The sequence below is a fragment of the Triturus cristatus genome, chromosome 1_2 (genome assembly GCF_964204655.1).
Source record: "Triturus cristatus chromosome 1_2, aTriCri1.1, whole genome shotgun sequence".
Classification (NCBI taxonomy): domain Eukaryota; kingdom Metazoa; phylum Chordata; class Amphibia; order Caudata; family Salamandridae; genus Triturus; species Triturus cristatus.
This window is the reverse complement of record NC_140580.1, coordinates 922,142,567-922,430,924: the sequence shown is the minus strand read 5'-3', so window position 1 is coordinate 922,430,924 and position 288,358 is coordinate 922,142,567. Positions and strand designations below refer to the sequence as shown.

The following is a 288,358-nucleotide window of genomic DNA, read 5'->3' as shown; positions in this document are numbered from 1 at the left end:
GTGTGAATTTGCTGGCTTTTGAATAAGAGGGGAAGGCCATTAAAGTGAATGGAAATAAAACCTTTTCGGGGGAGGCCGATGGATGCCTGTTTGCAACGAGGACAGACGATCTTATAGAAATCGATAGAAGAAGGCTGCTTTTTTGGAGGAGAATGAATATGACTGAAGAGGGTGAAATCTAGGTTGACCAAATGGCATGGGTGCAAATTCAGGACAGTGAGTGTAAAAATTCAGGACAAAGGGTCAAAACTCTGCACAAACATTCAGGACAGAAGGTCAAAATTGAGGACAAAAATTCAGGACAAAAGGTACAATTTACAGACACATCAAAGGAAGTCGTGTAACAGTATATAAGTAAGTAAATAGACAACCAACATAAGTAAAAGTCAAAATAAGTTTATATTAGGTTGAGACCATCATACACTGCACTGTTTTTCGGTATGCGCGCAGCTGTGAGAAACTGCAGGTCTTTTTGTGGTATTTCATATGATCATAATCTATTTATATGGTTGCTGCACTGGTTGTCTAGTCTGATATTTTGTTTATAGTTCATGGTCCGAAGCAGGCATGTTTGGTAAGAGAAGTGGTCGGGAAGATCTGCTTGGATGGACTTAGTTGCTAGCATCTCATATCGGAATGTCATTGTGAGATGTAAAGCAGAACGCATAGAATGTAGCTAATTGGGGTCTGCAGTGCTGGACTAGAGTGCAGTCCTCTGAGTAGCCAGCTTTATGTGTCAGATTGCTTCACTTATCCCATGTCTGTTCTGCTGATGAGGGCTGGTTTAGGGGCTGGTACAGTACTGAGTGACGGTTATAACGCAAAGCAGACAGGTCTTCTGTGAGGGTAGGAGCATTAAGCAGGAAACAGGAGTTATAAACAAGCATTTAAAATGCAATAGGCCTCGCCATTTATTAAGTTAAAGCCATTTGCTTGGCTATATAATACCATTAGCAAAGCAAATGGCTTTAACTTAATAAAAGGCGAGGCCTATTGCATTTTCAATGCTTGTTTTTTCCTTTAATGCCTTTTATATATTTGTGAGTTTCAGACATGGGAGCCATTCCATGATCCTTCTCGCTTTTGACAACTTCAGACCGCTTTAAGCAGATTGTAGACCTCGCACCAGTTTATGGAGGGCAGTTATTTATTTTTATTACTTTTGTTTAATTTGTGTTTTGCCCAGCCTTTGGCTCACATTTCCTACCCCCTTCATAATTAAGATTGATGCATATATATGTATTTTAATTTGTTGGTTTACGTTCGCTGACTTGGTGTTATTGTCATTTGTTCTTAAAAACATTTTTTTCTTTGTGGAAAAATATTAAGAAAACGGATTATTGCACCATGTGTTCAGCGCTGGCAGCATCATATTGCTTCTGTTTCTCCTAACGTTCAGCCATGCTGTACAAAATGGCTGAAACACACCAACATAGCCAATAGCTCTCACATAGGCAAGACCTATTGGCTTTACCAATGCTTGTTTTCCTTTTCTCAGCTCCCCACTGTCAGAGCAGGCTCGTTTGCCAGCAACAGGTCACACCCTCTGCCCAGAACAGACCTGTTAGTCACTGTCAAAGCAAACCCATTTCCCAGTGTCGCAGCACGCACTACGTCGACGTTGGCCCCGTGCCCGGCAATGAGCAGGCCTGACGCATGGTCGAAGGGGGCCGAGGCCCAATCAGAGCAGGTCAGCTGCCCAGTGTTCTAGCAGGCCATGCAGGCAGCATGAATGCCACTGTTGTACAAGACCCCTGCGCCTGGGCACAATAGACAGCCTGTCGTGAAGCCTGTGCTCTGAAAATAAGTGGAGCAGGAGGCGGCCGTTGTCTGGATGTCTCTCAGCTGTAATCACACGCACCAGCTTATGTGGGGCGCCGGGCCCGAGCGCCAGTTATATTTTAGCTGATCACTTCTGAAAGCGCGCCAACGCCAGGAAAAGAAGCATCAGCACTGAGGCCTAATTTTCATCTTCTCATTTCAGACGGGTTTAGTAGCTGCTGCTACGCAGCGTAGCCGCATACGAGGTGGGCTCCTTGTAACTGGTGCTCCGGATAGGAGTAGGGCCGAAAATAGGCCCAGGTACCAAAATAGAGGCGGTCACCCATCAGTGAATTAAAAAACTGGCGTAAAGGCACGTTGTTTAAGTGTTTTTAAAGGCATAGAAGACTACGTGGATTTGAGATTGCTCCAATGTTATGTTTTAATATCGGGGAAATTGACAGTAAAAACCGGCCCAGCAGAACATAAAACAGGAACACAATCGACCATAAAACCGGGCCATCGGACGCTGCCTGATTGCTCTATAGGCCAGTCTATCCACGGTGGTGCTATGAAATACGTCTCACCCCCCCATTGTGGTAGGCAGCAAAGTTTTAGCAAGGTCTATTGTTTTAAAGGTGCTAGAGGAGGGCGAGCCAGCAAACGAACAGAGAGAGCCGAGCCATAGACGAGTCGAGGGGTTGGCCTAACTCCAAGAGCCAGTGGCGTAACAAACGTTTACGGGGCCTCCCTACAATGTACACGGAGGGGGCCCCACTCCGGATTTGATCCGGAGCGCTCAGGCCTGAGTACTGTTCTGAGAGGGCCGGGCCCCGTGCAGCTCAGGCCCCCCCCCCACAGAGGGGGTGCGGGGCCTGTGTTACGCCCCTGCCAAGAGCCCATGCACAAGCTTAGCCATGAACACGTTTGGCACTTATATTGTGCGACATACATCATGTACAAAGATGATAGAGGCTCTTCAAAATTAAACAAGCATTGGCATAGCCAATAGGTCTCACCTTTTGGACCTTATATGTGTTTAGCCAGAGCAATTGGCTTTGTCAATGTCTTTAAGCTATGTTGTAGAGCATTGTGGCTTCTGTGCATTGTGTTGAAAAGTTATAATTAAAAAAGTGTTATAAGTATTTTTGTTACCTTATATATAACTAAGAAGACAACAAGAGAGTGAAGGTTGGGGAAAGTACCTGAATTGCAACATGAGCAGCGGACGGACACTAGGTGGTAGTGTGCTGGTGCGGAGGTGATGCTGAGGTAGTGGTGCTGCACTGATGCTCAGGTGGTGTTGAGTGATCCCGAGTTGGTGCAGTGCTGAGGTGATGCTGCACTGATGCCGAAGGGGGCTGCGCTGCTGCCGAGTTGGGGCTGTGCTGTTGCCGAGGTGGTCCACTAATGAGGAGGTGGTGCTGTGCTGATGCTGAGGCACAAGAAAGGAGAGTGAGAAGAGTAGCAGGAGGTAGAAGGATGGAGAGTGAGGAGGAAGGAAGGAGAGTAAGAAGAGCAGCGTGAGGCACAAGGAAGGAAAGTGAGAAGAGCAGCGGGAGGCACAAGGACAGAGTGAGGAGGAAAAGAGCAGCGTGAGGCAGAAGGACAGAGAGTGAGGAGAAAAGCAGCATGAGGCACAAGGACAAAGCGTGAGGAGAAGAGCAGTGTGAGGCACAAGGAAGGAGAGTGAGAAGAGCAGCGTGAGGCACAAGGACAAAGAGTGAGGAGGAAAAGAGCAGCGTGAGGCACAAGGAAGGAGAGTGAGAAGAGCAGCGTGAGGCAGAAGGATGGAGAGTGAGGAGGAAAAGAGAAGTGTAGGAGAGTAGGATCTGCGTCTTATGGTTATCCCCACTTTTTGCTGCTGTAACACTGTTTTTCGACTTTAGTCTGGCTGGGGCCCTGCTATTCAGGACCCCAGCCTATCTGCTTCCTCTCTAAATCGATTCCTAGTACCTTAGGTACACCACAGATTGGAGTCTGAGGTGCCCTTATAAGTCCCTAGTATATGGTATTCTATGTACCCAGGGCGTAGGTACCCCAGAGGCCTACCAGGGGCTGAAGCATGCATTTATGCCACCCCTGGGAAGCCCTCCAAAATGACACCACAGGTCTGCTACTGCAGCCTGGGTAAGGTGGTGTATACACCCCTTACAGCGAAATAGCTTCATTATATCTCACCTATCACTGTACATAGAAACCTATCAGTCACCCCTATGACAGGCCTTATCAATCCTGAAGGCAGGGTGCTTGGTTTTGTGTGAGAGGGCGCCCATGCATGAGCAGAGCCCCTCTGCAGCCTTAGGAAGCTCTTCTCCGGGGTTGTCTGTGATGCAGCCTGACCATATACTCTTAAGAGTATTATAACCACACGGTAAATGCTAACTTTGGACTGGCTGCACGGAAACATGTCGTGTTTGGTGTCATACACCTTGGAATCATACCTCCACACCAGTTACTGGTGTGGGAGTATGATCCCACCCTTCTAGAGGGAGAGACATGACAGCACCGGTATACCCGGTACCAACGTAAAAGAGGCCTGGCATCACAAAATGGATGCTGCAGCCACAGACACGAGTCTGACCTCCTGCTGCTGACCGAAACTCCGGCAGGGGAGGCCTGGACAATAGGTTTGCTGTCACAGGGAGGTGTCACCACCTCCCAGACAGGCTTTAGTGTATTGGTGCTGGGTGCACTCAGAGTGCTTTGAAGTCATGCACTGGGGGCACATTTGGTGTCCCTGTGCATAGTCTAGCTCAAACCGGAGCAGGGGCAGCGCGTAACTGGACAAAGGAAATGGGTGTAGCCACCCCTCTTTCCAAACCCTCCCATAGGTGGGTCCCCTGAGTTAGTCCAACCCCTTCCTTGGGTATAAAGAAGGAACCTCTGTAACAGGAACTTTAGATATTACTGGACGAAACTCTGCAACTGAATCCTGAACCTTCAACGATCTATTCAACGCCAGATGACTGAAGAATCTCCCTTGAAGTTAAGGAGTTACTCCCCTGCTTGGCAGGCACCAAAGACGCATCTGTCCGGTCTGCATCTCCGAAGCTCCCGCTGAACGCCGAAGACTTTGCAACACCAGAGGTGGATTTCCAGACTTCCCAGAGGCCGACCAGAGTCCCCAGCAAAGCTGAAACCCATAGCCCTCGTGGTTACCGTGGAACCGGAACCCCTGGATGCAAGTGCATCAGCTTCTCGACGTCTCCTGAGGCTGTGCATTGGGTTACTTATAGTACAAAAGGGGGTGGTGATGGACGGAGCATCAGAACCAATCAAACACTCACACCCAGTCAACAGATCTGGGTTTGATCCATCACCGTTCTTTAGCCCACTCTGCCACCCCAGTTCAGACATGGCCATATGCAAATCAGTCTGACCCTGTGCCTCATGGGAACAGTCCAGCCCGAACTGCCAAGCCATGCCTTCCCTGGACCGGAAACAAGCTTCCTAGGACCGGTTTCTGGCATTTCAGCCGTCTTCAGCCAGGCTTGCTTGAATCCAGTGGCAAAGTGAGCAAGGGACTCACGTCTGAGCATACCCTGTCAACTTATGGCGAACAAAGCGGTACAAAAAAAAGGGGGTGGTGATGGACGGAGCATCAGAACCAATCAAACACTCACACCCAGTCAACAGATCTGGGTTTGATCCATCACCGTTCTTTAGCCCACTCTGCCACCCCAGTTCAGACATGGCCATATGCAAATCAGTCTGACCCTGTGCCTCATGGAAACAGTCCAGCCCGAACTGCCAAGCCATGCCTTCCCTGGACCGGAAACAAGCTTCCTAGGACCTGTTTCTGGCATTTCAGCCGTCTTCAGCCAGGCTTGCTTGAATCCAGTGGCAAAGTGAGCAAGGGACTCACGTCTGAGCATACCCTGCCAACTTATGGCGAACAAAGCGGTACAAAAGGGGGTGGTGATGGACGGAGCATCAGAACCAATCAAACACTCACACCCAGTCAACAGATCTGGGTTTGATCCATCACCGTTCTTTAGCCCACTCTGCCACCCCATTTCAGACATGGCCATATGCAAATCAGTCTGACCCTGTGCCTCATGGGAACACTCCAGCCCGAACTGCCAAGCCATGCCTTCCCTGGACTGGAAACAAGCTTCCTAGGACCGGGTTCTGGCATTTCAGCCGTCTTCAGCCAGGCTTACTTGAATCCAGTGGCAAAGTGAGCAAGGGACTCACGTCTGAGCATACCCTGCCAACTTATGGCGAACAGAGCGGTACAAAAGGGGGTGGTGATGGACGGAGCATCAGAACCAATCAAACACTCACACCCAGTCAACAGATCTGGGTTTGATCCATCACCGTTGTTTAGCCCACTCTGCCACCCCAGTTCAGACATGGCCATATGCAAATCAGTCTGACCCTGTGCCTCATGGGAACAGTCCAGCCCGAACTGCCAAGCCATGCCTTCCCTGGACCGGAAACAAGCTTCCTAGGACCGGTTTCTGGCATTTCAGCCGTCTTCAGCCAGGCTTCATTGAATCCAGTGGCAAAGTGAGCATTCTCACTTCATGGGACAGCTCTAATCCAGCTCCTGGTCATCCTCGACGCCTCCTGGTCCTCGTGGCTGAAGAGTCAAGCTTCACCTTCTTCACCTGAAACACCCGACATTGGTGGGCATTCGTCTATCGTGCCCCTGGTCACTGGCAAGTGACCCAGACTCTGTCCCCTCTGCTTTCAGGTTCTTCACATCTTCGATCCAGGCTTGGATCTCTTCCGACACCTCGCATCTTCCTGGCAGCAGCACTTCTTCGCCAGCTTCCATTGAAAACGACGACGCGACCCAACACCATTTGACCTATGCCTCCCGGCTTCCCTGGGTGAGGTAACTCGAGTACTTCGGTACTCCCGTGGGTGTTGACCCTAGAACTGTCTAAGTCCAAGAGGGTTTGGTCCTAGTCCATCTCTAAATGTCCTTTATCTTTAAAAATCTAACCACGACTTTCCCCATAGAAGCTAACGGGAGCTCGTGGCTGTGTTCTCACACTGCACCCGTGGGTCCCCTGTGTCACTACCTTGGGTGGTTCCTTGGGGTCCCAGCGATTCTACAGGCTCTAGGCCTTGTGTCTAGTTAAGTCGTGATTCTTATACCACTATTTTAGTATATGGTTTGGCTCACCCCTAGGGCCTAACCTGTATTTGTTCTACTTTACTGTCATATTTGAAGTGTAACTTATGTGCTTTTGCCTCTAGCCTCATAAAGTGACTAGAGGGGTGTGTTTAGTAATAAATACATATATTGTATATATATATGTACCTGGTGTGGTTTCCTTTCATTTAGCTACTCAAGAGATTATACACTGGTAAAACAAGCTGCTTTACATTCCTTCAAGACTTAGCCTGAAGGCTGCTCTCCATAACTACCACTAGGACAGCTTTCAATAAAGGTGGTCTTTAACCTATCATCAATAAGGGGCTGTTTGGACTGGTGCAAGGTGCCCACTATAACTAGTGGACAGCATATACCAGGCCAACTTCTCACATTGGTGTGCAGCGTGTGGGATTCCAGCTTGCTATTGTTTTACCAGATAATATCAATTGAGTGACTAACTGAAAACCACTAAAGGTACCTAAGGTACATAAGCTTTAGAATACAGTAAGTTCTACTGAACTTAGAGTTGTGTGTCAAGGGCCTAGCACACCCTTTCTACAACTCAAGATAGTTTAGTAGGCCACACTAGAGTAGGTAGTGCATACACCATACCTCACTAGTAATGTTTTCAAGGCCAGGAACCAGTGCGTCCCTGCCAGAAGCCAGTGGGCTTCTTGCCTCCAAGTATGATAACCTCCCAGTCTCGGAATTGAGAGCATTATGCAGTACTAGGAGACTGAAGACAGGCAAAAGTGCAAGCACCCAACGCCTCATAGAGGTACTACTCCTAGATGATCTCAGAAAGACCTCAGGGTCTAATGGGGTAGGTAGAGTGGGCGGGGCAGCTGATGAGGAAGGGCCTAGAGGTTCAGACACCCCTGACCTGACCTCTGGAGCTGGCCAGGAGGATGACAATGATCCTGACCTGGACAATGCAACTCCTCCTGAAGATGAGGGAGATGGCCATGATGGCCCTCTCTTTACTCCACCAGGTAGAGTTGGGAGTGTGCCTAGAAGGTCCAGATCTCCTTCTTAGGAGTCTAACCATTCTGACACCTCCATATGGACCTCTGTCTCCTCTCATAGGTGGGAAACCTCTCAGGAGAGGAAAGACAGACAGCTCAAGTATGAGGAAGCTCAGCTTAGAATCAGAAGAGCACAGATAGCCCTAGAAAGGGAGTCCCTAGAGCTCCAAAGAGCTAGAACAAAGATGGGACTAGAGTCCCATGGTGGCAGCAACTTCCCTATTGTTTAAGGAGAGGTCTCATGACCATAGAAACCTAAACAAGATTGTCCCTCCCTACCAGAGTGGGGATGACATCCACAAATGAATTACTGGGCTGGAAAGGGCCTGTAAAGTTCAGGGGGGCCCCCAGGAGCAGTGGGCAGCAATCTTGTGGCTCTCCTTTGCAGACAAAGGCAGAGATAAGCTCCTCACTGTTAGAGAGGAGGATGCTGATGATTACTTCAGTCTAAAAAGTGCATTGATTGAAGGGTTTGACCTAACCACTGAACAATATAGGTTAAAGTTCAGGGATACCCAAAAGGCACAAAATCAAGACTGGATGGACTTTGTAGATTGGGCTACTAAGGCTCTGGAGGGCTGGTTACTTGGCAGCAAGGTGCATGACTTTCAAGGATTGTACAACTTAATTATGAGAGAGCAGATCCTTAATAATTGTCAAAATAAGCTGTTGCATCAGTACCTGGTGGACTCTGATCTGATCTCTCCCCAATAATTGGGAAAGAAGGCAGACAAATGGGTCAGAACCAGGGTGAGGCAGAAGGTTCAGAACCAAGGTGGTGACCCAAAGAAGCAAGATTCTAAGAACTCTGACAAGGGTGGGGAGAAGGGTAAAGACCAGAAGTCTTCACAAGGTCCCCAAAAATCTTCTTCAGGGGGGGAATCCCAATCTAACAAGGGAAAAGGCCAAAAGAAACCACGGTGCAAGATCTGTAAGCAGAAGACTCACTGGACTAGGGATTGCACCAAGTTAAAAGACTCCACTCCAGCCACCATTGCCCCTAAGGCAACTGTTCCCCCAGTGCAGCTATAATTGGTGGTGGTAATACTCAGAATAAGGGTGTAGTAGGGTTAACCCTGGGTTCTGAGATGGACTCTAGCTTAGTCAGAGTTCCAACTCAGGCTGTCCTGATCTGTGATGGAGGCATGGACATGTCCTCCTTTGTGAGTCCCAGTAACTTGGGCAAATACAGACAGCTGCCTTTGATTAATGGAAACGAGGCTTTTGGCATTCAGGGACACAGGAGCAAGTGTCAAAATGGTGACAAAAGATCTTGTGGGTCCTGGGCAGATTATACTTGGTGAAATGTACCAAGTGACCAATGCTAGCAATGTCAGGACAGACCATTCCTTGGCAGTTGTTAATTTCCCCTGGGGAGGGGTAACTGGCCTCAAAAAGGTTGTGGTAAGTGCAAACCTCCCTGTTGAATGCTTGCTTGGCAATAATCTGGAAACTTCAGCTTGGGCTGAAGTGGAGTTCAGGACACATGCAAAAATGTTAGGGATCCCTGCAAATGTATTTGCTGTGACTAGATCACAGGCCAAAATGTCTAAAATTGAACAGGCCCTGGATTGTGGAAGAATGGACCAGGTGCCTCCCAAGAGGAGGAGCAGTAGGGTTAAGGCAGTGCCTTCCCCCCCTGACTCAGAATACAGATCAGTCTCCTGAGGGAGATGATCTTGGACCTGAAGAAGGAACAGTCCCAGAGAAGCTTGAACCTGACCAGGTTGAGTTCTTGGGGACAAGGGGCCCTTCCAGGGCAGATCTGAGCCAGGAGCAGAAAACCTGCCCCTCTCTTTAACCCCTCAGAAAGCAAGCTGCTGATGAGGCTGCTGGGAATACTAGTGGCACCCTTAAAATTTATTGGGATGATGAACTCCTTTATTCAGAGTGTAGAGACCCCAAGCCTGGTGCTTCCAAGAGGTTGGTAATACCTTTGAAGTTTAGGGGCTTCCTGTTGACACTAGCCCGTGATATTCCCCTAGCAGGACACTTGGGCCAAAACAAGACTTGGGACAGAATTGTTCCTCACTTTTATTGGCCCCATATGTCTGAAGACACTAAGGGGTTTTGTCACTCCTGTGTGACATGTCAGGACAGTGGGAAGGCAGGTGGAACCACAAAGGCCCCCCCTGCTACCACTACCTGTGGTGGGGGTTCCCTTTGAGAGGGTGGGCATTGACATTGTTGGTCCCATGGATCCTCAAACAGCATCTGGGCACAGATTTATCCTGGTGGTGGTGGACCATGCCACTAAGTACCCAGAAGCCATTCCACTTAGGACCATTACAGCACCTGTGGTGGCAAGGACCCTCTTGGGTGTATTCTCAACAGTGGGTTTTCCTAAGGAGGTAGTATCTGACAAGGGTGCAAACTTCATGTCCAGTTACTTGACTGCAACGTGGAAGGAGTGTGGAGTGAATTACAAATTCACCACACCCTATCACCCACAATGCAATGGTTTAGTTGAAAGATTCAACAAAACCTTAAAGGGCATGATCAAAGGTCTCCTAGAAAAGCTTAGGCGCAGATGGGACATCCTTTTGCCCTGCCTTTTATTTGCCTACAGGGAGGTGCCTCAAAAGGTTGTTGGTTACTGCCCTTTTGAACTTTTGTTTGGCCATCCTGTCAGGGGTATTTTGTGTCTGGTGAAGGAGGGATGGGAGTTACCTCTCAAACCCCCTAAACAGGAAATAGTGGACTATGTACTTGGTCTCCGCTCCAGGATGGCTGAGTATATGAAAAAGGCAACTAAAAACCTTGAGGCTAGCCAGGAATTACAAAAGGTCTGGCATGACCAAAAGGCTGTGCTGACTGTTTACCAGCCAGGGCAGAAAGTGTGTGTGTTGGAGCCTGTGGCCCCAGCATCCCTCCAAGATAAATGGAGTGGCCCCCATACCATTGTTAAACAGAATGGAGAGGTCACCTACTTGGTAGACCTTGGAACCCCATAGGGTACTTCATGTCAACAGACTAAAACCATATGTTGACAGGGCAGACATGGGCTTGCTCATGTCTACTGATGAGGGGCAGGAGGAAGAGAGTGACCCACTCCCTGACCTGCTCTCTCAGAACCCTGATGATGGATCAGTTGATGTAGCCTTGGCAGGCAGCCTCACTGTCCAGCAGCAAACTGACTGCAGGAAACTTCTCAGCCAGTTCAGACATATGTTTTCTCTGATTCCAAGTCAGACTACCTGGTGCACTCATGAACTGGACACTGGGGACAGTCTGCCTGTGAAGAATAAGATCTACAGGCAACCTGATCATGTCAGGGACTGTATAAGGACAGAAGTCCAAAAGATGTTGGATTTGAGAGTCATTGAACCCTCAGATAGCCCTTGGGCTAGTCCAGTAGTCTTTGTGCCTAAACCTCACACCAAAGATGGAAAGAGAGAGATGAAGTTGTGTGGACTACAGGGGTCTCAATGCAGTCACTAGGACTGATGCCCATCCCATCCCAAGGGCAAATGAGCTAATAGATACTTTGGCCTCAGCCAAGTTTCTAAGCACATTTGAATTGACAGCTGGCTACTGGCAGATCAGACTAGCTGATGATGCAAAGCCAAAGACAGCATTTTCTACCTCTAGTGGGCATTACCAATTTGTGGTGATGCTATTTGGTTTGAAGAATGCCCCTGCCACTTTTCAAAGGTTGGTGGTTACAGGCCTGGAAGACTATAGTGCAGCATATGTAGATGATATTGCTGTCTTTAGCTCCACCTGGGAGGATCACCTGGTCCACCTGAGGAATGTCTTGGAGGCCCTGCAAAAAGCAGGCCTAACTATCAAGGCTACTAAGTGCCAGATAGGGCAGAGTCAGGTTGTGTACCTGGGCCACCTTGTAGGCGGAGGCCAGGTTCAACCATTGCAGAGCAAAATCCAAACCTTAATGGACTGGGTTGCTCCCACTAGCCAGACTCAGGTGAGAGCCTTCTTAGGCCTGACTGGGTATTACAGAAGATTTGTAAAAGGTTATGGATCCATTGTGACCCCATTGAATGACCTTACTTCCAAGAAAATGCCCAAAAGGGTTCAGTGGACAGTTAGCTGTCAAAAGGCATTTGATGACCAGAAGCAGGCCATGTGCACTGCTCCCATTCTGCAAAGCCCTGATTACTCCAAGAAGTTCATTGTGCAAACAGATGCATCCTAGTTGGGGGTAGGGGCTGTACTGTCACAGTTGAACGATGAAGGTCAGGATCAGCCAGTAGCTTTCATAAGCAGAAGGCTGACCCCCAGAGAGAAACGTTGGTCAGCCATTGAGAGGGAGGCCTTTGCTGTGGTTTGGGCTCTGAAGAAGTTGAGGCCATACTTGTTTGGTACTCACTTCATTGTTCAGACAGACCATAAGCCCCTCTTATGGCTAAAACAGATGAAGGACGGAAACCCCAAACTTTTAAGGTGGTCCCTTTCCCTACAGGGTTTGGACTATACAGTGGAACATAGACCTGGGAGTAACCATGCCAATGCAGATGGACTCTCCAGATATTTCCACTTAGAACATGAAGACTCAACTGGTCAAGGTTAGTTTAATGTCCCAGCGTTTGGGGGGGGGGGGGGAGGGGTTGTGTAGGAAAGTAGGATCTGCTTCTTATGGTTACCCCCACTTTTTGCTGATGTAACACTGTTTTTCGACTTTAGTCTGGCTGGGGCCCTGCTATTCAGGACCCCAGCCTAGCTGCTTCCTCTCTAAATTGATTCCTAGTACCTTAGGTACACCACATATTGGAGTCTGAGGTGCCCTTATAAGTCCCTAGTATGTGGTATACTATGTACCCAGGGCTTGGGTACCCCAGAGGCCTACCAGGGGCTGAAGCATGTATTTATGCCACCCCTGGGAAGCCCTCCAAAATGACACCACAGGTCTGCTACTGCAGCCTGTGTAAGGTGGTGCATACACCTCTTACAGTGATATAGGTTCACTATATCTCACCTATCACTGCACATATAAACCTATCAGTCCCCCCATGGCAGGCCTTATCAATCCTGAAGGCAGGGTGCTTGGTTTTGTGTGAGAGGGTGCCCATGCATGAGCAGAGCCCCTCTGCAGCCTTCGTAATCTCTTCTCCGGGGTGGTCTGTGATGCAGCCTGACCATATACTCATAAGTGCATTATAACCAAACGGTAAATGCTAACTTTGGACTGGCTGCACGGAAACATGTCGTGTTTGGTGTCAAACATTTTGGAATCATACCCCCACACCAGTAACTGGTGTGGGAGTATGATCCGACCCTTCTAGAGGGAGAGACATGACAGCACCGGTATACCCGGTACCAACTTAAAAGATTCTGGCATCACAAAATGGGATGCTGCAGACACGAGTCTGACCTCCTGCTGCTGACTGAAACTCCGGCAGGGGAGGCCTGGACAATAGGTTTCCTCTCACAGGGAGGTGTCACCACCTCCCAGACAGGCTTTAGAGTATTGGGGCTAGGTGGGTGCACCCTGAGAGTGCTTTGAAGTCCTGCACTGGGGGCACATTTGGTGTCCCTGTGCATAGTCCAGCTCAAACCGGTTCAGGGGCTACCAGTCCCTGCTCTGGCACAAAACTGGACAAAGGAAATGGGTGTAGCCACCACTCTTTCCAAACCCTCCCATAGGTGGGTCCCCTGAGTTAGTTCAACCCCTACTTTGGGTATAAAGAAGGAACCTCTGTAACCAGAACTTTAGATATTACTGGACGAAACTCTGCAACTGAATCCTGAACCTTCGACGATCTATTCAATGCCAGATGACTGAAGAATCTCCCTTGGTGTAAAGGAGTTACACCCCACCAAAGACGCATCTGTCCGGTCTACATCTCTGAAGCACCCGCTGGACGCCGAAGACTTTGCAACACCAGGGGTGGATTTCCAGACTTCCCAGAGGCCGACCCGAGTCCCCAGCAAAGCTGAGACCCATAGCCCTCGTGGGTACCGTGGAACCAGAACCCCTGGACACCTTGCACATTTGCAAGTGCATCAGCTTCTCGACGTCTCCTGAGGCTGTGCATTGGGTTACTTATAGCCCAGACCCCAATCAGGGAATCCACGGAAGATTGTCGGCCTAGTCACCCCGAGTGACCCGTGGGCAGCCATTTTGTGATTCCTCTCGAGGCCCCTTCGCGATCCCTGATCTGTCAACTGGTGGGTCCCTGTGAAGGTAACTCTGACTTTCTTTGGGCTTCCCTGGTTGCTCCAGATGTGCCCTCACTCCTACTTGCTGGGGGAGTCCCTCGGACCTTGCTGTTCTGCACCAAAGCATCTTTCTCCTTTCTGCGTGGGTTGCTGTTGCCAAGGATTGTTGTGTCCAATCCATGCACCAACACTGCAGCACTCGACATCCTTAATGGGATAGCTCAAACCAAGCTCCTGGTCATCCTCAACGCCTCCTGGTTCCCGTGGCTGAAGAGCCAAGCTTTACCTTCTTCACCTGAAACACCCGTCATCGGTGGGCATTCGTCTATCGTGCCCCTGGTCACTGGCAAGTGACCCAGACTCTGTCCCCTCTGCTTTCAGGTTCTTCACATCTTCGATCGAGGCTTGGATCTCTTCGGACACTTCACATCTTCCCGGCAGCAGCACTTCTTCACCAGCTTCCACTGAAAACGATGACGCGACCCGACACCATTTGACACCTATGCACCCGGCTTCCCTGGGTGAGGTAACTCAAGTACTCCAGTGCTCCCGTTGATGTTGACCGTAGAACTGTCCAAGTCCAAGAGGGTTTGGTCCTAGTCCATCTCTAAGTGTCCTTTATCTTTAAAAATCTAACCGGACTTTCCCCATAGAAGCTAACGGGAGCTCGCGGCTGTGTTCTCACACTGCACACGGCCCCGTGGGTTCCCTGTGTCACTACCTTGGGTGGTTCCTTGGGGTCCCAGCATTCTACAGGCTCTAGGCCTTGTGTCTAGTTAAGTCATGGTTCTTATACCACTATTTTAGTATATGGTTTGGCTCGCCCCTAGGGCCTAACGTGTATTTGTACTACTTTACTGTCATATTTGAAGTGTGATTTAGGCGCTTTTGCCTCTAGCCTCATAAAGAGACTAGAGGGGTATGTTTACTAATAAATACATCTATTTTATATATATACCTGGTGTGGTTTCCTTTCATTTAGCTACTCAAGAGATTATAGACTGGTAAAACAAGCTACTTTACATTCCTTCAAGACTTAGCCTGAAGGCTGCTCTCCATAGCTACCACCAGGATAGCTTTCAATAAAGGTTGTCTTTAACTTATCATCAATAAGGGGTTGTTTGGACTGGTGCAAGGTGCCCACTATAACTAGTGGACAGCATATACCAGGCCAACTTCTCACAAGAAGCGTGGAGTAAAAGGAAGGAGAATGAGGAAAAGAGCAGCGTGGGGTACAAGGAAGGAGAGTGAGGAGGAAAAGAGCAGCATGAGGCACAAGGAAGGAGAGTGAGGAGGAAAAGAGCAGTGTGAGGCACAAGGGAGGAGAGTGAGAAGAAGAGCAGCGTTAGGCCCAAGGATGGAGAGTGAGGAGAAGAGCAGCGTTAGGCCCAAGGATGGAGAGTGAGAAGAAGAGCAGCGTTAGGCCCAAGGATGGAGAGTGAGGAGAAGAGCAGCGTGAGGCCCAAGGACGGAGAGTGAGGAGAAGAGCAGTCGTGTGGCCCAAGGACGGAGAGTGAGGAGAAGGGCAGCCGTGAGGCCCAAGGACGGAGAGTGAGGAGAAGGGCAGCCATGAGGCCCAAGGACGGATGGTGAGGAGAAGGACAGAGTGAGGCAGAAGAAAGGAGAGTGAGAAGAGCAGCGTGAGGCAGAAGAAAGGAGAGTGAGGAGAAGACCAGCAAAGAAGAGGATTTTAGTTGTGATTATTTATAATCCGATCTTGCTTTTGTGCACTAGGCATCTATTCACCACTTAAAACAGGGGCACATATCTGAAAAATATACATATGATAGGAGGATGGGTGTGCATGCCTCGGAGGCACTGAGATCTTATGCTGCCAACAAATCCACAGATGCTGAAATGTTGAAAATGTATGGTGGAGAATGCTTCAATTTAAAAAAACGGCAAAGGAAATTTTCGCTTGCTTTTTTGGAATTCTTAGGAAACTTGATATATATGGTTGAAATAAATAAGCGCTGATTCTGTAAAGCTGTCCTGTATGGAAAAGGTAGGAGTCCGATGGGAACAAATGTACAGGCTGTGTCTGTGGGGGATGGGAGCAGGAGACAGCCAGGAATCCCAGGCACCGTTGTTCCCCCAAGCCAGCGTCTGAAGTGGGAGAGAGGACCCTGCGGCTAGAGAGCTGGTGTGGACATTCCTCAGGCTATGATCCTATAATCCGTTCAGGAGTCCAAGGGGGCGCTTCCTGAACTGTGAAGCCTTGCTTCAGGGAGCTAGGTTTGTGAGAAGGTCTCTGTTTCAGATTAACAATGCCTTTTCTTAGTGACAGGGTAGGTGTACCTTCCACAAACCGTTCCTGATCTATCCCAGCTCACTCCAGCAGCCTTGTGCGTACCGGTATGTTCCACTGTAAAGCAGGCAGGTCGGCCTTGCTGGCTGACAGAGGCAGAAAAGCCTCCTTACAAGGTTCGGGCCTGGTTTACTGTGAGGCTTCTCCAGGTGTCCACGAGCCTCCTCTTTCAGACTGAAGCCCCTGGTTAAAGGTAGCTGCCTCACTTCTCATACTGCGGCTCCAGTCACCTAGGGAAGGACTCGTTGCTCCTCTGTTGGGACGGTGTGAGAGGGGGAGAGGGTGCTGCATTTGTCTCCTGCCTTCCGTGACCGATGCCCACCCCCTCCCCTTATCCTTATCAGAGTAACCCAGTGCAACTCAAAGGCTGCAAAACACTGTTGTATCGATGAGCTGAGGTACAGTTCTCTGGAGTCATGGATGTGTCCCACCCCCTTGTCCCTTTACCCAGGTACCCCCCGAAACGTCCCGCTGTAGCCTTACCGTTAATGACGTTGCTGTTATTTGGAACTCCTCCTTTGCCCATATGTCGAAAGCAAATGCCCATGAATAGTGCTTGACGAAGGTGAATTTGCCACTCTCGCCCGCACCCAGCTGGAGGATCGTCAGAAGCCGCTTGATGCGAGTCTTCTCCACTTGAAGGTTTTTATCGATCTCCCTCGACTTAAGCTGCTTCACGGCCTCGCGGCTATTAATCACACAGTGTGGAAAGCAGACGTAGAGCACACAACAGGTGGGCAGGAAGTCTGCCATCTTTGCAGAGCTTCATGCGAGGGAGGCCAAGAAAGGAGCGCGCATGACCCGCCCTGAGAGGCCCGGCCCGCAAGCTCTGCTGTTCTCTCACCACCTCTGTTCCTAAATGCGGGAACTGCAAGACACCACTGGAGTAGGGTGACCAGATTCTCAAAAGAAGCGCGGCAAACATGAACGCGCTAATTAGAAACAGATGGCTGTTGGGGTGAAACGAAAGGAACAAGCGTGTCGAACGCGCTAATTAGAAACAGATGGTGCCCATGCTCGTAACCGCCGGATACATTTCCTGGGAAAGGTGGGACATGCACCCGCCTATGCCCAATTGCGTGCTGTCTTTTTTAGAAAAACGCATGCAAAGACCAATAGAAAAAAGACAAAAAAAACCACACGCACGAGCGTGTATAAAGTCCAGAGTGATTCCTTCCAAGAAGACGTTTTCCTAGATCAGTGCATGCGGTTACCCGCGCGGGCACCTAAAAAAGGGTATATCTTTAACATGCGGAAGCATTTCACATTAGTACATCAGATTATTTAATTGCATTTAGAAGCATTTACTAAAAGTGATAGTTTTTAAACATGAACTTATAAACATTCCTGTCCACCAGCCTGATGGCAATCCAATTAGTTAAATAAGAGGCATCAACTTTCATGTACACTGAAATTCTCATGCTACGACCCCAAGGCAGGTCCACCCTAACCTCAGGAATCAGCTGCTGTTGTTACGCACCCTGCTCCGCCAATACTACTCCACCCTGACCTTAGGCCTGCCTGACTACTGCCAAGCACTGAGACCTTCGCACATCCCTGCTAATACACCTCCGATTTGATTTCAACTTTTATTTTTTCTTTGTTAAATGTTTATTTGTATATATGTTCGAATAGCGTCACACCATTTTTGTATGTCACCAGCCACCACCTCATTCATAACAAGCACTGGCATAGCCAATAGGTCTCGCGTATAGGTCCTCATAAGTGTTTAGCCAGAGCTATTGGCTTTGGCAATGTTTTTAAGATTTGTTGTAGAGCAGTGTGGCTGCTGTGCAGCATGTTAAAAAGTTGCAATAAAAAAGTGTTCTAAGTATTTTTCTTACAGTAGATATAACACAGAAGACATTATGTACAACTAAATGACCCTATTAAAAAAAGAATGAACATTAAAAATGTCATTTTTTTCTTCTTTCCAATGCTGGCAACGTCTTCCTGCCTTTTCTAATGCTTGTTATAACTAATTGTTGTTATATGGGGGGGGCGGGGTAAATATAAACATTGGGAGGGTGGAGGTTGGGAAATAGTACCTAAATTACAACACGAGCAGCAGATGGACACTAGGGGAGAATCAACAGATGCCAGATTCCGAGGGCAGGCTGAGGTGGTGCGGAGTGATGCTGAAGTAGTGGTGTGCTGGTGCAGAGGTGATGCTGAATGATACTGAGGTAGTGCTGATTTGGTGATGCACTGATGAGGATGTGGTGCTGTGTTGATGTTGAGATGGTGTTGTGCTTATATTGGGAGGGACTGGACCAGCACAGACAATGTTGGTGGTAGGATAGCATCATAGGATGAATAAATTACTAACCTGTAGCCATGGGAAATCAGTTTTAGATTATGTGCGCCTTACATTAGAAATATATGAAATTCCACAATCTAAAATAAAAAAGATGACGAAATCCCACACTTTGATTTTCAATGCACTTTCAACCCAGCAATTCAGATGCTTGTTACTTTCGCTTGGTCCTAATTAGATGTCAATCAATCAATCACAGAATTTATAAAGCGCACCTCTCACCCGCGAGGGTCTCAAGGCGCTGAGGAGGTGGGGGTTGCCGCTACTGGTCGGACAGCCAGGTCTTGAGTCGCCTCCTGAAGGTCAGCAGGTCTTGGGTCTGTCGTAGTCGATGTGTGACCTCTTTTAAGATGCTTCACAGAAAGAATCCTTCCTCACCTCCCCTGGCCCCCAGTGCCTCTTCTTGTGTCTTAAAATTAGAGACTGAAAACAAATTTTACTCAGCCTTCGAAATTACTAAACAAAAACTCCAATGTATAGCATCCCGGGCTAAATTGGCTAGTACAAAGTTAGCACAGAGTATGTTATTACATCCGAAGGCATGTGTCGAACATTTTGATTCAGTCAAAAGGCAAACTATCATGGGGACATTCAGAGCCTATATAAACATCCCTGCTCTAAAACCACGGGAAGAACATGGCTAGCATTCTTTAAAAAAAAAAAAAACGAAGCAGTTTTTTGAGACAAAAACAAAAGAAAGGAAAGCACAAAATTGCTTTTCCTGTAACCGTCTTCAAGTAGCAGCGAAAACCAACGTAGAGGAGAAATAAGCAGCTAACCACACAGAGTAAAGCTGAGAGATGCACGGGATGCAGAGGCAGGTGTGACTCCGTGAAGAATCATTTTCACCTACACTAATATACATGTATGCAGTCGATGACACTGAGCGTTAGGACGCTGCCTGCTCACACCTTATGCAGTCTAGGGTGCCCCACCTCTTAGAGACCCATGATGGGGCTCTGTGCGAGTGGCAGGTTACCTGGAGACGCTGTTCTGTTCTACATTGGAAGTCACAGCCAAGAAGGTGTGTCATCACTGCGTGAACGCTCAACCCCTAAGCGCATGTTATCTAACGATAGAATGACGTCAGAGTGGAGCTGAGTAGTGAGAGCAATGGAAACAAGCGCTGTACAAGACTGCCCATCTCCTTCTGGAAAAGCAAACTCCAGGGACAATAGTTAACACACATGCTAACTGAGCTTTTGCGAGAACCCGTGCTCGTTTTTACAAATAATTAGAATTTGGCTACAATTTAATTATAATGATTCTCCGATTGGCTTGAAACTAAAAGTTTACATGGGACCGGGATTTCCTTTTGTTAATGAGTAAACAGTGGCGGCGAGAATGTAGTATTCGGTTCCAGAAATATCTGTATACCATTTAGGCGGAAATATTGTACACTATTTAAGCATAATGACACTAAAAAGTGGCCCACACCGCCCATTTACAGGGCCGTTTTTAAAAGGCAAATCCTATAACCTTTGTGTGCAACCGTCAGGGACAGCCCTTTTGGATGAATAGTGACATGTGTTAATGGACACCACAAGCAACAACCCTGAAAGGAACACACTATTTAAACATAAATATTTTAACACTATTGAAGCAACCCAATACTAAAACTTAGACCACACCGCCCATTCGTAAAGCCGTACTTAATTGATTGATCACATAACGTATATGAGCAATTGTTGGGAAAAGCTGTTTTGGAGAGAGGGCGGGGCAGCACAGTGACCTGTGCTATCGTATTCATTGTTATTGTGAGAAGTTGGCCTGATATATGATGTCACTAATTCTAGTGTACACCCTGTATCAGTCCAAACAACCCTTATGGTGATTGGTTGTAAAGTCAACCTTATCGACCAGCTATCCTAGTGGTAGCATGGACAAGAGCAGTCTTAGGCTAAACTCTGAATGGAATGTGAAGCCAGCTGTTATACCATATGTAATCCCTTGAATACCAAATGAAAGGACACCACAACAGATATATATAAAAATAGAATGTATTTATTCTAGGCAAACCCTCAGCACTCTTTATGAGATTCGAGGTAAGTACAACACAGTCTTATTTAAGCATACATTAAGTCACACAGGTAAGTAATACAGTTAGGCCCTAGGGGCCACGCAAACCATATACTAAGTAAGTGGTATAAGGACCACTGTCAAGAACACAGGATAGGCCTAGGGAATCGCTGGGGCTACACTACACTACCAACAGTTAGGAAGTGGGAGGCCCACAGGATTCAGGTGCAGAGTGGAAACACTCGCGCGTAATGCGTAAAAGTCGATAGAATTACTAGCAGTTAGAAATTAACAGTTTTAGGACACTTCTGGGATAGCTAGAAAGTCGAGACTCGGAAACTAGACCCTAGGATGGTCAATACCCTTGTGAGCACCGAAGTATCCAAGTTACCTAGCCCACGGGCTTCGGGTGCATAGGTGTGAACTTGCGTCGGGTTTCGTCGTTGACTTCTATGGATGCCTGAAGGAAAGTTGCTGACAGGCAGTCAGTGAAGAGTGTCCGGTGGATCCCAAGGGAAGGACCCTGCAAGCAGAAGGGACAGAGTCTAGGTCACCAGCCAGGAGCTGGGAAGGGACCAGGAAGGAACCAGGCGATGTCGTGAAGATGCAGGTGAAGAGGTGAAGCTTGTCGCAGCAGCCACGGGTACCAGGAGACGTCGAGGATGAGCAGGACCAGGAGGTGAGCTGTCCCACAAAGGCTCTTGCTGTCGGCGGCGTCGAAGTCGAGTCAGAACCCAACAAGCCTTGGCAAGCGGAACCCACGCAGGATGGAGGACTTGCTTCTGGTGCAGACCAGGAAGGTCTGGGGTGCTTCTCTTTCACAGAGGAGCGGGTGCCAGTCTGGAGGAGCCGGACCAGCAAGATGAAAGTAAAGGTTCGTCGTCGCAGAGGCTACTAGCCAACGGGCCAGCAACCGGACAACACGTCGAGCAACACAGGTGCAGAAGGGCCCCACCCAGAACACGTGAAGTGTGGGGAGCTGGTCTTTTTTGCAGATGGTGCTCGGGAGTGGGGCTTCTCAATTCCCCAAGCCCAGCCTCGAGGGAGCCTCGGAAGTCGCGCTAGTCAGTTACTAGCTACTTTTCCCAAGTCGCCGGTCCCTCGTCGCCTCCACGGATCTCATCTTCGCTGGAGATGTGGATCTGGTTCAGAGGTGTCTGGAAGTCTCGGCGCTGGTCAGTCTCTGCAGTCGTCCCTCGTAGGATTCAGTCGCAAAGCAAGCAGCGGTCGCTGGATTGTGCCTGGGTGCCCAGGGTGGTCACTCCTTGGCCACAAGGGAGATTTCTTCAGTCTTCTTCCTGAGGTCGAATGTCGAAGGTCCAGAGTTTCTGTTCAAGTTGCAGATTCAGGTTAATCTAATTTAGCAGGGCTCAGCTACCTACAGATATACTGGGCTAGTGGGCTGGGCTACCTGCAAGGTCCCTCCTAGGGGTGGGACCAGGAAGGGGAGTGGCTACACCCCCTTTCCTTTGTCCAGTTTCGCGCCAGAGCTGGGGCTGGAATGCCCCAGCACCGGTTTGAACTGGACTATGCATGGAGCACCTTGTGTGCCCCAGGCATGTCTCATTCCTTTCAGCCCTCCCTGCCCCAATACACTAAAGTCTGTCTGGGGAGGTGCTAGCACCTCCCCAAGCAGGAAACCTATTGTCCAGGCCTCCCTGGCTGGGAGGGCTCCCAGCAGCAGGAGGTCAGACTTGTGTCTGTGGCAGCAGCATCCATTTTGTGATGCTGAGGCTTTGGTCAGAGTTAAACAGCAAAGTAGGATTTTAACATGTCTCTCCCTCTAGAAGGGAGGAATAATATCCTCATCACCAGAAATGGTATGGGGGTATTATTCCAAAGTGTTAGACACCTTACACAACATGTTTTGATAAAGCCAAACCATAGTTACCATAACTGTTTAAGATTATAAGGTACTTTAAGAGTATATGGTAGGCTATATCATAGAACAGCTATAAGGACATGGTTCCGAAAGCGGCAGACAGGCTCAGCTCATGCTAGAGCACCATCTCACATGTTACCAAGCACTCTGCCTCCAGGATTGTTAAGGCCTGCCATAGGAGTGGCTGATAGGTACACATGTGTCTATATATAAGGTAGGTATAGGAATACTACACCTAAGCAAGGGGTGATTACACGACCTTGCCCCAGCTGAGTGATCAGCCAGTTGTGTCATAATGGAAGGCCAGGCCAGGGGTGGCATAATACATGCTGCAGCCCCTGGTAGGCCTAGGGTACACCTATGCCCTGGGTACCTTGGGTACTCTGTACAGGGTCCAATAAGGTGATCCTTACCAATTGGGTATGTACCTAGGGTACATGGAGTTCATTTTAAAGAGAGAGCAGACAACCTGAGACCCTGAATGGCAGGATCTCAGGCCAACTAAGTCGAAAAACCAGCTAGACACTAGGCAAAAAGTTGGGGGTAACCATAGTTAGATATCCACCTTCCTACAGTTATTGCTACTAATGTGCAAAGTTCATGGAAAAAAGTTTGAAATGCACGTCCCAAAGCTGTGAGAACGTGTAATAGATGAAGAAAAGAAAGTGTGGCAAGAACATCACATGCAGTTGTGTCAGAGTGTGCAACCCAAGTTTAGAACACCCAATTAAAGAAGATGTAAGGTTATAGAGGGAAAGAATCATATTATTTTTAGGCATACCAATGCAATTTGTCCATCACTTGTCAAAAAACAAATGAACAATATAAATCTTGATCCCAACATGCGCCAATAACCAGTCTGAATGCTAAGGCCACTGCCCTGTTGTAACCCTTAACTGTGGCAGGTTTTTACAACACGCTATGTCTGGGCTGTTGATTACTTCCCCTTAAAGTGACACACCATAAATGATTCAGTGTGCGCCGCACTTCAGCCCAGCGCTTTGTTAGTGAGAAACTCCGAGTGCGGCGAGAAACATCTGAGTTTCAGAAGTTACGCTGGATACAGTTGTTCCATTGAGTGTTTCCTCTCATATTTTGATTTTTGCGCCTGGCTTCATCTCAGCGCAGTTCACTTGATGAATGAGACTACACTCCGGATGGTTCTGACAAGCAAATGACGTGGAATGTGTCAAACAAAGGCACGGGAGATATAAGACAAGCGAGGGCACAGTGTGCCTTACTTACAGATAATAATAGAGGTCCGCCCCTTTTTTTTTTTTAACAGCGCCCAGGCGCCGAGGAAGTACGCGTCGAAACACTCAGTTATCATGTTGTTGCTCGCCCCTTACAAAATGTTACTGTATCCAGAACGGAAAGTGGTGTACGATGTTTCACTGCTCTCCGCGCGCACAACAAGTGGAGCTCTCAGTCAGAGGCATGCTGCCTGGGAGGCTCGGTGCAGGCCTGTGACACTCACAGCACCCCGAGACCGCGCTTTAGGAGCCGCCGCTTCAGACCAATGCTGTCTCGCACAGGTGTCGGCATGAGATGTGCTGACTGAGGTACTAGCACAAGCTGGAATTTAAAATGGAGGAGAGGTACTGAGAAATCACAATACAGCAAGCGGCCGCACGGCAGCGAAAGTAAAAGAAAACAAGCACGCCAGTGGTGCGTGCATGCGCGAGGACGTGGCAATGAAACAGAATTTGGAGTGACAATGGAATAGGCATTTCCTAACTATAACAAGTCAAGCCCGGCTTCGAAAGTGGTGCGCTAGCTCGTTTGCACATATGTTTCCAATGAACGCGAGACGCGGCGGAGGAGTGTTGAGAGAGCAAGCGAGAGGAAAGCCAGATGGCGCCTAATCAGGTGCTGAAAGCTGGTGGCTGCGCACGTGCCCACACGCGTAACCGCAAGCGCTAGGCCATCAAAAGCGTGTGGTAGCACTTTTAAAAGCCCACTTACTAAATGTCTCGCAGAGCAGCGCATGCGCTGACTCAGGCGAGACATAAAAACACAATGAGATTGAACATATGACTAGAGCTACCAGAAATGTTTCTGATGAAAATTGGACAACTGAACATTTTAAAGTTTATCATTCCCAACTATAACGAGTTGGAAGAGTCACAAATGTATTTGCATGAAGACTTTGAACTTAAGAGTGCAATTGCCTTATTACAAGTGTACATTTAGAAAATGTGATCTCAGGAAATGGATTTGCACACATAATATGGCATAAGTATGGTATAATACTACTTGTTAGCAAATATGATCCATGAGCCTGTGGTGGGCACTTGAGTGTTGTAATACTACCAAAGTGGATGAATACCCGCAAGCATTTAAATTTATGACTATTAATAAATAGGAAACGGGAAGAAAACACCCCAAAAAAATCGGATGGATTAGTGGTAAAAATGGTTTCTCCACACACAAAAAATGTGCTCCCAGCGGAGTAAAAATGTAAAATGGTGGCTTACTGCAGCTAGACATTGGCTATGCACATGTAAATTTACTCCAGCTGCCTTTACACTTGTGGAAAATACTTTCATATGAGAAAAACAACTCCATAACTACATCCGGTAAGCTGTGGCTGTCAGAGCTTCCGAGGATTACTCCTGGAAATCTGCCCATATTCAAAAAAAGACAGAAATGGACTCCAAACGTAGATATAAGCATATAGGGGTAGAAGTCTGACCTTGTTGAGAATCAGGCTCTAAAAGGTCATACGGCCAGAGACAGTTCAAAGGTGTGTTTCACTATACAATTTATTACTTAAACATCTAGAACAGGAGTCTCCAACCTTTCCTTTATTAAGTGCTACTTCTGTTCAATGAAAATCACCATGAGCTACTAATATTATTAGTGTTGCTAGACTGACCACATCAAACAAAAGATTACATTAGTAGACACCATTTGCAATATTACAAGCAGTTTTTCCCGTGGGACCCGTGCTCACTACGCCACTGGAGTCAAGCTATCCTGGCTGATGACGGCTGATAGCCAGAAACCGGTCCTAGGATGCTTGATTCCGGTCCAGGGAAGACATGGCTTGGCAGTTCGGGCTGGACTGTTCCCATGAGGCACAGGGTCAAGACTGATTTGCATATGGCCATGTCTGAACTGGGGTGGCGTAGTGGGCAAAAGAACGATGGATTTAACCCAGATCTCTTGACTGGAGGAGAATGTCTGCATTGTCAGCATTCCGTCCATCATTTGTTTGTTGTAACGCTTTTCGCCCTAAGTGGGATGGGTATTCCCAGACGTGGGACCCGTGCTCACTACGCCACTGGAGTCAAGCTATCCTGGCTGATGACGGCTGATAGCCAGAAACCGGTCCTAGGATGCCTGATTCCGGTCCAGGGAAGACATGGCTTGGCAGTTCGGGCTGGACTGTTCCCATGAGGCACAGGGTCAAGACTGATTTGCATATGGCCATATCCGAACTGGGGTGGCGTAGTGGGCAAAAGAACGATGGATTTAACCCAGATCTCTTGACTGGGGGAGAATGTCTGCATTGTCAGCATTCCGTCCATCATTTGTTTGTTGTAACGCTTTTTGCCCTAAGTGGGATGGGTATTCCCAGACGTGGGACCCGTGCTCACTACGCCACTGGAGTCAAGCTATCCTGGCTGATGACGGCTGATAGCCAGAAACCGGTCCTAGGATGCTTGATTCCGGTCCAGGGAAGACATGGCTTGGCAGTTCGGGCTGGACTGTTCCCATGAGGCACAGGGTCAAGACTGATTTGCATATGGCCATGTCCGAACTGGGGTGGCGTAGTGGGCAAAAGAACGATGGATTTAACCCAGATCTCTTGACTGGGGGAGAATGTCTGCATTGTCAGCATTCCGTCCATCATTTGTTTGTTGTAACGCTTTTCGCCCTAAGTGGGATGGGTATTCCCAGACGTGGGACCCGTGCTCACTACGCCACTGGAGTCAAGCTATCCTGGCTGATGACGGCTGATAGCCAGAAACCGGTCCTAGGATGCTTGATTCCGGTCCAGGGAAGACATGGCTTGGCAGTTCGGGCTGGACTGTTCCCATGAGGCACAGGGTCAAGACTGATTTGCATATGGCCATGTCCGAACTGGGGTGGCGTAGTGGGCAAAAGAACGATGGATTTAACCCAGATCTCTTGACTGGGGGAGAATGTCTGCACTGTCAGCATTCCGTCCATCATTTGTTTGTTGTAACAGAATGTTGTGGAGCCAGTTTTGTGTCACATGCTGCATTCCCTTCAGTTATTTTGCTGCCAAATTGCTCCCTGTGCAACAGAAGATTGTCCTTCAGTCTATGCATGACGCTTTCTCATTGCCCCATTTCTGTACATGGGACGAGCCCTAAAGTACGCCTCTGTTATCCCCAGAAGTGTAGAGCATATCTGAGAAGGAGGGGCTGAATACAAATACAGCTTGTCCTTAAACCTTACACCTGAGGCGGTAATGAGTATATCTCTGCAGCAGCACAGCTACTGGATTCCCAGTAAGGCCACTAGGTAAACATGCATTGGCAAAGCGTATAGGTCTCACCTATGCAAAAGCTATTGCCTTTGCCAATGTTCTTTAGCCATGTTGTACAGCAGTGTGGTTGTGCAGCATGGCTAAAAGTAAAGTTAGAAAAAATGTACCACGATGCGCCATTACTGGCTGTGTCCTAGCACTTTTTTTTAATCTTTTATGTGTGGGGACAGGGCAAAAGAAACAACGGGGTGGGACGGGGAATTTACAACACAGACAATGGGGAGGTCATGGGGGATGGAAGGGAGAATTTGCAACACAGGCAAGGGGGAGAGGGGTTGGGAGGTGTAAAAAGCAACACAGGCAATGATGGTGGGGTGGGGATTTTCAACATTGACAATGGGAGGGTGGAAGGGGAATTTGCAAGAATGACAATGGGGGTAGGAGGGGAATTTGCAACACTGACAATGGGAGGAGGGAGCGGGTAAAAGCAACACAGTCAGTGGGGATAAGAGGGGGTAAAAGCAACAAGGACAATGGGAGGTGGGAGGGATAAAAGCAACCTGGACAGCAGGGAGTTTTGGGGGGTAAAAGCAACACTGACAACAGGGATGGGAGAGAGGTAAAAGCAACACGGACAACAGGTTAATGGGAGGCAACATGGAAAACGGGGAGTGGGAAGAGGTTAAAGCACCACAGACAACAGGAGACTTGACCGGGTAAAAGCAACAAGGACAACGGGGTGGAAAGGGGTAAGGCAACATGGACAACAGGGTGGGGAGGGGGGGAAACAACATAGACAAAAAGGTCACTCAACAACAGGCAAGCAACAACAAGTGGACATGAACACAAAAGTAGTTCAATCCCAGCATGAGCAGCAGCGGAATAACACTAATCAAAGACAATCAAACAGTAATCAAAGACAATCAATCTGTACTTGGTCCATGCTCCCAAGGAAAGGAGAGGATTAGAAGCTGCCATGAGCTGCCCAATTAGGAGGCAGAAAATAAGAGTGACAATGAAGCCTACGAATGGTAAGCAGTGGATGGCCTCCAGGTCCCTTGATGTATATAATATCTACTGCAAGCCAGAGCAGATGCAGCACATGCGCTGTTGCATGCAAAATCTAAAACAAGCATTGGCATAGCCAATAGGTCTCGCTTTTGGGACCTTATAAGTATTTAGTTATGCAGCACAATATCCTTGGTGCTACAACATCAAATGTTGCATGGCTAAACACTTATAAGGTCCCAAAGGCAAGACCTATTGGCCATGCCAATGCTTGTTTTTATATCTCTGTGGGACAGGCTGCTGGCTGGTCCTTACTATGCTAGATTGCCGCCCAGTGTAGACGAGGGTCTGTGCCCTCCCTCCAGTAAGCGGTGGTGGCGGAGTGACACTCTGGGGGGTGGCAAGGAAAGGGGCTACAGGCCTCGGGTGGTGCCAGTCCGGGGCAGTGTTTGTTAGTGTACTGCCGTGCTGGACTGGTGGTAAGGAAATGGGTTTCAGGCCTGGTGGTGGTACGCGGTGTCCTATGCGGTGAAGTGTTTTAGTCTAGTGTCTGGGTTGCTGAGGCTTTGCCAAGTCGGGGAGCTGCAAACACGACCCCACTTGCCCTGTGTGGCGCTTATGATCTGTGTGTATTTAGCGGCTAGAGGCCGTACACTGTGTGCTGTATGCGGGCAGCAGCGGCGTATCTGCGCTGCATTATGTTTATTTGTCCTTTAATTAAGTCAAAAGCTTTCATTTCACAGCACACGGTCACTCAGACGGGCTTTTATCTGAGGTAATGAACAGGAATGCCTCAGTTAGGGGCCACGTGGTGCGGTGCGGTGCGTCACGCGTACATGAACTCTTTCCATACTGAACAAACGTGCGTGGAGGCTCACCGTATTACTTAGCACTATTTTCTGACAAATAACTTGAGTTGCTTTCAAATAATGGATATTTTTCCAAAACTTGAAGTTATTTACAAGTAATTACTACTCACTCACAGATTGTCTGGAATTGTTGTGGGGGGGCTGGAGTGGGCTGTCCAACTAACACAGCGATAACCCCTATTGTAACGACAACTCCATTGCTAAATGTAGGGCATCCATAAAAAACCATGCAAGGACTTTGAGAAATGGCAACATTCGAGCACGATAAAAAAAAAAAGTCCAATATATGAGAACAACAGGAATTTTAGAATCAATCATTTTTATTACGTGGCCGCAAGGTAGCAAATACACAGCTTAGCTGCCTACATCATAGTGCCGGCAGAGAGAAACTACTGAGAATGACACAGCGTTTAGGTCTACATCCCTGAGGACGACCTCGCGATGAGTTCAAGCCATAGCGAGTCATTAAGGCGCCTAGCGAAAGTACCACTTTTATAAGAAACACTAACACAAAGAAACAACCCACCTCCCCCCAACCCACCCTCCACACTCCCTCCGCATCAGTTCGAATCTGTCAAAGCCAGCTCACTCCTGTCTCTAATCAATGATCAGCCATCTAGTAATTCAATCTGTGGATGCACCAGGTGGTTCTAAAGGTATGAGTCGCAGAATTTGCAGAGGTTTTGGGCACGTGACTTCTCTCATATCTTTGGTAAGAATCTGCAAGAAAGGAGCCTACAGTTTCACAAAGTCCTTGCCGTTCCCATCTACACTCAGCGATAACCGCTCCATTGCTAAGAGTTGCCAAAGTTTCTGAATCCAATCTCAAGCGTCTGGAATCGTCAGTGACCCCCAATGTGCTAGGAGTACCTGCCGCGCCGCCAGTAATGCCAATGGCGATCTGCTTACCCTTCAGTGATTTCAGCGGGAAGAACTTAGGATGGGGAAGACCCAACAATGTATACTCGGGAGTACGTGGCAATGTAATCTGAAATGCTGTATCAATGTCATCAATGATAGCTGTCCAATAGCGCACCAGCTTGGGGCAGTGCCAAAGTAAATGCACCAGAGTGCCAGCAAGACCTCACCCCCGCCAGCAGAGATCTGACTTGGACCTGTCCCAACTCTTAATGCGCACTGGAGTATAATTCCAGTGAGTAACCACTTTTTATGCAGATTCCGCCCCCGCCGTATTGGAGGCAGTATGACGCGCTCTGTAAAAAATGTGTTCCCACTCTTTGTGCGACAAGGGCCTCCCTAGGTCAGTTCCCATCTGATTTGCGCTTTTGTGCGGTGTCTCTTTGATTGTGCAGTGATCATGGAATAAAGTTCAGAGATGAGTTTACGATTATCCTTTTTACACCCCAGCCATTTTTCGAAGGATGTCAGGGGGCAAAACATTAGAGCGAAGTTCTCTGGCCGCGTAACCCAGTGTACGACCTGCGAGCAGTGGAAGGCATCTGACTCAGGCAAATCATAATCCCTACGCAACTGATGAAAGGGGATCACGCCCTCAAGATCGAACAGGGCACCCACCCTTTTGCAACCCTCCTCCCTCCAGCGTTGGAAGATCTGGGATGCACATCCTGGCTGAAAGTCGGGATTGTCTACTTTGGGGACAGAGGGGGAAGGAAAAGTGGTCCACCCTTTCGGGCCTGCCAGTCGACCCCAAACTTTGAGAGTCGGCGAGGTAACCGGAGAGGAGTATAGCCCCCACGCTCTATGCCGGCACGGAAGCCACAGTTCCCGCCATATGTTCCGTCCGGCTACTGTTTGGTCCATAAAATTCCAGTGCTTGCTGGATAGGGGCCTGTTCCATTCCGTGATGTAACGGAGACATGTTGCCTGGTAATAGGCACTCACCATCGAGAAGCCGAGTCCTCCCTGCGCCTTCGAGGAGGTTACATGTGCAAATGTGAGACGCGGTTTCCTATTGTCCCATAAGAACTTATTAAGAAGTCCCTGTAGCTTCCGAAGCGCACCTGGCGGTGGGCTCAAAGAAAGGATTTGGAAGATGTATAGAATGTGTGATAACACCGTCATCTTCACTGCCGCTAACCTGCCGTACCACGCCAGTTTGAGACGCGACAAGGCAGCCAGTGCCTTGGTCGTCTGCTCCATCAACAGGGAGTAATTAAGAGCGGCCATCCTAGCAATGGACGAGTTCAGATGAATACCCAGGTATGTGATATCCGTGAACACCCACTGAAATTCAAAATCTTGTTGTAGATCCCGCACCTCAGTCTCCGGGATAGAGATATTGAGGATTTGCGAATTTGTAAAGTTGACCTTACACCCTGCTATGTTTCCAAAAGTAGTAAGCTCCTTAGTCAAGTACCGCAGAGTCGTTCGGGGTTGTGTGAGTGAGAGGATGACATCATCGGCATACATACTGATTTTATGTATATCAGCTCCAAATTTCAGGCCCACAATGTCAGGGTTTGAACGAATGCATTGGGCGAAAAGCTCCATGTAGAGCTCAAATAAGAGGGGGGACAACGGACAGCCTTGTCGCATGCCCCGGGCAGTAGAGAACAGGGTCGACTTGCAGCCATTGACCCGCACCGCTGCCGTGGGGGAGGCATATAGATAACTAACCCAACAGATAAAATTATCTCCGAACCCGAATGCGCGTAGCACAGCGAATAAGTACTCCCAATCAAAACGATCAAAAGCCTTCTCCGCGTCAATCGAGAGCAAAAGGCCTGGGTACGCAATCGGTGTATAAGGTCAATGAGGTGCAGTAGTCTCTTAGTATTATCCGCTCCTTGCCGCGTCGGGATAAAGCCAGACTGGTCTGGGTCTACAATGTTATCCGTGAGGCTAACACACCCGCAAACAACTTCACGTCAATATTAAGGAGCGAGATCGGTTTGTACGACCCACACTCCTTAGGTTCTTTCCCGGGCTTAAGAATTACAGAAATGGCCGCCTCAGACATGGAAGGCGTCACTTCCCCCGTGCCCAGTTAAAAAGCCTTGTTAAAAGGGGAGCCATCTCCGCACAAAATTGTTTGTAGAACAGAGCTGAGAAGCCATCCGGGCCCGGTGACTTAGCCACTTTGAGCCGCGCAATTGCCGATATTACCTCCTCGATGCGAATAGGGGACTCCAAATTGTCAGCTGATGGCTTGAGTAAGGGAGTGATATCGCAGGAGGCCAAATATGCCCCTGGATCATGCAAATGGGTATCTCCCTTGGAATAAAGGCGTTGGTAAAACTGACGAAAGGTATTGGCAATCAGGGCATCTGTGGTATGCTCTACTGCATTCTGGCCCCGTATGGAGGAGATTGCGGACACCTGCGCTTGCACCCATAGTCTATGTGCGAGCATCTTCCCACACTTATCCCCACTGAGGTAGAATGTATGCCGGAGCCGCAGGAGCGCATGCTCAGCCCTATCTAGATCCAGATGCATCTGCATGTGGCGCCGCGGTTCCAGCTCCCTCCAAACTCTCGGCGCCCCGGTGCGCTTGTGAACTGCCTCTAGTTCACCTACCTCCTTTTCCAGTTCCGCACGTTTCTCTTTGCGGAGTCGCGTGAAAGATACCGCAATAAATTACCCCATACTACTAGCTTCAAAGCCTCCCATACAGATGTGAGGGGTGTGTCTCCCTGATCGTTCTCAGAGATGTAATGTTTTATAATATACCGAATCCGTTGAGTGACTTCATTAGAGTGAAGGAGGGAATCCCGGAGTCGCCAGCCCGGAGGTGTAAACGTGCGCATCGCGCAGAAAGCTGGACTGAAATGAGGGCATGATCTGAGAGGGAGCGAGGAGTCATATCCGCAGCTCGCAAGTGAGGGAAAAGAGATGAGGAGGCTTAAAAGTGGTCAAGACGCGCATATGTTTTGTGTGCCGCTGAAAAGTATGTATAGTCGCGCTCATTAGGGTGTTGTACGCGCCACACATCACACAGTCCGCAGTCAGACAGCCATTGTTTCCCAGCTCGTGACAGCGCCCCTGCCTGATTAGACCTCTGCCCTGATCTATCCAACTCCGGATCCATCCCAACATTCAAGTCTCCCCCGATCAGAAGTGCTGGATCAGGAGAAACAAGAGCCTCGGACAGAGCTAAGCACAAAAAGGGTTCTTGTCGCTCATTCGGGGCATATAAGGACCCAACCGTAAAATGCATATCTGCCCATTGCACCCTGACAGCCAATAACCTTCCCTTCATTTCTGTCACCGTGGAAACTACTTTGCATTGTGAGCGTGCACTAAAGAGGATCACCACCCCATTTTGTTTGGACAGTCCCGAGGACCAAAACTGTTGTGGGAAGCGCCTATCCCTCATACGCTTGGTATCTTTAGCTAAAAGATGGGTTTCTTGTAGCAGACAAACATCCCCCCCAGCATTTTCTAAAAGGGAAAGTATTGCAGACCGCTTGACAGGATTATTCAGCCCCGTACATTTAAGCTAACAATTTTCAGGTCCCTACTCATCGTAACAGTGGAGGAGAGAAAATCTATGCACCGACCCCAGGCCACCGGGATCTAAGCCAGTGAGAGTCATCTCCCAAAACCGGGCTACCTGCTTATCTCGCCCCTGAACTGATGTGGAGCCCCAAAAGAACACCCAAAAATACCCCATGCCAAAAACATAAGAAATCCCTGAAGAAAACAAGACAGAGAGAAAACAAGAAAACATGACAAAAGTTTGTCGCAGTGGTCAGTGTCCAGGGGAACGTAGCACAGGCCCAGTCCGCACCAAGGTTGACGTGTCTATCACACCGTTGACAAGGGTGAAGCAACACTGCGCTTAGTCGAAGGGCCCCCTCCCTCCGACGCCGAATGAAGCGCTCAAGTGGTCGCCATGCCAAGCACTTCAAGGTGTCGCGGGGTAATCCGTAACTTGTGCATCTGATGAGGGCCGCCTCCCTCTCCAGCTTGCTAGCAGCTGTGTCAGGTGCGGGGCTCGGCATCGACCTCCCAACCCGTTGCCATTCAGAGGAGCGACGTGGTCTGCGAGGGAGCGGTTGAGCATCTTCTGCCCCAGTGGGGGCCTCTCCATACCCAACTTGTCATACGCTTCCTCCAACGATCGGATTTGAAGCAATTTGCCCTGATGTTTGAAGATGAGACGGAACGGATGACCCCAGGAGTAAGGAATCTTCTGTTCTTGGAGATGGTTGGTGATGGGCTTAAATTCTCTGCGTTTAAGCAGTGTGGAAGCTGCTAAGTCTTAGTAAAGCGTAGGTTGGTGGCCGCGGAACTGCACTGGGTTAAGATCTCTAGCCCTATGCAGGATGCGTTCCTTTAGTTGAAAATCATGCACGCAGAGGAGTATGTCGGGGGAGCCTTAGCACCATGCGGAAGGCCCACACGGTGGACACGGTCCATTTGTATCTCCTGTACCTCGTCATCCCCAAGGATCTGTAGGAACAAGGCGTTGACATAGGCACGGAGATCGCCTTCACCTTTCCACGGAACCGCCTGGATCCAGATATTGTTATGCCTGGAGCGGTTCTCCAAGTCCTCCGCGTGGGCTTGCAACTCGATGTTCTGTTCCCGAAGATGCAGCATCTCCTGCTGCAGCTGGTGGAAATCATCCTCCCTGCTCAGATTGTGTTCCTCCAATGTCGCCACTCTGTCCCCAATTCCATCAACATCACTCCGAACCTCACGCAGATCCGCAGAAAGCTGTGAAAGGAGGTCCTGAATGTCCTCCTTGATAGTGGAGAAGAGCTCGATCATGAAGGCCTTAGTCGCTGGCGCGTCCCCCCCGTCTACCAGCACCGTTCCAGCTGCAGGCTGTGGTGCGGAGTGCCCTGATGTTTTCTGCAGAAGGTCTTTCAGAGGTTTGTCTCTCTTTCCCCTGGTCAGTGACATATTGACCACAGGCGATCTCCACGGGACACTCCTCGTGCCCCTTTCCTTGAATGAGAGTAGCGGTCCACACGACCACCAGGCCTTCTCTGACAAGTCCGGTATACTGCCAGCGCGCAGGGGGATGCACACACTCAGCCTCGCATCGCCGACCTGCGCCACCTCCGTACTCTGTGCTCTCTGCCGGATCCGGGCCAGCCCTATCTCTCCCCGTATTATATTCTCCTGTCCGTTAGTTTGGGATTAGCGCGGGGAGTATTGTGATTCAGCGGGGCAGACGGGCCCAGAGGCCTGCAAAGTTAGACAGCATCCATGGAGAGCCAGTGCCACCAGGACGACCACCCCACCACTAGTGCATTCCAGGGGGTAACACCGGCAGGAGGATGGGGTGCCGCATCCATGCAGTCACTGACCCACAGCCTGCCACGTGATCACTCGCACAGGAAGGGAGTATTCGTTAAGGAACCACCGGGGCAAGGGCTACTCGCTGCTCAAAGCCCTGCTGACCAGTGGGGATCGCTGATGTGGCCTATATCACGCCAGGCACCACCAAGAGCACTATATGCCACACCACAGCGGGGAAGATATTGCATTGAAATCATTCAGGGGGACTTGCAGAAGTCTCAGTGCAGGCTGCCATACACAGTCTCTCCCCTTCTTGGGCTCAGGCCTCCTGGCTGCACCGCTCCCGCGAGGCCTCGCCGTCACCTTCACACCAGCGCCCTGAGCAGGGCAACGCTGCAGTGTCCCAATTTCCCAGCTCCCAGGCACTGGTGGCAGCCCCGGTCGGGGCACAGCTCCATTCGCCGATCATCGGACCGGGTCCCATCTCCGTAGGGTGCGCCCCACACTCCCGGCCCGCCACTCCTTTCCTGCGGGCCTCTCGGGGGATCGCTGCTACAGCAATGCTGTCTCTCCCAGCTGCACCACAAGCCCAGGACCCCGCACAGCTGTCGGGGGTCCAGGGCAGGAACTCTCCCAAAGCCCTCGCTTTCAGTCACTTTCGGCCGCCATCTTCTGGGGAACTCATGCAGGCCGTCACCGGGGTTCCCAAAATGGCGCTGCCTTCAGGTGGCGTCCCGTCGCGATCGCGCCAATTCCGCCCACAAGTCAAAAACGGTCCAGCGAGGGTGTCACCCGAGGAGGGGTGCTTGCGGCTGCCGTGAAGAGCTCATGGTGCGGATCGCACCACGGATCAAGGCTGTCTGCACGTCTACACGGCTGCTTGCACGGCCGCCCTTCTCCCTCCGGGCCGCAGTAATACCGGGGCCGGGAAGGCTACCAACGGCGGTAAAAGTCACCTGTGTCCCAGAACTGGGCTCGCCACCGAATCCAGGGCAGCGCCCCGATTCAGCACACCCGCCGGTAAGCACGGATGGGTGCCAGAATGGGCGATACTACAAAGCTAAGCAGCGGTTGCGCCGGAGGGATAGGGACCCGCGTCCTATCTCGCCACCATCTTAGCCACGCCCCCAGGAATTTTATTAGACAGGAATGCAGCTTCAGCGTTTAAAATTGCTCAATATAAAGCTGGTACATAATATTGACGTGTACAACTCTTCAGAATGTATTGTTCATGCTGTTATAAACGAACTTGTTATTGTGTTGTTATTGCACGCCAGTAAGTTGTAGCAGTGTGATCAATTTACATGTTATTCATCATCAGTTGATCTTTATTTCGACATTTTTTCAGTCATAAAAGATTACAGTTAAAATGGTTAAAAAATGTGTAAAACCACAAGAGATAAAATAAACATTTCATAAAATCAGATTAACAAGCAGGGTATGCAATCATGATATACAATCACCCCTGGATGCCGCTGTGATGAGAGAACATCTCTTGGACCACATAGCTAGCAGGAACTTTGAGAGTGCGAAATCTATGTGCGGTGAAGTGTCAGTTTTAAGAACTCTCATTGCAACAAAACATTTATCAAAGCCCATGTTCCTGCACAAGGGTACCAACCAGTACTTTCTGGCTTTTCTGTAGGCAGGGCAAAAAAAGAGCATGTGTAGTTCATCCTCCTTAATCGCACTACATCCAGGGCAAGAGTTGCTCGTTGGTGCAGACCACTTACTTGTGAATGCCCTTAGTGGTAGTGTTGCGAATCTCCATTGGATGTATAACTTCCTAGCTCCAACTGGGTAAATGAAATTCAAAAACTCCTCGAAAGCATATGAGTGTTTAAGTGTTAAAAAAGTTGTTGTCAGAGGGCCAGCTTTGGAGTCATGCAATCATATGTTTTGTTTGCAGTCCATGAAGGACTTCGCAAGCATTTTGCATGAAACCCCCCTGCATGCCTGTTCTGGCTCATACCAGAGGTCCGATAGTCCCATTTTCTCCAGTTCCTTTTTCACAAATGCAAGCCAGGGGATTTTCGCTGCACTACCATGGTTCAACACATCCTTTAATTCAAGCCTATAATTGGACAGTTCTGGAGTTATCCATAGCCTGCGCCAAAACCTAAGAGGTTTCAGAGCTAGCTCATCCTGGATAAAACTCAGTCCTAAATCCAATCTCAGCGGAAGGAGGGGTGTACTTTGGGGGAGTGCAAGTAGCTGCCTCATAAACTTGTTCACTACATTAAGAATTTCGGGCCTACAGGTGTACCCCCAGAGTTCCCCACCATAAAGAGCTGATGCCCTCGCCTTCACTTTGTAAATCTCCAGTGAGCCTGACTTGATTGTAGATGTATTAGACATTTTGAGGATACCGCCCACTAATTGGGAGAGTTTAAGTTGTGATTTCGCCTGTTGGGGGCCCCAGGAAAGATTTTCGTTGATCGTTACCCCTAGATATTGAAAAGTCTGTACCCTCTCCAGTCTAACCGAACCCAGAATCGGTGTTGGGCGGGTCGATGCCGGGGGGCTGAAAATAATAAATTTAGTCTTATCAGCCTTGATTTCCAGTCCGTGGCATCGGCAAAAGTCTGTAAAGCCGTCCAACACTCGTTGGATCCCCATAGGGGACTTGGAGAGCAGGAGGGTGTCGTCGGCAAATATTATCGCCGGCACCCTCCTGCCTGCCAATCTGGGTGCATCGTTATAGGGAACCGCGTCCAGATGCGATTTAACGCCATTCACATAGAGGCAGAACAGGGTTGGTGCCAAAACGCACCCCTGCCTGACCCCCCTGCAAACTGGAAACCGGGACGACAGCACCCCCTCCCTCCCACATCTGACCTGTGCATAGTTTTGTGCATGTAGCCTAATCAGCACAGTCAGTATTGCATTTGGAACTTCCATTTCCAAAAGCACCGCCCACAGTTTGGCCCTGGGTACTAAATCGAACGCGGACCGGAGGTCCACAAAGACCATGTAGAGGCTGCCACCCTCTAGAGTTACCGTCTTCCAGAATAACATCATAAGACGGAAAATCTGGTCCATGGTCGATGTGTTCCTCCTAAATCCGGCCTGATAAGGACTGAGGATATCATACTCCTCGATCCACTCCTGTAAGCGGTCCAGGATTAGACGGGAGAAGATTTTTTGGGGAACATCAATGAGGCTAATAGGCCTGTAGTTGGTTGGAAGCAGAGGAGAGCCCTTCTTGAAGATTGGGACAATCTCTGCTCCCAGCCAAGTACCAGGTACCTCATACCTCGCAGAATTGCGTTGAAAAGGGCACATAGGTAAGGGGCCCAGATCGCCGGTTGATCCCTAAATAAATCACCGGGGAGTCTATCTAAGCCAGGAGCCTTACCCATGGCCAACTTCCCTATGGCAGTGTAGACCTCCTCCACTGTACACTCATGGTCATCTTGTACCCCCAAGCTAGGTGTGTGTGCCAGTGGACTTTCTAGACCTGTGACTGCCGCATATAAGGTCTTGAAATGGAGCTCCCAGACCCCCGCCTCAATATTGGGTTCTATTGCAGATCTAGGCTCTCCTGACCCCGTGCTAACTATTGCCCAAAATCTGCGTGCATCTCTCATGTCCAATGAGGAGGAAAGGTTGGACCATTTCTCCATATCCCACTCCTCCCTAGCGAGGTTCATTGTTTCTTTGTATTGTGATCTTAGGGTGCGAATTTTTGGTTTGTCTCTCCCATCTTTAAGGGCCACAATAAGCTCTGATTTTGCCTTCCTGCATGAGGCATTAAACCATGTGGATACAGGCACCCTGCGCCTCCTGTTAAACCCAGGGGGGTTAAAAAATTCCGCTAAACAGGCTACTAAGTCCTGATGCACGCACTGCATGTTATCATTAAAGTCTAGTGCCAGAGGCTGGGAGATCAGAGAGCCCACCTTCATAAAATAGGGTAAAATTGCGCTATATAATTTAGGCAGTGCGTCTCGTAATACCACCAGTCTCTCCCACTTGACTCTGCGTCTATTATTCGTTATGGTCAGCCCTTCGACCACGTCCGGGCCAGATTCCTTTTCATTTGCTCTAGGCCGTGGGCACTCTATCCTCAGGCTTAGTGCGTTATGGTCGCTCTCCACCCTAGGCATTACCTCGAAGTCAACAACCTTCGACCATAAGCATGTCTCCACCATAATATAGTCTAGTCTTGATTCGTGACCCCTCTTATTGAAGGTACACCTTGACGGGGTATCAGATGGCGTCCGACCATTACAGGCCCTGATAGAGTTGTTCAAAGTTAGGGTCGTGATCTGGATGACCAGTGGGGACCAGGACTTCAGATATGGGGACTGGCATGGCGGGATTCCCCAGTGTTCGTCCTCGCCCGTCAGAACTCCCTCATTTAAGCCACGAAGTGGCTCATAGTGACAGTTTAGGTCCCCTGCGACCAAATAATGTATATCCCTGCTAAGGGAACCGAGGAAGGATGACAACTCTTCAATTGTTTTGGACTCATTTGACACACTTGTCGGCCGTGAATAAACATTCACGATGGCAAGTTTGTAGGGGGTTGGCCAGGACAAGAGAACGCACTGAATGTCATCGGAGTAAGTCGGGATGATCTCGCCCGAGCAGCCCAGATGTAGCCCAACCCAGATTGTAAGGCCCCCTGATGGGCGTCCCTTTCCTCCCCACCGTGCGGCGATATTAAATGCCGCAAAGCCCACTCTATGTTGGTCCTCCCTGGCCCAAGTTTCTTGGAATACACATATATCGCTATTGTCCACAAAAGTAGCCCACTCCGGACAAGCTAATTTATTTGGTAAGCCTGCCACATTCCAAGACAATATAGACATGCATTTTGTGTTCCCCAGACTAGGACAAGTACTGTTGGGCAAGATATCGTCTCTCCCTAGGGGATTATCATGACTGGTGGTAGCTAAGGATGATACTGGTAGGTGATCATCAACTACCCTGCCCAATGCAGACATAACACCACTCCTAATACTACCTATTAAGGGGTTCTGAACTCCTGTCGGCTCGCATACCTGGTCTCTCTCCACCACAACCGGGCCCTCCCCGGCAGCCTCATCATGAGTCAGAACCTCATCCTGCATATCCTGCCCAGCCAAAGTCAGTCAGTCGACCTGGTCCAGGACGCTGAACCTATTGTAACATGGGATCTGATTCTGGGCAGATGGGTGGTGGCCCTGCCTGTTCACCCCTCCCCTCCCCAGTCGACAGTGTGATGCGATCGACCAGGCTTCGTCTGGGTCACTCAGTTGATTACTAGGATAGAAATAGGAAAGAGGCCTAACTTCAATTTTTGTGCCTGTGCTAACTGAGCTCCATTTACATATGTGGTCTACGATATTTTGGTCCCTAAAATTGACCAGAACACAATCGCCAGTTAAAGTTTTGGGTGTGCGCCCTACCCATCCCACCCTTCGGACCATAGATATTTCAGTAGTCATGTGTGGGGGAAGGGGTCTATGTATGTTAAGCCAATGTATGGCTTTGTTTTTCAAAGAAATGTAAGATTCAACATTCGGCATACTAATTTCTGGGACCCCTGTTAAAACAATTAGATAGGGACTCACTTCTGGTGGCAGTTCCACTGTGAGCTCAATTAGAGGTCTCTTACGTATACCTGTATCTATACCTGTAACTACAGTGGCCCGCCCTTCGTGTGAGGTAGTACTGAACTGTGACCCTCCTACACTGCCGGACACTGTATGCTGGGCAGCCCTGGGTCCCACTCCCAGTTTATAATATGATGCGTTTGCTCCCCCCGTGGAAGCAATATGATTAGCAACAGCTTGTTGTGTCACAGAGGTGGGAGGATTGCCGTGCGTCACAGGCCCCCCAACTAGGATCGACAAATTCGATTTGCCCTGAGCCAATGCATTATTAGCCAGATTATTTAGGGTGCCCACTATTACTTGTTCAAAGTTAGATAGTTGGCTTTCAATGTTGGCAAGTCTCTCTTCTAGTGGACGTAGTGTGGCACTCAGGAGTGCAGTGATTTTCATGCATAAGGAGTCCTCCCATGTCGGTGGTTCTTCCCTGGATAGACCTGCACCTGACAGAGTATCACCTCCAGAGCTTCCCAAATGCAGGGTTAATTCCGATGCAACAACTGTCATTTGTGCCTCAGCATCCTTTGGGCTTAGGCTTGGGCTTGATGGAATTAGGTTTTTGCTGTGGCCTTTGGCTATTTTAGCTGCCCTATCTCCCGCCTTATTTGCAGTTGGCTGTCTCTTCTTAGGAATAGTACCCGTACGATTACCCTGATGCTTGCGGGTATTAGGTCTTTCTGGGGTTTTAATCGAGGTGGGGGCATCCAATTGCACTGAAAAGTCCTGCTGGATCGAGTGAGTAGGGGGGTAGTTTCGGCCGGTCCCTGAGTAGGTGTTTGAATTTGGACGGTCAATAGGGCGTTGTCAATATTCACATCCCTTGCAACCTCGGGTGTGCGAGCGTTCGCAAAATGCCCCAATGAGGATCTTTTGGCCATAGCAAGATCCTGTGACACCCTACGTTCCATTAGCACAATACCCTGGTCAATCACTGAATTGGCTCTCAAGATAAAATTGTCCAAAGTTCCTGTGAGTTTGTTGTTGTGGGCTTTGCTTCTAGACTCCCGTGCGGCCATATTACAAACGTACTTTAAAAAAAAATATATATATATATATATATATATATATACACACACTGTTTCCTCCACCAGAGGTACTTACTGGTAGCTTCAGCTGGTTCCAGGGATGGCGAAAGAAGGGTGGCCCAGTCCAGTCCGATCTCCACCGGGCCACAACTTTACCGCACGTCCGGGTGATGGGCGAGAAGAGGACACAATGTCGCCACGTGGGCTGCTGGTCCTCGCAGTCCCGCCGGTGTCTCAATACCAGTGCTTTGCTTTCCCCCAGAAAATCCTCCTGCCTCCTTAGCCCGCAAGTCTCCTCCTTGCCTTGCCTTGCCTCCGAGCGGAGCAGTAGTTCTGCACTTCGGGAATCACTCGCGGCCCCTGCCGCGTTCGAGGCTCACTCGCGGCCCCTGCCGCGTTCGAGGCTCACTCGCGGCCCCTGCCGCGTTCGGGAATCATGCTCACTCGCGGCCCCTGCTGAGAACCCACACCAGTAAATTATGTCCCATTCAACCTTCTATGACAACATCCGGAAGCACAACACCCCGTAAAAACTTCAAAGGAGGGACTCTTGTTTCGCCACTTGCCTGCTTTGTATTGGTGTTTCCGTGGTTAAAGTTTAATCCAAATCCTTGCGGGGCTCTTTGGTGAAACCTATGGTTTTCCCCCGACTTCTGTATTATTTTTATTTTCTTTTAAAAGTCCAGGTCCACCTGGATCACCCACTCCAGTAGATGAGCCTTTTTAGCGTCTTCTCCGTCCTCTCCGCTTCCCACCTTCCCGCCGCTTGCTCTGTAGATCTGTAGATCAGTAAATCAGTGCACCTGCACCAACCGCTCTAGCCTCTGCTCTCCACCCGCTCTCCCCCTGGATCCTGCTCCTCTGGATCGACACCACGCGCTATCTGCCGCCGCTGCAGGGGAGAAGCCAGCTGAGGCCAGCCACGGAAACCTCCTTCCTCCGCTATTACATAAGCATATATCTCATGAACAAAATTACATAATAAAAATAAAAGCAATATAAAGAGATCACTGTATAAAGTATAAAAAGCAAAAACAATTAGAAACCCCTTACCTCGCGATCGTTGTCGTCAGTACACAACTCCATCACCCTCCCTGGTGTCTTTAACTCATTGATCACATGACTAAACATTTAAGCACTGTACAAAAATTACGACTAATCTGAGCCTCCGTTTCCACCTCATTCACTTGTTACTGTCTCCACGTACATACTCTTACTCCCTCCATCTGTCTAGGATGGGATACCGCCAGTGCTTTAAATGGGCCGGTATTGTCCGGTACTAAGTACCCCCACTTTTTTAATTTTTAGAGGGAGAGTACCTGCACTTCTCAAGCGAGTAGTAATACTTTTTATTAGAGAGTACCGGCACTTCTCAGAAACAATGAGGTACTCTGATACAGAGTACCCCCACTTCTATTTTCCATTTAAGCACTAGATACCGCATACTTTCACCGCTACAAAATGATTAAAGCACGTCACCTGAGTTCACGTATCTGCATGTATAGCGCCGAAGAACATTCTTGAAGTGTTCGCAGAGAACATCGCTTCTTCGTTCAAGACCTCTTCAGTTCAAAGTTATTTATGTGGCAGCCGGGAACAGAGGGCCACCGTTCTACAAGCTCCCAACGAAAAGCGCGCACAAGACACAAACTACTTCAAGGTAACAAATACAATACATTGTGCGGGATTACCAAAGCTCATATGACCAGAGACTGCAACTCCTAAGCGCTGTACATAAAAGGCGTCACCTAGTACACCAACGTAATGGAGCTCAACTAACGGCTTCGGGAGAATGAAGAGCTGTGTCGGCCCTGCTGGGACTCGACCTTGTGACCTGTAGGTCACGCCCGAGGTCTCCTAACACGCCAACACCAATTAAACACGATGACGACATTTCAACTGTAACCAGACACACGTGAGGCGGTAACGTTGCAAAACATAACAGCAAAACACGAGCTTTAAAGTACCATGGAAGGTACTGCTCGTCACAAAATGCACATTTTCGCCAAAAACAATAAACCATATACAATGGAAACACTTACGGAATTAGGACACTGACCACAAAGGAACATACCACGGCCATTCCAGGCACATACATTAAACCATGGACACGTCAATACGTTCACAGCACTTCATCAGCAAACAGTTTATTGCAATGTGAGGAACGAGGCGCTTTTTTATTATTAATAAAGAATGTGTCTATGAAACCAAGCTAGTTTTGGGGAGGAACTAGAAGCGCGTGCAGCAGGTATGGTGACGTCAGAGGTTTCAGCTATAGGGCTTAGTGTAGGTGGGAAAGAGCAGGGGCACAGAGGGGGTGATGAAAACACTGGGCAAGAGAGGGATGACTAGGGCGGCAGATGAGCACACGGGACAGGAAGGGGTGATGAAAATACATGGTAAGGAGAGGAATGAGAACAGAGGGGTGCAGGGGGCAGCGAGGAGTGGTAGACGAGCACCCAGAGTGGAAAACGGGACAGGAAGGGGTGATGAAAACACTGGACAAGAAGAGGGATGACTAGAGCGGCAGATGAGCAAACGGGACAAGAAGGGGTTATGAAAATACAGGAAATGAAAGGGGTGAAAACAGAGGGGTGCAGGAGCAGCCAGGAGTGGCAGATGAGCGCACAGAGTGGAAAACGGGACAGGCAGGAGTGATGAAAACGCAGGACAAGGAGAAGGGTGATGAAAACACCGGCAATGAGAGGGATGAGACCAGAGGGGTACAGGGAGCAGCGGTTAGTGGCAGATGAGCACACAGTGGAAACAGGACAGTAAGGGGTGATGAAAACAGAACAAGGAGAGGGGTGATGAAAACACCAGGCAAGGACAGGGATGAGAACAGGGGTGGGGGGGGGGGGGGGAGTGCAGGAGCAGCGAGCAGTGGCAGAAGATCATAAAGAATAGAAAACATGGGACAGGAAGGGGTGATGAAAACCCCCGGAAAAGGAGAGGGCGAGAATACAGGGTGGCAGATGTGTGCCCAGAGAAGTGGAACACAGGGGGCAACAAAGGGCGATGAAAACACCAGGCAAGGAAAGGAGAACAGAGGGTCGCAGTGGAGTCGAGGAGTGGCAGATGGGCACACAGAGTGCAACACAGGGGGCAGGAAGGGGTGAAGAAAACACAGGGCAAAAAGAGGGATGACTACAGGGGGGCAGATAAGCACACAGAGTGGAACACAGGAAGTTGTGATTAAAATACAGGGCAAGGAGGGGATGAGAACAGAAGGATGCTGGGGTGGCAGATGTGTGCACATATGAGTGGGACATGGGGCCAGGAAGGGGTGATTAAAACAGGTTAAGGAGGAGGAGCCTAGCGCTTGACCAAGATGGCCGCGTGAGCTTTGAGCTCCCGAGACCCACGCGCCCTCCGTCGACTATCCTGTCTTCAATCTTGTTTTATATGCACGGCATCTTGCAGATGACTCGTTATGGAGGCGATTGATGCTGCCCGAGTTCGGATCGCCCACCGGGAACCGGAGTTGTGCACGGCGGAAGATTGAGGCCTATCTCCGAGGGATGCCAGGGGCTGGCGTTGGCAGGATGCCCGACCTCTAATTGAACAACAGCGGCCAGGCGAGGTGTGAACTGTCGGACGGAGAACCCCGTCCTTTCACTTTCACTTTCTCGCCCTTTGTTTGCCTTGGCCCGGGAGTGCCTTCGGCTGCTTTATTATCCTCTGGACGCCCTGCGCCCTACTCTGACTGGCTATTGCAGATCTGACTTCTCCTGTTCCCTCTGACTGAGAGAGTGCCGTCTTTTTGCACTGGACTGCTTGGTGCCAGACATGTCGGGTAAAGCAGAGGTGGATCGGCTGAAACCCAAGGCTACCAGGCGGGGTGCCTATACTCAATCCAATAATATGGACCGCTATGCCCAGCAGAAGGGGTCGCCTGGTGGATCGAGCCAGTCGCTGGATGTACAGAAGACTGCCTCACCCTCGGCCTCGGAGCTCTCGTTGCAGGATGTCATGGGCGCGCTCGAAGGGATGCAGGCTTCGATTGGGAGACAGTTCGATGCCCTGGCGCACAAAGTGGATACCATCTTGGTGGACGTTAACCTGATCCGCGCGGATTTGGGCAAAACTAATGAACGGGTTAAAACCCTTGATCTCAAGACCACGGGCCTCGTTGATGCTGTCTCGGAACTTCAGACCGAGGTTCGTAAGCTGCGGGCCGAGGGTGACCTCTCCGCCCGTAGGCTCGAGGACTTTGAGAGCCGGGCCAGGCGCAACAACGTGCGCATTATCGGGGTCCCGGAGTCCTCGGACGAGATTTCTGTAGACCTGCTCGTGGAGGATTTGGTGCTTAACCATCTGAAGCCTAAGGGCCTTGGGAAGTTTTTCGCAGTTGAGCGAGCTCACAGGGTGCCGGGTGGGAGGCCCAGGGTGGGAGCTCCACCGAGACCGATTGTCGCCCGGCTCTTTCACTTCCGAGATCGGGACGCTATCCTGCAAGCATCGCGGGTGACGGGCCCGGTCCCTTTTCAGAACGCGTCAGTGAGTTTCTATCCTGACTTCACCCAGATGGTGCAAAAGCAAAGGCAGAGCTTCCTGGGGGTGAAGAGATGGCTTCGGGAGAGGGACCTGAAGTATGCCATGCTTTTCCCTGCCAGATTACGTGTGGTGTACGAGGACCGAACTTTCTTCTTTGAGTCGCCTGCTATGGCCGGTGAATGGCTGGACGCTTTGCCCCGACGACGGACTGGCGAGGATGCTGCCGCAGACGGGGAATGTGGCCGGGACGGGCAGGGTTGATGCCTTTGGAGCCGGACTGACTTGATTTGGTTCCAGATAATGACTTGAGCTGATTGCAGTAAATACGGAGGGTTGCGGGAGGACGATGGGAGCTCTTTCCTCCCTCAGGGTACTTTTTGTAGATTTGGGTTCTGGTAGGGCGACAGGCACACTGCAAGTTGGGGGGGCTTTGTAAGCTGCAGCAGGGGTGCAGGGTGGGGGGGATAGTTGGGATTTTGGGATTGTTGTTGGGGGGTTTGTTTTTGCAAGGCGTAGTAATCATTGTCAGGATTGTTCCATGGTGGCTCTTCGGGTGTGGGGTGGGCCTCTTTGTGTGTGGGGATGGGGGGTAGGGGTTTAAATGTTCTTAGCTGGAATGTTAATGGTTTGGGGGATCGCATTAAGCGGGGGATAGTCTTGCAGTTCTTGAAACGGTCTCTGCCGGATGTCGCCCTACTGCAGGAGACACACCTTATAGGTAATACTTGCTATGCTCTTAATAGGAAAGGTTACAAATTCATAGCCCACTCGGGATTCTCCTCCGGCTCCAGGGGTGTGGGAATCCTAGTTAGAGCTTCACTACCGTTCGAGGTGAACTCCACCATTGTTGATGATAGGGGGAGGTTTGTGGCGGTGGCGGGGAGGTGGAAAGGAAGAACTTTGGTTTTGGTTTCGGTCTATGTCCCTCCTGCCCTGCAGGCCTCCACATTTACAGATCTGAGTAGGGCCTTGTTGGACCTCCCGGAGGGTATGCTAGTGGTGGGGGGTGATTTCAATGCGGTCGGCTCTGGGCTGCTGGATAGGTACCCGCCCAGGGACACCGGGGGGGCTCAGAAGTGGCTTCCAGACTTTATAGACACACTCGGCCTGGTAGACTGCTGGAGGCTCCGGCACCCCACACAGAGCCAATACACCTTCCACTCCGGGGCGCATGGTAGCCTCTCTCGGATTGATTACCTGCTCACTCTGGCTGCGCACGCCTCATTGGTATCTGAGGCCAGGCATATGGCGCGGGGCATATCGGATCATTCGCCAGTGTGGGTCCGGCTGGATGTCGGCCGCGAGGGAGGGGGCAGGGTTGCTCCTATTAACCCCTGGTACTTTCGTGACCCCAAGATGCGCAGTGCGCTGTTGAAGACAGTTGATCACTTTTTTAAGGACAACCAGGGGTCCGTTGACTCGGCCGTGTCGTTGTGGGAAGCATTTAAGACCGTGCTGAGAGGAGAGGCCCTCTCCTTGGTAGTGGCAGCCAAGCGGCGGAGAGATGGCGAGGTTATGCAGGTTGAGGAGGAGATCGCGGCTTTAGAGGTGGCCCTGGAGGGGGAGGTTACAGCGGCCTCACTGCATGAACTGAGCTTGAAGCAAGCCGAATATAAGGACCTGGTGACGAATGCCGCCAAGACCCTCAGTAGGGAACAGCAGGGTCGCTTGTATGATGTTGGTGATAAGGCCGGGAAACTCCTAGCTTGGCTGGACAAAAAAGAACGTGTTAATAGAGTGGTGCCGGAGCTGACGAGAGAGGGGGGAGAGGTGGTTGTTGATCCTGAGGGTATAGTACAGTGTTTTTCGGACTATTTCCGTATGGTTTATGCCTCAGTTTCGGATAGGCCGACCGAGGATTCGCTTGACCTCCTGCGTGACATCGCTCTGCCCTGCCTTTCTGATGTAGATAGAGATGACCTCGATGGAGACATAACGGTCGATGAGGTGGCGGGTGCCATCCGCGCGCTGAACTCGGGCAAGGCCTCAGGCCCTAATGGTTTGCCGATTGACTTGTATAAGCTGTTCCCGGATAGGGTTGCCCCTCACCTGCGCGCCATGTTTGTGGAGGCGCGGGGGGGTGGGTCCCTTCCGTTGGACCATAGACTGGCGACGATTGTTGTAATACACAAGGAGGGTAAACCCCGAGATAAGTGTGCCTCCTATCGGCCAATATCACTCCTTAATGCTGAGCCGAAAATCCTGGCTAAAATTCTGGCAGGCCGCTTGGTCAGGGTGCTTGGAGACTTGATCCATCCGGATCAATCCGGCTTTATCCCGCACCGTAACACTGCGTTAAATCTTCGGCGTCTCCATGGAGTGATTGCCAGGGCGGGCACGCTCCGAGAACCAGCTATTGTGGCATCTCTTGATGCCACGATGGCTTTTGATACGGTGGAATGGGCATATCTGTGGGCTGTGCTTGCCAAGTTCGGCTTTGGCCCTGGTTTTGTGAGCTGGGTGAGGTTGCTTTATGAGGGCCCCCTTGCGAGCGTTGTGGTAAACGGGCGGGCGTCGACTCCGTTCCAGCTTGGGAGGGGAACCCGGCAGGGTTGCCCCCTGTCGCCTTTGTTGTTCGCCCTTGCCCTCGAGCCGCTGGCGGCGTGGATACGCTGGCATCCGGATATACGTGGACTTAGATGGTCGCCCGAGCACGAGGACCGTATATCGCTCTATGCCGATGACATCCTGTTATATCTCGCCTCGCCCAAGAACTCGCTTATAGTGGTTTGTGACGTTCTGACGTCCTTTGGCAGGAACTCGGGTCTCGTCATCAATTGGAGTAAATCGTATTTGTATGTTCTGAGCGGCGATGTTCCGCCTGTCCCGCGAACTTGTTCGATCCGGATCGCCCAGCAGGGCTTCGTGTACCTGGGGATTTTTATCTCCACTGATTCCACTCTGCGGTATGAGAGAAACCTGCTCCCCCCACTGGCGCGTTTGCGGCGGGATGTTGCGGGCTGGCGGAAGCTGCCGCTCTCCCTCGTTGGGCGCGCACGCCTTATTTAAAATGATGTCTCTCCCCCGGTTCCTCTACGCCTTGCAGAATACCCTTGATTGGGTACCGGCCAGTTACTTTCGGGAGGTTGAAAGCCTCCAACGATCGTTGTTGTGGGATGGACGGCCGCGCATAGCGATTGCTAAGTTGACGCTTCCGTGGTACGACGGGGGTATTGCGCTTCCGGACATCCGACGCTATTATTGGGCCACCCAGTTGAGCGCGATTAATCATGGTTTCTATGGTCCGGCTCTAAGCCCCGGCTACGCCATGGACCGATGGTTGCTGCGCGGCGGTAATTATCATAGAGCGTTGTACTCGCGGGCGCTGGACTCGTCCCTCACGGGGCCCACTGGGGTGGCGGTGCGCGTGTGGAGGTTGGCGACTGACTCGCTGGGCTGGAAGGATAGGCTCACCCTAGCTACCCCGTTGTTTGAATCTGAAAAATTGGGGAGGCTCTGGCATACGAAAGGTTTTGATAAATGGGACTTGATTGGAATCTCCAGGGTTGGAGATTTGCTGATTAAGGGGAGGGTGAAGTCCTTTGAAGAGCTGCAGCAGGAGTATGAGTTGGGGAAATCCGAGTTCTTCCGCTATGTTCAAGTGCGTCATGCCCTGCGGTCAGTCCTCGTAGAAGGTGAGAAGGTGCCTGAGTCCTCTCCATTGGAGGATCGGATCCTCGACGGCCATATGCCAGAGAGTACGATTTCTCTCATATATAAGAAATTGATAAATGTTAGGGCGGACCTGCTATTGGGGCTGAGGGACCAGTGGACTAGGGACGGACTTGAACTGGATGACGAGGACTGGCAGTCTGCGGTCTCCTCTCCTAAGGAGGTCGCGATCCCATCACGTCTGAGGCTGGTGCAGCTCAAAATACTCCACAGAATCTATGTTACGGGGCCAAGGCTGGTTCATATGGGATTTTCTGAGGAGGGCTTATGTAGGAGGGGCTGTGGTATGGTGGGTACCTTTATGCATATCATTTGGGAATGTGGCGTCATCATGGAATTCTGGAGGAGAGTCCATACGGTGATGGGGGAGGTGACGGGCATTGTTGTGCAGCCGGAGGCGCGGTGCTGTCTCCTGAATGTTTGGGGGCCTACCGATCACGATGAGGCACAGACCCTGTGGGTGACTCTGGGTAATATGGTGGCTAAGCGAGACATCGCGCGCCTGTGGGGCTCTGCGGGACCCCCCACATTGACTGCGTGGAAAGAAAACATGGACTGGAGTATGCTTAGGGAAAAGACAGTATATTGTGCTAGAGGGCGCCCCCGGAAGTGGCATGCCATTTGGGGGCGGTGGAACCAGTATAGGGGGGGCATATGTCTGGCCCCTGATTTGGATCCCCCTGATGAACAGCTCTCTCCTTAACATTCTTTCCAGCTTTGGTATATGTATCTGATTGTTAGTTGACGTTTTGGGCCTCTGCTTTTCCCCCTTTTTCCTCTTATCACAGTATTGTGACTGTTAGACGAGGGGGGTCTGCTCTCCCCTGAGGGGCAATCACCAGTTGTATTCAGTGTCCTTCGCCTTGCTGGGGTTTTGTGTGAGTTTGTGTTTATTTAAAACAGAACCTTTTCTGCTTCTCCTTCTATGCACTGTGGACATTTCTTTGTTCTGCTCTCTCAAAGCTGCCGAACCTCCAGGATGTCGGCTGAACAGCTGTGTCCAAGTTTTTTGAAGAATAAAGGTTTTCAAAAAAAAAAAAAACAGGTTAAGGAGAGGGCTGAGAACTGAGGGATGCTCACCCTGTTGGTAACATATACTGAACTGCTTTGAGGTTTTTTGTGTGTCTTTTCCCTGCGTTGGCGAACTCTTCCCTGAATCCGATTAAAGAGTTCATGCGAGGAAAAATATATACTGAACTGCTTTGAGGTTTTGGTGGGTCTGTCCCTGCGTTGGCGAACTCTTCCCTGAATCCGATTACAGAGTTCATGCGAGGGAAATTACAACCAGACCCTTTACGAATGTAGGATCGCCCTCAAACCACAGCGATCTCATGTGACATTGCACTATGTATGAGTGACGTAACTCTACTGGTATTGTACCTGTTTCTACAGGATGACATTGGCAAACTATTACAGTTAAACATTGTGTGCATCGCTGTACTGCTTGCCTCATTTTGACTATCGCAGCCAAAAAACACGTTGTTTGTGATATCCTTTCATTTCCACAGGGGTGACTGACAGAGCCAAGGTGTTTCACTCACATTCTAAGCTTCACATCTGCATAGAGGATTCACGCTCAGCACCCCTGTTGGCTGGTCATCGTTATTTTCCTTTACAGGTTAGTGGAAGTATGGGTACTAGAGAACAATAGAGAGAGAGGGAGAAGAGGTGTAAGGTTCTTGTAGTAACCCTTGTTTATCTTTGTGTCTCATAACAGGTCTCCCTCCCTGCTGTCCCCATCCTTCCCTTCCCCCGCTTAACCACCCTTAAGTCTGCGTATTATTTGTATCCAGACTTGGGGCTGTTGAGAGGTGGACCACTAGAGCATCGATTCGATCCTGAGGATACGTTCAGGCCTGGGACAGAATAATCAGCCCACGAATAGATTTATCCTCCTGGTCGAGTTGATTCTACGATGGCCACGTTAGATGACATCATGGCGGCCCTTGTTTCAGTGCAGGTAGAACTCACGGCTTCACGGAATGAAATCGCGGCATTACAAGCAAGAGTAGACAGACTGCAGCGTAACCCGTTTGACTTTGGTAATCCTTCACAACCTGCAACCAGTTCTATGGTAGTGGAAATTCCAACCCCTATCCCTCTGCCGTCCCCTGAACGCTTCACAGGGGACATACATAAGGTACAAGTGTTTTAACTCAGATCCTATTACACTTTAACTGCAAGCCTAAGCTGTTTTCAACCAACCAGGCTCGCGTATCGTTTCTGATTTCGTACCTAGCTGGAGACGCAGCACAAGTGGATCCTCAACCTCAGTCATGTGCTGCTTTGATTGACTTAACCATGCGATTGGATCACAGACTGAGGGAACGCAGAGGAGAAGGCAAGAAGAAAGAAAGATATCCTGTTCGTTTTGAGAGAACAAAATTCCTAGACCCGGGTGCGTCTTCTCCGGAACCAATGGAAATCGGAACGGTGCGAGCCCCATTGACAGTGGAGGAAAGAGACCATAGTAGAAAAAATGGATTGTGCTTATACTGCGGGAAGAAAGGCCATTTTTTGAAGGAGTGTCCGATAAAACCCAAGTTCAGTCGCACACGTGCAGGGGCATCTATGTTGAATACTCCAAAGACATGGGCGGAAAACTGAAGAGCTCGAAGCCTATCGAAGGGGAGTCTTTGAGTGCACTGTGTATCCCTTCCCTCAAGAATGAGCCTGGTATTAAGAAAGAGCATTTCTTCAAAACTTTATGGCTGTATCTCAACAAAGAAACACGTACCACGTGAGCCATGGTTGATTATGGAGCCACAGGGTGTTTTATGGACAGTACCGAAGCACACAGATTAAGGGTCCAACTGGTGTACAAAGCAATACCGGAGGTGGTATTTGCAGTAGACGGCAAACCACTAGAGTCTGGTCCCATATGCCAAGTCACCGAAGCATGTATTGTTGAATGCCTACAAGGACACCAAGAACTCTTGTCTTTTAAGATAATTCAAGCTCCATTATACGGGGTGATATTGGGATTACCTTGGCTCTCCGTTCACAATCCTGGAATTGATTGGAGTCAGAGGCACATTGCTGGAAATCTCTCACTCCCATCAAAGAAACCCAGCTCCATATCGCCACCGCTGCAGAAAAGGAGACTGAACTGCCGAAATGCTACCAACAGTTCCAGGATGTCTTTGATGACCAGAAGGCGGAAGAGCTGCCCCCCCACAGGCCCTATGATTGTAGGATCGATTTGAAGCTGGGTTCCGTGGTACCCTGTGGCAGAGTGTACGCTTTAACAGAGCCAGAAAACAAACATCTGCGCCTGTACCTGGACAAGTATTTGGCTTTGGGATTTATCCGTCCATCCTGTTCTCCTGCAGCTTCCCCTCTATTTTTTATACCCAAAGCGAATGGGGAGTTGTGGTCCTGCATTGACTTTCGCGCCTTGAACTCCATCCCTATACGTAATCAGTATCCTCTCCCGCTGATTTCAGTGCTCTTGGAGCAGGTAAAGGGAGCTGTGATTCTCACCAAGTTGGATCTTCGTGGGGCATATCATCTGGTAAGGATGCGTCAAGGAATTGAATGGAAGACGGCATTCAAGACGCGGTATGGACTATACGAATACCTAGTAATGCCTTTCGGCCTATGTAATGCGCCTTCCAATTCTTCCTTAACGACGTATTAAGGTAATACCTTGACTGGATAGTCGTAGTATACATCGACGACATCTTGATTTACTCTACGCATGAAGAACATGTGAAGCATGTGAGTTTGATCCTACAGGCTTTGCGAGAAAACCATCTTATCTGCAAAATAAGCCAATGCGAGTTCCATGTCTCCACGGTCGAGTTTCTGGGTGTCATGCTCACTCCTTCAGGTCAGGAAATGGCAGAGCGCAAAGTGAAAGCAATCACCGAATGGCCTTGTCCAAAAAAAGTTAAAGATATCCAGTGCTTCATGGGATGTGCGAATTTCTATAGGCGTTTTATATTCCAATTCTCCAACAAAGCAGCGCCGCTTACTCGCCTAACGAAGAAAAATGTGAGGTTTCAATGGACACAGGAGACACAGAAAGCCTTTGATATCCTGAAGGAAGCATTCATAACTGCTCCCATTTTGGTGCATGCCAATCCCATCTTACCCTTTATTTTGGAAGCGGATGCCTCTGATGTGGCGATTGGAGCCGTGCTATCCCAGCGAGACACTACCACAGGCCAACTGCACCCAGTTGCCTTCATGTCCAAGAAGTTGAACGGAGCAGAACAAAATTACACCATCACAGAAAAAGAATTGCTTGCCCTCAAAGAAGCCTTTGGAGAGTGGAGGCACTGGCTGTTAGGAGCGCATCATACAGTCATGGTATACACTGATCACCGTAATCTCCAGTTTTTGAAAACTGCTCGTCAACTCACCCCTAGATTACTCAGATGGATGACGTTTTTCGAAGAATACGATTTCATTGTAACGTTCCGCCCGGGAAGCCAGAACAAAAAGGCAGATGCTTTATCCAGACAGGACTCCACAGCCGTACCCTGTACCCAGCCGGAACGATCTATCCTTGACCCGCAAAAAGTTATCGGGTTTGTGCAGATCGACCAGTTCCTACAAGAAGTCGGAAAAGGACTTCATACCCTGCAATGGAGAGATTTGCTGACAACCCAATCCCGAATGGAGAAAGAAACAAGGAGTGGTTATGAAAGGGACTCAGGTTCTCATATCCACTGTTAAATTAAGACAAAGGGTTTTCCAATGGTGCCCCACAGACCCTAGGGTGGGTCATCAAGGCAAGGAAAAAACTTGTGAAAAAATCCTGCGTCACTGCTGGTGGCCTTCTCTTAGAAAAGACATACCTGAATGGATAAAGGCTTGTGTGGTGTGCGCTCAAACCAAGACCCTACCAGGGAAACCACAAGGGATATTGCAACCCCTACCTGCTCCAGACGTTCCATGGGAAAGATTTTCATTGGATTTCATAGTGGGGCTTCCAGCTGACAAAGGACATACAGTGATTCTGGTCATCATTTACTATTTAACGAAAATGGAACATTTCGTGGCCTGCAAGGCTCTTCCCACAGCAGGACATCTAGCCAAACTGCTGATGGAGCATGTAGTGAGACTGCACGGCTTGCCCAGAGTGATTGTGTCGGACCGCCGGACTCAATTCACAGACAAATTCTGGAAGGTGTGGTGTTCCTCGTTACATATCTCGTCAGCCCTATCAACCAGCTTTCACCCGCAAACAGATGGGCAGACAGAAAGACTAAACCGTACCTTAAAGCAGTATTTAAGGAGTTATGTTGACTATAACACCGACACCTGGGTGGAGTGGCTATGGTTAGCAGAAATCGTATACAACAATGCCCTACACAGTTCCACTAAACATACTCCTTTCTACAACACATATGGCTTTCACCCTCGTTTTTTACCATTCAGCGCGCCTGGCAGGTGTGAGCGTATTCCAGAAGTGCAGGATAGGATAGGGTAAATACAGGGAATACTTCAGCACACGAGGAAACATTTGCTACAGGCTAAGGCGTTATATAAAAGACAGGCTGACAAACATCGAAGACCAGGGCTTGGTTACCAGAAGGGAGATTTAGTGTGGCTGTCGACACGAAATATCCGTTTCAAGAGATATAGTGTGTTCAATCCCAGGTACTTAGGCCCCTACAGAGTGGTGAGGCTTATCAACCCAGTGGCTGTAAAGATAGCGCTACCCTCTCACATGAGAATCCACCCTGTGTTCCATGTCTCTTTGTTGAAGCCTGCACACAGTCCGGCGCCTACTCGACCGGCGCCTGTTTGGGTGGATCAGGAGGAGGAATACAAGGTGGAAAGAATTTTCGATTCTAAGATCTGCCGTAACAAGCTTTGGTTCCTGATCGCCTGGAAAGGGTATGGCGCTGATGAAAACTCCTGGGCGCCCGAATCATCTGTGCATGCCCCTAGACTGGTTGCTGCATTTTTCAGAAGATACCCCAATAAGCCGGGCGCCTGCCTGTGCTCCCCGGGAGGGGGATGTACTGTCAGGGGTCACGGCAGCTCCGTTCGCGCTGGCAGGCGCTAAGGCAGGGAAGACTACGTTTCCCGGCAGCCAGGGAACGCGCTTGACGCCAGACGCCGCGCCGATCACCGCGACCCACGTGCTGCGCAAGCGGTGATATGGCGAGGCAGCAGGAAGAAACGCTGCCGATTATTCCGAAGGAGTTGTGGTCCTCGCTGGCTGTCTCCTGGTTCCTGAGGTCGGGTAAGGGTGTCATTGGCACCGCTCGTTCCATTAATAGTGTCCATAGCAGTCGGTGAGTTCCTTGGCAGCCTTTCTCTTATGCTGGGGATGTCCTGTACGAAGAGAAGTGCGCTGTGCTTCCCATATCGTTCTTCATGAGAGTTCTTAAACTAACTTGCCCAAAGCTCTTGTGGGGAATCGGGGATGCTCGTCCTGTTGGTAACATATACTGAACTGCTTTGAGGTTTTTGTTGTGTCTTTTCCCTGCGTTGGTGAACTCTTCCCTGAATCCGATTATAGAGTTCATGCGAGGGAAAATATTTACTTAACTGCTTTGAGGTTTTGGTGTCTCTTTCCCTGCGTTGGCCAACTCTTCCCTGAATCTGATTACAGAGTTTATGCAAGGGAAATTACAACCAGATCCTTTACGAATGTGGGGACTCCCTCAAACCGCAGCGATCTCATGTGACATTGCACTATGTATGAGTGACGTAACTCTACTGGTATTGTACCTGTTTCTACAGCATGACATTGGCAAACTATTACAGTTAAACATTGTGTGCATCGCTGTGCTGCTTGCCTCCTTTTGACTATTGCAGCCCAAAAACACGTTGTTTGTGATATCCTTTCATTTCCACAGGGGTGACTGACAGAGTCAAGGTGTTTCCCTCACATTCTAAGCTTCACACCTGCATAGAGGATTCACGCTCAGCACCCCTGTTGGCTGGTCATCGTTATTTTCCTTTACAGGTTAGTGGAAGTAAGGGTACTAGAGAACAATAGAGAGAGAGGGAGAAGAGGTGTAAGGTTCTTGTAGTAACCCTTGTTTATCTTTGTGTCTAATAACAGGTCTCCCTCCCTGCTGTCCCCATCCTTCCCTTCCCCCGCTTAACCACCCTTAAGTCTGCGTATTATTTGTATCCAGACTTGGGGCTGTTGAGAGGTGGACCACTAGAGCATCGATTCGATCCTGAGGATACGTTCAGGCCTGGGACAATAACACAGGCTAAAATGTTAATATTCATCTAATGCTTCTAGCTAGTTCTACCCCAGTGTACCTAACCTAAGTGTAGTACGAGGTAAGAAGTAGGTGCTGTTTGTCTATACTCTAGTTTATATCAATCAAAGGGAGGGAAATAGAAGAGGCTGTGGTCCATTCGGCTTCCAGCTAATATAGTAATAATCAAAGGGAATGGATCACTTATAGCTGGCACCAGGGTTCGGATCGTTGTTTCCGATATTCGGTAAAAAACCCTCATTCACGTAAGATAATTCGTGGGCGGTATATCTTGGTTCTCCGCCTTGATATTTAGATACGTGACAGCATCATCATAGGGTTTTTCCCATGCTTCCTCCAACCCGGAGGGAACCACTGGACGATCCAGTAGTGATCAGGGAAAAAAATACAAAAAAGGGGGTGAGAAGTGCTCAGGTGTTGTGATTAAAAAATTCCTCTAGCTACCTATATATAATTTTATTCCGTTAGGTGCAGGGAAGAGAAGGATAAAAATAGCTAGTTGCAGAAAGGACATATTATGAATCCGCTGCAGTTGTGGTCTGAGTGGTTGGTCGACATGTTTCAGCCCCTAATGTGCCCAGAGGGGTCGGGGGGCTTTCTTCAGGACCTCAGGTGAAAGTGAAGTGAAGATTGAATAGTATTCAATGACAGATGGAAGTTCTAGTCTTAATTTCAAGAACTTCTTGAAGGTTAATACCTAGGTTTGGGGGGGGAAGGGAGGTAGACAAACGTCCTTAGTTAATGCAGGGAGGACGAAGTTGTTGGTTAGTCTAGCTGCAAACACAATACATAAGCAAATATAAATGGCAAATCTTTTGATACATATTGGTACATATTGGTATACATCTTTTAGCAGCAAGTGGAGAAACGAACCGTCTTGAATTGTAGACAGTTGAATGGAAAATAAAATAATAAAGAGTGTGGTTAAAAAATAGTGTGGTTAAAAATAGCACAGAAAATATTGGGAACATAGGTGTTCATTCGGTCAGGTGTTACTATAGGTAAGTAGTAGTGTTGTTAGTTATAACATTAATTGTCCCTAGGTAGTAATAAAATAATGATATAAGCCCCAGGTCGTTGTTGAGCAAAACGGAACGAGCTACCTCTGTTACGGAGGGCTCTCGGCGAATGTTTTATGGTGCTCTAGGTTATGTTAATCACAGTCTTATTCAGGGCCTCGGTTAGTGCAAATAATCATAAACAAGGGAATATTCACAAAGAATAAAAGCCCCAGGTCGTTGATGAGCAATGGTGAATTCCAGGATGGCCGGGTAAAAGGAAAGGACTTCCTCTGTTACGGAGAGCTCTTTGTAAATATTTTACGATGCGGAGCAGAAGGAAATAAGTGCTCTCGGTTTGATTAGTCACAGTCTATTTAAAGCGTAGGTAGGTGCAAATACTAAGAATAGAGAGACAAACAAACAAATAGCGAGGCATAGAAAGAAGCGTGTCTCTGTTGCAGTTGATTGTTATGCGTGATCTGCGATATAACACAAAAATAAATAAATACCTTAGGGGGTTCCAACTTGGAACTCCGTGGGGCGGGGCAGGTTGCGTTATTATTGTTTAGGAGATAAATACAATACAATAAATGGGGAAAACGTCAAGAGTTTTAAATAACGTTATGTGTCTTCTGTTCCGTTTTCATACCGCGGTTTCGGTGCAATCACGACTTGTGCTGACACTGGTATCCTGTTTGCGTAGGAGGCGTGGGGGGCGGGTTTAAGTACTGAATTGGCGCCACGGAAGATAGACTGTTCGTGTTCTGATGTTATCAATAAACTTTATTGAACTAATGGACGCGAGTGTTAAAAAAGTTGTTTGAAGCGAGGGTCATAGCCATGATTTAGGTTGTCTGTTGGTAAGCAGGCGATGTAATTGTTGAGAGTAATATCTATTTAAAATAAGTCTATATTGAAGTGCGTGTAGTGGGGCTTCTTATCATGCTAAATGTAATAATGAATCATAGGCATTGTTATTATTAAATATGAGAAATAGAGTACTGATATATTTCATTCTCATGATGTATATAGCTCGTAAATGGCACATTCAGAAGAGGATGTGTATGTTAGTGTTCTCTCAATTCTGTAAGACATCTCGCTCGAATGGAAAGGAGTGTGTATTCACAGTTTGTATTTATACACTCAACCAAGGGATGTCGTCATTTAATCCTTGTGAATTAGTCTTCAGACGATGGACCCATCTTTGTTCCTTCTCAAAGAGTAGTTTTTCTGCATTGAATGTTTTGGAGGTAAGGGTTTCAAGTATTAACCATCTGAGATCGTTCACTGTATGTGGGTGGTCGATATAATGGCTGCTCATTTTTGTTGTTCCTCGTCTACATTTAACGTTGCTTCTATGCTCGCAGATTCTCTGTTTGACTTTGCGGCAAGTCATCCCGATGTATCTGAGATTGCACGGGCAAGTGATCATGTAGATTGCGTGGGTCGTGTTGCAGTTGGTGTGTTGCCTCATGGACCAAGTCATTTGTGGTGATAGTGCTATAGTTTTGACAGTTTCTGTGAGATGGCAAATGGAGCAATTACCACACGGGAAATGACCAGTTACTGGAGGTAGTGTCCACAGGGTGTTCTGGGTCAGACTCGGCCTGAGATCTGGTGGACGTGTGTGTACCAAGATGTCTTTGTAATTCCTTGTTCGTCTGTTAGCGAACATAGGTTTGGGCCAGTCCAGGGTGCCTGAAGTGAGAATGTGCCAATTTTTGTTTATAATCTTTTTTACTGAATTGGTGACTATGTTATATGTGGTGACACAAGTTAGTTTGTCAACTGTAGTATCTTTCGGTGTTGTTTCTAAGAGACTCTCCCTTGGCTGGTTTCTAGCTCTCTTCTGACATTTCTTGATTATTTTCTCGGGGTAGTCTCTTCTGTAAAGTTTGGAGCAAAGATCTTGTGCTCGCGTCTTGTACTCTCTGAGTTCACTACAGTTTCTTTTAAGCCGGAGGAACTGACTGTATGGTAAATTTTCTCGCAGGGGGCGCGGGTGGAAACTGTTGAATGACAGCAAGCTGTTTTTAGCCGTCGGTTTGAAATAAGTTTTTGTCTTGAGTACATTACTCTCTGCATAGATAGTGAGGTCTAGGAAGTCAAGCTGCTCCTTGTCAGCAGTGTAGGTAAAATTGAGACAGGGGTCTTGGGTATTTATCCAATCATGGAATTCTTGTAGGTTTTCTGCTGTGCCTTCCCAGAACATGATGACATCGTCTATATACCTTTTCCAAAAAAGGATTTTTGAGAGGAATAGGTTTGTGTCATTTTGTATGTAGGTACTCTCGAAATTGCTCACATATAGACCCGCCACACTGGGAGCGAAGGTACTCCCCATGGAAGTACCGTGGCATTGTTGGTAGAGGGTACCTTCATATTCAAAAAAGTTTTCAGTTAGAGCCATTCTGCAGCATTCAAGAACAAAGTGCCTAGGTGTGTGATATGGCCAATCATGTTCAAAGAGTAGATTTTCAAGGGTGTCCAGAGTGGCTTGTTGCGGTAGGCTCGTGTATAAACTCTCAATATCGAGTCCTACGAGGAGCATCGTCTCACTGGAAAAGCTTTGGTCTTTCAGGAGATTAAGGAGATCTCGAGTATCTTTGAGATACGTAGGTGTACGTTGTACCATAGGTCTTAGAAATTGATCAGCAAATTGAGATAGGGGTTCAAGAACTGAACCGATCCCAGACACTATGGGGCGTCCTGGTGGAGGTTGTCTTGCTTTATGTACTTTAGGAAGAGAGTAAAAGTACGGTGTTCGTGGGAGAGGGGTACGCAAGAAGGCAGCTTCATTCTTGGAAATCCAACTATTGGTCTTGGCTTCTTCAACCATAAGGTTGACAGTTCTTTGTAATCTCGGTGTAGGATCATTAGTTATTACTTTGTAGAACTTGTTGTCAGACAGTAATTCAAGACATTGTGCATTGTAGCTCTCCTTGTTTAGAATCACTATGCCTCCACCTTTATCAGCAGGTTTGATGATGATATCTGGATGTGACTTCAGTTCTTCCAGGGCTTTCTTTTCCAAAGTTGTAGTATTCATATATGGTTTTTTGACTGACTCTCCAAGCTCATTAATTTCCTTCATAACGGCCTGTTCGAAGGCTTGAATCTTTGCCGGAATTTGGTGATTTGCAGGACAGAACGTCGATTTTGGTCTCAAAGAGGTATCTCCTGTATTTAAGTTGTCTTCTTTATTTTGGAAGAAGGCCTTCAATTTTAGAGTTCTACAGAATTGAGCAACTTCACTTTGTAATTTGAAGATGTCTAGAGGTGGAGTGGGTACGAAGCCTAAGCCTTTGTTAAGCACTGTTTTTTGTTCTTCCGAGAGGGTAATGTCGGAGAGATTGAATATCAGTGAGTCGTGCTCATGCTTGGTTTTTCTTTGGTCATGTTGGACATGCTCCTGGTTAATATTTGCCTCTCTTGATCTGTCCAGGTGACGCCTCTCCTTCTTCCTCTCTGGTTGGTTCGGCTTCTCCCTAAAAAAGAAGGTTGCTGAGTGTAGGGTCCCATAAAGGGTCCTAATTGTGGTGGTACTGTTTGGTAGGGATTCATCCAGCCTTGATAGTTCTGAGCAAAAGGATGGAAGAGGGGGAGTTGGTGTTCACCAAAGGGGGGATTGCGCCAAATATTGGGTCTGCGTCTTTGTTGGCGTCTATTAGAGCCTCTTTGTTTGCGTTGTTGCATCGTATCTTCACCACTGTAGTCTGAGTTGTTGGAAGAATTGCCGCTAGATTCGTTGTCGGACTGATAGTTAGGTGCTTCGTAGTCATCTTTGCTGTATGGGTGCATTTTTTCCATGGAGGATCGTTTCAAGTCTTTGCTGAGTTTCTGAATCTTACTCTGTGTGAGGTATTCCTTGGTCTCATTCATCTCACGGTTGATCTCTTCTAATTTCTTTTTGTAGACCGTGATATGTACCATACTCTTCAGTTTAGCTTCACTCAGTTGGATCTTAATAGTTAGGGCTTCAGTGAGTCTGGTTGCGGTCTTAATTATAAGGACAAGGTAGTCCCTGGTACATTTCCAGGAAATGGCTGACCAGTCTTTCCTGAATGCTAGATCCTGTAGGAAGATTCTAGGAGCGTTATGTACCCAAAGGCCTCTGGGTGCAGCGTTGGCACGGAGGTACTCCGTCATGATGACGCCGTGGATAGCGGTTTTGACCTGTTCCTTCTTATCTTCAGATAATGAGTCCCAATCATTATTCTGTGCTAAAGTTTGTGAGAGATCTCCATCTTGCAAGAAAGATGAAGGTGCTGCGAGGATGGCATTGATCTCATCTATAGAGTAACTTAGGCCTAAGTTCTCCGCCATTTTCAGATCAAGGATGTTAATTACCAAGATCTAGTTATTTCTTGTAAAAAAGTTTGTTCAGGAAAATTCCCACAGCTGCACGCTGCTAAGTATTATATCAATCAAAGGGAGGGAAATAGAAGAGGCTGTGGTCCATTCGGCTTCCAGCTAATATAGTAATAATCAAAGGGAATGGATCACTTGTAGCTGGCACCAGGGTTCGGATCGTTGTTTCCGATATTCGGTAAAAAACCCTCATTCACGTAAGATAATTCGTGGGCGGTATATCTTGGTTCTCCGCCTTGATATTTAGATACGTGACAGCATCATCATAGGGTTTTTCCCATGCTTCCTCCAACCCGGAGGGAACCACTGGACGATCCAGTAGTGATCAGGGAAAAAAATACAAAAAAGGGGGTGAGAAGTGCTCAGGTGTTGTGATTAAAAAATTCCTCTAGCTACCTATATATAATTTTATTCCGTTAGGTGCAAGGAAGAGAAGGATAAAAATAGCTAGTTGCAGAAAGGACATATTATGAATCCGCTGCAGTTGTGGTCTGAGTGGTTGATCGACATGTTTCAGCCCCTAATGTGCCCAGAGGGGTCGGGGGGCTTTCTTCAGGACCTCAGGTGAAAGTGAAGTGAAGATTGAATAGTATTCAATGACAGATGGAAGTTCTAGTCTTAATTTCAAGAACTTCTTGAAGGTTAATACCTAGGTTTGGGGGGGAAGGGAGGTAGACAAACGTCCTTAGTTAATGCAGGGAGGACGAAGTTGTTGGTTAGTCTAGCTGCAAACACAATACATAAGCAAATATAAATGGCAAATCTTTTGATACATATTGGTACATATTGGTATACATCTTTTAGCAGCAAGTGGAGAAACGAACCGTCTTGAATTGTAGACAGTTGAATGGAAAATAAAATAATAAAGAGTGTGGTTAAAAAATAGTGTGGTTAAAAATAGCACAGAAAAAATTGGGAACATAGGTGTTCATTCGGTCAGGTGTTACTATAGGTAAGTAGTAGTGTTGTTAGTTATAACATTAATTGTCCCTAGGTAGTAATAAAATAATGATATAAGCCCCAGGTCGTTGTTGAGCAAAACGGAACGAGCTACCTCTGTTACGGAGGGCTCTCGGCGAATGTTTTATGGTGCTCTAGGTTATGTTAATCACAGTCTTATTCAGGGCCTCGGTTAGTGCAAATAATCATAAACAAGGGAATATTCACAAAGAATAAAAGCCCCAGGTCGTTGATGAGCAATGGTGAATTCCAGGATGGCGGGGTAAAAGGAAAGGACTTCCTCTGTTACGGAGAGCTCTTTGTAAATATTTTACGATGCGGAGCAGAAGGAAATAAGTGCTCTCGGTTTGATTAGTCACAGTCTATTTAAAGCGTAGGTAGGTGCAAATACTAAGAATAGAGAGACAAACAAACAAATAGCGAGGCATAGAAAGAAGCGTGTCTCTGTTGCGGTTGATTGTTATGCGTGATCTGCGATATAACACAAAAATAAAAAAATACCTTAGGGGGTTCCAACTTGGAACTCCATGGGGCGGGACAGGTTGCGTTATACTCTAGTTTAGCTATAGTTGCCAAGATTTGCCAAAAGTCCCTCTAGGTTCTAGACCGCTCCATACCTTTAGAATGAGTGAGGTTGGTATCTCTTTCTGAGTCTCGATCTCTAACACCCCGCAAGGGGAGTCAGAAACACTGGAGCTGGATTCTCTGCGAGGAGAATGACAGCGTCTGGTCAGTGAGTCAGGCGGGGGCTTGACTTCCTGCCGAACTTGCCGTGGCGAGCCGCGTCGTGCAAGTAGGCAGCCAAACCGTGGTTTGCCATGGTAAGTGAAGGTATATTTATACCTTGAAGGTGTTTAGGAATGCCAGTATTGACGTAAAAGTCGGGCAGAAGAACGTCATGAATGAACCCCTAAGGAATAGATGTTCATGCATAATAAATGAGTTCTTGGAGAAATCAATATCCAAGCAAGGGGAAGTCCTAAAGGCTTAAGAGTCTGGTTTTCCAAGAACTCGTTGTGACGTAGATGAACGGATGTAGGTGGCCATGCCTGTATTTGGTTAGCATGGATAATGCCTATATAAGGGTAGGATTTCTATGCCTAAATATGGGCAATGCGAATTGTGCCTAAATAAGGACATAAATTGGGAAACCTATATACGGTATCTTAATCGACACACAACCGTCCTGGGACTGCTTGTGCTCACTAGTAAAATTATAATCAGAACCCTAATATAACGAAGGCAACCTGTGCACCACTTCAACACAGTGACAGTGGTAACATGTTAAGATAAGAGTTCTTCGTGCTTGTATTTGAGTTTTTGGTAGGGAAATCTGCTTTGTGTTCCGTTTTTTTGGATTAGGGTTGTTACTGTACCTTAAAGGTTGAATAACTGCAGATTTGTAAAACCAGCTGAGTACTATTCAACACACGTGAGACCAGGAGGAAGTGAGTCGGACAGAGCTTCCCCTTGGATTGTGAGCACACTAGGAGAAAGGTAGCAAACTAATGACCGGGAAGGTTGTTATTCAAGCTCTTGATCCAGCCTGGAAGCAAGTCAGCCTGGTGCTGGTCCTATGCTCTGCCAGGCATGATCAGGGCACCTCCACATGTGGCTTGCAGTTTATTCTTCCAGTTTCCAGGCCACTATAGATGGTGTTGGTGGTGTCTGGCCACTGCAAAGGGGAAGGTGGGATAGGACAGAGGTGAAACGGTACAAGTGATGGCACACACAGTTGGACTGGGACAGAAAAAGGGGCTAGACACCAACATATAAGTTGCCCGATTAGCTAATGAAATAGCTAAGAAGCATTTGCAATACCAGTAGGTCTGGCTTTAAAAGAATGTTATGTGGTAATGAGAAGCATTACAAGTAAATAGCATGGGAATTAATATGTATTTGTGTAGTAGGAAGGAACTGTAAAATACCATTGGTGTAGGTTAAAAGGTCAAGTTGCACTGTCAAGCCAGACCTAAAAATCCACATAGGTTAATGACTGCCCTCCTCCCTTCTGTGCTGCTGCCAGAGAAAAACAACATAAATTATCTAGGTATCTAAGACACTTTAATAGTATTAGAATGTCATATGTGTGCCCGTGAAAGTCCAACTCAGGCAGCTAGATAAATAAACAAAACAAGCATTGACAATGCCAAAAGGTCTGGCTTTAAAGGTATGATGTATGGTAATGTAAAGCATTACAAATAAAGAGTATGGGAGTATATATGTGTTTGTGCAGAAGCAAATAACTGTAGAATGATATTAGTGTAGGTGAAAAGGTCAGGTGACAGTTGAACTGTCAAGACGGACCTAAAAATACATATAGGTTAATGAATGCCCCCAACCCATCTGTGCTGCTACTAGAGAAAATAAACATATCTAGTTATCTAAGACACTTTAATAGCCACCCATTGTCATTTGTGTGCCCCTTAAGGTTCGAGGTTAGGCAGATGGATAAAAACAAAATGATCACAGTTGCATGGAGGGCAAGCACTTTTTTTGGTGAACAATACAACTTCTGCTCAATCAAAACATACTCTTGGCTTCCAACATGTGGGCGGAGCCAAAGCCCCTCTCTAGTGAAAATTGACTGGCGACAGCTGTGCTGTCCAACCAGACCATAATTGGTAGAAGCACTCAATTTCTGCCCAACCAAAACATGTACTCCTGACTTCCCATATGTGGGCAAAGCCAAAGCCCCTCTCTAGTAATGTTCACATAATTGTTTGGCGACAGCTGCTCAGCCAAGCCCGACTATAACAAGTGGGCCACTTTTGCAAATCAAGGCATCTTTGAATGTGCATTGACACACTAAGGGGTCCATTAGGATGTAGGGTGGATCGCCACTGCCCGCATGGCGGTGGCGATCCGCCCTACATCCACCCCCACCCACCACCCATTTCGGGGGGACCCCGGCAGATGGAAAGACCGTCTGCCAGTTTTCCGCCAGTCACACAGGTGACTGGGCGGAAAAGGGGCCTGCTATGGTGGCGGTGTCACCGCCATCCATATTAGGAAGGCAGCGGGAAGCTGCCGCCACGAAATGGCATGCGGATGGTGACTTCGGGCAGTGGCGTAGCTAGAGCTTCTGGCGCCCGGGGCTATCCCCTAGATTGCCGCCCATGGCAGGTAGCAGGGGGGGTGCGGGGGAAAAAGGACAGCGAGCAGCGGGGTGGATTTGCAGTGTTTAAGTTATGACGCCACTCTCTACTCCACTGCAGGTGAAAGCAAAGGTCGGAGCGGAGGTGCAGCGTGCCCAACACTAACCTTGCATCCCAATGCAGGGTGTCAGAGAGATTTACATAACATACAGATTGACAATACATCACGCAAGTGTGTAAATCAGTGTACAAGATGTGTTGCATGAGTCAGTGAGGGTTAAAAGGTGTAGCAGTCACATATCCTACATAGCTCACTGTGCTATATTAAAAGGCTTAGAGGGTCATTAGGATGGCGGGTGGACTTTGTCCGCCCGCCATCCTGTTAGAGAATGGGACCGCCCGCTATTGGTGCGGGGGTCCCGTTTCAGACACTAGGATGCACCCGCCACACTGGTGGGCGCATCCTGCATTCCTGACATTGCAACAGGCTATGCTCTCTCTGCTACAGGCCCCCAAGGGCAAAAACCGCCTACCTTTCCATGGCGGCGTTGCCCCCACGGAAAGGCACATCCCCACATTCATGCTAATATGGATGGCGGTGTCTCCCTGACAGTGCCACCATGTTAGCTGCTTTTCCGCCCTGTCGACTTTGCGACCGGGCGGAAAACCGGCGGACGGACTTTCCATCTGCCGGGGTCCCCCCGCCATGGTAAGGTGGCGGGGGAATTTGGAAGTGGGCGGTGGTTTTTAGCGGGCGGATCGCCACTGCCATACGGGCGGTAGCGATCCGCCCGCTATCCAAATGAGCCCCTTAGTATTTAAGAACTGCAAGTAACAAGGGGATCTGTGTTCAAAGCAGTAACTCACTTACCTAGCTACATCAAAAAAAAAAAAAAAACAATTCTGCCATCTGCATATTACATGATGTGCTTTGCAGGCACATTAACCTTCTATACTACCTTGAGTCAGATCTGGGACTACACAAACAGAAATCTCTCCAAGAAATATGTTAACCTCCAGGGTTATCTGACCAATTATTATTCCCTGATATTTACTGGGCACCTCTGCAGCAGATGTCTTAACCCTATAAAACTATTAGAAAACGCAGACTTTGTAACCAATTAATCATAAAGGATCTACTAACATGCTTCTCCTTGCTGCCAATTTCTTTGTGGAGGGTTTTAAAAAATTAGTAAAATTAGTTGAGACGCAGATTTTGCATCGGGATTGCGCCACTTTTATTTTAGCACAACCTCAAAGCAAAATCTAATTTGTTAAATCTCATAATGTGCTTAAATGCACTCATGATATACCTAATAAAAACAAATGTGTGAGATCATAATATCTGATGTAACTTCTTGTGCTGTCAGTTACTGTGATGCCATGTGTGATGTCATGCATTGTGACATCACTGACTGTGATGGCACACACCATGATGTCACTTGCATACTGACTAACTAGGTTAGTCCCCACCCATGTGCTGGAGCTGCAAGAAAGTCCACAGCTTCAAGGCCTTCCATTTTAGGAAGGAATAATTTTACTCAAAAACAAAACCTGCTTTGCCAATTTTTCCCCAAAATTATACCCCATTACTTTCAAGAGTAACAAAAATACAATGTACCTATTTTTGCCCACAGCGCAGACAGTTTCATGCTCTCTCATCCACATGCCTTCCAAAGGCCTGCACTCCTGGTAAAAGAACTGTATAACTTCCAGTATTGCTGAAGTAACAGAGGTCAGTGACTAAACAGTCAAAACTGCGAGAACTACTCTCTTCTACCCTCGGAGGGGGGCTCGTTTGTTAAAGGTTGTTTGCCTAAAGGCTACCAAGATGAGTGTTGGGCGGAAGCATTAGGAGCTCTAGCAATAATTTAGACATTGGGTGGTGGCGGGCTTGAAGTTTCCACCGCGTGCTTTATGAATGACGCAGTGCGCAATAGGAAGGGGAAAAAGGATGTGTTTGGGTGCCACAAATGTCACAGGTCACCCATGCACAAGGGGGGGAAGAGCGTGAATGGCCCAGTGAAGGTAAGGGGGGTCATCGTGAGTGGGTGAGTGGAGGCAGGCAAAGGTGGCTGGTGATGGTTTGAGAGAAGAAGAAAAACATGTGAGAGATCAGGTCATCTGTAACAGAGGTCAGGAAACCTATTACTGAAGGAGAGTGGCGCGGCTCGAATTCAAGAACATAACAATTTAGAAATTAGTTAGGGGTGTGGGGGTGCCAGGGTGGGGGTGGTTGAGAATAGGAGACGCTATGATGGTGTTTACAGGTGACTGTTTAGGATGGCTGCAATGGAGCGTGGTCTAGGGTGGCTAGAAGAGATGAAATTGCGCTGGACTCGAGCGCACCCGTGGCCTGACTGCAGATGTTCGGACTCGCTAAGGCCTGGCTCCGTCCCGGCCCTGAGTCTCGGGATGTATCACTCTTTCTCACCCCGACCTCCCTGGGAGCCTCGCACATTGATCCCGTACCAGGGGCTTGCTATGGGTTGCTGCAAAACAGCCTCCAATAAACAGGTTGGTGGTGGTGCAGAGCTCAGGGTGTGTTTGTATACTACTTAAGGGTTCAAAAGTCAGCGATGCCCTGCTGCTGACCCAAAGTTAAACACGAGGTCGCGGGCAGGGCTTGGCTCAGGACTGCCGTCTGCCTGCAGGTCAGACAGCCCCGGCTGGTCTCTCACCGGACTGTTACAGGGAGCAGCAGTCGGCACTCCAGTCCCACCTCCAGCACGGACTTCATAGCTGCCAAGGTTTCAGATTCCTAATGTGTGACATTTTCCTATTTTCAATGTAATTATTTATGAGTGATATTCAACAGCTATGAGTGACACTTTCTCGCCAGCAAAAATCAAGCAATGAAGATGAGTGAAACATATATATCAGAAATTACAGCCATTTCAGCAATGAAAAACTCTACAAAGATCTTAAAACTATTGCAAAGCACCAGACATGGATGTGCACTTTCTGACATGAAACAGACTGCATAGCTGCCACGTTTTAAGAGTGCTCATGTGTGAAATTTTCAAGGTTTCAGGACACCTGTGAATGACATTCAACTACTAAATGTTTCGAGCAAAAACAACAAATTAAGTACATAAAACAGATAAACGTTAAGAAATTACACTAATGTGAGCAAAGGCAAGTTATGAAAAGAACTTGAAACTGCTGCAAAACACCTGATCCTACTGTAAAACGATTATATACCCACAAACTACTCACATCTTACATGAGTTTACACTTGTCATCATTACTGCTTCTTGCAAAGCCACAGATAAATTGCATTTGACAGTGTAAAATTGCCAGATCGTGTTTGGCTACGGAACACCTTATCGTACTTAGTTCAGCAACTCAACTCATCTTCTTATTGCAATCTGAACCTTATTGTGCTCTCTTCCTAAACACAAACATCACTGCACGGATTCTAGTGCTTGCTAGTGTAACAGGCCACTTACCAATGGAAAAATCCTGCCTGGAGCTGTAGTTTCTAAACTGCAGTGGCAAACTCGCGGCTGACAGTGCTGTGCTCAGCTGCTCACAGACAGTGCTGTGCTCGAGTCTGTGGGGCAGTCCATACACCACGGTGCTCTGACCGGGGCAGAAAGGGCAAATGCTCTCAGCAGCAGAACTGCAGTGTGCGCGGTGGGTGTCTTTTAAAAACAGCGCTCACCGTAACATAACAGGAAACAAGTGGAGTACTTTATTTTGCCAAGGCCCTACCAGGGTCGCAGCAATGTCTTTCTGGGGTCCCGGCAGGACTTGTAAAAAACATACCTGATCCTGTCTGGAGTTAGTCACCCGCCATCCACTGACGGAGAGCCAGGCTGTGGAGGCATGCATGAGTGCATTGAAAGGAGCCGGCCCTGACAATAAACAAGATTTATTTTTTTATATCCTAACAGTTACCGGCCGGCGGCTGCCTATTTAAATTATGACATAGAAAACAAAAGCAGAGAATTCCCTGCTCTACTTACTTTTTGCTGCAATTTAAAGCTTGCGAGCGCGGCAATTTGGTAAAGGCGCTTGTGGCCAATCAGAAGTACGACTCTCCCGAGGGCAGCAGAACGTCGGGCGGGAGGTTATTCAGGGCGGTTCACCTCTACACAGGCAGTTACAAAGTTAAGAGCAGAAATCAGGGTATCTCACAGGGATCTATTCGACTATCCCCACTTCTTTTTACCATCCAAAACGATTAAAGCTCTTTGGCATGAAATCTCAGGCCAGCCTGGAAACGTGCATGCTGCAGCTTTCACGCTTGCACGTCATACACGTGAGGCAGCGCAGCCGCCTCCAAAATAGTGCCGCCTGGGGCGGACCGCCCCCACCGCCCCCCCCTAGCTACGCCCCTGACTTCGGGGGCCCGTTGCGGGCCACCAGGGTATTCGGGGGGTGGGGGTGCACATGGGGGGTACCTATGGTACCCGCCTACATTGTCATGACCATGGTGGCAGGCACCTCGTGGTGCCTGTCACCTTGTGCATGACAATGCACACAGTGCATTCCCAGCATTGTGGCGGGCGGTGCTGTTTGAGCACCGCCCGCCAGAATGCTGGGAATGGAGGATGCCACGGTGGCAGTGGCATCCTAATTGTAGGTGTGGGACCGCCGCACCACTGGCGTCCGGCACCAGCACCGCTAGGGTGCCCGCCATCCTAATCAGCCCCTAAGTGTTTTGCAAAGTATGGGAGACTGCATGCATTTGTGATAAAAAACCCTTTTGTTTTAAACTTTGTTCCCTCTTTTTTGCGGCCCCTTCTTTTTCTTCCAATTTCAGTGTTAGTTGTGTTTTACCGGTCATGCGCCAGGACGCCCCTTAGCTGGGGCAGCTGTGTGCAATATAAAAGCTCCTAACATAACATAACATTGCAACAGGCTAGCTCCACAACACTATTACCTCTCAGATATATATATACACATATAGGTCTCAATCCTTCCAAATGAATCTTTAAACTCTCTGTAATATTAAACTGGTGCTCTCTGTCATGGCACACGGCACTCCTTTTCCATTAGAGTGAGATATGGAAGTCACTAGCCAGATTCAGCCAAGCACTCTTGAAGCATCAGACTCAAATATAAATGCAGATGTTTCCATACACTAATATCTACTTTACACGTGTGTTTCTTTTCCCTCTTTCACTTATTCTGGAAGTGTATACACAACTCAACAGTTCTGCATCTTGTGCTCATTAATTCAATGAGTAGTTATAGGCATTCCAGCTTCATGCCCTTAAGTACATCTCGTATGCTCGATGCGTTTCAGGCTAACAAGCACTTCATCAGGAGCCAGTGTACATCTGTTAAGCTATCTATGCAGCTGAAGTCCTGGTCTCCCTCTAGGCCCCCATCCTCCTCCTACCTTTCGCCAGCACGTCTCTTTCTTCTCCTTGCTTTCTAGGAGGTCGGTAGAGATCTCCCCTCGTTGCAGCTACTGCATTCCAATTCTCTAGAAAGACTGCCACAAACAAGCATATGGCGACTAATGCTTTTTTCAATTTTGCATCGCTCGAAGCACGATTCCATAGCATGGTGGTTCGATTGAGTAGGGCCCGTGTCAGTATACGATCTTCCTTATCGCGGGATGCCCCAAAGATGACCCAGGTGAGCACAAGAGTTTTAGACTATGGGGTCCCGTTGAAGCAGGGGTCCTACAAACTGTAACAAGAAGTAAAACTACGTTTGGAAATAAATGTAACGTTTATTTTAATATAAAACCTGCTTAGCGCTGGCGGGCAGGGTAATTTCTCAGAAGGTTAATCCCAAAGGAAAGATGGCAGTAAAGAGAGGGCATGTTTCCCAGAATCCTCTTCCAGCGGCGCTGCCACTCATGCTGTCGGCGGCAGGAGATTTTGCACATAAGAAAGTAACGGCGGCGCGCTCGTGTTATCATCAAACGCTCTTTGATGCCTTGAACCAGCCGAATCTCGCAGCAGAGGCGAGAAAAAAGGGAGGCGAGGCCCTTTCAACAGCGAGAGGTGGGCTGCGCCGCAGAGCGCAGGAACATATCTGCCCATTAGCGGCAATGGCGGCCTCCCTGCCCTGCCACCAATTAGTTGGATACGTTCTATTAATGGGACACCTGGAGTTCGGAAGGCCCTGGGGGCCGGGCCTGACATTTACCTCTTTTATGGTTTGTTTCTCTAATATCTACCCACTAGCGTAGCAAGGATGCTCTGGGCAAGGAAAATGGCCCCCTTGACTTATTTGGCGTGGTAAAATACAGCAAAGATCACGGTTGAGTGGGCCCGTGAGGGATCCGGTGCCACTGCACCAGCTGCACCAGCTGCACCCACGCCCCTGTATCTACCTCGCAGGTAGCGTGTTTTTAGAACCACACGCAAGGATAAGAAATGGGCTGATGTGTTTTGTGAGCTGTCACAACTCGCTCTTCAACACTTTCCACCCTGCAAATGATCAGACATTTGCTCCTTCAAAAATTTGGGGAAAAGCCCCTTCCTCAGAGTGCAAGAGAACGGAAGACCCCCAAACTTCTTGGGATTGTAGTGGAAGAGGGTTCTCCTTGGATAAAAATACTTTTTCTCACTGAGAAAAGAAACAAAACAAGCATTTGCAATTCAATAGGTCTCGCATTAATTACGTTTGAGCTATTGGCATTGCTAAATATTGCAACACCAATTGCAACAAAAGTCTATAAATTGTAGGCCAAAAAAATTTGTATTTTTTTTTGTAGCAGTGGTGGCATGCTGCGCTTTAGATGAATATGTTTAAAAGTAAAGTGCGCCATACTGCGATTGCTACAATAGTTAATTGTGGATGCGTTAACAATTGATGTGTGCACTGATGGCTGGTGGTGTGTGTGCCTGGTGGAAGTGTGCACTGCCGGCTGGTGGTGTGTGTGCCTGGTGGAAGCGTGCACTGACAGCTGGTGGTGTTTGTGCCTGGTGAAAGCATGCACTGATGGCTGGTGGTGTTTGTGCCCGGTAAAAGCGTGCACTGACGACTGCTGGTGTCTGTGTTTGGTGAAAGTGTGCACTGATGGTGTGGTTGTGTGTGTGTGTGGTTGTATGTGTGGTTGTGTGTGTGGTTGTATGTGTGGTTGTGTGTGTGGTTGTGTGTGGTTGTGTGTGGTTGTGTGTGTGGTTGGTTGTGGTTGTGTGTATGTGTGGTTGTGTGTGGTTGTGTGTGTGGTTGTGTGTGTGTATGGGTGTGTTTGTGTGTGCGGTTGTGGTTGTGTGTGGCTGTGGTTGTGTGTGTGGTTGTGGTTGTGTGTGTGGTTGTGTGTGTGGTTGTGTGTGTGTGTGTGGTTTGGTTGTGTGTGTGGCGTGGCACCGGTACAAACAAAGGGGTGGAATAATTGTGCGCAAAGAACTGTAAAACCTGAAGACAGTTCGTGTTTCTTCGAACACCATTACAAAAAAAACCCCACAAGCTTAAAGAACTGTAAAATCTTAAGACACTTCGGATGTATTGCAAGTATGTGTTAAGTACGTGGAATGCTCAGTAAGCAGGGCTGATTCATTTGCTATGTAACAGATGCATCTACATCCAGGATTTCATTTGTTTGCATCGAACACCGCAAGAATAAACTACATAAAAATGAGAACTTTTAATTACTGTAGTTTCTTGGTATTAAACCAGCAGTGACGACCTGATTGCCTTTGACCCACTGGAAGCACAATAACTGCTTGACGTTACCCTGGTATTTAAACGGCCCTTCTCGTAATTTGATCACATGAAGGGTTAAGGGTATACAAGACGAGAGAGGGGGGAGGAGTTGCAGCAACAACAGCCAATGTGGGCCAAGACAAGGGAGGAGGGAGGAAGCAGCGGGCGACGAACTGCTGAAATGATCTCTTGGAGAGTGACTGGCCAAAATTAAACAAAACAAGCAGAGACTTAAAACCAGTTTCAATTTTACAGTGAAATTATTATAAGTGGCCAAAACCCACAATGCGGTATTTGTTCCACGCAGACACTGCAACTTGGAGTGTGACGTAGTATTGGGGGATGGCAGTGTTTATGGTAGTTTTCTTGTGTCGTCCTGAGGCACACGCAGTACCAATAATTATGTTTAGTACTGTTTCAACCCGCCTCAACAAGTCTGACTGCTGCTGGGCATCTCTGCCAACAATATTATAATTTATATTATTTGTACGAAAGGCTGTGTGGCCGCGTGGCGGTAATGGGAAGTAGACTAAACCAAGCATGATCACGGCGCCCAAAGTAAATAAAATAACAAGGGGAAAGGACTGCAAAGGAGAACGCGTGCGGCTTTTAATATAGAAAGTATTTTAGATTTGGTGGATGGGAATAAGTGCCGTGCAGGAATGGGAGTTAGAAATGCTGCCATATAAAAGTAATGTGTGCATACTCCGGTGTGGGAGGTGGTGTTGGGGGAAGGCACGGGGAGATTAAGTGAATTGGAAGCAGCACCCTGGTGAGGAAAGAGTGCAAAGACAAACATGCTTGAGAGCAGTGCTTAGGTAATTTACTTAGCTGTAGCATGTAGGTAGGTGACGCCCTTTACACAATGAACTGGACACCCCTGCAGCTATTTCACGATGAGATGGCCACTCCGGGGCGGAAGGGGGTGTTAGGGGAAGGCAGAGAGAGATGAAATAAAGTGTAAGCAGCGTCAGGTGTTGCGGTGAGGAGAGGGCAGAAATAAAATCAAATATGCTGAAGAGCTGTGCCCTTATTTAATGAGTAAGTCACTTTCTTGTAGCATGTAGCTGCCATCCTTTACACAGACAACTAGACGTGCCTGCTGCCATCTCATGATTACATGCACACTCCGGGGCTGGAAGTGTTGTTAGGTGAATGCACAGGGAGATAATTGAAGTGAAAGCAACCCCCCTTAAAGGACCATGCTTTAAAATGAAGCGCAGTGTACCGCGCTGATCCTTTAGAAAACTAAAAAGAAAATGCAGAGTCCGAGATGACTATGAAGAAGGAGCACCTAGATACAATAAATAAAATTTAAAAAACGTTTTAATTGGGGAAATGTGGCTGGGGAAGCCTGTAGCTGTTCCCCAACACCAACTATCGGTAAATGCGGTCAGGGAAGTACGTAGCTGGTGTGCTTGCAACAACATCTACGAAAATGTAATTTACAAACAAGCCCAGCGGAGCGTGGCGCGCCCGCGCTTGGGGGCGGGGGAGCGCATTCCAGGCGGGGGAACGGACCCTTTGAAGTGCTCCCAAAAAGCAGAAAGTCAGTAGCTGGTGTGCTTGCAACAACATCTACGAAAATGTAATTTACAAACAAGCCCAGCGGAGCGTGGCGCGCCCGCGCTTGGGGGCGGGGGAGCGCATTCCAGGCGGGGGAGCGGACCCTTTGAAGTGCTCCCAAAGAGCAGATTGCATGGCGGCACGATGCGTGTGATTGTGCGCGTGCTAGCCATGCAATCTGCTTTTTGGGAGCACTTTTAAAACCCGCTTACAATAGTATCGCTTTGCGATAGCAAGGCGAGACCTAAAAATGTGCACTGGCGCACCAGGGCTGCCTTCCCCTGAGCCGCTTTCTAACTTGTGCAGAATTCTGCACTGGGGAAATAGCCACTCAACAAATATGTGGCAGGACATTACCGGCAGCAGTACACAGCGAGGGGAACAGCTCTCTAGGTGCACTAGTGCAGTGATTAATTTGTAAAATATGATGTGCAGGTGCTCAAATGTTTGTCGGAGGCCACACCTACTTTTCACAGGCTCCACCCACTTACTATATTAGCCCCACCCACATCTTCAACTGGCACTGCTAAAAGTCAGATGTAATATATACCTGATCCGAATTTCAGCAAGGGAGCCTTCCTCATAGTAAGGTTTTGATAGGAGGTTCTCCTGCCCTATGAACACTGTAAGGTGTAAGAGCACTTTGCATCATTCAAACATTGGTGCTAAGCACCGGCACAAATTAAGCACTGCACTAGTGGATATGTTTGTGAATAGGGAAAAACATTATAAATCTGCACCCTTGTGCTGAAACACTTTTACAGGAGCAGATTGACGATTCTGTTTGTGAATTGGCCGAATATTTTTTCAGCACCTACTGTCTTGTTTGGAGTCAAGCACATAAAGCGCGCGGTAGTACAGACCTGTAGGTTATCTGATGTCTGCTGCATTACGCAGGTACCTCATGTCATGCTTTAAGAATCTTTAATGCAGGAAACTGCAAATTGCCAGAAAATCGCATAATTCACAAAATTCTCACACACAGAAGGCATAATCTAGAGATTAGTACCAATAGCCGAATTCCAAGTGAACTTTAAGGGTAACATCAGCATTTGACCCCGTTTTTAGGTCTAGCCTGACCCAGCGCATGCGCTGGTCTGGCGAGACTTATTGAGAGGGCTCCAAAAAGTGCTACCAGGCCAGCCTAGAGCTACAGTGTATGTGCGCGGGCGCGCGCGCAACGCTTTGCCGCTTTGATGTTTGATCGCGATCACTTTCGCGGCCGCATGGCATAGCCAATAGGTCTCGCTTTTGGGACCTTATAAGTATTTAGTTATGCAACTGTTGCATGGCTAAACACTTATAAGGTCCCAAAGGCGAGACCTATTGGCTATGCCAATGCTTGTTACACTTGATGCATATTGCATGTTTTGCAGAACTTGCACATATGCCCAGTTTTTTAGGTCTCGCCTGAGTCAGCGTATGCGCTTCTCTGGCAAGACATTTAGTAGCTGCTTTAAAAGGGCTACCTTGCCGGCCACCAGCTTGCTATTACACGCACAAGTGCGCGCGACGTGCACAGCTGCCATCTGGCTTTCAGCGCGCGCGTGAATCCCCTCCCCTGCTCCCTCCCTTCTCCCACTTCCTCCTCGTCAGCTTTATTTTCCTTTCACTTTCGCGCGGCCGTGTCACTTTCACGGCCGCGCGGCTATCAGCTTAATTTTTTTTTTTTAATACTTTCAGCATGAGGTGCGCGCTGGTTCTTTTTTGCTCCCCCATGTTGCTCTCACATCCACCCCCTCACCCTTCCCTGTGTTGCTTCAGCACCCCCTGCCCCCCTTCCCCCCGCTGCTTCAATGTTACCCCGTGTGACTCACTTTCGCTTTCATGGCCGAGCGGCCAATGCTTGTTATTTCTGAAGTGTGTTTTCCCCATGCAACTGTGTTTCCAGTTAAAAGCATTTGTTGCTGTCAAACCTTCACCACCCTGGCGAGGTGAGCCTGTGGGGTTGGTTAGACATGCAGAGACAACTGTTTAGTGCTTTTGGCTCTAGACACCGTTGGTTATTCAGCAATGCGATACCCAAGTGTAGCTGAACCCCAATAGTTGTCAGTTAGAAACCGAAGGCCAATGGGATTCAGTGTCTCTTGTGCTCATCCGTGCTCGAAATATTTTAAACGCGTATGGTTGCGGAAAGACTAACGTCTGTATTTTAAGTGTTATTTCAGTGAACGGCAGATACATCCTCACAGTTTTAACCATTGCCTCTAATAGTATGAACATATTGGCTTCCCTTCAGTGTGGTAGCAGTGAGCAAATAATTACAAAAAGTACTCCAGTGATAATAGCCACCTGCAAACAATTTCGTTTTACTGTAAGTCTTTAGTAAAGATGAATGCTTCTTATACCTTTAAGCAGGAGTGTGGATCCCCCCGCCCCCCATTAGAAATATTTAGTATGTCATTCACCCGCCCGGTCCGTGCGGAATAAGCCCTTGCAGTGGTTTCTGCCTCACGTGGCCATAAAGATTGCCGAACCGTAAGTAATCCAGGGTTGTCGGAGATCTCTTGTTTAGAAGCCATTTTCGGAATAACTTCTGTGCCTGAAAGCCACAATGTACAGTAACTTATTGGATTGCCTCAGATTTAAATTCGAATAATGTTAGCATTATTTGTTGACAAAGTACTCCCAAGTGAAATCTTTACTCCTCTGTTGCAGCCTTGTTGCTTGTTGTTATTAGTTGTTAGAGGCGAGTGGTTCAAGAGGTAGCTAGCTACTCGTAAGGCCCCATCAGCTATGGATGTTAAAGCATCCGCCACTTCCAGCACTGGTTGTGTTTTTTTTTGTGTGTAAAGCCTGTCTAATTAGGATGAAGCAAAATAGTTTCGAGCGTGCTTTGCTTGTGTTTGCATTTGACACCTAGGACATGTTAAGGTAGTGTAAGCAAGGGACCCGTGGACACCCAATCAGAAAGGATGAGGATAGAATTAACCTAGTTACGTTCATCCTACATGGTGATTTCGTCCTTGTGAACTGCCGCCATCACAGTCTTTTGTCTCTTGTAAAAGAGAAGGTCGATGCGCTCACTTTCCTTTCACGCTGGACGACACAGATAATACATTTTAGGGTGCCACATATGGTTCATTGGGGGAAAAGGCAGCTCCAGCCTTTCCATGGTGTTTTTTACTTGATGGATTGTCTATCCCCTTATCCGCGAGTAGTCCAGATATGACACTGTATGAGGGTCGAATTAGTGGGTGGTAGTAGTAGTAGTAGTGGTGATAATGATGGCACCCAACTTCACCTTTGTGACATAGATGTTCAGCAGCAAGATATCTGAATATTCCACGTGTGTAATCTCTGGGTATTTTAATAAAGACACTCAATAAATACCTGAGGCATGCTATGATATTCTCTGGGGTGCTATGGAAGGGGAGCATATAGTTTGCTTAGTCAATTTATGTTCTGTTTTGCCAGCATTTTTAGCTTTCTTAGTAGTTTCGAAGAATATTGACACAAACAGTATGGAAAATAAAGTGCCTGTTGCTGGCTACTGATGGGTATTTGTTGTAGCTGTTGAGCGTCAATTCATCTTTAAGGTACTGAGGGTTTTATTCTGATACGTTCCTTTATCTCTCATATATACTGCCTGGCTTTCCATCTTTACCAAAGGCATTTACCCAGGTATGACATTGAAAACAAATGGTACTCAACTGCATGATGACAGTAGTCAGGTCGCACATAAAATTCCACACCCTTTCCCACTCTCTTCCTGTCGGGGCGAGCAAGCTCATACAGAGCCTCAAGGGCTAGAAAATTATTTAAAGAGATTAGAATTGCACGGGGTTTTGTAGTTTGATTAGAGCGGATAGAAAATGGAAATCAGTGCGCCCTTTGCACCTCCCTTTGCCAGTCCCAGTGTTTTAGTTCCGGGAAAGCCTCAGAAAACAGCTCAGAAACAAACTTGCGTGGATCTTGACCCTCCACCCCCTCGGGAATCTGCAAAATTCTAGGGTTACTGCGACGGGCGCGATTCTCTAAATCGACTAGTTTCCATTGCATGTCTTCTTTCGTGGAGCGCAAGGTCCCTTTTAGAGTCTTCTGCACAGCCAATTCATCTTCTAGAGTGGAAATCCTAGCCTCGGCTTCATTTAGCCTCGTTGTAAATTCCGCGCATGTCTTTGCTATCCGCCGTACTGTATTCTGTAATTTCAGGCAGGAGCTCTGTACCTTCTGGCTTTCCACCCTCGTTTCCTCCCGATGTGCCATCATAGTGTTGTAAATCAGGGTGAGCGAAATCTCTTCTGACGGATCTGTAGGTTTATTTTTACCCATTTCAGTAGTAGTGCAAGAGCCATTTTTATTCATGAAAGAATTATCCCAGTGAGAGGCATCATCATCATTAGTGCTATCCACTAAAACAGAGCCCTGTCTATTCTCATATTTTTTTCGCACTGTACCAGGACTATCATCCGACATGTCCCACTCGACATCATCAGGATGCGTACTACTGAGATCGCTCCCCCCCGCTCCTTGTGGCTCATCACAGATCTTATCAGTATCCTCACTAGAATTGGAGTGTTCTGAAAGTGAGAAAAAATTATCACCTGAATCAATTTCCTTCACAAGTGAGTCTGTAGCCTGAAAATCAATCTCTGGCTGAGTGTGTAGGGGTGTTGCAGCAATGGTACTAACTTTGAACTGTTCTGCCGCGCCATCATAGACACTTCCCCCGTCGTTCATGGTTGTTGATGACAGAGGATTTATGACCGGGGTGCCCGTATTTGGGAGAGTTAGAGGATCAATAGTTTTTTTCCTCCTTTCTTTGGCACCGGTAAACAGCTGGGGAATAGTACGTCTACCACTGGTGTTTTTATGTATATCAGCACCAATTTTTTCCTGAGTGCTATCCCCCTTACTGTTTTTAACCCCTTGACTTGCCTGCTTAGAAATCTTGGGGAGGGCACCTCCAGCCCCAGCTCCACTGCCATTAGACTCAGCCAGGGGGCGAGCTCTCCCTTTTGCAGCTTTCGGCCGCATCTCTGAGCCAACACACTGCACTCCCAGTCGGCCTCCGTAGTATGCTTCCACCACAAAGAACCCCGGGCGTGCACTCCAGCAGAGTTTCTGAAGTCTTCGCAGCCCCCTCTGAGCCCTAGTATCACGTTGGAAGAGTCACGACTCACCGGTCAGCCGGGTACAGCAGGAACGATGCGTTGCTAATAGACCCTCTCCCCATAGGGGTGACACCCTTGCGTGCTCAAGAAACACCACATGTATGTCACGCCTCTAGGGGGAAGGGAAAAAGGGGATAAAAGAACCAAAACGAAAATAATCTACTGCTGGCAGGCTCTGGCACGGGAGGTCCTTGCTAGATACACAATCTCTGGTAAGGTCCACCCCAAAGGCCCTGCAAGTGGGACAGAAGCACATAACACATCAGACGCGCGCTCTGCACCTACCTCCCCTTCTCTGAACTCCCCCCCCGCTTGTACACTTACACTGACCAGTCTTTGCTTTCCTCTTAGGTCGGCAGGTTGGTAAACACACTTAAGAATTCAGTACTGTTCTGTAGAAATGTTAATAGTACTTATCTGCGGGGGTTGCTGATGCCGTTAGAGAAGACGGAATCCTTCCTTGGTTACTCCACCATGAAGTCTAGATAGCGTATCTCTGCGAGCGCGACTACCGGCTTATCCCGGGTGTCCTTGGGGAGTCGGCACGGTAGGCAGGTTGCGCCCAAGAGAAAGGTCTGGGAGGAAGGGAACAGAGAGCAGAGCGCTCGCTGTCTGTTGGGGGCTTGCGGTCGTCACCGCGATGCAATGGGGGGTAGTCGTTTGTAGTCCGGGAAAGAAACGCGAGAAAACTCGCAATGCGCAGCGCACGTCTCCACCGGATAGGCGAGTGCGTACCACGCACTAGCCTCTAACACAGGGACGGGGGGCTGCGCTCGCAACGGAATGTCTCGGGGTTTATCCGCTCCGTGCGCATGGAGAGCGGCAGCTGCGAACACGGGCCTGACGCCCGCGGTGTCTCCTGGAAGTGGAGAGGTTCGTCTCGGTGCTGAACGTCCCGCTTCGGTAGGTGTAGGCAAGTCCAAGGGATCTCCGTCTGAGACCCGGAAGTACACAGAGTGACAAGCCCCGTGTTTCAGGTAGGCGGAGCTTATGTAGGCCACGCGCGGCTTGCACGAGGAGTCTGGGAAATGTAGTTCTTGCCTCCGTGACCTGGGAGGTGTAGTTCTCAGTCTTCTTGTCGGTTCTATGCCTACGCTGCGCCTCTACTAGCTCCTCCGTCCCCGAGCCCTGACAGTACCCCCTCCCCAGGTCCGGCGTCTCGACGGCCTGCCTGGCTTCAGCGGGTAACGGGAATGAAAATGCCGTAACAATAAGGGGCAGTGGAGATTGGTCTTGGGTTCCCAGGACCGCTCCTCTGGGCCGTACCCCTTCCATTCAACTAAGTAGTATACCCGTCCCCTGATGACCTTGGAATCTAGGATACACTGTACTTCGTACTCCTCTTCCCCTTCTACCTCTATGACTGAAGGGCGGACCGGAACCCGTGTGTCGGGGTGACAGGGTTTGAGTAAGGAGACGTGGAACACTGGGTGGATTCGCCACTGTGGTGGCAGTGTAAGTTTCATTGCGACAGGGTTAATGATTTTGGCAATCAGATATGGGCCTATGTATTTGGGTTGTAAGCGAGTGCTGCCCTTGAGTCTTAAATGTTTGGTACTAAGCCACACCCGGTCTCCTACTTGATAAGCTGGTTCAGGATTTCTCTTTTTATCTGCCTGTTTCTTGTCCCGCTCTTGAGCCTCTTTTAACTGTTCTTTGGCTGCGTCTAAGGTCTGTTTGAGGTGTGCATGATGTTCTTGTATAGAAGGGTGCGAGGAGGTTCCAGGACGTGCGAAAGGCAACATGTTGGGATGAAACCCTTGGAGACAGTAAAACGGGGAACACCCCAAGGAGGAATGGGACGTGTTATTGTATGCAAACTCGGCGGACCACAGTAAGCTGCTCCATTCCTCCTGATGTTGAAGGGTGAAGCACCGAAGGTATTGATCCAGAGTCTGGTTAAGCCTCTCCGTTTTCCCATCAGTCTGGGGATGATAGCTGGAAGAGAGGCGGGCATCGATCTTCATGCTGTCACACAGATGTCTCCAAAATTTTGACGTAAATTGGGTTCCCCTGTCGGTGATGAGGACTGATGGTACTCCGTGTAATTTAACAATGTTCTGCAGGAAGACCATGGCTGTGGTGCTGGAATTTGGTAATTTGGTAAGAGCCAAGAAGTGCCCCATCTTGGTTAAATGGTCGATCACCACTAGAATGGTGTCATACCCCTGACTGAGTGGCATCTCTACTATAAAATCCATTGATACGGTGTGCCACGGGGCTGGAGGAGCGGGTATAGGTCGCAGTAATCCACTGGGTCTTTGATGTTGTGCCTTAGCTTGTGAACAAATGGAGCATCGGGACACATATGTGGCTACATCCTTCTGTAGTGATGCCCACCAAAAATATCTGGATAGGGTCAGTCCCGTTTTCTGTGTTCCCGGATGTCCCCCCAAGGGGGAGTCGTGAATCCATTGTAACGCCTGTTGTTGGAGATTCTTGGTAGGCAACAGGATTTTGTTTTCATGGAACAGGTATCCCTCCTTCATATGTCGTTGTTGGGGGGCTTCTTGGATCCAGGTAATGGGATCGACTGAGGAGGAGTGTTCCTTTAGTTCAGTACAGAAGTCGTGAGACGAAAGTATTGCCACCGTCTCTGGTGGAAAGGACGCCCTTTGCATAATCACGGGAGGTTCTTCTTCTTCTTCTTCTTGGGGTGCCCGGGGTTCTGCCGCCGGGGGTCGCGACAAGGCATCTGCCTTTCCGTTCTGGGGGCCGGGCCGGTACTTAATAACGAAATCAAAGTCCGCAAAGAATAGCGACCATCGAAGTTGTCGTGGTGTCAGGGCTCGGGCACTTTTCAGAAAGAGCAGGTTTCGATGGTCCGTGTATATTTCCACGGTGTGTCTGGCTCCCAACAGATGATGACACCATTCTTCGCAGGCTCTTTTGATGGCCAACAGCTCTGTGACAGGGGGGCGCCGACCCGGGACACTTACGAGTGGTGGTCGCCTTCAAACCTTCTGTTTCCTTCCTGTCAGGACGATTGGCGTGAAGACCTGGATGACTGGGGACCGGGGACTCAGCCCGAGGAACAGCAAGGTCCCTTTAACTGGAATGCGGGTCTCTCGGAAAACCAACCCTCCCACGACGTCATGGCCCTTTCATTGGTCACTCACCCGGAACTTGGAGAGGAGGCGGGATATATGGACGGAACACGGAACTCAGGAGAGAGAGTGAAGGAGGAAGCGGTGATCGTTGGAGAGGAACCAGCGGAGGCGGCTGAGACGAGGAATACGGGAGCCGATTCGGAAGACGGAGCCACAGCAGGCGAGCCAGGAGGCCAACGTCCCGGCGAATCCCCGAGCCACGTACCAAGGGGTGCGTGGCTTTTCCAGGCACGGGAGCGGATGTCAAGGGTTTTGGGAAGGCGGGAGCGGGCACAGGTGTAGGGACGGAGTTTTTGCCTCGAGAACCGTCGTTCTGCACCACCTTGTTGTCCATCCCCACTCCCCCTCCCTATACTGTCACAGTCGGCCCTAAAGTGCACGTTTTAAAGCACCTAGTTGTTGTGTTTTTGGTGATCCATCCACTCCCGGTCCCTTGGGTAGCGTACTCGTTACATAAATAGTGAGAACTGACCCCTCACTATATTTCCTTTTTCTTTCATCTGACGAAACCCCGGAGAAGTACACCGGCCCTGACGATAGAAGGGAGCAGTTCCATCCCCAACCCGGGAAACAAAGATTCCTCACCGCAAAGAACAGAACTAAGACCCTCTGGGAAAAGCAGGAAGACGGATTCCCTTTTCCCTGAACTAGACCTTCAAAAAGCCTTGTATGAAAAAAACAAAATACAAAGGAATAAAACCGTATATCTGCAGACCTGGTTTCCGACTCCTCACTGCCCCATCCCGACAACTGGTGTCAGAAGTGGGATCCATTCCATCATCCATCAGTACGCCAATGATGGAGGCCGTCGTCCAACAACTGATAGTCGGACAGGAAAAGTTAGAGTGGGCCGTAAACCAACAGCTAACATTGGCTCAAGCAGATCGGGATGCGTTTAAAGAGACCGTCACTACACAGATAGCCGGTTTGCAAAGAGTTGTGCAGGCCGCCCCTGTTGTCGCATCACCTGAAGGGAGGTCTGCACATCCACATCACTCCGGGGTCTCCTTGCAAAAGTATATTCCGGGAGAGGACCCGGACGCATTTCTCTCTAACTTCGAAAGAGTGGCCAGGGCCTGTGGCTGGCCTGATGAAAAGTGGCCCTTCTTTCTGGCTCCACTCCTAAGCGGAGATGCGCAGGCCGCATATCAAGTGGCCAACAACGCCGGTAATACACCGTATGCCATTGTGAAGGAAGTCATCCTGGATCATCTAGGACTCGACCGTGAAGCATATCGAGTCCGCTTTCGAAAGGAGAAAGGGGCCCCCGGAGAAAACCCTAAAACTCTTTTTTTTAGGCTCAAGATGGCGGCGGACAAATGGCTTCGGCCTGCCTCCAGTACTAAAGAAGAGATAATGAATCAAATATATATGGAACAATTCATAGAGGCCCTCCCGTATGGTACACAGAGGTGGCTCAGGCAGCAACCCACTGTTTCCATGGAGCAAGCCGTGGAAGTGGCAGCAAATTTCTCTCGTGCTCAACCAAGACTTATATCAGGAAGGCCAGACAGAATCTTCACGGAGGCAGAATGAAGCTGAATTCCCAATGCCCACCTCCCGGAGCTAGCTGCGTTGACTCAACTGCTCCAGGCAGGGGGAAAGGGGAAGTGGACAGAAAAGAGACACTCGTGCAAAACTGGCTCCCTCTTCGTCTTTCAGTAATTGCCCAGGAAGACCTAATGCACAGAAGGGAACAAAATTCCATTCAACATTCTAACTGGTGTTATTTGACAATGTGCTTTCCCCTGGACCTTTACCCTACCAGTTCCTCTGCAGGAGCTATGCCTCTCTTTATTTTCCCAGTTCGATGATCACTGGTTTTGTTCTATAGGAAGACCTAATACACACATAAAAGAACTGGTTAGGTCTTATTCATTTCTTCAATTCTTATACTCTTCTTACCCTTGTGCCCTCTTACCAATTCTCCCAGCCTTCCTTGCCACTCTGGTTGACAAACTGACTGGAACAGAAGTTTTAGTCTAAGCTGCTTCCTAGGTGAAGAATGCAGTTCACTGTGTCCTTCTTGCGTTACTTGGATTACGCGCAAAAAGGGACAGGGTAGGGTAGACAGAGGAAGGTAAGAGTAGGTAAGTCGCAAGGAGGGTAGGGTAGAGGCAACAGATGAAGAACGTTTTTTCATCTACTGAAGTTCAGGTGTGCTCAAGTCTCTCTGCAATCTGCTTACTTGTGTGGTAGTTCTGGTGCTCTCAAATCTCTCCGGTAACGGCTTACTTGTGTGGAGTTATCTTCAAATACTGCAGCCGGTCTCCTTCACTCGACGGTAAGCCTACCGGAGTAAGGAGACCCTGGAATTACCTCAAATATCTTCGGAGACGGCGGAGTCAAGTTACTCTCCCACTCTGGGTTCTATCTCTACTTGACCAAGGATTATATTGGCTCAGACTAATTCAGAATTACTCTCTCACTAATGTCTCTAACTACACCTAGAGACCTGCTATGACCAAAATACATTAAATTACTGAGGGAAACTTCGAGTCGAGGAGCGAGAACTAAAGCTACCTCACTCGACTGTGACTAAATTGAAGTGCGCGGCAAAACGCGCTCCGTGAGCAAAAGAAGTCTCCTCTCTCGCGAGACTTCGTAACTTCATTAGTTAGTAAGGAAAATTGAGCGGCCATCTTAGAACGGAGTCCATAGCCTTTAGGCACTAGTCCAGTAATTGCAGAGGGAAGGTTTCACCAACACCCGATGCTGTCCCACTGTCTTAAGCCTTGTGATAATGACATTCAGATCCTTCCTGACAGTACCCCCTCTCAAAGACCGATCTCTCGGTCTTGGTTTCAAAGGATGCTGTGCATGAAATCGTTTTACCAGTCTAGGGGCATGTACGTCATCTGCTGGTTCCCATGATCTCTCCTCAGGTCCAAACCCCTTCCAGTCGACTAGATAGAATAAGTTTCCTTTTGTCTCCTTTGAATCTAAAACTCCTTTTACTTCGTACTCTAAATGTTTGTCTATCAACAAAGGAGGGGGTGGTTTCTCTAATCTAAGATTAGGAGCTGTCTTCTTTAGGAGTGACACGTGAAACACAGGATGGATGCCTAACTGGGTAGGTAATTTTAACTTAACAGTTACCGGACCCAGCACTTGCTCAATAATAAAGGGGCCTACGTAACGAGGCTGAAACTTCCTATTTCCCTTTAACCTAAGATGCCGTGAAGACAACCAAACCGACTCCCCCACCTGATACTGCTGGGCCTTCCTCCGGTGTTTGTCTGCCTGTTTCTTGTAACCTGCCTTAGCCTTGTGGAGATTGGACTCTGCAGATTTGCGGGCCTGATTTAAGTTAGTTAACAAATTGTTGACTGTTGGAACCCCAAAATCTCCCTGATTACTGAAAGGATTAGGGTGCTGTCCAAAATTTAAGAAGAATGGAGAATAGCCAGTAGAGACACTCTTGGCGTTATTATGTGCGAATTCAGCCATCCAAAGCAAATCTGACCAGTCACCCCCTTGATCTAAAAGAAACAGACGTAAATACTGTTCTAGCTCTTGATTTACCCTCTCTGTCTGACCATCTGTCTCTGGGTGATAACTGGTGGTGTCAGGATTGCCGAAGCGCCAATCCAAAGATGGCGCCTTGACAACACGCATGCGCGGAGAAGTCAGGCAGTAACAAAAGCCTGGCTTCCCCCGGAAGTAGCGCTTTGCGTTCGTTTGTTTCTCAAGCCCCAAGTTCCGAAGCCTTCCTGCATCCCGTTTGGAATCTCCGTGTTCTAAGTTCTTTCATCTCCCGTGACAGCCGTCCCGGTCGTCCAGTATCCTGAATATTCTGGAATGGTTAGTTCCGTGGCAATTCTCGTTCACGAGGTAAGGATTCCGTTGTAGTGTTCAGTACTGTGGGAGAGGGTCTTTATCTGCCGCCTGGATCTGCGTTCCCCTGGGTGTGAACTCAGCGTCCCGAGTGGTAGGTCAAGCTGGGGTTCTCCACGTAGTACGGCACGAATGGTTTCCTTGCCTCCCAAAGCCTCGTAGTCATCCGGTATTCTGCCTTGTAACTCCTCGCCACGACCCCACTGTATATACACCGGAATGAACTCATTCTTCTGATCTCCGGTAACAAGTTAAGGTCACTTTGCCTCGTTCCTTCTGCTGCATCTTGGATTCCCATCAGCCTCCAAATACAGCGTCTTCTCACAGCGATTCCCATCAGCCTCCAAATACAGCGTCTTCTCACAGCGACTCCCACCAGCCGCCAAATACAGCATCTTCTCACAGCGACTCAACTGTGATTACACCGGAATGAACTCACTCTCCTGATCTCCGGTAACAAGTTAAGGTCGCTTTTTTCTTTACTTACTTCCTGCACTGTATAACCCCACTCATCTGTCAGAAGGTTTTGTCTGTGACCCGACACATCCCTGAGTGAACAGTTCCACGCAATAGAGGAGGAAATCTAGGTGAGCTTACACTTACATTAAGTTAGTGGGTAGTAGATTGCTCTCTGCTGGGTTGATATATATATATGTCCTTAGGGCACTCTCCTTGCTTTTACAGCTCCTGGAACATCTCTGTCTCGTTTCACTGCAGTTCAAGACTAGAGGGAGGGAATATAAGGTATAGTACAGGTCTGGGAGAGGGGGATAGGAAGTCTCTTCCTTCTGTGTCAGCTAACCACTCCTTCTTTATTTTAGCCACTCCAACGTGCACAGATCGAAGATAGAGACTGCGTCTGGAGCTCGTCCCCTGTTTCTTCCCTTGTTTTGTTTCCCCTCTTTCCCCGGTCATCCCCGTAGTATAGAGTCTGATATGCTTGGGTGGTGATTGGGGGAAGTCGAGGAATTATCATCAGTTCCTGGGCGTCTCTGCAGAAACTCCCGGTAAGACTTTCCGAAGTCCTTGAACCCGGACAGGTGGAAAGCCTGACCTCCGCTCCCATTCCCTTCATGAATGACTTCCAAAAGTGTGACACAAATTGGGGGCCACGGTCTGAAATCACAATCTTGGGAACCCCATGAATCTTTACAATGTTCTCTCTGAATAGCCTGGCCAACTCTGGAGCTGAAGGGACCCCTTTGACAGGAATAAAATGGCTCATCTTGGTGAAGGTGTCTACAATTACCAATATTGTGTCATAACCCTTACTCAGTGGAAGATCTACAATCAAATCTAACGTGACTGTATGCCAAGGATGTGGTGGGGTGGGTAAGGGCCGTAACAATCCCTGTGGAGCTTGCCTACTAGCTTTTCCTCGGGCACAAACCTCACAAGTCTCCACAAATTTCTTAATCTGAGAAATCATATTGGGCCACCAAAAGTACCGTTGAACCAGATCTATAGTTTTCAAGGCACCCTTGTGGCCTGCTAACGGCTGATCATGACAGTCTTTCAGCACTTGTTCTTGCATTTCTTTGGTAGGTAAGTACAGAGCTCCATCTTGGTACGGCAAGGAATCCACTACCTCTCGACCTTCCTGTTGACTAGCCCACTCAGCCATTTCCGTCAAAGACATAATCTTCCTGATTCCTTCTTTGTAGTTGCTTCCAGACATTGCGCACACGATCTTTGATTCAGGAATAATTGGTTGCGGAGCCACAGAATGTTCAGTAACTTCAGTTTGGATCCGGGACAAGGCATCTGCCTTACCATTCTTAATTCCAGGGCGGTATGTAATCACAAAATCAAAATCAGCGAAATAAAGAGACCATCGTAATTGACGTGGAGTTAAGGTTCTTGCTGATTTAAGGAATTGAAGATTTTTATGATCGGTGAACACCGTAACTGTGTGCCGTGCCCCAAGCAAATGGTGTCTCCATTCCACAAAAGCGTCCTTAACCGCCAGCAGTTCCTTTTCGGCGATGGTGTAATTCAATTCCGCTGCATTCAACTTCCGCGAATGGTAAGCCACAGGATGCAACTGCCCGGTGGACTTGTGCCGCTGGGACAAGATTCCCCCAATCGCTTGATCCGAAGCATCTGCTTCTACAAAGAAAGGCTCTGCAGGGTCTGCATGAAGCAAGATGGGTGCCGAAGTGAAACTCTTCTTTAGAAACTCAAATGCTTGTTCTGCTTCTGCCGACCAATGAAACTTAACTCCCTTCTTGAGCAGTCTGGTAATTGGGATGATCTTCTGCGAGAATCCCTGGATGAATCGCCGATAAAAATTGGCGAATCCTAAGAATCTCTGAATCTCCTTAACATCCTTAGGTGATGGCCAATCTACCACTGCTTGTACCTTCTTGGCCTCCATTGTGATCCCTCCTGGAGATAACACAAATCCCAGAAACTCCACTGTATGCACACTGAAGGCACATTTCTCCAATTTTACGTAGAGTTGGTGTTTTCGTAATCTTTCCAAAACTAACTTGACATGATCAGGGTGATCTCTGGGATCGGTGGAATATATCAAGATGTCATCCAAATAAATCACGGCTATCCGATCCACCAAATCTCCCATGATGTCATTGATGAAGTGCTGGAAGGCTGCCGGAGCATTACACAGGCCAAAGGGCATGACCCGATATTCAAATAGCCCGTATTTAGTTCTAAAAGCAGTCTTCCACTCGTGGCCTTCCTTCATTCGAATGAGATGGTACGCCCCTCGGAGGTCCAGTTTAGTAAATACTTGGGCGTCCTTAATCTGATCTAGAAGGACCGAAATCAGAGGCAGGGGGTAGCGGTTCTTTACTGTCACCCGGTTGATGGCACGATAATCGATACAAGTCCTCAGTGATCCCTCCTTCTTAGGAATGAAAAAAAGCGGCGACGACACTGGGGACTGTGACGGCCGGATAAATCCGTTCGCCAAGTAACGATCTAGGTATTCCTTCAAATAACTGTTCTCCGCTTCTGTTAGAGCGTAGACCCTACTGCAAGGTAGCGCTGCCCCAGGTTCGAGATCGATGGTACAATCGTAAGAACGATGTGGAGGGAGTTTCTCAGCCTCTTGTTCACTGAAGACATCTTCAAATTCTTTATACTCTGTGGGAATTTCTAAGGTGTTTATGACCCCAATGGATTCTCCACTGAATGACAACAAGGTGGCCACGGATGGTTCATGGGTGTCACAAACCAAAGAGAAGCAGTGTTCCGCACAAAAGGAGGAGTCCATTTTGATGGTTCGATCCTCCCAATTGATGGTTGGATTATGCAGGGTTAGCCAGGGAAGTCCCAAAATTAACTGAAACTGAGGGGCGTCGATCAAGTTGAACTGAAGGACCTCATGATGACCATTAGACTGAATTAATTCCAAAATTTCAGTGTGATGGGTGATCGGACCCGAAGAGAGGTTGGTACCATCTACCGCCCGGACTGATTCCTTCTGCTCCTTGCGCACCGCCTGGATTCCCATCTTCTTGGCAAAATTTATGTCGCAAAAATTGCCAGTGGCACCTGAATCGATCATTATCGCCACTCCTTCAATCTCTTGGCTTCGAAATTTCACTTTCATCTGTAGGGTTACATGTGGTGTCCGAGTCTGAAGGGTATTCGATATTTGATGCACCTTTGGAGTCTGATCTTCCAACTTCGCCATCTGAGCGACTCCGCCTACAGATGGTTTTGAGAGTTTCCCGAACTCGAAAACTTCGGCCTCTTCGGACACTCTCTTACGAAGTGTCCCGATCCCCCACAGTACATACATAACTTCTTCAGCCTCCTTTGCTCCTTCTCCTCCTTGCTTAGTGGTCCCCGGACAGATCCAATCTGCATAGGTTCATTTTCGACAGTTCCACCTGAAGTCTTGCCTGCTTCTGTCTTTATCCGATCAAAGCGTGGAAAATTCCAGCGAAGATCCTTTGTCTTCTTTTCACCTCTTCTCTCGGAGCTTCGGAAATCGATTTCCAAAACCAAATCCACCAACTCAGAGAATTCCATAGGTCGTTTTGGAATCTGCGCCAGGGTATCTTTGATGTCATCACGTAATCCTCGATAAAATAAGGCAGATCTCTTCTCTTCCGGCCAATTTGTTTCTACCAACAGTTTATTGAACTGAGTAAGGTAAGAGATTAGATCCCGGTTACCTTGGCGCAATTCTAAGAGCTCATTGTCTGTAGCCTGAGAAACTCTGCGTCTGTCGAAAATCCTAAGGAATTCTGCCTTGAACTGTTCCAAATTATACAAAAAGGGATCATTACGGGTAACTAAAGGCATGGCCCAATTAGCAGCATCCCCACCCAAGTAAGACAAGATGAAGGCCACCCGTGATTGAGCATCTGGGAACAAATTTGCTCGACACATAAAATGCAAAGAACATTGGGTGAGAAAGAGCTGAGCTTTTTGTGGATCACCACAATATCTTTCGGGAGGGGCAAGTGGAATGATGGGGGAAACAGAGTGAACAACCTGAGCTACTGTGTGCGGGTCTTGCTTGGACTGGGTTTCCCTAGGAAAGGTTTGAGCGGGTGTAGCCCCCGAGGATATCTCACTAACCTTCTGAGCTAATAATATTGCCTCCTGTCTGGAGGCCATTACTTCTTGCCTTAAATTCTTATTTTCTTCACTTAAGGTCCCTATTTCTCTTTGAATACCCTCCAACATCTCTCCTAAAGCCTTTAAACTGAAACCCTCTGCCATTCTGCCCAGGTGAAGGAACTACGTGGGCACTTCAATCTATCAGGAAGGCCAGACAGAATCTTCACGGAGGCAGAATGAAGCTGAATTCCCAATGCCCACCTCCCGGAGCTAGCTGCGTTGACTCAACTGCTCCAGGCAGGGGGAAAGGGGAAGTGGACAGAAAAGAGACACTCGTGCAAAACTGGCTCCCTCTTCGTCTTTCAGTAATTGCCCAGGAAGACCTAATGCACAGAAGGGAACAAAATTCCATTCAACATTCTAACTGGTGTTATTTGACAATGTGCTTTCCCCTGGACCTTTACCCTACCAGTTCCTCTGCAGGAGCTATGCCTCTCTTTATTTTCCCAGTTCGATGATCACTGGTTTTGTTCTATAGGAAGACCTAATACACACATAAAAGAACTGGTTAGGTCTTATTCATTTCTTCAATTCTTATACTCTTCTTACCCTTGTGCCCTCTTACCAATTCTCCCAGCCTTCCTTGCCACTCTGGTTGACAAACTGACTGGAACAGAAGTTTTAGTCTAAGCTGCTTCCTAGGTGAAGAATGCAGTTCACTGTGTCCTTCTTGCGTTACTTGGATTACGCGCAAAAAGGGACAGGGTAGGGTAGACAGAGGAAGGTAAGAGTAGGTAAGTCGCAAGGAGGGTAGGGTAGAGGCAACAGATGAAGAACGTTTTTTCATCTACTGAAGTTCAGGTGTGCTCAAGTCTCTCTGCAATCTGCTTACTTGTGTGGTAGTTCTGGTGCTCTCAAATCTCTCCGGTAACGGCTTACTTGTGTGGAGTTATCTTCAAATACTGCAGCCGGTCTCCTTCACTCGACGGTAAGCCTACCGGAGTAAGGAGACCCTGGAATTACCTCAAATATCTTCGGAGACGGCGGAGTCAAGTTACTCTCCCACTCTGGGTTCTATCTCTACTTGACCAAGGATTATATTGGCTCAGACTAATTCAGAATTACTCTCTCACTAATGTCTCTAACTACACCTAGAGACCTGCTATGACCAAAATACATTAAATTACTGAGGGAAACTTCGAGTCGAGGAGCGAGAACTAAAGCTACCTCACTCGACTGTGACTAAATTGAAGTGCGCGGCAAAACGCGTTCCGTGAGCAAAAGAAGTCTCCTCTCTCGCGAGACTTCGTAACTTCATTAGTTAGTAAGGAAAATTGAGCGGCCATCTTAGAACGGAGTCCATAGCCTTTAGGCACTAGTCCAGTAATTGCAGAGGGAAGGTTTCACCAACACCCGATGCTGTCCCACTGTCTTAAGCCTTGTGATAATGACATTCAGATCCTTCCTGACAACTTATGCCATGGGACGTAGAGAAAAAGATGGGAAAAGGGGGTGTTCCCCACTACAGACCAGAAAAAAAAGGGATAAAACCCCTGCTGGAGGTCCCAAAAACCCGCTTTAGCAAAACTGAGCCTTTGCCGCTAAAAGGTCCCCAATGTTTCGAATGCGGGGAATGGGGCCATATTGCCAGGATGTGTCCTCACAGAAAACCAGCGGAGGAACCTATGGAGGTTGGGTACATCCCCCGAGCGGTGTTATATACCGCTGAAATGGGACCATCGTTCTATGTAAGTGTCTTGGTTAATGAAAAATTTATAAAGGCCCTATTAGATTCCGGGTGTAGGCAATCAGTGGTCCAGAAAACTCTGGTTAGACCCGAGCAAGTCCTACCAACCCAAATGGTCCACATAAAGTGTGTTCACGGGGACATTAAGACCTATCCCGTGGCACAGTTGACACTGAAAACACAAGAGCAGGCCCCGTGTGTAGTAAGGGTGGGGGTGGTAGACACACTTCCCGAGGATCTAATAATAGGTGTCGACAATCCTCATTTCCTTTCCTATTTTCGTTCAGAAGTTCTACCCCGAATGACAGAAAAAAAAACATCAGTGGCCTTTACCACAGCAGAACCCTGGGTTTTGGATAGTAGTTTCAAATTCGCACAGGCTAATGACTCCACCCTATTTAATGCCTGGGAAATGGCCCACCTGACCCAAGACTCTCCAACCCCTGTATATCCACGGTTTTTGATCAGTAATGACTTGTTGTATAGAGAATCAAAAAAAGGGGAACCCTTGCAGTTATTAGTGCCCAAAGTATTCAGGGACCAGATCTTGTTCTACTCACATGCCCACTTAGTCGCCGGACATACAGGAGCAGAGAAGACGACGAAACATCTTTTACGTTTCTTCTATTGGCCCGGTATATATAAAGAAACCCTACTGTATTGTCAAACCTGCGACGTCTGCCAGAGGGGTAACACCCAACGACCCCCCAGGGTTCCGCTCCAACCGTTACCTGTGGTCGGGACCCCCTTCGAACGAGTAGGCATGGACCTGATAGGACCACTCCCTAAAACAGCCCGAGGTCATACATATGCTTTAGTCGTGGTAGACTACGCCACCAGGTTTCCTGAAGCCTTCCCGTTGAAAGCTCCCACCACTAAAAACATTGGCGAAAAATTGATAGAACTTTTCTCCCGGGTGGGGTTCCCAAAAGCCATCCTAACTGACCAAGGCACTCCGTTCACCTCCAGACTCATGAAGGAGATATGTCAGACGTTACACTTGGATCATCTTAAAACGTCTGTATATCACCCACAGACGGATGGACTGGTTGAACGTTATAACAAAACAATCAAAGGAACTTTGAAGAAGATGCTGGAGGTGGAAAAAAAGGAATGGGACCAACTCTTGCCCTTGGCCCTCTATGTAATACGGGCCCAGGACCAAAGCAGCCTTGGCTGCTCCGCCTTTGAACTTTTATATGGAAGAACCCCTCGTTCGTTACTTGAGATCACACGGGACGCATGGGAAAACGAAACAGACACAGACAGAAGGACCCTTCTGGATTATACCTGTCGTCTCAAATCCAAGCTGGGGAAGCTACGGGACCTGGCCCACGGTAATCTCAGGAAAAGTCAAGAACGACAAAAGAAAGCATATGACAGGGGGACCACTTGGAGAAAACTGGAGATCGGTGACTGGGCCCTCGTCATGCTACCAACCACAGCGCAAAGATTCAAGAACAAGTGGTCGGGTCCTTATCCTGTCGTCAGCACCATAGGAAAAACCACATACCGGTTGCAAATGACGCCATCCCGGACACAATGTTTTCATATCAATTTACTAAAAAAATGGCTAGGATCCCCGCCGAAGGCTTCCCAGTTAATCTTCCCCACCTCCTCCGGGGACACGACGTTGTCTCAACTTCCTGTGAATGAAGAATTGACTGACACCATGAAGGAAGAACTACAACAACTCCTCCGAAAGTATAGCCTGATTTTCTCGGATGTTCCCGGCCGGACGACCCTTGCAGAACACCACATCGAGACTCAGCCGGGGAAGTATGTCAAACTGAAGCCCTACAGGATTCCCGAAGCTCGGAGAGCGGACGTAAAGAGGGAAGTGCAAGACATGCTTCGCCTGGATGTGATTAGACCATCACACAGTAACTGGTCATCACCCATTGTCATGGTACCGAAACCCGACGGGAGTACCCGTTTCTGTATGGATTTTCGTGCCCTGAACGCCATCTCGAACTGTGACGCCTACCCCATACCCAGAGTAGACGACCTCATCGAGAAACTGGGTGACGCCAAGTTCATTACGACCTTTGATCTCACCAAAGGATATTGGCAGGTGCCCCTACGAGAGGAAGATCGAAAAAAGACAGCCTTCGCGACAGAGGAGGGTCTCTTCGAGTTTAATGTCCTACCTTTTGGCCTACATGGTGCCCCTGCCACATTTCAGAGGCTTATGAACTCCATCCTGTCGCCCCATTCATCTTTTTGTTCAGCCTACCTGGATGATATCGTCATCTTCAGTCCAACATGGTCAAAACACCTCCAAGACCTGCAGGTCATCCTACAAACGCTCCACCGTGCCGGACTTCACATAAACTCGAAGAAGTCAAGAGCAGCCTTTCACAAGGTTAATTATCTGGGTTATGTTTTGGGCGAGGGGATGATCGCCCCTCAAGCGGAGAAAATAAGAGCCATCACCAACACTCCCTTTCCGACTTCCAAACGAGAGTTGAGATCCTTTCTCGGACTGATTGGGTATTATCGTCGGTTTATACCTGGGTTTTCAGACATTGCGTCCCCGCTGACGGATGTCCTGCGAAAAGAAGCACAGACCAAACTCCTGTTACACCCTTCCAGTGACATGCAAAACGCATTTCACTCCCTGAAGCACCTGATCACCTCCAGTCCTATACTCATTTCCCCTAATTTCCAAAAGCAATTCATCCTCACAACTGACGCTTCCAACATGGGGCTCGGGGCGGTATTATCACAGGAGGGGGAAGACGGGATGGAACACCCCATACTCTTTCTTAGTCGGAAGTTATTCCCCAGGGAGCGTAACTATTCCACAATTGAGAGGGAGTGCCTAGCGGTGAAATGGGCGATAGACAAATTGCGATTTTATTTGGAGGGCCGCCCTTTTCTCCTGTACACAGACCACGCTCCTCTGCAGTGGATGTATAGGAATAAGTCCCAGAACCCTAGGGTACTTCGCTGGTTTCTGTCCCTACAACCCTTTTCCTTTCATTTGCGACATAAAAAAGGGAAGGACAACGGGACGGCGGACTATCTCTCTCGGTCCCATACTCTCCCCGATCGGGAGAGTCCGAGGGGGGAGGTATGTGACAGGGGGGCGCCGACCCGGGACACTTACGAGTGGTGGTCGCCTTCAAACCTTCTGTTTCCTTCCTGTCAGGACGATTGGCGTGAAGACCTGGATGACTGGGGACCGGGGACTCAGCCCGAGGAACAGCAAGGTCCCTTTAACTGGAATGCGGGTCTCTCGGAAAACCAACCCTCCCACAACGTCATGGCCCTTTCATTGGTCACTCACCCGGAACTTGGAGAGGAGGCGGGATATATGGACGGAACACGGAACTCAGGAGAGAGAGTGAAGGAGGAAGCGGTGATCGTTGGAGAGGAACCAGCGGAGGCGGCTGAGACGAGGAATACGGGAGCCGATTCGGAAGACGGAGCCACAGCAGGCGAGCCAGGAGGCCAACGTCCCGGCGAATCCCCGAGCCACGTACCAAGGGGTGCGTGGCTTTTCCAGGTACGGGAGCGGATGTCAAGGGTTTTGGGAAGGCGGGAGCGGGCACAGGTGTAGGGACGGAGTTTTTGCCTCGAGAACCGTCGTTCTGCACCACCTTGTTGTCCATCCCCACTCCCCCTCCCTATACTGTCACAGTCGGCCCTAAAGTGCACGTTTTAAAGCACCTGGTTGTTGTGTTTTTGGTGATCCATCCACTCCCGGTCCCTTGGGTAGCGTACTCGTTACATAAATAGTGAGAACTGACCCCTCCCTATATTTCCTTTTTCTTTCATCTGACGAAACCCCGGAGAAGTACACCGGCCCTGACGATAGAAGGGAGCAGTTCCATCCCCAACCCGGGAAACAAAGATTCCTCACCGCAAAGAACAGAACTAAGACCCTCAGGGAAAAGCAGGAAGACGGATTCCCTTTTCCCTGAACTAGACCTTCAAAAAGCCTTGTATGAAAAAAACAAAATACAAAGGAATAAAACCGTATATCTGCAGACCTGGTTTCCGACTCCTCACTGCCCCATCCCGACAAGCTCCTTGTCCGAAATTGTATAGTTGATTTCGCACGGAGTTAGCTTCTTTGAATAGAATGCGACTGGATGGAGTTGTCCGGTTCTTGGGTGGCGTTGTGACAAAATACCTCCTACGGCGTAATACGAGGCATCCGTTTCGAGAATGAATGGTAGCGAGGCGTCCGGATGTCGTAAGACCGGGGCGCTGACAAAGCGCTGTTTGAGCTCTTGAAAGGCATCTTCTGCTAAAGGAGACCAGTGGAACGCCGCCCCTTTTTTCAAAAGAAGAGTCATGGGCTGAATGATTTTCGAGAAGTCCTGAATAAAGCGACGATAAAAGTTTGCAAACCCCAAGAAGCTTTGCAGGGCCTTTACACAAGACGGCGAAACCCATTCCCGAATGGCCAATGTCTTCTTAGTATCCATACAGAGTCCCTTAGGACCTATGACATACCCCAGAAACTCCACTTCTGGGGAATGAAACAGGCATTTTTCTAGTTTTGCATAGAGAGAATGTTGTTGGAGTCTTTCTAATACCGCAGAAACATGAGTAACGTGGTCCGTCAAGGAGGTGGAATACACTAAAATGTCGTCAATGTAGACGATACAAAAAACGTCCAATAAGCCTCTCAACACCTCATCCATGAAAAACTGGAAGGCGGCGGGGGTGTTACAGAGACCAAATGGCATCACCTGATATTCATAAAGGCCAAATTTGGTTCTGAAGGCCGTCTTCCATTCATCCCCCCGCCGCACTCGTACCAAATGATACGCTCCCCGGAGGTCCAATTTAGTGAACACCGTAGCCCCTTTTAATTGATCCAACAGGACCGGGATCAAAGGGAGAGGATATCTGTTCTTCTTTGTAATGCGGTTGAGGGCTCTATAATCGATACACGCCCTCAAACCTCCCTCACGCTTCGGTATAAAAAAAAGAGGGGATGACGCCGGGGATGTAGAATGTCTTATAAACCCACTGGCCATGAGGGTTTTCAGATATTGCTGCAGATATTCCGTTTCGGCTTCGGTGAGGGCGTATATGCGACTACAGGGAATGCTGGCTCCCGGTTCAAGGTCAATGACACAATCATATTCCCGATGAGGTGGGAGAGTGTTCGACTCCTGTTCACTGAACACATTCTGGTATTTGAGGTATACGTTGGGTAGAGTTGTCGTACAATTCACGCTGGCGGGTACCTCACTGTTGGCCAGGAACCCCGCGGGGTTGATTGTGTGTGGCGGTGTTTGTCCTGTTTCTAGGGTGCAATGCTCCTGACAATAGGGAGAGTTCAAAGTAACCGTCCTTGCTGTCCACTGCACTAAGGGGTCGTGGAGCGTGAGCCAAGGCATGCCTAATATTAGGGTAAACTGGGGTGCGTCAATAAAATCAAAGCGGATGGCCTCTTGGTGGTGTGCTCCGATTCTCATCTGAATTGCAGGAGTATGATATCGTATGGGTCCGGATGTTAGCTCAGACCCGTCCACCGCCTTGACCATCTCTGGTATTTTCTTCTTCACACCTTGTAGACCTATGGCTCTTGCATATGTTTGGTCGATAAAGTTGCCTGTTGCTCCAGAGTCCAGCAACGCATGCACCGATCTCAGGCCGATATCAGGAACTTCCAAGGTAACGTAGATGTTGATATGGGCAACCGCGTTCTGGACGGTGTTGATCGCCGCATGGCAGACCTCCTTCACTTGGGGCCTCAAACAAGGGGTCTGAATCGTGTTTGGGCACTCTAGTTTTCCGGTAAATCGGGGGAGTAGGCCATCGCAGGCACTTTCTGTTCTCCCTTGCTGTCTCGGTACGGAAGCCGTGCCTTTGCTTTACATTCCTTTATGAAATGGCCGGGCTTCCCACAATATAGACAGAGCCGTTGTTTCCTCCTCTTCTCTCTTTCATCTGGGGTAAGAGGTCCTCTGATCCCACCTATCTGCATGGGTTCGCTTCCGTCTGTGCCAGGGGTAGTGCTCTCGTTGGGAGTGCGGGAGCGGGGCGTTGGGAATCGAACCTCTGGGCGCTGTTTATCTCCCTTCCTCTCTAGGAGTCGATGATCGAGCTGTACGGTGAGATCGATTAGTTAATCACAGTCTGAGGGCAACTGTACCACCTGGGCCAAAACGTCCTTTAGCTCACTTCTCAATCCTTGGTAGTACAGTGAGGACCGTTTTTCCATAGGCCAATCTGTTTCGGACACAAGTCTGTTGAAAGTCGTTATATAGGTAAGCAAGTCTTGACTTCCTTGCTTTAAGGTGAGCAATTCTCTGTCCAAGGAAAGGAGATGCGCCTTCCTATCAAATAGTTTACGCATCTCGTCACAGAAGGTGTCGAAATCTCTCAAGATTGGGTCGTTTCTTTCAATGAGGGGAAAGGACCAACTAGCAGCATTCCCACCCAGATAGGACATGACGAATGCGGTCTTGGTTTGATCATTATGGAAGATCTCGGGCTTACATAGAATGTAATTTGCACTGCCCCAGGAAAATGCCAAATTTCTTTGGGTCGCCATAATATCTTTCGGGAGGTGCCAGAGGCAGGTGTGGGGGATGGAGGACCTGGACCGTCGAGGGACTAGCACCACCCCCTGTCGCTCATCCTCCCATCCCTTGTTGAGTGGGTGGTGGTAGCGTCCACGGTTTGATGTATTGGGACCCCCGCTTGTTGCTAACCCCCTGACGAGATATCCCTGCAACCTCTCTCCTCATTGTACTCATCTCATTACGGAGTTCTATGTTCTCTCCGCGAAAGGCGTCTACTTCCAGTCTTAAGGCTGTTAACGTTTCCAACACCGAACTAAGTACGGTGTTAGTATCCATCGTTCGGGCTGTACGTAAACGTGGGCTTGTCACTCTATCACGTTGGAAGAGTCACGACTCACCGGTCAGCCGGGTACAGCAGGAACGATGCGTTGCTAATAGACCCTCTCCCCATAGGGGTGACACCCTTGCGTGCTCAAGAAACACCACATGTATGTCACGCCTCTAGGGGGAAGGGAAAAAGGGGATAAAAGAACCAAAACGAAAATAATCTACTGCTGGCAGGCTCTGGCACGGGAGGTCCTTGCTAGATACACAATCTCTGGTAAGGTCCACCCCAAAGGCCCTGCAAGTGGGACAGAAGCACATAACACATCAGACGCGTGCTCTGCACCTACCTCCCCTTCTCTGAACTCCCCCCCCGCTTGTACACTTACACTGACCAGTCTTTGCTTTCCTCTTAGGTCGGCAGGTTGGTAAACACACTTAAGAATTCAGTACTGTTCTGTAGAAATGTTAATAGTACTTATCTGCGGGGGTTGCTGATGCCGTTAGAGAAGACGGAATCCTTCCTTGGTTACTCCACCATGAAGTCTAGATAGCGTATCTCTGCGAGCGCGACTACCGGCTTATCCCGGGTGTCCTTGGGGAGTCGGCACGGTAGGCAGGTTGCGCCCAAGAGAAAGGTCTGGGAGGAAGGGAACAGAGAGCAGAGCGCTCGCTGTCTGTTGGGGGCTTGCGGTCAGCACCGCGATGCAATGGGGGGTAGTCGTTTGTAGTCCGGGAAAGAAACGCGAGAAAACTCGCAATGCGCAGCGCACGTCTCCACCGGATAGGCGAGTGCGTACCACGCACTAGCCTCTAACACAGGGACGGGGGGCTGCGCTCGCAACGGAATGTCTCGGGGTTTATCCGCTCCGTGCCGCGCGCGTGGAGAGCGGCAGCTGCGAACACGGGCCTGACGCCCACGGTGTCTCCTGGAAGTGGAGAGGTTCGTCTCGGTGCTGAACGTCCCGCTTCGGTAGGTGTAGGCAAGTCCAAGGGATCTCCGTCTGAGACCCGGAAGTACACAGAGTGACAAGCCCCGTGTTTCAGGTAGGCGGAGCTTATGTAGGCCACGCGCGGCTTGCACGAGGAGTCTGGGAAATGTAGTTCTTGCCTCCGTGACGTGGGAGGTGTAGTTCTCAGTCTTCTTGTCGGTTCTATGCCTACGCTGCGCCTCTACTAGCTCCTCCGACCCCGAGCCCTGACACCTAGCCAGAGCAAAGCTCAACATTCCAGGGAGGTGATCCCCCGAACAACGCAGTTAGAATCCTGCGAATTCAACAGGTACGCTTTCTACCACGAGTGATTGGCTCTAAGCAAACACCTTCATTTAGTCCTGGATACACCGTGAAGCCTGTGTGCGTCCGTGCGACCGTGCAAAAACCGCATCCAGCACAGACCGCGTTCCGATGTATTTTCTATCCGAAATCCGAAAATGTCATGCCATGAAAAAGAAACCTCCCACCGCCATGCTGAGTGCCAAAGCAAGATTAGCTGTCAGGTACAGCACCCCATTCTGTGTAGAGACGGGTTAGCCCGGGAGCGGTCAGCTCACACGTCCGAACGCTCGGACGCCATCTTGCCTCCTTCGTTATTTCAGGCCAAGGGGGCACAAGCCTTCTTGCTTAATCCAGCGAAACTAAAGGGGCTGTTTAAGGGTCAGGTTAAGTTCTTTTTTTCGGAAGTTCAAGCTAAAGAATACCTTCATACTATTTAAAATAGAACAATTTTTGTATAATGATGTATGTATGATTAACTGCTTTTCGATATTGATGGATAGTTAGTATTAGGGTTATAATATACTTTGCTTATCAACAAAGCATGTGCTGATAAGGAATTTAGTTTTAGGTGTTCTTTTCCTAGACATGCCGTGTGGTTGATAAATGGTTGGATTTACTTACTCTTAGGGTGTTTTCTTGTAGAGTGTGGGACCGGGGGGCCTCGGGTAGGGGGTGCTTGTCATCACTGGGACTACGAGTCCCTTTGCCTTTTTGCTGGGACTGGGGGGGTGGGTGGCAACATGGGGGGGGGAGTGGGTGTAGGTGTAAGGGGGGGAAAGAAAATTAATCCACAGTATCGATGATTTGGTGATAATGATGATTATAAAAATCTTGACCACAGAATTATTTAAGGGATGGTATCCATATTATTTATATGGCTAAAGCAGGGTTAAGAATTTGTTAGCTAAATGTGTGTGGAGTTAACAATTTCAATAAACGGCAAAGAGTTGCTGCCAAACTTAGGGTGATACAACCAGATCTTATCGGTATCCAGGAGTCACATATACCGTGGGGGAATCGTAAAGTATTATTAGATTTGGGGTATTCACTCCTAGCCACATCACAACAGACAACTACGAATCGGGGGGTGGCTGTTCTGGCTAAAACCAGTATACAAGCCTCAGGCCGTGTAGTGGTAGACAGGTATGGAAGGTGGGCAATTGTCGAATGTGTAACGGGGGGGTCAAATTTACGGTTTGCACAATATATGGGTCTAATCTGGATGAATCCCTTGTTCTTGAGCACCTAAATGTTGAACTTGCATCTTGGCCCACTCCTCTTGTGCTATGTGGGGACTTCAATATTAATTTAGCGCCCGGTGAGTTACTAGCAGGTACTCAACAGTATAAAGGTCGGAAGCCTAAGGTGTTTAATGCTTTGCTTCACTTGATCTTGGATCATGGGTTAGGAGACGCATGGGGTGTACTTAACATACATGATCCTGGCTATACCTTTTACTCGTATCCACACGATAAATTAGTGCGGCTTGATTATTTTTTCATATCCTCGTTACTATTAACTAAAGCTCAAATTCAAGTTTTTCCCCGAATTACTTCAGATCGCTCTCCAGTTGTTTTGGATATTCCAGCTTTGGGGGGTAAGGGGACACCGATGATATTTACGTTTGACAGAGCTGTCCTCTTGGATAACGGTTTTATTGAATATATGAATATATGGATCAGAGACTTTTTTATGGTAAACCGCTGTTCCACAAACTGTGGGAATGTTTGGGATACTTTTAAAGCCTGTTTTAGAGGGGAGGTGTTGAGCTTTGGACTTAACAAACAGAAACAAGCTAAACGTAGAATTTTGGAATTATATGACAGATTGAAGCTGTCATTCCCCGCGGTTAAACCCCTACAGGCAGTGAGTATTTAAAGGGCGAAGGGCGTGTAAACGCCGCTTCGCGTTCTAGCATTGAGCCCCATTTCCGTCCCGAGTGTTCTTGCCTGACTTCCTTTTGTTGTAGTTCCGGTTTCCTGTTCCGAGTCGTGGACGATTCCCGGCTCCTGTGGTCGTTACGTTGTGGATCCTGGTGGAGTGTGGCGCTGGCGGTGTTCTTTCTCGCTCTCCAGGAGACATTGCGAGGGTTACACCTGCTCCCTCTGGTTGTGGTACCAGTCAAGTAAGGTCCGCTGGGGGCTTAGTTGTGCGGGAGTTCCCTGTCTCGCATCGCTCCTTTCAGGGGAGTTAGAAGGGGATAGTTGGAGCGTGAACTCCCTTGCCAGCGCTTCTTGTCTTGGTGTCTTCAGATCATTGCCTCATTTCTCAGAGAGAACAAACTGAAGCCTTATCAGGCGGGTGTGTAGTTGTGTTGTTGCCTGCTGTTAAGGTAACTCCAAGGTTGTGCATTATTGGAGTCTTTTCCTTTGTGTTTGTACCACGCCCCAGTATCATTTATTTCCCTTCAAGTTCCGTTGGCTTTATATCCATCCCCTACGTCCTCCTGAGCTTATATCAGGATTCCGGTGGTGATTACTGCGAGGACCATTGAGCAGGGGGTTAGGTTTCCCGTACTTTTCCACTAAAGCAAGGTACGTGCCCTTCTTAATCCTCTTCTATGTATCAATGGTATACTCTACCTCCTGAGTTTACGATCTATGTATACCTACGCTCCGCAGCTGCCCGCAAAGGAACTACTTACCTAGAATAACACCCGCAAGTTCTCGCAGACTAATACCTAAGCAGCTGACGAAACTCCTGGTAGGTGTTGGGGAGGTAAAGGGAAGAAAGAGCATAGGTGGCGGTACAGAGATATTTGTTTAACCATATTTGCATTACAGCTGGGAGGCCATCTTATTCTTCCTGCCAAGATCCATCCCGCTCCTGCTGTTCCTCCTGCCAGAATCACCCATCAAGACCTACCGGTTCCCCCCACCTATCCTTGTTTTGTTTCCCTGTTTTCCCCAGTGGGTTCTCCGCACTCTAGAGTTTGATAGAGTCGGAGGAACACGGGGGACGACTGTGGACTTTTCTTCACATCTCCAGACGGTCCTGCAGAACATCCGCGATCCTTACAGAACGCGAAGCCTTAAATAGAATATTCTGCCCGAGCGTCATGGAACTAGGTGTGGTTACGCTTGCGGATGTCGCCGGCATGCTCGGTAATTTGCAAGCGGAAACCCAGGCATTGTCTGCCAGAATAGATACCCTCCAGCATCGACAGGAGACGGGGGCTGCGGAAGGGAGAAGTAATCCAACCCGGTGATAGAGGTCACCACTCCTACGTCCATCCCGTTAGCTCCTCCAGAGAGGTTTTCAGGGGATGCTTCACGGTGCGCCGCCTTTCTGAGCCACTGCCAGCTGCATTTTTCTTGTAAAGCCACCTGCTTCCCCACAGATCAGGCCCGGGTTGCATTTATGGTTTCATACCTTAGCGGGGCGGCCGCAGACTGGGCCATACCTCTAGTAGACCGGGATGACCCTTTATTGTATAATTACATCGAGTTTAAGAGAGAGTTCCGCAAGCTTTTCGATAGGCACACATATACACACTCTGCAGACTCTGAGTTATTGGCCTTGAAACAAGGCAATGAAGACCTGGTTTCTTACATCACCACATTTCAGAGACTGGTAGTTGAATCTAACTGGCCCGAAGAAAAGCGTGGTACACTGTTTTACAGAGGGCTACGTGATGATTTAAAAGACGCCCTTTCACAGATAGTGGACCTTCCTGCAACCTGTTCTGAGTTGATAGATCTTGTGGTGAAGATTGAACACCGTATTCAGGAAAGGAAGCAGGAAAAAGGGAAGGGAGAGCCGCGATATGTTCCCACCAAGACAAAAGGAGTTGAGGTGGTTAAAGGTCCCGATGATAGTGAACCTATGCAAATAGGAATAGTAAGAGGGCCATTAACTCCTGAAGAACGACAAAGGAGACGAACCAACAGACTCTGCCTCTACTGCGGGAAGGCCGGTCACTTCCTGCGGTCATGCCCTGTTAAACCAGTACCTCCTAAGAGTTCGGGAAACTAGAAAGCCTGGGATGCGTGGAGACAGGACTCCTGGGCAATTCTGACCTTACAGTCTCCTCTTCTGACCCTGAATCCAGATCAGTCACTCATCTCTATGTGTCCGCTTACCTCTCAGTAGAACAGCTAGGTTTGCATGTGGCCATCATGATCGATTCTGGGGCCTCTGGTAATTTTATGGATGAGAAGTGGGCGAAAGACAATGTGATTCCCTGCATCAAAAAAGAGGTGCCCAATGCGGTCATTACGATTGATGGCCGTTCTCTCGTTTCAGGCCCAGTAACCCACAGGACATGCAGTCTCCACATGCATATAGCCCCGGACCATCACGAAACCATTGAATTTGACTTGATCTGCTCACCTCAGATACCGGTACTCTTAGGCATCCCTTGGTTGCAAACACACAACCCAATCATTGACTGGAAGGCAGCCACACTCCGGTTTCGTCATGTTGCTCCCCTTGACACTAGTGTACCAGTAGCCCTTGCAACCTCCATGGTAGACCGGACTGAACCCGTACCTGAGCTGCCCGATTGTTACGGTGATTTGAGCGCGGTATTCGATCCCAAGGAGGCGGACGTCCTCCCCCCGCATAGGGTATACGATTGCCGCATAGATTTGGAGGCGGGAGCTCGAATCCCGTGCAGTAGGGTGTACGCCCTAACCGAGAAGGAAAATACATACCTCCGAGAATACCTGGACACTATGTTGAAGAAAGGGTTTATCAGGCCTTCCAGATCTCCAGCCTCCTCATCGCTGTTTTTCATTCCTAAGCGTGAGGGGGGTCTTCGGTGTTGCATCGATTATCGGAGATTGAACGAGGTCACTATCAAAAACAGGTATCCCTTGCCTTTGATTTCCTCCCTCCTTGACAGAGTACGCAATGCCAACTATTTCACCAAATTGGACTTGCGGGGCGCCTACCATCTAGTGCGTGTCAAGGAGGGAGATGAATGGAAGACTGCTTTCTGTACGAAATACGGATTGTTTGAATATTTAGTAATGCCCTTCGGGCTTTGTAACGCCCCAGCTGCGTTCCAGTTCTTCATTAATGAAGTCCTCTGGGATATGCTGGACCTCCATGTCATCGCCTACATTGATGATTTGCTAATATTCTCTTCATCCATGGCCGAACATGTGGGCCACGTCCGACAAGTGTTGGAACGCTTACGTGCACATGATTTGTACTGCAAACTGGAAAAATGCACTTTCCATACACTGGAAGTGCCTTTCTTGGGCTTTATTGTTTCTCCACTCAGACTGCGTATGGATCCTGTTAAGGTCGAGGCAGTCCTCGCCTGGCCATCCCCGAATACCGTGAAGGACCTGCAGAAATTCTTGGGGTTCGCCAATTTTTATCGGCGTTTTATTCAAGGGTACTCGGAGTTGGCACATCCCCTCACAATCCTATTGCGAAAAGGGGTCCCGTATGCTTGGTCGGCTGCTGCTGACGTGTCTTTTCGGAGTTTGAAGGAGGCTTTCACGCGTGCTCCGGTCTTGCGACATCCCGATCCGGCCTTGCCCTATGTGGTCGAGGTGGACGCCTCTCAGGTGGCAGTGGGAGGGGTACTGAGTCAAGCCGATCCTGACACCGGGGTGTGCCATCCCATAGCTTACTATTCCCACAAATTCACTCCCGCGGAATACAACTATGCGGTGGGGGACAAGGAACTCCTAGCGATCAAGAAGGCCTTTGATGAGTGGCGGCAATACCTCTTAGGTGCGCGTTTTCCGGTGGTTGTATACACTGATCATCGCAATCTCCAGTACCTCAAGTCCACCAAAGCCCTGTCCATGAGACAACTCAGATGGACCCAGTTCTTCTGCGAATATGACTTCTCTATTAGGTTCCGCCCTGGGAGGAAAAATGGCAAGGCAGATGCCCTGTCCCGGTTGGGATTTCAGCTTCCCGATGTACCTGCCGTCGCGCCCCCTGTCATCCCTGTAGGGCGCATCATAGGGGGGGTGTTCGGGGACGAGGACTTCAGGGCTCGGATCCGGCAGAGTCAACTATCGATGGCCATGCCTGACTTTGTGGGGTCTGAGGAGTGGGTCAGTACAGATGGATTGGTATGTGTCCGAGGGGGGGTGGTGTTGCCCACTTCCGATTTACAAACACATGTCATGGATTGGTATCACTCGCACCCTTTGTCGGGTCATCCGGGTATTAAGAAAACTACCAAGGTTATAAAAGAGCGTTTCTGGTGGCCCACTATGTTGAGGGACATAGAACAGTATGTGAAGTCGTGTCATGTCTGTGCGCAAACCAAGAGTTCTCATCAGAACCCGGTGGGCCTACTGCTCCCACTGGCTTCACCTCCTGGTCCGTGGCACACAGTATCACTTGACTTCATAGTGGAACTACCAGTCACCAAACGATTAAATAACACCTTGCTTGTGGTGGTGGATCATTTTACGAAGACAGCCCATTTCGTTCCTTTAACGGGGTTACCCACAGCAGCAGCGTTAGCCTCTATCTTTCTGCAACAGGTAGTGCGACTCCATGGCCTTCCCTCGGTCTTGATTTCTGATAGGGGGGCCCAGTTTGTGTCTCGGTTTTGGAAATGCCTCTGTGCCATGCTACAGATTGACGTTAGACTCTCTTCCAGTCATCACCCACAGTCTGATGGCCAAACCGAGAGAGTTAATCAGTGCTTTGAACAATATGTAAGGAACCAAGCCCTACACTCAACAGCGGAGTGGGATGAGTGGGTGTGGGTGGCAGAGATATCTTATAACAACAGCCCACATTCTTCCACCCTCCATACTCCTTTCTTTTGTTCACAAGGTTTTCACCCCAAGCTGTTGCCTATAGGGATTCCTGTTAGTAGCCCAACTCCTGCCGCCAATGATCTAGTACAGAAAATACACGACATACACAAACAGACATTGGTACACCTTGATTTGGCCAAGGTGAGATACAAGGAGGGGGCAGATTTACACCGGAGGTTGGAACCCATATATGCTCCTGGGGATGAGGTGTGGCTTTCCACGAAACACATAAGACTCAGTGGTCCTCGCAAGTTCATTCCCAAGTACATCGGACCCTACAAGGTGGTGAGGCTGGTCAATCCGGTGGCGGTGAAGATCGAACTGCCTGCATCCCTTAGAATCCATCCTGTATTCCACATATCATTGCTCAAACCTGTTGAACCTGGTACACGACTCCCTAAGAGACCCGCGCCGGTTACCATACAAGATGCTGAAGAATATGAAGTGGAAACCATAATAGACTCCCGCTTCGCTGGTAACACACTTCAGTATCTACTACATTGGAAAGGCTATGGGGTTGAGGAACGTTCTTGGGTGTCTGCTTGTGACGTGCATGCTCCCCGGTTGGTGAGGGTGTTTCATCAGAGGTTCCCCCATAAACCTAAGCCTAGGGGAGGGCGTTGTGAGGGGAGAGTGCTGTCATGCCCCGCGGTTAAACCCCTACAGGCAGTGAGTATTTAAAGGGCGAAGGGCGTGTAAACGCCGCTTCGCGTTCTAGCATTGAGCCCCATTTCCGTCCCGAGTGTTCTTGCCTGACTTCCTGTTGTTGTAGTTCCGGTTTCCTGTTCCGAGTCGCGGACGATTCCCAGCTCCTGTGGTCGTTACGTTGTGAATCCTGGTGGAGTGTGGCGCTGGCGGTGTTCTTTCTCGCTCTCCAGGAGACATTGCGAGGGTTACACCTGCTCCCTCTGGTTGTGGTACCAGTCAAGTAAGGTCCGCTGGGGGCTTAGTTGTGCGGGAGTTCCCTGTCTCGCGTCGCTCCTTTCAGGGGAGTTAGAAGGGGATAGTTGGAGCGTGAACTCCCTTGCCAGCGCTTCCTGTCTTGGTGTCTTCAGATCATTGCCTCATTTCTCAGAGAGAACAAACTGAAGCCTTATCAGGCGGGTGTGTAGTTGTGTTGTTGCCTGCTGTTAAGGTAACTCCAAGGTTGTGCATTATTGGAGTCTTTTCCTTTGTGTTTGTACCACGCCCCCAGTATCATTTATTTCCCTTCAAGTTCCGTTGGCTTTATATCCATCCCCTACGTCCTCCTGAGCTTATATCAGGATTCCGGTGGTGATTACTGCGAGGACCATTGAGCAGGGGGTTAGGTTTCCCGTACTTTTCCACTAAAGCAAGGTACGTGCCCTTCTTAATCCTCTTCTATGAATCAATGGCATACTCTACCTCCTGAGTTTACGATCTATGTATACCTACTCTCCGCAGCTGCCCGCAAAGGAACTACTTACCTAGAATAACACCCGCAAGTTCTCGCAGACTAATACCTAAGCAGCTGACGAAACTCCTGGTAGGTGTTGGGGAGGTAAAGGGAAGAAAGAGCATAGGTGGCGGTACAGAGATATTTGTTTAACCATATTTGCATTACAGCTGGGAGGCCATCTTATTCTTCCTGCCAAGAACCATCCCGCTCCTGCTGTTCCTCCTGCCAGAATCACCCATCAAGACCTACCGGTTCCCCCCACCTATCCTTGTTTTGTTTCCCTGTTTTCCCCAGTGGGTTCTCCGCACTCTAGAGTTTGATAGAGTCGGAGGAACACGGGGGACGACTGTGGACTTTTCTTCACATCTCCAGACGCTCCTGCAGAACATCCGCGATCCTTACAGAAACTAGTAGAGGGAAAATTAGTACATGGGATCCAGTCTGGTATTAATCTTACTGAGGTGCAAATGGAAGTGGCCAGATGCAAGGCCAATATTAATTTGACATGGAGTAAGGAGATTGCTATAAAATATCAGCTCTTTAAGAAAGAGCGCTATGAATTTGGGGAGGCCACAGGGCATTGTTAAGCCCAAAGGCTACGCACCAAAGAAGCATCGCAGAGAGGAGAAGGTATGAAGGATTTGTCGGGTAGATTAACACACGACCCTCACGAAATTCTAGAGATATTTCATAATTTTTATCAAAAACTTCATACTGAACAGGATGGAGAAATTGACACGATGGGTTTCGGAACTTTAGATATTCAATATTATCATTTAGGGCAGGAGGAGGCTGGTGTGCTGGACAGTCCTATTACAATGGATGAATTAGAGCAAGCTATTAATTCTATGACTCGAGGGAAAGCAGCAGGGCCAGATAAGCTACCATCAGAATTATATCGGCCTTTTTTTCATAACCTTAAAATTTATTTTCTGGCATTATGCCAAGCCGCTCAAACTGGTATGGCACCTAAATCATGGAGCGAGGCTACCATTATTGTCTTTAAAAAGAAGGATAAACCCCCAGATATCCCTGGGTCGTACCGTCCAATCTCTTTGACAAACTGTGATGGGAAGATCTATGCGAAAATTTTAGCAATGAGGTTAGCCAAGGTTATCTCCCCCTTAGTTTCCCTTAGACAGCATGGTTTCATTCCCGGAAGAGGGACGGTGAATCATATATAAAGAGTTATTACTTTGTTGGATATTGCCCAAGTGGAAACCAGGGATGTTGGAATAGTGCTTCTCGACGACGAGAAGGCGTTCAACCGTGTATCTTGGAGCTTTTTGTGGCAAGTGCTATCAGCTATGGGCTTTCCTCAGGGCTATATCCAGGCACTACAGGTTTTATATTACTCCCCAGTTGCTCGGATCTGTTCTATGGGTTTAACATCTAGGACAGTTCAGATCTCGAGAGGTACACGCCAGGGTTGTCCGTGTTCTCCGCTCTTGTTTGCGCTGTATATCAATCCATTTTTAGACATGCTCGAGCAGAGTTCTAGGATTAGGCCCTTTATGGTGGAACAGGATCAATATCGCGTCTGTGCCTATGCAGATGACATCGCTATTATTACATCTGATCCAATGATGGCTCTTCCCGAAATTGAGCACCTTGCGCACAAGTTTGGACGTGTTGCAGGGTATAAGCTTAATTCATCAAAAACGCAGGTTCTCTGTACTAATCAGAATAGTAACAATGATCCAAGAATTCTTAAGGAGGTTACATATCTTGGTATTAAGTTACAGGTTTGTTTAAAAGATCAGTTGACACCAACTGGGGGACCTTAATGGCAAGCATTAAACAAGCTCCTGATAGATGGCAATGCCTCCATCTTTCGCTGGTTGGAAGGGCAAATGTGCTTAAAATGAATGTTTTGCCGAACGTGTTATACTTTTTTAGATCAGTTCCTCTGGAGATCTCTCATACACAACTATAACAAATTCAGTCTCTCTGTTCCAGATTTCTCTGGGCTCCAGGGAGACCACGCAGGGCTGCTCGATTTATGACTCTACCCCGTGATAGAGGTGGTTGGTCTGTGCCTGATTTTACTTTATACTATTATGCTTGTATTCTATCTAATATCCGAGTTATGCTAACAGGGGAGGCAGTGGCTAATCCCGCTGAAGCTCCATCAATTTATCAGATGGTTCTTGGATCACAGGTTTAAAACTGCCTTTTTCTCAGGGTAGATGGTAGTTATTACAAAAGAACTCACTTTAAGATCTTGGGGGCTTTATTCAAAGTTTGGAGGATAGTCTGTAAAAGTTTTCAGATTAACAGACTCTCATTTTATACACCTCTGTCAGCCGTAGGTATCCTTCCAGCAATCTTTCAAGATAGTGTGGCTGGGAAATTGAGACTCTTCGGAATCTTTCAACTAGGACATTTTATGGATGTAGAAGGACACCTTGCTTCCTTTTCTGATTTAGCATGCAAATACGCCCTTCCTAAATGCACTTTTTCAAATATCTTCAGATTTTTTAAATGAACAGGCTATCAGGCTAAAACCACTGAAGATAGTTGAAGTTATTAGGATTCAGGGACGTATTGGGGTTCTCTATAATATACCACAATCGGTAAAAACTGATGATCTTGAGAAACATAGTCGTAAGTGGGGGACTATTTTGGATTCACAAGATGTGATTTTAGAGGATTCGATTGATTCAGCAGTTAACTTATTTATGGCTGCGAATCTAAGAACACAGCACTACAAAACAATATTTAATCTTTATTTTACCCCCGCTAAGATGAAGAAATGGGGAAGCCAGTATGATGGGAAGTGTTTTCGGTGTGGTTGTGATGATGCGGGCACTTTGCACATTTTTTTTGCTTGTACTAAATTAGCTTTATATATATATCATATTGAGAGGTTTTTATCTCAAGTTACGGGTATAAATATTTCCGCTTCGACTATGTTATTAGGCACTGGGAAGGATTTGTCTCAAGGCACATCAATGTTTAAATATAGACAACTTATATTTGTTGCTATGGGGGTAGCAAGGCTATGTATAGCATCCACATGGCTCCAACCTGAGCCACCCTCTTTTGAAATGTGGCGGGCTAGGCTTTATAATACTCTTCATTTAGAATTTAGCTTGTATTCACTGAAAGGACCACGGAAGCGTGCGCAGGGAATGCAAATCTGGGGCCCTAGCCATGACCATTTGAATGCTTGATTATGATTTCCCTGATTGATATGTATGGTTCTGAATGAACTTATTTGTATGCAATTAACACTTGTTCTGTAACTATGAAAAAAAAAAAAAGAAAACAAATGGAACTTCAAAAACCCATCAGTTCAATACAGAATATTTATTAATCGCGCACCAGTTCTTAGGAAAGTAAAATTCAGAAGTTTTGGTGGGGGAAAATGAAAGAAGTTTGACAACAAACCTCTAAAGGTAAATGCTCACAAATGATTTAGCTTTACTGGTGAAAGATCTGTCATCTTTTTATTGTTTTGATATCCAGTCTGTGAGACAAAATAATCTGTGTACCACAGGGTCAGTGCCTTTCCACGTGGACGCATTCAGTGCCACCACTAAGTGAACTTCAGTAAGTGCAAAACGCCGTGATGTCTGAACAAAAACTTGTCAACACATTTGAGGAGTAATAAAGTAATTTTTACATTCTTACTGCTTCTGTCCTCCTATGTGTTTGTGTTTTTTTGTTGTTTTTTGGTTTGGCTGCTGATTGACCATAATCCATTAATATACACAATAATGATGAGCATTGTTTCATGCAAAAAATCCTGTGGTTGGGAGGCAGTCTAATTTGAGTCGTTTTCGGGTCGAGCCACGCCACTTTCTCGGACCAAGGCGTTATTTTGTGCTGATCCTCTGGCCTACATAGGATCTGCACAAAATACCCCCTCGATGCTGCCTAGTGTAACAGCCCAGCCTATACCATAGATGTCCTTATTTGTGGGAATGTATTAACATCTTCAAAACAAGCATTTGCATAGCCAATAGGTCTCGCCTTTGGGACCTTATGTGTTTAACCATGCAACAGTTAATGTTGTTGCACCAAGGATATTGTGCTGCATAACTAAATACTTATAAGGTCCCAAAAGCGAGACCTATTGGCTACGCCAATGCTTGTTTCACATGCAATCTCCTCCAGATAAGCTGGAGGAAACTCAAAACGCAGAACAGTTTATCAAGGTGAATACAGTGTGTCAAAACAGTCACAAGAACAGAGCAAACGTCGGGGGGAAATGCTATGGTCTGAATTTGAAGCGAGCTCTGGCTTGATAATCCTGGGTTTTAGTTACTTTCTGAAAAATGCCAAAGAGGATTGACACGGAGGGTACAGCAGAAGGCAGTACCAAAGCCTGGCATCGGCTACAGAAGGGCTCTGCCACATGATAGCAATTTACAGGAGAAAGGAATATGAAGAAGGGATTGATTTGCATAACATAGGGAGCAGGAGGGAATATACCAGTCAAATTTTAAGGCCCAAAACGAGAGAGTACACCGCTGTAGGAACAATTGCTATAAATATTAATTGTACCCACTCCTGCAAACGGCAGAGGACAGGAGTAACCTGCTCCGATTGTCATTATCCCGTAAGCAGTCTAGCGGCTGTATTTTGTTTTTTAGATGACTGATGGATGATACCAAGTGGGAAATATTACAGTAATCTAACCTAGACTGAAGGAAGGCAAGAATAATTTAGCAAGTTAGTGGTAGTGGCTTAGAACCTATCCTCTTTAATCAGATGGCATCATAGGCCATTGAAGTAATTGTGTGCGGGTTAAACGGCCAATTTAAAACATTCAGAAATATTTGGCAGCCTTTAATTGATCATCAGTGCCAAATAGACAACATGAGATCCGCCCATCTGAGAGCACTGGATCTACATTACTGACATGCCAGTGTCTGACCTTCCAGGAGGCTGCAGTGGCGGCTGCCATTAACAAAGGGTGGTGGGGTGTGTTGGGTTGCGTTGGGTTGCGCGGGAGGCGTCACCTGGGGGTTAGAAATACAATATTAAAAGAAGAGAAAAACGTACTTTTTGCCGCCGGCCGCCTCCAGCGTCGCATCTCATCGCGCCGCCTCTCCTCTTCCTGCCTGGTCCCAGCAGCCCCTGGGACAGACTACCTGTTCAATCCCCGCACTTGCAGAGCAGCGCAGGGATTGGTCTGAGCGGGCAGGAAAGACGCCCTGCTCAGACCATGGAGTTTGTGGGGTTTCTCCAGCTTGGCTGCTCAATGCAGCTAGACTGGAAAAAACCTAAGTGCGCATGTGTGTTTTGGTCGGGCTGAGACGGCTGACCAAACACACATGAACACCGCCTCCCATGCCTCGACCCCAACCCTCCCAACAGTGCTGGCTAAGGGCCAGCAAATGTAAAATAAAATGATGCAAGAACATCGTTTTATTTTACATTTGCTGGCTCTAAACCAGGCAGTGGGGCGACGCTCCTCCGCCATTGCAGAGGAGTCACCACTGAGCAGCAGCGAATTATGAGATGAGTTGGGACCGTTCTAGGCAGAATAAATATATATGTCTGAATGGTTTGTATACAAAGGTGTTGGGAGGTGGGGTAGTTCAGGTTTCTTCATTTTCTTTTGAAAAATTTTAACAGGTTGGGAGTCATTCAATCTGGGTACACGAGGTGAAAAAAGCATCACAGACACATGGTTTCTGTACTTATTTTGTATGTACATCTGCATGGTATTTTTCTTACTTTGGCACTCAAATGCTGTAAGAAAACAGGGCTCTTTGCAGATGCCCTCCACACTTTTTGTCCCCACTTGCAGGGCAGACTGGCCGTAGCGGGCACCGGGCGTTTCTCCGGTGGGCCGCTAGGGTGGGGGCAGTTTTGGGCCCCTGGGAGGCTGTTTTTGTTAGCGGGGGTCGGCAATATCGGCCCCCTTTAACAAAATTGGCCGAAACCAGCCCTCACAAGCTGCTCGGCTGCACCCCCCCTCACCCCAGGGGGTGCCAGCTGAGCAGTTTGCCAGGGCCTGTTTCGGTTCCCAGTCCGGCCCTGCCCACTTGGACTACTAGATGCTGGGTTTTGACTCTGACATTGTACTGGAATCTGCTAACCAGGTCCCAGTGCTAGTGCTCTTTCCCCAAAACTGATATGTGTGAACTGGTAACCCCAATTGACAAGAACTTTACTGCCTTATAGGTCCCTAGGATATGGTACCAGTGGTACCTAGGGCATGGGTGCTAAAGGGGTCCACAGGGTTTGCAGCACTCTTTTTGCCACCCTAAGTCACCCAAATAAACTAACAATAGCAGGCCTACCATTGCAGACTGCAGGAGCAGTGCAAACTGATTGAACTCAACTGCGCCCTCACCAGGTGCGGCACAGGCAATACACTAGTTTTAATATATGTCAGGCACTCCTAAGGAAAGCCTCCTTAGCCCAGGAGGCAGGGTACAGTATATTAACGATGAGGACATTGTGAGGAAGACCATGCCCCACTCCCCGAATACAATACAATCCATTACCCTTAAGGGACCCCAACCCAGCACCCATATCCACCCCTAACTTACCTCTTTCATCCCAGCACGACGAGCAGCTCCAACGGTTCATTCCCTGGAAAACAAAATAGGAAGGGGTTAATCCTACTGCTGTGAAACCGTTGACGGCAAAAGGAGGTGGGCATACAGGTACCAGGAATCAACCAGAGAGTCGGGCGAAAGTAAAGAGCGTGTAGCTGGATCGGAAGGAGGTAACGGGATGCAGAACCCGGAAAACACAGAGAACAGCGTGGCTTCAAGACGGCGTCAGCAGCAGGAGACACCTTCCCTTATAACTGACCCAGAGGACGACGAGAAGCCCAGTGCAACCGCCAGGAGGAGAGAACGAGAAAGGACATCCTCCGCTGCAACAGAATTGAGGAAAGCAGGGGAGGAGGACGAAACTCCAGAGGACTGGAGTGAAGAGTGGTGGTCACCCCGGGAGGTGTAAATACCCCGCCGCAACTCAGGAGAGTTGCGGCTCCTGTGGTACGTGTCTGGGAAGGGGGGGAGGTGGGGAGGAAGGTTCGGGTTAAAATAGAAGAGTCGGGTGGGACATAGAGGGAAGCCGGGGGCTGGGAACACAGTTAACGCCTGATAATCAGTATTCCGTGAAGGTCACAATTCCTATTCTTTCATTTATTTTTCGTTTTCTCTTCTCTTTCATTGCCCCTAGAGTTTTTGTTGCACCCCAATTTGTTTGATAAGTTTTGAGCCTGATGCTTGGCTTGAGGAAAAGGGCAGTTGAACTGTGTGAATGTTGCTCGCCTTCAAACAGCAACATGTTTACTCCATGTTATGCATGCTATCTGCATAGTAAAATTTCCAGTGATATTACCAGGAAAAGCAAAAGGGAAATAGCTAGCACAAGACAACCAGGATAAGAAAGAAAATTGGCTCGACATGATTGCAATTAACTTTATTGTGCACATACCCTTTCCTGGCCCGTGATTATCACAACGAGAGTCCAAAAACCCTTACAGAAAGAGAGTAAGAGGGAGCATATGACCACTGCCTTCATCAGAATAAGATCTCTGACTAGCAATCCTGGGTGTGGTGACGGTCCCTGTCCTGTACAGGAAAAACACAGGATCTTTACACTTACCTCTCTCTCCCTGTCTTCTTCCCTGAGATCCTGGGGCGTACCACCACGGAAGTTCTGATCTAGAAAACAGAAGAGGAGAAACGCTGTTAGAAGAGAAGAACTGAAAGCGTATTCCAACTGCCTCACACATCAATTGATTTTTTTATTTTTCTGTTGTTTGAACTTCTTCCATAATAAAACGCCAAAATTGAGAGACATATCAAGTCTCCTAGATTCATTTTTCTCCCATCCCTTTCACAGACATGTAAGTAGAAGCCTATATGTCCCTATAGTGATGTTCCCCACTGGAAACAACTATAAGTGTTAGCAGTCCATAGGATAATATGGGCTGCCAAACGGGCGTTCTTGAGTTTGGCAGCTCCATTATGGTACCACAGAAATATATCTGGGTGACGTGGCATGCACCCTAGTGGTAACTACAGCGGTTGCCCACATGCTTGTCCCAGCTTCTTTGTGCTCTGGCTGGCAAGCATGCACTTTCCCGGGCCTGCTGCTGCCAAGACAGGATTCAGACCTCCTGCTAGGCAGTGTGATCACTTCTAAGAGTCAGGAAGATAGGCTTGGATAGGAAGGAGGTCACATTTTCCTTCTCCCAAGCAGGCTAGTGAAGTGGCGCATCAAGACGGTGAGCTTCAAAGGCTGCACCAAATTCTGATATGCATCAGGGCTGACTCCCAGTAGAGGAGGCAGCCCTCCTCCTGTCCCAGGCACATTTGCACCCAGGAAGGCGGGAAATTAGCTATGCAAGGATGTGTACACTCCTAGAAGGCTAATCTAACAAATAATGCACCCTCTTGACCTATGTTACAATTTCCTATATATGATTCAAAAGTAGGTTTTATCTAAGCATAAAATTCTACTAAACATGAGCTAGCACACAAAAAACACCAAATTGTATTCTTTATATTTTTATTTATTGTATTTTTATATTTTCATTTTTTTCCTTATAAAAATATAATTGAATTTTTGACATGTAAATCAATTTTTCATAAATAACATCATCACTATACTTTACACATTATTCATGTCAGTTCATTGATACAAAGATATTATTCCAATTCATGACAAAAAAACTAAAACAAAACCCAGGGAAAAGAACACTGCACATACAAACTCTTCATTCATACAGACACATACCAGACACTCCTTGCACATATATCTCAGTAGTTTTCCCACTTAGCACATTATTAGTGATAAGGTAGTCCTAATGGCCCCCAAGAGGGAGCTGCTGCAAAAAGTTGTAGGATCTACAGGGAGATTTGGTCAACGCGTTTCGGTGGTAAAAGAAAACGTGAAAACCACCTTCTTCAGGACCAGCTACTTCTCTTAGCGCAAGTTCTCAAAACCTGGGATATCCTAAAAAAAAATTTTCAGACATATAAAAAATTAGTCACTAGCCTCTAAACATTATTATTAACAATACTGTGTGCTATAACAAAAGACACCGGTTGGGCCAATTTATACAACTGAGCATCCAAGTAAAAAAGAAAAAGAAGAAAAATTCTTGCAATTTAAAGTGTTATTTCTAATCAAAGCAAGTTACCTTTGGCTGAAATTGTTAGAACAAGATGTGAGTGGAAATAATCCCTATAGTACTCTACAAAGCCTGCTGTTTGTGCTGTAAAACGTAACCACAGTATATTTAATATACTGTGGTTACGTTTTACAGCACAAACAGCAGGCTTTGTAGTTCGATATTGTTCCCCTAAACAGTAAGTATCCTTCTTTACCTTATTGAGAGGACTACAACAAAAAACATTATTTCTTTGTTTGGATTTATACCCTTCTGGTTAGAGTAGAGTACTTGCGCTAAGAGAAGTAGCTGGTTTTGTTTTTTGTCATGAATTGGAATAATATCTTTGTATCAATGAACTGACATGAATAATGTGTAAAGTATAGTGATGATGTTATTTATGAAAAATTGATTTACATGTCAAAAATTCGATTATATTTTTATAAGGAAAAAATGAAAATATAAAAATACAATAAATAAAAATTTAAAGAATACAATTTGGTGTTTTTTGTGTGCTAGCTCATGTTTAGTAGAATGTTATGCTTAGATAAAACCTACTTTTGAATCATATATAGGAAATTGTAACATAGGTCAAGAGGGAGCATTATTTGTTAGATTGATCTCATTTTCCCCTTTTCTCCCTGACCTGTTGGAAAATTAATTTGTACAAAGGGGGTCCCAATATTTTCTGCATTGCACTCCTAGAAGGCTAGCCACACCTCCAGGGTGAGCAGCCTGGTCTGTACACCACAATTTGATTCCTGCCATCTTTAGGAATGGCATAATAGAGGGTTCTAAGTAGAAAAGGTGACCTACACTCCCGGAGGTGGTCACATCAGGAGCAGACTAGCTGCAGGGACTCGCTGCTCATTGGCTACTAGCTCCCACACTCCGATTTCCCTTAAATCTAAGATTAAAGGGACCCCCAACACTAGAACCTCAGTTCTGAGCAACTTGCATCAAGGAGGGACTAAGAAGATACCTGTGTCACCGACAACAAGACTTTGCACTCAGCACCAAAGTAAAAAAGAGATACTTTGTCCCTTTGCCAACAGACTTGGAACTGAGTGAAAGAGCCTCGTACTTGGCTAAAACTCAGCACTCCCGGAGAGAGAGAGACCACTGTGGAAGCCAGAAGCACACTCAGACACCCCTAGACTAGTGGGACTAGTCCCCTGCAAACTGCAGGTAAAAACACTCCCCAGAACTGAAGAATCATTGGCCATTGGACCCTCCGTGAGATCGACCAAATCCAGATGCTCCAATACATTCTGCGAGTTGTAGTCATGCCTGCCACAAAGTTTCAGACCTCTACCTCCCTCCCGGGACCCCGTGAAATGCCAGTACCTTTTCTCTGGGCTTACCGCTGCCAGCTAAACCCCACACTTGACACTGAATTTACAAGAAACACCGTGCAACCTTCACCCAACATCAGCAGCCGTGCATATGTTGTGCTTATGCATTCTGTTTTCTTCCTGCACAGTGTAAGAGGCGAGATAGGCAAGGTAATACTTTATTGTTCAGTTAATTAAACTTTACAATATCATAACAAAATCGCAAGTTAAAACATCATCCAATAGATATCATCATAAAAATACTGTCATCATTCATGTGTAATACCAGTTTTTTGAACTCACTTAAACACCCAACCCAAGTAAGAAAGGAAAGAAATTAACATAAGTCATGAATCACGTAATAAGATTTCAGATATTAACACCACCAACTATGAAATATAAGCATACTAGATTTACCCAATCGAGAGTATTAAATAGAAGTGCTTTGTGCATTCAAGATTTTTACAGGAAATTAACTATATAATTCATATATGATATAAACAAAGATACAGATTCACAATTAAACGACACAACAAAAAATGGTATTACCATAAGTATCTAATTAGTGCAAAATACTCAGAAATAAGTACTAAGTGCCAGTCCTAAAGTTTATACTTTGTAGTAAAACAATTTGTTTGACTACCAAACTACAGAATATAAAAACATTCTAGCTTAACATAAACAATCATACTTTCCTTTCTACGTTCAAATTTAAAAGAATGAACAATAAAATTCGTACTTAGTTTGGTCACCAATACAGATCCTTTCAAAAAAGAACAGTTTCAAAGGTCATTACACCCCTTTGCCATGAAAATAGGTGGTTAGTGCAAAATACGAAATATTTGTCCTAGGTTTCAGTTCTACTTATTAAAACCAGTACAATGTGAAAAGTAAAACTGCAGGAATAGTCATAACTACAATCCTAACATTAGATGTGGGAGAATAATGCTTTGTTGTTTAACTTTAGTTCTCTCATAATTTGACCCAAAGTAGATGACTGATCATGAAGCATCTCCAGCACAATGCACATGCCACAGGAAAGTTTCCATTATGACTCATACTTTGCTAGTTTTGACTCTGCGATACACTTAAACTTAAGGAATTTCCCACAGAACATTGCATCAACCCCATGGAGACAGGCTATAAATGCTAGCTGACACGTACGTATGGTGTTTACAATAATGAACTGTCTCAACAGCCCTTTCCATTCCGCCATTAGTGTTAGGCAAGTAAAGACAATATGACAAATGTCTTCCTTAGAATAGTTACACAGCAGACATGAAGTCTCTACAGTCAATCTCCTCCAAACAGGGGAATTAAAACATGTTTGCAAATCACCTAATCAAAGGTACAGCAGCTTGAGCTTTCGCTTTAAGCCATACAAACACCCTATGTATGTTTGAAATTTGATGTGCTGTATGAACCCATTACCATCCATGCATGAGATCTTTTAGACAGAACAGTTTTTGTCCAGTAGGTATGAGATATTTTTCCCAGATGAATTTCTGACTCTGTTGAATGCAGGTTGTGAGAGGGTTAAAACCCAGAGCACCTCAGCCTTGTAGGTGGTTAATGCCAGGTTTAAATAATCGTATGCTATGGTGTTTCTTGGATCACTTATGGCTTCCCACACACTAGAGCTTAAGGTAGGTCTTGGGTCATTTCTTAGCTTGTAGCAAAATTTCAAGGATCCAAACTGCTTATGCTGTGCCTCCTAAGGCTGAACTCTAAATGAATTTGGGCAGGAGAGGCCTGACGAGGAAGATTGAACAGGCGTCGATATGTCCCTGCAATTGCATTATCAATTGTTTTGTCCGCTCTTCTTCTCAAAGCCTCAACTCCATATGTAAGAGAGGGAGCATGTGTAGCAATCATTACTTGCAGGAGTGGCTGGAGGGACAGGCCTTTTTAAGGAATTCCGTAATGATTAAAAAGCAGCAGATAGTGTGTTATTTCTCCTTTCAGACAGTGTGTCATTTCTTCTCTGTATTGCACTGCACTGATTCGTAAATGCACCTCTGGAGTAAAAAATCACCACCACATATTCCATCAGGTTTCCAAGGTTGACCCATCTATGTATAATGTGGGTGGTAAGGATCTTCTCCTTGTCACTAACATTGTTTTTGTTTTATTAAGATTAACTCTTAACCCATGTTTCGTGGCATACTCAGTGTCAGAGGTAAAACCAGCATCCCCGCTGCTCCCGTTTAGCACCACGAACAGCCAGGACAACTCTGCACCTGGACTCCATGGGCTAGGTAAAATTGAGCTGACTGTTGTGGCCTGGTCCATGGGCCCGCAGGACCTTAACCCTGTAATAGTTTCATGTAAATTGACCTGCAAGTGACTGATTGTCACTAGTGGTTTTTCCTATTGACCGCAAAATTATATTTCCTATTTATTATTCTGCACTGATTTAATATTGCTTCCAAAATTCATAACTCCGGTTATATGTATGCTATCCCATTTGTTTTGGTGTCTAAATTAAGATACAAATACCCTTTATTTTTATAAATTAGTGTCGGATTTCTATAGAGTCGTGTTAATTACTTATCGTCCATGTTGGTACTCTGAAATGCTTAATACATGTTCCTCTAGTAAAGCTTGACTGCTATTTGCCACTCTACCAGGACTGAGCTAAGGATTTATTAGTGTAGATCCAAGGTCCATCTTTGGGATATTATGCTGGTATTACATGGTGAGGTCTAACCCCCACACCACATAATGCTCCACTTTCTTACAAATACATTCAAACATTTCAGTTGAAATAGAGAGTAGGTGCGAAGAGCTAGCCAGTTAGGTACCAGGAATCCAGTCGAACCTAGGGTTGCCCATCTGGATATAGCGGTTGTGACCAAATACAAAGGAGACCCAGCACAGAACCTTCATTGAAATTCTAAAACATAGGATAGGAATGAGGAAGATGGTAATAAGACGGGGGATTAGAAGCTGGGAGACATGCACATTATTCAAGAAACTTTCATTGTGATTGAGTAGCAACTTGATATGTCGTCCATATTAAGATTTCTTTTAAGGCCCAGCAATATGGGCCCATTGTTAAGGGCTAGAGAAGGGTTCACAAGCAGCACCCTTCCTAACTCCTCTCAAGACAACTCATAGTCATTACTAATTGTGGGTCTGTCATCGAGAAAGTTTTCAATGTGTAGCACTGTTATGTTATGTTAATATAATTTATAACGCGCGCAGCTAATCAAGAGTGTCCTGGTGCGGAAGCCAAATGATGAAGGAAAGGAGCTGGACAGAGCGACACAATAGGCAAACAGCCAAGTTTTTAGCAATTTCCTGAACAACCTTGGGTTAGTAGTGTTCCGTAGTGTGTAGGGCAGAGAATTCCAGGCTTGAGCCACCTTGAAAGAGAGAGAGCTGCCCCCCACTCTTTCCAGACTGAACCGAGGGATCACTGCCAGCCGCTGAGCCATTGACTGGTCCGACCACCAAGTCATTCTGTTCAAGATTGATGCGCTTGTCTTCCACCAACCTATTTGTGATGACAAACCTAAACACTGGACCAGAAATATCAAAGCAATCCCTTTATCCGAACTTGAATCCAGGATTCATGCCCATCTTCAACTCCAACCCTCATCATCGACGGCCGATGACCTCACTACACACTTTAACTCAAAAATGACAGAGGTTCTAGACCAAGTAGCTCCTCTCAAACTCAAACAATTGAGGCGAACCAAATCTAAACCCTGGTTTAACGTGGATCTGAATGAGGAAAGGCGTCAACTCAGACAAACGGAAAGGTCTTGGAGACTAAACCCCTCGACCTTACACCTAGCGCAACTTAGATCTGCTCAGCAAGCATACAAAAAACACATTTTCAGTGAACAGGTGTCTTTCTTCCGCAGCCAACTAGATCTGGCGAAAAACAGACCGAGAGAACTCTTCAACATTGTCAAAAGCCAAATTAACTGCACTTCCTCTCAAGAAATCAAAGCCACCAATGAACGTTTTGAAGAAATTGCCACCTTCTTCACTAATAAAGTCTCGAAAATTGATCAATCCTTCATCCAAGCCTCTAACTCTCCTTCCCTCTTAACCTGCCCCTCTCTAACCACCCCTGATCATTCAGAAAGAGTTCTTACCAAGGACAATCAGGTCTGCCTCCAGCTAAAAAACAATGCGCATTGGTCCGACTTTGAGCTAATGTCGGAAAATGAGGTTTTCAGTATAATTTCTAACCTAAAGCCTTACTCCCACACTATGGACCCCATCCCATCCACAATCATAAAAGAACTTAACCACACCATTTCCCCTTTCTGGACAAAAATCATCAACGCCTCTCTCACCTCAGGCTGTGTCCCAGACTCCCTTCAACTTGGACAAATCACACCCATTCTCAAAAAACCAGGGGCCGACCCTAATGATCTCAACAACCTCAGACCTATCTCCAACCTCCCATTCCTTTGAAAAACATTGGAGAAATGTGTTCTCCACCAACTCAACAAACACATTGATGAGTTCAACCTCCTCGACACCTTTCAATCAGGATTCAGGAAAGGCTGTAGCACGGGAACAGCTATGCTCAACGTCTCTGACGAAATTAACAAGGCTTTAGATGAAGGTGATGCCTGCCTACTCATCCTTATTGACCTATCTGCGGCATTCGTCACAGTAAATCATCCAGCGCTTCTGGAGACCTTGTCGAAGCGCTCCGGCATCAATGGCACAGTACTAAAATGGTTCACCGCTCACAACAAATTAAAATCAACTCCTGTCTCTCGAAGCCAACAAAAATCAAACTTGGGGCCCGCAAGGCTCGATCCTCTCCCCGGCCCTCTTCAATCTTTTCATGGAGCCCCTCACAATCATCTTGAAACAAGCTGGAGTGAATTACCACCTTTACACTGATGACACCCAAATCTATTTCAAAATCAAGTCTCCCAGCGACATCCAACACCTCAATGCCACTCTAACCGAGATCCAAACTTGGTTCAACGCTAACCGCTTAAAACTCAATCCAGATAAAACAGAACTAATCCTACTCTCTCCAAAAAGCAACCATCATCCAATCCAAGAGTGGCTCAAGAATCTGGTCGCCCTAAACTGCCCCATCGTCCAATCCGACTCAGTTAAGTCTCTAAGCATCACCCTTGACAAGAACTTATCTTTGGAGGCCCACATCAAAAACTCTGCAAAAAGTGCTCTTTTCTCTCTAAAACACCTCAAGAAATTGAAACCTTTTCTTCCCCATGATGACCTCAAGACAATAGTCCAATCCCCAGTTCTCTCTAAAATCGACTACAGGAACGCCATCCTAACAGGGACTCCAAAAGCTCACCTAGCCCCTCTAAGGACTGTGTTGAACATTGGCCGCTCGACTCGTATCTGGAGTAAAAAGAATTGATCTCAGGATTAACTACCCCCGCCACAGCAGCTAGCAGCCTGGCAGGACAGGGGTCCACCGGAGATCCCGATTTTAGCGAATTAAGAATGGTCAGTGAATCCTGGGGAGTAATCAAAGAAAATTCCACTAAGGAGGGAGATGAACTAGATAGAAATACACTGGGACCAGAGATAATTGTAGAGGGAAGTCCTGCCTGGCCTATACTTCCTTGTCCCAGGCTGGCCTGAATCATCTGGATTTTATCAATGAAAAACCTAGACAGTTTTTTGCACCATGTGTCAGATGTAGGTAGAGTAATATGCTCAGCACATGGGGAAACAAAACTCTGAACAATTGAAAACATTTCTTTGGTGTTATTTTTGGACTGAAAAATGCGGTCCGCATAATGGCGACTTTTGGTTAAACCGATGGCACTATAGTAAGCTTTCTGAGCCGTTCTAAGAGAAGTTTTAGCGAGGGGGCAATAAGCCACCCTCCATCTTCTTTCCAACTTATTACAATGCTGCTTTTTCTCTTTAAGCTCACTAGAGAACCAGGGTTTTGAGGGAGAAGTTCTGGCTCGCTTATGAGCGAGGGGAGGGGATAATGAAGCCACCGCCTGCAAGATCCAGTTCGAAAAACCTCCAGAGCTCCACTGAGATCTTTTGCGATAGGATGCCGCGCCTCGAGCAAGGCCAAACTCAAGGCAGAAGGGTCTATTCTATAAGACTGCCTGCTCTGAGAGAGGCTACTAGCTGATTTGGACATCAGAATGGTCCATGAAATTTGGATCAGGAAATGGTCCGACCAAGTTACCTACAGAGGTTCTTTAACACATAGCGGGAAGTTAGAACAGACCGGATCTAAGATGTGACCCCCTCGGTGCGACGATGAACTAATCCAATGGGAGAGCTGGGCTAGACTCAGTGAATCACAAAGCTCCCTGGTATCATTCGCCTCCACTCGATCCAAGTGGATATTAAAATCCGTAAGAAGTTAGAAAATCGAAGGGCCCTGGGAACAATCACCTCCTCTAAGGCTTTCAGGAATGGTCCGGCAGGGCCGGGGGGGGCCTATAGACCAAAATGCCTTCAAGCGTAAAGTGTGGCGAGATAATGATTGAAAAATCAAGAGCCTCTCCGTCCCCAATTCCCGAGACCTTGCCAAGGTGAAGAGTCCACTTGTTCCTAAAAACGACAGGAGTACCTCCACATCTGCCATCCTTGCGGTCTGCCCTGGAGATTGTAGACGCCTAACAACCCCCGGGGTCTTCCAAGGACAAATACAGCAAAAAAAGCTACTGGATTGAACCTTGCTTGCTTGTCTCTGGCCTTTTGCCTCCGTAAACTGGTTACATTTTGGGTTGCAGTGGCAACTAGATGGCGTAGTGTGTTGGAGGAATTTTATGACTGGTCTTAGGCATTGAAGTGATCCAAAGCACCTACTTCTATCGAGTCATATCCTCCTGAAAACCTGTTTTCTATCTGAAAACAGTCCTATCTTTGCCCTCATTACAATGCATTGTGTTGCATCACTGTAGAGTGATTTTGTAACCATTTTGGAACAGGATGCACTCTTTTGGTGCTGTCCATTTTGGACACTTGGGATGAGGCCCGTATTTTCTAACCCTCCTGAAGGACGAGGGAACTTTCTCAATTTGAAATTTACCTTCTGCTTCCAGATTATTCATGTTTAAACTCAGATTTCCTCTATACAGGCTCGAACACCACCCATCCAACCATATGCCCTACGGCGTACGCTGTGTAGCTTTCTATCTGTGTGGGCAAGTGCTTCAGCACCCAACACGATGGTAGTAAGTGGTATACAAATTGTACAATACAATACAATACAGTACAATGCATTGCTTTCAGTTTCAAACAGCTTGGATAAGTGAAGGTATGGAGAGCCAATTGGAAAGATCATTTGTACTGGCTGCAAGGCTAAGGAATAATACTGGGTGGGGCTCGGTGGCTCTATCTCAACCAGCTAACAAGCATTTACAATGCAACGGTCTCGGCATTGTTAAAGTTAGAGCTATTGGCATTGCTCATGACAATGCCGTTTCTTTAAATGTTTTACAAACAAAAACATAAACAAAAATAATGTCATGAGCAATGCCAATAGCTCTAACTGTACCAATGCCGAGACCATTGCATTGTAAATGCTTGTTTATCTGTGCTTTTATGGCCATACAGGCCGAAATAAAGATATTTTGATGATGATGAAATGCCTGCCCCCTCTACAGTTCATACAGAGCCCTGCAGGTGAAAGGAGACTTTCCTGAGGAGAATGAAAGGAGCCAACCGTGCTTTACTCCTTTGCTCGACGTGCCCTAAATTTCTTCTGCAGCTTCCCCAAGGAGTAATAGGGAATTGCTGTGAAGGACAACCAGAACAAACCCCCCCTTTTGTCCCAAATTGGTCGTCTAAAAAGCAGGTGAGCTCAGGTCACAGCGGCCATCTTGTGTCACGCGCGCTGCCGACTCCCCCACCGAGCTATCCTTCCTGGGATATAAAACTAGTGCCTACGTTTCCAAACAGCGCTATGAAAATTTGCCTCTGACCTGCACTGGATTTATCATCACCCTGGCAGCACCGCACTGGACTCAGGGCTCTGTCACACACTGCGTGGATGAATGGAAGAATGACACGGATATGCCAAGGGAGGGTCTGAGGAAAGCCGGGCGCTCTGGTGTTCCTGTGAGTCCGAATAGCGAGTCTTAGCACGAACACACCCCAACACCCGACTAAGCATCTTTAAAGGTGAAGGGTTAATTTGTGTCCCGACCCACTGCACAGCTGTAACATTCCCTGGTGGTAGGAGGACAAAATGACGCTAGCCAAGCGGGCACATGGGTGGCTGCTGCTAGACTCCTCTTAAGCCAAACAAGAATAGCCCTACTTCGAAGCGCTATATTATGTGACCATCAAGAGGGCATTTATGGTAATGAGATCTGGACATCTCTCTCCTTGGACTACATTCCAAGGTGTCAGAAGGAGGGTCATTCACAGGATACAAGTGTAGGAAGGTGGATATCTGACTATGGTTACCCCCAACTTTTTGCCTAGTGTCTAGCTGGTTTTTCGACTTAGTTGGCCTGAGATCCTGCCATTCAGGGTCTCAGGCTGTCTGCTCTCTCTTTAAAATGGACTCCATGTACCCTAGGTACATAACCAATTGGTAAGGATCACCTTATTGGACCCTGTACAGTGTACCCTAGGTACCCAGGGCATAGGTGTACCCTAGGCCTCCCAGGGGCTGCAGCATGTATTATGCCACCCCTGGCCTGGCCTTCCAATCAGACACAACTGGCTGATCACTCAGCTGGGGCAAGGTTGTGTAATCACCCCTTGCTTAGATATAGTATGCCTATATCTACCCTTATATATAGACACATGTGTACCTATCAGTCACTCCTATGGCAGGCCTTAACAATCCTGGAGGCAGAGTGCTTGGTAACATGTGAGATGGTGCTCTAGCATGAGCTGAGCCTGTCTGCAGCTTTCGGAACCATGTCCTTATAGCTGTTCTATGATATAGCCTACCATATACTCTTAAAGTGCCTTATAATCTTAAACGGTTATGGTAACTATGGTTTGGCTTTATCAAAACATGTCGTGTAAGGTGTCTAACACTTTGGAATAATACCCCCATACCATTTCTGGTGATGAGGATATTATTCCTCCCTTCTAGAGGGAGAGACATGTTAAAATCCTACTTTGCTGTTTATCTCTAACCAAAGCCTCAGCATCACAAAATGGATGCTGCTGCCACAGACACAAGTCTGACCTCCTGCTGCTGGGAGTGATCCCAGCCAGGGAGGCCTGGACAATAGGTTTCCTGCTTGGGGAGGTGCTAGCACCTCCCCAGACAGCCTTTAGTGTATTGGGGCAGGGTGGGCTGAAAGGAATGAGACATGCCTGGGGCACACAAGGTGTTCCTTGCATAGTCCAGTTCAAACCGGCGCTGGGGCACTCCAGCCCCAGCTCTGGCGCGAAACTGGACAAAGGGAAGTGGGTGTAACCACCCCCTCCCAGGTCCCACCCATAAGGCGTGACCTAGCAGGTATCCCAGCTCCCCAGATTAGTATAAGAGTGGGAGTTGGGCCTCAAGACTTTAGATTATCCTGAACCTGCAAAACTGAACAGAAACTCTGGACCTTCGACATTCGACGAAAGAAGAAGACTGAAGAATCTCCCTTGTAGCCAAGGAGTGGCTACCCTGTGCAAACAGGCACCATCAAGAGACTACCCTTTGCTTTGCGACCGTTCTACGAGGAACCGACTGCAGAGCCCGACCAGAGCCTTGACTTCCAGACTTCTCCGACCCTCATCCACATCTGCAGCAGAGCTGAGATCCGTGGAGGCGACGAGCGACGTGGGACCGGCTACCTGGGAAAAGTGGCTAGTAACTTACAGCGCAGCTTCTGAGGTACCCTCGAAGTTGTGCACCGGGGATTGAGAAGCCCCAACCCCAAGCACCATTTGCACCGAAGATCAGCCCCCCACACTCCACGAGTCCTGCGTGGGGCCCTTCAGCATTTTCCTGCTTGCCGCGTCTGTCCGGTTGCTTGCCCGCTGGCTAGTGGCCTCTGTGACGACGCACCCTGAAATCTTCTGCACTGGTTTGGCTCCTCCAGACTGGCTCCCGCTTCTCTGCAAAGAAGAAGCACCCCAGACCTTCCTGGTCTGCCCCAGAAGCAAGTCCTTCGTTCTTCGTGGGTTCCGCTTGCCAAGGCTTGGTGAGTCCTAGTCCAACTTCGACGCCGCCGACAGCAAGAGCCTTCGTGGGACAGCTCGACTCCTGGTCCTGGTTGTCCTCGACGCTTCCTGGTCCTCCTGGCTGCAGCGACAAGCTTCACCTTCACCTGCAACTCTTCACGACATCGCCTGGTTCCTTCCTGGTTCCACGTGGTCACTGGCTAGTGACCTTGACTCTGTCCCTTCTGCTTGCAGGTTTCTTCTCTTCTTGATCCCAGCCTTGGGATCCACCGGACACTCTTCACTGACTGCCTGTCAGCATCTTTCTTCAGGCATCCATAGGAGTCGACGACGAAAACGACGCATCTTCACCCCTATGCACCCGCAGCCTGTGGGCTAGGTAACTTGGGTACTCCGGTGCTCATCAGGATAGTGACTATCCTAGTGTCTAGTTTTCAAGTCTCAACTTCCTAGCTACTCCGGAAGTGTCCTAAATCTACCGTTTTCTAAACTGTACTATTGCTATTGACTTTTACGCATTACGCGTGAGTGTTTCCACTCTGCACACGAATCCTGTGGGCCTCCCACTTCCTAACTAACGCTAGTGTAGTGTAGCCCCAGCGATTCCCTAGGCCTAGGCCTATTCTATTTCCGTGACAGTGGTTCTTATACCACTTACTTAGTATATGGTTTGCGTGGCCCCTAGGGCCTAACTGTATTACTTACCTGTGTGACTTACTGTATGCATTAATAAGACTGTGTTGTACTTACCTCTAATCTCATAAAGAGTGCTGAGGGTTTGCTTAGAATAAATACACTTTATTTTATATATATATCTGTTGTGGTGTCCTTTCATTTGGTATTCAAGGGATTATATATGGTATCACAGCTGGCTTCACACGCCATTCAGAGTTTAGCCTAAGACTGCTCTTGTCCATGCTACCACTAGGATAGCTGGTCTATAAGGTTGACTTTACAACCAATCACCATAAGGGTATTTGGACTGATATAAGGTGTACACTATAACTAGTGACATCATACATCAGGCCAACTTCTCACATTGGTGAGCAGCGGTTGGGATCTGAGCTTGCTGTTGTAATACCATTGTAATCTTGAGATACTAAATTGAAAGATCACACAGATATTGTCTAGGTACATATAACATAGATTATTATACTTAAGTCCTACTGGACTTTGTAGTTGTAGGTTGAAGGGAATAACACACCCTGACTACAACTACTAGAGAGGTTATTAGATACAACTAGTGTAGGTAGGTGCACACACCACACCCTCACTAGATCATGTCTCTGAGAGTAGATCAAGTAGATGCTCTCTCAGGAGGATCAGGTCTGCAAAAGATCCCCTCTAGATATGATACCTTAACATTCCAGGAGATGAGACACTTGTGTACCTCCAGAGGAATAAAACAGGGTGCAAACCCTACCCTCCTGCAGTTAAGACAACTCCTAGAGGAGTATGATGCTCATAGGGCATCTCAGGCAGGTGCCCTAGGCACAGAGGAGGGTCTACCCACCACAGAGGAGTCAGATGGGGCTTCAGATGGAGAGGTAGACAGCCAGGGCCAAGTAGGAAGACTTAGCCAGGCTAACCTAAGTTTACATGGGAGTTTGCATGGGGTCCCCCCTTACAGACCCCCAAGTAGGCTTACACAGAGAAGCAGGAGGGACAGATCCCCTTCAAGGGAATCCATCCACTCCCATGTCTCTAGCATCTCTAATGCTTCCTCTCACAGGGGAATGACTTCACCTGAGAGAAAGGAGCATGAAGCCAGAATGAGGGAAGCTAATCTGAGGATTCAGAGGGAAGAACTTGCCCTTGCCAAAGAGAAGCTTGCTCTGGCTAGAGAACAAAAGTTAAGTGGGTTAGAACCCACTGGTGGCAGCAACATTCCTAGAGATAGGGATAGGTCTTATGACCATAGAAACCTAAGCAAGATAGTCCCCCCATATCAGAATGGGGATGACATCCACAAGTGGATGACTGCTTTGGAGAGGGCCTGCAAAGTACAGCAGGTACCCCAAAGTCAGTGGGCAGCTATCTTGTGGCTCTCCTTTTCTGACAAAGGCAGAGACAAGCTCCTCACAGTCAGTGATGAGGATGCAAACAATTACAAAGTCCTGAAGAGTGCTCTGATAGATGGGTTTGGCTTAACCACTGAGCAATATAGGTTGTTGTTCAGAGACACCCAGAAGACACAGACACAGGACTGGTCTGATTTTGTGGATTGTGCCACTAAGGCTTTGGAAGGTTGGTTAAATGGCAGCAAGGTGCAGGACTATACAGGATTGTACAACTTGATTATGAGGGAGCAGATCCTTAGTAATTGTCAGAACCAGCTTCTCCATCAACACCTGGTAGACTCAGATTTGACCTCTCCCCAAGAATTGGGAAAGAGGGCAGATAAATGGGTCAGGACCAGGATTAGGCCTAAAAATCAGGGTGGTGACCAAAAGAAAGATACCACCAAGCCTCAAGAGAAGGGTGGGGATAAAGCAAAAGAGAAATCTTCCTCAGGGCCCCAAAACTCCACACAGGGTGGTGGGTCCCAAGCTCCCTCCTCTACCACAGTTAAAAAGCCTTACTGCCATGTGTGTAAAACACCTGGGCATTGGAAAACTGACAGCAGTTGTCCACAGGCTAAAAACAAAACTGTTCCTCCAACTACTCCTGTCACACCACCTATTACTGTCAGCAGTAATCCCCCAGGTGGTGGGAGTGCCCCCAAAAATTTGGTTGGGTTTTCTTGGGGAACACAGGGGGACTCTGGCTTAGCCAATTCCCCTACAGCAGCTACTCTTGTCTGTGATGGTGGCATGGGGTTTGCCAACTTCACTGCCTGTCCCAACACTTTGGGTAGGTACAGACAGGAACCCTACATCAATGGTAGAAAAGCTGAGGCCTACAGAGACACTGGAGCTAGCATCACTATGGTGGCCCATAGGCTAGTTCCCTCTGAGCAGCTTTTGCCTGGTTTCTCATACCAGGTAACTAACATTGATGGCAACCAGAACAGTCATCCCATGGCAGAGGTATGTCTCAGCTGGGGAGGTGTCACTGGCCCTAAAAGGGTGGCAGTGTCTCCAACCTTGCCTGTGGACTGCTTACTGGGGAATGACTTAGAACTCTCAGCTTGGGCTGGAGTTGAACAAGACACCCATTCCAAAATGGTAGGCCTTTCCAAAAAGGGTAGTGGGGTTGTGCCAGTCACAACCCCTGTCCAAGTAGCTTTCCTCCCTGAAAAGGTTGGAAGGGCAGTGGTAGCCACATCCCAGGCAAAGACAGACTTCCCTGTAGAGATTGGCAGAGCTGTGACAGTCACAGCTCAAACACCAACTGAGTGCCTTCCTGAAAAGGTTGGCAAGGCTGTAATGGTCTCAGCCCATACTCAGACTGACTTAGGTGTAGTGAAGCCTGAAACTATGGATCACTCCACACAAACAGAGAGTAGTGGGGAGGAAGAAAAGTCTCCCTCTCCCCAGACATTAGGAAAAGGTCAGCCTCCTCAGGGATCTGACCTCACCCCTTGTGAAGGAACTGCCCCAGAGGTAGCCAGGCCTGGCCTGGCAGAGCCTCTGATGTCAGTGGCCCCTTCCAAGGTGGGACCCAGTCTGGTGCAGGTAGCCTGCCTCTCTCTACCCTGCCTCAGTCAGCCCAGGGCTGCAGAGGTCAGGGAGGCCAGTGGACCCCAAGAGGGCCCCTGTCCACAAGAACCCCCCAATCAAAAGAATGAGGATTGCCTGGCTAGTAGCCCTAGCCAGGTGATGGGTAAAAGCATTCCTGAGGGATCCCCTGTACAGGTAGTTAGGGACCTCCCCCAGAGGGATTCTCTTGGGCACAGGCAAACCTGGGACCTTAGGGCCCCAAACCTGACCTGTCCCTCCAGTAAGCCCACGAAAGGGACCCAGCCTCCAGCTTTAGGTAGCCAGAGGCTGACCCTGAGAGCACAGTGCAACTCAGTGAAAGAAAGAAAGGCATCCATGGTGGAGGATGATTGGAGGAAGCTGAGGCCTCACTTTGAGGACACTCACTTCAGTACTCCATCTCAACACCAGCCTTTTACTTTGCAAAGACACACCCAAGGTAGAGATTCCCTATGGTGGAGACCCTATGATACCTTTAGGATGAGGGATTGCTTAGTGGACCATGAGACAGGGGGTAACCATGCCAGTGCTGGTTCTTCCTTATATGGCCACTTAGGCAATAAAGGCTTACCTTGTCAAGGCCAGCCTTATCTCCTTTCGTTTGGGGGGGGTTGTGTAGGAAGGTGGATATCTGACTATGGTTACCCCCAACTTTTTGCCTAGTGTCTAGCTGGTTTTTCGACTTAGTTGGCCTGAGATCCTGCCATTCAGGGTCTCAGGCTGTCTGCTCTCTCTTTAAAATGGACTCCATGTACCCTAGGTACATAACCAATTGGTAAGGATCACCTTATTGGACCCTGTACAGTGTACCCTAGGTACCCAGGGCATAGGTGTACCCTAGGCCTCCCAGGGGCTGCAGCATGTATTATGCCACCCCTGGCCTGGCCTTCCAATCAGACACAACTGGCTGATCACTCAGCTGGGGCAAGGTTGTGTAATCACCCCTTGCTTAGATATAGTATGCCTATATCTACCCTTATATATAGACACATGTGTACCTATCAGTCACTCCTATGGCAGGCCTTAACAATCCTGGAGGCAGAGTGCTTGGTAACATGTGAGATGGTGCTCTAGCATGAGCTGAGCCTGTCTGCAGCTTTCGGAACCATGTCCTTATAGCTGTTCTATGATATAGCCTACCATATACTCTTAAAGTGCCTTATAATCTTAAACGGTTATGGTAACTATGGTTTGGCTTTATCAAAACATGTTGTGTAAGGTGTCTAACACTTTGGAATAATACCCCCATACCATTTCTGGTGATGAGGATATTATTCCTCCCTTCTAGAGGGAGAGACATGTTAAAATCCTACTTTGCTGTTTATCTCTAACCAAAGCCTCAGCATCACAAAATGGATGCTGCTGCCACAGACACAAGTCTGACCTCCTGCTGCTGGGAGTGATCCCAGCCAGGGAGGCCTGGACAATAGGTTTCCTGCTTGGGGAGGTGCTAGCACCTCCCCAGACAGCCTTTAGTGTATTGGGGCAGGGTGGGCTGAAAGGAAGGAGACATGCCTGGGGCACACAAGGTGTTCCTTGCATAGTCCAGTTCAAACCGGCGCTGGGGCACTCCAGCCCCAGCTCTGGCGCGAAACTGGACAAAGGGAAGTGGGTGTAACCACCCCCTCCCAGGTCCCACCCATAAGGCGTGACCTAGCAGGTATCCCAGCCCCCCAGATTAGTATAAGAGTGGGAGTTGGGCCTCAAGACTTTAGATTATCCTGAACCTGCAAAACTGAACAGAAACTCTGGACCTTCGACATTCGACGAAAGAAGAAGACTGAAGAATCTCCCTTGTAGCCAAGGAGTGGCTACCCTGTGCAAACAGGCACCATCAAGAGACTACCCTTTGCTTTGCGACCGTTCTACGAGGAACCGACTGCAGAGCCCGACCAGAGCCTTGACTTCCAGACTTCTCCGACCCTCATCCACATCTGCAGCAGAGCTGAGATCCGTGGAGGCGACGAGCGACGTGGGACCGGCTACCTGGGAAAAGTGGCTAGTAACTTACAGCGCAGCTTCTGAGGTACCCTCGAAGTTGTGCACCGGGGATTGAGAAGCCCCAACCCCAAGCACCATCTGCACCGAAGATCAGCCCCCCACACTCCACGAGTCCTGCGTGGGGCCCGTCAGCATTTTCCTGCTTGCCGCGTCTGTCCGGTTGCTTGCCCGCTGGCTAGTGGCCTCTGTGACGACGCACCCTGAAATCTTCTGCGCTGGTTTGGCTCCTCCAGACTGGCTCCCGCTTCTCTGCAAAGAAGAAGCACCCCAGACCTTCCTGGTCTGCACCAGAAGCAAGTCCTTCGTTCTTCGTGGGTTCCGCTTGCCAAGGCTTGGTGAGTCCTAGTCCAACTTCGACGCCGCCGACAGCAAGAGCCTTCGTGGGACAGCTCGCCTCCTGGTCCTGGTTGTCCTCGACGCTTCCTGGTCCTCCTGGCTGCAGCGACAAGCTTCACCTTCACCTGCAACTCTTCACGACATCGCCTGGTTCCTTCCTGGTTCCACGTGGTCACTGGCTAGTGACCTTGACTCTGTCCCTTCTGCTTGCAGGTTTCTTCTCTTCTTGATCCCAGCCTTGGGATCCACCGGACACTCTTCACTGACTGCCTGTCAGCATCTTTCTTCAGGCATCCATAGGAGTCGACGACGAAAACGACGCATCTTCACCCCTATGCACCCGCAGCCTGTGGGCTAGGTAACTTGGGTACTCCGGTGCTCATCAGGATAGTGACTATCCTAGTGTCTAGTTTTCAAGTCTCAACTTCCTAGCTACTCCGGAAGTGTCCTAAATCTACCGTTTTCTAAACTGTACTATTGCTATTGACTTTTACGCATTACGCGTGAGTGTTTCCACTCTGCACACGAATCCCGTGGGCCTCCCACTTCCTAACTAACGCTAGTGTAGTGTAGCCCCAGCGATTCCCTAGGCCTAGGCCTATTCTATTTCCGTGACAGTGGTTCTTATACCACTTACTTAGTATATGGTTTGCGTGGCCCCTAGGGCCTAACTGTATTACTTACCTGTGTGACTTACTGTATGCATTAATAAGACTGTGTTGTACTTACCTCTAATCTCATAAAGAGTGCTGAGGGTTTGCTTAGAATAAATACACTTTATTTTATATATATATCTGTTGTGGTGTCCTTTCATTTGGTATTCAAGGGATTATATATGGTATCACAGCTGGCTTCACACGCCATTCAGAGTTTAGCCTAAGACTGCTCTTGTCCATGCTACCACTAGGATAGCTGGTCTATAAGGTTGACTTTACAACCAATCACCATAAGGGTATTTGGACTGATATAAGGTGTACACTATAACTAGTGACATCATACATCAGGCCAACTTCTCACAACAAGGTGTCCTTTATGTCACCTCTCAGAGCACCCCTTCTTGCCTCTGCCCAAGCTCACCGGGGCATCTGAGGGCCCCTAGGAATAAGAACCTGCCAGTCAGCGGCCACCACTCGAACATGACTGTAGTGTCCTGCAAGACTGTGCTTTAATGATCGCTAGACTTGGTCGGACGCGCCGAGTCCTTTTACCATGTTTATGCCTTTGTAACTGCGTAATGTATCTAGATCGATACTGTTATGTGTCCCGGGACAGATATAATAGGATCAGGGCCAGGAAGAGAATTGGTCGCACCTTGCACTTTGCCATGCGCTATGCACTTTGTAGTGTGATGTATATGTGGCTATGTACCAGGTCTCAAAATCCGCTGCTATTCAAGGAGTGGGGGAATTTCTGTGAGTTCCGTCAAAACGTAAGTGCTGCGCCTATGCCACGATGCACTGCCCTGAACCTGGTGAGGCTAAAGCGCTGTGTTTCCAATTTGCTGCTGTGGTCACTCTGACTCTATATCTGTTTTAGGTCTGCGCTTGTACCATGTGTTTATACATTTAGCACTATGCACTTTATAGTATGATATCTATATGGCTGCGTTCCAGGTATAAATCTGCTGCTATTCCGACAGTGGTGCCATATTAAGGAAAATAGGGTACCCCTTTGAAAGGTCATGCTGCGTCCTACCCTGTGTCACAAATGGCAAGAAACAAGCACACCACCGCCTTTCTCCGAGGCGAAGCAGAAATGCCTCGGAGAAAGGCAGCGGCGTTTCCGGATTGGGGGGCGTGTTTTTCTGTTCTCTCCTCTTGCCATTGGCTGGAGGAGATAATTAGAAAAGTAACGAAAAAACACGCCCCCGAATCCGAAAAGGACGGGGCCTGTTCGGAGTGACAAAGCCTCTTCTCCAATGGCTGGCCAGCATTCAAGAGGCCAGCCAATGGAGAAGAGGGGAGAAGAGGGGCGGGTTCAAGCCCCTCTTCTCCAAAACATTAAATCTCTGACTTCCGGTTCTGCCTTCGGCAGACCGGACGGTCCTCGACCTAAAAATGATGATGATCATCATTAGTGCACGGGCCCAGGTTTCCTTAGGAGTCTTCCTCCAGCCTTCCCCGATACATAGGGTTGCCGAATAGCAAGATAGCCGCGTCTTTATTGCGTGTTATTCCTCTTTGTTCTACCACGCCATACACTTCCTGTCTCTTTATCTCTCTCTTACAAATTGTATTTCACTTCTGCTATCTCCCTTTGTTACTATTTCCTACCTTTTCTTCCACCTCCTTTCACCCTTTTCTGCTTTTCTCTCTCTACCTCTGGGTCAATGAGTGATTATGAAAAATAAGTCCTAGTCCCCTGAAATGAGTGCCAATTTCCACCACTGAAACCCGCTACAAAAATTAAATGCTGCGATTGTCCCATAAATCCCACACTGAACAGCACGGATACGACGGCCTAGCCGTCCTAAAGAAGCTTCCAATGCTCCCCAGTGCCATCTCAAAGATTTTCAGGGTCAAGGCAAATATATTTCAGGGCACCATGTTCTTATCCATTTTCAGCTTTTTCAAGCCCTCATACATCCCCTTTCACATGCCGCATTCTCGCTGCAGTACGAAAATCAAAGCACTTGTCTGTGGATTTCCACCATTCCATCAGGACAAATCTGATAATTTTCATCTTAATTCTCTTTCCCTGCCTTTTCCCTTCTCTCCTGTTTCTCTATGCGCGTTCTTCTGGATTGATAGTAGCATCTGACTCTGCAGAGGTGAATAAATGTCTGGGGTTTGGATACAGGCAAATAAATGGTGTGTAGAGCGCGAGATGCGGTAAAGGGTTAAAAAGGCCTATATGAAATGTAGACAGATAGGTGAAGCAGGGATAGGTAAGTAAAGGGCAAGAGTTGAGGTAGCAAGAAAGAAAATGTAGCGAGATATAAAGAGGAAGAGGTATGTAGAGGAAGAGAGGTAGAGCGATAGATGACGTTTTGCACATGGGCAGCGAGAGATAGGGAGAAGGAAATGTAGAGAGAGGAAGTGGGTTGTGGTACACCGATGAGTGAAATAAAGAGAGGTAAGGTAGGAATAGAGAAGAATTATACAGAGGCAGATGCGGAGAGATGCTAAGGTAGAGAGGTGAAGTAGTGCGGTAGTTAGAAGTACGGCGAGATGCAAGGCAGATAGAAAAGTGGTGGAGTAGAGAGAGTCAAAAGTATAGAAAGATAGGTCAGGTAAGGAGAATTGAGAAGCAGAGATAAAGTAAGTGAGAAGTGTGAATGGTGGAAAGAGAGAAGACACATAGCGAGAATGGAAGTGAAACAGAGAGACCCAGGTAAGATAAATAAAGAGAGGTGGGGTTATTACAAAGGTGAAGAGAAAGATAGCAAGTTAGAGAGATGTGAAATAAAAAGCGGCATAGCGATAGAGGTAGAGAGATATTAGAGAAGGGTGTAAAGAGAGATATTAGAGAGCCTATGGGTAATGATCAATAAAGAAAAAGTAGCAGAGAAAGAAGCAGCAAGTATGAAGTAAGATGGTGAGAGGGGTGAGGAATAGGGAACAAGGTGAAATGAGACAAAGAATACACGACCACCAGGAGGACTAAGATCAGGATGGTCAGGACCAGGTGGGCTAAGACCAGATGTACCAGCAGAAACAATAGGTGGATAGCCCGAAGTATGATCAGGAAGACCAGGAGGCAGAGAAGGTTCAGCACATTCAGGAGGACCAGGCCAGACCATTACGATGATAGGAGGACCAGGACTAGGACAATCGGCATTAGAAGGAAGATGACCAGGAAGAGAAGAAAGACCAAGAGGTGAACGTTTATCAGGAGGAGGACCAGGAGAAACAGAACAGGGAAGAAAAGGTGGAGGTGAAGCAATCTGATGGTCCAGGGAGAAGAGGTGGACCAGGAGGGCGGCCACCATGAGGACTGTGAAGACGAAGAGGAGGACCAGGACGATGAAGAAGAGGACCCGCAGCAGCAAGGAGTGGTGGACCAGAAACAAGAGGAGGAGGACCAGGAAGAAGTAGATTACCTGACAGAGGAGGATGAACAGGAATAGCATGAGAAAGAGGAGGAGCACCAGGACATCAGGGACGCCAGGACCCAGAGGACCAAAATCAGGACCAAGAGGACTAAAACCTGGATAACCTGGAGGATCAGGAGGACAAGCAGGAATGGGTGGAGGAGTAGGGGGAGATCCACGAAGACCAACAGGCTCCAGACTATGGAACCAGTCCCAGACCACTAGTAGGATCAGTGTAAAATAAAACTGAAACACTCGGAATAACCTTTAAAAACTAAAATGCATTTCAAAACAGTCAGCAAACAACCAAACATATTTTAAAGCAAATGCTCTTTCAATCGACCAGAACTTTACAAGTTTATATATTTCATCTCAATGCAAGTGAATGGGAGACCACATGATAAAGCAAAAACTCATAGATAATGACTAATGAGCAGGTGCCAGAATCTTCTTTTGGGAAGGAATGTTAGAGGCCCTTGACAACATGATAAAAGTAGTACTAGCAGGAGCTGACTCCACTTCTTTGTAAAATTCTCGCTTCATTGTACCAATCCAATAATGTGGCTATGCTTTGTTTTACTAACACAGTTCAGTAAATGTGCAATTGTACAACATGGCGTTAAATGGCAACAGTACATTAAACTCGTGTAAATGTGCAGGAATATATTAAGATGTTGGTGACCTTCAAGCTAAAATAAAAACAACATAAAAATGATTAATACAATACAAAAGCACACATTAAGGCACACATGCGTGTAAGCTTTGACATAGTAAACATGTATGTACAAATTATGTACAAATGCACATGTATGAATTGTCGATTATCACATGAAAAGAAGCCAATTTCACATGTAATGCAATGAGTTTCTGTTACAGAAATGTTAATAAAAAATATTTCAACATTTTTTTTTAAATGCACATGTATGAATGAATGGAATGGATGAATTAATAATTTTATTGCGAGATTACTTAAATTCATTACTGTAGAAAAAGTTCATACAATCAAATTAAAAATCTCGATGTGATCTTAATTTGCAGAGTACTTCATAAAATCTAGGCAACAAATTTAAAATATGTGACAGGTTGACTCTCGTCCCAGCAGCTTAATGTTGGGCAAGGTTTATTTTTGCCAAACTTAAAACAAGGCGAATATAGAGTGTTGCGAATGGTCGGTACAAGTCTGCTATAAAGTGCAAGTGCTATTGAAAATTCCCATATACCAAGTAAAAGGCAACTGTAGTCTGCTATTAAGCGTATCTGTACAGCCGTTCATAGACTAGGGAATCAAGCGCCCATGATAAGCCTTGGTTCTTGTTTTTTTACTCTACGACAGATCAAAATGAAAAGCTTGTCTGTTGATATGCAAGAAATAGTTGTGTCGATTAGATTTTTGTTTAGACTTGTCGACCTTATGTACAAGTTTGTGCCTTCTGATAAGGTCGTCCTTTAAAGTGCAGTCATCCTTTTGCTGTTTTTTTATTAGTGCAAATTATCAGGCATTAGGGCATCGTACAGATGTTGGACCCCTGTAAAGCATGTGACTCGTCAGACCGCTCCTTGCTTCTGCCATTTTTTCTTTTAGGAGGGAGCGGTTGTGCTGTACAAATTTCCCGAACTTAGCCATGTCTGCCACAGTGTCCAAGGTGTATGATAAGCAGACGACTTTGTTGGCTGGGCGGGTGCCCTTGTGGAGGAAAATGTACCTAAGGAGTGTTTGACGGGCCTGTCACAGTGCCAGGCAATAGGAGTACGTAGGCCAATGATTCCCTTTATTGCACAATCTACACTCTGTGATGGATCCAAGGGATTCAAGGATGGGTGCAGTTCTCTTATGAGGAGTGGGGCACACCTTGCTGATAAAATTAGATTTAGAGTCTATTTCCCAATAGCCTGGTTAAGATGAGACTTTGATGTTTGGACTGTTTGAGGCAATTTGGCTGTTTCATGCAAATTCTTTGCCTCGAGAGCGACCATGTCTAGTTCAGGAGACCGAAGGTGTAGTTGTTTTTTTTATTGTGGTTTTGATGCATGTATAATAGATTATGTTTAGGTACCAGTTCTCCATCATCAGTTGCAAAGATTCCTTAGCTGCCATGATGTTTATGGACCAGGGGTTATTAATGCTAGTGAAAATAATTTTTATGAGAGCCTTCATTGAGTTATTTGGGACAGCAGTTTCCAGAAAAAGTACTTTGCAAAAGCGGCCAGCCCTTCTAATTTTTGTTGCATGAGATCAAATTCTAGGCGAATCAGGGTGTTCCTTGTACAGGGAGAAAGGTGGAATAATTTCTTGTAAGCTGAACATTGTATTTTTTCCAAGTCAGCTGCTAGCTTACCGGGGAATGTCTGCCACGCGTAGTTGACCGAAGTGAGCAGTTTGACCCGTGTCACCCTTCGTATGGCCGATGTCGTTGGACTGTTGAGGGTGGTGTTTAGCTAACATAGGGCATATGTTACCATCTTCCATTTCAACCTAATGCACATGTATGTTTAAATTCACTTTCTCATCAGGAAGAGCACGCAGAGGTGAAAGACAGAGGAGGACTAGCAGATAAACCAGGACCATGAAGACCAGGCAAACCAGGAGGAATAGGACTGGTAAAACCTGTACTCTGAAGAGAAGGACTAGGAGGACCAGAAGTGGTTCTAGGCCACGTGAATTAGGATATGCACTTCTGAAGAAAGGCCATGCCCCTTAAACATTATTTAGATATTGTTCTTAGGCCGCGCCCCTTTGGAGATCACTCACTTCAGGGAGAATGTGCCAGGCTTAGGTCTGGAGACAACAGGGACACATCAGCAGAAAGTGAGTGGGCAGGCTGCTGCCTATGCTTTATTTGTTATGCATTTCAGGGATGCCTGTGCTGCTGCTGTCTATGTAGTCCATGTTCTGTACGGAGAACGGAGAACTGAGAACTGTTGCTGATCATGCTGCACCAGCTGTGTGTGAGGGGAGATGGTACTTCTGCTGCCAGCTGTGTTTGTCCTGAGTGCAAGGAATGTTGTTACTGCTGTTGCTGTACATGAAGTGCCAGTTCTTTGATCGTGAGGGCAGCTCCCATTCTTGCTTTCCAGGCTGTGCCTATTCTGGAAACTTGTACTGGTGCTGCACCTTTTAGTGTGCGAGGAATGCAAACATGGCTTCAGCTTACGTTGCAACCATTCACTGCAGGAACACCTGCTGCTGCTCATGCAGAACCTTCTGTGTGCGAGGGAACCTTACGTGCTGCTCTTGCTGCACCTGCTGTATGTGAGGGGCGCTTGCATTGCCGCTGATGCACATCCAGCACCACTTTTTTGTGTGTGAGGGACGCATGCACTAATTTCCAGGTTACATTTGTTTGCCCAGGCTACACCTGTTTAATGTGTGACGTAAGCTTATATGGCTTTGGCCAATTTCGTCCACTGTATGAAAGCTGCTGCAGTTGCTTTAATAATACTTATCCTTTTCGTTTTAATAATTACACATTTTATTGATAACTTGTATGTTTTATATAACGTAAGTTACTTTTTAAATTCAGTTTAACCATAAAGATCCAGTTATGGTGGTCAAAGTTTCTACGCCTCCTGGTCGGTTATGTTATATACAATTTGCTCTGTTGATGCCTTAAGTATCTGCTCTTACTTTGTAGCACAAACTCCACATTCAGTTCTGTCTGGCTTTTTCACAAACCTGTTATCAGCAACCTCGCTACTGAAATATTACCTGGTTCAACACCACTATTTGATAAACTGTTTAAAAGTGAACCTAGAGTACTAGAACACAACCGCACTGAGGATAACCACCTCAGGCTCTAACACGTTTAAAGAATTAAATCGAAGCTATCAAAAAAGCAAAGAGATTTCACTCCACGTGCTGCATCTATTCAAAATTATCAACAAATTACGTACTCCTAATTGCTCCTTCTCGTACATCGCCCATACACTTGCTGGTAAGGGAGAGATACTAAAAACCGATTAATTTCCTTCCAGCACCCTGAACCCATCCTCCCTCCTTAGCGGACAGCCGGACACCTAAAGCCAAGCGCCTAGAGGAGGCGATGTGGCAATCAATGTTTAGTATATGAAAACGTACTGTTAATTGTATTGTCTTTACAAACTGTTGCTTGACTTGTACCACCATTATAACGTAAAGCTATATCATGATTTTTTTTAAAGACAGTGTTTGTCAAAATGCTGCCCCTGGTGGGTGGCGCGGCTGGGGGTGGCTCTGTCGGGGGTGCCCGCCTTCTACTCCTCCTACGGCTCCTCCCAACTCCTTCCCCGCCCCCGGAGCCCGGACACAGACACACCGCGGCGGCCGCACTCTAACCGGACCCGGCTCCTGGCCCCCCTTACCCTATCGAAACGGCTCCAGCAGGTTTCCGGGGCCCGACCCCCCCGACCAGCAGGTAAGAACGGCACCCCGGGAAAGAAGGAGGGAAGCGGCAGAGTGGCCTACTCCAGGCCCCGGCTGCGGCCTGTTCCGGCCTTTGTGCCCCTCTCGCCGGGGCCTCAGTTGGGGACGGGGTGCAGCAGGCAGGAGGCTGAGGAGGGGCAGAGAGAGGGGAGGTTGAGGTGGAGGAAGGCCGCCGTTTTTTACAGACGTGAATGGAGGATGGGGGAAATCAAGCCGTGGGTACGATGAGGAGCTGTCAGGGAAAATCATAATGTTCCTGGTTCAGGCACCGGTACTTCTATACACAGCTTAGCATCCCCTAACACATCCCTTTCCTTCCTACTGATCCATGACTCGTATACAGCTTTGCTTTTCCTTTTCCCAAATGCATTTGCTTTTCACAGTCATATTATACATGCTTATTTATGCCAACGGCGCCCCTTTAGCCACTCCATGACTCCCCTTATCTATCCCTCCCCATTTGTCCCTTCGACAGCCCGATCCAACCCCCTCTCAACCCCGGTACACCTCACCCAACTCAATCACTACTATAGCCTCTGCTGTTTAAACATTTACAGGTTTGTGTCGGGTCAAGTCTGACTACCCTTACGATTTAAAAGCATTTATTTTCATTTCCTGTCTGCTCCGCACAGATTCTTAGTTTATGGTGCCAGCCTCCCTCTGCACTGTACAGGTTGTAACAGGCCATGAGCTATCTGTCCTGGCATCCGCTGCACAGGTTTAAGGAGGCCTCTGGTTTCAACCCGTCTCAGCTGAGTACAGGTTCTAGGATGCATCTAACTTCAGTCCCTGTGATCTCTTCCAGTTTGTGAGATTCCCCCCCCCCCCTATTCCACAATGTGCCAGCTGAGAGACTTCTGGTTTTATAAAGTGCCAGCTGGGGTTCTGAATGGCACAGAGGTGTCAGCCGCTACCATAGTTGTACGATATTTTAGGCTGCGATATTGGGTCATACTATTTAAGTCTCAAACTCGGTGCACTTAACATTGAGTCAGATTCATTGAGAACAATGAGACGTACAGCTTTATGTACCTTCAAGCCCACCCTAGCCAATAACATTACCTCTGTATGTGGTTCATGTAAAAAAAAAAACACACACTTTGCGGTTGTTTCTACCCCCTGTTGGTTATCACTACTCAGTACTTTTAAACTTTGTAATAATTATGCGCCTGGTGAGCATTGAAAACCTCTATTTTCTCTGTCTAATGTATATCTCCGTTTATGTTATGTGTATTTGTAAAAAGCACGATCACTCCTGAGGGTATCCTGGTGCTGTGACTCTCATATAACTGTATATTTACTAACTAGACGTAGAGAAACGTATGCAACTGTACTAAGTCCTGTCCAGGTTTTTGGGCTTGTCTGTTAAAGTTGAGTGGATGTTGTAGCGCGGGTATATCTGGCGAGTGGGTGTAGGATATTCTATTGTGTTTTAGTGGTGGTTCGGTGTCCAGGTAACAACTGCAGTGTAGTGTTTAGAACCTAGCTGTGGAATTATGGGTTGGTATATTTGAATCTGAGTAAATTTGTAACATATTGCATCTTATAGACTGTTTTGTCAAGTGGTATTTCAGTGCGATCAACAGCAGTCCGGTTTGTAGCATAGAGTCATGGCATGATGCAGAACTGGGTTTGTGATATGGGGTGTACAGAGTTAACCTGTGTGGATTCGTAGCTAATATTGCTAGTTGAAATAGTGTCTTGTCCTCATGTAATGAGCGGTAGAGAGGCCTGGCTGGGGGTGGCCGGTGAGAGGGGAGGTAGTGAAGAGAGAGGGAATGGAGTGTGGGGGATGAGATGAAAGCTGGTATCTTATGTTGAGGTGTGTAGCCATTCCTGCAACATCATACCAGTAATACCATTTCCTGGATATTAGCGGATTGAAGTGTGTAAAAGTGCAAAAAGTATTGGGGTGGTTGTTGTGAAGTGATATTCAGTATCATGAAAAGGATTCTAACCAAACACAAAGGCAACCCTACTCAATAAGAACCAGGTCATTTAAGCAATATCAGAACAACATCGGTTCTTATTAGAATTGTAAATGGAATGCAGCGGCGAGACTGGATCCCTGCAGCGCGCTTTGATTTATCTAGCCGGATTGTATTTCTGCAGCGCGACCCCTGGGCAGTACTTTGGTGCCAGATCATGAACACCTTTCATGGTGCACGGCTCCAACTATCTGAAATATCTCACTCAAGTCTCCTTCCCCTTTACTATACGCTTTGGTGGTGTGCACTCTGTGTTCTTTGTGTTTATTTTATGATTTGTTCAGTTCTCCCCAAAATCCTTTGGGCCTTATAAGACCCCATTTTACAAAGGGGGTTGAAACGTCATCGCCCTACTCAAACAAACCACTTATCCGACCCCTTTGATTGTCGACAGGGCTCTCTTGCAATTGATAATTTATTCATTTGATCGTTTGCTACAATTTTGTAACTTGTACTTTCTATTTTGTATTGTTTGTATAATTGTACTATCTTTTATGGTTTGTTTTTCGGTTCTGTTCCACATGGGACACTATGCACCACGTCACACGTTTGCATTTGTGAAATACAGTTTATTTTTTGACACAACCAATGTATGACTACTTTGTTTCGTTTTCCTATCTACATACTTGAACAGTCTTAATGTGTTATTGGGCTTCTCCTTCCATCAAATATCCACTTACAATTTTAATAAGAACTGCTGTTTTCTTATATTGTATTATTAAAAGGAGCAGTGCTAGGTGGGGCAAACTAGGCATAGTAGTTGTGGTGAACTGATTGTTTATCTGTTGTGCTGGTGCATTATTGTAGGCTGTGTGTGGTGCCATGGCGTTTTCTGTGTGCATTCCGTGTTTGTGTGAATAGAAAACTGGTATTGAGTCGAGCTCCGGAGGTCAGCCTTTTATTTCCCTATTGAAGCTTAGTTTCCTATTAAGGTGAGCATTATTGGATTTGAGAGTACAGGACTTGTAGATATGTGGGGAACCTGAGCTGTTGAATTTGGGCCATTCATCATTGAAAGCTTTATAATGAGACACACAGCTTCAAATGTGACTCTTTAAGTGACCAGAAAATGGACAGGGGTCAGAAAGAGAAGAGAGATGCTCTCCGGGGTATAAGTCTAGAAGGAAATTGGCAGTTGCATTTTGGATGTAGAGTCTTCCAGTGAGGTACCATGGGAGACCCACGATGACTATGTTTGTGTAAACTAGTGGAGAGGGGAATGGGAATTATGATCTGAAAGCTTTTCAGGCATATCACATAAGCCAATCAGAGGGTGTGTAGATATGATGTGTGGATTACTTTATTGGCATGGTACTCTAAGGAAAGTTCTGAATCCATTATCCCAAATTAATTTCAATGACTTAATAATGGGGGCCACTGTAGCCAATAGTTTGTGGCCACGGGATGCTGCATGGGGCATGACAGATTAGGAAGTATGTTTTGTCGGGTTTTATTTAGGGTGGTTCTTGAGTATTCAGCCATTGGTCTTGTATAAGTAACAGAGAAGGATGTTGAGGATGCCCTGGTAGGTTTTACACTTTACTGATGACACACGGATCATCTTCATAGTTGTAGCATGCCATACCACTCCAAATGACTGATTCGTGAGTTTATGACTGATTCATGAGTTTATCAGCAGCATGTATACATTGAATAATGGTGGCATGAGCGTTCAAGTACTCCTTTGTTTGGTTGAAGAGGTGGTGGGGTGAGGGGGTGGTTATATGGACCACTTGGGTTTTGTTTGTGAAGAATGAATACCAGGCCACCAGTCTTTTGAACAATATTTGATGATTCTCTGTGCTGAATCCTGCTGAGAGGTCCAGGAATAATAAATTGCACGTGTTATGTTGTCTTCCATGGCTTTTAGATCCTCCAAGATGGCGATTTGTGCAGAGTCTGTCCCCATTATTGGCTTAAATTCTGCTTGGGGATGAGCTGAGGAGGGAATCCACATTAAGGTGCACCAGTACGTTTGCTGGGCTTCTGTTTTTGAAAAATAATAGACACAAGGGCATAATGGAGATCCAGCAGGTCCATGGGATGGCATTAGTTTGTTTAGAGTGGAGAGCGTTATAGGGTGAGGGTGCTGCCAGCAATTGAAGTTTTGCCTTGTGGATGGATGCAGTGAGGGGTACATTCCTGCAGGGGTAGAGTATAATGGCAGAGTACAAAGATGTGTTTCCTGGATTTGTAGCATTGTGTTTGTAAAATGTTTGGCCAGTGTGTCATAGAGCTCTGAAATACGGCCAGCATTGTTAATCTGGGCCTTTGGATTGCAGAATTGATCCAATGCAGCTCTTTTGGGGTAGTACAGCAGAGGGTACTGTCTTCTGTTGTGTTTGTGTGTGTTATTTGTTATGTGAGTGGGTGCCCTGTATTCTGTCTGCATTGTCATTAGACTGCTGGCAGGTCTTGAGACTAGTATGTACAGCCCCACTTCTGCTCAATGGTCGGTTAGTTCTTTTAGGTTCTGTTGAGGGATGTTGAGAACTGGATTGAGAGGCTCACCTTATAGAAAATCTGAAATGTTTTGGGTGGTGTACTAAGTGTTGGTGGCGTCTGTTAACTAGTTATCGATACTGTTAACCAAAAAAGGCAAGGAGTAAGGCTTGAGGGATATCTGATAACGGTGATGGCGAGGCATAGATGTCTATTATTAGAGGTCGTTCACAGGGAAGAACTGTTAAGGTACTTAAAATACATCTTTACTCCAAGTAGTTTCTCGTAGTTGGTCAAGGTTAAGTGTCACTGAAAAGAAACGGCAGATTTGAAGGTGAGCACCTGCCCAAATGGCTCAGTAGGAATCCCCGTACTTAGATTATGGCTCCTACGGAACTAGTAGGGCGTATATACGAAGAGTAGTTGAACAATTCCACGCAAAAGGGAAGACAGTCCACCATTAAAGGTAGTCTAGGAGTGTAGGAAAAAGTTGGACAGATGAAAAGGTGTTAGGGTGATAGCAGGGAGTACAGACAAGTAATAGAAAGAAGCAGATTATGCCCAACTGGCATAAGGAACATGAAAAACAGATCGAGGTATGCTAGAATAGACGATGCACAGAAACAAGTGATGCCCAGTTGTTACAGAAGGAACGTGAAACAGGAGTAAACCCCTATACCCAGTTGAGACCGGGTGAATTATAGTATCAAAACAACAATGTCTCAACCAGTAATTATAGGGACAATTTTAAACAAAGATGCATAAGTCATAAAGGAGGGAAACCAAGAGACCAAAGTATGAAAACGTTTTTTAGTTATTATTATTATGCAAAAGAATTGTAACAGCACTATAATACAATTAAATCAAATTCTGGTAGCCAAACATACACCAGTTGTGTACTGACCGTGCTCGGTGTAAGTGATAAGTGCAGTGACACAAGTGATATATACAGTGTGGGCGGCGCAAAGTGAAAGGACAACATTAATCATGAACAAATTACAAAAACACAATAAATAATTTGCAATAAGGTATAAATCCTTAGGAGGCCGTGGGTTACACTGGGATGTCGACGGCGTTTCGACCTTATGCACTTAAGGTCATCATCAGGACAATGGCTACAATTTGAAGAGTGCTGAGTGCTGGTCTAATGAAAACGCACAAAGCGCTAATGCCCGGGCGATCGTCAGGAACTTCTACGTAAGATTTGAAGGTGAGCACCTGCCCAAATGGCTCAGTAGGAATCCCCGTACTTAGATTATGGCTCCTACGGAACTAGTAGGGCGTATATACGAAGAGTAGTTGAACAATGCAACGCAAAATGGGAAGACAGTCCACCATTAAAGGTAGTCTAGGAGTGTAGGAAAAAGTTGGACAGATGAAAAGGTGTTAGGGTGATAGCAGGGAGTACAGACAAGTAATAGAAAGAAGCAGATTATGCCCAACTGGCATAAGGAACATGAAAAACAGATCGAGGTATGCTAGAATAGACGATGCACAGAAACAAGTGATGCCCAGTTGTTACAGAAAGCAAACACAAGGAGACGATGGACGGAGCGCTGAAACTTTTCAAACACTCACCCCCCCAGTCACAGATCTGGGTTGAATCCATCATCGTTCTTTAGCTTACTTCGCCACCCCAGTTTAGACCTAGCCATATTCAAATCGGTCTTGACGCTGTTCCTCATGGGAACAGCCCAGCCCGAACTGCCAAGCCAGGTCTTCCCTGGACCAGAAACAAGCATCCAGTTGTTAAAGAAAGCACAGTCAGTACTTTCAAACCCGAACCAGCACTGCTAAAAGGGGAAACCCAGATATTTTCATGTTGACTCAGAGCCTGACCGCAAAAGCTAGATGTGAGGTTAGTTTTGGTGTATACCATAGGATTTGCTGCATAACCAAGCACAGCTAGGAATCAACATAGGAGCTGGCCTGTAGTTGACAAAAAATACTATTCAGTGCAAGCAAACCTCCTCTTAGAACTGTAGGAAGAATGTATATGTAAGATCTGGTCAGGTTACAGTATTGGTTATGAAGGTACATTCTGAATGTGTGGCGGCTAAGCATTTAGCACTTCTTGTGTCTAGTGTGCTGGTCCCATTACCTGATCAGGGCTGCAGCACAACTGGCAGGATAATTCTGGTACATTTTATCCTGTGATGAATGCTTGGAAATAATCTCATGTTGATGTACTTTTATCTTAAGAGGTCTCATTAATTCTGTGGGTCTACTGTGTCCTCGGACTCCTAACCTGAGGTGGTAAAACATTTATTGACACTCGCATACAGAATCCCTTTTGGCTCAACCACATAACAAATTGTTGCCAACCACTTCACAGATTCAAACATCTGTGATGCTTTGGTTTATGTTTAGGTTGCCTGGGTTTATTGTAACTCAAAATGGTCGATACAGAAAAGAAAGCTCCCTTATACAGTCAGATTCCATTTTTGTTTGGAATTTTTCACCCCCCGGTCCATATCCACAAATAAATCATCACTAGGTATGTAAAATTAATCATTCGAAAGATAAGCATCACTTTTTTGTAACATAAATATCTCAAACTTCTGAATGGATTTGAAACCAACCACAAAAATTGCCTATTTTGTGTCAGGTTATATAGTCATGTTGTTTAGTGTAATTCCATTCAGAAGTGGTTGCTGTACTGCAAGCAAGAATTCAATTTGGACTTAACATGGGAAACTGCTTTTAGTTTACCTCAAATAACGTTATGCCACCTTGTCATTCATGATAATATTGTTGACATCAACAGTGAAATCACAGACGCCATTCAAGGACCATGCATACCACAGTTGACTAGGCTCCGCCTTTAGAACTGAGCAGGCTCTGTAGAAAGACTGGCATTCAACAGGGTCCTGCGCGTGGGTTGACGTTTTTGAGTACAGCACCTGATGAAAGGCCAGGTCCACGCTCTAGCAGATGAAAAATGCTTGTCTGTACTCAATCGTCTCTTGATGGAGGGCCCTGCTCGATATTGGCCCTACACTTAATATCCTTAGCCTAAGAAGCCTTTGACCAGAGCATTTATCACTGCCCAGCTGGTTCAGTGTACTGGCCATTTGTTTAGTCCCTCTGTCAACCGCCCTACTGCCGTAGCACTTTCAGAGATGTCATCAATAATGTCTCTGGTAATGTCATTTGTGAGTTATTCGTGACCACTGATGGTGTTACTTGTGTTGTCATTTGTGACCCAATGTGTAATGTCATGCTTGAGCATTGCATTGAGTTAGTTGCACGTCACCATAACCGTCATTCTTTAAAAACCCCATAACATTTAAATTTTGAATCAGTAACAACATAAACATAAAGCTTACAAATACATTTTTACATCCATACCAGTGTCAGACAATAACAAGTTCTTTCGAATGCATATCGAACATTTCACTTTAATACTTAGTACAATCTCAAATCCTTCCACCCACCTGTCCTGTATAAGAATATCATCTTGTCTACAATATTCAGTAGAGCTATTTTCAGGGTATGGGTAATAGAATGGTGCACAACACCTGATAAGATTTCCCTTTACATTTTTTCAGCCCCGTGAGAGAATACGAGCCCTGCTGGCTCTTATGGGGTCCCGTGGCACATCAGGGGGAGTAGGGGGGTTGTTGTGCCCTGGGTCCTGTGGGAGTCAATCGGGACTGGTGGGCTGAAAATTTGTTTTTATTTTGCCCCATGCCCTGGTCACTACTACTTCATTTACATAAAAAAAAAAGTTCAAGAACATGATTACCGGGTCCCTGTAATAGCAACCATAACATTTTCCTTCATGTGACGGCCAGCCAATGGGATTGTTTGGTCCCACGGGACCGAACTAGCCGATGGGAGGGGAAAAAGGCCTTGTGGCTTTCCAAAACTCCAGTTTTTTAATTTACTCTACCGTGAGCCACCCATACTCTTCCTATGGAGAGTCTGACCCAACTATAACTACACAATAGTAACCGCCCCTATGTTATGTTCAGATAGATATTATATACACTGTCCGTATACAGTGAGACCATGCCCTCCATCCCAGTCGCCCACACAAAACCAGTCACACTGGGGTTTGACTTAAGAATTCACAATACCTTTTCTGACCCTGCTGTATTCCCTATTATTGCCCTCATGGTGATTTTCCCCAGCACAGCATTTATGGACCATTTCTGGTTTCTTTTTTCGTGAAAATGACTGCAACATTAATTTTCTGATTATAGTAGTCCACCAAGTCATAAGAGGCTTCAGACAAGTTAAGACGGTTGACTCTGAAACAGTTGAAATAAAGATTTGTTTCAATGGTAGATCGCCAACCAAGTATTCGTTCCTGATTCCGTGGCCTAATGCACCAGCTATGCTTGAAATTAACTCTTTAAAGCCCGCCAAATGCCTTTTTAAAGAAACTACTGGGCTGATATACACCAAACCAATACAAAGCACTATCGGGATTAAAGTTCAATCTTCAGATCAAGTTTTGAGTAATTCTTTTTTGCCACTTTGCTGTAGCATAGAGTTAAAAAACCTTTATAGGACTTGAAATCAGATGTTCATTTTAAACCCTTCACAAGTAATTTTCTTGTTCTCCTTTGACCACTTTGCACACCATTTCAAGTCAAGAAACTGAGCTGAATGGGCCAGGCATCTGCCAACTTAAATGCTGATTGGTCTCACAGTTCTGAGGTCATACATTATCCTTAGATTTCCATTTCCAAAGGACTAGCAGTGTCCTCTATAACCACAGAATTCCTGACTCCAACTCTGTAATGTAATTTTGTGTATTGTATATTTAATTATTTATTTTTAATATAGAGGCAGCAAGTTTACAGTAGTCATCACCATACACCGAGTACTCCCAAGCCGAATTACAGTTTGACAAAACCAAGCCTTGTTGCCAGTATGTCACTGCACACATAGTGACTTGAGGTAAACACACAAAACATCGGGAATATGGACCCTCCCCACTCAAGCAAGAGCATCACACCTTCAAAAAACCTGGAAGTCAACGGCCTAAACAGTGCACCATTGAGTCTCTAGAAAATCAACCCATTGCTTGAGGTCTATTGGTTTATGGCAGCATAGCCATGTATAAATAGCCCCCTCCAGTTTCCAAATGTATTTTAGCATTATCTCAGTTATTGTTATAAATAAACTGCTTCATGATCCAGATGTTCCAGAGACATTCCTGCCACTGGGACAAAGATGAGGTTCTACCAGTGACAATTTAGCTGCTGAGAGACAGTACCAGTAGTTTATTTATTGGATTTTGTCATCCATTCGCATCATTTCCCAGCAGTATCTTCTCTAAAGTTGCTGAAATTGAGTAACCCAGTATATCGTTGATGGCACTGAGAATCTCCTTCCATATTATGGACAGTTTATGTCTGTGTCACCAGATATGTGCTGCATCCCCAGCACTCCACAGCCTCTCCAACAGTTGGGATTCATTGATGGGTGCATGCGTTGCAATTTGAAAGGGGTATCATAACAATTGGAAAGTACCTTTGTAATGCACCTCTTTACTTTGACCGCTCCTTATTGTTCCATATAAGTCCTCCAATAATGACTCCCATTCCGGTTCGTAATTCACCCTACCTTTTTGCTCATCCAACTAGTTTTTATGAGACCACTGCAGTGTGGACATTGAAGAAACTAGCATTTCTTAAATGTTAGGAATGGCACCCTTAGTGTCTGAGTTCACAGCAATACATTTCTTATACCCCAATTCCTCCCTCAATGTAAGCAAGCTATCTCATTAGTGGATGTGTAGCATGATGCCTAATCTGAGCATAATGAAGTATCTCTTATTCTCCTGCTATCTCCGACCAATCCACCTCAAAGTCCTGTTTGCATTAGGCACATGATTTGTCACACCTAACCTCTCCTTTTCCATCAACCAAAGGGACCATATGCAGAAACTTGGGTATGTTTCCTCATTAGGTGGATGGGAGTGCAAGGCGACAAAAACAAAGTCAAACAATTTGTGGGCGCCTCCTTATTCCTTGATAACGGAGGTTTCCTTGTTGGGGTGGTAATAGGGAAATTCAGGGGCCTCTCTGTCGTCAAGAATCAGGCCACATCTCACAGCACCCTCCCTGTGATTGCTTGGTCTGTATGGATCCATAGTGTGCAAGAATTTTCTTTGCCTAGTTGGACAGTACTATGACATGATAATATAAATGAAAATTGGGTAAAGAGAGGCCTCCCTGCCCTTTAGACTTATGAAGTCGTTTTTTACCCGTTCCGTATAACTTTGGGAACCATGCTTTGCAGTGTATCAAAAAAGTCTTGTTGAACTCTGACATGTAGGTTCTAAAAGAAATGCGAGACCCAGGAGAGGATATTCATCTTGACTGCAGGGATCCTTTCCAACCAAGAAATTATGTCTGGTTCCATCCCTCCAAATAATTCTGCAGTTCTAGTAATAAGGAGAGTGTGGGATTGGGCTTGAAGACAAACAAGATGTAATCTGGATATGAAAATGTGGAATGTCTAGCTCACTGAATGGATGGATGTCCTGGCCTGAATGTCTGAGATCTCTTCCAGATCTCCCGATGTTGATTTTAAATCCTGTTGTCTGATCAAACATACTCCGTTGTTGAGTAAGGGAGTGACTGGAAGTTGTGGTTCTTTACTCGCAGCACAAAATGACATATAAAAAGTATAGAAGTTCCCATAAAAAAAATAAGTTGAAGGGAAAGTCTGGTTACAACCTAAAAATGTAGAAATTCATGGTTATGATAGGCTCTCTCATACACTGCTCATGACCTCAAACAGGATGCCACAAATTACCTCTATGATTACATCAATCAAGTCACTGTTGATTGTCACATCCGTTGATTTCCAGGGTTATCAGCCTTGTTTCTGTATCGATCCTTTACAAGAACACCAGATGTTGAAAGGCCTCAGTCAGTGGCCTACTTACAGTAAGGGGGCAGGTGCAGTGAGCACTGGACCCTGCCTTTTGACTGTCTTATTGCCTAGCCTTCACTTGGCATGCATGCAAGCTGTGGTAATCTGTGTTAAGCACAATACCTAGCATTCGATTATGTCTTTGATCTAGAGCCTGTTAGGGATAAACCAAAGGGTCTGGGAGAAGTGTTTTTGATCGAAAGGAGAATAGAATATAGCATTTTTGTTTTTGGAAATAACGTTTGATCCATTAGATGAAACTGAACCAATGTTGGCTCATCTACCTAATGCTGTTTGCCTCCACTTAGGTGAGCATGTTCAATTAGTTAAAAGGTTATTAAGGGCATTACATTTTTGGGTGGTTTATTTTTGCTTTCTGCTACGACAAGTAGTGTTGAACCGATTTAAATAGGTACAATTTAGTTTTGGAGAAAAATAGGGAAAAGGTGCTCTAGATAAGTTTGTTTTTCGCCTAAAAATTGCATCAACTAACGGTTTGCTGTACTAAAGTCACCATCTTCCCAGCTATCAGGAACATGCAGAGCTGAATCAAAAGACCTAATTTTGTACCACAGTTTTGGCAGAGGTTGCCGATTTTTCCTATTTTTTGTGCTCTCCATCTACTTCCAGTTTGTGGTAGAAACCAGTGTGAAACCCATGGGTGATCTAGGAAAACTATAGATTTCTGAAAAGTAAACAAAATTCTGAATTCAGCATGGGATCATATGTGTAGATCCCTCAAGGTTTTTCCAAAGAAAATAACTTGGAAAAAAAAATATTGAAAATAAGCAGGGAAAAAGAGCCATTTATGACAACATTTTGATATGTAACTTTTTGTCACAATGGGCGATTTCTAAAAGCAATATATCCGTGCGTCCACTACACCCTTCTTGCATAGATGCCAAGGTTTCAGATTGCTAAGTGTGACATTTTCATAATTTCAGTGTAATTATGAGTGACATTTCAACAACTGGGAGTGACACTTTCTCGCGTGCAAAATCAAGGAATGAAGACAAGGTAAATATATAAATATCACTAATTAGACCCATTTGAGCAACAAGAAACTCTAAGAAGCTCTATAAAGTGTAATAAAGCACCAAAAATGGACGGGTGCTAACCTATTTCAGCAGTTATCCTAAGCAGTACTTTACTTTTGTTCCCAATAGTCATCGTATTATGCGGTAAAAGATCTCAGCTGCTATAATATAAATCAGTTATCTTGACCCACTGTAGCTGACCTCGCTGCCCAGCCTTTAGAGTCACCATTTCAGGTAGCCTAGGACACGAGCAGTGAGCTACATGCTCATGCTGACACACGCTCAGCTTCAATTTAAATATATTGACAATGAGCACTAAGTAAATGTGTGCCACGGCCGCGAGTCTCCGGCAGCCGGTCCTACTGTAAGAGGACTGACTGTACAAAAGTGAATAATCATGATGCTAGTTTGAGTTGCTGCAGCTTGATTTTTATTACGTGCTTGTCCTTTCAGTGCACCTAAACTCAAGCGCAACTCAGAGCGCAGTCAGAGGAGCTTCTTTCAGGATAGAACATGTAGCAGCAACTGACTACAGTCCCTTGTCTCGCACTCCTTGAGAAATCCCCTCAGCCCCGTGCCCCTCCCACCACTGATATCCGAAGCCTGCACTGCCACAGAGCCTTCGCGGCCTAGGCCCTCGATGAGATAAACAATCTTAGAGGAAGGCTATATTCTCAGCCTGTTTCTTTGGTCGACACTCACCACCAGCCAGCGGTAAGTGGTTACCATTGCATCGTGATGCGTCAGCTGAGCGGAGCGCTGCTGAGTGACGCTCTAAAATTAAATATTTTTCAAGTCCGATATTACTGACCTGAGTGTCAGTGACGGAGATCCAAGCAACGACGAGTCTGCAGCAGCCGTCCGGTCGCAGGGACGTATTTGCATGATGAAAGCCACAGGCAACAGCAGTGCGAGGAACGGTGGGCTGCCTGTGCCAAGCGAAATTTAAGCATAACTGCCGCCTGCTAATCGTGCCATGGCAATTCAGGGACACAATGTTGCAGTCACGTGACGCCATGTCACGTCACGTGACTACCGATGCGGAGCAGTGCACTTCTGAGTAGACTGTCTCACATACACTGAGCTGCCAGATGAGTGCTAATAGCAGCGCTCCTATCTCCTGCGTAAGCTGGTGTCTGCAACGTCACGAGGCTCTAGGAATGCGTGACTTTGCATTTTTGTGCGATGATGCGTATCACTACACGGAAATGCGTTAGTCTAACGCTTAATGCGTGATACTTGGCAGGGCTGTTCTTATTGCGGGGATAAATAGGGTTTAGGTTCTCAAAGAAACCAAGGTACCCAGAGCCATCAATTGAGCTGCATGCACTAAACAATGTTTTTTCATTGAGTACCGATTATCAATCAAATTCATTTAGTTAAAAATGGTAATCAAGAAAACCTATGTGTTTCTGAAATGGGCACAAGATATGGAGTTTCAGAGCTGTGGTTATTTGTGCATTTCTGAATTTGTGGGTACCCGTACTAGTGTATGATTTAGAGGGTATTTTTCAAAATGTCTTTTTTCTTAGACACTGGGCTGCATTTGAAGGGAACAAATGCAGCAAAATCCAGTTGGTAATAACAAATGTTTCACTATTCTATGCCCCACCCCCTCCCTGTCTTCCGATTAAAAATGGTACTTGTGTGGGTAGGCCTAGTGCCCACAACAGGAAACTGTTCAAAACACAACATGGACGCATCACATTTTTCCACTCGAAGCTGACTTTTTTTTATTTTTTGCAGAATGGATAGCTGTAGGCTTTGGAGCCATGCTCAGCCGAGAAACCTAGCAAACCTGCATATTTTTAATAACTAGGCACCTACGGTTATCCAGCATGGTGTGAGTTGTGTGGCTCTTACCAAATTGTTTTACGCAGAATCCCCTGCAAACCTCAACCTTTGCCTAAAATTGCTAATTTTCCTTGCATTGTGTGATGTAAACTTCTGGAATCAGCGGGAATCCACAAAATTCCTACCTCCCAGTGTTCTCCCACTTGTCCCGATAAAAATGCTACATCACTTGTGTGGCTGGGCCTAGTGCACGCGGCAGGCAAGCATCAAACCAAGGTAAATGGAAGTCTCGTGGAGAGACTCTCCTTGACCCTGGTTTGATATGTGACTGTCAAGGGCTTTAGGCCAAGTCACACAAGTGGGGTAGCATTTTTATCGGGACAAGTGCGGGAACGCTGGAAGGTAGGAATTTGTGGATTTCTGCTGATTCTGGAAGTTTACGTCACACAAAATGCAATTTTAGGCAAAGTTTGTGATTTGCAAGACATTGTTATTAAGAAAGCTTTGTGGGATCCACGTGAAGCACACTACCCTGGACTATCCCGGATGTCTAGTTTTCAGAAATGTCTGGGCCTCTTAGGTTTTCCCAGGAGGCAGCTGACTCAAGGTCGAAAAGTGCAGCCATGCAGCATAGAAGTAGGACGATACTGGGACTTAGCTCAACTCTGCTACCCATATGTGTATAAAAAAAAGCATCCAAAAACTAAATTTCCCTTGCCATAAAGATAGGCTTGCTTTAGTCTCAATGGGTGCAGAACGGCTGTTAGGGGTCATATTGGAGGTGGAGACTAGGCCAGATGTGCGAGCAGGCCACACCGCACCTTGTAACAATAAAAGACTTCCTGGTGTCTGGTGAGCTTTTACAAATTGATGCCATAGCAAGCTCTTTTGCTCGCAATGTATGCCTGAACAGCAGCAGTCCCTTGAACAGGATCAAGGACTCATCAATGGCTATATTCTATCCAGGAGTGTAAATCTCTGGAAACCTGGCAGACACATTTTCTATAACGGGACGAATTTTGAGCAACCGCCATGGTCTGGATGGTCCCAGGACAACTCAGCAGAATTGTCATTAAATGCAGCATATGCTGCAATAGCATAAAAATGATCTCTGCTCATGTACGGTGCGAAGATGGGGATGCCCAAACCGTGCGAGTAGACCAGTTGGACTGCAAGGTTGATTTCTGCATTAACCCCTTTCTGAGTGTAAGGCCCAAAAATATCCAACTCCTCAAGTGAAGTGGGAGTCCATTGGTATGCCCTAAAATGAGGCCCTAAAGTTCCCTCCAAGATCCCCTCAGAAATTGTTTGCCATGCAAATTTGTTTGTTGCACGTTTGCTGAAGGAAGTCAACATCCCCAAAAAGATGGACTTAGTCAGTTGGCAAAAAATTGGCAGTATCAACTTTACATCCAGTGTCGCCAGCGAAAAGCAGAATTTGGAGCTGAACTAAATTGGGGGGGGGGGGGGGGGGTTGCCAAGAGAGCACTCTGTCGGGCTTACCGCCACACTTGCCTGCTCTCTGGGTTGATCTAACCTCCTACGGTTGCTTCCCATACACAGACTGTTTTTCGAAGGGACAGCACGACTACCTTTGTCATGTCTCTCCGAATCACTGGAAGATGAGTAGACGAATGGAACTCCACCTGCTGAAAAATCACTTCCAAATTCAGCACCTTTTTCCTCTCCCTCAGATGAGGTCTCAATATCTGCTGTCTCAGACTCTGATTCCGCCTCAGGGCTGTCCTCCGTAACCGGAGTTAGGGCCTGGGCAGCAGTTATCCACCAAGACGCCATCTCTACTGACTGGCCAAAACCTTCCTTCTAAAACTCTGTCCTACAGGGAGGAGGCCTAAGTATTGTTCTAAATCAGTCGGTAGGTGTGTGCATCTGTGAAATGTGTGCAACAGTAAATAAACTAAAACTTAGGTGTTTGGTGATTCTGCAGGTTCTCTGAAGGCACTCAAAAAGAAAAAGACTAGAAAGACACAGTATTACTTCACCTTGCCACATATTCAAATCCACAGCATACTTTTCTAAAAGCTTTTGCAAAAATCTATTGTTTGGGGATATGCTGGGCCACTGCCAGTATACAAGTCCTTTCCTGAAGCTACAAATCTTCCTTTGATCTCAAGAAGCACACATTCACATAGTAGCCCCTGCAACTTTGTATGCAGGCATGCTCCTTCTGAAATCTCGCATTGCTATCATCCAAGTCGCTGGAATTATGTGTAAACGTTCCAAATTATCAGCCAGGTTGTCTAAATTACGTGGCATAATTCGAACTTTGTTTTATAGTATTACTTCATTATCTTTTTGATCAGTAAATTTATAAACATGGTAATACTGTCTGGCAAAACATTTCAGCCCATTAGTACCAGGTTAGCATTGACATGCAGAAATATGCACCTAAAAAATGACCAGTCAACCCTTGCTCAGTCCCTTTCACTTCATGAACACATATATACTGCATATGCCACATAAATTTGTCATCTGCTACATAATCTGCAGGAGGAGATGCGTTGCCAGTGCACTCACCTTCTGAACAGAAGCAGCGGAAAAGTGTTTCTCCATACGTTTACTGTTGAAGCAGCCTCCTGTCGACAAGTGAGAGAAGCTTCCATGTTGGGGTCAACTCAGAGCTTTGTGGATACACAAAGGAAAAATGTCCTGAGCAGCATCCTGGCGGCAGTGGAGAAGACTCCCTCGGGCATGTAGAATGGTAGTGGCAGCCAGAATTGGTAAAGCATTGCATGCATGATGTGTGACACTACTTTTCAAATATAAAGTTGTCCGGCATGCATCACTATGAAACCAGTACAGTACATCAAATAAACCTGTAGAACGACTGAGACAAAAATACTCTTGTGGGCTGATCTGTGATGTGATGTTTCAAGCCAGAGAGCCATGAGTTTAATGAACTAATGGCTTATTGAGGTTGACCCAGAACTTACTGTACCGGTATAGTATATCATTTTTAGGGAAAAAGAAAAGCTCTTGGCTTACGCCAGCCCTGAAAATTTCAAATTTGATTTGTCTTCTTTACTTTCAGATGGTGAGGTAGAAAAAACAGTTCACAAATGAAGCGCAGTGAAAGGAAAATTGCAGTCCTTCTAAGATGTTTTTGTACCCATCTGAGATCAAAGTGTCCATCTGTTGACCCATTTTCGCTCCTGGTTACTTTGATACTTTTTCAATCACAGTGTTAGAAACATGCACATTGCCTAATCTCAAATGGGGCATACCTTGCAATCTACAACAGATATTGAAATTGTCGTGTTTCTTGTACCACAAGAATGGACTTTTTTTTAAAATAGAGTTCAGCCCAACCTACCCCTCTCTGTTTAACATACTGTCCTGACTCGCAGTCTATGTGCACACCTGCACCGCTCGTACGGTCCCATAGTTATTGTAACGCTTGGGTGGATGCTTCGAATAGCTAGGGCTTGGAAGCTGCAGCATCCAGTGTATTGTAGCTCCACTATTCCGTGGTGAAGTCCATGGATTCATAGCACTTGTAAGTGTTTGGCAATTCCATCTTCCAGTGAGTAGCAACTCTACCTCTACTCTGGGTTCCCCTTGAAATTCTTATCAACCTTTTCGTTTAGTTAATAGAGTTCCCTTTAAATTACATCTTTTCTGCTCCAGAGTGGACCCATAGATCTTTTGCTGGGTAGGGAGCTGATTCTTCCAGTAGATTTCTCTACAGCCGCTCCTTTTGTGGACATTTAGATTCTTAACACTTGATGTCTTTGGGAAGCTGGATTCTTCCAGTGGATTGCACCTTTGCATCTCATTAGCAGATTCAATAGATTCCCTAATGCTGGGTGGTTTGGGTAGGTGGATTGCACATTTGCTGGTCCTGTCTGGATCTAGAAGATTAATAATAACTACTAAACTGGGAAACTACGCATCTATTATTTCTGGGTGGACCCCATTGATTCTTAACATTTAGTGGCATTTGAAAGCTGCATCTTCCAGTGGGTTGCACTCTGCTGCTTCTTGGTGCACTGTATAGATTTCAACTCTTGGGACTGATTTACAGAAGCTTTCAATCCCAGGTGTTAACTGAAAATCTGGAAAATACTGATTTTGATATGCTGTGTTTACTGTGCGTACAGTTAGTGCACCATTCTGATTTGCAGAGCTTTGAATTGGTGATAACTTCTAAAAGCACATGTTTTCTCTTGATCCAAGGTGTACAGTTTATGAATGTGCACTATTTGCCTTCATGATTTGCTCTAAGCCGTGGTTGACACCAGTCGTAGGGGTAAAAACCTGCAGTGTGTGCCTTGGTTATAGTCCTGATTGGGGCACCAACAGGGATCTGGATTAGCCCCGGAAATGAGTTTGGGAATGCCATAGAATCCTTAAAAACATGGTAGTTGGGTAACTGCTTGCCCTGTGCGTTGACCTCCGCAGCTTCTGGGTCAACACTTACCTTCTTGGGGGACAGTTTAAAGCAATACTAGGAGAGCTGACACAAATTAAAGGGTTAATGCCTGCAATAGGCAGGCCAGTTGGAGAAGACCAGGAAAGGGCAAGCAGTAGGGAGGAAGTAGTAATAAGGGCTGCCCCATTACAGAAAGAGGAACCAAGTGTATTTATATCTCGATACCCTATGATCATAAGAAGACTGGGAGAAAGGATGAATTACAAGAAGTACTTTCCATGGTCATGGCGGGAGAAGATTGCCCCTAGTAAAAGAATAACTGCATGGAGGCAGAGAAAAGGGAAGGGTCTTGAGAATGAAAATGGGAGTCGAGGAAGTAAAGAGACAATAAGTCCTAAGCAGAATAAGAAAAAGTCCCTGGAAAAAGAGATAGATGTCAGTACTCTAGTTGAACAGGGGAGGCATGGGAAACAGTTAGGCAAATCAAAGAATAGTAAAACTAACTTTAGAAAATCCCCGGGGGAGAAAGAGGGGGAAGATACGGAATGGAGGATGGGTAAGAAGCTACGATCAGGACTTAGCAGCCCTAGGAGTAGTAATGCCCTTAGGAAGAAGGATAAAGGGGGGGGGGGGGGAGACTAAAGGAAAGAAGGGATGTTGCACCTCTGGAGGGATCACATGGCCTAAGACCAGAATCTACCCCGGACTTATGGATTCTTCTAGAGCCATCGGGTCAAGGCAAAGGTGGGAAAAGAGCTAAGAAATTAAAACCCCTAAACCGATCACAACTCCTTGTTTCTTTATCAAAATGTGCAAGCCTCTGTAATATTGGCACAGAGGATCTTAGAGAAGTAGGGTTCCTCATAAACAACAAAGGGGGTGAAGTAACTAAGGTCCTTTTTTATTCAGCCTTAGTAAAGACTGTAGTCGAAAAAGCAAAAACATTATTTGCGAAAGGAGGGTATTAGATTGGTAAGATGGGAGGAAATGCAGAGAGAAATGCAGGGGCTGCATTTCCTTACAAACCATGCTGGTTTAGGAGTACGGCAGATAAGATTAATCAATTCAAGCTGGGTTAAGAAGGAGGACCTTGAAATAACCATAACTGAAAAAGGAATAGCAAGACACAAAAGAGATATGCTTGTTGGGAATAGGTTCAGAACACTAGCACCCCCAGAGTATGAGGAGGAGGGGTATTTGAGTGAGATCGACTAAGAGTATGGGTCGCCGCACAGCCTGTCTATACTATCATGGAATATAAATGGTTATAATAAAATATCGAACCAGGACAGTTTTAATAAGCTTGGTAAGAGTAATGATATTGTGTGTCTACAGGAGACTTGGCTGTGCGACGATACCCTAGCTACACTAGTTACCAAAGGATTGCTCAATATTCTAAAGCAGCAAGGAAAAATCCCTTTGACAGACCTTCGTGAGGGCAATTAACATTGATCTCTGTAAAAATTGCGAGGAAGGTGGAAGCCGTGAAATTACATTGTAAATGGGCATTAGGTTTTAGGGTGCTGTTACAGAAGTTTGAACCATTTTTTTTTAAAACGCCCTTTATTGAGTTTTTATGCAAACATCCACGAAGTCCCATACAATATGCAGCAGCATAATCCCTGAGAAGCAATCAACAACCCCCCTCCAATGGCACAGTGCTCGTTCCAGAGCTGTGCGTCAAATAAACCAAAAATCTCCCCAACTAAGACCTATTGCGAACCACCATGAAAAATGAAAAGGCCCTCCCCCTCCCGCAGTCCCCACCAGCAACGCAGACATCTGTTTCTGACCTCATGCATCCCATACGTCGAGGATTAACTATGTGTCAAGCTGTGTGATGATCCCTTCTTGTTCCGGGGCTATCTCCCCATCCAGGGCCTGCTCTTCGCTATCGTCCTGCGGCTCATAATCTCGTAGTGCCTGCACTAGCGCCTCCCATGCAGCCACCGCCTCTAGTGCCTTATCATCGCTACGTCTGCGCGCCATCTGATAGCGCAGTGCACCCTCACTGGTGGCCCATTTGAGGAATTCACCCTTCCATCTTTTACTGGTGGGACCCACGGACGCTTTCCACCGTTTCGTAATTTCTCGCTAATATAAGTCCCATATCTATGAACTTACTCGTAATCTTATTCTTGGGCGTATGTGGGAACCAGTGCAGTACACTAACAGCCATATCAAACGCCAATCGCCTCTCTGTCACCTCATTCAGTGTATCCCCCACCTCCTTCCAGTAAAGACCCATCGCTGGGCAAGACCACAACATATGCCCCAGTTCCACCCCCACTCTTGTGCATCTGGGACATGCCGCCTCTTGGACCTTAAAATATTTCTGTATTTTGCTAGGCGTCAAATACGCTCTGTGGAGGACATAGAAGTGTATGAGCTGAAACCTTGCATTCCTCGTACTCTTCCAGGCCCGACGCATGATCTGAGCCCAGGTCGCCTCAGGGATATCTTTACCTAGATCGGATTCCCATTTCCCCTTCAAGTCCGCCAGAGGCGGCAGGTTCTCAAGGAGCATTCTAGAGTAGAGGCACGTGACCGCTTTGAAGGTCCCTGCCGCCATCATGGTGTACTGGCAGGCCATCGACACTTTTGGCTCCATCAGCCCCTCTCTCCAATGCGCCTGTATCGCTCGGGTCAGCGCCGCGTGCAACAAGAAGCTCCCCCTCGGCAAATCAAATTTCTCCTGGAGAGTGTGGAATGGCAGCAGAACCCCATCTTCATACAGATCGCCCACCACCTGCAGTACCGCTTCTTCCCAAAGCTGTAATGGCGACCAATCTCCGCCGTGCGGCAAAGCCGTCAGCATCCCTATTGGTATCTCCGGCGCATACGGATGTACCACTCCCGCCCTACGCTGAGACCGATTCCAGCAGAATTTAAAAGTCATCTCCTCTGTGAGGAGGTCCCTAGGTTCCAGTTTCTGCTGTAAGGCGATGTAGGAAAGGACATGGCGTGGCGTTCCCCCCCCCTCCCTCGCAGCTTCCGGACCTCGGAATACCCGCGCTACGTTTTGGGTGTAGATCTGCAGCTGAGCCGCTATGTAGTATAATTCAAAGTCCGGGACCGCCAGTCCGCCTTGGGTCGCATAAGCGTCGTCAGCGCCACTCTACGCCTACCCGCGCCCCATAGTAAAGATACCACCATCGATTTCAATAATCGAAATGTGGAGCCGGGGATCCACACCGGCAGCGTCCTAAAGTAGTAGAGGAATCGAGGCAGAACTATCATTTTCAAAAGGGATATGCGGCCTGTTACTATCAACGGAAGGGTGGCCCAAAAGGCCATACACCCTCGAAGCGCTCTCACACTGCGTCCTACATTCCCTTCCAGCGTGTCCGCCATCGTGTGATTGATGTGGACGCCTAGGTAGCTCAGGCAGGCAGGTTCCCATCGCACCTCCCGAGTCGTGGCCGGTCTAGGTTCTCCTCACCGGGAACAAACAGGTCTTAGCCCAATTAACTCTCAGGCCCGAAACATCTCCAAACACGGAGAGTAGGCTCTCCGCACCCGCCAGCGCCCCATCGGCGTCTTCGAGAAATAATAATAAGTCATCTGCTTAAAGCGAGATATGGTGGCGTCCGTCCCTGCCATCCAGCCCTCCGTAGTGCTGGCCTGTCCGAACCTTAACCGCGAGGGGCTCTACCGCCAAGGCGAACAATAGTGGGGAGAGCGGGCAGCCCTGTCTTGCCCCCCTCTCCACTGGGTACATCGGTGAGATCAAGGAGCCCGCTCTCACTCTAGCCACAGCCGAGGTGTATAACACTGATGTCCATTGTAGGAAGCCCTCTCCCAAGCGAAACTGTCACAAAACCTTATATAAATACCCCCACTCCAAGCTATCAAAAGCTTTTTCAATGTCCACTGAGAGTACCATTGGCTGAAGCGCTTCAGGGTGATCAACATCTAGTAAACGCACTAGCCTCCTGATGTTCGCAGTCGTGTTGCGCGTCGGTATGAACCCAGCTTGGTCTTCATGAACCAGCGTGGTCATGTAGCGCAGTAATCGGGCCGCCAATATGCTACTCAGTATTTTGTAGTCGGTAGTCAACATCGATAGGGGCCTATAGGAGGCCATGTTCTCACTCTCCCTCCCCGGCTTCAACAACGGGATCACCAGCGCTTCGCGCATTGATTGGGGTAGCCGTCCAAGCTCTCTCGCTTCTCTATAGACTTCCTGAAGCCGCGGCACCAGCAAGTCAGCATATTTCCCATAAAATTCTATGGGCAAGCCATCTAGGCCCGGCGTTTTGTTGCGAGCCATGCGCTTGATGGCTTCTCTAATTTCCCCCGGCTCTATGTCTTTCCCCAAGTCCTGCGCCTGCTCCAGTCTTGGTAACGGCACCTCATCCAAGAAAGCGTCAACTGCCGGGTCCCCGTCGTCCAACCTACTTTGATAGAGTGTCTCGTAATAGCGCTTAAAGCACTGCATAATTTCGGTTTGGGTGTAAACCTGTCCCCCCTTCCGCTGTCCTTAAAGCCAGGATAGGGGAGCTCCGCTTTGCGGGGTTGGCTAGCCATGCCAACAATGTCCCCGCCTTATCTCCCTCAGCATGGGCTCTCATTGTATAGTTTCTATGGTCAAAGCTGCGCAAGCGCTCCACTTCCACTGCCACCGCTTCCTTAGCCGCAGTAACCACTTCCTGGAGCTCAGGGCGGCCAGGCCTCGCTATCTCCGCCTCCCGAAGGCTGGAATCGGCCTTGTTCAGATCATCAAGGAGCGTTTCCTTACACCCGCGTGCTTCCCTATGCAGAGCCGCCTGATAACAACCTTAAACGCGTCCCACTCTATCTCCCTCGTCGCAGCCGTGCCCACATTGTCCGCAAAATACTGTGTGATGCCCTCTTTTAGCGCTGCATGAAACAGTGGGTCATCTAACGCTTCGGGCCGCAGTTTCCAGGTAGGAACGCACGAGACTCCAGCCATCCAATCCATTCTGATTAACAGGGGGTTATGATCAGAGATCGTTCTGGTTAAATACTCAGTGTGCACGATAGCAGGCATTACTGTCGGGGAACATAGTATCGCATCTAAACGAACATGTAGTTCATGCATGCCAGAGAAATAGGAGTAGTCCCGGTCTCCCGGGTGCTGCGCACGCCAAGCGTCTATCAGTCCCCAACGCGTCTGCCAATCGAGTCTGCCCTTGGTCAAGCGGTACACCGGGGAGTCCGCCAGCGGCGGGTGAGATCTATCTAGAGAAACATCTGCAACGGAGTTAAAATCCCCACCCAGCACCAGCGGGCCCGCCAAGTAGTGGGCCAATGCTCCGGATAACTGTGCCAGAAAGCCCAACTGGTCAACATTGGGCGTGTACAAGCTGCAAAAGGCGATGTCTCTCCCCCTTAGCTTCCCCTCAACAGCCACGTACCGACCCTCAGGATCAGCCACTTGTCTAACTACCTGGAACGGGACTCTCGCCCTGACCCAGATCAGCGCCCCCCGGGCAAATGCGGAGTAAGTGCTGTTGAATATCTGGCCCCTCCATCTACGCTGCAGCGCTATCCCTTCTGCCCGTGTTAGGTGTGTTTCTTGGAGCAGTGCGATGTGTATACCCCTACGGAGTAAGTAAGCATGGACCTTATGTCGCCGCGTCATAGTATGAAGCCTCCTCACATTCCAGGTCATACATCTCAAATTTGTTAAATCAGCCATTCTCCCACAATCTCTTGCTGAATCGAGAACCGATCTCCGCTATTGTGCCGGCAAGGATCCCTCCCCAACGTTTCCCCAACAATCCCCCCCCCCCCCCCCCACCAGAACAGGACCTAGAAACTCCCAACTAGCTCCCATCCAAACCATGACTGCTATATAGCAACTAGTAAGCCCAACAGCAGACACTGTGGGTACACCTTATGGGCAACAAGGGGGGGACCAGTAACCAACGGGCAGCCGCCTCAGTTCCTCCAGGTCGCACGGTCCCTCCGAGCCCAACAGCATCTGTCACCCCCGGTGCCCCCTCCCCCCTCCCCACCGCTCAGACGCCATCAGCCCCAACAGGCTATCCACCAGGGACCATGCTATAGCCAGTAACCCAGTCCGGCTGCCTCTCCCGGCACGCCCGTCTACCTGCTCAATTGCACTCCCACGCCTCTCGACTCCCTCCGCCCCTCCTCCCATGCCAAACCTGCATCAGGAAGTCTCGTAAGTTCAGGGTGGCGCTCAAGAGACAGTCCGCAGCCACCTCAACCCTCGTCCAACATTCCGTCCGCCGTAGCCGGTGTGACTGACGGTAGGTGCACACTGTTCGTTTCAGACTGGTCATCATCCGAGCCATCTGTGCCTTTGTCCGAGTTCGTCCGCCCTGGAGAGAGGCGACCCTGGGAGCTTGATAGTGCCATCACCGCATCCAGCGCATCCAGCGCATCCCTCCGCTCCGCTACCACCTCCTGCGAGAGCGGACCTCTCACACTCCCTCGTCGACGTCTGGACCTTCGTGGTCTCTGCTGTTGCGGACCCTCCGCAGGGGTCCGTGAAGGATGCTCCACCCCAGTCTTCCCCACTCTGTAGAGTTCCAGCCACGCACAGGCATCTTCAGGTGATTCAAAAAAGTTCGTGGAGCCATCTGCAATGACTCGCAGTTTGGCCGGGAACAACAACGAGTATTGGAGGCCCTCCTCCCGCAGTCCTATCTTAACAGCCAGGAAGGAGGAACGTCGACGCTGGGTTTCATATGTATAATCAGGGAACAGTGTCACCTTGCTGTTTCCCACCTGGTAAGGGCCATACATGCGCGCCCGCTGGAGCAGCAGGTCTCTATCCCGGTAGTGCAGTAACCTCGCCACCACCGGGCGGGGGGGTCGCCCCTGCTGAGGCGGTCTAGCAGCTACCCTGTGAGCTCTTTCCAACGTATAAAAGGACGACAACCCCTCCGGCGCCACTACTGTCCCGAGCCAGTCCTCCAAGTACTTCACCATGTCATCTCCTTCCGTTTTTTCCGGCAGTCCCACTATGCGGATGTTGTTCCGGCGATTGCGCCCTTCTGCCTCCTCCGTCCTCCTCTCCAGCGCCCTTACGCGATCGAGGACCTCCGACATAGTGGCCTTGAGAGTGAGCTGCAGCGGGCTCACAGTCTGAAGCGCCTGCTCCACCACCGTGACTCTATCGGCAAGTTTGCCATGGTCCGCCCGCAGGAGCCCCAGGCCCGTCGCCACCTGCGCTATATCTTGCTGCAGTGCTGTTTTAGTATCCACTATCGCCGCCAGGATCTTGTCCAGCTGCTGTTGCAGGCGCGGGTCCTGTTCCTCCTGTTCTCCATGACCCGAAAGCTCAGTGTCTGATTGTTGTGGAGTCCCCTCTTTCTTGCCTCTAGGCTTCCCCATAGCGCAGCCTTTCGGGGGGGAAGGCCTCTTCTCCCTACGGGCTATGGGTCCGCTAGGGTCGCTCACCGAAAGGGGTCACACCCAAGTGCCCGGCAGTGGTTAAGGTGGTGATCCGCTCCCTGCCCAGCAACTGTCTTCCTGTGAGACGCCCTGGCGTGCGCTAGGCACCCCAATCCGCCCTGCTGTTGTACGACCGGCAGTGGGCAATGCTCCCCGCACTCCCCCGGAATGTCTCCTGCCCAGCTCGGGTCACTTATCCACTTCGCTCAGGTCCAACTCCACCGCTCCCAAAACACAAGTCCGCATGGTGTGGGACCAGAGCCTGCCGGAGATCCTTCAGCTCCGAGGACCAGCCGGTAGCGGGGCCAGTCAGCCCCTGCGGGGCCACTCCTCGCGCCACCTCGCCAAGGGGGAAAAAGGAGGAAAAGCGGGCGCCGGCCACCCCCAGTGCAGCGTCGCACCACCGGGCGAGGCGCAGGCCCCGGTCAACAATTCCACGCTGGTGGCAGGCCTTCTCAGAGTCGCCGCCCCGAACACCAATCCACTGCCCGCAGTCGATGAGGCAACCGCTCCCCCTCTCGCAGGGCGTCAGGGGTCTCACCTCCGCTCCAGGCCGAGGAGCTCTAGCCTCAGGGGCAACCCGCTCCAGTCATGCACCGTCGCAACAACGCCTCTTCACCGCTCCCAGCGCAGGCCCGTTCTCAGGGAGGCCCTCACAGGCCGTCGGCAGATCCCGACGCAGGCACCGGCAGACAGGGAGGCAGGGCCCCAGGAAACCGTCTCTCTTCTCCAATGCACGGGGAGCCGCGGCGCCCCGCCACCGTCCGCAACAGGGCCCCCGTCTGTCGTCGGGTCGCGGGTCTCTCAGGGGCCGCCGATGCCGCCCGGGCACCCAGGAAGCACAGCTCCGCCTGGTCTCAGGCCCACGCAGGAGGAGTTCACCCAAGGTGTGGGTCCAGCAGCGGGTCACCCACCATGCCTCTGCCACCAGGAAACGCCCATCGTCGGCCTCTCAGCTGGCGCCTGTACCCGCCGACGCCGCACCAGCAATCACGGGCCTCCCAGGGCCCCCGCCTCCGCAGCACACAGCGTTCGCAAGGCTAGGTGGGCAGCGCGCACCGCCCCTCGCAGAGCGAACTGTCTGTAGTCCGCCACCTAGGGGTCTCCGGTCCGCTGCCTTTCGAGGGGTAGAGTCTGGTGTCAGCGCTCCGTGAATCCGGGTAATGCCAGTCAGCCATCTCTCTGCGAAGTCGCCATGTTGAGGGCTGCGGCTCCGTGCACTCCGACCAGGCTCGTCGACGAGCTATCATGGTCCGCCAGCAACCAAACCGCTCCCGGACAGCTCCGATCATCCGCAGCCCCGCCGACCACCAGCTGAGGGGGTCGGGGGGTCCCGGGCTCCGTTGCTTGCAGGAGAAATGCGGGCTCAGTTACGGAGCTCGCGATATAGGCGGCCGCCATCCGCGGCTCCAAGCCACGCCCCCTGCAGAAGTTTGAACCATGTTATGAAGGAATATGTATCATAAATGTGTATATACAGAAGGGAAATGAGTGAATATAACGAAAATCTGGGAAATCTAAAAGAGGATATAATGTTTGTGAGTGAAAACTATCAGAAGGATGTATTATTGGTGTTGGGGGACTTTAATCATAGATTGGACCCCCGTAGGATAGATTGTTGGTGTAAGGAAATGTTAATATCCTATAATATTGAAGTGGCCAATTTCCCTAGTGGAGAGATCTTGCCCCAAGATGTGGCTTTTACACAGTTAATTGGCTCATTAGGTATGGTATGTGTAAATGGGAGAATGCAGACGGATTGGCCAGCAAGGTGTACTTTTGTGAATGGCCAGCAACTCTGCCTGATAGATTGTGTTTACACATGCCTGGAGCTTTGGCCTAATTAAACACTTCGAGCTAGCAAAAATTGGCGGCAGTGATCATTACCCACTGCGGTCAGATTTACTTCTAAAAAGGGACAAAAATAGAGAGCCGGCACTTCAGGTACACGTGGAATACCCAAAACGGCTGACAACCCGTATATCGGAAGAATATATAGAAAAGTTAAGGGGTATCCAGCAGACTATTCCCTTAGAAGAAATCTCAACTAAAAATGGCAGTGCCTGGTTTGAAAATACAACAAGTAAGTTGGTGGAAAGCCTACGGGTAAAATTTAAAGGAAGTAAACCGGAGTTAGGAAGTAAAAGATCTTACAAAAATGAGTGTCTCTGGTTCGACGAGGAATGCCGTATAACCAAGGCACTTATCAGGCAAAGCGAGAGAAGATTGAGGGCAAGGTATAATGTGGAAGCATCATTGACCCTCCAGAAACTAAGGATAAAATATAAATTGCTAATTTAGAATAAAAAAAGAACCTATAAAGATAGTTGCTGGGCAAATATTTTGGCTGGAATTGAATCTAAAGATGTGAAAGAGTTTTGGAAGCTGGTCAAAGAGAGTGCCGGTAGGAAAATAGTATCCCTAGATTGTATTGTCCCTGAAGACGATTGGATGGGTTACCTGGCAGAAATGTATGGGAAATGGCCAATACAAGAGAAGGCAAGTACAAAAGCATGGATATGAGTGAGGGATGATATAAAAAAATATTTTACCTCCAGCAACTTTATGAAAATTATAACCAGTCTGAACCTTACTCGTGCCGCAGGCCCTGATAATCTGCCGGCAGTGATAATAAAAACAAGACCTGAGTGGTGGGCAGAGTTTTTCGCAAAGATGTTTCAGGAGATCCTAAAGTCAGGGACTGTTCCAAAAAACTGGAGAGGAGCCATCATAAGACCAATCCATTGGAAGGGTGATTTAAAAGCACCAAAGAACTACAGGTAAATAAATCTCCTGGATATAGGGGAAAAAGTCTTTGCGAAAGTATTATTAGGAGTGCTCAAGGACTGGGCGGAAGAAAATCAGATTGTACCCCCTGATGCGGGGTGGTTTAAGTCGGGACATTCTACAGTCCACCACTGCTTTGCTCTGTGGTCCATTGCGCAGAAGTCGATTGAGCAGAGGGGACGTTTGTTCTGCTGCTTCGTGGACTTCCGCGCAGCCTTTGATTTAGTGGACCGGGAGCTGCTGTGGGAGACTAATTGCATATCGTATCCCAAAGGATTTGTTAGGACTGGTGCAAATTCTCCATACAAACAACTGGGCCCAGTTAATTTCAGATACAGAGGGAAGCCTATCCGATAAAAATTGAGATTGTAAATGGTCTGCAGCAGGGGTGCGTATTGGCCCCTCTGCTGTTTTCCCTGTTCTTAGCAGATTTGCCGTCAATTTTATGTTATGTAAATGGGGCAAGCCTGAAACAAGATGGAAAGCATATTGCATGTCTGTTATATGCGGACGACCTAGTAATTATGGATCTAACGGAAATTGGCCTGCAAAGGAAGCTAAGTAGGTTCAATGATTACTGTCGCTTGAAAAAACTTTTCGTCAACATGGACAAGAAAAAGATACTAGGATTTGGCAGAAAGAAAATTTGGTTTACTTGGTTTCTGGGTGCAGAGAAGCTAGAAAAGGTTGTAGAATATAGGTATCTGGGAATGTGGTTTGAAAGAAGACTGAAATGGCATACACAGATGCACTAAAACTGAGATCTTCAGCATCGGTCAGCAGATTGAAAACATTTAATGCTTATGGCGCAATGACCAATAGACCGGTTCTAAAAGCTTACTCAGCTATGGTTCCCCCTCAGTTTTTGTATGGTGCCGAACTACTTTAACTGAGTGGCAAATATGGTTGGGATGCTGAGGAGGGTAAAACTTTGAAAAATGTATTCTCATTGCCTAAGCCGGCAATGGTTCAGGCAGTGAGACTTGAATTGGGAATTACCTCATGGGGCATTCTAGCTTGTATGGCCCTACTTCGTTTCTGGCAGCATTTAAGAACAGGGGAATTTCTTAAAATATCACAATGGTGCAAAAACGAAATTGAGAACAGTGTATTAAATTGGGCAAAAGAGATAAGAGCTACTATCACAAAGGCATGTTGTCTGATGAAGGTTAAATTGTGCCCCAACACTTGCCTGATGAAAATGGACAAGATGGAACTTGGGGTGCAGGAGGAAGAAATTTCGCGGGCACCGGATCAAGACTCTCTTGAATAAAATTTCAGTACATTTTATGGCTACTACGTGGAAAAATTAACAATGCTTCCCTTATCGATAGGTTACCCGACTGGCATTTACGAAGAGAAATATTAAGGTTAAGAATTGGGGTGAACCCCTGTTACGCAAATAATGGGGTGAAAGGCTCTATGATAGATAATAAGGGAAAATGCACCTGCACTTTGGGCACTTCATGTGACATTTTACATATATTAATGGACTGTCAGATGCTTTTACATAATCGTAAACAGTTTTTACGACCGATTTTTAAGAAGTATGATATAAAAGATAGGGCCCAGGCAGGAACCCTTGTAACAGAATTGATCCATTTAGATATAGCCGTTGCCATCGGGAAATTCATACAAAGGGTTAAAGTATTTTTAATTGGTTTTAGAAATTAAATGTAATACTATCTGATGCATATGGTTATGGGCTAAGCCGAAAGGGAAGTTTAGTGTATAATATGAGTTTTGATGTTTTTATAATGATGTGAGATTGTAGATGTATTTTTAACGTATTTGTGAAAATGTTTGAGGATCTTTGGTCCAAATAAACGTGTATAAAACTTGAGATCTCTCAATATTGTGGTAGCAAAAGGGTTAATTGTCGATAAGGCTCCTTCGTCTGATCAGATGTCTTTATTTTTTTAATTCCCAGATACGCAAATCCCAAACGTCAAAGAGATACCAAACCAAAAAAGCAAGTTTCTGAGTCCTGTTGAAATTTTCATGCCAGATTTGTTACAAATGCGTTCCGTGGTTCAGGGTGTTCAGCGGTTGGGGCTGTTGATGTGTACAAAATTCCCTGTGGGAACTAAAATGGGGGAACACACTTTTATGTTTTTTTGAACAGTCTCTTTTCATCCCGCTAACGGATCTTCATTAAATGTGGCATGCTGAACTTTAGCTCACTAAACTAATGGATTGCCAAATTTCATGCTTATCTGTCCACTGGGTCAAAAGTGGTATACAATGCAAAAAATGCCTTTTTCATTGAAAGTGGAACCGAACCATATATATATATAATATTAATAAATATATATATATATCCATATCCCTTGGGGGTTGAAACGCGTCATGGCTGCTGGTGGAGAGAGCGAATAAACTGATTTCTTTGTGCAAAATTGTGGTCCGTGCGCGGGGACTTGTGGAATGTGTGTATATATACACACACACACACTTGTATTACACAAAATGCAGCTATATAAAAACCTATATTTCTCAGGGAACTGACTAGGATTATGTGTCAGGGTTATCTAAATTATGCAGCAGATTCTGTGGCAGTATGTTCATCTAGTTGCACTAGAAACATTTTTGAGAAATCTGTAAATTAAGTGCACTCCATGACGATGAGTTAAATGTAGCTACATAATTGCATAAATCCACTGGCACTCACTGTAGTCCAGTGTTTTTTCAAGAAAAATAAATAAAAATAAATAAAACATACACCTTATTTCAATTGGTGTCAATTGTCAACTGCACTTTAAAGAAACCCGCTTTTCCAAGTGGAATACGACAAAATAAACATGCAATATAAAAAATACATAATGGGTAGAATTTCAGGGTTCTGGCGGCATTCAGAAACCTATCTGCCGTTGGTCTTGTGGTTTGTCATCGGCAGAACGCTTGATAGCGCTATTCAAACGTTTACATGGTTACCTGTTTAATATCTTCTATTCATCTATCTGAAACGGCATTTTTGGGATTGTAGTTAAATTTGGTATTTTTTTTTAAATGTCTAAAACATTCTTTTCTGTCTGGATTTGGATCCGGGGTATGCCACAGTTTCCCATTGTTAACTTGTATTTGGCTGCAGAGTTCCTATACTTAATAATTTCCAAGCACCGTAAAATAATATTGTTTAATGCCCTGTTTATTTAAATTACTTCCTTTCGAAAACCTCACTTTAAATTGTTTTTGATTGTTTATTTTTTTTTTTTTTAGAAGTATTTTCCATGAGTTGGTTTCCTCCAATGTAGTATCTCGGTTTTCCTATTTCCATTCATTTGTATGCTTCACTCCTCTTTTCCCATATCTCTCTACCTGTCTCTTAAAAAGTCTTAAGCTTATATATATATATATATATATATATATATATATATATATATATATATATATATATATATTATATATATATTCTATAAAACGAAATCAATATCGTGCGCTCTCAGTAACCAAAGACTCCCAACAGAACGGATTATTCAAAAGGGTGTTTATTCACCTCGTGTTTCGACTACAAAAGTCTTGATCACGTGAATACTTGTGCTTACACTGGTGTCTAGATAAAGTATTGACTGTGGTCGTAGAGAAAGGACAAAATCCATATGCATAATGCTAGAATGGCAGACATCTTGGAACAGTCTAAACCAGTAATACTGTTGAATGCAGTTTAGTTAACACGCATGCAACTGCGCGTGTGTTCACGTTCCATTGGCAGGCATTTTCAGCAAAAATTGTAATATTGTAAGCTAAACTTCTTGTGTGTCATGTGTTTATAGCCAGCTGTGCCGATTGCATACACGGACACAGTATCTTTTGGATAAAGTGTTCTCATATAAACCAACATGATAACATGCAAAATACAATCAAAAAATGTGTTTAAGTCCCGGAATGCTTAATTGCATTTACACACTGAATCACACAATAAATTGCATAATGAATGGGCAAGGGCCCAGAGGTGACATGACCCCGTCCATCCCAATTAAGATAGATGGGTATCCTCTGACCGTGAATATCTTGCAATGCTTTCAAGAACAGAAATCTGCAACAATCAAATGCTGTTAAAACTTGTAATTTACAATAACTGACCGTATCCAATGAGAAACTATAGTCCAATACTCTTATATGCCACGTCTCACAGTACCCGACATTCAGCAATAGAAGTGATAATGAGGGGAAAAGGGTAAATTGCCTGTGAAGAGTGAGTGCTAGTGTCCGGGCCCCTTCCTTTCCTCCTGTAACATAAATCAAAAACCATTATGAAAATCAATTCACACATTCATTTAAAAACTCATATAAAAGCTTGTTCTAGTGCACAATGCTGAAAATGGATGGAAAGGAGAGAAGAGAATGGAAAACAAAAAGGGGAAAAACTAAGAGCTTGCTACGAGGACACCAACTGGAAAGTAAACAGACTAACTTGATATGGACACATTATTCTCTGAGATGTATGGCCAATTCTTCATCATGATTGAGGCCCCCCGGATCCTTGGTCCAGAAATCGACAATATATTTGGATTCCCTTTGCCTCAACCTCAACACCCTATTCCCTCCTCTAGGATTGTTCTTAATTTTTTCCAAAATGAAAAATCTAAGCAAGGTGGGGTCGGAATAGTGTTGGTCTCTGAAATAGCATGCAACTGGATACTTCTCATCTACATGCGTGATGGCCCTGCTGTGTTCTAGTACTCGTTTTTTTGCCTGAAGAGTGGTACTACCTATGTACCAGAGTTTGCATGGGCACTCAATCACATAAATTACAAACGTGGTACTGCTTGTGAGGAATTGATTAATTTCCTTGGTAACCCCATTGTCGGTGGACGTCTTGAGTAAAGTACTGTTCCTGCACGCCTTGCAATGGCCGCAGGGAAAAAATCCCTTGAGGCCATGTTCATGTCTCATAGGATGTGTGGTCACATCAATGTGTACCACCGTGTCCCTGATGTTCCTCCCTTTCCTGTACGTGATACTAGGTCGATTGGAAATGCTAGTACCTATAGTGTTGTCACATTTGAGAGTGTCCCAGTTCTTAACAAAGATTTTTTTAATATTGTCAGAATCAACATTGTATGTCATGATGATGCGGGTGTTATTATCATCCTCTATTGTGGACTGTACAGGTTCCGTTAAGGTGAGTGATCTAGGTATCCCATTGGCTCTCTCTTTGGCTCTGAGTAACACCCAATTTGGGTAACCTCTGGTCCAACATCTCCTTGCTCACTTGTTGGTAAGCATCTTCAGTATGGCGGTCGCCAGTAGGTAGTTATAGTTAGGACCTATTTTCCATAGGAAATCCGCAACATTTTATTCCCAATAAGTCTGGTGCCGGTTGACAAATCCACGCGAAATTTTCCAAACTTTTGGCCAGCTCCGCTCCTATCCTGAAAGTTTCGTGGTGATTCGTCAAACGGGGGCCGAGGAAAAAAGGGGGGTCCCAAAATGCGTTTTCCCCATGCAATTTCCCATCGGATCTGTTGTCACAGCTACAGCCCGAACCGCTGAACGGAATGACATCAAATTTGGCAAAGAGGTAGTCCTCAGTTCAGACTCGTGCCTTTTGCATAAATGGTGTGAATCTGTTTAGTAGTTCCTGAGAAAATTAGAGTTAAAAGTACATAAATATCTATGGCCGGGGAGGATCCGCGGACCCTACCCGCACCGTAAGCGCACCCTCCCCGAACCAAGCACGCACCCTCCCGATCGCACGCTGAATGCTAATTGGCTGTCGAGTGTCTGTCTACATTCGAAACCAGGAACTGTTGCCGGCCATTTTCTGCCTCGGTAGAAGCGAGGCTGAAGAAGCAAGGGGAATAAGTGTGTAAAACATATAAAGGGGGCAGAGTGGAAATACTCTGACCCTCTAGAGGTGCTTAGGTCCCCTTTAAAAAAAAAAAAACTGCGGAATACGCGCACGGTGCGCGCATCCTATCGCGTTGGGTGCACGGATTCTCTTGCGTTGGGTGCGCGGATCCACAGATTTTTTTTTTTTAAAAAGACAAGAAATCATTGGTTGTATGACTACTTTCTACACTGAAAGGTAGGGTGTATATTTCTGTTTTTTAAAGGTATGATTCTTATTGGTTGACAAAAACAGATTGTAAGGAACATTATATATGATAAGCTGATATGTTGCAAAGTCAAGCACACTTCCTGTCTTGTTTAGCAACATTGTGTGCTGGACTTGTGACCTGTGTGCACAGTGCAGTGTTCCATGAGCTGTTTCTATAGTAACAGGTAGAAGGCAGATTGGGGGAAGAGTTGAAATGTATTTCAGTTGGAAAGGGTTGAAATGTTTAACCAATAGAAATGTGTGTTTGCTTTTGAGTTTGTGTGAAGGATTGTGATTTGATGTATACATGTATATGTGTGGAAAATGAAAGGGAAACTTTTCCATTCTTTGTTTTTGCTGAGAGGTGCACAGTGCAGAGATTCTGTAAAAGAAAATATGGTGAGTGACTGATATACTTCTTAATCTACAAAACAACTTGAAAGGTGAGTTATTTAATTGTGAGGGGATGTATGTAGACTATTTTGATTTTAATCCGACTAATGTATTTCTCCTGCGAAAGTGTAGGGAGTACTTTTTTTCTCTACAATCTTATTGACAGTGTGTGTGCATGTAGAAACCATTCCGTGATAATCATTTGTGTTTTTCATGTGTTTGCAGACTGATAACTGTGCTGTTTTTATATTTTGGTAGAATTAGTGAAATGAGTTATGTTTCTACACTAAAATGTAGTACTCCTTCTAGATGAAGAAATGTGTTTAGGTATAGTGCAAGGGATAGTGTTGTTTGTCTAGAATCACACAGTGAGTATGTGTGCATTTGAGAACCACTGTGAGAGAAGCATTTGGTAACATCGTGTATTTGCTGACAGATAACTGTTTTAAAACCTGTCATGTTAAGTTTTAGTAGCATTAGAAGCCAGTGTTTGCTTATGCATTGATAAAATAAGTCATGCTTTGAGACTAATGTGCTGTACTTTAATATGTAGATTGTGTGTAGTCTCCTTACCCCTTGCACGGTAGTGAATGAGTTTTGGTAAGCTGCTAGGGATTAGGGATAGTGTTGTTTGTCTAGAATCACACTGTAAGTCTGTGTGCATTTGGGAACCACTGTGAGAGAAGTATGTGGTAATATCGTGTATTTGCTGACAGATAACTGTTTTTAAACCTGTCTTGTCAAGTTTTAGTAGCATTAGAAGGCAGTTTTTGCTTATGCTTTGATTAAATGAGTCCGGCTTTGGCACAAAAGTGCAGTCCTGAAATATGTAGATTGTGTGCAGTTGCCTTACCAATTGCACTGTATTGAATGAGTTTTGGTAAACTCCTAGGGATAGTGGTGCTTGTCTAGAATCACACTGTGAGTTAGTGTGCATTTGGGAACCACTGTGAGAGAAGCATTTGGTAACATTGTGTATTTTCTGACAGATAACTCTTTTAAAACCTGTCATGTTGTCAAGTTTTAGTAGCATTAGACGCCAGTCTTTGCTTATGCGTTGATTAAATGAGTCATGCTTTGACACTAATGTGCTGTACTTAAATATGTAGATTGTGTGCAGTACCATTACCTCTTCTAGACTAGTGAATGAGTTTTGGTAAACTGCTAGGGATAGTGTTGCTTGTCTAAAATCACACTGTTAGTCTGTGTACATTTGGATAAGGATTGTGAGAGAAGCATTTGGTAACATAGTGTATTTGATGACCGATAACTGTTTTAAAATCTGTCATGTTGTCAAGTTTTAGTAGCTTTAGAAGCTATTCTTTGCTTATGCATTCTTCACTGTGCCAGAACTGAAAATTTAAAAGTTTTACCCAGGCACTAACCTAGCAGTAGTCTGATGATTTAGTCAGTTTCCAAGTACTCATGTTGTGAACCATACATTACCACATAGATTGTTTCAAATATCTATGCAGTATGCATGCAGTCTTCTAACATACTATACACTTGTCTTTCACATTTTCAATTCGCTAGTCAGTATCCATCCACTTCCAGGAAACACCCTGTAACTCCCTTTGCAGACCTCTAGTGACCCATTCAGCATCATGTACTAATCCATTCACTGTGCCAAAACCCAAACACTTATAAATTCACCAAGATACTATCTTTGGAGTACTCTAATCATTCAGTCAGTGCCTAAGTATTCATGCACTGAGCCAGGCCTTAGCACATGGACTGCTTCAAACCCCTATCCACTATGTATGCAGTCTTCTAACCACCTAGACACTTGTCTTTCACACGTTCAATTCCCTAGTCAGTATCCATACAGTCCAGCAAACATCCTGTCACTCCCTTTGCACTCCTCTAGTGACCCATTCAGTACCAAGTGCTAATCCCTTCCCTGTGCGAAAAGCCTACCACTTATAAATTCACCTAGGCACTCTCCTTGCTGTACTCTAATCATTCAGTCAGTACCCATGCAGTGAGCCAGGCCTTAGCACATGGACTGCCTATGCAGTATGGATGCAGTCCTCTAATCACCTACAAAGTTGTCTTTCACACCTTCAATTCCCTAGTTAGTATTCATACACTTATAGCAAACACCCTGTCACTCACCCAGTGTGTCTCCTTATAGTACTGTAATCATTTAGTCAGTTAGCATGTAGTCTTTTAGTGAGGTAGGCTTTAGGGCATGAACTGCTTCAAAGTAGTATGCACTATGCATGTAGTGTTTTAACCATCGTCACACTTGTGGTTCAGGGCTATAGTTTCTTAGTCAGTTTTTATATAAAATGTGTTTGTACAGTAATGGAATAGTATAAATTTGAAAGTTATTAATATACATTTATTTGTGATTCATTTTTACAGAACAGGAGTGTTTCTCATCTGTTAGCACTCTTCTCGTGCAAGATTGTTTGGATGAAGGGTCCTTGGGTGTTTCATCATATTTGCTGTGCCGCATGAGTATTTTTTGTTAGGATCCCCTCGTAAAAGAACTCTTTTGCAAATCTTGCGCGTGACGAAGGTGGCATTGGTCTTTGTTTGCCCCTCAAGAAAAGTAGAAAATTTCCACATCACTGAAGGAAAACGTTGTGGGCGTGGTGCATCCTCCAAAAATTCATCCTTCGATTCGGTGAATATTTTAAAGTGACAACATTTACAGTTTTTGTAAGTTAGACTTATAAAATTTTGTTAGCTGTATGCATTTTATATATCTGTGATTTGTATCTTGTTTTTTTTTTGTTGAGAATAGCATGTTGGTTTTTAAAAAAAAATCTTTGAGATTGTTTTTTTTTTGCCCGCTAAGTGATGAGTACGATTGAAATCACTATTTTTAGTGAAATTTAATATATTCTGAGAACAGCAAAAAAGGCAAGAAAATTTACTTTGTGGAAATTATGCTGTGTTGTAAAAAATGTATTATTACATGTTATATATTTTTTTCCTTTTCTTTCACAGATCCAAATTTTAAAATAAGCAATTTTTATGAATTTAGATTGGAATGAAAATGTGAAATGTGTACCATTTTTTATTCCTATTACTGTGAAGGTAAGTTTAACTAAGTCTCAATATGCAGAATGAGGAGGTCTGCAAGAAGCTACAAAGTTGAAACATGTTTCTAAAAACACTCTGTTTATACCTTTGTAGTTTTGAAATCTGACCATAATCAGATATCATGTGACCTGCAAAAAAAGAGATTTGAGGGGTTCATAATATTTCCTATTTTAGCTATTGAAGGACCGCAATTATTTCAATCATTCTTCTTTGAACATCTTTGCAGACAAAACTCTGTGCTTACCTTTTATCATTCGCAAGGAATTGTAAAAATGGAAATATATCACTTTTTGTAACATAGTTATTGTGTAAGATACTCTTTCAGATTTACAAAGAGAGGAAAAGGCACTCTGTGCACTTTTAATACTCCATGTAAATACAACCTCATCATACAGACCACTTTGTGTTGAAAGGGTGTTCTATAAGTGTTGTTGTGCATGATTGCACTTAATACTCATAGAACAAGACACATGTCTAGATAAATCATAAATATCGATATGTGTGTGAATGGTGTACCATTCTAAAATTGGTGTAGGAAAGCACAACAAGGAGAATTGTTTTAATTTCTCCACATTTTTATATCTTCAATGCATGCTGAAATTTTCAGCATACATTGAAAGAGAAAAATGCATTTTCTCATTGTTTTTGTGCAGGAAGGTGTGTCTTCCTGTAGAAAAACAAACAGCACATGACACAGATATCCTTGCACTATGGTGCAAGGGTGCCTTTGTCACCACACGGCTGAAGTTTAAGCAGACGTGCAGACAGAAGCATAGATTTGCAACATATTTATGTACATATGTTGCATCCCTGTGCTTCGGAAGTACTACAGCACACTGCAGTTAAAGAGGTTACTGTGTGATGCTGCAGCACTTCCTCATAGTTCTGCACTTATACATTCACCATACGCTACTAATGCATTCATTCAGTCAATTACGTACTACACATACATTCATCTAAACTAACACTAACAAAGAAATGTAGCTCTTTTTTTAAACCAGGAAAGTTAGTTCTTACAAGAACTTTTTATTTTCTTCTTTCTTCTTTTATAATTTTTTTTGGGTTTTCTGAACAATGTTTAAATTTTTTGGGTTTTTCTGCAAAAAAAAACAAAAAACAAAACCGGAGAAACCAAACAATGAACTTCAGGGAAAAATAAAAAACTAGCAAATGTGACTTTCTTGCCGGTGGCAGATCAGATCGATCGACTGCTCACCATAGCACAAAGTCTTATTGCACTTAGTGCAGAGCACTTTTAAAAATTGAAATTGAGGACGGATGTCCAAGGTTTGGGCTGATGGATGCACTCTTAATGTGCTCGGCTGCGATGAGGTGGATGGCGCAGGAGCAGGAGTGTTTCTCATCCGTCGGCACTCTTCTCGTGCAAGATTGTTTGGATGAAGGGTCCTTATGTGCTTCATCATACTTGCCGTGCCGCACGAGTATTTCTTGTTAGGATCCCCTCGCAACAGGACTCTTTTGCAAATCTTGCACGTGACCAAGGTGGCATTGGTCTTATTCTGCCCCTCGGGAAAAGTAAATAATTTCCACACCACTGAAGAAAAACGTTCTTTGGGTGGTGCCTCCTCCAAAAATTCATCCTCAGAAGTATGAGGAGATGCAGGTGATGCCTGCTGCCCTGAAACCATTTTTGGTTGAAAAAAGTTAGAGCTTCGTGTAATCTTAGTCTAAAAAATCTTCTTCTCTCCAAGGAGATGGTGCTCTAAAGAAGGTCAAAGAAGAATTATTGAAATGGGTGTGGTCTTTCAATAGTTAGAAGAGGAAGTGTAATGAACCAATCAAATCTCTTTATTTGCAGGTCACATGGGATCCGCGCACCCTGCGCTTACGCAGCACGCACCCAGCGCGCATCCGCGAAATTGAATTAAAAAAAATTATAGGATTAGATGTAAAAATATTAGTTTTATGACTAGTTTAGAGTTTGTCTTCAATTAATATTCACATTAAATACATATATATATGTTTTTTTAAATGTTAAATTTTGCGGGATCCGCACACCTACCGCGTCATAGACTCAGATGACGCATTACGGAAGCACGTAAACGTCGCGTTACGTACATCGAACGTGTCGCGTATAGGCTGGGAGTCACGTACCGGTCGCATTGCAATCGCGCACTAAACACGTACCCAACGCTTACCATGCGCGGATGCTATCGCGCAGGGATCGAGAACGGTGCGCGGATCCAAAAGCATTGAAAAAATATATATAAAATAAAGTTTTGAACATATAGTTTTTTTTTGTTTTTTTTTAAAGTTCAAAAACCTTTCTTTCAACTTTCAGCAACCATACAGCCACTCGCCTACAACCTCACTGGCCGGCTACAGTAAACATTGTATTGAGATTACAAACACCTTGCACACAGCCAATCTGCCGACATCCCGGGGGTCCGGCGGCGCGTTTGTATATACCCCTCTGAACGTCAATGTTGTGTAATACAGAGCAGTCACGGGCCACGGAATGAGGGAGTGTCCATTAGGCCCATTCAGACCATGTAACGCTAACATTCCCCAAACATGAAGCCCAACACATCCACGCAGCCCACCAGGGGTCACATAAATATCAATCCCTCTGGGCAAGCAATCAGAACACCCCACCACATATGTCCCCACTCGTCTCTTCTCCCCCATTGCCATGCCACAATGAGCCCCCACTAGTCGGATACCACACCAGTCCGCCCTTCACTCTCCGGCACCTGCCTCTCCCCTGCCGCGGAGCTAGTCTGCACCGCCAGATATGCTCTAAACGGATCCCATATGTCTTTTGCCCTGCTCTTCAAAGGTTGCGTTTCGGCATATATCGCGTTCTGGTCCTGACAGTACAGAACATCCTCTAGCCACTTCTTGAATTTTGGTGCTCGCCCCCTACCCCACCTACATGCAACACGCCGTTTCGCAAGCAACAGTACAACGTTAACAAATTTACGGTGCTCCTTAGGTACCGACACTGCATGGCCCAGCAGCATCACAAGCGGGTCAAGCTCAACCACAGCCCCCACCATGGTCGTAAGCGCAGTATGGACTTGCAACCAGTAGTCAGCCACCCCTGGACACATCCAGGCCAAATGCAGAAAATCAGCCCCCTCCGAGCGGCACCTCTCACATCGATCAGAATCCGACAACCGAAATCGAAACTTCCTAACAGGAGTGTAGTACCAGCGCTGTAGGAACTTATAATGGATAATACGCAGTCTGCAGCTGGAGGAGATCTGGGAAGTGAGCTCACAGCAATACGCCCACTGTGCCTCCGTGATGTCCCTACCCAACTCAACAATCCATCCGCGAAGCGCTTTACAGCCTGCATTACCACCACCCTCTCGAATACTGCAGTATAACTGAGAGACCAAATGCCTACCATCCGTAGAAGCAAGCAGAACCTGCAACGGTTTCACCACCTCGGGCTCCACCGGATAATGCGGTATCACCAGTCTCAGCCCTTGTCGCAACCGGATATAATAAAAGACCTCCAGTGGAGTAGGCTGATACCCCTCGAAAAATTGCTCTTTCGTCTTGAACTGACCATTCACAAAGAGATCTCCCCAGTGTCGAATCCCTATCTTAGCACATAACACGCGGAACCCGCCTTCCTGCAACAGAGAGAGGCCTGGATGATAAGCCAGCGGCAACAGCGGAGCATATAACAGACTAGCGGTCAGCCTGCGCAGTATGCGCTGCCAAGCATCAATCGTGCACGTCACAGTGGTGAACGGCGTTACGATCGCAGTGACCGGTCCATGAATGATTCCTTGTAGTGGCAGAGGCCGAGCCACCCAGTCCTCAACCGCCAGCTGCGGCATGCAGGGCGTAGGGGTAATCCAATGATAAGCAAAGTGTGCCTGCGCGCTCAGGTAATATGACTGAAAGTCGGGAACGTCAAATCCCCCCTTACTGTACGACAGGGTGATAGTCGACCAAGCCAGTCTGGGCTGTTTACCAGCCCAGAACAGTCGCAGCAGCTCAGAGCGCAACGTCCGGAAGAAGAACGCCCCTGGGTAATACGGAATGTTCTGGAAAAAGTATAAAAAGCGAGGCAACACCACCATTTTAATCAAGGAGGCCCTACCGGCCATGGTCAATGGCAACGATATCCAGCGCGTCACATCCTCTGCCAGCTTACTTATGGCTATGCCATAATTCAGACGTAGAGTCTCTTCTCGGTTCTTCGAGACTCGAACCCCCAAATATCGGAGATCCGATTCACACCACTCCAACGGGTAATCTAGTTCATATCGCCCTACCGCTGCCGTCAGGGGGAACAATTGCGATTTCTTCCAGTTAATGTGGATTCCAGACAATCTCCCAAATACCACAAATTCGCAGAGCAGCAAATTCAGGTCATTCCGCGGATCCACCACATAGAGCGTTAGGTCATCAGCATATAAGGACACATCTATCTGCCTTTGAAAACATTTGAAGGCACTCTGCTTATGGAGTTGGCGGATACGACATGCCAGAGGTTCAATCGCTATGGCGAATAGCAGCGGCGACAGCAGGCACCCCTGTCTGGTTCCCCTAGTTAATGGAATCGGATGTGAGAGCTCCCCATTGATTAACACTCTAGCCGTACGGTCAGTATAAAGCAATTTTATCCAAGCGACAAAGATTTTGGGAAAACCCATCCGATACAGAATAGCGAACAGATAATTCCACTCAACTGAGTCGAACGCCTTGGTGGCGTCCAGGAATACAGCCGCGACAGGCAGTTCCGGCGCTATCGTTTGAATCAAGGAAAAGAGCGTCCGCAAGTTACTAGCGGTAGATCTACCCGGTACGAACCCAGCCTGATCAGGAAGGGCAATTTTAGTCATTAACAATGAGAGTCGCGTGGCCAACACCTTCGCCAGAATCTTGGCATCACAATTTATCAAGGACAGTGGTCTATAGGAATCGCAATCCACCGCGTCCTTATCTGGATTCAACAGGGAGGTTATCACCACCTCTCTCATCGATCCCGGCAACACTCCTGTCTCCAGGGAGTCCTCATAGACCTCACGTAGCACAGGAGCCATTATATCAATATACCATTTGTAAAATTCCGCCGGCAACCCATCCAGCCCAGGCGCCTTACCATTACTCAAAGACATAATCGCTTCCCGTATCTCATCCAGCTCAAATGGGGCTCCCAGAAATTGCCTGTGTTCATCACTCAACCAGCATAATGCTACATCGTCTAAGAAGTCCCCCAACTGGACATCCCCAACGTCACGGGCTGTGTATAATCCCTCGTAATGCTCAATGAATTGCCGTAATATCCCCTTTGTGTCTCGATGTATAGCTCCGCTCTGTGCACGTATCTCTAATATGTGCGAAGCGCCCCGTGAATGTCTAGTGATTCCCGCCAATGCACGCCCAGGTCTCTCCCCTTCACAATATCGACGGGCCTGCCAATGTTTCCCCCTGAAGTTGGCCTCTCTTTCCGCCTCTCGCTCATATTGCGACAGCTTTTCCCTAAACTCCTTGTGGAGTGGGCCCATCGGCTCTCGGGCCATGGCAGTTTCCAGCTTCTTAAGTTCGGCCTCCAGCTTGGTGAGCGTGCCACGTATGGCCCTTAATACCCCAAAGCTTTTGGAGATGTAAAAACCCCGAACCGTAACCTTAAACGCCTCCCAGATGGTCTCAACACTGTCCACCGACCCTTTGTTGCGTGGAAAAAATTCCGCAATCTCCTCCCCCAGTTCTGTCTGGAATAGTGGATCCAATAGAGCCGTGGGTTGCAAACGCCACCGCGATGCTGCCCTGCCGTACCCCGGGATAGCTACCTGCACCAGCACCGGACAGTGGTCCGAGTAGGACCGTGGCAAGTGCGCCACTCTGCCCAAATCCACCGCCAATCCACGGGACAGTAAGCAGTAGTCAAGTCTAGCCCAAGTGTTGGCATACACTGTGTAATGCGTCCCCTCACGGACCCCAGCATGCACAAACCTCCAACTGTCTATAAGGTCGCCTTCCATCATTATGCCCTCCACCGCATCTCTCGCGTTTCTGTTATATTGGGGGCTACCATCCGATCTATCTAGCCCAGGTGTCAATGTGATATTGAAATCTCCACCCCATATGATATGCATGGATCCAGTATTCAGTACCTCACCCCACAATCTGGTGTAAAACGCAGGCGAATCCACATTAGGCCCATAACTGTTGACAATTGTGACCGTATCAGTACCCAGCCTACCCCACATCAATACAAATCTACCCTCATCATCCATGCGTTCACCCAACCACACGAACGGCACCGTTTTTTTAATCCGAATCGCCGTACCTCTGGCATACCCAGAATATGAGGAGAAACTACGCACTGCCGCCCATCTATTCGCAAAGGTATACGTGGATCGGCGGCTGAGATGCGTTTCCTGCAGCAGAGCGATCTGCACCTGATGCTGGTCCAAATAGGCCACCACCCTCTGACATTTTCTCGCATTGTTCAACCCACGGACATTCCAGGACATAACCGTTAATCTGGAATTATGGCTTTGTTCAGTCATCCTCAGTCAATCACCCATGATCCAGATCGCCACCCCGCCCCAAACACATCTCCCGCCTAAGGGAGCAGCCATACCGCACGTAACCCCGGCTATATCCAGCCAATGCAACCACGGGAGCCCCCGCAGTGTCAGCGCTGTGCATTCCTAGCTTTTTCCTATTCCATAGCCTACCAACACCTCTTAGGTACACTCCTCTCATTTTGCGAGCTCCAATCATACAAACAACCCCCACAAACCTCGTACCCACCCCCCTCCCACTGAAGCAATCCCCAACCTGCCAGCAGCGTACCCCCCCCCGATCCCTCCCACACACACCCCAATAACTAGGGCTAAGACAGCCCTCAACCCCAAAAAGTTTTGAACATATAGTTAAAAAAATATGTTTGAAAAACCCATTAAGGTCAAATAATATTTTTTAATTTTTAAAAGAATTAATTGAAAAAATAAGTTTAAAAAATGGTGATAAAGTATTTTTAAAAAAACGTAATTAATGAAATTGACACACTGAATTTGAAAAATATACAAATCCAATCAAAATCATTAAACATGATCTCTTCACAGATAAGTTATAGTTAGGAATTAGCATTTAAAAAACCTTTGAAATTCACTGAAAAAACCATAGGTTTCATGCACGTTATAGTTAGGAATTGGCATTTAAAAAACCTTTGAAATTCACTGAAAAAACCAAAGGTTTCAGGGGCGTTATAGTTAGGAATTGGCATTTAAAAAACCTTAGAAATTCACTGAAAAAAACATAGGTTTCAGGGGTGTTATAGTTAGCTGGACATTTCCCTCGTACAAAACCCTAGAAATTCCCATGTTATAGTTAGTTCAGCTAACTATAACTCGCGTCCCCGCAATGCACTGCTGATGACGTCAAAGTTTTATGGAATTTTATGGAATTTTATGAGAAATTTGAAAACATGACATATTTGGATATTTTAAATATTGGTGTATTTATGTGCTTATTTATATATTTATATATTTATTTATGTATTTATATAATTGTATTTATGTGAGCATGATTTTGCACCCCATGTTTGGGATGTATGTTCAAGTACTACTACAATACCCCTTATATGATTCAATATACATATACACCCATACATTTTTTTAGTCTGTCGATACCGGATACTACTCTGGACTAGATCAGAGAAAAAACAGTTTATGAATATAATGTTATCAAAAGGCAATGCCTTCCAACAGCAATATCGGTGTGACAATGAGAAATACACATATATTTACAATTTCTTAAACGCACTTACACATTTTACTTCACATCAATGTAGCACTTTATAGCACTATTTGCACAATTTTGGATACAGGTCTTCTTTTGTTAAATTGTGGGTATTTTATACGACGAATAAATTCTGACAAAATACATTTCTAGTATGATTATAAAATACACAGAAACCGCATTTAAGCATGTATTATTTTATAGCATACCATGACAAAATACATTACTATTATGAACATTGAAAAATTGCAAATCATAAAAACATCTAAACGCAAATTGTTATTGTTAAGAAATGTATTTGATTATATGACAAACGTGACAAAGCCACGTAGTATGCCTCTACTATGTCCATTGATTTGTGTGAACCAATCACAGAGCACGATATTACTTTAAAAAAGCTTCTGCCGCTAAGAAACGTTACCATGTGAACAAGACTCGAAGGAGTTGAAACGCGTTATGGCGGCATCTGAATAAAAACGAGAATTGGCACACATCTGTCGTCCGTGTCCCTGTGTGGCTGTGAAAAGGCTGAGACGCTGTGGAATCGCAGATATATATATATATATATATATATATATATATATATATATATATATTACCTACTGGCGGTCGCCAGTAGGTAGTTATAGTTAGGACCCTGTTTCCATAGGAAAACCGCAACATTCTATTTGGAATAACTTTGGCGCCGGTCGACGAATCCTCGCGAAATTTTCAAAACTAATGGGGCGCTACGCTCCGCTCCTACCCTGAAAGTCTCGGGGGGATTCGTCAAGCGGGGGCTGAGAAAAAAGGGGGGTCCCAAAACGCGTTTTTCCCATGCATTTTTCCATAGGACCTTTAGACACAGCTACAGCCCGAACGGCTGAACAGAGTTACTTGAAATTTGGCAGAGAGGTAGTCTACAGGTCAAGGAAGTGCCTTTTGTAGGTCTGGTGTAAATCTGTTCAGTAGTTCCTGAGAAAATAGCATTTAAATCAATATATATATCTGTGGCAGCTTACGGTGCGCTTACCGTGCGCTTACGGTAAGCTTACCGTACGCGTACGGTGCCGTGCGCGAGCGCGATTCTGATTGGCTGTTAGATCTTAGTAAACATTCGAATCGGTCGAAACCAGGTAGCGGCGGCCGCCATTTTCTCTCTCGCACTCTGAGGGGGGGAGGAAAAACAAAGATTGAAAACATGTAAAGGGGCAGGTTAGACAGCTCCTAACCACCTAGCCTTGATTAAGGTGTCCCAAAAGAACCCCCAAGGCAAAAAATTCAATTTTATATTTTTTTGAAAAAACGGCGATTACGCTTACCGTACGCGTACGGTAAAAATTAATAATGAAAAAAAATTATCCACATTTTCCCACCCCCGTGTGCCAATGGTGACCGCAGGGCACCTTTTGTGCATGGCATATATGTTAGTGAAACATTTAATAGTTTACCTTTCACAACGAAGCGCATAATATGTCCTCCGTGTGCGGACGGTGCGCGAAGCGCATCGTGCGTACATGGCCCATCCAGCGTAACGTGGGCACGCGGTGCGCGTAGCGCACTGCGTGCCCACCGTGCGTGCACGGCACTAACTGCGTAAAGTGGGCGCGCGGTGCGCGAAGCGCACCGCGTGCTCACTGTGCGCGCACGGTGCGCGAAGCGCACCGTGCGCGCATGGAACGAACTGCGTTAAGTGGGCGCGCACGCCACGAACGGCGTAAAGTAACTTAGCATTTAAAAAACCGTACAAATTCACTGAAAAAACCATAGGTTTCACACACGTTATAGTTAGCTGGACATTTTACTCATAAAAAACCAATGAAATTCCCCCGTTATAGTTAGTGCAGGCAACTATAACTCACGCGACCGCAATCCTCTGCTGATGACATATGTGTCTTTATGAAAAAAAAATATTTGTAATATATGTATAGCTAAAATTTAATGGAAGAAGACATGGGCAAATAAGTGTCTAAATACAGTATTAGCATCAGCAGAGGATTGCGGTCACGTGAGTTATAGTTGCCTGCACTAACTATAATGGGGCAATTTCATTGGTTTTTTATGAGTAAAATGTCCAGCTAACTATAACATGTGTGAAACCTATGGTTTTTTCAGTGAATATATATATATATATATATATATATATATATATATATATATATATTCTTCTGCTAGTTAACCCTCTTATCACTACCTCAAACCCAACCCTCCTTTAGCTTGCTGTCCATTACTTCGCTCCTGTCTACATGCCCTCACCCCTTTCCTCCTAACCTATCTGCTAGTATCCTTTAGCCAGTTTCCTACTCTGCTCCTCCCAACCCCTCAGCATGTTTTTCAGCCTCCTGGAATCTCACTGTGCACATATTGCAACTGCCCATCTGTCTCCCTTCAAACCTACCAACCACTGACCCCTATCCTCATCTAGTAACTACTGTATGTCAATATAGTATCATGGATGCAAGCTCTTTTGACCCAAATATCCTCTTCCTAACAAACTTTGCTTTAAGACTGCACGGCCACCGCTCAACATATGGCAAATCCACCAGGCTAGCAAATCCTGATCAGAAACTGGATCACCAAGAGGACTGGTGAAAAATTAGCATTCATTTTCTAGACCTCCTTACCTACTACCAGAATCCAAACCGTTTGTCGTGGTAGGTGAATCTGTACTTCTCTAGTGCTCCCCTTGGCCTGCCTTTTATCTCTTGTTTCTTCCTATCTGTAGACTCCCTATCGGTACAACCCATTCATCTCCAATGCCCACCTTGACTCTATTGCTAACATTGCTATTGGCCATCCTGGCCTGTGCATATTGGACAACCCCAACACCTTGTATGACAACCCAGCCTCGACTCCACATAGATTCATCCTTTCGAACCTAGCAGCTGAGAACCTCAAACAACTCCGCTCTGACTGCAATACTTGGCAAAGCAAACCCACTATGTATTCACCTCCGTAGGCTACTTTAATGTTATGGGAAATGTACTAATTACCTCGATAGATCACATCCTATACTTTAACCTCAACCTCTTTTGCTTCTTCCACATAAATTGTCTTGAATGCTATGGTTGTCTTCTAACTGTAGAAGAAACTTCATCTCAGTGTCTTCTTTTACAGCTTGTTTGTCAGCATCATGATGACAGCTCAGCCGCTCTATCTCTTTTTCGCTGCCACTTTAGACAAATTGATCTCTCTTAACCCCTTCAGTGCCCATGACGAGATAGTCTCGTCATGAACCCCGCCCGCTAATGAAACGCCCGGCTCAGGGCGTGGAAAGGGCGGGGCACTGAAGAGGTTAAAACCTTTTCTCGCCCACAAACCTGACAGAAGACTGGTTCTTTTCCTTCAACCAGATGTTAAAAGCAGAAAACAAATCCTTGTAAGCCTGTGGATGAAAACTCAAATTAAATGGAACTTCAGAAGACACTACTCCACTAAAAATAAGTTAAAGAGACTGCATTATACCCAAAGCATTTCTGGAGCTGCAAACCTATCAAAGAAATAGCCAAAATCATTGCTAAATTCCAGAATTCAGGCAGCTGCTCCTCATCTGACTCGATCCACTGAAAACAAGTCTGCAAAACACAGTGGTAGACTGTTTCATCTCCAAAGACAAGTTACCTGGAGATATACCTCCTGATCAAATCACTTGGCAGGCTATACTACTGTGACCCACTCAGGACCCCACTCTGGTCAGCAACAACACTACTCTCTTTTACACTATTCCCTACCAATAGCATCATGGAATTGTCAAGGCCTGGGCACTCCTGGCTTGCTGGCAGACAAATGCCCCCCCTCAATTATTCAGGAATGTCCTTCTCTCCACCACAGCTGCTGTTGTGACTAGTGCAGTCACCAACCACACTGACATGCAGCACATGTGCCAGTGACCTTAAGACCTTCCATATCGCACCATCTAAATAATATGTCTCCACCCGCCAACCTGAACTGCTTCAGGCCTATCTCCAACAGGCCCCTTCTTAGGCAAATGCCTACGAGAATTACGTTTTGCCTAGATTTACCCCTTCCTATAAGTAAGCTGCTTTCTTTTCAGACACCATTATAATGCATTTGTAATAAAGGTGACTGGTCATCGCCACATTTGTGACTTGAGTACCCATCCACCAAGCTCTACATCAGGCTGTTTGTCTCTTCCGCTTTTATACTCAACAACCATCAACCCTTTTCTGTTCAAGGCACACCTCTGCCGTGTCCTGGACCTCATCAAATACTTTACCTTGTTTGTTACAACTTGACCTCATCAAATACTTTACCTTGTTTGTTACAACTCTACGATGGCACCCTAGGTTATCTAAAAGATGGATATTGCCTCGGTTTGGACTTGTGTACCCTAGGTCAGTACTTTCCCTAATGGACCACTAAATGTTACGCAGCTGCCTCAAGCTTAACTCCTTATAAAAACACGATTCTCATTTGGAGAACATGGACACCACCCTATAGCTTAGAAACTTGTAGCCCCACCAACCATCTGTGGAAGTGAAGAACCTGGGTTTGAACATGGACTCCAACCTCTCCCTGGTACCGCAGATAAATAATGTAATCGCATTTTTCTACATATTGGGCTACCTCACAGGGTGCAGGCCTCCCTCTACTTCCTGTTGCGCCGTAGATTATTCTAACAGAGATTATGTTAACAGACTGCATCGGGGCCCTTCTGTACTTTGCAGACTACTGCCCGTGCATAATGCAGCCATCAGACATACTAAGTGCCTGTATGACCATGTCAGTCCACCCCTTCAAGGTCTGTTCTGCCTGTGTGTGGCAATACCCATCTTATTGAGGTCACTCTGTATCATGCACTGGCCCATCCATAGGTCATGACTAATTTTCCAACACCTCCTAGCTGGAACCTACTGCCAAACAATGGCACTCTAATCCCGGTAGGCCCTGCTGCTAAGCATCCCTTCCTTCAGAAATTCTTGGCTCAGCAGTACTTCTTTCTCTAGCTTCCAAACTCCATTATGGCAAGAATAAGGATGTGCCAAAGCCAACTTGGATTCAAAAGATCTAGTGTCTGCCTAAATAAATAATCACCGCAAGGTGTAGGTAGTACAGGAAGGAAATGGTACATTTTTGTGGTCACTGCTGTCTTGAATCTGCATAACTTCATGCACAAGAGTAGCTCTGTGTTTACCACAGCTCGATTGGTGCACCACTCCACACCACATGCTTATCACCTACTGCTTTCCACACAGGCTACAATGTAAACCCACACATTACCAACCAAGTGCAACTTACAAGGTAGCCTCAAACCCAACAACCCTGAAAACGCTGCCTTTCTAGGGCTTTGAAGCCCTATACGAATATACAGTACAATACTTAATGATAAGTTTGGTATTACTGCAGTGGAGAAGAAAAATTAGAATGTTACTTTTAGATCAACCCATTTTTGGCTCCCCTTGAAAGATCTGTACCTAAGTTTGTTAAAAGTCTAAAGAGACTAAACTCTACTTGCCAAGTGACTACCACGTTTTCTACCAATTTGCCAAAATACTTCCAAGTTATTAGCAAATGAAAAATATAATTTTGCCTTGGAAAGTGCAGCTTAAACAGAATAACATTTGCCTTCCCCAAACACACGCTCACAAAATATGTATTGCTTTCTTAAATAACTCTGACCTCACATGCTCTTGTTTGTTTAATAATATATGCACTATTAACCAACCCTTTAATGCTCGTTTAATTGACCTGGTAAAGATGAGAGGCTGGATTGTTGCTGCTGAGATGTGAACCTGTGATATGCATGTTGTGTGCATTATCTCTGGAGATAGCGCTCAATGAACTAGACTGTTTACCTACTTAAGTACAAGGCTGCCACGGAGAGAAGCTGCTTCCCACCCCTCCACCCCCTTCCATATAAACACTTTGAGATGGAAGTGAAATAAATTAATGTGGAGGCTAAAACTGCCTGCCCAAGATGGCTGCCTGTGTCAGTGGCGACTTGTGGCCTTAACGGATGACCCGCAGGTTCTTGACGTGTGTTTACAGTTGTTAAAGGAACTTCAGATTCTATTTGAGAGACTGTCCACCCTTCTTTGGTATGCAGTGTAAAACTGATAAGATGGCTTCCTGGCTGCTGTGCTTGGTCCAGAGATTCAGTTAAATCAGATTTATTAAGAATCTTTGTGGGCAGGATAGACTCTGTTATTCATCCCACTCTCCATGATCACTAGTTCTTTGGATGCTTGGCTCATGTACAGCTGCCCGGCAATGCTGGAGCACTTTACCAAAGTTTTGTGAGAAATATTAATGCCCTCCAACTACGCCCAAGAACTTCTCGGTATTTTAACTGTAGTGAGATCAGCCCTTGTACCTATTCGGATCCACTGCGATGCTACTTATGGCACAGTGGCAAGATGCGACTTAAAATCTACGTTTGCCGTTGTTGGGGTGCCAGCAGTGTCTCTAAAATTGTTTAATGTTCAAAACCGGGTTAAGGCTTGCATCAAAGAATGGTATGTGCGCTTATGTTCCTTTTTCACCACATGTCTGTCCGCATCACCAGGGTTTGCTGTCCATTAGCACTGCACTGCACCTTGTCTGTAGAGGTGATGAATGACAATAAGTGACATTAGGCACGGATAAAACAGTAATGGTTGACAGTTGGCATCAGTTTTCTATGATCTCATCCCTGGGCATACCATCATTACCAGTATTAACAGTTGCTTAGAGCCCTTTTCCTGACAGAGGTAAGAAGGCTTTGAGGATTGCATTGGAAGAACCTCCATTTCCAAACTTTTCATTGCACTATCGGGTACAGGTAGGAAATCTGCAGTTTCCACGTCAGTTCCAGGCAGTAGTTTGTAGGGCACGCATGTTGGCCCACGCTGCCTTGAGGGTGTGTAGGTATCTAGACTATGGGAATCCTGTTGGAAGAATTTTATACACAATAACGATTTTCTCCCAAGGTTGGAGAATGTATCAAGGGAAAAAACCTAGAGCAATCTTAAGTTTTACAATTTGACATCCCCACAAGAACTTCTTTGTTTTTCCTACTGTAGGCCACATAACGGACAGAAAGCAGCTGGCCAGAGAGCTTAAACCCCCAGTGGTAGGATTTGCAGAGGTCACGATCCCTTAACTGGAGGACTTCTACAGCAGGTTGGCAAATAAACCACTAAGTTACCCCTCAAACGAGCTCTTACAGTCCGTGGACGGACGGTTTTTGCTCTATTGTATTTTCTGTTAGTAACCTTAAGCCGGATATTCCGTAGAAAGCTACTGTGTCATTTCACCGATCTTAGTGAGAACGAGCTGATTGGCTTTGTAGTGACTGTACTCTTCTGTAGAGGAGGAACAAGCAGGCTAACATGATGACCATTCTGTCAACAGCAAGGTGGAAGCAGCACAGTAAGCGGGTCCCCAGAGGATGGTACTGTCCCCTCTTTTGCTGAAATGTTATGTTGATCAATGGGGTATTGTCAGTTGTGTTGTAAGAAAAATGAAAACAAACCAATCTGTCTTGTTTTTTAGGAGCCCTGACATAGCAGTTAGCACCCTGGCTAATTGCCTGCCTGCAAGGGTCAGGTGGTAAGAGGACAGCTGGCTGCATCTGAATCCTTATGAGAGCCAGGAGATTGAGTTACAAGGCCAGATTGGGTGAATGCATAGTCCAAATAATTAAAGCGATGACCAGTTTCATGTGACCAGGGTCCGTAAACTCTGGGTTCTCGCAGTGAAGCTTCAAGCACAGAAGCCCAGAATGCTGCTACAGTTAAGATGAGCTCCTAACCCCCAAAAAGCTTGAGATTGTGAGCGCATGCTTTTCCCCAATGTGTTGTTCAGAGTCCAGTTGTGGGTTTACGATGGTTTGGACTTGTGTACCCTAGATCAGTGTTTTTCCTAGTGGACCATTGAATGTTATGCAGGTGCCTCAAGCTTAACTCCTTATAAAAACACGATTTTGAAGAGCACAACGTTTATTAGGGTTCATTGTTCCAGTCAGCACATGTCAAACCCAGTTAAAGATGCTCGATGGCACAAAGTAGGATTGTGTGCCCTATCTGTAAAACGGCAGCAAGAGTCTGTAGTCCATCACATCTCTAGTGTGAAGTTTGTTGGTGTTTTTTGACGGGGATTGCCTTAATTCTCAAGCTGTTTGAACAATATTTCTAGTCCATACAGTTCCAGGGATATAACCTTTGAAGCTGCAGTCAAGCCTTAACCCAGTTGCTAGTTGAGATTGCTGTGGCCAGTGACTGTGGTAAATGCTGCTGGTCCCATGGGTATCCATGCAGCTAGGAAATATAAACCACAACCATTAGATCCCGAGAAACAGGCCTCTGAAATCCTACTGCTCCAAAAGGTCTTCTTCATAGGCACTGACATTCTATTACAGCTGTCTCTGCACAAAAATAGTACAGCCGGTTGGCTGCTAAAATGGTTGAGGGACGACTCCGTAGTCTTCCAACCATATACAGAACTGGGGCCTCCATTGACTTTTCCATTAAGATCTTCAAGGGAGCATCGTTGACCTCACTGAGGAGTCCTTGTTGCTTGGGTGGTAGATTGATGCTATACTGTATCTTTAGTGAGATATTTTACCTTTCCTTGGATGCTGAGACCTCAGCTCATTTTATTGTCTGTTATGGTACCGATGTCAAGACTCTCCTCCAAAGCTGCCATACTTGTAATCCTGCCACCGATCAAACACCTCCGCTCCGCTGCGGAATAAAAGCTTTTGGATTAGACCAGAGCGACCCTGAAGATCAATTAGTCAATTTAAATGTGGCCCCATTGGTTAGCATTGCCTCAAAGGCCAATATTAAGAGAAAGCCAGCACGTAGCATGTTGGACCTGTGATAATTATGTGTGTCCCCTATTTCAGCGCCCATTAGATGGTGGCATCCTCTGGTTTACATTGCTTGCCCTGTTTAAAACTGTAGTGTTCACTTGCGTTTTTAAGCAGAGCGGAGGGTGGGGGATGGGGGGATTTAAATGGGCCCGCTACCCTCCTCTTTATGTGCATTTTTGGAGCTAGAATCCATTCATGATGAAACTTTGTCCATGGAAAATTCCTAAGCTCATGGACCGGTGTTACTGCTAAAAACTTGAATTTGTGTGCCCGCTAAGCCCTCTTTATTCTATCCTTTTCCGGTGCCAGTTGGAAATTGTCTGTTTGTAGTTGCAACTATTCCTGGTTTTTTTCATTCTGTTCCTTGGAGTTTTTTCTCTCTCTGCGTATTTTCCATGTTGTTTTCTTCTTCGTCTGTCATGGCTGTGGGTAGTAATATCACTCACTTGACTGCCTTCCCTTCCTGGCCGCTTATTGCTCGTTATGGCCCGCTGCTATATCCAACATTTAAAGTTCTTGGTGGTCTGCCTCATCCTTCTTCAGGGTGCTTCTGATTCCGCAACTCACATATCCTTACTTCTGTAAATATTGTGCCTTGTTTTGTCTTTGTGTAAATTGGTGTTGTAGCTCAGGAGTTAACTCGGGTGTTACTCTCATTAAAAGGTCTGGTGATGTTTACAAAAGCATACACCAGCGCTGACAGAGCCAAGGTTATCGACGTCTTTCATTGTACATCCCTGGCACCGTTTAGTCTGCCATATCCTCGGGGGGTGTGAGACATTTTTCCCCTCATGCATTTATATCCAGTCCAGTCGTCCAAGTCTTTAAGTGTATGTCCCTAGTACTGTTTAGTGTGGCAGCTCCTAGGTTTGTCTGAGAGGTTTGTCCCTCTCATACATGTCTGTGTCTTACTCTCTGTTCTGTTGGCTGCACACCAGTGGCCTTTGCCAACTGTTTTTTGCCTGTCCTATCCTCATGGGCTTATTGTATCTATATGCATTTTCTCTCTTATAACCGTAGAACCCTAGATTCCTTTACTCATCATTCTATCTCACAGGTTTTCTTGCCTCTTATCATAACGTGCTTGTGGTTCTGGACATGAATGTTGAGTGTAGTGAACAGGATTAGTTTATTTGTGATCTAGAATAATCTGTGGTAACTGCTCAAGCACCCACACGTCACTCCCTCCCAGGACCTCTACTATAAGCTCGGCTCCTACTTCCACCTGAAAATCAAGGCCATCGACGACAATGTCACCGAGCAGACTCCAGAAACCACGCTTCCCTCCAGCGACGACAGCCGGCCCACAATCTCCACCTGCACTCCGGTCACCACCGAAGATACCATCACGACCATGAAGAGCACTCCCTTCGGAGCCCCACAGACCCCTTCCCGCCACACATCTTCCACAGAGCCGCCGCCATAGTGCCCGATCTACGACGCACCATAAACGCCTCCTTCGAGTCCGGCACTTTCCCCGACAACTGGAAACGCGGAGAAGTCAAGCCCCTCCTCAAGAAACCCGCTGCAGACCCGACTGACCTGAAGAACTACCTACCCATCGCTCTCCATCCCTTTGCAGCCAAAGTCTTTGAGAAGATCGTTAACGCCCAGCTGACAAACTTTATTGAAGAAAGTGCCATCCTCGACTCCTCCCAATTCAGATTCGCTCCTCGACCAAGACCACACCGCAGCCCTCATCCTACTTGACCTCTACGCAGCCTTTGACACTGTCTCCCACCGCATTCTCGCAGCCAGACTCCACGACTCCGGAATACAGGGAACCACCCTCGACTGGCTCCGCATCCTTCCTCACAGGCAGAACCCAAAGGATCAGACTCCCACCTTTCCTCTCCGAACCCACAGAGATCAGCTGCGGAGTACCCCAAGGATCATCGCTCAGCCCCACGCTCTTTAACATATACATGGCCCCCCTCGCCTCCATCATCCAAAAGCCTGGACTCAGCATTGTATCCTACGCTGTCGACGTCCCAGCTCATCCTCTCCCTCACGAAGGACCCCGAAACCACCAGACTCCACTTCAAAGAACTTATGTAATGTAATGTAATGTATGTAATGTAAATAAAATTTGTAGAGCGCAACTAATGCCCGAGGGCGTCTTGGCGCTGTCAAAAACTGAAACAAGTGTGGCAGAGGGAAAGCTGCTGCTAGAGACGGGACTAAAAAGATTTTATACGACTTGTGTAAATAGCCAGGTTTTTAGGCCCTTTCAGAAACGAAGCAAAGATGGAGCAGTTTTTAGAGTAAATGGCAATTGATTCCAGAGCATTGCTGTTGCCCTGAATAAACTCCTACCTCCCCAAGGAATGAAGGACGTCGCAACTTGGATGAGCAGCAGCTGTCTGAAACTCAACTCAGAAGTCCTCGTCCTTGGACCCCACGGACCACGCCCGGAACCTCAGCATCATACTCGACTCCTCCCTCACCATGACCTGACAGATCAACGCCGTCACCTACACTTGCTTCAACACCCTCCGTAAGACCTTGAAGTTGATCCCCACCACCCAAAGCCAGAAAGACCGTCACCTACGCACTCATAACAAGCAGGCTGGACTACAGAAACTCCCTCTACGCTGTAATTAATAAATCCCTGCTACACCAACTCCAGACCATCCAAAACACCGCGGCCAGACTGGTCCTCGGCATCCCACGATATGAGCATGTCACCCAATACCTGCGAGACATCCACTGGGTCCCCGTCGAGAAGAGAGTAGCCTTCAAGCTACTCACCCACGCCTACAAATCCCTCCACAACACCAGACCCAAATACCTCAACGAAAGAGTTTCCTTCCACGTACCCAAAAGGAACCTCTGCTCCGCCGACCTTGCCCTAGCAGAAACCCTGTGCAACTGCAGAACCAGAGCGGGTGGAAGAGCCTTCTCTTACATCGTGGTTAAAGCCGAGAATGAGCTCCCAGTCAACATAAGACGCTCCCCTACTCTGCACACTTTCAGGAAGAGCCTCAAGACCTGGCTCTTTGGCTGAACCGGAGCTGCACTCCCAACCCCCTTCCCCCAGCGCCTTGAGACCCTCACGGGTGAGTAGCACGTTTTAAAAACCCCCCCCCCCCCCCGATTGATTAATTGATTAGCGTTGAACCCTTTCACTGACAACATACAAATGTAACATAGAATGTATGATTTCAGACCCCAATGCCAGCAAAGCCAGCAAATAAAAGACAAGAAGCCCGTGGGTTTTTGGGCCAAACAGTGATCATAAGTACAATGCAACATTATAGTTACGGCCACTGGAATTATGCGATGCTGTGGCATTTTTCACACAATTGTAGATTTGTCACATAATCTGCTGCAAAAAATTGTTTCCTGCTCAAACGGTTCAAAAGTTACAAAAACTGCAGCAACATGTGTCGCTGTGCAGTGGAAGGGCCTTTGCAAAGGTTGTCTGGTCGCCTTTCTGTTGCTTATTGCTGTATTTGAGTGTTAAACAGGTACTAACGAGGTGCAACCAATGCCCACACAATGTTAACAAGCATAAAAATGACAACACTAGTCATAAAATGTGCCACATCATGCCACTTAATTTTCCCTTTCTTGCCGCATATTTTACTCAACCTTGCTGCATAATTTGGCCCTCCCCGCCGCATAATTCCTGTGGCCCTGATTACAGTTTTCTCCTTTGTTTCCCTTTGTTATCTTGCGCTAGTATGTAATGACATGTACTTTTCACCCTGTTTTCACCAGACTGTGCACCTCCATGTATGCTCACAGTAGTTTTACACTTAGCACCCTTTGGCGGAATATAATCCCAAACAGTTTTTCAAGCTCAGGATGCAGAATTATCTGTTTCTCTTTGATGCAGCATTGCAGTTATGTTCCTGGCCAGGATCCCAGGGATCTGGTGGCCAGAGCTTTTTGTACTATAGTCCTAGGGTGGTTTCCTAGCCGCCAGTATCTAGGGTAGCGGGCTTTGCTGACCAGAGCTATGGGAGAGTTGTGGGCTTCTCCTGGTCCTGCTCATTCAGAACATGTTTGCCTGGACCTAGGGGTAGGGTACTAATGCCCAAGTGCTGGGAGTTGGCCCTGTTGACCATGATTCTGGAAATTGGAGGGGGGATCCTGCTAATTATAGTGGTCTAAAGGATGGGCTTTATTGGCCATGAATTTGGAGGTTGGATAGGTGAATCCTTCTAATCAAGAGTGTAAAGAAACGGGCTCTTCTGGCCATGAGGCTGGGAGGTGGTCCTGCAGACCGTGAATTTCAAGATGGGAGGGGGATCCTGTCCATGATGCTGGGTGGGCGGAGTGATCTCTGCTTGCCTAAATCTTGGCTGTGGTGATGCCTTCCTGACTAAGTTTCCTGGACTGTATTACCGCACACTTATAAATAGACTGTTCATGCTCCAGTCCTGCTCATCTCTCGCGGACCTGGGATTAGCACGCCGTCCAGCTGCCTGAGGCTGAAGGTCAGGTGTCCGATGGGATGCGAGGCGAAGATGGTCTCCATCCATTAACATTTCAGGCCTGGGCTGGGTTCCAAGTCACCAGCAGCTGTCAGGAAGCCCATGTAGTAAAAGCGCACACAGTGCTTGTGCACCGTACACCCTCCTTTTTCCTGGAATGGTTGATTTATACCCAGCTCTGATTATCTTCAGTAGTTCTTACAAACCCGGCAGATCCCTGCATATCTGGTTCTGATAAGCGTGGTGTGATCTGCAGTCCTGGGTGGCCCCATGCCTGGTCCTTAAAGAGCAGGTTAAATCTACCTTTTGGCTGCAAGCCTAGATCTAGGGGGTGTGAATGTCCCCTTGTGGATTCCTGGGTGCTGCAAGTCTAGTTCTGATAGGATGGGACAGGTCTCCCTATGCATTCCTGTGTGGCAGGAGGCCTGGTTCGCGTAGGATGGGACAGGTATCTCTATCCATTGCTGGGTGCCTGCAGACCAGTTGTGCTGGGTTGGGGCAGGTCTCACTGTGCTGCCCAGGGTGACCGCAGACCTGGTTTTGATAAGGTACGACAAGTCTCCCTCTGCTTCCCAGGAGGGGTTCTGTCGGGTTGGGACAGGTCTCCTGGGCATCGCAGGGTGGTTGGGTATTACAGGGTGGTAATTGTCTCCCTGAGCGGTCGCAGGTCGGGTACAGATGAGCCGGGTAACGTTTCATTTGCGCCACAGTGTTCAAGCCGGTATCAGATCTGCAGCACTTGGCGATGTTGGGCAGAGCCCATATGTTGGGCGCGCTTGTCTGTTTAACCGGAGAGTGACGGCGTGACCCCGCCCTGACCCTGCTGCCGGTCCGCATGTCCCGCCCCGATGGCAGCTGGGACTGGCACTGTGTCGGATTCTTGGCTGGGTGTCGCATCACGTTGACACATTGCCGGGATGCTGAGAATTAAAAGCGTTGGCACAAGTAGCTATCCCCGGACGGACGCCCTCCTGCCTCCCTCCTTCCCAAAGGGGCAGGATCCGCCGCAGGTCGTTGCTGCCTGGCAGCCACGCTATGCGGCGCAGCCCTGCCCCGGTGTGGTTAACACAAATGGAGCAGGAGGGTGGGTGCGTTGTTGCTCTCACAGCCCCTCTCTCGCTCGACCGTTCCCCTCTCTGGAATTGTGTATGCGCGAGCCCTCGTCTCCGCCCACAGCCATCACATCTGGGGCAGTGGTGCTGTCTAGTGCTGTGAGCCTCGCTCTTTGTATCTCTCACGCTCTCCCTCACCCGTCACATCCCGGGCGTTTTATTTCCTCTCTAGCGTCAACTCTCATTGGGAATTATGACCCTTGGGCTCAGACCCACCCATGGTACTGTGGCCTGTTCATCTCAGTCACCACCTGACCGCGGGTGGTCTGCACCTTTCTTACCCTCCCCAAATCTCTTAAATGCATTGGGTGCTCGGATCCCCCCGTCATCCCCTGGGACCGGTTGCTCTTAGCCCATATTTCTTACATTGGCTGCCCGCGTCACCGTCCTCACTTCTCAGCCCATATCTCTGTTACTTCCTTAACACAGGTGCACCCACCGGTCCCGCCATCACCTCTTTGCACCTGGTGCCTGAGCATCAATAGACCTGTCCGTACAGCCCTTTGTCATCGGCACCTCTTCCCCCTCTCTTTAGTCACCTCTTGGCACCTGGTGCGCAGAGCCCCTCTGCGCCCTTCTGCTCATCTTCGTCTCGTAGCACCAGGTTCTCTGGGCTAGCTCTCTCTTTCTCACTCTCCCTCTTTCCCTCCCTCACTCTCTCTCTCCTAGCACCCGTCCTACCTCTCAATCAGACCCGGTTCTAGCGGGTGGGCCAGGCCCACCCTAACATGAGCCTGGCCCACCCGAACAGGAGCCTTGGCCCTCGCCATTGGGCTCAAAGTGCGTCAAACATCCCCCCCCGCCACCCCGTCACGTTTGTCAGCCCGGGCCGAGACAGCTTCCCGGGCGCGCACACAGACAGTTTTAGAGATTATCGCGGCCGCACCAGAGTACTTCACAGGTCTTTATAAGACCATTTACATGTTAACGAGGCTTTGTTTATTTTTTCACCCCTTCTTCTCCACATGGCGAAAGGCAAAATCTTTTCTTTGACAACGGTAACCTTTGCCTACTGTTCTGCTGCGTGGATGTTTCCTTTCCTATGCAGTGCAGGAGAAAATAAGTTTGTTTATTCCTATTCACCTTTCCTGACCCCTGCAGCTGTATATGAGATCAGGCAGAGACACAAAGTTTGACTAATGGTATAGTTAGAACTTCTCTTTCTTTTTTTGTGATATAGTTAGAACTTCCTCAGTCTTTGATCATTCTAGTGTTGCTAAAAGGAGTATGTTTGGGCAGATATATATTTTTATTAGTAAAGCTGACCCCCATGGAATGCTCTTTAAATCCTGAGTTTGTGCTTCTCCAGACCAAACCCTCTTAAAATAGCCGGGCCACCAGCATGGATGATATGTAATTCCTACACCTTGTAATGCTCATTGGCTTATGTGACATTCCCTGTAGACTGATTTACATACTTGTATCATTCATTGTCTCTGTATAATGTGTGCGTGGTGTAAAGTACTGACACACACTACACTGATATGAGAAGCGCTATACAACAAATGAAATGCATATGAGAGAGGGGCTACGTAAAGATGAGGGGCACTGTTGGAGGGTGGCAGTGAGGGAATCCGAGGAGGAGGTAGTGGGAGGGGCTATGGAGCGATGAGGGGCACTGTTGGAGGGTGGCAGTGAGGGAATCCGAGGAAGAGGTCATGGGGTGGAGGGGGGAGCTAGGGAGAGAGGAGGGGCACTGGTGGAGAGTGGTAGTGAGGGAGTCTGAGGAGGCGGTCATGAGGGGGAGGGGCTACAGAGAGATGAGGGGCACTGGTGGAGGGTGGCAGCGAGGGAATTCTGAGGAGGAGGTCATGAGGGGGAGGGGCTATGAGGAGATGAGGGGCACTTGTGGCGTGTGGCAGGAGGGAATCTGAGGAGGAGGTCAATAGGGGGGCCATGGAGGGATGAGGGGCACTGTTGGAAGGTGGTAGTAAAGGTATTTACGGAGAAAGAGATTATTGGTGAGGTGCCAAAAAAGACTTTCGCATCAGCGCTGAAGCCGGCCCTGTCATGGCCTTTCTGTTTTTGTTCATTTAATTAGCAGTCGGGTCATAAGGACTACTGTGGAACATTTTAAAGTGTGTGCTAATTATATTTACTGCTATATTCAATGTTTTAAGTTTGAAGGTGATTTTAATAATGTTTTTATCCGGAAAAATGAAAGTGGAGCCCGATGGTGCCTGATATGGGGCTGAGGCCCACGGTCAGCTGTGAGATAAGGTGCAATGGAGTGGAGTAGTGGATAATCAAGCCTGTAAGGGAATGCGTTGCAGAGTACGGGGTCAGGTGGAGGTAGTAATGAAGAGGGATTCTTCCTGAAGGCTCGCACAGAGGGAGCCCGAGAAGTGTCACTTGACTGATACTCCCACCTCAGAAACCTCCTCTTTCCATCTAAGGAACATTACATGGAAAAAACACCCAAATGCACCCTTGGCCCACCCAAATGAAAGTTCCTGGAGCCGGGACTGCTCTCATTTGGCTGATCCTTTGTCTCTTTTTTTAAAGTCAGTCTTCATTTCTCAGTCTGTCCGCTTCACTCGCTCCTACTTCCTGACCCCCCCCTCTCGCTTAGCCCCTGACCTGTGTTTGTACTCCAAGCACACGGTCCTCTGTATGCCCCCCTGTTCCACCATGCTCTCACGCACCCTTCATCTGGCACCACGCGCTTGAGGCCCTGTTATTCCCTTGGCATTGGATACTCCTGCTCTGTCTCTCACACCAAGACAGCGGGGGTGATGAGACTCGCCGGCGCTTATTTTGCCGGTCCCCTGCATGTGTTGTTTAACAATGCTCCATTATCTCTTCAGAACATTTGAACGGGTACGCCTCAACTCAATCCGTCAGTGTCTTTTCTGATTGCCCCACCTGCTTCCAGTTGTTTTATAACCCCAACTCCTGATTTTCACACAGACACAACCGATGCACCGCTCAGTCACTCTCGGCACCTCCATGTTTTTAGGAGCTCACGGAATCCGAAATAGTCTGCTTTGTTTCTCAGCGATGTCATTTACTGATCTGACCCTCAGTCACAGCATGTAGCAGACCGGAGTCTAGTGTCTGTTAGTGTCTCCCAGAATGCCTGCAGCCCAACCCCCCCTCCCATTTATATTCCTCTCCCCATCCATCTTTTCCCCTCTGCGCCTCTTTTTCCTTTCTCGTCCGTTTATTCCACTCTGTTCACCTCTTGATTGTCTTACAATCCCTTCACCCATAGCTCTGTTCGCCTACCTCTTTTTCTCAACTCCCAACTATTTTTGTTCTCTCTCTCCCTTTTCTGTAGCCACCTGTTGTAAGATGAATTCCTCTCTTCTTTCTTTGCATCAATATTCTCCCATCTGTTCAGCCTGATTGACTGGAAGAATGCTGTATGATGTCATGGAATGTTGGTGTGAGGGCTTGGTGAGAGTGTCAGTTGAGGATGAGAGGCTGAGCAGAGGGAGACTGCTCCTGGTGGGGCTACACTACTATCTTACTTCCATCTTATTTACCATCCTACTACATCTATAACTGAAACTTAATAAAGGAACTACTTGGAACCTCCAACTTGTCTGCATATGGATTTTCAAACTACACCACCACCCTTCTTTCTCCTCGTCTTTTTTGGACCTTTATTCCACCCTCTAAATGATCTCCCTCTCTTTACACCAATCTACCCTTCCTTCTCCATACTAGCCACTCTTTCCCCCACTGTTTTCTTTGGTTGAGGTGCCAGGGCATTTAGGTAATGCTTGGTAATATTGGTTTATTAGGTGTGATTTGACCGCGCAGATCACACTAGATCCTATATTAATAACCTGTAAAGAGCTTTCAGGATTATTACACAGAGGGACTTTGCCTCTGCACAGCTGTTGCTGGGCAGGAGTACATGTTTGGATTCGGCACAAGTTGTGTGCTTCCACAGAAAAAGTGCTTACCATCCAAGAGCTATAATTATTGGTTTATCAAGTTGTCAGAGCTCTTTATCAAGTCTAGCTGTTGTGTAACAACAGAGCTTGACATTTAGGTCAAACATATGACACTGCAAGCCTAGACACTTATGGTATTTGGTCTTCTCTTGTAGCAGCACAGCTGAGAGAAGGATCACAAGGAGGAACGTGTTGCTGTATTGCAGTCCCAGCTGCCTCCCACTTCCTTTTCTCTCATCAACCTCAGAGATATTTTATCATGCACTCTATGACACAATGGTGTTTTTTCATTCTAATTCCTAGATTTAAGATTCATGGCCTGGAGACTTTTAAGCACCTCGACTCCCAAAACCTAATTTAATGATTCATTTTAATTTATGATTTATCTTTTGAAAAATACATTCGTAATGTTATATTTATTTTATTTCAAATTTAGTATTTGTATATATTAAATTAATTTACAAATTTACTATACTGCAGCTTAAAATTACCATTACATGAATCCTAAAAAACCCTTACTGCTTCTTAAAACTACCATTCTCTGAACTCTGCAGACGTCTTGCTTCCCCTTAATGCTACCTTTCCCTGAACCCTAAAAACCTGTTACTGCCCTTAAAAGCTACCCGTTACTGAACCTGTTAAATCCCCTCAATGGCACCCTTCCGTGAACCTTAAAAACTCCTTACGCCTCAACTCTACCATTCCCTGAACTAGATAACCCTTAGCATTGCCCATTCCTGAACCCTAAACAAATCCTTACTACTCCTTAATGCTACCCTTCTCTGAACCCAACAACCCCTTAATACTACCCTTCCCTAAACTCTAAAAACCAATTACTACCCCTTAATACTACCCCTCAATGAATCCTAAAAAACCCTTACCGCCCTTTGCAACTACCCTTCACTGAATCCTGCAAGCCATATAACCCTTCCATCTCTAAACCCTACAAACCCCTTAATATCTCTTAATGCTACCTAACCCTGAAAACCCTTATTACCCTTTAGCGCTGCCCTTCTCTTAACCCTAAAGCCTCTTCCTACACCTAATGCTACCCTTACCTGAACCCTAAACATTTCTTCCTACCCCTTCACGCTACTGATCCATGATTCCTAGAACCCCTTACCATTCTTAATACATCCCTAAACCTTAAAAACCCGATACTATCCCTTAGCGCTACCCTTCCCTGAGCCAGAAAAACCTACTACCCTGAACTATAAAGTTCCTTTCTACCCCTTAATGGTAACCATCCATGAACCTTTCCATGACTCCAAAACCTCCTTCCTACCACCTTACGCTGACCATTCCTGAATCCTAAAAATCTGTACTGTCCAGCAATGCTACTCCTCCTCGAACCCTAAATAATCCTTACTACCTCATCACGCTACACCTTGCTGAACCTTAAAAACGACTTGCTACTGGTTTACACTACCCTTCCCTGAACCCTAAAAACCTCTTACTACCCCATAACTATACCCTTCCCTGCACCCTACAAAACCTTAATGCTACCAGTAGGAAGGTAAGGTCCTTCTGCATGGTTACCCCCACTTTTTGCCTCGTGCTAAGCTGTTTTTGACTAGTCTGACTGGGATCCTGCCAATCAGGACCCGAGTCTATCTGCTTTCTCCCTCAAATTGTTATGTTCAGTACTTTGGTACATCCCAGATTGGATACTGGAGTACCCTTATCAGTCCCTAGTATAAGGTACTAAGGTGCCCAGGGCATAGGTACTCCAGAGGTCCCCCATTGGCTAAAGCGGGTATTATGCAACCCATGGGAGACCATTCAAACTGTAACTACAGGCCTGCCATTGCAGCATGTGTAAGCTGGTGCTTGCACCACTTACAAAAGATATAGGTTTCCTGTATCTAGGGTCACTGCACTTAAAACCTATAAGTCACCCCTAGAGCAGGCATTTCAATCCTGAAGGCAGGGTTGTTGTTTCTAAGTGTAAGGGTCCCCCTGCATGAGCAGGACACCTCTACAGCCTACAGAGTCCATTCTCCCAGGTTGTAAGTAAAGCAGCAATATACTATATAGAGGGGCACTGCGTAATTACGCGATAACCATCTTGAATTTGGCTGCAACGAATCCTATCCTGTTTGGTTTAAAAAATGTTGGAATTATACCCCCACACTGTAAACGGTGTGGGAGGTATGATTCCAAGCACTGGAAGAGCTCTCCGTTAGGCTCTCAGTGCTCACGGTACCAGTCTTCTAGACTCTGGCAGCACAAAATGGTTGCTGCCGCCCAGAGACACGATTCTGCCCTCCTGCTGCTTAGTCAAGCTCGAGCATGGGAAGGCAGAACAATAGGCATCCTGTCACAGGGAGGTGTGACCACCTCCAAGACAGGATTTAGTGTATTGGGGCCGGGTGGGTGCGCTTGCCAGCGCCACTCAGTCTGCATGAGAGGCACATTTGGTGTCCCCATGCATAGTTCAGTTCAAACCAGCTCTCGGAGCCTTTAGGCTCCTGCTCTGGCGCTAAACTGGGCAAAAGACATGGGAGTAACCTCCCCCCTGTCCAGACCCTCCACTGGGAGGGTCCCCTGAATCATCCCAACCCCTTCTTAAGGGTAATTAAGGGCTTGCCTGTGGGTGGGTCCCTAGATTCGTCATGGGGCAAGATTCAATTCAGACACCACTTCTTCTTCTACTGGCTGGGTACTCTAGACTTCGTTGGACTTTGTTTGGCTCGACTTCATCCCCCTTTCAGTCTGCTGCATTGTCTGTGCACCATACAGGAACCTTCCAAGGCCTGTGGGAATCCAAGACACTTGAAGGAATCTCCCTTGAAGTGAAGGAGTCACTTCCCTGCATCTGCAGGCACCGCAACCAAGCTGACCGGTCTGCTGATCCTGAGCTCCTGTGGACTCCGAAAGGTTTTGCAACACAGGAGGTGGTTCACCACAGCTCTCGAGGCCGGCTCTCTCACCAAGTTTGAGGCCAGTATCCCTCGTGGGAGCCGCAGGAACCGAACCCCTGTGCACCACGTCAGCTTGCTGTTGCAAAGGCTTGTTGGCTTCCTTCCACCAAGGTCTTCGGGCTCCAAGTAGCCCCAACCTGAAGCATCCTAGCCTGCATCTTTTGGTGAGTTGCTCGAGGCCCTCTTGCGATTTCAAGGCCTACGGCCTGTGGGTCCTGTTGAGGGTCATCTTTGCTTCTTTTGGGCTTTCCTTATTGCTCGGAGCCTTCCCTGACTCCCCTGCTTGTGCTGAGTCCCCTGGACCTTGCTGGTCCAGACATTCACCTTCTTCGACTTCTGCGTTGTTTGCCTTTGCCAAGGCTTGTTGGTGCTCCTGCTGGACACCGACCCCTCAGCACTCGCCATTCAATGCGGGACAGCCCGTGCACAGCTCTTGGGCTTCCTCAGCGTCGCCTGGTCCTCACAGATACAGAGTCACGGTCAACTCTCCTGCAGCACCCAACATCGTTGGGCATTTGTCTTCCACTCATCCCTGAGTGACATAGACTCTGTCCAGTGTGCTTGCAGGTACCTCTCAACCAGAATCCACCTTCGGATTCCACCGGACACTTTGTCCTTTTTCAGCAGCAGCACTTTCCTGAAGTCCTCCATTGGGTTCGACTGCGGTTTCCGACACCCCTTCACACTTAGGCACCCGGCTTTCCTGGTGAGTGAACATGGGTACTAGGGTACCCGCGGGTGAGGTGGCTTTCCAACCTTCTGTCTTCCACCGGGTTTCTTCTGGGTCGAGTGGGAAGGGTCCTTAATCTTTTAATTTCCCACCGCAACTTACACGTTGATTTGTGCGGAGCACGCGGTCATGTTCCCACTTTGCACACACACTCCGTGGGGTTCCTAGTCACTCACCTTGGGTCCCCAGCACTTCTACGTCCTCTCAACATTGTCTTGACCCGAGTTGTGGTTCTCATACCACTTTCTTAGTATATGGTTTGGTCCCTCCCTGGGGCCCACTGTGTATTCTGTGCTATTTACTGTATTTTTATGCAAAGTATTGTGTGCATTGTGGTCATCTCTGGGTAGGAGATATCTAAACGTGTTAGAGAGTATTATATAATAAATACACATCTTGTGTGGTTCTTTTTCACTTAATCTATACAATAAGATTGCTTCCTGGTAAAACAAGCTGCTTTACACTCCTTCTGAACTTAGGCTGCTGTCTACAGCTACCGCTGAGAGAGCTTTCTAAGGTTGTCTAAGACCTCTTAAATCACCATAATGGTTGTCTGGACTGGTGCAGGGTGCCCACTTACATAAGTGGACTTCATATACTTATAGCTATTCTTTAAAGAATGTAGAGTGGGCTTTGGCGTGGCTCCAACCAGAGCTTTATTAATCTCTCACTTCATGTTATCAGCTGATGATGTATAATTCCGACTTCCAGGAAGAGATTGCATTAGAATGAGTGAGGAATTATTCTAAATCTGAAAAGAAACCTCAACTGTGCTGTTTGTCACACTCAGTTGTTTTGCTCGTATATGCATACATCAATGTGATAAACAACATTTGTACATACAATGCATGCAAACATAAATTGTGATTGCCTGTATGGACCCAGAGACCCTAAATTTCCTCATCACAAACCGGGAACTTGAAAGTAGACGGAATTGTTGTAGAATGTTAGCTATGGCACGGATCACTGGAGCTTTGTATTTTGTTTCTGTCACTTTTGTCTCACTCTCGGTCTCCTAACTTCACTTTATACCCCTGCCCTCATTTTGCTTTTCTTCATCTCTCTCACTCATGCTCAATCCTCTTTTTCACTGAGAAGATTGTTTTCATTTGTCTAACGAACCCTTTTTTCCCAGGGAGGTTGTATTTGGTTGGCCGAGCCTTGACTTCTAGGAAAACTGTACCCGCTTTCATTAGGCCTTGTTTGGAAAGACTGTATTTGGTTGGTTGCTCCTGGTTGGTGTCTTGTGTTTTGAGATGGCTGGTTCTTATAGGCAAGTTCTCTCCTTTGGCTCTCCAAGTGGAAAAGGTTCCTCTCTCCAGATAGGCTCCCCTACTGGGCATTATTCATCTCCAGGGGAGGCTGCTTGGGTCAAGGGTTTGGAACTAGGTGAAAAATTCTCCTTTGACACAAACTACAGCTGAACTGCTGCTGTTGGTGCAGATAATGATAGTCTCGCACTTGTTTGTCCGGCCCTGTGTTCACCACCAAGAGGGTGAGTGGTGAAGCCATGTGTGATGGGGTGTTTATGATCTGGGCTGCTGAATCAGTTCATGAAGAGCACAATTCTACTTGTATGCGAGGCATTTGGTATTCATTCTTGCTGCAAGTATTGCATTTTCTCAGAAAGATATGGACCTGACCTGGAGAATGCTGTCCTTTCTGTTTTACAGGACATTGTTTGGTGACGCCCTCCATTGCCCCTTATGAATTCCCTCAGTCACGCTGGATTAGTGAAGTCTGCTGAGTAGACTCTGTTGGAACATTCAGGAGCAGGTAAGCAGACCTTGATGATCCTTTGGGTGGGATGGGCTCATGTTAGGGTGGTATGGCTCCCTTCCTCTGACAGGTCACTCTGTCTACTTAGGGGTGTGGAGTTTAGTGTGACATATCTTCCTAAGGTAATTTAGCACTCTCCCACTCGAGGGGGACAGGTAGCATTCCTTCTCTGGCAAGCTAGCCACTTCCAGGTATGTGAGTGGGTACCTTCCATGAGTGCAAGCAGGCACTTTGCAGTGGTGTGACCGGCTCCTAGTGCGATATGGTAGCTTCAGTCATGGGTCTTAGCACTCTTTATCCTTAGGGTGGTGTGCTCTTACCCAGGCCATAAGGCTTCTTTGGGTGGAAGAGCTCTTCATCCTCCTGGGGGAATTTCATTCCTTCTGGGCTGCTAGGACCTTGGACGAGTCGGATTGGGCACATTGGTGTGGCAGGCTCTTGCTTGCAATGGGGCGGATTCCTTTATGGGACTTGGCATCCTTCGGTTAGAGTTCTCGTTCGCCAGCTGGAGAGGCTTTTTCCCTCTGGCAGGATACTCTCTCCACTCAAGGAAGTTGCGTCCCTTTCCCTGGAGTCTTTCCAACTTGCTCTGTCATGCTGGAACCTTCTACCAGGTTAGCACTTTTAAGCGGTGTGGCATGCTTCTATCTGCAATTGGGCAGGTTCCTTCCTGTGACAAGGCACCTTTCATCCTTGGCTGTGTGCTCTTTGTCTGCTCTGGCTGGCCACTTCTGCCAGGGCAGGCTGCATGTTGTGGGCTCTACCAGGGATGTGCATCACTGATATTAAAGCTGGATGAGAACGTTTATAAGCCCATGACAATGACTAAGTCTGTAAAAAGAAGATAATCTGCATTTGTGGTGAACCCTAACGTAATTCAGACAAAGAAGGTGCACGCGAGATTGTTTGTCAATACCAATTTTGCAGAATTGCTAAGTAGGTTCCTCTGAATCTTATTGGCACTCTGTCATTTTCTGCTGCAGAAGCTTTTTCTGGTATAAGTCCATCTGCTCCCTTCAGCACAGCTGGGGTGAAGACTTTGTGCTGGCCAGGATATTTTAGGGATCCACCTTCTTCTTTACTGCTCCACCCAATTCTTCAAGTGAAAACTTTCTGTCTTTGCCTCAAGTCCTGAGGGAAAGAGGTGTGCCACCCCTCCTTTCGCGTCTCTGTCCCTATGTGGGAATATTTTATCTTGTGCCATTGGAGAATGTAACACTTGAAGCTCTGTTAGGTTGTCAACTTCTTTTAGTGGGCCTGTGCACATGACTTTGTTCTCAATAAGGTACAGTTGTCTTTAACCATGTGCTCATAAATAGATGGAGTCAGGACCTCCTTTAAACTGTTCATAGGTTCTAGTCGTGGGTTCAGAACAGGCGGAACCTCTGTTCAGGTCCTGTTTGTATGAAGCAGGTCCATCTTGTGTCAAGTTCCCAGGTCACACAAGGAGACTGCCATGGATTTTGAACTATTTGGTCCCTGTTCAGGAAAGTGGGTAATTGTTCCACCTATGCAGAATTGCATGTAGATTCTTCGCAGCAGGTGTGGTATGCCTTCCACCCACATACAGTGTTTAGTCATCCCAGTCAAATTCTCACAGGTGCCCAGTATCTGAGGCATAATGAGAGAACTGTTGGCTCAAGCCACCCATAGGTGACAAGCTCAAGCACTCCATGTGTTTTTGTCCTTGTGCTGCATCGCCATGACTGGCTACCTATACACCGTTACTGAGCAGGACGCAGGCTCACATAGAAGCCAGAGGGGGAACTCTCCTAGGTACCCCGGTTACTTGTAATGCAGACATCTTGGGCCGTATTAATCTAGCCTACTGAATTCTGAACCCTGCAAAAACCCCTGCTTCTGCAAAGTAGTTCCAAGTCGTGTGGACTTTATTGTACCCAATAAATATTGGTTGCGATTAATCCCGCATCCCCCCCGCATACATTTTGTCAGTCAAACCAAAAGGTATTTATAGGGAAAAAAGGTCTAGTATTTACCAGGACAAACAAATCTACACCCATTACAAAACACCAATTCGGAAAAGCGGAATTTAATGCACCTGATAAATGCTGAACCCAGGTGTATCTGATTTCATTGGGTTCAATAAATTCTTTATGCACCTCTGATGAATTTGTAATCAGGTACTTAAGCCTAAAAATGAAACTGATGTCCTTTTTGGTGAGATCCTAGGATTCTCCACGTTGTGCTTGTTGCAGTACAGCCTGCACTGGCGGGCTGTTAATATTGTGTACTTGCTCTTACCAGACCCACCTTTGCCTGGCGGAAGCTGTTACTTTCTACCCTTGTGATTTTACATTTTCCTTCCTCCCTGTGAGTCACGCTAATGGTTAGGTGCTTTGTCTAGCCTCTCTTTTTCTTTGTTTCCTTAGGTAAGCGTTCTGCTCGCACCTTAGAATGTCTCAAAGCAATACACAAATAACCAACATAATGAATCGCCTATCTGATCCTCTCTGTAGGACCTGGGAGCCAGGGAAAGGGGATGAACCCCGAGACCACCCCCGGGAAGACTCCAGAGGAGATGTACATCCAACAGAAAGTGCGGGTCCTGCTCATGCTTCGGAAGATGGGCTCCAATGTAAGTTGGCTGGTTCAAAACCCCTTCACCCCATAGACTAAGAGCACGGAAGCCCTGCGGACCCTTGAGAATAACTAGCCTGTCAAGGATGTGCTGGTTTCCCCGAACGCTAGTATTCCTTTGTGAATGACTTGTGGCACGAGTTGAGGAGGCTGGTTCCGCTGCATGTGTGGACATTGTTGTGTGTTTTCTTTGGGGTGCCTAGCTACGCTCTGTATTTGATGGGTGTGGAGAAGGGCGTGTGACCTACCTACGCCCTCAGTTGAGGAGATAGGAAGCACGAGCTGCCAAGAAGGCAGGCATGAACATTACTCCACAGATGGAAAACTAGCACTGAGCTTCACCATCGTCAGCAAGGCATAAAAGATTAAGTTCTCCAGGGGTTGTTAACTGGTTTCGTGGGGTGGAGTTAGAAATTTAAATGAGTATTAACATAAATACACAATTTGAGATCCTCACACAGACAGCAGTGCCATACCACAATTTGAATCCATGCCTCAACTAATAAGCATGAATAACGCAAAGATGTAAACGATCATTATCTGTGTGTAAAACATGGAATATTGACTTTTAAACGATCTGTGTAACCTGCTGAACTTGAAAATGCCAGTAAACCTGTGTTGTAAGACAAACAGAAGATCGTGTGAAGGTGTGGGTGTATGCGGGCATTTTCTTTTTTCCCAGCGGTGTATGTAATGATTAATCATCTGCTTGTGCGGAGTTTGTAAAATGGTTTGATGTCAGGATCTTGCGGTATGTTTCATTATGTAGGGCAGTGAATTAGCCAAGAATATTAAGAGGGGTTTAGTGAGATGTTATGTTTAGGGGCACATTTGCTGTCTCTTAACATATGGTTATTGAGACCCCCAACAGTTGTGGGCCCGCGGAGTCACAAACTCATTCTGCTTTGTGCTGAAAGAGTCCCTTTATCTCGGTGATCTTAGGTGGTCGCCAACACAGCCTGTTGGTGGCCATAAACCCCCACTAGTCCTACATGGACACTGTGTTGAAGAGAGCCCTGGGACCAGCTTCACTCCAGAAGTATGGGGTTGGCGTAGCTGGTTCAAGCAAGCTACTAACCATCTTTAGCTTTTTCTTACCTTTTTTCTGGTTTCCATAGCTGACGCCGAATGAGGAAGCCTTTCTTCGGACGTATGCTTGCGTGGTGAACAGCCAACTCAGTCAGTTGCCGCAACACAACATTGACCAAGGTGAGTGCTGGAGGGCGAGCAGGGTCTCATCATCCGTAATTATGGGAGTAGGTGTTTGTGGCAGTTCTCAACAGGGTTCCCTAAGTCCTAGAAGCTCACTCATTGAAAGTGAAGTTTGATACTTAAATGATCTCTCCGCCTGAATGCCACGAAAGAGATGTTGATCTAGTTTGCCAGAGTTTGGGTTAGATTACAGTACCTGTGTTCGCACATGGCTTTACTTGCAAGCAGTCGTCTCATCGCTTCAGTATTGCATAGACCTCGCGCCTAATCTGGACTGCTGGCTCGTCTGCTACTTGGGGAGCTTACTTCCCATTATCTTCAGCTGCCAAGTAATGTTTGTCATCCTGCTTGCTAAGGAGGGTTTTCTTGCTGTCCTAAACCTATTTGCTGTTCTGCCTGCCTAAGTCTTTGATACTCTTCCCTCGCTTTTCTTCCTCTGCCTTGCGTTTCTGCCCTCTTTCAGCCTACTCTCCCATTTTTAAGTTGCTCTGTTCTGCCTTATTTTGTCCTGCTTTCACTTAGTAAGTTAAGCCTCCTTTGCTGGCCGCTTTCATAAGCAATACTGAACTTTTCTGCAATAGCCCGCCCTTCCTGGCGCAGTCTCCCATGTCCTACCGATCCATTCCCACCAGCCTTCTCCTGCTTTAGTAAACATGCCCTGCACTGCTTTCATTTGCAAGCCTCATGCCATTCACTGTTCTGTGCACCTTGCTTTATCTCACAGTACCCATTCCTGCTTTGATCTCTTCTGCCCATCTCTGCATTCGCCTACAGTTTCCTATGTTGCGTTTGTACACACACACACACACACACACACACACACGCACACGCACACACACCACCACCCCCCCCCCCCGCCTTGTCATGCACAGCGCTATTTTTTCTTCTGCATATTAAGCTGAGGCCCTGTGTTGTAATTGTCCCAAATTGGAGGCTTTGTGTTCCGTCCTATATATGTGATCGAATGTGCCATTTTGCTTTCCTATTCTGTAATCCTCCATGTGTCCACTGGAGGGCAGCATTACATCGCCAGACACTGCTCTCGTGTAATCAAACCAGATGTAAATAAAAAGATAATAAAACCTGGTACTGCAAGGGACTATAATACCTAGTGGCGGCGAAAGGCATGTTTATACCCAAAGGCATTACAGCCAGAAGCGTCAGACCCTGAGAAACCGTATTGTACTCACTACAATACGTAGAAAGACATGATTGCAGCTTGGCAAAGGATATGTCACGGCTGGAATAGCCCCAGTGTAGCTGTGAAGCATTGAGTAGTTATATGTGGGCGCCTGCATACTAAGCCGGTCTGGACTTAGAGTGGGTCCCAAAGTCATGGAGCTCGATTCACAAATCCTTATTTTGCCTTAAGCATACATTTACAGCCTGGAATGGCTCTATTTACACTTGTCGAATCAAGATTTCCCAAAAGCATACCTGGTAGGCGTAAAGGTTTTACTACTAACTGTGCACAATTAGTACTAAGCCCCACGCAAGGACACAACTTTCCAGACATTCTACGGGGGCATGTTTGTGAATTTCAAAACGGCTGTACCTTCACGCTTGTACATGGAACTACGTTTGCGGCTGTAAATGCATAATATTTTCTTTTGAATCGGTTCCCAAGTTTCCCCTAATAGTTGGTCACTTCTTTTTGAATCTATAAAGACCCACAGGTTTCTATTTGTTGTGAGTATATACAACTTCCCTATGACTAAAAGCTATCTGCCACCTACTTTAGTGTGACTGACCAAACCAGAAAAATAAGCTTTGACTTTAATGGAATGAGCACTCCAATGTTCAAAGCTGGTAATTTCAGCCAGAGCAATGGGTGGCTCTGCCAGAACCAGGATTTTAATATGTGTTACTAGTTATTTGGTGCCCCTTCTTTGGTAGGTGTAGCCAGCAGTGAAGCATCAAGGTGTGTTTATCCAGTTGTTGACTTTCACCCTTTTAAGGTATGGTGGAGTGAGCGAAGTGAATGCGGACACCAGTGCTGCCATCTTGGTGTCGGTGATGTTTGCTGATGGGCTTTCCATTACTTGAGCGGGGCTGTCGCTCCCGTAGCTCAGTATGCAGGGCTGGGGTGATTCCTGTGAACGGCCAAAGAAACCTCTGGAATAAAGCTGTGATGACCCGACGAAAGTATTTGGACGGAGGATGCCAGGGCTTAAGAGTAGATGGTGCCTCCTGCATCTGTCTCTGGCTGTTGCTTCATGCATAACTGGAGCTTTGCAGCCCCTGTTCTGTTTTCCACTTCTGTTTTAAGGCCTAAGATTTACAGGTCAGTCAAGGCGTCTGTTTAGAGTTTTCCAAACCTAAAACAGGCAAGTGGAAAGCTGGTGTGTGTTATTGGGGTTCAAGGTAGGCCCAAGGTTTGGGGAACAGCATGCAAACTTGTATCCTGTCTATGTTCGTATGATGTCAGCTTGCCGTCTTTGTGCAAGTTGGTGATTCTAAGTGCCGTATTGGACTATTTGCACCATTTTACATAGAAACCCATCAATATTTCCAAGCTCTGAACTTTAATAATATACTGACCATCTCAATCAGCCAGAAATGTAGCATGGTTCATAAATAGCCCTTACCAAATCAAACTTTAGCCTCTGTCATTTGCACTTTGTCCCCTAATTCTTGTACGGGAGTCAGCAGGAGGTAGAAAGATGTAGACGAAGCTCTTAAAAGCCATTAACCAGAGTAAGTCACAATATAAGGCTAAATCATTGTCCTTATCAGGCAACCTATAAGGGGTCAGAAGCAGAAAGTTCATACATTTAGAAGTGCTGAGATAGAGAACCGCCTTTGCTCAAGAACATCCCTTCACTGATGCTACAGCCTAAACCTTCTTGCCTCTGGATGTAAAGATGCAACCATGCTAATCACCTGTAGAAAACCCATTGCCTCTGGCTCTTCTTGAGTAATCCTCTTATCTCTAATACCTGAAATATGCTGTTTCAAATCCTTACTCCAAATATTTGTTTCACTGTTCATTTGTGTTGTGTAGTTTGAAATGAGTTTTTATGTAAAGAGCGCTAACACTCTCTTTGTTGCAAAAGTGCTCCATACAACTGTTAAAAAAGCACATGACTACAGGATCAGCTCCTTCTTCAGTGGTCAAAATCTGAGAATGCTGGCCACGAAAGGTAAAAAGAGGCTTCTGCCATCTTGAAATTTCATCTGTCACTTCATCTTCGATAGCAGGTCATTGACAGCGTGGAAAATAAGAGGCAGATGGAAGCCTTCTCTTCCCAATAATACAAAGACAGTTGAAACTATCAAACATGCAACACCTTTGGAAAAATAATCCTAGGCAAAAGAATGTTTGAAATGTCTGTGGTGTAATGTGCACACGGATTCCCTTAAAGTTAATCCCGAATTTGTCAAACCTGCCTACTGAAGAGAGGCTGCTGCGTTAATGGTAGACCGAGGCCGCAGGGAAAAACTAGATAATAATGTGGCTCAGGATGAAAGGAAGGACTTAAGTAGCTTTACAATGGAAGATTGAGGGTGTCAATTTTAGAAACTTTTTGGAGTGCCACTGGAGATATCAGACTTTTTCCTGGCAAGTTCTTTTATTGATTTTCAAAGAAAACCTAAATCGTTTGGAGTAATATCAACGAAGTGGCAGATCATCCTTATCAGTAAACTTGAAATAGTTGTTGTCTTTTTCTTTCACAGCCCGTCTGTGGGCTTTGGACATGAGGCATCATAGTTAATAATGATATCCTCTCAATGTCTGGGTTATCTAAGTCTACAGAGTATGTCAACCCGCAATATTCTCCAAGGAAGCCCCCCTTACTCCCCAATCTCATGTCTCTCCAGGTTTCCCATATTTTATAAAACTTCCTAAGGCTTCTTTCACATATCAATCTTTCCTCCTCCATGCACTGATCCATCCATTATGTTGTAATGTATACGGAGGATCACCAGTAAAGCAAGGAAGTGTAATTAGGTACTTTACTTAAAAAGTCATGAGTCCAACCTAAGCTGTTCATCTGGTCTTGGTGGGCCATGTTAGACTTTCCCATTCTCTGGCTATGTCTCTCTTCGCTACCACAAGTGAGCAGAGGGCCCGTTTGCTTGTGGGTAGGTCAGTGTCTAGTATTCCAAAACTAGATTTTTCAATTTGTTTATCCGAGGCATCTCAATTCCTAGGAATACATCTGCTCATTCTGTATTTCTTTTGAAAACCTCTGCACCTTTCTATCACACCACTGGGTGTGCAAACGTTCATATGTTTGCCCTGAATTATACAACAAATGGATAACTGACTCTTTGTTTTGTTGATTCTAAAGCTGAATTTGAGATGGTGTAGAAATTTGGGATGGATAAAGTATAAATTCTCCAGTATTGGGGTGTCTTTCATAGATTCACATGCTTGAATATTCCCCGTCGTCGAAGTGGGAGTCCCACGGTACATAAAAAGCAATAAGTCTCATGTATATAGATACATACATAAACCATATAAGAATAGCATACATATATAAATAAACTTTATATAGTTCAAAATAACATATCAAGTGAAAAGTACCATAGGATTAACATTGACACATAGGAAAGCATTGAAAACCAGGAATCACTTTACTGAGATATCCATGTCGTTTTTATAGTCCAAACTGCGGCCAATCAGGCGCAAGCACCCTCTAGAACCTTCTCCTCAGAGGCTCAGGCCCTCAGATTTTCTACCGCACGTCGTGTGAAGGGAGTCTCCCTGAGCTCTGCTCAGTTTATTTCTCTGGTTTGAATTTGCTCATCATGTCTTCAAGTAAGAAGTCTCTTTTTCGTCCCTGTGCCTCTTGTGGGAAGTTAAGACTTTTTTCTGAGGATCCTCATGGAAAAATGTATTTATTGCCTTTACCCTGACCACAAGGTAGCCAACTGTAAGATTTGTAGAACTTTCTCACAGAAGACACTAAAGGACAAGGGAGGTCGCCTCTTGTTGTGGCTCCAAAAACTGAAGGATTCAGATAATCCCCTTTCTGAGGTGGAAAGTCTGGCTTCTGCTTGCACCGGAGTCTCCAAGCGTAGTAGTGTTCAGGAGTTGCCTTCTGCCTATCTGAAAAAGAAAAAACTTCAACTTGTGGGAGTTTCTTCAGTACAAGTGCCTTCTGCTACTACGCCAACGCCCCCGAGATCTCACTCTCAGGCGTCTGTGACTCCTTCAGTGCATGTTTCTGGTCAAAAACGTGCAAACCGTCGACAGTTCCTCCGTCGACGAGATCTGCTACCTCTTCAACCTCGTCGACAAGCAGATTTGCTATGTCGTCGACGACGACTTCATCGACGTACTCTCCGTCGACGGTGGTATGTGTATCCTTGAAGGCTGTCTCGTCGACGATCCCGATATCTTCGTCGACGATTCAGAAGACTGTTTTCCCGTCGACGTCCAAGTCTTCGTCGACGATGATGAAAAAGAAAAAGAAGTCGACGTCTCCAATGATTAAAACTTCGTCGACGACAGCCTCGTCGTCCGCTTCGTCGACGCTGACATAGTCGACGCTGACATAGTCGACGCTGACATAGTCGACGCTGACATAGTCGACGCTGACATAGTCGACGCTGACATAGTCGACGCTGACATAGTCGACGCTGACATAGTCGACGCTGACATAGTCGACGGCGACTTCGTCGGCAGCCTCGTCGGCGGTGGCCTCGTCGACGGTGGCATCGTCAAGGATGTTGTCAAATTTTGCATCTCTGCCTCTGGTACCATTGTCTATGCCAACATCTGATCTGGTTGACGAATCCTTGTTACAGCGTCGTCATGCTGTGCTAGACTCCATTCTGATACCACCGGCCACTCAGCCACCTCATCAGTTATTTCCTTCTGGTGACGAGGATATTTCTGAGTCTGATGAGGACGTTCAGCCTTCATTCCGGGCTGCTCGCAGTCCATCTGAACTCTTCATTAAATGCCAGGATTTCGAGGATGATGATGATTCGCATGATCATTACAATCAGGAACAGGAACAAGGTCCTCCTGCACAGGTTCCTATGGCGCAACTTCCTTTGTCGCTCATATCCAACCTCCAATTTATGTTGGAAAATTATAATCGTCGCTTTCCATCCTCATCTCATGGTTCTCCGCATAATGCATCACCAATCTTTCCGGCTCCTCCTGTGGCGCCAGCGGAGCAGACACCTTCCGCACCTCCATTAAATACCTCTACAGAGAGTGTTGGTGACGGTCTTCAGGATACGGAGGACGGAGAGCTCCAAGACGATGACGATACCATGGCTGAATGGGATGACTATCAAATAAATTCGCCTTCATCACCTCCAAAGTCACCAGCAAATTCTCCGCCTGTCTATCTCAGGTTTCCATCAGCTAATGGAAAGAGCGGCTCAACGGTTTCATCTTCCCATGGTCGTCAGGGAGGAGGATTGCTTTCTGTACGACTTCAAATCGCAACCACAAAAACAGGTTCGAGCAGTGGCCATCATTGACTTCATTTGGAACGAGGGAATTAAGCTGATGAAGACCCCTAATTCAATCCCTGCGGTTCTTCCGCGATTAGAGAAGAAGTACAAGGCCCCGGATTCTTCTCCAGCTTGCTTGGTGTCCCAACCTAAGCCGGACTCCGTTATCACCCAGGCGGCTCAACGTCGTTCGAAGAACCCCTCGTCTCCTATTTCGTCTCCACCTGACCGTGATGGTCGACGGCTAGATGCCATCGGCAAGAAGTTCTCTACTATGGCCTCCACAACAGGAAGAGCGGCTAATTCACTGGCCATTCTGGGCCGTTACGATCGACAAATGTGGTCGGACATGGAGTCTTTTGTTAAACTTATTCCAGAACCCTCTAGAGCGGACGCTCTAAAGATCTTGCAAGAGGGTGAGAGAGCTTCTTCTGAAATCATTGATTGTTCTGTAGATATCGCCTCCACTGAATTTCGACAGCTTACTGGAGCGGCTGTTTTAAGAAGGCAGGGCTGGCTGCGTTCCACTTCTTTCCGCCAAGAGGTCCAGGCCAAGATCCTGGATATGCCCTTTGATGGGGAATCCTTGTTTGGGCAGCATGTGAAAGACACCCTGGAAAAACAATCAAGAAGGACACGGAGACGGCTCGTTCTCTCGGCACGCTCCAGTTTCGAAAGCAGCCTTTTCAGGGTGCTCGCGGACGCGGCACCACATCTTCCTTTCGTGGGAATTCCAATCAGTACCGCTCCTACAACCAAGGGCACCAACGTTTTTCATCCCACACTCAACAGTCTTACAGACAACAGACTGGTAGATCCTATAGAGGCAAGTCAAATTATAGAGGAAACTCCTCCAAGAAACAATGACTGTCTACGCTTAAGTTCCCCACTTCACAGTTTTTCCCCTTCCCCAGTTGGAGGACGGATCTCCCAATTCTTTTCAAATTGGTCCTCAATCACCTCGGACCATTGGGTGTTGGACATAGTTTCAAAGGGCCATGCCCTAGAATTTGTAAAGATCCCTTGAAACACCCCTCCATCCGGACCTCCTCCCGCTCATCTAAAGGAACTTTTCCATCAGATCCACATTATGCTCAAGAAAGGGGCCATCGAAGTGGTTCCGAAATCACAGAAGGGTCTAGGGTTCTATTCCCGTTTTTTCCTCATACTAAAAAAATCGGGGGAGTGGCGCCCTATCCTCGATCTGAGGTTTCTCAACAAGTTCATAAAGGATCAGTCATTCCGCATGATCACGCTGAAGGACATTCTTCAGTTCCTCTCTCAGGGCGATTTCATGACAACAATCGATCTTCAGGACGCTTACTTCCATGTGCCGATCTTACCACGCCACAGGAAATACCTACGTTTTCGTATAGGTCACAGGGATTTTCAATTCAAGGTTCTGCCCTTCAGGCTTCGCTCAGCTCCTCGAGTCTTCACAAAAGTCCTGGCCCCGGTGGTGGCCCATTTGAGGTTGAGAGGCATCCAAATATTCCCATATTTAGACAATTGTCTCATCAAGTCTCAGTCCTCCCACGAAGCAGCCCTCGACACTCAGTGCTGTCAGACTCTGTTTCACTCTTTGGGCCTGTCGATCAACATGCAGAAGTCTCAGCTCACACTAGCTTTGTGCAAAACTTTCCTCGGCGCTACCATCGATACGGCCATGGCCATGGCTTTCGCCTCTGCAGATCGGCAAACACGGATTCTGCAGCTCGCAGACTCTATCAGATCAAAGCAGTCCGTTTCAGTCCGCATATTGAAGTCTTTTCTGGGGATGGCGTCCTCATGCATTTGTTTGATCCCACATTGCAGACTGAAGAGTCGCCCTATTCAGGAGGAATTGGACAAGCAATGGTGTCAGGTCTCCGGTTCTTTCAACGACCAGATTGTTGTAACCGCTCGCATGGCTCAAGCTATGCATTGGTGGACTCGTCCTCGCAACATCGCAGCTGGAACGTCTTTTCTGACGACAGCCCCGGATCTCATTCTTACCACAGATGCATCCCTGGAAGGGTGGGGCGGACACCTTCAAGATCTGTCCGTCAAAGGCAAGTGGACACTAGCTCAACGTTCCTGGCACATCAACAGGCTGGAGCTGATGGCAATCTTCCTGGCGCTCAAATCCTTCCGGCTCCAGCTTCCAGGGGAGTCAGTCCTCATTCAGACGGACTGCACTACCTGAACAAGCAGGGCGGGACAAAATCTCCGCAGCTGGCTCAGAAGATCTGGGATTGGGCCATACTCCATCGGATTACGCTCCTTGCAGTCCACCTGCCCGGCATTTCCAATATTCTTGCAGATGCACTCAGTCGGTCAACGTCATCGACCCACGAGTGGGAATTGCATCAGCCGTCTCTAGACTTTGTCTTCGGCCTTTGGGGTCGTCCGAGTCTCGATCTCTTTGCAACCCCACAGAACAGCAAATGCCAGTCCTACGCAAGCTGGCTTCCCCACAGAGGGTCGTGCGGAAATGCCCTTTCGATCAATTGGTGCAGGATGTTTGCCTACGCTTTTCCGCCGATCCCTCGGATTCCTCGAGTGTTGTGGAAGATGCGGAGACAACCGTGCCACATTCTTCTGATTGCTCCACGGTGGCCTCGGCAGACATGGTTCTCCGAGTTGCTCCTCCTCTCCCAATGCGAACCCATCCTTCTTCACCCGAGGCCGGACCTTCGAATGATTAAGGATGGTCGGATTTGCCATCCGAATCCCAGTTCACTCAAATTGTCTGCTTGGAACCTGAGCACCTTGAATTTGCTCACTTGAACATTCCGCCGGCCTGCAGAGAAGTTTTGGCTAGGGCGCGGGCGCCTTCCACAGTGAAGACCTACAAGCGAAAATGGAAGCGCCCTTTGTCACTGGTGTGCATCGGTGCACATCCATCCAGTGCGCACCTCCCCGGCACAGATTCTGCCTTTCTTCCTGCAGTTGGCACAGTCAGGATTGTCTCATTCCACCTTAAAGGTCTTTCTAGCGGCAATATCTCGCTTTCGTCAGGACGGCACGTCCTCTCTCTATTCATCTAGAGTAATACAGCAATTCTTTAAAGGTCTCTTCCGGATGTTTCCGCCCATTCGGCATCCTCCACCCACGTGGCGTCTTAACATCGTATTAGCACAGCTCATGAAGGTGCCCTTTGAGCCAATCCATTCAGCGGATTTCAAATTTTTGACATGGAAAGTGGCCCTCCTGCTTGCACTGACTTCCTCCCGCAGAGTTAGTGACATTCACGCCTTTACGATCCAACCTCCTTTTCTTCAATTTAGATCGGACTGTGTTATTCTCCGCACTAACCCTGCTTTCATGCCTAAAGTGCCATCCGATTTTCATCTCAATGAACCCGTAATTTTGAAAACATTTTTCCCTCATCCGCAATCTCCAGCGGAACAGAGTCTACACTCGTTGGACTTAAAGAGGTGTCTCAAATTCTACATCAGCAGAACGGCACCCTTTCGCAAGTCTGATCAGCTGTTTGTGGCCTACGGGCGCACCTGTAAGGGACAGTCTGTTACCAAACAAACAATCGCATGTTGGGTTTCTTCAGCAATATCTTTCTGCCATCAGAAGGCTGGCAAGCCTCTTTCTTCTGGAGTGAGGGGGAATTCTACGAGAGCAATGTCCTCTTCCACTGCCCTGTTCGCTGGTGTGCCTATCCATCAGATTTGCCGGGCAGCTACGTGGTCCAGCAGGCACACGTTCACGAAGCACTACTGCCTGGATACGATCAATGAGGCTGATACGGCTGTGGGCCAAGCAGTTCTTCGAAATCTCTTTAAATAAGGTGAGCCTCTGCTACTTCCCTCCTCCTTGGTGGTTATCAGTTCCCTATTTTTATCATGCAATGTCATTATATTTCATGCAACGTTGATACGGCCTTTTCAGGCTGCAGGGTACTGCTCACTATTCTATTCAAGCATGTGAATCTATGAAAGACACCCCAATACTGGAGAAGAACAAATGTTACTTACCTGTAAACTGTGGTTCTCCAGTATTGGTGTCTTTCATAGATTCACATGCGACCCACCCTCCTCCCCTCAGAGGCACTCTTCTCCTCATTAGACTCTTTTGTCACTCTTGTGCTATGAAAATCTGAGGGCCTGAGCCTCTGAGGAGAAGGTTCTAGAGGGTGCTTGCGCCTGATTGGCCGCAGTTTGGACTATAAAAACGACATGGATAAGTCAGTAAAGTGATTCCTGGTTTTCAATGCTTAACTATGTGTCAATGTTAATCCTATGGTACTTTTCACTTGATATGTTATTTTGAACTATATAACGTTTATTTATATATGTATGTTATTCTTATAATGTTTATGTATGTATCTATATACATGAGACTTATTGCTTTTTATGTACCGTGGGACTCCCACTTCGACGACGGGGAATATTCAAGCATGTGAATCTATGAAAGACACCAATACTGGAGAACCACAGTTTACAGGTAAGTAACATTTGTTCCTATTAACACCTAAAAGCTTAGTGAGCCTATTAAGTACTTTTCATTCATGACACGGATTTGGGTACAACTTAATGGTGGAAGAACTGCAGGGGTGCCAGGCAAGACTGGATTGACCAAGAGGTGTGTTCCCCTCCCCAGCATCTACACCCTGCTGTCCTCCTTGTTTATTTATTATCTTCATCCCTTCTAAGGATGGCAGCTGGTAACTCCCCAAGGATACTTCGGCCCTAATTACGATGTCGGGCGGACTTGAGTCAGCCCAACACGTCTTGGTGTGGGAACCGACCGATCATAGTTCAGAGGTTCTGAACACTGTATAATAATGCGACCGCCCGCAGCACAAGCTCCCATAGAGAAATGGGAGCTTGCGTAAATCCCTGAAACGTGTGACAGGCACCTGACGATGTCTGCCACACAGTGTAGGGATTTACAGGGGAGCACCATAAGTGCCCCCTGACTCCCAACTGTAGGCATGAGGACCCTGCTAGGGGCCCCCACAGTCACTTTCCAACAGGCTTTTCATGTCAGAAAACCCGACATGAAAAGCTTGTCGCAAACTGACATCAGAATCCCGACGGCTGAAACACTGTCTGTAGGGGATTATGGAGGTTTTCCGACTGGTCGATGGGCTCCTTGAGCCCCGGAAGCGAGCCAGAATGAGGGGCCAGTTTGAATAATGACCGCCATATTTGTAATGCGGTGGTTGGAAGTCCAACCAGGGGTGTCGGTCAGAGGCTTTCCGTCCGACATCCTATTGAGGGCCGTAATGTTCCAAATTCTGTATTGTTATATGCAGATGACCAAAAGCTTTAAAAAGGCATTTGGATGCTTCAGATGTATATTGTACAACTAATAAGTTAACAATACATATAAATAATGGGTTGTAGGAAATGGAATTTTAATGGGAACTAATCATTATATTTAGGAAAATTTTAAATGTTCAGAAATACCGTTCTACAAGTCACTGACCAAATGGATTTGTCAATTTGTTTTATTATTATGTCTAAATTTGTCAATGGAAAGAAGGCAGTTTTTGAAATCGGTGTTTTGATTTAATTTTTATAAAGTGCAACAATTACCCGAAGGCATCAGGGCACTGTAGCCGGACGTCCAAAACTGAGCCGTGTCCATAGACCTACCATATAATAGTAGGGGGAAATGCTGCCTATATAGTGTAGAGCCAGGTTTTAAGTGCCTTTCTAAAAGGCATCCCTTCTGTGGCCGCCGTAAGGCACTATGGAAGGGAGCTCCAGAGTCTGTCTGCAGCGACCGAGAAGGCTCCGCTCTCCATTTCTTTTTTCGGGTCCTAGGTGCAGAGACCAAATTACGGTGTGCTGTGTGAAGGTTTCTTTCTGAAGTGTACCAATGGAACATCTCTTTAATCCCAGCAGGGCTAGGAAGATAAAGGGCCTTGTGCACAGTACAGATAGCTTTAAACAGAATGCGTTTTCTGATGGGGAGCCAATGCAGATCACACAGCCCAGCAGCAGGTGATAGGTGCCTTGGAATATCAAGGATCGCTTTAGCAAAAGCACTCTATGCCACCTGCAGTTTATGCTAAGTGCTGATATTGGAGTGAAGATGGAAGGAATTACAATAGTCCTATCTGGACATGACCGGGGCTAATGCCAGATTTCTTGAGCAATCTTGCATTCATACGGTGAACAAGGATTTTGAAAATTAACGTTGGAAAAAGAGGTTGTTCTAGAAGCATTTTGGAGTTTCTGTAGAAACTTTTTCTTTGCTGTTGATGTAACTGGAGATTGCATAATCAGTGGATGCACTGAATAACATTTTCCACAGGTTCTACAGCACACAAGGAAACTATCAAGAAAAGTCACAATTGAAAATAATATTCTACCACCCCACCTCTGCTTTTCAGATGCTCGACACAAAAGACGGCCTTTCCCATAGAAATCCGATCTTGATTCTGAACAAGTGCATAATTTTCACATTTAATTGAAGCAGTGATCTAACCCTGTAAATGCAGAAACCATAGAAGAGATCCAGGTTATTAATGGGGTCCATCTTGGAAAGCATACTTACAGCATTCCTTTTAAACATTTGTATTAACTACCTTGTTTGACATTGCATTCATTCACTGTTTGTGGACGGTCCATCCATTGGTAATTTAATTGTGGCACCAACCCCAAACCAAGAAATGCAACCAGGCCTGCTAGGCCTAGCGCTCCTAACCCAACTCACAAGCAGCTCAGAGCTGTCTTTGGCTTGTTGGTCAAGATTAAACACACAAGGCTTGTCTCGACCACTGCCATAGCACTGTTTAGTAGATCTTTAAGCAAGTGTGAGAAGACTGCTTCAGGAGCAGAATACAAAGACCTATTTCTTCCAAATGTCTTTTTTAGTGCAGAGCTACCCTTCTAACTTTGACATTGTGGCCTGAGCTGGGCGTCCATTGGGTTGACCAAACTGCAACCCTAAAATCTGTTTTCACTGGGCAAAACTATGGTGCAGCCAAAGGAGGATGCTTATTGGGTAATGCTAAATGAATTGTCTTTCAAATCCAGGGTTGGTAACTTGTCAAGGATAAGGCTCGTTCGTCATCAGACACTGTCGAAACTAAACCTGGAGTAACTGTTTGTGCTTAATTAGGTCAGATGTTGTACTAATAAAGATCTCATTATCAGGCGTTAATTATTAACCAAACTCAAGTTATAAATATCACTTGCTTCAAAAGTAAAAATGGCGAATACACTCCATTTTTATTTTGAAAACCTAAGCCCTTTATGACTTGGAGCCCTTTATTTTAAATTTGGGAGTGCGAACACCTGGGCTCAATCCTAAGACATCTTCTTGGGTGTGTTGCGTACAGTCTAACAATGGGCATGGATGCACCCATCCTCTGTTTTACTTCTCCTAGTTTAAGGATCATCTTTGAGGTTATTTAGCCGTGAAAAACTGCCGTATCATGGTGAAAATTGATCCTATATAAGTAGAAGACATGTGGCCAGTAAGTTGGCATCTCATAACAAGATTAGCTCGGGCGTAAAGTGTCCACATTGATATTTTTAAATAAGCATTGTAATTCAGTCACATAAACATCCAGAATAAATATTCTATGCATTTAAGTAAGAAAGCTCCCTGTTAATTTGGTTTCTTGCAATAACATTTGAGATTTAGCAGGGCGAGGGATTAAAAACCTTGTGAGTCAAAAGATGGACCGTGTGCAACTAAGAGAGGTATTTGTTGATTTCTGGCTCTGATTTTTTTCTTTTTATGAGATTGGATTGATTACTTATGGTTAATGATTATATTTCTTTTGACAACTATTCTCTGTCCTGTTATGGAGAGAGCGAGAGAGAGCAGCAGCCAGAACCGTCTGGGCTCTTCCATGTCCAGTCAGCCAACCATGTCTTTCTCAAGTCCTATACTTGAATTTTGGGGCTAAACTTTGCAATAATTTTACCCCTTATTGGTGAGTAACTCCAGGTAACATGCGCCACGGAGATAACAATACTTCTGACTGTGTGTGGATACATTTATAACAGGGCCCTATCCCTTTTGTCCATGTTCTTTCCGCATGGCCATCATATTCTCTGTGTCGCTTGAAGCATACAAGCGAGAATGACCTTGGTACTGCACTGAGGGAGAGAGGGGTTGGGCTCCCTGTCTCTCCATAACACACCAGTGTCCAAACTGCAGGAGTCAACCCAGCCTCACAAGACTCAAAACCAAAACATGCTCCTATGGTGGGGTGAACGACTTCCACTGAGACTGTTTCCTTCTTGAGGACAACTCATTCATCCCTTCCGATCAATAGATATTCAATATGGGTGAGAGTTTTCAAACAAAAGAGACCTCACATCGGGGAAAAGTTGAAACTTTGCTAAAAAGGCAACGTGAACTTACGATTGAAGTCATCGTGAGCAATACCAATTCCACATATGGCTGGCTTCCAAGATAGAAAAAAATGTTTATTCTTTCAACATGATTTTCAAGCCCTAACCACTAGATGACAAACTGACTAGTTTTAGGGAAATTATTGATGTTCTAGCAGAGAGTAAAGGTGAGATTGTTTGGGGCGAGAGGTTTTTTTAAATTTTTGTTATGAATCTTTGTGTAGAATAAACAGTCAGGGTGGGACCTGCGAGAGTGCAAAAGGTAAGGGCTGTGTTGCAGTGGATAGTGAAGAACTAAGGGTTGATTGATGTTCGGCAAGGGCCCCTGTGGTAAAGCAGTGTTGGTAGCATTCGTGGATGTAGATATGCATTCTCTGCATACTCCTGGCATCTAGTGTTGGTCTTGGACTTTTGCAAATTATTTTTCTTTGCAGAAACTCTTTCAAGTTATGGGATGCCTTAGACTCCACGCTTAGCTGGCTGGAAAGGCGCAGAGACGCTGATCCCCATGTATTTTTCTGCCATTTGGTTTGGATGTGTACCGATGGGGCTCTGAGTTTTCACCACCCTCCTTTGGAAGTACGCTGTAAAATTCAACACCAGTATTCAGAAAAGCTTTCATCATCCGCGCTTTCACCAACCTCCTTAGGCAACCGACTTCAGTCAGTCGCCTCCCAACTACCAGGACTTCGGGCCCTCTCTGGGGTCCCCATGCCCCTAATCTTCGACAACTCCTTCGTACAGAATGCACAAAGATCGAACAGACGTTTTTCCAGAACTGTCCTCAGTGCCATGCAAAGTACCTGTGGTCTGACAGCAACAATACCACATGTAAAGCTTGGCTCATCTCTTGTTTGAATACCCTTCAAGACCGTCAAGAGGTGTTCGGCACATCAAATGATTCTCAGGCAATCCTGTGACAGTGTCCTCCTCCACGACGATGAGTGAGCAAGGGTCACTCATCGTCGAGGAGGGTCAAAACACCTGCCCTTCAGGCATTTTACCTCTCCAACCATTGCCTCACACAGAGGCAGTTTTCACCTCTGAGTCCAACCCGCAAGAAGAAGAGGAGGCCCCTTTATTCTCAACCCCCACTGGACTGTGAATGAAGACCTTTACCAGAACCTCGAGTATGGTCCTCGCAGACATTCACACGTATATAAAGAGGCCTGACGCACAGGCAGAGCATCGTCCAGTGGGGGTCTGGCGTCCAGCCCCATGTCCAAAACAGCCTTCAGGGCCTCTGCTGCCTTAGGGCTCTGGTCGCACAAATCAAAGGCCTTGGAGCCAACAAGACCTCCGTCCGCAAACACTACCCCACCATGATTGTCAAGCCCAAAGACCCACAAGGCTCCAGGCTCCTTGATGCTGAGGGCCCTTTGATGCTGAGGGCCCTTTGATGCTGAGGGCCCTTTGATGCTGAGGGCCCTTTGATGCTGAGGGCCCTTTGATACTGAGGCTGCCATCAAGTCTGAAGTCACCATTGGCCCCAAAGACTCTGTAGACAGCTGGCTCCAACAACTCTGAGCAACCCATCCTGCAAAGTCTTCAAGAGGAACTGGATGCAAGGCAGAAAAGATAATTCATCCATCCCTAGACAGCGAAAATCTTGACGACATTACCTTCACTGAAATTCTCAGGGTTTCTGCCTCGGAAGAGGAAACATTTGAGGAGGCGATTGCTGTGGAGCTACTTCCAGCTCCCAAGCTAAAAAAACATAGGGACATGGGCACCAGCCCTCTCCCTTACACTCCACTTACTCCTTTCTACCACCTCCATCACCAACACCTTCTTGATCCCTTCCCCATACCGCTACACTCACCGGAGACATCCCCCACATACCTCTATGGGCCTGGCAGCACCTTCGTCTCTGTACATCCTTATTAGACTCCATTTCACCTAGGATGACTAGAACAAGAAAAAAAACGCAACCCTGAACCCACTCACATGGTAACTGCAGGAGGTTATCCCTCTGCTTCACTAAGATGATTGCATGATACCTACTTACATATCCCCATCCATCCCGCCCACAGGTTCTACCTCTACTTCATGGTAAGTGTCCACCATTGTTAACTCACAATACTTCCATTAGAGGTCACCACTGCTCCAAGGGTCTTTGCCTTAGAGTTGTAGCTGCACACTTAAGGAGGATAAGCATACACATTTTCCCATACCTCAAAGATTTGCTGTCTAAGAGCACAAGCAAGCATTGATACCTAGCCCACACGCAAGCCATCATCATCTTGCTCCACAGCCTTGGTTTTACATTCAATGCCAAAAAATCCCACTTACACCCTCTCCAGACTCAACCACTTATGAGCGGCAGAGGGTGTTGGTAGTCCAGCACCTCTTACCTTTTTTTCAGCCTATCTGTTACTCAAAGTCAGAATTTGTATGCGCCTATTAAGCTTGATGGCCTCTTGTATTGCCATAGTACCCCAAATGCATCTGCTACAGGAGTTTCTCTCCGGGTCAGTGGGAAGATCCTGTGTGGGTGAAGGTCGGCGCCCATCGCTCTCTGCCATGGTGGAACAGCAAAAATCTTTAGAAGGGTAGTTCTTTTCCTACATCCCATTCCGCAAGTCCCCATCATCATTGATGCCTCTGTAGCTTGTGGGGGGAATCTCAACCATATCACTATAAAGAAAATGTGAGCCCCTCAGTACCAGGGCACCACATATACTACATCAAACTCCTTGCTATAAATCTTGCTCTCCAAGCCTTCCACTCATCCACCCCAAAGTAGTCATAATCTGAACATACAATATGACCTCCATGTATTATTTCCAAAAAGAGAGAGGCGTTCACTGTCTGCCCGTCTCCTGTCTAGTGCAGCAGATCAGATCAGGCCTGGCACTGGACACTCCATCACCACATACACTCCTGGTGGCGTATCTTCCAGAGGTGGACAACAACTTGGCAGACCTGCTCAACTGAACTCATTTAAAAGTCCACGTGTGGGAACACCACCCCCAAGTAGTACTCCACTACTTCCAGTGTTGGGACACTCCACATATACCACTGTTTGCCACACCCGAAACGGCAAAATGCTCAAACCGTGCAACCAGGTACCCACACCCTCCGTCCACGTGCAGTACACAGTGAATGAATTGGTCAGGAACCTTTGCTTGTGCATTTCCACGTCTCTTGCTCCTTCCATACATTGTCGCATGATGTGGCAAACATATCGAACCTTGATCAAGGTGCCAAACCACTTTAGTACTCAGAACTCCTCCAGATGTCAGTGAACCCCCATAAGAAGCTCTCCATTAGGCCGGACCTTCTCACTAGAAAGCAAGTTAAGATCAGACACCCAGGCCCCAGCTTACTCATTCTATCAATCTGGCACCTGGGGGTCTTAGAATTTAGCTACCTGCGTCTTCCGCAGATGTGCATGGACATATTGCCTGAGTTCTGCATGCCTGCTAAGCGGCCTAATTGAAGAGATGCATCCCTTATTGCAACTTAAAACACATCAACACTCTTAAGCCAGAGGGTCAGTACGTCATCTGTTAACTGCACCACTGACAGAAATCAGGCCTTGCACACACTTCCTTATGGCTCCATTTTACAATCATAGCTCTTACATGCATAACAGGGAACACTCCTCACTTTTTCGCAACCTTTTAACTAAAGTGCTGAGGAAGGGCCTCAAAAGGATCTGCCCTCCCAGAGTTCCCCTTGCTCATTGTGGAATCTCAGTGTCGTCCTTAGTAGGCTCATGGATCCCTCCTTTGAGCCATTACACCCTCGCTAATTCCTTTTCTGGAAAGTAGCTTTTCTCGTAGCCATAACAACTCTCCGACGCATCAGTGAGTTGCTGGGCTTCACATTGCAGAAATCCTTCTTTACACAGGGACAGGCTTGTACTCCGAACCAATCCAAAGTTCCTTCCTAAAGTGGTATCCCCCTTTCATCTCAACCAAACCAGAGAGCTCAGAGTATCCTTCCCACAAACCGACTCAGTAACACTGAGTGCCCTCTACTCCCTAAATGTCAAACGGACTCTCATGTACTACCATGACAGAACCAAGCCCTTTTGCAAAGCCGACCAGCTGTTTCTAGCCTTTGCCAAACACCAAAAGGGCCAACCTATTTCTAAGGCTGGCATTGCGTTGGATAGTCAAGAACATCCAAACCTCCTGTCACAGTGCCCAAAGAGCACTGCTTGTTGCTCCCAGGGCACACTCTGCACACAAAAAAGCAGCAACAATGGCCATTCTTGGCACTATCCCAATAGCTGAAAATTTAAAGCAGCTACCTGATCAACCACACATTATTTTACCAAGCACTATTGTATGGATATCTTAGCTAACCTGCACGCAGTGGTTGGCCAAACAGTTGAAGGCCTTTTTTAGACATCTGCATCACCCACATGCTAGCTGCTGCTTGCATCGGTCCGTGCTTTACAGTCTATGCAGAGCATGGACATATACAGCAACGCATGCTATGAATGGAAAATGTTACCCTGTAAACATCTTTTTTTAGCGTGTAGTGCTGTAGATTCACGTGCCCACACTCCTCCCCGGAAGAGTGACTTAAGTTGCAGGGCTCTTCTTTACTAATTCATTCCCTTTCCGCAATGCACATATGCACCATACTTCTATTACTTGCCATTCTATACTGCTGTCACCCACTATGCAAAAACAATCTAACATGGAATCTGTTATTGTCAGCTCAGGTTGAGTCACAGTGCGTCCTGTGAATTAAGTCTTTCTTCAACGAGTCCAAAGCTAGATGACCGGTGCATGCAGAGCATGTGAATCTACAGCACTACGTGCTACAAACGTGCTTACAGGGTAGTAAGTAACATTTCCCCTATTCTCTATGCCTGTGAACATAAGCAGTCCTCCAGGGTCAATTATTATTTGATGAGTGCGGCTCTGGTTTTGTCAGTGAAGTTCAGGTGTGTTCTCTTCTCATGTCTCACACAGACACATTGATTTGGAACTATATCTGATAGAGGAAGCTGCTCTGCATCCAGGCTGAACCTTCCAAAAAACTTGAATAACTACTCCCACTTTTGGTGATGTTCTTCAGAGAAGACTTTTAGATTGTATGCAATTAAATCAAGCTATTACTGAAGGGTTTTGGGTGTGGGATTTATTGAAAGTTTTCCTCGGAGAATTTATATTCTAGTAAATGGCGGAGAAGACTGAGCAGGAGTGAGTTAAGATTCTAAGCTTATTGCAGGAAATTCAAAGTTTAGACCATGAATTGCAATTTTCCAGTAAACCAGGTATATTTCTTGTTAGAACTGTCTCGTTACCTTTTCAGAATTATTTACAGATGAGATTATGAGTTGCTCGCAGTCAGTGACAGTAAGTGCTTTTGGGTCCAGGATGTAAAGCGGCTTTATATAGGCCAGGCAACTCAAGCTTCTGCAAACGTATTTACAGATGTGAAGAGATAGCTGTGGTGACATGAACTGCCTGCCTGGCCTTTGACACCATAGAACCGCTGAATTAATTTTTATCATTCTGCTGTAAACTTTATATTGAAAAGGCGCTCCCTGGGCAGTGGAAGATAATGGAATTTGTGGGTGCAGGTAGTGTTTAGTCATTGTCCACAGCCCAAGCTGCCCACCGCGAAATCTGAATAGCTCGCCAGATGGCTACTAGGGGTAGGTTCTGAGCCCAGATATGTTGACTATGGAAATATATAAATGTGAGAGTGGAGTCTTGGATTAAGAATTTGAATATTGTTTAGTTATTTGTTGTGCTCTGGTGCAACACCTCGTCAGAAGGCTATCATTGTAGTTGTAGTTGTAGCTGGCTAGAATCTATGGGGTTGTGGCTGCTGTGGATCAAAACCTCACCTCAGTGATGAGAGCAAATTGTCAGTCAAATTCGAGTTAATCCCGTTAATTCACTTATCCCTAGATCCACTTATCTTACTTGATCCACACCGACTAACAGACGTTCATGTCTGAGAAACATTGATGCACTCAAACGCAAGCCTTGTTGACAGTTTTCAATTACGCTGCAGACAATCCCTTGGCCTTATTTGGTATTGGCACAGAAACACTGTTTTTAGAAATTGCTACGGACATTTCTATAGGCCATTATGGCATGTATGCCCTATGGTAACAAATATGTCTATGCCGTACAGACAATTTATTGCAGTTCATCTATTGTGGTTCTAGTGAATGGCTCGATCGCCTTGAGACCCTCACGTGTGAGTAGCCGCACTTTACAAGCCACTGATTGATGTAACTTTTTTTTCTCACTATGGGCACTAGGCGAAGGAGCCCTCTCGTGCCACTGTTGTTCATTTTTATGGGGTGAGGAATCTAAGCAGATGAGACTTTACTCTGACAACGTTATTGGGAGGAGAAGTTTCTTCAGGGTTTGCCTTCAGTCTTTTGTGAAACGTTTGGTATTTCAGGATGTAATGTTAATCATTCGAAGACTCAAGTTGTGGATTGGAGCTTCACTTATGATGCGATACAGCCCCAGTCCAAGTGAAAATACTTGTGACCACCGTGCTCAGTCACGTGCGCACAAAGAATTCTGGAAGGTTGAGTCGAGGTGGGGAAGTTGCTTAAAAGAGGACCAAATCTCTCTCTTACCTTAAGGAGGAGCAGTGTTGTAAAGATGGTCACCTCACTCAAATGTAACTTTCTTTGTGCAAAAATTATTTGTTAGCTAATATAAAAAAAAAAACAATTAAAGCTACAAGGCAGAAAAGGTCTCTTTATGAATTTGGTAGGTTAGCAATTCCCAGGGATATTGAGGGGGGATCTATTGTTACCGGATTTCTAGTTTTATCATTGGGCCAATCACATCGGCTGTATGCAGTTGTATTTCTGTGTCAGTAATAGGTCTCCTGGGCCACAGAGCGGTTAATGTGTGTTGAATGATGGTGCATTTCACTAAAACTTGAAAAGTGGTGCACTCAAGATATTCTTCATTAGCTGTTCTGGTTACTGCCTTCTCTATAATGCTGCCATTGGCCATCATTTGTTTTTAAATATTCTGCTTAAACTTCTAATGTAGGTGGGTTGAACCTCCAAGAGAATTTAAATGTACTTTAATTCGAATGCTTTCAGGCCAAAGGAGGGGCGGTAATTTGCTCAAACATAGGTAGGTAAAGAAAGGCCTGCATGCGGTTTGAAGGGGGAAAAGGTAGGATTCAGGAAAGAGGATCTTTAAGAATTGCAGGTGCACTGGAATTAAAAAGCATCGAACTTCCAACTATTATAACAACTTTGAAAGCCATCTTAATGAGAAGCTTTATCTCTCTAAGGAGGGTTGGGAGAAGCATCCTGGGATAGGGTTCAGTCATAAGGACTGGATAAAGATCTTGGAATGCAAGCACAAAATATTGACTCCAACCAATTTTTAAAAAAGCACGTTTACCTCATCTGCAATTTGTGTTTTACTTATGCAGGTTTTTTTAAAATTATTTTATTTCCTTTTTGCATAAAACAGAATATGAAATCGATATATTGAAGCATTTACCAGTACATAACAGTTCTGATCCATGTGCACTCACGGGGGTTCGGTACTAAGCAGTAAAGATAGCAAAATATATTAAAAGAGCCTACCCTTGTCCAAGAAGCCCCTCTCCATAATAAGTAGGCACCTGCATAAACTTTCAGTCACCCAGACGGTCCCGAAGTGGGATGTCCTCATTATTTGCATGATCCAATCCATAGCAGTCCCTCTAAAGCGCCCATATTTTTGAAATTTCAGGCGGCAGCCGGCCTCATTCTTGTCGGGCTCAGTAAATTTTTCCAATGGCTCTTTTTGCAGTTATAAGCTCTAGGAAACAAAGGGTATGTGTAGTTCTTGTCAACTCTACATCATTTGAGTTGCCAAGGTCATAAACTTGCGGCATCCGTGGGACCTTAGTACATACTATTTCAGTGACTTATATAGCACTCCACCCCAGCAGGCCTAAGTCGTTCTTGGTTCCCAAATAACGTTGGGCATGTGGGTTTCTCCTTGTTACATTTCATGCATTTAGCATTACTTATTAATTCCATCTTAAGTAGCCCACTCCTATGAAAATAGCCTTTATGGAGGATTTTCAGGCCGTCCGTTTGATCCATTAGGTTAGCCTTCCAATCAATATATTCGAAGGGGCTCAAGTCTTGTTCCTATTGTGCTGTAAGAGGATGTACACAGTGGGACGTATTGTTCAGTAGAGCTCTATAAATACCCACCCTCCAGTCAGCTCTCTGTTAAGACTCTGAACTCCAGAAGGCTGCCTCCGGTATATCAAACCAGCAGCAATTCTTGACCTTTTCACTTCTCTGGACCCCCAATGAATCTACACTGGAAGCTGGAGAACCCTTCCTGAGCAATTTCTATGATTTGAACCTCGGAATACTGCACAAAAACATATACATCAAGCAGGTGCACAAATTATAAAATTGTATTAATTTACAAACGAATATACATGAAAATCGAAATTTTAATTTTAATGGGTAAGTAGGAGCCTTTCAAAATCCTAATTACCAAGTGATATGCCAGACACAAGCTTATCACTTTCTGTTTTGTTCCTGTCATGCTTTTTTTGTTGCCCCATACCATTGCCTCTTAAATTGTGGCCACCAATAGTCCATACTAGAGTCTGTTTGCTGTACTCGCTCTGCTCACAGAAATCAAGATACTGATACCATATTCATATTTAGCTTCCAATTTCAAATTTCTTCATACATACAGAACGTTTCATAACTTAGTTACATTTTGATTTTTTTTAATGTTTATATTTTTTATTAATCTGCTAATATTATTTAGTTTTCTGAAAAGCCATGGACCCCTGAATAGGCGTTTCAGACGCCCAGGAGTCAACAAACCACAGGTTAGGAATCACTGGTTTAGGGAATAAGGTGTAAAAGCATGATGCTATTGAAAGTGTTTAACCCCTTCGGCGCTCATGACGGAACGGTTTCGTCATGAGCGTCGGTTGAGCTGTGCTCATGACGGAACCGTTCCGTCATGACCACGCCCGCGCAAGCAGCGCTCAGCACAGCGGGGGAATCCGCCCCGCATGGAAGGGGTTAAATTACTAGCGAGGGAGGGGGGATAGCTGGGGGTCATATTTATTTTCCATTTTAGCAAATTACTCATGCTGTCCCGAATCCCTTCATGCTGGCCATATCCTTCTTCAGTAGAGTACCAACCAGAAGGAAGATTATTTAGTGATATTTATCTCGACCCTACCAGACTCTACAAGCGGTATTGTTGAATAAAACCTATTGTTAACTCGCTTATCAAGAATAGGAATACCAGGGCCTCTGCAGGAAACCCATCTCCCGCGAATGGGATGCTTTGGTGGAGAGTTTTAAAGCACAGGATATGACACCAGACTGACCATCAGTTGAACACAACTTTATAGTGATCACTTTGAAGCAGGTCATTCTGATGATATCCCCCATTTCACCTATCTCATATGTTAACAACATTTCAGGTTTTTTTTAGGATTGCGGCCATGATACTAGATCTAGGAAAGTCTACATGTCTTCTGTAGTACTAGTAATGTCATCACTTTCACCTCCTCGTACATATCTTTAGAAACGCCATATACACTGCCTGCGAGCCATCACATACATAGGATCCCCAGATTAAGTGTCAAAGTCAAAGGGTTTGGGGGGGGGGGGGTATAGTTCAGTGTTTATTTCTTTAATGCTTAATATTTCAACCCCGAGCATATACACTTTGAATGATGCTCTCTGTAACACTTTTCATATGCTATTTGCCATTCTCCTATCAGTCGTAAATTTGAGAACTGTCCTATATTTAAAAAATGGAATAAAGTTTGTTTAAAAAAAAAACCTTGCTTAACACCTGCCTATTGCTTACCATGTTTGGCTTTATTGTCACTCTTTAGTTGCTTGCTTTTTATTTAATGGCTTGACTTGTCCCTATTGTGTTTGTCCCACCAAGCATAGTCTCTGTACGTATGTCCTTCCCCGGCTCACTTTTAGAGAACTACTTGTTCGAGGCATATGAGCTGCAGATCGTACACTGCGCATAGATCGCCATCTGGTTTTGGGCTCGGATGCTTGCACCTTGTTGTCTTGGAAGAAGTCTTTTGTAGTCGAGATAGGTGACTCCTCCCTTGGACAATAGTGCGCATGAGCATTGACTCCATCCTCAGATTGTTTTTTTTTTCCGCCATCGGGTTCGGATGTAGCTTTTGCGCTCCGGTTCGACACCTTATTTTCCAAACCATTTTGACGCGCAAACTATCTACGGAATTATTTTCTATTGTGTGATCTTTGACGCGCATCTCAACTACTCTATTCCGCGCCGCAGGGCCTATCGACGCCATCCGGGCCTACAGCTCATGGAAAGGACTCCATTCAAAAAATGCCCCCAGTGTGGAGTGAGATTACCACACAGTGACAATCACAAGTTCTGTAACCTGTGTCTCTCGCCTGACCACGACGAGAACAATTGCCAGGCCTCAGCCTCTTTTCGATGCAAGAAAACCCATCCATGATCGCCGGGCCCGACGACACATCATGGCGCAGAGAGCAGCTCCGGCACCAGTGGACATATTCAACGAAGGCCCCGATCTCCCAGAGGAAGATTCCGAGGATTTGGAAATCGTGTCCGAAGCAGATGACTCAGACGACCACATCACTCCTGGTCAACCAGTGAGTACAACTGCCCCTACCCAAACCCCACCTGAAACAAAGAAGGCCCCAGTCGCGACTGAAAACAAGCTTCAGAAGCCCCGTCTGGCTCCGAAGATAAAGTCAAGCCTTCCGGTAGCTCGGGACCAAGCAAACCGCATATCAGTGTCCCGCAGGTGCCTTCGGCACCGAAGACGGGAGAGCAACCTACTCCCAAAAAGAAGTCGGCACAGACCACCTCGATGCCGAAAGACAAACCGTCTGATCCGAAGCCAAAGCCCTCGGAACAGAAAAAGATTTCCGCCTCCATAGCCAAGCCAAAGGACTCCAAACCACCTCCTAAGGCCTCGGAGCAGAAATCCAAACCCTGCTCTGACCCAAAAAAGTTGGTGCCGAAAGTGGTTACCGAAGAGGAAGAACTTTTTCGACCGGATCCTGTCGATCCCAAGCAGAAAAAACTCCATATAGACCCCAAAACAGGACATGTGGCTGCTGCTCCACACAAGAAGAGGAAGCTGGACACACCAGACACTCCTGCAGTGCCTGTAGAGAAAAAAGACTGTGCCACGTCACCTATAAGACCCTCTCTTCCTGTTCTTCCTCCTGAGCCTGTTCTTCCTCCTAAACCTGTCTCTCCTCTACAACTTCCACCACATTCACCACCACAGGATGATGATAATGATGATTTAGGGGGTGGGGGAGGCAAAACTGACCCTGATGATGACATGGACACACCACAGGATGATTGGGACGATTATGATGACCCAATAGATCCCCCAGACCTCCCTGAACCACAGCCATATCCAACAAAACCATCTCCCTCAGATGACAATATTGATTTTGGTCAGCTGGTTAATAGAGCTGCTGTCTACCATGGTGTTCACATGCATTCAGACCCTGCAGACGAGGATTACTTTCTAGACACCTTCGAACAGTCACAGAAGACTGTCCAAATACTGCCAATGCTAAAAGGGGTCATTAAAAATGCCCCATACATATTCAAAGACTCAGTGAGAGCTCGAATTCTCAATCCCAGAATTGACAAAAAATATAAACCTGCCCCCGATGATCCCATCTACATCAAAGGGCAGCTACCCTTAGACTCACTAGTGGTAACTAACGCTATGAAACGCGCCAACTCTCAAACCTCTGGTGACTCACCACCTCCAGATAAGGAATCTAAGTTGTTAGATGCCTCTGGCAAGAGTTGCTGCCCAGGTAGCCAATCACTGGCGCATAGCCAACACCCAAGCATTACTTCCTAGGTATGATAGGGCTCACTATGACCGACTAGAAACCCTATTACAACACTTACCTGATCAGTACAAAACCAAGGCAACTGACCTAATTCAAGAGGGCAAATGAATAACCAACGCCTCAATCAAGTGTGCCCTAGATGCAGCTGACACAGCCTCTAGGTGCATTAACACTAGTGTGCTACTCCGACAACATGCCTGGCTACGTATTTCAGGCTTTAAACAGGAGGTACAGACAACCATCCTCAACCAACCGTTCAATCAAGAACAACTTTTTGGACCGGCTGTAGACACCACTCTAGAGAAGATGAAAAAGAACACGGAGACTGCTAAATCCATGGGAGCATTACAGTCTCCATCCACACGTGGTTCCTTTCGTCGCTCCTTTTATAGAGGAGCATCCAAAAACATTGGAACAGAGACCGCCACCTCTTCCTACAAAAACACCACGCAAACATCCCCCAACAGAGGATATTTTAGAGGCAGATACAGGGGAAATAACAACAAAGGGAGAGGCCGAGGTAACAACACATGTACCTCCCCCACTAATAAACAGTGACTTCCCTCCAGACCATTTCACTCCGGTCGGGAGAAGGCTTTCACAGTTCCTACCTGTCTGGGACTCCATCACAACAGACAAGTGGGTAAGACAAATTATCCAGTATGGTTACTGCCTGGAACTTACAGCACCCCCGCCCACCATACCACCCAAACAGCGTTCAATGTCCACGGAACACCTTACACTCTTAAAACAAGAGGTTCTTGCACTGCTTCAAAAGCACACAATAGAGCCAGTTCCCTTACATCATCAGCAAACAGGGTTTTACTCACTAGATTTCCTAATCCCCAAGAAGGACGGGACTCTAAGACCAATACTCGACCTCAGACCCCTCAATCTTTATATACAGTCAGATCATTTTCATATGATCACTCTCCAACAGGTCCTCCCACTGCTGCAACAAGGCAACTTCCTTGCTACATTAGATCTCAAGGACGCCTACTTCCACATTCCCATACATCCTGCTCTAAGGAAGTGTCTAAGGTTCATACTGAACGGACAACACTCAGTTCAAAGTCCTTCCATTCGGGGTGACCACCGCACCCAGAGTGTTCACACAATGCCTTGCGGTGGTAGCAGCACACGTGAGAAGACAACAAATCCATGTCTTTCCATATCTCGACGACTGGCTACTAAGAGCCAAGTCATTCAACCAGTTTGTTCATCACACTCATCAAACCATCCAGCTTCTACACGACTTGGGATTCACAGTAAACTATACCAAGTCACATCTTCAGCCCTCTCATATACATCAGTATCTAGGGGCCACAGTAGACACCTCCAGAGATCTGGCATATCCCAATCCAGCCAGAATAGCCAATATACAAACCCTAGTCACCAAATTTCAGCCACAGCATCCCCTCCCAGCAAGGGAATTCTTTGCAGCTGTCCCACCTCGCACAAAGCATTTGGAGATGGGCCATTCCACAAAACATATACCTGCTCTCAGAACACCTTCCAGGAGTTCACAATCAGATTGCGGATCTGCTAAGTCGGCAGACATAGCAGATACACAATTGGGAACTTCGTCCCCAAGTTCTTCAATCATTCTTCCAACTGTGGGGTCAACCAGATATAGATCTGTTCACCACACACGAAAATGCAAAATGCCAAACCTTCGCCGCCAGGTTTCCACACCCGTTGTCCAAAGGCAATGCGATATGGATGAACTGGTCAGGCAGATTTGCATATGCTTTTCCGCCACTCCCACTAATTCCCCTAGTGGTACGCAAGCTCAGACAACAGTCTCTCAAGATGATCCTGGTGGCTCCCACATGGGCACGCCAACCGTGGTTCACAACACTACTGGAACTCTCAGTAGTTCCACACCAAAAACTACGCCTCTCCCCAACATTGCTAACGCAGAACCATGGAGAGATAAGACACCCCGACCCAGGTCAGCAGAATCTAGCAATCTAGCTCCTGAAGTCCTGGAGTTCGGTTATCTTAACCTTCCACCGGACTGTATGAATATCATTAAAGAAGCCAGACGTCCTACTACTAGAGCTTGCTATGCAGAAAAATGGAAAAGATTTGTCATCTTCTGCAACAACAGTCATATTGATCCACTGGATGCTTCCATCGAGGACATCATTTGCTACTTGCTACACTTGCAAAAATGTAATTTGGCGTATTCATCCATAAGATTGCATCTAGCAGCACTCACTGCTTATTTACAAAATGGACAACACTTGTCACTATTTCGTGTGCCTGCGATTAAAGCCTTTATGGAGGCCTTAAAAGAGTAATTCCTCCCAGATTACCACCCTCTTCGGTGTGGAATTTAAATATTATTCTTACCAGGCTCCTGGGTCCCCCATTTGAACCTCTACATAAATGTGAACTTCAGTTCCTCACATGGAAAGTAGCTTTCTTGTTGCAATTACCTCGCTCAGAAGAGTAAGTGAAATCCAGGCTTTAACCATACAAGAACCATTCTTACAAATACATCGCAACAAAGTGGTTCTTAGAACAAATCCAAAATTCCTTCCCAGTCAACTCAGCTTTTCGTCTAAACCAATCAGTTGAGTTACCAGTGTTTTTCCAAAACCCTGACTCAGTAGCATAAAGAGCCCTTCACAACACACTAGATGTCAAAAGGGCACTACTTTATTATATCGACGGGACTAAACCCTTTAGAAAAACAAAACTACTGTTTCTAGCCATCTCCCCACCCCATAAAGGTAACCCCATCTCCAAAGCTGCGATCGCGAGGTGGATAGTAAAATGCATTCAAATATGCTACCAAAAGGCTAAACGCACATTAACAATTCCCCCTAGAGCGCATTCAACACGCAAATTAGGGGCTTCCATGGCATTCCCAGGGAACATCCCCTTAGATGACATATGTAAAGCAGCAACATGGTCTACACCACACACCTTCACCAAACACTATTGTGTTGACGTGCAGGCTAAGCAACAAGCTTCTGTAGGCTAAGCTGTTCTTAAAACACTTTTTCAAACTACTGCAACAGATACAGGTAACCACCGCTAAGGGAGAGACTGCTGTACAGTCTATGCACAGTGTCCGATCTGCAGCTCATATGCCTTGAACGGAAAATGCTACTTACCAGTATGCATCTGTTCTTGGCATGTAGCGAGGCAGATCCGTACACGCCCACCCACCTCCTCAGAACCTGTATCTGTTCCAGTATTATCTTAATTAGATACATTCACATGGACATCTCTTCTATTTCTTACTGACTCCATCATTTCCCATCATGGCGAAAAACAATCTGAGGATGGAGTCGATGCCCATGCGCATTATCGTCCAAGGGAGGAGTCACCTATCTCGTGACTACAAAAGACTTCTTCCAAGACAACAACACGGTGCAAGCATCCAAGCCCAACAACTGATGGCGATCTATGCACAGATCACGGATCTGCAGCTCTACATGCCAAGAACAGATGCATACTGGTAAGTAACATTTTCCTTTTCTTTTTGCTTTAGTGGTTCATGAAACTGTATGTTTCCAGCGGTCTCCCTCCTTTGCTTCTCCACCATCTCCATGTTACGTGCTCTCACCCATATTTCTCTACCTCTGTACCCCGTGTTGCTCTCTCACCAGGTTTCTCTCCCCACCGAGCTTCCTTTTTTTAAAACATATTTTATTAAATTTTCAATAATTATAGAATACAATAATCGCATTGCAGTGCTATAATGCAAAATTAAGTGATACATTTATACTTTTAGCAATATATGAGATGCGCACTACGTGCGTTGCATTAGCATGGATAACAAGACCGCAAAATGGTAGCAACAAAGTAATAGTGAAACGATCCCCAAACGCCCTGCCGCCCAACACCCCCTGAAAAAATTGGGTGGTCATAGTATTGGCAGAGTCACAATCTGTAGGGTGTATGTGGAGTCTGGTGTTTCCCCGGAGGCATTTGAGTAGATGTGGCTGGCTCACCCAATGGATTCTGCTAGAGGGGTGCCCCAGTACAAGAAAAGAGAGAACAACCCCATGAGAGTTTTCAGGCCACACCACTACTATGCAAGTATTAGGTGCTAGGAGTAGATCTCTCCACCGTGATTCATATTGCTCTTGCCCATATGCTTTCCCCTGTGTTCTCTCCCTTGTTTGCATCCCCCTACCTTGCTTGTTGCTCTCTCCCTAGTTGTTTCTTCCCCCGTGTGCTTCCTTTCCCTTGTCGACTCTTCCGCTTTATATATAGAAGCGCTTTCTCGCTACTTTTTACCAATTCATCGGTTATGCTTCCATACTCTGGGAGCTCATACAATAAGCAGCACACGAGTGAAATTTCATTGTGCTGCATTCAAAAAGCTTATAATAAGCAGGTCACAAGTGCATATTATCATGCTGCTGTATTGCATGACCTCGTACAACAAGCAGCTCAAGAGTGCACACTCATGCTTCTGTATTCTGGGAACTCCTACAACAAACAGGGCACGAATGCACACTGCCGGGCTTCTGTATTCTTGCAGCTCATGCAAGCATAGCACAAATGCACACTGCCAGGGTTCTGTATTATGGCAGCTCATGCAAGAGTTATACGAATGCACACCGCCAGGCTGCTGTGTTCTGGCAGCTCGTGCAAGCATGACACGAATGCTTCCTGCTCGGCTGCTGTATTCTGGCAGCTTATGCAAGTATGGCACAAATGCACACTGCCAGGCTGCTGTATTCTGGCAGCTCATGTAAGCATGGCACGAAAGCGCACTCCCAGGCTGCTGTAATCTGGGAGCTCTTACAAGCATGGCATGAATGCACACTGCCAGGCTGCTGTATTCTGGCAGCTCATGTAAGCATGGCATGAATGCACACTGCTAGGCTGCTGTATTCTGGGAGTTAATACAAGCCTGGGGCGAATGCACACTACCAGGCTGCTGTATTCTGGGAGCCCATGCAAGCACGGTACGATTGCACACTCCCAGGTTGCTGTATTCTGGGAGCTCTTGCAAGCATGGTATGAATGCACACTGCCAGGCTGCTGTATTCTGGGAGCTCAGGGAAGCACGGTACAAATGCACACTGCCAGGCTGCTGTATCCTGGGAGCCCATGCAAGCATGGTGCGAATGCACACCGCTAGGCTGCTGTATTCTGGGAGCCCATGCAAGCATGGTACGAATGCACACCGCCAGGTTGCTGTATTCTGGGAGCTCATGCAGGCATGGTACGAATGCACACTGTTGTATTCTGGGAGCTCATACAACAAGCAGGACAAAAGTGCACAGTATCATGCTGCTGTCTTTTGACAGTTTAGACATGAAGCAAGAAACAAGTTGTGTGTCGTTCTGCTTTATTCTGGGAGCTCGTACAACAATCGAAACATGATTGCAGCATCATACTCCTGCTTATCTGTGGACTCTCACTGACGAACAGTCCACGAGCACATAGTGTGATACTTTTGCTTCTTGGGCACTCCCCTATACAGCAAGCAGAATACTTAAGAAGATATTCAGGACACTAAATTAACTATTTCCCTTAGAATAGTTTGAGCTTAACTTCAGCCTTATGTAAAGGCATCTGTTAAATATTCAAGAAAAGGAAAAGCAATGATTACACTTCATATTGCCAATTGCAGTTCCCTCCCTTTTCCTATGTAACACTTCCTAAATTATTTGAAGCGTTAATACACTGGAGGCATTTTAATCTAATTACCTGCACCCTACACCTCATCAAGTGCAGACTTATCTCAATTAACACCAACAGTGATTCCTACTCGCATGGTCCCATCTCACTGTAAACAGAAGCGATATCCAGGCCCATTAATTCAGGAACAGCTACCATTTACTGGTTCATCCAGTAGTAAATGGCCGCTGCCGGGCCCTCCTGAAAATTAACACTAAACGTTTTTATTTAAAGGACTGGGGATGGTAGGGGATAAGTGGAGGAGCGGGTGAAGAGAAATCTGTGTGGGAGGTGGCCCGGATAGTTGAGGGTGTGGGGAGAAGCACAAGAGAGAGAGCAAGAAAAAACACACATGAACTTTCATGGAGTGCTTGATGAAACAAGCATTTGCAATGCAATAGGTCTTGCATTTGCGAGAGTTTAAGCTATTGGCATTGTAAAAGACAATGCCTTTTATTTATGTGTTTTGATAACTAACACATAAATAAAAGGCATTGTCATTTACAATGCCAACAGCTAAAACTCTTATAAATGCGAGACCTATTTCATTTTAAAGAAGAGGCCGCCATAGTCCCGGGCTGCTTGGAAAGTGAATTTTTTGATTTAACAATTAGAATGCTAATACTGCCCTGAAACTAAAGGCTCCATATTATTTTGGAGGACACATTTTGAAAGGATGAAACAAAACGTGTCAGAAGAGTATTTATTCTTTTATTTGAATTAATCAATATTTAATAATATAGTTTTTAAATTTTTAAACCTTCCTGTTGCCGAAGCAGCTGGATTTAGAAAAAAGAATCACAAAAGAAAAAAGGTTCTTTATACAATATTTACAACACAACAATTATTCACACACTACTGTCATACTGAAAACAGATCTCATGCATTCTGATCCATTCATACAATCACACAGGCTTGTTCTTTGAAACACAAAAAGAAAAACGGTTTTTTCAATTATAGGACCATAGAAGTGGATTGTTCAAGCGACAAGTTTAACTATAAACAATTCCTAATTTTTGAATATTTTGTGGTCTTTATGTAAGGTCTACGCGTTTCGAGACCCTTAGATCACTGGGCCTCTCATCAGGACCTGTAAGGTAAGGAGAAACCTGTGTAAGTTTATATGCTGCCCCTATTCCTCTCTCTGCGAACTTTTTAGTGAGAAACTAAAAAAATTACCTTGTATCAGATGGAGACGGGCAAGTAGTGATAGAAAGTGGTCTAAAGAAGAAAGAATGAAACAGAAATATGTAAAAACATCCATTTCAGTCTGATTAGATTGAGCTCAATCTAATTTGAGCAGTGACTTACTTTTTTGTGAGGGAAGGGACGTATATCACTCGTCCATAATTGATTGCTTTATGCTTGGAAAGAACAGGAAGGGGACGTGTTGGGCTGGTCCTCAATTGATTACTGAGGAGAGAGCAGGAAATGCTTTCAGTGTTTTGTGCCTTACATTTTCAATTGAGACTACAAGGAGAGTATAAATTCACGGGAGGTGAAACGGAAATGTTACCTTTATAGAGAGCCTCTTCGAGTCATATCGTTTCTGTCCACTCGGTTGTAGGAGCTAATGATCGTCTGAAATTCTCAACCGGAACTGTGGAGAATCGACACAGGAATTAATTAAAATTGTGCCGATCACGTTCTCACTAGAATCGGAGTCACCCGGCGCCGCATACCTGCATAAGGCAGAGGGTTTGTCCGCACTAATGAGCCGATCGCGTCCGTGCTGGTTAGCCGATTTCATCCGCGCTAAGTCTCTCGATGTGAATGACGTTTTATGCGTCTGCGTGCTTATTGGTTGGAGGGTTGAACATAGAAAGGAGACTGATTAATGAAGCGCAAGTATCACTAAGGATGGCTTGATGTGCGTCTCCGTGCGTATTAGTTGAGGTTAAACATCGAAAGGGGACTTGAGGATGAGGCGCGTATCTCAGTAAAAATGACCTTTTTACATCTGTATGCATTTTAATTGAGAAATAACGTAGTGGATCGCTAATGTCACTTGCGTTCTGGTCTCATTTGGAAATGCAAAAATATATATAGTGATAGACTTCATCACCTTCTCTGCATTTCTTGATGTAGAAATTTATCCATCAGGTAATAGTCTGGCCACCACCTTGTATAAAAAGACAACTGACAGAAATAAGACCCTGCATTACTCAAGTTACCATCCGAGAAATTTACGTGAAAATTTACCTCTCGGTCAATTTTTACGTATACGAAGAAACTGTCAATTCAAGGATGAATACATGGCCCACGCAACCATATTATGTGATAACTTAAAGAAGAGAGGATACCCCAAGAAACTGCTAAAGAGATCAATGAAAAGAGCTTGGTGGTCCCCTAGGGAAGATCTACTAAAAAAGAAAGAGAGTCAACCACTGGAAAGGATCGTTTGCGTCTCGACATTTTGTCCTAACTCAAACTTAATGAAAAAATGCATTGTACAGAATTGGCATCTAATAAAAAATCTGGATGCATCACTCAAACAAAATCCTCTATTTGCATTCAAAAAGGATCGCAACATCGCTAATCAAATCATTCGAACAGCAATGCCACAAAATAAACCCACTACGGTCCGTGACTATGTAGGATTACAACCAATCCAAGGTCATCATAAATGTGGCGCATGCATCTGTTGTGATTCGACAATTGAAGGAGATCTTTTTGAATATAACCGGATTTAATGGAAACATGAATCTTTCACCAACTGTAGAAGTAAATCAGTAGTTTATGCAATACGATGTCCGTGCGACCTTGTGTACATAGGCAAGACTAGCCAAGAAATCAGAATTAGAGTGTCACAACATAAGTCCAGGATCAATAATAATGTTATAACAGCGCCATTGGTCAACCATTGGCGAATTAACAACCACCAAATCAAAGATCTAAAATGGACAGTTATTGCCAAAGTAACTAGAGATGCAAGAGGTGGTGATCTCGAACAGAAACTTTCGAGGACAGAAGCTATGCTAATCCTCAAATTCAACTCTGCCACCAATGGTCTGAATGAACTTTCTGAACTGTATAACTTAAATTAGTAAAATAACAGAGCTTCACTGTATACCGTTTGGAGACTTCACAGCCTCATTCCCACTGTAGCCTATGGATCCTCGAAAAATACTCCGTGATTCAACACTACGTTTCTCCAATAAATCACGCCAATCTTGGACCACCTTTTAACATGGAATACTATTTAATCAGACTATTGATACTTTGATGCGCAGAGAAGGTGATGAAGTCTATCACTCTATATATATTTTTGCATTTCCAAAGGAGACCAGAACGCAAGTGACATTAGCGATCCACTACGTTATTTCTCAATTAAAATGCATACAGATGTAAAAAGGTCATTTTTACTGAGATACGCGCCTCATCCTCAAGTCCCCTTTCGATGTTTAACCTCAACTAATACGCACGGAGACGCACATCAAGCCATCCTTAGTGATACTTGCACTTCATTAATCAGTCTCCTTTCTATGTTCAACCCTCCAACCAATAAGCACGCAGACGCATAACACGTCATTCACATCGAGAGACTTAGCGCGGATGAAATCGGCTAACCAGCACGGACGCGATCGGCTCATTAGTGCGGACAAACCCTCTGACTTATGCAGGTATGCGGCGCCGGGTGACTCAGATTCTAGTGAGAACGTGATCGGCACAATTTTAATTAATTCCCGTGTCGATTCTCCACAGTTCCGGTTGAGAATTTCAGACGATCATTAGCTCCTACAACCGAGTGGACAAACGATATGACTCGAAGAGGCTCTCTATAAAGGTAACATTTCCGTTTCACCTCCCGTGAATTTATACTCTCCTTGTAGTCTCAATTGAAAATGTAAGGCACAAAACACTGAAAGCATTTCCTGCTCTCTCCTCAGTAATCAATTGAGGACCAGCCCAACACGTCCCCTTCCTGTTCTTTCCAAGCATAAAGCAATCAATTATGGACGAGTGATATACGTCCCTTCCCTCACAAAAAAGTAAGTCACTGCTCAAATTAGATTGACCTCAATCTAATCAGACTGAAATGAATGTTTTTACATATTTCTGTTTCATTCTTTCTTCTTTAGACCACTTTCTATCACTACTCGCCCGTCTCCATCTGATACAAGGTAATTTTTTTAGTTTCTCACTAAAAAGTTCGCAGAGAGAGGAATAGGGGCAGCATATAAACTTACACAGGTTTCTCCTTACCTTACAGGTCCTGACGAGAGGCCCAGTGATCTAAGGGTCTCGAAACGCGTAGACCTTACATAAAGACCACAAGAAGTCCAAATATTCAAAAATTAGGAATTGTTTATAGTTAAACTTGTCGCTTGAACAATCCACTTCTGTGGTCCTATAATTGAAAAAACCGTTTTTCTTTTTGTGTTTCAAAGAACAAGCCTGTGTGATTGTATGAATGGATCAGAATGCATGAGATCTGTTTTCAGTATGACAGTAGTGTGTGAATAATTGTTGTGTTGTAAATATTGTATAAAGAACCTTTTTTCTTTTGTGATTCTTTTTTCTAAATCCAGCTGCTTCGGCAACAGGAAGGTTTAAAAATTTAAAAACTATATTATTAAATATTGATTAATTCAAATAAAAGAATAAATACTCTTCTGACACGTTTTGTTTCATCCTTTCAAAATGTGTCCTCCAAAATAATATGGAGCCTTTAGTTTCAGGGCAGTATTAGCATTCTAATTGTTAAATCTACTATAGGTTCAGCTTGACTGCTCCCAGCCTACCTCCAACATTTTTCATGGCTTGGAAAGTGAAAGCACCTATGGCTGTCCTGAATTTTGCAGGAAAGCATGTTGTGCCTGCAGTAGGAGAAACTCATTAAAGAAAATAGCGCTTACACACTAAATAAGACTTAGTGTAACAGCCCGTAGGGCGATAGTTGCGCTATAAAAGTTCCACATCAATCAATCAATCAATCAGAAGTAAAAGGGCCAGTCCTCATGGGAGGTTACAAATGAAGACAAGGCGGTACTAAGGAGGTACTAACAAGCCTATTAACGAATCAGAAGCCAGCATTTACAAAGGACAATGACACAAGCCAATGAAAAATGTGGGCGGAGCTTCAACTCTATAGTCTAATACAGCAGGCTTTGCAGAGCAGCACATGCGCTACCCAGGCTCATCCTAAAAAGTAACTTCCTAAATGTGAGCAGTGGCGGGATACAAGTCAGCCATTCAAAAGGACAGTAGAAAGATTACGCTCCAGGAAAGGGACAAACACAAGAAGAGGAAGCAAAGCCATCAAATAAGATGCAAAAAACTAGAATGACAATAAACACAACGAATGGTAAGCAAAGGGCTCCTTTTAAGCCCATTCTAAGTTTATGAATGTACCGCAACAGTTCTTTCACATATAAGATACAAACGAAGAGGGAGCACACTGCCTCTCATCTCAGCACAGTTCACCCCATTGCAGTCTGGTAAATGCAGTACGCTTACTTCGAAGTTGCTGTGTTTCAATAAGTTGGTGCGGGTAGTGCTGTTATCTGTAGTCCCATGTTTCTAGGTTTAGCCCTTTATCAGTAGAGCGTAGAAGTAGGAGAGAACAGAGAAATGTCATCTGGGGTTGCTGAAATGCTGCTCTAGTCTTCACAGGTCACAGTACCACTTCACAGGCACACAGGTGCATCCCAGGTAAGCTCAGCAACTCCTTGGCTCAAGGGAACCGTTTAAACAAAAGCGGGGAGGGAGCACACTGCCTCTCATCTCAGCACAATTCACCCCATTGCATTCTGGTAAATGCAGTACGCTTACTTCAAAGTTGCTGCTGTTTTTCACCAAAGTTGGAGCAGGTAGTGCTGTTGTCGCTAGACAAGTGTTTATAGATTTAGCCCTATAAGACAAGCAAAAGCTGTCTGACAACGAGAACTAAAAACCAGGCACGAGTGACGCGTCATGCTGTTGCATTCTGAGAGTTCATACATCAAGCAGGACACAAGTGCACAAAGTCATGCGACTGCATTCTGAGAGTCTATAATAGACCCATTAAAATCTGAACGCCTTCTCCGGCGTGAGCATGTTCAAGTATCATCTAGCTAAAGTCGGTTTAGAGGATGCATTGTTGTACTACTATCAAAAGAATTCTTCATATTTTGAAGCTGCTGGGTAGGCTTTCATCTTGAATTGAAAATGGTTTTTAGTGTAGAGGAAGAGGCATTTCCTATGCACTATTTGGCATTAAATGCATCTTAAACTATGTATTGCACTGGACTTTGGTATGCATCCATTGGACTGCACCTTGCAGTATTTAACAAGAAGCCCCAAAGTCTGTTTTTATTTTAAGTGCCTGTAGCACGTACTGTTCTACAAGGATTAGAGCGTAAATGCCTTCCAGTGCAACATCCGCTATATCCAGGGTGCTTAATGCAGTGTTATCTAAGCTTATGGGGCTGCCATTTGACCGTTGCACAGATGTGATGTGAAACATCTTTCTTTGAGAAGTTACATTTATTGTGACATTAGCTGCAGGTCGCTGTGCCTGTGAATTACAGACATTGTCTGCAGATGAACCATTGACTTGTTTTCCCCAGGAGGTTGTGTTGTGCCTAAATATGTATTTTTTTTTGCTAAAGGGCTTTACAAAATGTTATATCCGCTAAACAATTGGTTTCTTTGTACTCTTCTTAAGACAGTAGACCAGTCTTCATATACCTGATATCAGAAGGACACTATAATATTAAATTGACAAGCCTGCAGACATTAGAAGTAGCTGTCATTTGTTTTGTATTCTTCTGGCCTGTTGACAATGGGGAGATATTTTTGAAGGCAAACGTATCCATCTAGCGGAACGTTTGCAGGAATTCACTTCTGTTGTCACTTAACCAACAGACGGGTGTCTCAGACTCACACCGCAAGACTGAGAACTAACATTGAATCCACACTTGGATATAAACTTACGTGGGTAACCTACCCTCCTGCAAAGGGATATATTAATTACTATTGATGTAAAGCATGCAAGTCTACAACTGAATCGTGTACCAAAAGGAAGGATTATCCTTAACAACAGTTTAGTGCTTGCTATCTACACATGAAGGTAAGTCAAGGTTGAGCTGACTTTGGGGGATTCCTGTCGACATTGCTAATTCAGTTGCTTACCACGCATTCTAACATGTTCAAGATTCAACCATTAGATAGAAAACATGTGAAGCATGTGAATCTGTACAGGCACTCGGTGCACACAGAGAATCCAAGGGAGAGTCCCAAAAGGAAGGAGAGTCCATACTACTCCCTATCAAATGTATACTCCCTTAAAGTACGCACTCAACAAAGCATTGACGCAAGAGGGAGAGGGTCCTCACGTGTGAAGTGTTATCAACGTTGGGGCCAGGAAGGATACGTGTGCCTAAAATGTAGGGAAAGATGGCATGAGGTGGAGAAGACCTCTTTTTTTTTTTTTTGTTTTTTTTTTTTTTTTTTTTATAGGACGAGAACCCTCACTCACCCAAGAGTGACACGGTTCATCATAGGGTTCCCTCCTTACACCAGGGCCGCAAGATCCCTGGTGTGGGCTACAACTCTTCTGGGCTACAAGAGGAGCTCAGGTTTTTTATATGGAAAAGGGACCAGAGATGGGGAGAGGGAGGGGCAGAGTGGAGAAAAAACCTTTTTAGAATAAAACTAGCTCTGGGAGACCAATGTCTCGCAGAACAGGGTTAAAAGAAAAAAAGGATTAGGGGTTATCAACAAATCTACCCCTCAATTAGGAAAAGGTCTTCCCCACCTCACCCCGTCTTTCCCTACATTTTAGATGCACATCTCCCAACATTGATAACACTAAACGAGCGGGACCCTCTCCCTCTTGCATAGAAATCTATACAGGCAAGCATCTGTAAAACTAGTGGTACTGATTAGTTTTACCTATATATCTCTCATGTGTACCGGCTATGTGCAAGTTAAAACTTAAATATTAAGTGCAAAGTGTGTCCCTGCAGGGATCTTTAAATCGTTGCAGAAAATTGTTATTTTGCAGGGTTTTGAATATCCTCAAACGCTTACCTTTTCTGCAAAATTTAACAGGTAAAAACGAAGACGGTGAAGAGTGCTATTAAAGGGGACTTTAACATATTGAGGAAATAAGTGTTCTGAAGTGTTTGTAGTATAGTTCTGCCCACGCTACCCGTTTCCACCTCCAGATTGTAGCCTCATACAGTCTACTAGAGGCCGATTCATAGATTCAGTTTCTACTATCCATAATAAGAAATGGGTTTTGTCTTACTGTTAACCTGTCATATATTAAAGTGCTGTAATGACCTCTCTATTGTTAAACAAGTTTTATTAGTTGCCCCCACAATTCCCATTACCAGTGTAACCCAGATTCAATCCTCTAGTCAAACAGTGTAGCTGCAGTCCTATGCCGCAGTTGACAACCACACTGAAAACATTTTCTTTAAATAATATTTCATCCTGCTGAAGTGAATTGTCCAGGATCATGCAACGTGGATTAGTACAGAAACATTCACATTGAAATAGAATTTACAATGCTGCTCATAGTGGTGGAACCTCCATTCTAGTTCTGCAGTATTCTGCTAGTGGAGGGGGAGCCCTAGAGGCCTGAAAAGACCAGGATATACGGGCGTGAGGGGCTTGGGTTCCACCAGTAATTTATAAGAGCCCAAGGGTTGGGCCAGGACCCTTCACATTGTTTACTGGCTGTACATAAGTGAGGCTCATGTATTGCCATAAACCTGCTTTCTGTAAGACAAAGTATGTAAGAGTGATCACCATTTATAAAGTGACCTTGGTGGGATGTGAGACACTTATTGCTGCAATTCAAAGTCATCTAGCATTTCTCAAATCATGTGCACCCAAACATAACATTCAAGGTAGAACATTTACTTTACTTATTGAATTTCTTTTCTTTTTTTTTTGATTAACCAGGCAAGTGTACCCCTTTGTTTTAAAATGTAGTTTTCACTCATCTATTCAATCAGTTCCTTAATATACAAAATATGCATGCGACTTACAATTGGTAAAATAACTATTATTTTCCCATTTCCATTTAGGATAATGTTATGTTTATTTTTATAGAGCTCAAACAGTCAGACTGCCTCCTCAAGCCACCAATCAAAAAACCACTTGATCATAAACCTCTGAGATATCTGCATGTTATCTACCTATGAAAATGTGTCCTGTAACCCGTATATTTACGTGCATATGAAATACACATTGCTGTGTTTTCACCTCATTTATGACTGTCATGGAGGGCGCAGTAAGTATGGGAGAGCCTTGAAATCATGAGGTGACCTTGAGGCACATCGCCTACCCTCATTATTCTCCAGCTGCTTTTTCCTGGGACTTGTTTCCTTTCTTTCGAGGCTCAGGGAATGGTCAGCTGGGGTGACTGGCACTGCTTGTTCGGCGCCGCACAGAATTAATACGTTCCTTATTTATTGTTATTGAATCAGGATGAGTTCTTTCATTCGCGGTCTTTTCCGTGAAGTGCATTTGAGTAACACCCTGCATCGAGACACGATCGGAATTCCCACCCCTCCAGCTGCTTATGTGACCAGGGCCCACCAACAATAAGGCTTTCATGATAAGTGCAGCATTGCGACCACCGTCTCTTCGCTGTTCCTCACCCTGTACAGTAACACTGACCCTGAGCTGCCGACCCGAGCGAGGCCTTAACACGTCAAGTTACTCCCAGATTTAGTTTTCGTCTGCAGTGGGAGCAGGCTTGTGAGGCCGCTTGTGTTCCAGGCTTCCATACCCTTCCTCACCCCCATCACACTTCATCTGTACCTCTAGATGCACAATACTAGGGCAGGAAGAAACCGATCAGAGTGCTGTTTGGCTCAGAAAGGCTATCCTGCGACACTCGAGTGTCAGTGGATTGGCGGCCCGTGTTAGTAATGGTGGATTTCGGGGCTCCCTTCCCTGCTCCTCGAGGCTAGTCGAACTGATTGTGTGCTCATCTGAACGCTGTACGGTCTCCGCCACTGCACCACTAGGTGTCGACTTTAGGACAGGGACAGACGGTGTTAATTTTGCGCTTGGTCTCCATGGTGGCCCGGCCTCTCCGCTGTCTCCCGGCCTTCTTTTCCCGACCCCTCTGAACGCCTGGATTTGAGCACTCGTTCTGCCTCCGCGCGATCCCTCAGCTGGGAACATTACCCCGAGCCGTAATGTTGCTCGCAGCTCCGTTTAATCCCGGGAGATTAGAGGGCTGCCGTCTCCATGGCAACGACAGGAGCCTGCTCGCTCGTGGTGGCGTCCTTTGGGTGATCTGGGTACCGCTGCTTCCAGAGCATGCAGGTGGCGAGCGGGGGGAGGGGTGGAAATAGGACAGTGACTGCTGCTGCTTCCCCAGCACTTGCAGGTGGAGCGCACCAGGTGCGGGGGTGGGGCGTTGAAACAGGACAGTGACTGCTGCTTTCCTAGCATCTGCAGGTGGCGCTTGCTGATAGGTAGTGGGGTAGGCAAGGGTTTAATGGGGTGGAAACTGGGTAGCGACTGCTATGCTTCCGCAGCACATGCGAGGGGGCTGTTCGGGAACAGGACTGCTTCACCAGCACATGCAAGTGGTGCGAACCAGGCGCAGGGGAGAGGTGTGGACAGGACCGTCCGTGGCTGCTACTGCGGTCTCAGAGAGTTTATGTAGATGTGGGGAACCAGGCGTGGAGGGGTGAAAACGGAGCAGTGATTGCTAGCCAAGCGTCCCCATCCACCACCTGCAGGTACTGAGCACCAGGGTAAAGGTGCAAACAGTGCAGTGACTGGTCTGTTTCTCTATTCAGCACCTGCGGTTTGTGAGGACCAGGCGGGCTGGAGGGGTTGGAACACGACCGTGACTGGTACTGCTTCTCTAGCCAGCCATCGCACTTAGCAATAGGGGAGGTGGGTCCAACCAGGACAGTGACAACCAATGCTTCCTCCTACCACTCCCACAGATGGCTGGCACCAGGCGTATGGGATGGAGTGCGTAGCAACAGGACGGTGGCAGTCGCTGCTTCCTCTTTAGCACACCCGGGGGACACGGGTGAGAGTGAGGGGTACAAATAGGACCGTCAACCTCCTCTGCTGTGCACGTGACACGTATCTGGCACATGCAGTGTGCAAAACAAAGTGGCCAAGTCCGTATGTGCGTGGGTGCAGCTGTTTGTGGGTAAGCAGCAGGATGTATTCTGAAGTGGTTCTTGCTCCCTGGCTTATGATGCACTCTCCAGTGATACCTCCAAATCTGCTGTTTTGTACAGTTCGTTATCAGTAGTTCCTGTTCCTTCTTCGTGCGGCTCTAAATTCTACAATGATTTCTGCGTCGCTTCATGCATCCCATTGTGTTAAGCAGTTTCCTTGCAATTGTTTCTGGACCCTGGTGTATTCGGATGTAATCTCTGCACTGCAGCTCCCCTCTGCATATTTTCAGTGGTTCCTGCAGACCCCATTTGTTTTGCATTGGTTCCTTATCCCCTCTCATCAGCAGTGATGCCTGGACCTCTTTGTGTCCTACAGTGGTCCCTGCATCCCTTCCTTGAGTAGTGATAGCTGGGTCTCTCGCTGGACTGCAGTGGTCCCTGCATGCCTGCTGTATTCCCTGCATGCCTGCTGTATTCTTCAGTGGTCAAATTTCCAGTGGTTTTTAGTCCTCCAATGTGTTTTGCATGCTTTCTTACTCCCCACTCTATTCAGCTGTGGTTCCAATTCTTCTATTTTAGTTTGAGGTTTTTCAGTGAGTCCTGTAATGTTGTGCTCTTCCCCACGTTGTTACGCCCCACAGATGACACTACACAAGTTAGAGGATGAACGGGGGTTTATTACCAAATATAACTTCTGAGCAGGAGCGCCGGTTCGGAGCTCCGATCGCGCTTGAATCGGCGCACTAATGCCGATTCCAAAATGGCCGCCGCCGGAAGTCCGCTGACGTCGCACGTAGTGCGCGCCGCAGACTAGACCGCTACACCACATCTCCCTCCTTTATAAATACAACATACCAAGTCCCTTCTTCACACGTGAACAGTCTTACTTGTGGTCCAGGCTGAACTCTTCGAATCTTCGTGGCAGCATTATTCTCCTCCCGCAGCGTGTTCTCCTGCCTTCTGCACTTGCGGTCGGGGTGGTGTCCACCCCACTCGGGAACGCCGCTCCACTCGCTTCTCGGAGTTCTGGACCACCCAACTCCGTCTCTTCCACTGTCTCTTGGTCACTTTGTCCTTGCGTCCTGACTCCACCCTCTCTCGGGCTCCAGGTCCCCTGAGGGGAACTTCCTACTCCTCCTTCTGGTCTTCTCCTTTCGCCTTCTGCCGCCGGTGAGGACCTGGCCCTTTCCGTGCTGTTCAGTTCCGTTCTCTGCTCTGTTTCGTCGACCCTGGTACACCTCGCCATACGATCTTGGGCCCATATCTTCCCGTCGCTCAGTAAGGCTGAGGTGGAGTAGGGTTCCACGACTTGGAATGGGGGTGTGAATTTGCTGTCCCCCTTCTTCCCGGGCGTTGGCAACTTCACCCTCACCCACTCCCCTCTCTCCAGTGCTACTTCCTTGGTGTTATACCTTGAGTCGTAGTAGTCTGTGTACACGGCTTGCGCTCTTTCCAAGTTCTTGCGCACCACAGCCGGTGACCAATGACTCTGCACTGTGAGCTTCTTCCAGGCCACGTTGTCTCTGGTGAAAGGTTCTCTCCCTCTCAGTATTCGGAACGGGCTGTAGCCTGTGGAAGCGGGAGTTATCCTGTATGCCCATAGTAGTCGCTTAAGTTCCTTCTCCCAGCTTGTGCCCTGACTGATGGCCGCTTGCACCGACCCCATTATTACTCTATTGAATCTCTCCACCGCTCCATTCCCCGCGGGGTGGTAGACCGGCGTGCGCCTGACCGTTATCCCATTTCTGTCCATGAAGGCCTCCCATTTGGTCGACGTGAACTGTGGGCCGTTGTCGCTTAGGATCCCCTTGGGGATGCCTTCTCGGATGAATATGTCCGTGAGGAATCCTAAGATGGTGTCTGTCTCCGCGTTCTCATCCACGTGGACTTCTGGCCACTTCGAGTACCTGTCGACGACCACGGTGAGGTACTTCTGGGTACCACTGGCGTCTTGTATTGGGCCTAGGACGTCTACTGAGATTTCCTCCCACGGATTTTCTGGACATTCAAAGCGTCCCAGCGGTGGACGCAGCACCCTTTGTGTCTTGTCCGCATTGCTGCACTGTTCACATGCTCTGACATGACGTTCCACCGTGAGGTCTAATCCTGGCCACCAGTAGTCCTCTTTTACTCTTCCCTTCGTCTTCACGATTCCCAAATGCCCTTCATGGGCGATGGCCACCACTCTAGGTCTCAACACCAGCGGAGGTACTACTTTGTTGCCCCGGAACAGAAAACAGGGGCCGTCCCCCAACGACAGTTCTTCTCTGACCTCCCAGTACTGTTTGAGTTCTTCTCTGAGTAGCCTCTTCTCCGGCCACTCTTGCGTCACATACACTTTGACTGCCTTCACCTTCTCATCTGACTCGTACTCTTCTTCCCACTCCTGCCTGCTTATGGCTTTCTCGTGATCGCCCATGAATGCCTCTGCATACTCTGCCCAATTTTCTGTGTCTTGCGTCTCTGCAGATTCCTTTGCGGCTGCTCTGCTTAGATAGTCCGCTACTCTGTTCCTGGTCCCAGGTATGTACTCTACGTCGTACACGTAGTCGAGGAGTCGTAGCGTCATCTTGGCGATCCTTGGTGTTGCGTGCTCATGGCCGTTGGACATGAGTACCTTTACCAGTGGTTTGTGGTCTGTTCGTAAGAGGAATCTTCCTCCCCACAGGAACTGTCGGAACCTTTCCACCGCCCACACCACTGCCAGCATTTCTTTTTCAATTACGCTGAATTTGCGTTCATTGTCCGCCAGCGTGCGGGACGCAAAGCTGATTGTGGCTGACACTCCTTGTGCGGACCTTTGAGTTAGTACCGCCCCTAGGCCTCGGTCGCTCGCGTCCGTGGTTAGCACCGTGGGTGCCGTTGGGTCGAACCCTTGAATGGGTACTGCATCGCATATTTCTCTTTTCATCCTCTCGAATTCCAGCTGTTGCTCCTCCTTCCATACAAACGCTGTTTTGTCCTTCAGGATCGACCTCAGGTGGTGGGTCTTTGAGGCAAAGTGGGATATGAACTTGCTGTAGAATTCAGCCATCCCTAAGAACGTCCGGACCTCCTCCTTGCTTGAGGGTGTGGGTGCATCCCTGATGGCTGCCACGTTGGATGTTTTGGGTTTTATGCCTTCCTGGCTGATTTCATGCCCCAAATACGTGACAGTTTCCTTTCCAAACTTGCACTTGTCCCACTGGGCTGTAAGCCCATTCTGCTTGAGTACCGCCAGTACGTCTGCTAGCTTCCGGTCATGATCTTCCCTGGAGGTTCCCATCACCAAGATGTCGTCCTGGAAGAACTGGACTCCCTCCATCTTGTTGAACAGCCGGTACATTAGTTTTTGAAAAACAGCTGCAGCAGAGGCAAGCCCGAACGGCATCCGCAAGAATTTGTAGCACCCAAACGGTGTTATGAACGATGTGAGATGGTTGCACGATTTGTGGAGTGCAATCTGGTGGTATGCGGACGTCAAGTCTACTGTGGAGAACCACTTGGCACCCTTGGTCTTGGCTAGCATCTCGTTGATGCGGGGAAGTGGGAACTTGTCCACCACAATGTTCTTGTTGAGTTCTCTGAGGTCCACGCACAACCTCACCTTCCCGTTCGGCTTCTGCGCAACAACCAAGGGGGCCAGTCATTCCGCATTGTCGATGGCTTCGATAATCCCGTTGTCCTCCAACCTCTGCAGCTCCTCTTGTACCGCCTCCCTGGTGCGGAACGGAATGTTTCGCACTTTGTGGGACACTGGTCGGGCTCCCTCTTTCAGGTTTATTTTGTGCGTAAATTTGGTTAACTTCCCTATATTGTCTCTGAAGACTTCATGGAACTCCTCCTTCCATTGCCGTGCTCCCACTCCAGGGTCCTCTTCCATCATGAGCACTTGTACGCGTCCTCCCGGGTTCAATTTTATCCCTAGCTTTCCTTGGTCCCTCCATCCTAACACTGACGGTCCTTTTTCTGCTACGTATAATTTCCCTTCGCACGTTCTACCCTTGAACTCGAAGGTTAGGGGGCAATACCCTACCATCGGTATGGGTTCCCCTGTAAATGTCACGGGATGAATGTCCGTGGGACGCAGTTGGTGTGTTGTAACTGGTGCAAAGTCCTCCTCCCATATCTTCCTTCTTATGATCGTGTAGGGAGAACCTGAGTCTGCGACCATTGTGACTCCTACTCCCCCAATATTCATGTCGCATCTTGGTTTCTTGTCGACCGCACCGTCTATCCCCAATATCTGATCCTCTATCATCAGGATCTCTTCGTCTTCCTCCTGGTTTTCGGCCTCATCTTCCTTGCCTGTCTCCTGTGCCACGTACTTCACTTGCTGCCTCGGTGATTTCCTTCGGCATACTCTCTCGTAATGGCCCATCAGGCCGCAGTACGTACACTTAGCTCGGAACGCCGGGCATCCTTTGTCGTTGGTGGCATGTCTATTACTGCCGCATCTGTAGCACGTGTTGGTGCTCCCTTGTCCCTGTACTTGCTGTTTCGTGCCCCAGGTCGTGGACTTCCTGTATGTCCGCGTGTTGTGTTGCTCTGCCGCCACCTGTCCCTCGCGGCTTTTCCGTTCTTCTATCCTGCACACCGCCTGTTCTGGAAGGCGGTCTTTCTTAGCCGCCTCTGCACACCTCTTAGACATTTCCGCTTTCTTCACCATGGCTACCACCGTCTTAAGGGGTGCGTCTCCGTTAGCCCACAGCTTTTCCTGGATGGACGTGTTCACTATATGCATAATTATTTGGTCCCTGATCAACTCTTCCTGGAAAGTCCCAAATTTGCACGTCAGGGCCAGCTTCTGTAACGCCGCCACATACTCGTCGACCGTCTCCCCTTTGTGCTGCGCTCTGTGGTAGAAATTGTACCTGTCGATGGCTGTACACACCGCCGGGCGGTAATGGGCGTCCAGATCGTCAATCGCGTGTTGAAACACGTCATCGTCCCCTACGGGCCGCACTTCCTTCACCAGGTCGTCGTATACTCTCTGTCCCGCCGGGCCCAGGTGATGTAGGAGTATCCTCTTCCTGCGCGAGCTCGGGAATACTGCGTCGTCCTCCTCCTCTAGAGCGAACAGGTAGTTCATGAAATACCGTTTCCAGTCCTCCCACGGCATCTCCGGGACTCCCACTTTGGTCAGGAAGGGTACTGGGTTCGGCAAAGAGGACGATACAGCACTCATCTTGCCTCCGGCCCCTTTCCGCCGCGTACCTGGACTCGAACCACTCGACGCGCTGGTACCGCTGGAGCCCCCTTCGCCTGGGTCGTCGTCCTGGCCGGACTGTCCGCTTCCTGCGTATCCTTCTGCGACCCCCGCCAGGATGTATGGAGTTTCCTGGCCACGTGCACCCCGGTGGCGTTACCCCTGCACTGCTGGGCTGTCTTGGGCTCCACCGCTGCTGTACTGGACCAGACTGGGGCTGGGACCCTTTACGTCCTGCTGTGCCCCCTCTGCCGCACTCCGTAACACTGCCGCGCTCCTGCAAGAGTGGTGGTGACTTTGGATGCAGTCAGCTTACACCACGTGGACTATTCCTGGAGGCAGCGCTGGGCCGTTTCAAATCCTCGTCGCCATTGAGTGTGCGCACCATTTCTTTTGTAATTCCTGCACTCTCCCAGGTTCTGTGGTAGTTCCGTCCACCTCATGTGCAGTTCAGAGGCGCTTGTACTCCAGCAGTGCTCTGCAGTGGTCTCTGTACTACCTTTGTGTTTTGCAGTACTCTAATAATTACTGCACTGCTGGGGATCCTATAATAATTTCTGCACCTCTGCTTTGGTCAACGGGATTTTTTTGACCCCTGAATTCCTGTTCTGCAGGTCTCCCTTCATCCTTGCCGTGTCCGGTACCTGCGCTCTCAGTATGTCCTGCCGTCTCCTGTGCAGCAATACCTCCATTCATGCTCTGTCCTGCAGTTGTGTCTGGAATCGTTTTGTTACTTGTGATCATCTGGCCTCCTTCCACTCCCTTACATTTTTCAGTCATTCCACACTCCTGTGTTCTGAAGTTTTGGTCCAGTGGTACCTGTACTCCCACTATGTGGCCTTGCTCCAGACCGTTCATGCACCTTTGATGCAGTTGACCACAAAATCCCAATCCACCACCTCCAATCAGTGGCCTGATTCACAAATGGAGCACTCTTATAGTTTACATCCTACCTGTCTACCTTCGACCCGAGTATGAACTAAGTGACCTATCGCCCAAACCCAGCCCAGTTACCTGCAGAGTATACTTAAACCTTCCACCCCCGATATAGCCTGCTCTTTGATATTTATATTAAACTCCTCGTGGATCCCATCCCACCATCTCCATCCCCTATACTTCGGCGTCTCGTGAGAATAAAGACCAGTTATCCGTTATTGCCTAATCTCTTGAAGCCCCCCCAATACCTGGATGGGACATAAAAGCCTAAAACTGAACTGATCAAAAATGGAAATTCCCGTTCCAGGACCACCTCAGTGGCTCAATTAAATGGCACTACTCTGCCATGGCTCCCCCTTGCCAAAACACTAGAACAAAGATGAGAAACCTGGGCGTCGTGAGATGCAGACCTCTGCCTCCGCGCACAAATCCCCATCATCTCGATTACTGTAGCTCTATTTACTCTGGTCTATCTGCCTGTCAGATCAAAAGACTTACCCAAAAAAACACAAATGTTGCCGGCCACCCCATTTCAGGCTAAGACTGCCTACCTGTAGTGACCCAACTAAGAAGCCTTCACTGGTTCCCTGTGCAAGTTGGGTTTTACAACCATTTCTTACCAGGATGTTTATCCATCTGTCTCCTTGAAAAGATCAAAACACTATCACCCCACCCTCCTGCTCCACTCTCCTGAAAGGAGCTTACTGGTTTCTCCCACAGCCGATGCAGTAGCAGAGAGAGAAGACACTGTGCAATAGCTGCTCCTTGGCACCGGAACAATCTTCACAATGCTGAGCACTATACGCCCACCTTCGTGCTGTTCAGGGTGAACTAAAAACACGCCTCTTCAAACACTAAGCCTTGGTTCACATGAAAAAAGATCTCATCCACACCAGATGAAACACAGTGCTGCGACCCAGGACATTTTTGAAAATGAAATTGCCATCACCACCAATGTGGAGGGGTTAAGTAAAAGTCAACCCTCAATGTATGTCTTCATACAGCTTGTTTAGAATACTGTGCGTTCCTTTCCCATACACTACCCATTAAGGGCCTCCCAATGAAAGTGTTATGTTAAATATATCAAGTCCAAGGGAAGTTATTGTGGCCACAAACCCTCTCCTACCCAGTTGTAGATAATGTACATTTTGTGGTTGCTAGGGTGTGGATTATTAACACAGCTCTTGCCCTCCAGTTTGCTGGTCTCAGGACCACCTAGAAGTAATTGGCTGGTGAGGTGTGTGCCATACTAAACAATCAATATAAACTGTACCCCGTGTTCACCCCTGTTGTGCTTTCTGTAGCGGGCTTTGCTCCTGGGCTCCCCTGCCTTCTGCAGTGGTTTATTCACTCCCACAGCATCTTGCAGTTCCTCAACAGTCTGAGCCTGAAACAGGTAACCACTAGGGGGTTAAAAGGTTTTTAACATCCATTAACGCTTTCTCGTGACTGCTAGGTTTGGGGCACATTGTGTTAGGACAGATGCAGCTTTAGGTTTCAGCCCTCCCCGTCTGCTTCAGAGGAGCCATTGATTGACATGCCGACAGGCAGGATATCATGTCTCCACGGAGTGCAAGAAGGACACAGTGGCCTTGAAGATGCTTCACTGGGATCGCTGTGCTGTAATGAGGGTCACATCACTAAGGAATCAGGTTTTATGACACAGAAGGGATTGAAAGATGGATCGTCTCAAGAATAAACTTAGAGAGGTATTGAATGCAGGGTTGCCTCATTTTGTCAAATACGGGAGGTGGTGTGTGGCGACTGCCATTAACTTTTCCATTACCAATATTTCCAACAATTTGTGCAACCAATCTAAGTGTGTATGTATGTCCTCCGTGCCCCATTTAGAGTGGATAACTTGTTTAGTGGCTCCCAGTGCCAGGGCAATCGCTCTACCTGTACATGATTTCAATGGATATGTGAGCGTATTAGGAAGACCCAGAAGCACGTAGCTAGGAAATCTAGGGATATCAGTATTGAATACATTGTTCACTGCCTCCAGTACCTCTCCCCAGAAAGATTCCAGTTTGGGGCACTGCCATAGAAAATGCTTGAGGGTGCCTCATTGACCAAACTGACGCCAACAATTTCCATGTTTGCTCTGATCCCAAACGGCGATCCTGCTGGGGTGAAATGCCACTAGTGGTCAATCTTTAGGAACATCTCCTTACTAGTGGTGTTGAGGGCGGAAGTTTGAGCCCGGTGTAAAATATCTTTCCACTCCCTGTCTGTAAAAGTACGCCCACACTCTCCCTTCTGGTTCGAGCAGTGGGTTTCAAGGGACTCGGCGGAATAAGAAGAAAGGCATATATATCAGACAAGATTTTCTTATCAGACAAGATTTTCTTATCCGACGAGCAAGTGAGAACCCACTTCTTAAATGGTTTGAGCTCCTGGCTAGCATGTGGACGAAGCCAGGGCTGCATAACCCAATGAGAGACTGCCAAATATTGCCAGCATCCTGTGTCAGGGAGACCATAAGCTGATTGAAGCGTTGGGAAGTCCATACGACCATCTACAACCAACAGATCTCCTATTTGCCTGCAGTTAGTGTGAGAAAGTGGCTCTGTATATACTGTTCCCAAATAGGTACAGTGTGCACAGAGTCCACAGTCCCCAGAGGTTTGGCAGAGGCTAAAGTTAGATATAACCTTACTCTCTAAAGTGGTAGCTTGGTCGAGCAGTAAGGCAGTATCAGAGGACAGTGTAAAGCATTTGTTGTACACACTCAGTCAGCAAATGGTCTCACACACTCAAGAACTGAACTCTGGGCCAATGGTTTATATAAAACATATATGGTTGTTTTGTTTCAGAACCAACAATTGGTATTAAAATATACTTTCTCAGAATGAGATGCTTTAGGTAAATACTTTTGCAATATGCAATTGACTTTTGTAAATACTGGTTACAGGTTGTTGCAATAGGCAACACGGTTTTAAACCCAATAATGCATTGAGCTCAATGGAAGTTTTAAGTTATTTGCAATAGATTACTTTCAGGATTACTTTTGTAACTCCAGGACTGGATCCTAGATTCAGCCCTGGGACAGTTCTTAGAAACAAGTGATAAAGGTCGACTTAGTTACTGTTGTGATTTTTAGGGTATATTTTGCTATTTTAAAAGTTGACAGAAGAAATTTCATAGAAAACTGTCAATGATTCCCTATGGAAGAAAATTCAAGTTGCAGGTATAGTATGTTCTCGTTACTTTTGTAATCCAGTACTGGGTGCCTAGACTCAGTACTGGGACCTCTATCTAAAACAGGTAAGTAATTAAGTTTTCACAGTTGGTACGATTTTTAAAGAATATTTGAAGTTTGCAAAAATCGACACTTAAAAGAAATTTCACAGAAAAACAGTCAATGATTTCCTATGGAAGAAAATTGGGGTACTGGTAAGTACGGTTGTGAATATTTTTCAGGGTCCGTGCTGGGCACCAAGATCCAGCACTGGGATCTCTCCTAATAGCAGGTGAGTATTTTCGTTTTCGTTACTCGGCTGATTTTTGGTGAATATTTTAAGTTTTAGAAACTCCACACTTAGAAGAAATTTCAGAAGAAACCAGTCAATGTTACCCTATGGCGAAAATTGAGTTATCGGCTTTTGGGTAAGTACTAGACTGGCAGAGTTAAGGTTCTGGGCACAGACTCGGGGGTCTCCCAGGGTCAGGTAAGTACAGTTGTTACACCCTCAGCGGCACAGGGGCAGCCGGGTGCAGAGTGAGTTAGGCCCAATGTTATCCTATGGGGGGCAGGGGGGCCTTGGTTGGTGGCTGCCGATTAGCAGGCCACGCGACTGTGGGAGCTGGGCTCCTGGTCACTTGCTCAGGGCAAATGGGGTAGTAGATAGGTGTAGAGGTTACACTGCCAGGGCCACTCGGGTGGCTGGATGCAGGGGGCTTTTGAGCCTTCGGGCGCTCAATTGATTTCAATGGGAAAGCTCCTGGTTGAAAAAAGGCTGCAAGCTCGGGGACGAAGATTCTTCAGGTGCCGCCACCACTTCGAGAGGTAAGTTGGGTAGTTGGAGGATAGGTAGGTACACAGGAGTTGGGCACAGAGGGCCGCAGGGCGCCGGGTGCAGGGGTGCCTTTTGGTGTCGGGAAATCTTACCCTCTGTTGATCGCGGTTGGGGGTGTACCTGGTTCTGAGGCTGCAGGTGCGTCAAGGGAAGTCCTTGGGTGCCGGACTCGGGTCACAGTCGCCGGGGGGTCGTCCTCGAGGTCTTTGTTCACTCCGGCACAGGCCAGGCTTGGCGGGTGCAGAGTGTGCAGGGTTCGCGGTTCCGGGCTGATGCCAGGGATTAGAAGCTGATTTTGAGCAGAGCTTCTGCTCATGGAAGTCCCAGGTGCTTAGAGCCAAAAGGTAGCCATGTCCGCCGGGGTTTGTGACGTTGCTGGCCACAAGAGGTGCCGGGATGTAGCAGGAGCAGGTTCGAGGGTCGACAGGCCGGTAGGGCTGAGGCCAAAGCAGTTGGTGTCTTCCTCTTCTTAGCAGCTGCACGGCAGGTCTTCTTTCTTCTTGCTCTTCTTTGTATTTTGGAATCTGAGGAACGAAGGTTCAGGGTGCCCCTAAATACAAAATTTAGGGGCGTTACAGGTAGGTAAAGGGCAGGGACTACTGGGTCCCTGCCCTGGGGTGGGTACACCCCCTATCCTGCCACTCTCCTGTGGAAGGGGGGCAGGGGCCTAGTCCTGATTGGGCAGGGCTCCCCATCTCCAAGATGGCGAGAGCCCGGGTACGTGTTTCTCCTCGCCTCGCCCACCTGAGGGGTGGGGTTGGCAGAGGTTGGCACACCCCCTGTCCTTCCTTGGGGTTTCCGGCCAGTCTTCCTGCCAGAGAGGGGGCTGAGAACCGGTAGGGGCCAGTTGCTGGGTACAGCAAGGGGCCTGGAGAAGCTTACAAAGGCGGAATGCCTTTGAAGCTTCCCCTGCCCATCCTGGGTGAGGAGACTTCGCACCTCACCCAGGATGTGCATTGTTGCAGGCCCAGGAGAGCAGATGGCTCTCTACCCAGGGGTCCAGCAACATGTCTGCTGTGTGGCAGCCTAGGCAGCCCCTCAGACAAGACTTGGATTGTAGGTTTGGTTCAGGGGGCATCTCTATGATGCCCTCTGTCGTGCATCTTACAGTAAATCCCACACTGGCATCCGGGTGGGTTTACTGTGCTGAGAAGTTTGGTATCAATCTTCAGTGTAGCCATCATGGTGCTGTGGAGTTCGTGTTGACGACCTCCCAGCACCATATACTCTTAATTGCAGCACTGCACGTACAGTTCCCAGGAATGGACCTGGGTACTGTAGGGGCGCAGGGCTCATGCACCTATGCCCACACCTCTGGCATAGGGCACCCAGCTAGAGGGGTGACTGAGGTATGCCAGGGCAGTGTGTTGTGGGCATGGCACACAGGGATGTGTGCCATGTCGACTCTTTGTTTTGTTCTGCACCCAGACACTCAGCCTGCAAAGGCAGTGTGTGTGTGTGTCAGGGTACAGGGCCTCTAAGGGTGGCACAATAAGTGCTGTTGCCCCTAGGGGCCTTCTCTGGAACGAGCAACGAGGACCTAAGCAGGTGCAAAAGGATTCTGTAACCTCAAATGACCATGTCTGACGAATTGGATTTTTTAAGACTGGACAGAAGAGCAACGTTGAGGCCAAGGAATCCAAAATCGCAAAAGCCGACAGGAGGAGGTGCAGAAGGAGGAAGCAACGACAAAGAGACAGGAAGACAAAACGGAAATACCAAAAAGACATGGAACAGAAAGTAACAGATAAAGAAACGGACAGTGGGAAGTCCATTGTAAATCTATCGGACCTAACCCTAACAACAGAGGCAACAGAGAAAGACTTCTTAAAGCTTGGACTGCCCAAGAAATACTTTTAATTACCCACAAGTAAGGATTGATACTTTTTATCAGGAAATTAAAGTTGCTAAAAATCCACCCCAGTTAGGAAAAACTCCCCAGAACAAGGGCTGAATAGAGCCAACAAGCAACAACAACAGGAGGTACAACCAGTGCGGGCCTGTCCATCCTGAGAAAATTAAGACAGCTGGAATCGGGGAATGAAGACCCGGATAGTGAGCTTACAATTCAGGATCGGGGAAGCAGCGATCACACCGTTTAGACCTCCCTTGAGAATAACACCGACTGCAGTCAAGGATAACATAGATATTTTCCATGAGTCACTGATTGAAGGACTGAAAAGAATCCATGGAAAAACAAATGAAAGTGGAGTAAAGAAAAGTGCCAGGGAGTGGAAGTAATTTGACTTAGTATCTAAATTGAGAAGGAACAAACATGTGATAGTACGGAACTCGGATAAAGGGGCCTACGTGGTGTTGTGGCTAATTAACCTGTACCTGCAAGAAGCTCGCACACAATAGGTACAGAGGGACTGTTACAAACAATGTAAGTCAGAAGTAATGACAAAGGCACAGGTGGAGTTTGTACAGGATTTAGAATGGTGTAGAATGGAGGGAATACTCTTGGATGATGAGTTCAGAATTCTCAGGAATGATAAACCGAGAATACCGGTCTTTTAACTGATACCAAAAATACATAAAAATGCGAGCTGCCCCCCAGGATGCCCGATTATATCAGCTATTGGGAGCATGATGGAAACACCTCAAGGTATATCGACTTTTTCTTGAAACCATTAGTATCGAATTTACCGTCATTTGTAAGGGGATAGTAGTGATTTCCTCAAAATGATTTACGACACACCAATGAAATCTGATTTACGTGCTGATAGCACTCGACAGTACGTCTCTATACACCAGCATATTTTTGCAAGGGGGGAAGTTAGAAACTAGACTCCATAGCAAGTGCACGGCAGGCAACACAACACTGCATGCCACAAGTTTCCACCCCAAACACACCAAGATGAGTATATCTTGCGGGGAAATGCTACGAGCAAACCGGAACTGTAGCACCAAAAGTGATTTGACTAAATGTCAAGAGATGTGTCAACGATTTCTCCAGAGAGGCTATAGTGTAAGCGGGTGGTGGAGGAGGCACGAAGGGCAGCCAATAGGAAAAGACGGGAAAGAATCCTATTCTCATAGAAAGAGGCAAGGGAGGGGGAAATGAATCCCCAGGTAAGGTTTTTGACCACCTATAACACTTTGTATAGGGAGCTAAGGGATTTGTGCAACAGGAATTGGCACTTGGTTAAAACTGACCCTGTGATTGGTAAACATTACCTAGACATCCCCGATTACTTACCGAAGAGCTTCATCTCTAAGAGACGCAATTGTAAAAACAAGTCCAGAAAATGAACGGGGAGAGAGCTGGCTTAAATCACCCCCAGGTTTCAGAAAGTGCAACCGGTGCAAAGCGTGCAGCATAGGCCAAGACACGGTGGACTCCATTTTGAGGGAAAAAATAGGAGGATTATGGGATCCTATAATTGCAAGACGGAGTTCGCAGTGTATTTGTTGATGTGTGAGTGTGGACTGCAGTATGTGGGCAATACCACGCTGCAGGTCCACAGGAGAATCCTTCAGCACATGAGGGCCATAGTTAAGGAGGACATAACATACCCAGTGGCCAGGCACTGTGAGTTGGTGCATGAGAAGGACCCTACAGAAGTCAGGTATTTTGTAATTGATTCAGTGCCAGCTGACAACAGAGGGGGTGACCGGGCTTGCAAATTGCGAGAATCAGACACCAGATAAATCCTGACACTTGATAGCAAGGCTCTGACCAGTCTGAATTTTGATGGAGAATTCCACTCATGCCTATAGTGGGGAAATGAGGATAGTAACAGTAACACAACTCAGCGCTGAGGGGAACTAAGTGTATAGAAGAACTGAAAAGATTAAACCTGTAAGTTGGAAATCACAAAAATCAATTGACCGTATCATATGGAGTTATGAAATGAGGGAGTAGCGAAGAGTTGATTACATTGGGGCACTAGCCCAATGACTTAAATATCTGTTGCAGCAAACGATATCACTAATTTAGGAAATAGTGCGGAAGGGAGGCAATAATAAACAATTATGAAACTGTAGTTACAGGTACCATGGGCACTTGCCCGATATTTCTGTTGGTAGATGGGTTTAATTTAATTTAAAAATGCCTAATTGTATAAAATAGACCTATGTAGTGTGCCAAGTACTACAGTGTATGAACTGGTAAATGTGCAATTTCCTCACGTTTATGTTAGGAGATACATCAAATTATATATGTAATTGCATGCAACTGGAAAAATCAATCAGCCTGCAGTAGTATGAAGCTGTCAAGAGTCTGTCTTCAGTGGAAGTCGGGCTCATGGGATTAAAAAAGTCAGTCTGGGATATGTCCCTTTGTAATTACCATGTGACCAAGGTCACTGAGACGACCGAAACGCGTTGTGCAAGGCTGGCCGAGAAATAAAAGAAAAACTTTACCGCATTGAAGTCTACTCTGTTTTGTGGTGAGGGAACCAAAACCGGATAGATTTAAATATGTGTGTGTGTATATATATATATATATATATATATATATATATATATATATATATCTCCCCACACTCCCTTTATAAAAACGAATTATCTGAGAGACAGTATATAGTCCTTGAACCGTGAACATTGCTTGTAATTGTCATAGATCAGTGCAGTTTGAGAAATGTCTTCTCATTGTCACAGATAATTGTACAATTTGACATGATTTTTTTCATACAAAATAAAACATAACACCCATGATGCTTCATGCAGAGGAATTGGTAACAGCCAACATGTATTTGGCAAAACATTGCTTTTTCAGTGCTCACATATCAAATTCTGAAAAAATATATCCCTCTGCTCAATAATTTGATCTTACAATCGGAGAGGTCTCACTTATGAATACAAATAGAACTATCTTGATAGCCTTGCTCCAATAGCTTTATCCCCTTGATAAAGGTATCTCGTGCTTCAAAGTTATGCATCCTGATTTGACGCTGCACTTAACTGTAGCAGTTGAAGCAGGACGTATAACTATAATTGGAAGGTCACATTTTTGAACACAGTAACTCATTTTTTCAGAATCTTATATTTGAGCCCCGGAGAAGCGATTATTCGTTAATAAGTGTTTGCCTCTTATAAATTACTCTGTATGAAGAATCCTGGTTGGCATGTATTATTTGTCATGAAGAATCATATCAAATTTGACGTCCATCTGTGACAATGAAAATGCACTTCAGATTGAGTCTCAGATAATCAGTTATATCTTGTTCTTGGTTATATGAAGCCTGCCCACTAAAAGGTAACCGAGTGATCTGAGAGTTTAGTGCTGGGTGAGATTTCTGTTACCTTTCGAATATATATAAATATAGATTTAGGTTTGTTTGTGTACATTTTAAGGATGAAACATTATCCTTATTGATTTAGTTTTTTTTTTAACCTATTGAGGAATTAAGTTACAATTGGTTTATGAAGTTTTTTGTATGTATGCTTTACGAATTGTATGTATCAATCCTATTGAATTTTTCATTATATTCACATGTGCTTTTCAGGTGCAGAGGACGTGGTAATGGCGTTTTCTAAATCCGAAGCGGAAGACAGGCGGCAATAACGCAAAATATCTTAAATCGGAAGAAACGATTAGGACTTAAAGGGTGGATGGGAGGGGGGTTCTGACTGGCCATGGTGTCTGCTGAGTGGTGGTCTGTTTTTTCTTTCTTATTTTTGACTGAGCCATGTGTTTGCAGAGAGGAGGGTCCATCTTTTTTAATGTCATCTCCAGCTTCTCCTCCTTAAATACACTCCTCAGGACTGTCATGAAGCGCAGAAGACGTCGATGGCATTGCCATGACTGACTTAAGACGGATGTCGTCTGTTTTGGCAGAAGTAAAACATGAGGAGGAGAGAAGCATGCCACGTGTGTTTGAGCTCATCGCCAACAACATGAATTTTTCCCTCACAAATTGGATTGCAAGCCACCTCCCTCTGCCCTGAAACAGTATGCCTGGAGTCCGGCTTCGGAGAAGATTGGTCAGCTTAGCTCCTCCTTGGCCCCAAACTAAGGAGTATTCATTTCATGAGCACAAGTGAAGAGCTGGAGCTGTCCTTTGAATGGCTCATTTTGTTGCAAACTGTCTCAGTTTTGATTGTTTCCAGGAGTTCTGCTGACATTGACTATTTTTTTTAAATAGTATTATGAATGTGCTGATTGTTGCTCTCTTCAGTTGATGTTATGCTGAGTTTGCTGACTTGAAAGACCCCAGGGTGCTTTGTAATATTTATTTTACTCACAGAGAGACATGGGGTTTAGTAGGCTGTGGGACTGTGATTGTTTTTGTTTGTGCTGCTGGCTGGCAGGTGTCTAGTGCCATTTGTTGCTCTAAAGATAGAGGCTCTTTAAGCCTCCTGCAGTTGATACAGACCATGTTACCGCCCCAAAAATAGAAACCTCATCTATTAGGAAGCAGTCCTAGTTGCTTGCCTTGCCACTAGTTATTGTTGGGAATAGGTTACCTGTGACAATAGCCCTGACCTGTCATTAACAAAGATGGAAAGATTTAAAACAATCATTTCTTATTGCTCCGACTTCCAAATCGGATAGTTTGACATTGGCTGCACACTGTATGGTTTGCCGCCTTGTTAGCAGTAAAGGGGTTTCAACATATTAGTTTCATTCAAGTTCTGATCTTCAGTTTTATTCTGTGGTCTAGAGTTGTCCAGGATGAGGCAGTTCCAATATATTTTTTTTTTCTTCCAAGTGCTCCTCCGACCCTGATATCTTTGAGCGTGACGTGCAGTGCCCCAACATTGTAAGTTTAGGTATTGCAGGAATCCTGGAAGCATTCCTCCGACTTTTCCTTGTAGGACTTCACTATTTCTATGCCTGTGAATTATCCCCGATCCGGTCACTATATTCCCTTCTTCCACATATTGTTAATGGCACCAGGTTTTCCTACCATGATCCCCACTGGAATGAAGGTCTACGAGCGGTTCAAACTGAGGACAGCCAAGAGGAAAGCTACCCAGGGTGGATTGCAAGAGGTCTGAAATTTAGCATCCTAATCCAAAATTACACTGAGAGAAAAAATGACTGGCAGGTGGGGCTGCTGGTCAGTGTTCTTTGATGGGATTCTCGAGCACGGGAATGTCTCATTTGGGACATCAGCCAACGCCTAAGTCCCAATCGGTTCATTTTCCTCTAAGCCCTTTTTAAGCTTCCCCTCCTGACAGCTCTGTTAGTTAACAGCAGTCAAAAATGTGGGCAGGGTTCCCCTTCTTACTGTGCACTGATTTGTACTTCTTGTAACTACGGTCACGGATCTTTATTCTGTGATGTGACATGAATGATCAGCACATTAATTTCATACTTTCTGTGCTCTACATTTATCAGGAGTCATCCATTCCTGGTTTCTTGTTAAGAGTCCTCTTCTGCTGTTGGTGGTTATTAGATATTTGCTTCCCGGATGCAGTGATTTCCTTCTCTTGATGTACTATGGCTGCTTCATGTCCATGGGAGGAGGGCCACATTCTTTAGACTTATCCACATTAAAACCAGGGTGATCTGTCCCAGCAGCCCCACGACAGGGTAAAGGGGTGCGAGGGGGTTCAATTCGAGTAGGAAAACAGGGTAATGTCAAATGTGCACAAAAGACACGAGTGGCGTTCACGGACTGAGGTGGAAGCGGAGGTAAAAGGGGTCCTCATAATGGCGGAGTCTGCCTGTTAATTATTTAGTCAGCCTCATCAATATGTGGACAGATGCTTATGCAAACTGTGCCCAGTGGCGACTTATTAAGCAATTGTGTCGTAGAATCGTGCAATACCAAACTTGAACATGTTCCCTGAGACTTTAATATGCAAACGTTGCACGCGGAGTACCCTGGCCGGAACGTAGCTTGATGCTTGCCTAAAAAGACGATGGATAGCAATTACCAAAATATCTGCTATTAGCTTTGCACTGCCTCAGTCCTTAGCAGGACCTCGGTCTGTCCTTCAGATGGAGGTTGCTCACCATTTTGTATAAAAACAAAGGTTTTGAGAGGAGACAATATTTGGCAGTGGTGTGGTTGGTCATATGATCAAGCACCCAACATTAACCTTTTTAAATGTTTCCCTCAAAATATGGCATTCTTAAACTGTGGATGATATGAAGGGTTTCCTGACTCGGCTCACACACTAGAAATATGGATAAAGACCGAGTTTAGATATGGAGATTGTGGCTCCAACATGAGGTACCAAGAGGTGAAGAATCAAGAGGTTGGAAAAAAAGTATAAGAAGTTGCTGAAGTGAAAAATGCTAGCCTTTAATCACAAAAGACCATCTCGTGATGACGCATCAGACGAGGAGGCAAGTGACACTAGATTTAGACAACGAATGTACTGAGCATATGATGAGCACCAGCAGTCGTTTTGTGCTATCATGCTTGTTTTCACATGGCCCTCCAAGGTGTTCAGTGTTTAAAGTCACCATTATCCTACTAGATGCTCTGATTGATAGAGAATTGAGGATGGCTGTCCAATGAGAAATATAAAAGCTTAACATGACTTTTTAAACGACTTGAGTCAAATTGTGGAACACAAATGAGCATTTGTAAAGACTTCTAATCTGCCATTGAACTTTAAGACCTGAAACAAACCGGTGAGAATGGAGTATATAATAATTGCAGTGTTTTGTCAAAAATGTGCATACTGCCCGGCACATGGCAACAGATAGATATTTTCACGTTGTCCTGCAGTGTCGCTGGGAGCTACGCTAGTGCAAGAGGAACAGCTTAATGCATCCAGCCGCAGTCCGCTGCCAGCAAAAAACTACAATTCGTCTGCACAGCGGCAACAATGACCTGTAGTCTAAATATTGCGGATCAGCAGCGGTCCCAAAATGTGGCCAGCAGCACAGTCTGTGCAATTTGTAGAGCAGAGGTGGGTTCTAGGGCGTGCTTGGAATTATGCTATCTGAATCTGTCACAGGTCAAACGCAGAACAGATCATATTCTGTTGACTGAATCGGCACGATCTGTGACCTCTGACCTATGCTCTCGCTTCCATCCAAATCAGTTTGAAACATGTTCACAGGGCAGAACTTTTGCCCTGATCATTGTGTTTTCGCCATTCAACTGAAAATGTAACATTGGGAAAGTAACAATACATTTTTTAATTGCTAGCCGTGTTTCCGATTTATTTTTTGGGAGGCCGGGCATGGTTACAATTGAAGCACAGGTATGCTATGGTATTGAAATATCTGGACCATCTTGAGTTCCATATAATATTATTGGAGATTGACTTGGTGCGACCAACTAATGTGTTTGTAAGTGCGTCAGCGTGGTTAATTGAATTCTTTGTAGTAGTACATTAGCACCGAAGCAACAGCCTCCGTCTGCTGGAACCTACTTCCGAGCCATTGCACATCTGTGCCATTTTGCAGAGCACCGCATCGCCTGCACAGACACCCTACAGTCGCCCACTTGTGAGAAGGGAAATCATTTTCAAACTAATAGAACCAACCTAAGCACAAACCCGTGGAGTGCAGTGCACCCTGCTTGCTCATTTGCTATATACTTGGATAGTGGAAAATGTACGCAGAATTTTTCTGCAGGTTTGCATTTTGTGTAGCTTTTGTGTGGACAGTGCCAATGTAAAAAAACAATAAGTCATTTTGTTTTTTGGCACGCAATATGACATTCTAAGTCGTGTGCCTCTGGTCGTGAACAGCTAGTGGAGCGGGTTAGTTGTTGCCCGCAGGTCCTAGCCAGGCCATGCACCCAACCCTCAATCCCCTTCAACCCCTACTATGCACAGCCTTCAGCTGTGTTCAACAGGGGGTTGTTGCAGGGCCGGGACTGTGCCCACCCCCTGTGGGCATCCAAAACACACACACACACATACCACCACCAGCCTTGCACCTAAACCCTCACTGTGCATGGTACATGATCTGCACAATGGCGGTTGGGTGTTTTGTTTTTGTTAAATAAAGTTCACAACTGCAGTACCACTAGGGAGGCCATCCTGGGTACAGTGGTGCTATGCACAGGTTTATCTACACACACACACATTTAATTTTTCCTTGAAAAAGGATCCTGACCCACATGGCCCTGTGGGTCAGGCGGTGGCGTAGCAAGTGGGGGGACGGTCCGCCCTGGGCTGCACGAGTTTTGGGGGCAGTGGCAGCCTCCCCTGTGGCCTGCGACAGTTGCAGGATGGCAAACGATCGCAGAATTAATCCCCCTCAGCGCTCTTTACCCGGGACCGCTGCGCAGCAAAAGGTCTAGCTACACCAGTGAGTTTAGGATGTGCTCCCTGCCCCCTTATATGGACTTTAATTTTTCTTTTTGTTTGAAGACTCTGGGACGGAGTCCTGTATTGGCAGCTAAAATATGTTGTTCAGTGTTGCGTCCTGCCTGTCCGTTCATTTCTGTACTGAAATGACTGACTGAAGCAAAAGCTCACCCGCCTAATCATATTTTGGTATTGCACGAGTATGCTGCATTACTAACCGTCCATAAATCTAACCTTTTCTGAGCCATTTTGTGAACGGATGTAAATCCTTTCAGCCAATCACAAAAGCGCACTTTCTGAGTAAAGCTCGAACGTTTTGCCAAATTTGGGTAATTCCATTCAGCCATTTGGCTGTTTTCTCTGTATTGTAGAGCAAAGGTTCCTTTGAGAAATAACATGGAAAATTGTTGGGACCTCCCCTTTTTAGTGGCCCCCCCCCAGTGCAAAACTTACCATGTAGATTTGTCAGATGGCGTCAAAGCTATTAAAAAAAAGAATGCCTTTCCTGGGAAACACTGATCTAACTATACAGTGCCACTGCCACTGTATAATATACATATATGTGTGTATGTATACGTGCACATATAGATTATTTCACTGAAAAATTGGTTAAAGATTAGTAATGGTTCAGTAAACTAGAAGAAAACATATAATCTCTGAAATTTGCCTTTATAGTATGCACCACACAACGTACACCATAACTGATGCCCCTGCCATGCTCAGTACACCCCTTTCCTAAAGGCGTGTAGAAAAGAATCTGGCTACCTAGAGCAAAAGCTGGTGGGCTCTCGGTTATGATGTACTTCATGAGTTGATTTTTGTGAAATTCTTGTTTCTTGCTAAGTTTGTGATAAATTCAGTGTATTTTGTTGTAGCGGAACACACATCACAACATAGGGTCCATGATCGGACAAACCTTTGTCTGTTGATGTAATGGACGATGGTGGTATAGTCCTACAGAATTTGAATGGCACTCCCTGAAATGGGAGAAAGACCTTCAGGGCAAGATGAACAGTCTGCAACATGCATCATGATGTAACCCAGATGAGTAGCTTAGCCCAGCAATTAGGTGTCGGTAACTGAATGAGCCTGCAACTACAGAGGGCTGAAGGGTTGACTCACCAGCTGACTGGAGGGATACATCCACTGTTGCAGATCAGATTGGAAGAACACATCTCCAGTGCAGATCTGAAATGACAAAGTCAAAAATCTGTATCAGAGCTGAGAAAACCATCTATTGTTGTCAATTGGATCAGACTAAAATCTTCTGTACTGGTGGCAATGTTTAACCAGGTATGCTAGACCCAGTAAGTACGTCATGACTTTTCTGTTTTTGAAGCGCTCCAATGAAGAGTCGGCCTTCTCTCAGAACAGCCACTTGCCATCAAACAGTAGGTTTGTGAAGGTTGCTTGGACGTCTCCAGAGTTGGCCAGTCGAACAAATTCTAGGGTTACAACATGGATCAAGCAATAGAGTTCATGGCCTCTAGGCTGCACTTCAGGATCTGGTTGGGAGTGCTAAGATCATAGAATGCCTTTTTTATGGGGTCAGGTAAATTCATTAAAAAAAAATTCTGCTCCTGTAAGTCTTGGTGCCACATGAGATACACGGTGCAACAGGCAAGTTTACAAAAAGCAAAGACTTTTTGCATTAGAGTCCAGTCTATTCGACCCTTGGTCTTGAGAAACTCTAGGTAAAGCATTTGGCTTCAGCTTTGCAGAGGAAGCTTGGACCACTAGGCTCGGGTGAGAGAGGTAGTCATAAAACGTTCGGGTCACAAGATGCACGCCTGTGTAGACTAAGAGGTTGTAGCCGGGTCTGAGACGTGTTTCTCACAGGCAGTCAGTACAGGCTCCAGTGGCGCCTTTTGAAGGGTAGCAGCAGTCCAGTGACTGCAGGAAGGTTTCCAGATTTGTGTCAATATGATAGATATTGCCTTTAGTACTGAATAAAACCAATCTTAGTACTTTTGCTGGTTTATGTATCACTTATGTGATCAAAGAGGCTTCTTATGAAGGGGTCCAGTAGGGTATGGATGTCCTCTTCAGGAGATGTATCCAGGCCATGTGTGTTTAGGAAGTCCAAGAAGGGGTCAGCGTCTGTGATGTAGGAGAGAAGGAGGTTATTAGATTTTCAATCATTCTCTTTAAGGCCATAGTCTTTGTCTGGCCGAACACGAGCCGCAGAGTCAGACCAGAAGAGTTCCTTTAGGCAGGCAAATCTCTGGGCCCCTAGAGAAGTGTTATTCCAAAGATTTAACAACGAAGTACTCACTTTTTCTTTAGCCGCTTGTATAATACTCAGCAAATGTAATGGTTTTGAAGGGGCTTTCGAAATCTGCTGAGGACTGTGTTTTTATTGTAGGTGTCGCCTCTTGGTGGCAGCGTCTTGGATGGTACAGGTTTTGTCAAAAGCGGTGCCAAACCTTGAACATTGGAGGCACTATGTCGTGGGGTACCAGAGCCCTAGATGCCAGAATCCCCTAACGTGCTGGAGCTGGTCCATCCTAGTTGAGTGGCATAGTATGTCAAGGGTTGGTACAGAGTTGCTGATGCAGGATTGAGCTCTGATGATAAAGGAGAGCCCTGTTTTAGGGAATGGCAGTGAGACTCTGAACAGTTCTGGGAGCAAGACTGATTTTTGTAGTTTTGTTGGACGATCTTTTAGGAGTTTGTTCACTGTAGGTGGATTTAACCTGAAGGCAAACAATGCAGCATATCCTTAGCAGGCTTTGGCCGAACATAGCTTGAACTCTCGCTCCGTGTTGGCCTCCAATGCATCGCTGATGAGAAGTCGTAGGCATGTTTGGACCTTAGGATCTTATGCAGATATCATGTGGGTCATACAAGGACATCTTGTGGCATCTATGATCTGGTTTGAACCCTTATAACCTTGAAGGAAACATTAGACCTAGTCACTGGTAAAAGCTGAGAGATTTTGAGAGTGTACCACTGAGAGGAACTACAGACTTGTGTGGCAAAAATAGGAGTTGCCTGTATACAAAATGGTGCCTTCTTTTATCAGATTCTGGGGTAGTGGAGTCACGACTGAGGCTGCATAGTGACTAGTGCCACATGAAAATGCCGAAGAGCAGTTGCGAGGAAAGTTTTCAGATCCAGTCTGGTGCCTGTAGGATATTCGTCAAGTGAAAGATTGCTGGCAGATATAGTATCTATTAGAAATATTGTCTTAACCATATCCAGAGCCCAAGGGTTAATTCTGTGCAGTGGAAAGGTCGGTAGAGCTAGGCTTTGTGAGCATGACTCTATTTCTTTCCTATTGGAAATTTACTCCGGACATGAATCTGTGAGAAAAACAAATGTTTTCACAAGTCACTGAAGCTGCACTGTAGTAATGAGAGTGAATTAAAAAAACATTTTTTTATTGAGCGATATTTTATTTAATTGGCATAAATATAATGACCATGACTGCCACGGCAAAAGCTGCTCGCCTCCTTTGTTGCTGATGAAGCCACGGTTAGTGGGAGACCACACCTCAAACTCCTCCTTTTACCACACATTTCACACCCGAAGCACAGATAGCTCTTGCCTTTTACAGCTCCAGACAGACGTGTGGCAGGACAGAGCACATCTAAAACTGAAGTACACCAACAGTAGGCCTGGAAACGGTCCAACGGCATATACTTAAGGCAGGGCCAGAGAGATAATAGTACTTGAAACCAGGGAAGACCATGCAGGAACGAGGTGTCTAGTGGCCTACAAAGGCGGGGCGGGGGGGGGTTGTATGACACTGTACACAGTTTGGTAATATAGCCCTACAAAAATATTGCATATTCTACATTATGTATAGATTTACTACTGCTAACCACCCATCTACTTACACTATACTTGCATTGCAATATATGGGTTCGGTCAATACAGTGGATGCGGTATTTGTCTTTTGCAATCAAACGCATGAGATGTAGCGAGGGAGTGGCGAGATGGGTCGACACACAGGGCGTCAATTACCACTTATTTCTCCATTTCTGATTCTATGCTAGATTGTGTTAATTATCCCCTGTCTGGTATGTGCTAGGGCTTGCAGTTTCGTCTGGTGCTACATTTTGTAAAGACTAGTTTTGTTGCAGAAATTCTAAGCTTTTATTGTAATTAAGAAGCCGGGATGGAATCTGACGTGTTTTTTGGAGACTGGAGGGACGCTTATGCAGAATGCACCGACGCCTCACCCCAGGTATGTGATTCATATTTCATCTAACACGTTACCTTGCAACGTTCAACCTTCAAAATAGTCTGCTTAAACCTGCCTCCCAGCTCATAAAAAAGAAGCTCCCTGTTTACCTAAAGGCCCTTCCATCTGCCTGAACTCTCTCCACCTCACTCCTCAGAAAGTGAACAGGAAAATGCAAAAGCAATAGCACTGGTCCTGGTAGGAGCTTACTCATCCCCACTCCACCCCCCCCTTTGAATTGTTCTGTGCAAGAAATTTATATTCGAAACCTCTACTGAAATGCCAAACCAGGGAAATTGCTTTTTGCTCTTCAGTAGACCATATCTGTTCGCATGCCAGGGAAATTGGCACTTTTGAAAGTTTTAAATTACCATAACGCTGTTGTTAAAGGTAATAGTGGATGGATTCTGGGTCATAATCTACCCACGCTGGCAGGCACGAGATACCCTACTAGATAAGAAAAACCCAGCCAGTGAACTTGTAACCAAACTCTTATACTCATCCTTTGTCTCGTCACCAGTACTAATAAAGGCTATAGTCCTTACTTGGATCTGATGCTAAAATTGTTTGGGGTATGCAAAATGTTCCCCATGACAGTGAAGACGACGAGGGAGGTGACAAACCTGCTCTCCTCTCGCTATACTGGTGATGGGCTATACCTGGACTGGATTTGTCGGTAGAGTCTGAGCGAGACCAGTTACCTGGGCCACAATGTAAAAAAGTGCCTCTTTTGCAATAGTTTTGCAAAGGTCAGCCAAAATGCTAGACTTAAAATGACCTGCTGTTAAAACTAAGGCAAATCATTCAGCCACGTCCAGCCTTTTCTGAACCACTTGAAATTCAGTGAGACTCTTCCAGATGCGGTTATTGTTACATGGTCCAAACCATGCTCTCTGCTCAGGTGATATGGATTGGCCTCAAGTGATACAAATTTTCTTACAGGACATCCTACACTTCAAAGTCTGGTGGTACAGGTGTCAACAAATAAGGTAATTGTAAACCCCTTCCTGACCAATCTTCTAACAAAGTTTAAATATATTGGTGCCTTCAGGAAGATAATTTTCGCTTTGGCTAGTTTAGCTTTAAGATCCTGTACACAGTATGCCTTATGGGCAAGTACACCCATGCTCTATAGGACATGGCTGGAATGATCTTGCCAGCCATGCCAGAAGATCTTGGGTTCTTGCTAGCTCATGATGGCACAACACAGTGAAATATGTTTGACATACTGGCTTGGGCACCACAGACTGTGTTAGAAGTTCTGGTGGCATCAGTGTGGTGATTGGAGGGCACACCTGGATGTGATCAACCGAGTTTTCAGGAGATGTCAAAGCATCGATTATAGACATACACTTTGATGGCTCTAGGTCATGTGGAGAGCAGGCTGATTCGGAGTTTGAATTATTTAAGGATCGTTCAGCCACTGCACAATCCTTGGGACTGTTGTCTGCCACCAAGCAGTTCCACCAACAGTACAGTAATTTTAGAGGGTACTCTAGAGGGGCTACCTCACAGACCATACCAGCCCTCCCAACCTGTGCAAGTCATGGTGGCTGCTGAGATTGAATGCAACAGAAGGTTCAGCACTCCTCTCTAACTTTTCTTACCCTGCTGCATCAACTGCCAAGCCCCTTTATTTGCCCACTCATGCCCATGCTCAGTTGTCGAGATACAGGATAAGGCATTTCCTCCACATCTGGAAATTTATCATGTCGGAAGGATGCGCCTTGCACCCAACTTTCATTTCCTCCCTGCCTTGTCTTCCCGCCATGCCAGAGCGACTCCCCGTGCACCATCTGCAATCTTGCTGCAAGAACTCAACCTTCTACTGGCCAAGGTTGCCATTGAGTGGATGTTTGCTTCACAGAGAGGCCAGGGA

General features: G+C 46.7%; 1 protein-coding gene across 1 annotated transcript; it reads left to right on the top strand.

Annotated features, from left to right (window-relative positions):
• Positions 1–145,038: 145,038 nt before the first annotated feature.
• CTNNBIP1 (catenin beta interacting protein 1) lies at positions 145,039–281,178 on the top strand. Its single transcript, XM_085609791.1, has 5 exons — positions 145,039–145,179; positions 214,722–214,824; positions 217,305–217,423; positions 218,544–218,634; positions 277,571–281,178. The coding sequence occupies exons 3-5, from the start codon at positions 217,328–217,330 to the stop codon at positions 277,627–277,629; spliced, it is 246 nt and encodes an 81-aa protein (XP_085465917.1). The 5' UTR covers positions 145,039–145,179; positions 214,722–214,824; positions 217,305–217,327; the 3' UTR covers positions 277,630–281,178.
• The last annotated feature ends 7,180 nt before the right edge of the window (positions 281,179–288,358 follow it).

What these genes read in the sequence shown, in the direction of transcription:
- CTNNBIP1 (XM_085609791.1), top strand. Translation starts at nt 217,328, where the DNA reads ATGAACCCCGAGACCACCCCCGGGAAGACTCCAGAGGAGATGTACATC. An exon ending in TTCGGAAGATGGGCTCCAAT is followed by an intron (nt 217,424 to 218,543) that starts GTAAGTTGGCTG and finishes TGGTTTCCATAG; the next exon opens with CTGACGCCGAATGAGGAAGC. An exon ending in GCAACACAACATTGACCAAG is followed by an intron (nt 218,635 to 277,570) that starts GTGAGTGCTGGA and finishes TGTGCTTTTCAG; the next exon opens with GTGCAGAGGACGTGGTAATG.